Below are 207,181 nucleotides of genomic sequence, written 5' to 3' on the forward strand. Positions count from 1 at the left end.
CTATGACCGGAGGTGGACCTGGATGTAGGGGGGCCTGCTGCATACACTATTTGGGGTATCTTATTTAAGGAAAGGAATACAAAATTATGAGCCCAAAATTAAGGTACAAAAGTAAATTTTTAAAATTAAGAAATCACAACAAATTTGGATTTTTAAGCAGCTGAAAGATGCTGGAAACATCACCAAGTCCCCAGTGAACTTGCCCTTGGCTGACTCCCCAAAATGCCAGTGGCTACTCTACACCAACCTACTCAAGGTCAAGTGCTACAGTAGGGAATCAAAGTGGAAAGAGACAGTGGTTTCTGCTGCTTGCTGTTAAATGTCGAAAGCAAATGATTTTTGTTCGTTTTACAGGAACCAGTGACCATGCGAACACATTTCTAGGCCCCTGTCTAGGCCTTAGAAAGGAGTCCAACAAGCGAGGGGCCCAGGGGCTTAAGTTTCATCAGCTTCGGGGTAACCCTACTACTGGACTTGAGGGTTCTGTATTATTATTTCAAAATCAAGGGCTTTGCAGTCAGCTGGACCGCTTTCTTCAGTCTTTAAACTCACACTTGATCGTTTTTGAAATGAACATGCTCACAGCTCCTACACTTCAGTCTCTTTGAAGGATTAAAGGCAATAAGGAAGGGTGGGGCTTAGAGTTGCCAGATTTAGCAAAGAAAAATAAAAACAAGGCACCCAGTCAAATTTAACTTCAGAGAACCACTGAGTACTTTTTAAGTGCAAGTAGGTACCACCTATTGCATTGGACATACTGATACTGAAACTCGTTCCTTGTTTCCGTGAAATCCAGATTTATCCGGGCACCGTGCATGTTACTGAGCTTAACGAGTGGCAGTGGCTGGTACAGTTTGGGGACTGAAGCACCCTAGGCGCCCCACCCTGGGGTTCATAGACATCGGAAAGCAGGCGAGAGGGAGAAAAAGGCTACAACGACCCTGCTGAAACCAGTGTATTTCGGGGAGGACTGAGAGAGGTGGCCACGAGAGGGTGGGGAAGTGGGGTGCCTGAGTGTCAGGGTGTGTGCAGGGAGGGGGTGACACCGCTGACTTGGGGTACGCCAATTAAGTTTTGGGGGCCTCGGTGTCCCTGTCTGTGAAATGGCTGAAAGGGGACCCCTGAACCCTCCTCCTCCTCCAGATGCCACCAGCAATGGCCCTTTCTTCTAAAGCAGGTGTCACATCCTCAGAGAGGTCTTCCAAGATCATTGTCCCTTTGCCTCAGCACATAATCTGCCCCCCCCCCCAGTAATGACAACTTTCTGAAATGGTCTTGTTGTTTAGTTGATTGTTTGTTTATGGTCTGTATTTCCACGTGAATGTAAGTTCCCGGAGCGGAGAAAACCAGTCGGTCTTGGTCCAGCTGAACCTCCCAGGCGCTGTACCTGGCACAGTAGACGGTGTACGTTGAATGAATAGGGCGGAAGAATGAATGAATTCCGTGTACTTGTTCCTTCCCAGCAGTCTTTCCTTTCTCAGAGGCCGTGCCTGGGTTCAGAGGGAGGAGGTGTGGGGTGTCGGTGGGTGGGGAGGAGGCTGGGCCCTCGCCTCCCCCAGGACCGGCGGGAGGGAGCGTGCTCCGCTGAGCTGCAGGCGCTGGGAGCAGCGCGGCGGCAGCTGCAGAGCCAGAGCCCCGCGCCCCGCGTCCAGGCGCCGGAGGTGTGCGCCCGCCTAGCCCACCACCGAGCCTCGGCGCCCCCACGCGCCCACGCATCGGCGCGGGGACCGGGGGGGGGGCAGAGGGAGGGCCCGGCCCTAGGAGGGGAAGGGGCCGATCCTCCCCGCGCAAGCAGCGGCCGCTGCAGCCCAAGAGGCGGAGGCGGAGGCAGCGGCGGCAGCAGAGGCAGCTACTTGCCCGCCGCAGTCGCCCCACCGCTTCGGACTCTCGTCCGCAGGTCCACCGGCCGGCACCGCGCCGGGGCGCCCTCTCCACTGAGCGCGGTGAGTACATTCCGCGGTGCCCACCCCCAGGCCGCCCGCCGGGATTTGCCCGGCCGGGGTGGACGTGGACCCTCTCGCCTGGCGCCTCTCTGCGGCACTTGCCAGGCCCGGGCCTCCGCCGCTGTCGGGGCGCTTGGGGACTCACGGGCCGGATCCGGGCGCTCCGAGCTCTCTCCTCCGGCACAAGGGCAGCGGGGACAACCGGCAGATCCTCTCTCGAGAAAATCCGTCCCAGGCTCCGGGGAGGATTTTCCCGGGGCCTCAGTTTCCCGTACGCCCGTGGGGCAACGACCCTGAAGTTTGCACTCCCGCGCGGGACAAGTGCATAGCGCGCAAGCGGTATAGATGCTTCTGGAGTTTGCATTTGGTTAGTTTTATGGCTCCGGTGGTTTGAGATAAGGGGCGCTCCCGCGATCGGACCACCAAAGAGGCGCAGGGAGCCAGAACCCAACTCACGCCCTTGGGCGCTGTTTATCGGGAAACCGAGGCGCAATCGCTCGGATCCCAGGGATGGGGCTGGAACGTCTCGCTGAGCCTCGTCCTTGAGGCTGCATTTCTTTTCTAAAGCCCGTCTGCGCTCGGCCTGCGCTGGTCCAGCTCCGCGCTTCGTATCGGAGCGGGCTTCCTGGCGCTTGCTGAAGTTAGAGCTGAAACTTAAAAAAAACTTTACATCCAGAGGATGCTTAGAAGGAGGAGAGAATTTTGTCGTAATGGAGAGAGTAGAGAATGGGATTGCTTTTTGGTCATGAGGTTCAGAGGTGAAAGGGCCGTGCTGGCCCTCGCTCCTAAGTATATTTCCTGCCCCCAAATAAATAGTTTTCAGCTCAGGGAATGCTAGCAAAGCTTGACTGGTAAAAACAGCCGCATCGCAAAACCCTCAGTGCGCATTTCTCAGCTGTTGAAAATGAGGCGTCTTGGCGGTGTGAGGTCCCTGTCACCCCCCAGCGAAGTCTCGGCTACGAAGGACGAGTGCGCGCGCTGCTGCGTTCGAAATTCTTATTTCTTTTTTTAAAAAAACAAAACGGATGTCATATTTTTGTGGATACTATTTTCTTTTCTTCCCCCATTCCCCGAAATGCTACGTAATCTTTCATTATTTTTTATAACATCAAAGTACAAATCACTCCTGGTGGAGGTACCGTTTAATTGCGAGGGGCAGTAAAACAGCGAACATCAGAGTGGGAGTCGATCGCTGGAGCAGAGGGCCGGTAGGGTGATTTACAAACACCTAGTAAGAATTTGAGTGCTGAATGATGTCTGAGTTAGTGAGCTCCCCTCCAGAGGAAATGATGACCAGCGGACAGTTGTTGTATTTCAAACCAAATGCATTAATTTCATGAGCCCTTTCTCGCTTGAATGAAATTTCAGCTACCAGCCTGAGCTCTGAGCCAGCAGCTGTTACCTGCCCGTGGCCCATTTGGGGGAAGAGGGAGAGGCACCTCCTTTTAAAAATACTCTTGGTGAAAAAAATCTTTCCAGCAACTTTACCCATTTACCGCTCCCCCCCCCCACTTTTCTCTTTCCATCACTTTAAACCTCTTGAACTTTTTACTTGCTTGCATTTAGACATCCTCAGATTAAGGAAAGTTCATAAAACTTTTATGTAACACGTGAGGATGGTTTGAATCTTGCTTTTGACTCTTCATAATATGCTTATATTTGAAATCTCCTTGCGATTTGGAGGAAATTCCAAATTTTGCAATTTTGACCAGTGCCGGCTAGATTTGAAAGGGCCTGAACCTTTTAATGAGTTCATTTGTCCCATACATAGTTAATAGCTACTCTATTCTTCTCGTGCAACGTAAGCTCTACGGTATTATTATTTTATGTTAAAGGAATGAGCAATTTTCCCTCCCTCTTGAGGTAGCTCAGCTAGCATAGTGGCTGTGTATAAGAGAATATTCTATAACCGCATAAGTCTCTTTCCTAAATATCAAATAACTAAGGAGAGTGAAGTGAAATAAAGAAAATGAAGATGTTATCCCAGTACTTTGGGGTTCTTAGAAAACAGATTGCTTTAATCACTGGAGTTTTCGAACCATCTTTTCATGCCTTTTGTTGCGCATTAAACACATCAGAAAGAGATATGGTTTGTTGACTTGTTGTACGGTTACCATTTGGCAGAAAGCAGCCAAGACACACTGTTCCCAATCTGGGGCCTTGCTTCTGCTTTAAACTGCGTGTAAGAGATCGCAGACCTTGTTCCAGACGATAAATTGATAAAACGCTAGCTGCTGTGTGGAGGATGAAAAAAGTCCTCGGCAGAAACACCCTGTGGTGCAGCTGAGGACACTCGGTTTAGGTTGGAGCGAGCTGTTGAGATCCCTGCAACTTGGGGAAAAGTGCACCCCATCCGGGCACGTCCACTTTAAGCCGCTTGTGGTTCCCCCGTAACAAGATGACTCCTTTCGCACAAAGGAGAAACCATTTCCTTATTTTTTCAGTTACTTTTCCAAAGATAACTTGTATCCGGGGCAGAAGAGCCGAGCTGTGCAGAACTCCAACCATAACCAGCTCAGAACGGGGCTCCTCCTCACTCCTTCCACCAGATGTTTTTTAGGTGTCCTCAGCTGGAACGCCCAGTTTGAAACTAATTAGGCCAGCAATAAACTCCTTGTATAATAAAATTGCAGACCGTTATGGTGCGTAAGTGGGCTTCCCAGCCACTCATGACAGATGCCTCTCTCAGCAGAGGAAGAGCCTGGGGCTGTCAGGAGCAAATGAGGGCAGTGGAGATACCTTGTTTCAATATCTGCTTGACCCTAAGTACCCAGGCACACCCCGAACAGAGTATTATCTTCCAGAAGGGCATGGGTGGAGGCTACACCTGGGGTAAGGTTTTGTCTTGGCTGGGTAGGCCTCGCTAATGTAAAAGTACTCGGGGGACAAGTGAAAGGCTAAGCATTAGGCAGTGGCCCCTGGTCAGAGGTGCCCGTGACGTATGTTTGAGTGTTGAGTGTTTGGTGTGTGGGGGCTGGGTGGGGAGACATGAATTCCTTGGAAGGTTTTATATAAAGGTGGAATTCGCCTAATTGTGTAGTTCTTATCTGTGGCGTCTGTGGACGCGAAGTGGCTGGTTATTCAGTTACCTCCAAAGGCCAACTCTGCCAAGTCTGGTTTTGTTAGTGGAAGGAAACTTTTCTCCTAGCTTAGCCACTCCGTAAAAGGCGTTGGTGGACTCAACTCAAAAGGAATCTCTTTACAGGGAATTAACCCCAGAGCTGAGGAAACACAGGCTGTTGACAGAAAACACACACACACTCACCCATGCTCCCCCCCCCCCGCTCCCCACCTCCCCCTTCCCGATCCCCATCCCCCCAAATCATAACAGCTTCCTGAATAGCCCACCTCCCTCCCCGCCGACCCCCCGCCCATCATGTATGGCAGTTCAAACAGTCCCAAACACACAAAACAGAAAGAAGATTCTGGTAGGGAAACAATTAGCGGAGAATTCCAGACAATGCTTCATTTCGCTGTTTGAAGATTTTAACCTGGCCTAATGGTGTTTGACTAACACCTCTTCTGATCCCAGCCTAACTCCCCTCAATCAGGCGGCAAATACCTGGAGTGACTGGTCCAGGCCCCCTTCTCTTTTTGTAAATGAATCCAAAGGGCAGGGGCTTGTTCTTTATCACGTGTGATCGTAAATTAATTTCAGCCTAAGAAAGTACCTGTCTTTCAGGGGAAAGAGGATGAGAAAAGCCACAGGTTTTCAAATTTACTTCTGCGGCCTTTTCCTCCCCCTTTGCCATTCCTCTCCATTTGCGAATTGTATACTTGTATTAATGACAATGACAGAAGTTGCTGCCAGTGACTGAGCATTTGTACGCCAGGCCTGAAGTCAACTCTCAGACATGTATTTTTAGGATGGGTTCTCACAACAGGCCTTTGAGTTAGGTATTTATTCTTCTTACTCTTATTATTCCAACTCCGTTAATGAGAAAACTGAGTCTTTAGTCAAATGCCTTGTGAGAGGCAACCGACTAAGTGAAACCAGAATGCAGGCCCTCAGACGTCTGCCTGCCCTGCGCGCTCCGAGCTCTTGGCCCAGAGAACATTTCTGCCCTCCTTCCCCTTGCAGAGAGATGCTGACTTTGGATGCTCTTAAGTACGTGGAACACAGTTATCTTCTGACTCTGCCCTGAAGTTCCTTGTTGTTCTTTTAAACAGAAAAGAAAAGAAAACCATTTTAAGTACTTAGAAAATACAACTATAAGCCTTTGTGAGCTGGGATACTTAGCAGGTTGTGCATGGACCGTAAAGAAAAATGACTGTGTGTGTACAAGGGCTAATTTGATTTGTTCCTTCGATAGATACCGTAGCACCACGCTTCTCGGTTCCTAAAGGGAGTCAATAAATTTAACGGCAGCGGGGGGGCCCTAAAACGTTACGGGAGGCAGTCCAAGTCAAGTTTACCGGAAGGTGCTGGGTCGCTATGGGTGGGTCGTTGTTTGAGAGTTAGATTATAAACATTTGGAGAGTGAGGAATAATTTGGAACAGGTGGTCCCAAGAGTCAGGTAACTGGAATAATTTCTCTTTGCCACTCGGAAGGTTCGGGGAGGCCAGCAGGTCCCTGAATCTGGGAAGCCGCCCTCACAGTGCCCACACTGTGGGACTCGACGCCTGGCAGGATGGATGAGGGGGTCTCTGCACACAGTCCCGGGTCTGCAGCAGGGGCTTTGTCATCGCTGTCATCGCCCTTCTGATGCTACTAGTTAGGGCGCAGATGCGTCTGCTCATGCTTCTTTGAAAAGCCTGCCTCTGTTGCAGATGCATGCAGGAGTCCACAGCAGTAACTCAGACCAGCAGCCAGCCAGGGGACGGGTTTCTTCTTACCAAGTTTCAGGAGGTGCCGCTGGGGGCCCTGCCTGGGCCTGATCACACTAATTTAGACGCCCTTTTAAACGAACAAAGTATTTAAAAGAGGTTAGCAATTATGTTGCCGTTTAGTAGCAATAGTGTCGTGAGTACGACCCCCCTGTGAGATTTCGATGACAAGGGATGTCCCCCCTCTATTTTCTTTTGGAGCACGTAGTAAAGTTAGATTTTAAAGGTCTGTGCATCCCCAGATGGAACATATCGGTACATATCCACTCACAGACATGCCAAGGAGAGCTGTCAATTCTCTGAGAATTTAACTGAAGAAAAATGATGAAATCGACATCCTTCTCCCCAAAGAACGAGGCAGCGGAGGGCCTGACTACTGTGTGAACAGAGCGAGTTTTTGTCTCGCATCAGCTGAATCTGTCAGTTCTCCTTTCTTTTCTAGTCATCTCCCAAGAATCGGCTTTCCTAACTGAAATATACAGTGCGTTCGCCAAAAGACATTTTAATTTCGTAAAGAAAAATCATGCCTGAGACAGCCGAGTCTGTTTCAACCATTATTGTTTCTGAAGCATGCATACTTTGGGTTTCATGGTAAGATGTGTGTTTGCCAAGAAAGAAAATTACAGCAAGAAACTATGCTGAAAACATATACACTTCTGTTTAAGAAATGGGAAAAACACGGAAAATTCCGCACGGTAATTGCTTTAGCGTGAGTTTAAAATGTCATTGTTTGACTTATGGCAGAAAGTCCCTCTTAGCTAATTCTCACATATGCTGTTACCAGATATCTTCACCTTAATAATTTAGGCAAATGTGGGTCTTCCCTCTGATGACCTTTGAGGCTTTAAGAGATATTCTGAGCCCCCAGGGGGAAACATTCCAAATTTTTAGATTGTACAGACCATTTTTTAAGGGTACTTAGATATCGATTTTATTTTCTTGACCCAAAATAAGAAAACACGGGGAATTCTCAAAAGCTTTTTACAGGCTGCTATTATGAGGAGAGAAGCCAAACCAACATGTATTAGGTCATGAGCTTGAAGTGCATAAATAAGCTCTATGAAGGTCACCAAAACAGGGGGAAAATCACCAGTTCTCCGTACCTCGGCCAAGTCTAAATTCCTGCCTGATAGATGTGTTCAGTTGAAGGGGACGCAGAGAGGGGGTTCCGAGCCCATGGCTGCACAGGCTCTGCTTGATTTGAAGGCGTCCTTGGGTCGAAGTGAAATTGGGAGAGAGCTGGAATTTCCGTCTCTTTGAGCACCCCTCTCACTCACTGTTCAGGAGGAAAAGCAGGTTCAGGGGCCGCCTCTTACTCCGGAATGGATGTTTCCACCCCTGGTGTTTGGATACACAGAAACCTAAGGTCGGAAATGTCCGGTGTTCCTCTACTCACTTTCTTCACCTCCCGTGCTCTTCCTGTAGTAACTTTGTGGCAAAGGTATGTTTCCAAAACAATTTTTGTCCTTATTCCTGAAAACATGTATGTGTTTTCAGCATTTGGGGCACAACGTGCAAGTACAAGCCTTTAGGTCTTCATTGATTGGCAGCTCCCATAAAACCAGAGAGATGGAGAGAATGCCTACTGTGTCCCTGAGTTGGGGACCAATGCAGGTACTGATGGAAATTCCACGCAGGGAGAAAACTTTTTTTTTAAGGAGAGACAGAAAGGGCGCCCATGCAGAGACGCTTGTTTCCTTTTGTGGGTGTGTGTTGTTTGCACATATAGGGACTTTGGGTTCAGGGCGTTCTAGAAACATTTGTTTCCCTAGCAAAGGTCTGAATGTCCCTGCTTAGAAAGGGGGCATTGGGGAGGAGCACAGAGGCCAGATTCCTGCACCTCTGGCCTTTTGTGTGACTGGTACAGTAGCAGGAAGTGGTGACTCGCCACTGGGATGGTGTCATGTGGCGTTACAAGTTGGGACTTGCCGCTTGTGTTGTCAACAGAGTTTCAGTCCCATCGAGCCGTGAACAAGACTGGGGCTGAGAAGGTTATTCACCTCCGGTCTGCCACGGGCCTGAGCTGTCCCCTGGCTAAAGATCCCACACTCTCCGGAGACGTTAATGTTGGGTGTGGAGGGGAGGGGAGGGGGGAGAGGAGGAAGAATGTATTCAACTCAGCAAATGTCTGAAGCGTTCCAAATGTCTTCGGCATTGCGCTGGCACCACCAAGAAAGGCAAAGTGATAAAAGGACACAAAGGCAGGCTTTTTGGTGGGGCGTGGGGAGACAGAGAGATTGAGGGGCTTGAACTAAAGTGGAGACTTTGCTGACATCTTGGGACCCCTGGAATGTCTTGCTGGAGTGTCTTTAGGAAGATGATTTTGGAAATGCCTTTTCCTTCAGTTTTGCTGGTGTGTGTGCGCGCGTGTGTGCACACACACGCGCACGCACACACTTATTTTTAGTGAATTAGTTTGTTTTTAAGAGAACACAAGACTTGTTGGGAAATGACAAGAAGTCCACATTTACTGAACATTTATTATGTGTCAGGCATTGAGCGAAGCAAACACTTACATTTTTGTCTCCCAATAGCCTTCGATGGGATGTGCCATTGTTCTTACTCTTATTTTACGGATGTAAAAATTGAATCTCAGGAAGGTGAAGTGACTTGTCTGGAGTTGGGTGGCTTGTGTCACAGTCAGGGTTGAGTGTAGTTTGGACACCCAAGCACTGGAATATCCAGCCTGGGCCTCAGGTATTATAAGAGCTGCCTTTCTTCTCCATACCTGCCTTGGAGAGCTGATTTTGCCTTGGGGATATGAACCGAAGATCAGGTACAAAAGTAGGGCTCAGAAATGAGACGTGCACTGATTATCACAGACTCAGCAGCCTGTCCTTGTGGGAATCAAGGGAAGTCCAGCGTTGGCATCTATGGAAGTGCCGGCTGCATCACTGCGTTTAGCTGATCAAGGCAGTTGCCTCTGGCTGCTTTGATGCTAAAATAGCAGAGCTGAGTAGTTAAGGCAATAACAGAGATCCCTGGCCTGCAACACCTGAAATATTTTCTATCTGGTCCTTCACAGAATATGTTTGCTGACTCCTGAGCTATTGCAATATGACAAGACAAATTTTGTTGACAAGGAAGAACATGCTCTTGGGACATTTCATATACTGTTTCACGGATTTATTATTAACCAGATGCCTCCTATTAGCCTGATACATTGCATGTGGTAGGGTAGAATTACAAATGTAGTCATTCTCTCACTCCTTTTTTCGACAGTTTTTATTGAGCCATGTTCTAGGCGCTGGGCTAATTACTGGGCATCCAGAGGCAAGAAGGACCCAATCTGGCCCCTCCAATAGCAGGATCTCAGTGCGATTTCGCCAACATCTCACTGCCTCTTCTCTCTCTTTGAGAATTCAGAGGGCAGTGAGAATTCAGAGGGCAGTGATGACTTCTCGAGCTTCCCAACGTTCAAGCGGCAGGAGGCAGGAGAAGACCCAGCCCTGCCGACCCTTACCCGGGGAAGCCAAGCCTGGGTCAGTAGGAGCAGAACACTGGCTTCTGCACCCAGAACTGTGCCCGGCAATGCCTCGGCCCCCTCCCCGCCTCAGATGCCAACCTGCTGCTTTCCTTCACAGGTGGTGGGGAGCCCTGAGCGGTGCGGCGCACTTGGTTGAGGGTCGTCTGGCAAAGGCAGAGGTTGCTGGTTCGATTCCTGGTCAGGGCCCATGACTGGAGTGTGGGCCCAGTTCCCCACTGGGGTGTGTGGGAGAGGCAACTGACTGGTGTTCCTCTTACACATTGATGTTTTTCTCCCTCCCCTTCTCCCTCCCTTTTCCTCTCTCTAAAAATAAATAAATAAAATCTTTTTTTTTTTTAATTTTTAAAAGAGGTGGTGAGGAACAGGAAGGCATGGGGTGGGGTCAGACTTCCCAAGCTGCAGCCTTGACTGTGACTTAAAGACTAGAGGTTACGAGTGTGAAGCCAGGAGCTGGGCTGCTTGGGCTCACTTCCCTGCTCAGCATTCACCAGCTGCTGACCATTGGGCAAGTTACCAAACTTCTGTGCCTCGGTTTACTCATCTATGCCTTCTTCAAAGACCTATTGTGGAGAGCGAGTTGATAAAGTGTTTGGAATAGTATGTGGCAAACAGTACAAATTACATCACTGTCAGTTACTGGTTATTATTATTATTATTATTATTATTATTATTATTATTTACAGGCTGCGGGACTCTAGGCAAATGGCTCAGGCTCTTTGGATCTCAGCTTCCCCTTCATGAAGTTGGGATAGTATGATAATAGCAATAATAACTGTCTCCAAGGGCCTTGGGGAGAATTTAAATGAGGTGATACATGGGATCCCCTCGCCTGGCTGCATGGCTTGCCTGCACTCAGTAAGCCAGCCACTGTGCTCCGTCGGCTGTGACCACACTTGAGGTTACGGGGAATTGCATCCTGGACCAGCGACGTGCCTTTAAGCTATTGGCCAGTCAAGTCCTGTTTCAGTATCAAGAGCGTGTAGGGCTGTGGTTCATAGTACAGACTTTGACCCCAGCTCTCACCACTCACTAACTATGCCACCTCCATGCACTAGGGGCCGAGGCTTTCCTCTTTCCAGGCACCAGAGGCAATACGGCCTCTGTTGTGGGTGGTGTGAGGGTGCACATGTAAAGAACATAGCAGGGTGTTTGGCACATAGTAAGCACTCAATAAATGGTAGCTTGTATTATTATCACCCCCACTCCTTGCTGCACTCCCACCCCCAGGAAAGTACTGAACATTAGTAAATTTTAATTTGAAAATAAAGGAACACATTTTAAAACTGCCAAACGGATTTAAAAATAATATTCATTAAACAAAATTAAAATATTCTATTAAAGCCAGACTTTGGGCTCAGACCAAATTTTTATAACCCAAGCTTAAAGGCCAAGGAGTCCCCCAGCCACAATGGGGACATTGTGATTGAACTTGAGACTTCAACACTGCTATTGAGCGGCCTTTGAAATGCACGTTGCCCCGTTAAAATAAAAGGGAAGTCATGGGAAGAAAAAAATGAGGTTCTCGCTCACCCCAACGAACTTTAATGAATTGAAAAAGAAAAACAAAAGTTTTCTCATTTTTCTCCGGCTGCCTTAGCCTGCCAGGGATGCGTGGCCCCCACCTAACCCCAGCCTTGAATGGCACGCACTCGGGATGTTGCAGTCTGATACGCCCCACAAGCTGACCTTGGACTTGGACACGGGGGAGCACATCACTGCGCCCTGGGCCTTGGGAGCCCAACGGCTGGGGTTCACATCCCAGCACCGACAGGCCTAGCTGAGCCTCAGTTTCCCTCTTCACAGAACAGGGATGAAAGGGTGCATTGGACTGTGGTGAGAGTGTGAGTGTTAGCTGTCCCTACGGGTGTTTTCGCTTTGTGTTATCATCGGATGAGTGAAACTTCCCCAAACTTCTGGGACTTTGAAGAACTAAGGAATACCAGCATGCCTCTATCTGAGAGGCTTGGATCAAAATAATCTCAGCACTGGAGAGGGAAGAAGTGGATTTGAAAGTCCTTCACAGGCGTTATTAGGTGTCAGACACAAAGCTCATTTGACCCTTTCAGCAACAGCAATGACAAAGATCCCAGGACATACGGGTGTCCCTTTAACAAATGGGGAAACTGAGGCTGGGACGGGGCAAGTAGCTGCTGCCCGGGGATATTCCACCCCAGGTCTGTCTGACCTGAAGCACAGGCCCTGTGGCAGCTGATGGTAGCTGCCGTCTTGGGATTTTGCGCATTCTGGAAGACTCCGTTAACCTCTGAAGGGCAGTCTTCCTTTCAATGGGGCGCGTACCCTTTCCACGTCGACTTTTCTTTTCTCTAGAGGTTTGTCTTTATTTTATCGTGCATTTGGAAAAGGCAGAGCAGGCATGGCGAACCAATGGTTTCACACGTTTGTACTGCGTAACACAAAAATGCTTTGAAATCAAGCCCAGCAGGTCATGACCAGCCAGTGTGGCACGCAGGTGTGGCGGAATTCCTGAGCGAGGTCTGAGAAACACAAATCCGAAATGTGAACTTTTCCCCAAGATCGGTTCATGTCAATGAAATCCTTCACTTCTAACCCTGCAGTTGACTACAATGAATGAATGCCCCAAAATAACCATCCTTCTACTAACCAGAAATGCATTTCTGTACTTTGTTCTCAGGGGACTAGAATGAAATAAAGGATGTTTCTCAAGGATGTCGGTAAAGTTGCATCAGGGCACACTGTGTCTCCTATCTTTAAAAGAAGAATGACTAGCCTTTGGATGATTATTACAATGTGGATAAAAATAGCCTCTGAGTGCTTACTCAATGCTAGGATCTGGTCTGAATGAGTGCAGGCACCAACTCATTGATTCTCCATAGCAATTCTAACAAGGTTGTGTGATCAGTATCTCCATTTTAGATGAGGAAAGTCAGGCACAGAGAGGTTAAGTGACTTACTCAAGGTCACACAGCGAGTAGGCAGCAGAGCCGGGCTTTGTATGCAGGAGTATGTACAGTTCTGGAAGTTGTTTTCATAACTCCTTCACTCCCTGCCTCTTTAACCACCATGGAAAGAATTAAATTACCTTCTGCTTCACCATCATTTAACTGGACAATTAATTAGTGATAGGCACGGGAGGGAAGCGAAGGGTGCATTAGTCTTAGCGGTGAATTTTCGGTGTTTTACAAAGATGTATTCCTGCATCTTATTAGCTTCATAATGCAGGGGTTAAGGGCTGATCTGTCCAGGTTCAAATCCTGAGTCTACTACTTACCAGCCACGTGACCTTGGGTTTACGTAACTTCTCCCAGCCTCAGTTTCCTCATTTATGAAGTGAACCCACATCACAAGAGTTAGCAGTGAGCACCTGACACACAGCAAGTGATGGTTAAAGGCCGTCGCTTCCCTGTTGAGGAAGAAGGCGCCATAGAAATCCTCTCCCTGGGGGCCCCAGCGGGCTCTGGGACGGTCCGGTGTGGACGGAGAGAAGGGGAGCGCGCCTGGGACCTCAGGCGCCGGCTGGAAAACAGCTCGGATTTTTCCAGATGACTTCAGAACCAGCCAGAGACACTGGCTTTTTGCGTCCCCGTGTGAGACATTGCCAGGGCACGGCCTCAGGAGACAGCCTGGAAGTTTCAGCCATCAGGGGGTGGAGTCTGTGCACAGTCACATGGCCAGCCCGGGACAGAGAAACCTCCACCCTGACCCAGGAAGTCTTGGGTCTTCGGGTCTCGTGGGTCAGAGGTGGGGAAGCTTCATCAGAACCCTCGCACAGCTGTGCCGCCCTCGGCTCCGATGTCAGGATCCTCATTTTTCTTCTCTTTTGCTTTTTTCTATTGTGGAAAGTGTCTTTGTCTCTAGAAGGGTCTGCCTGGTTTTCAGTGCCTAGGTAGGCACTGAGTTTGCCTCCTTTCACCTCCCTCCTCTCTCTCACCCCCCTTTCCCCTGGAATATGGAAAAGCGAACTTCACTCATTCATTCAAAAATGCACGCCGGGCGCGCTACTCTGGATACGAAGAATACAGTAGTGGAGAGACTCAACCTAAACCCATCCCCTGGAGGGACTGCAGTGAAGTGGGGCAAGATCAAGTATCAACATGTAAATACACGAGGGGCACAGAACGTCTGACGGTGATAAGCTTCTGCGGGAAACTCAAGAGAAGGTAGACAGCTGGGGTAGACAGCCAGCAAGCACGGCGCTGAAGGAGCGAGGGTGCCGATATCTGGGGAAGAGCCTTCTAGAGAAAAGAAAGGGCAAATTCAGAAGCCCTGCAATGGAAGCAGCAGGAGGCTGGTGGGGGGGGGTCACGTGATCGTGATGGAGGGGGCAGAGGGAGGTGGGGGCACGGTGGAGGGGCCTGAGCCGGTAGGGCCTTCCTTGAACTCAGCAGCCATTCTGTGTATATCAGGGGTGTCCGAAGTCACAATTATTACACTTTTGGAATGATTAAAAAAAAAAGGTACGTAGGACCTAAATATGAACTCTGTAACTGCAAACTTTGATGCCCAGAGTGGCCAGCCAGGTAACAGGTCAATGAAGGGGGCAGTAGGGGGTGCGGTGTGGGGAGGGAATGTGGACTCTGTATTGCCATGTATCCTGATTTCTCAAAAGACACTGAAATCGGGATTTTTATGAGAATTGTCCTCACTTTCAGGTCACCGTGAGGGACCACCAAAAAGCTCATAGTCTGTGACCAGTCTCCCAAACGTGGCCACAGACCCTGGAAATCTAATTTCCATGAAAAGGCATCAGGGCTCCTCTCGTCCTCTCTTCCCTTTTCTTTTCATCAATTCCGGACCAGAAGGATGCCAAGAGATGCTACAAAATTGTTTCCAGGAAAAAGTAGGACTCGAGTCTCAGGGGGATAGGGGCTGAGACTTCTTCCAAGGAGCAATCAGTTTGCTTCATTTTTCTGTCTTTCTCAAGATTTTTTCCCGCTCATCCCTCATCAGGGGTAATGGCAATGTGGTCCAAATCTATCCTCCTTCGGGTTTTCATTAGTTTCATGATGATTATTATTTTGTCATCTGGGGTTGATTTAGGGCTGGTGAAATGCTTGCAGGTTTCATAAATGGTTGTCAGCCACTGTTTAGAATGGCAAAGAACTTCTTGTGTTGTTCACATCGCAAAGACCGGGGTGATAGTTTCCAACGGCTACAGACTGGGAAGTGGAAAAAAGGGGGGCCTTGGAGGATTCCACACAGGGGATTGGAAAGTTGAGTAATTAGGCAAGGGTTGGGGGGCGGAAGTGAGCTCAGCTCTCAGACCTTTAAAGAACCGAGACATCCAGGCCGACGACACTGCATTCATAGTCCGCCCTGCCCACCCCAAGGCTGGATGTCAGCAAAAACTGGACCAAGGGGCCACATAGCCCTTGAGATTGTTCTACGTGTAAGTAATGGGAAGCTGACTCCCCAGGTGGTTTACGTGAAAGGAAATTTATTGACAGGGGTAAATGAAAAGTTCTGGAGCGCTGGTTTCAGGTACGGCTGGTTCAAGAGCTCAAATGTAGGTGATAGGCCCATCTCTCAATTAATCCTTATTTGTGGGATTCTGTGCTTGCTCGTGTGCCACCTCTAGGTGTCATCCTCTAGGAACCAGGGATGGGGTAGAAAAGAGGTAGATTTCCAAACTGCAGTCAGCAACAATCACTGGGAGCAGGGGGTACGCTGATTCCTTTTGGCCCCCTAGCCTGCATTCCAAGGCACCTCTAGACAGGCCCTCTCCACACTTCTCCGGGGCCGCAGTGCCATTTGTGAAATCTGCCACTTTCCCCTGTGCTGTGCTAGACTCTGGCTGTATCATCTCCCTTGCACCTCAAACACCCCCGTAAGACCGGCTGCTGTTCTGCCTCGCACATGCTCTTTCCCACAGGCCTAAAGGAGTATCTTTATTTCAAACAAGGGTACTCAGGGAGGGTTGTCTCTTTCACGGCGACGCCTTATACAAAATCCACACTCGATCTTGGGGACACACCAGCCAAGCGTGGGAGATGCCCTGGACATCGGAGGGACAGTTGGAAACGCTTCAGTATCCCTTGCAGTGGAGACGTGAACCTGGCTGTGCCGGCCTTACATCCCCGGGCCTCCGGCGGTCAGCCCACGCTTCCTCTCTTCCTCCTCTGAGCTTTGCCCTCCATTCTCGCTTCCATCAGGCTTTTCCGGGTTCTGTCGGGTGACATGGCAGTCACATCTGATGCAACACAGAGGTTGTGTGCCAGCAGCCAAGATGCATTTTGTTTGGTCTGCAGAACATTTAAAACAGAAAATAGAGCCAACATTTGACAATCTGGACACTTCACACAAAAATGCAGATTTCTGGCTTCCATTAAAAAATCAGAAGATGTGTCAACACTGTGCCTACATTTCCACATGATTTCCATTGGCTGGGGCTGGGAAACGACCATCTCTTTTAGATGGATGAGTTCTCAGTTCGCCACAATCCCCACCTCTCCGTATTACTCCCCGACCTTGGGGCTCAGGTTCAGTTGCCATTTATTGTTGGGATGGCTGTCCTAGAGTAGATTTAAGATGAGAGGGACCTCTTTCCTAGATCCAGGTCTCCATCATAAGTGGTACAGTGCACTGCAAACCAAGTTGATCATTAGTATCAAGAAAATGAGAAAAAAATATGTCTTTGGGTAAGTCAAGATATTTCAGCCTTTGCACTATGAACATCAGACACTGGACAATTTCCTGTTGTGCAGGTCTGTCTGGTGCATTATGGGGTGATGTTTAACATGCCCACATGGCGGCCTTAGCCCTTTCGGAAGTAAATCGTTTCCTGGGCTCCAGTCACCCACAGCCAGTTTGGTAAAAAGGTTTTTCTCACCATAAGTGAGGGAAACTGATCTGCACTGTGTCCCCCTGGGCCCAGCGTTGGCAGGGAGGTTCTGAGTCGGCTGGTTTTGGCTTAATCGCAGGTGGACCTGCCAACTATTGAGGCCGCATGTGACGGCCCGCCGGAGATTTTGGAGAAGGAATTCAGCGTTGGATGAGAGATCGAGCGACCTTAAAGTGTCTTTGGAGCATTTCTCAGCTTCTCCCTCAAAGAGGCCGTGGTGGGCGCCACTTTGAAAAGTTTTGCGAGCAGTGGGCCGGCTCCGGGTGCCAACTCCAGCGCTGGTGCTGTGCAGCCACAGCACCGAGCGTGAACTTCCCCAAGTCTGGCTCCGTATGTTGCCTGCTCCATCTTTGCCGTGGAAACCCAAGGAGACACGAACGTCCAGGGAGGGAAAGCAGGCCCGTGGGCTGGTGCTGGGGACCGTGTGGTGTTTTCTTTTTGACTCTGAAACCCGTGCTCCAAATCCATCTGTGCTCAGGTGCCCTAGAATAACGATAATAGGTGCCACTGGTCCACTCGATGCATATTTAACAAACACCTACCTACTGTGAGGCCGCTACTGTTCCAGCACTTAACAGGAAGCTGAGAGCAAAACCGACCACGTCCTTGCCCTCTTGGAGCTTGTGTTATGGTGGAAGGGAGACAGATGATCAACAAGAACATAAGCAAAAACATATGCAGTGCCACAGTGTGTGTCAGGTGCTAGGACGGAAATCAGGCGGGGAAGGGCGATGAGGGAGTGCTGGGTGCAACAGGGAAGAGCGGTGTTTTCAGTTCAATTTTAGTTTAAAATAGAGCGGTCACGGCCGCCGTGGTCTGGTTTCCTTTTCTTGAAAGAAAAGGCACCGATTCGCAGCGTCTGCCACTTCCTGTTGTGTAAATACTCTCACCAGGGCTGATGTTGAGCCCGGAACGGTTTCCAGCTGGTGCAGGCCGGCTCCAGCAGGTCACGGGCAGGAAAGGCCTCTCCGAACACTCTGGCCGGAGAGCCTGCGCGCAGCCCCGAGTGGAGGAGAGCCCAGTGTGTTTGGAACGGCCAGGAGCCCACTGTAGCTGGAGCAGGGAGAGGGGTTCGGGGCAGGTGATGTGGTCAGGGACGTAGCCAGAGGCAGATGATGGAGAGCATTTTATGCCCAGGTTAGGGTTCTGGCTTCTGCTCTGAATGGGGGGAGCCACCGGAGGGCTCCAGGCAGGGGAGGGACAGGATCTGACTTACCCTTGAGCAGGAACCCTCTGGCTGCTGTGACAACAGCCTGCAAAAAGGAGCAGGGACTGTTTGGGCAAGAGGTGGCGGCCACTTGGACCTAAGGGTGGCAGCAGAAGTAGCTGGGCTCTGGCTACATTTTGAACGTGGAGCCGATGGCATTTGCTGAGGGAGTGATCTGGGAAGGGATATAGAGTCCAAGGGAACTGCAAGGTTTGGGGCCCAGCATCTGGGAGGAGCAGGCAGGTGGAGAAGCAGGCTGGAGCCCCTCCTGTGAACCTGGCCTTGAGCGAATGCCTACAGGCACCTCAGTCTCCTTCCATCCCACAAGTGGGCTCTCTCATTATCCCGTTTTAGGGAAGCTGTGACCGTGACCCCAGGGGGTCAAACAGCGTGGGCTGTGCAGTGCCGCCTCGTGTGCCCAGCTCTCCAGCTCCCTCCCCCACCCTTTGTTTTGAGGACAGGGTGGCAGAGCCACCTCGGAAAGGAACTAAAGGAGGAACCGAGACCCTGTCCCTTGCTCAGAAAGAGCTACTCAGGGGTCAGGCCAGGCGCGTTGGTTCTGCTCAGTGACTCTATCGCCAGCCTCTTTTGTTGGATTAACCCCATAAAGACTGACATTCAAGTAAAATTTACACTTTAGAAAATGGGTAGCCAGCTTTGCGCAGTGGCAGCTTGGTAGCCAATGAGGCTCATCCAAGACGTGATTATTAATTGAAATAAAAGGAATAGTCAGTAGCTTAGAAGGCTTTGGTTTGGTGCAGATATGGGTTTAAGCCCCTCACTTAAGAGCTGAACCTGCCTGAGCCTCAGTGTTTTTGTCTGTGGAATGGGCTCATTAAAGGGCTCCTCTTCAATTGCACGGGGTACCGCGCAAACGGTACCCAATGCTGTGCCTGGCCCAGAGCCCACACTCAGCAAACGGGGCCAGGAGGGGCGTGTCTCAGGACTATAATTGTTTGAGAGACGGAATTAGAAAGTTAGCTTTAATTTTAGACAAAAAAAAAAAAACTGAGTTAGAAGCTGGGGTGGGATGAGGGGTTTGAAGCCTATGGTAACTGAGAGCTTTGTGGTTTGGCCCTTCTCCTTTCTCTTTTTTGGGGGGAAGGGAGCCACGGAGAGGAGGGTGTCCTGGAGATTGGAGGCCTCTATCTGTGTTTCTGCTTTGTTCACCAGGCGGCCAGTCCTGGGCCATTTTCTGCTCCCCGGGCTCCCAGAGGAGCCGACCTCGGCCCTGCGAGGCCTCCTGCCTTGAGTTGCCATTTGGCGGAGACAGAACGGCATGTTCTCTCAACAAGCAGATCCGCAGATGTGCGTCCGTGCGGGGCTGCCACGTTTTTCCTGATGAAATTCCTGACTTGGGGTGTTGTGTTTTCTTAAAAACACGCCCATTGCCTCCAAAAACCTCAGCCTGGGAAGAGAAACATTTCTCGTCGAATTACCAGGGTTTAAAATGGTGTCAAATTATGCCCCACCTTCATGGTCTCCATACGCCAGTCTTTTTTCATCTCTTGCTTTTTGCCGACAGACCTAGATGGCAGGGCGCGTCTATTATCTGGCCCTCCCTGGCATTATACAGATGGGAAAACTGAGGCTCAGAGAGGCCAGGGAGGAGCACTGTTCGCTCGGTCTCCAAGCCTCAGCCAGACCCAGATCTCTGGATTCCAGATGAGTTTTCTTTCTCCTTTATCCGAGGTCACCAGCAGGCAGCCTGTGGCCACCTCTACCCCACAGATGTGTTTTTCTTGGCCTGAGAGAGTTTTAATTTGAATGAGTTGCCAGTGCTTAAAAATCAGGAGATTCCATATAAAAACCCAGGTTTCTGGCTTCTCTTGGACCATTGGGAGATCAGCCAAATGAGGTCTGCATTCCTGCAGGGTGACAATCGAGGACCCCAGTAACGACCACTCTCTTTGAGCAGAGCATATCTTCTCTTTGCCACAGTCCCCACCCCTCCCTCTAGCATCTCCGGACACTGGGGCTGAATGCCACTTGCCATCAGAGTTTGCCTTCCTGGTCCTCTTATGGTGGAATGAAGAGGAAAGTAAAATGTTTCTTGAAATTGTGTCTTTATCAAAAATAGAGAAACAAAACACACATTGAAAGGGCTATTTGTTTAAAAACTGATGATACAAAAATTCTTATGGATTTAGTATGCAAACAGAATACATCAGTGTTAAAGGAGCCAGTTCCCTTTGTTCACTGAGGCTCCCTGCACATCCCCTGCCGGCATGACGCCGTGGCCCCTGCAGGCCAGGGCTGTCGTTCCCATTTATTTTTTTAAGGCAGAATTAAACTTCTTTGACCTTAATCTGCCCCACTTCTCTGAAACCTGAAATGCTATTAAACCAAATTAAAAAGTTTTTAAAAGTTTAAATAATCTTTAATTGCTCAAGAAAGAGTGTGTGTGACTGTGAGTATGCATACGTGTGTGTGCGCGCATGTGTGAGTATGTGTGATGTGTTCTTGATTTATGGGATTTCCCCTGAACAGAATTGGATGAAAGTGGTTTTTCCCTGGCTCTGTGATGGGCACTTTCTGGGCTTGCCTGTAAATTCAAGCCCGGTGCAAAGCCCAGTTGGGGCTTTGCATGGGGTACCTGCGAGCTGGATTAGGGTTGGGTTAAGCTTGACTTTCTTTCTGGGGTCTATTGGGGGGCTCATGGAGAGAAGAGCTGGGGACACCAAATTTTAAAAATGACCATCACTCTTTTTCCAGGAGAGTTGACCAAGAGAAAAGAGCATAACATTTTTAGAATATCTTCTGCATGCCAGAACTTTCTGTGAAGACTCTCTTTCCACTTTCCAAAGCGAGCTTTGGAACTTCCTTTTAATGCTGACACACTCATTTCGGCGTGTGTCGGGAGAAGACAGACAGCAATAACCTACCAAGTACGTGAACGAGCAGTATCTCTTCCAGTGAGGCTCGATCACTGCAGGGAGAAAGAATCCATTTAAAGAGACACAGGGAAACAGCACAGGTGCTTTGTGGGTGTGACGGAGTCGTGCAGTGGGTCAGCCCGCCCCTGGGTTCATTCACCCTCCTAACATCTCGTACCTCCTCGGAGCACTTAAACGTATCGTTAAATACCCAACGGTGTGATCTTTCGCACAATTCTCTCTGACTTTTTAAAACTCTGCCTGTCATTTCATGGTGCTCCCAGCATCCCGCAGGGTGTGTGCAAGAAGCAGCAGCGAATGAATGGGGGGGACGCCCTGCCCGGCGGGCACCGCTGCCCGTTTTAGAAACTAGGGTGAGGTACAGAGGGGCCAAGGGACACGGCGGGATGTGGCAAAGGTGGGATTCAAACTCAAGACTCTCATCGGGCTGCGCGGAGGCTGTGAACTTTGTGCCAAACACCTATACATGGGACTCAGGTCATTTTGCTTTGGGCCGAGACATCTGGCCCACAGCAAAATGAGGAAGAGGAAGTGGACAAAGAGCATGTCATACAGTTGGGCTGGTTCAGTGGAAAGAATGGTCTCTTACTTTTCTTTCCTTTCCATTTTCAAGGTATCATGTTGTCTTTTCATGGCTATAACATTGCTCGCGTGTAGTGTTTAAACGCTCGGCGCATCAAAATGGTAGCCCCTTAAGTTGGTTCTCTCCATTTTTTCCTTGTTTTTGAGACTTCCCAGTGGGTGGAATCCTGGAGTCTGAGATCCTCAGGCAACTTCGGTTTCCTCCCGAGACATTACCGGGTCGGTGGGTAAGTCCCTGACCCCTCGCCATTCCCCCCGCTCGGGGAGGCGGGCAGGCGTGTCTCCCTCACTCCAGGGGCCCGTGACATGAAGGCAGAAAGCAGAGCAGTGACTGCAGGACTTGTCCTTGCGCCTCTCCAGACGGCCAGAGCCTGCCCTTTGCAGCTTGTCTGGCGGGGGGGGGACCCACCCTTCCTCTGGGGGGCACAGGAGCTGTTGGGACACTGGGGTTGACGGCGACACCTCGCCTGGAGCTCTGCTCACCTGTTTCGATTTTAGCACAATGCAGCCCATCATTTCCGTTTCCAGATCAGTCCAGAACTCTGTCATCTGAAAGGTAATCATAACTACCAGCTGCGCGAGGCTTCGCCTCTGACCGTCTGACCACCGGAGATCCCTATCACATCTTCCGGGCTTGGAGGCTGGCCAGGTGCCACCCCTCCGCACCTGCCCGGACATCTAGCTGTGACCGAACCTTGCCTGAGTTCTAACTGGGGAGCCTCCAGGGTGGGGAGGCTGTGACAGCAGCCGTGGAGACTTGGGGCTGGAAGTACCCTAGCCCTCCCCTCAAGAAAAGTAGAGACTAGCAGGTGAGACAGGACAAGCCCAGACGTTTGCTGGGCTCTGGGTCCTAGGCCCTGTGCTGAGGACTGGCTGGTGTGCACTCCCTTATGCCCGTACAGCACTTTACAAAGAAAGTGGATAACTTATTTTCTCTCGTTCCTGTTTTTAGTCCTCTGCAGTGGATGGAGCCCAGCTTCCATTTTACTTTTTGGTTTTCCTTCCTTTCCTTTCCTTTTTGGTTCCCACTTACAGGACATTTCCTCACTCCCCAGTTCCAGGCATGGATCGTGACCAGGGATCAACCTTACTCCCCTAGTTCCAAGTTTGACCCAGCCCAGCCAGTCACAACCTTCCACCCCCAGCCCTCAGGGGTTGGTCACAGGTATGTGACTCAAGCCGAGAGGGAGACAGTCCTGGGAACTTGGCTGGAATTCTCAGGGAAAGACACCTTCTGGCAGGCTAACCCAGGAGAATGTGGCATTTGGATGCAGGCCACCTGGAGGAAGGGTATGGAGGCAGGCTCCTCATGACGTCACTTGAGCGCCTGCATCCAGCTATTCCTAGAGCGAGAACCAGGGGTTACTCGGTTCTTTTCCATTTACGTCCAGAAAGTTTGAATGGACTCTTCTGCCACTTGCTACTAATGTAGTTGGTCCCATTTACTGAGTTGCCTTGCTTCCTTGAATCATAATAGAACTCTGTCATTTATAAAGCACTGTTAAAGCTGTTTTACAGCAACTGGACTCCTGTTTCTGCAAGACAACATTGGCCTAATTTTGTCGATGAAGAATCTGGGGCACAGAAGGGAGGGAAAGCACGTTAGCCTCTCTTCTCCTCGGCACGTCCTCACTGACTTCCAGTTTGGGGAAGATGAACAGTTTTTAACTGGGCTTCTCTACCCCAGGAAAGGGCTTCCAAAGGGGCTTGGCAAACAGCCCAGGCGAGGTCAGGGAAGACCCTACCTGTGATACCCTTTAAAAAAGTCATAGTAAGGGTAAAACTGCTAGTAATTTTAGATCCAGAGGAAAGCTCTGGAAGATGGGAGGGAAATAGTTAACTACAGTTACCTGTGGGATGTGGCATGGGGGGGGGGAGACTTTTATTTTTTCACTTTATATGCTCTGCTGTACATTCTGAGAACTTTTATAGGGATGTGGACAGTTTTACACTCAAATAAGTGAATTTTGAAATGTAACAGTAGCTGGCTTTCATCCGGGACAACTAGAGCCTCAACATGGTAACTTCTAAAGCATCGAGAAAATGTGAATCCATGAGTCTGTACCAATAGTAAGTAGACAATAGAGACAGACAGGAGAGAGGAAGGTTCATTGTTCTCAGGAGAAGACAGGGACCGGCTAGAAGCGTGGGCGGAAGGCTGGGTTAGAAATACCTCATGTTGCAACCAGTACGGTGAAGAACGGTTCAGTCGGGAGCTGTCCGTAGATACGAAATGTGGGGTGGGGGTGGAGGCGGACTAGGGTATTTGCATGCTTTTACAGGATCTCCCTGCCGGATGGCGTATTGATCTCAAGGGGGGAAATGGCCACTGTGCGGTGGCGAGGCCAGATGATGCGTGACTGGGTACGAACGTCGTCTTGAGGGGAACATGGGTGTGTGACACCCTGAGAAGGGCTCACCGTTGGCCACGCAGTGTTCTGGCCAAGAATGCATGACCTGCATCTACTCACGTGAAAGCCAGCAGATGAACCCAGGCGTGGGACGTTCTGGTCCCCCAAGGGCACCTTATTCCTCAATAATGCCCCTGTTGTAAGAGAGGAAGGCAGAGGAAATGTTAAAGAACACTCCAGAGGTATGACAACTAAGTGAAGTTCATTCTAGATGAGATCCTGTCTAGGAGGGAGAAATGCCGTAAAGGGATAGATCGGTCAGTTGACAAATTGTCATACGGAGAGTGGATCAGGTGAGATACTAAGATACTGTGTGGGTATTACATTCAGTTGTTCTTAGGAAATACACACCGAAGTATTTAGGAGTAAAGATCTATGACGTATGGAACTTATTATTAAATGGTTCAGAAAAAGGGATGTGTGTGTATAGACAGGAGAGAGAATGCAATTGACCAGTCAGATGGGATGAGATGCTCACAGCAGGTGCGTCTGGGTGAAAGGTATACAAGTGTTCTCTGTAGTAGTAAATTTGAAATTAATTCCAAATAAAAGGCATAAAACATTCCTACCAGCTGTGTGTGTGTGTGTGTGTGTGTGTGTGGCTTTTGTTGAATAGCAAGACACAGGCACATTACGTGACTTACTCCTCAGAGACCCCCGACATTGGGCATGGTTAACGTGCTCATTCCAGGGAGGGGAAGGCACACAAGACCCACGGCAAATCGGTAGAAAGCAGTGTTCGCACGTAAGTCAGCCTCTCCAGAATCCCCACCCTTGCCCACTGAATCAGTGTGTCCCAAAGCGTGGGAAACCTTCCGTCCAATGGTTTTTAGGCGATATGCCAATAGACAGCACTGGATGGTGATTTTTTAAAACCTCATTTCCATTCACTTCAATTCGTTTACATCCAGAAGAAAGTCTGAAGCTGGTGCTGGGTGGTGGTTAACACCAACACTTGCTGATTCTCATTGAATAAAAGAGGAATCACCAGGCAAGGTGCAGGCTCTGGAGAGAGATCGATAAGGAAATGATAACACTAATCTGTTAGAGAAAAAATGGAAAAATGAAAAAAATGAAAGATATGATCAGGGGATTCACAGAAAAAGAAACACAAATGACCCTTCAATATGTGAAGAGGTGTTCAGTCTCACTTAAAATAAAAGATGTGCAATTAAAACAACACTCCGGAGACTGGCAGAGGACCTCGAGCTTGCTGGCTTACTCCGCTGGCCAGGCAGTGGAGAAGCAGACGCTGGTTTATTGCAGGTGGGAGTGCGTGTCTGTGGTATATGGATGGTCCTTTCCAAAAGACCCCCCCCACACTGCCCTCCATGTTACCAATGTCATCACCCTTTAGCCTACTAATCCCAGTGCTAGGAATTTATTGCAGTTGTTTGTGTGCAGAGTAGCATACGGAAGTATTGGAGCCCTTTTGTATCAACAGACATTTGGAAACAACCCAGGTGCTTACACAGAGAGAGAATGGGCTAGGTAGGTTATGGTTTGCCCGCAGCGGACTGCTATGCGGCTGTGAAACAGCATGACCACACATTCTGGACACAAATTTGGTTAAAAAAACAAAAAACCCACGAAACTCCAGAAGGGTGTTCCAGAAAGGAAGTAGTATAGCATGCTACTTTTTTTTTTTTTAAATAGGAGAGGAGCGAATAGCAATATACCTTCAGGTTTGCTATTGCTTACATAAGGACATTTTGAAAGGACACACAGGAAACCAATGACAGTGGCTATGATGGGATAGTGGGGTGGAATGGGACCTTTCCATTGTATTCCTTTATACAGCAATCGGGCATGTGAAATCACCAGGGCTTGGGAGGGTGATGTTACGTGTGCCCGTGCAAAACTGACCTCAGCTGTTGGGGTCTCCCTTGCCTCCTCTGCCGGGTCAGGATGCGGATGGAGCGGAGGGCACAGCGTCCAGGGACTGCCGTGTGGAAGCGTTCTAGAAGGCTGTGTGGCCCGGAAGTGGCCCTGCATGGCTGTTGGGGGCCTCTGCCTCTGAACTACAAGCAAGTTCTTCCCTGCAACAAGAGCGCATTGTGTTCCAGCCCCGCTCTCCCACCTAGGCTACTTTAAATGCGGGCCCCGCTGCCAACAGCTACTTCCAGCGAGGGCAGGCCAACCTGGGGAGAGGAACGTGAGAAAACAGCAAAAGGGAAGCGTTGTTTCTGAGGGTTTGGAGCAGGCCCAGCGCACTGTGGGGTGGGACCAGCCTGGAGATGTGCTTTGCCTCACCAATACACTGTACCCATGAGAGGATGAGGATAATGGTGATAGTCACCTGAAGTTTGTCTTCAAAGCTGAACATAAGTGGGGGGGGCCTGCTAAACTAACTGTCAAAGGGTCAGGATCCCATAACCCTGTGGAACCTCCTCTGAAGGAGGTGGGGAATGTTGGGGGAGAGAAAGTCCAGTTGGGGGGCTGCAAGGGCACCGTGAGACTGGAGTGATCTTCAGTGAGGGGTGTGAGGTAGGAGAAAAAGCTTGTGGGTTGAGGGGATAATGGGGAGAAAGGGCCCTTTTTTGAGGAAGTTGGGGTTCTCAGGGATGAACTAGTATCACATGATAAAAGGTCGCAAGGACAGTTCCAACTTCACACTAGTTAGAGCTTCCGTTGCTGCAAAGAGGCTGCCTTGTGCCGTAGTGAGTGGACCGTCCCCAGAAGCATTCATGCAGAGCCTGGGCAATGATAATACAGCAATTCTGGCTTTGCGCTAGGAAGCAGGACCGGAGCAGAGCTTTGCATACACTTCTCTACGTGCCAGGGCCCAGGGGACCGAGTAGTGAAGTTTTTCACCTGAAAAAATGAAATTGATGTTTCCTTAAAGGATGGTTCTTTGAGACTATGCCCTTTCTATATTTGGATGTTGCCGTGTCCTTTGTAAAATTACCAGTCTGTGGAATGTAAGTCTGGAAGCGTCAGGATTCACTGATGCCCAAGCTTTTTTCCATTGCTAAGATTCTGGGATTCTATGAAAATGTGCTTCTGATTTGGATGAAATGGGATAAGGGGAACGTGTGTAAAATCAAGCCTAAAGCTGACACATCAAGGAATGACTGTGTCAGCATATTATTTGGAGATGTGGAGTTCATTACCAGAGGGAACAGCTAAAAAAAGTTGACAGTGGATACCCCCGGACAACTGGGCTGGAAGTGGGATTTTGCTTTTGTGTGGATTCTGTATTGTATGAATTCTAAAACTACATGTATGTCTTACAGGGACTTTGGTAAAAACTTTTAAAAATCATTAAAAATAAAAGATAGATGATAATAGCTGCCACTTATTGAATTCTGAGCTAAGAGCTTTTTAAAAAATATCATTGTCTTTAATTAATCCCCATTTTAGAGATGACAGAACAGGCTCAGAGAGTCGAAGTGACTTGCTTTGTTCTTCAGACAGGGTGATTGTCAGTTGTTTGTTTTTTAATTGGGGAACCTAAGTTGGACTCATCCCCGCAATGCTTGGGTGTCCTCCACCCAGAGTGAGACTTCTGTGTGGTTTGGGGGGGAGAGAGAGGATGGGGCGGTGGGTGACGCTGCAGAAAGGACTGGAAGGCAGCTGGGACAGAGAGGATGGCGGAAAAGGGAGTTTGTGGTTCGGTTTCCAGACGGTACAGGTGGAGAAATTCTGCAGAGAAGGCACCGAAGCCTGTTGAAAGAGAAACGGACCAACAACAGCACGGGACACTTGGGTGCTTTTCCGCTCCCACGTTGGCCTTGCGGGGGCGGGAAGCAGCCGGGGAGAAAGAAAGCAGACTGTTGCTGACCCATTGTCCTCACCATGACCCTGAGAAATATTAACTGCAGAGGCCACTTTGGAATGCCCACCGCAGGGTTTCGCAGCCTTGCAGACTGACCATTGGGGGCCAGACAGTTCTGGCGCGGGGTGGGGGGGGCGCTGGGCGCTGCAGGATGGTCAGCAGCACTAGAGGCCAGTGGCATCTCCCACCCTCTCATCTCAACTTGTGACAACAAAAAAAATATTTCCAGAGGTCGCCAGATGTCTCCAGGGGGGCAGGAGCCCCCTCAGTTGAGAACTGTGAGCCTCATGGGATTGGACATGTTATATATATTGTCTCTGATCACCTTGCTAACTAGAGGTCACGATGTCCACTTTACAGATGAGGCATCTGAGGTTGAGAGAACGGGGGAGGGGGGTGGGGGGCGGATTCACCCAACATAGCTGAGCTGAGAGTGAGACAAGTCTTTTCAGTCCTGAACTTGGAAAACCAGCTGACAAAGACCTGTACCCGGACTTGACTCCAGGTTTACCCCAGGCTGGCAGTAAAGTACAGATTGAACCTTTTTTTTTTTTTTTGATGGGTGTGAACATCTTAGAAGAGGTTGCCGGTGTTTCACTAAGTTTTTTAAAGTAGGCTGGGCAGCCCCAGATGCCAGTGAGGCTATGGAGCAACTGGAAGTCCCGTTCACTGCTGGTGGGAATACACTATGGTACAGCCACTTGGAAAACAGTTTTGCAGTTTCTTAGAAAACTACACATACCCTTACCATATAACCCAGCAGTTGCACTCCTTGGTGATTCTCCAAAGGTGTCGAAAGCTTATATCCACAAAAAACTGCACACAGGTGTTTGTAATGGGTTTATTCATAATTGCCAAAGCTTGGAAGCAATCGAGATGTCCTTGAGTAGGTGAATGGACCAATAATCTGTGGAATATTACTTAGCACTAAAAAAGAAATGAGCTAGCAAGCCCTGGCAGGACATAGAGGAATCTTAAGTGCATATCACTAAGTGGAAAAAGCCAGTCACATACTGTGTGATTCCAGCTGTACAACATTCTGTAAAAGGCAAAACTATGGAGGCGGCAGGAAGAGCTGTGGTTTCCAGGGGTTGGGGGGAAAGAGGGATGAAGAGCTGGAGCAAAGAGGACCTTTAGGGCAGTGAAACTCCTCTCTGTGATACTGTAACGATGGCGACGTGTTATTTTACATTTGTCCAAACCCACAGAATGTACAACCCCAAGAGTGAGCCCCAAATGTGAACTGCGGACTTTGGGCAATAATAATGTACCCCTGTAGGCTGTAACAGATGTCCCATCCCAGCGAGGAATGTTGATGGCGGACGCAGCTACGGCTAAGCATGCGCACGGCAGGGCGTATATGGGAAATCTCTGTAGCTTCCTCTCAATGTTGCTGTGAACCTGAAACTTCTCTAGAAAAATTGTCTTTAGGGGGGAAAATGTCAGCTGGCAGCATGGTCACTGAGCACACAAGCTCTGGAGCCAAATGCCTTTATTTAAACCAGCTTGGAACCCCTGGCATGTTACTTAACATCTCTAGGCCTTAGTGTTCTTCTCTGTAAAATGGGGCTAATGATAGTACCTCCTCCTAGGGCTGTTGTGAGGGTTAAACAAAATACTGTGGGTAAAACAGTGCCTGGCAGGTAGATACTCTGTCTCGAAAAATAGGAGCTGTTATTCCTACTTGCAAGCCTTCTAAATCCATTCCACATACTCAGACCTGGAACACGGGCCCCAGTGACGTACTTCAGGGCACCGTCTCTGAAGTGGCTGACTCTGCTGCTCTGCAGCGGAGCCCTGGGGTTGCAATTTGGGTCGATTTTTCGCTGACCACTGAGCAATCATCTCCGGCCTGCAGGAGTAGCCGCATTTGGCTTTCGAGTCCCGAGCAGAAGCCATCCAAGCCTTTGCCTTCCCCACCACCAACAGGAGTCTCCGGAGAATCATGGAAATATCTTTGCACATGGAAGAGATTATTAATTCATGTGGCCACAAATAGCTCGAACACTGTGTCCTCAGCGCGCTGAGCTCCTAGCCCCTGAAATTTACTCAGGGTGCCAGCTCGGCAGCCGGAAAAGCCACAGGGCTGCTTTAACGACTCCGTGTGCCTAGCTAGGAGACCTCTCAGGAATGGAGGGCGGTGGAATGAGATTAAGTAGTTTGATTGTTTTGCACTCCACACTCACCCTCCCTGAACCACAGCCTACTTCTGCCCTACCACACATCCGCCAGATGGAATTGTTTGGTGCTCCCCCGCCCCACAGGCCCCCACCTCCAGGCCTTTGCTTGTTTTCCCACCTGGTATATCCTCCTCATCCCCGCAACCACTTCCTCCTTTCCACTTGGCTAAATGCCTCCATCCTTCAGACCTGGTGCCACCATCTCTGCCTCCCCTGCACCGATCGCACGTGGTTTTAGAGGGGGTGAATCTGGAATGGAGTTTGAGCCCCCCAGCTCTGCTAAGTATAAGTGAAGGGATTTCTCTCTAAGAACCTCAGTTTCTGCCCCTGTAGAATGGGAAGACTGATGGGTATCTTCCTCCTGGGGTCATTTTAGGTGTAAAGGAGAGAAGGCCTGCCAAGTGTTTGGCACTATGCTGAGCACATGGTCAGGACTCAATAAATGTTAGCTCTAGGAGGGTGAGGCAGAAAGGGACCCCTTAGAGATGGGGGTGGCAGAACATGGCAAGAGGCTTGAGGAAGTGCCAAATGGTCACACAGTCTATAAGCAGCCACTCAGGGGCTGCAGCCAGTTGGCTGGCCACACCTCCATGAATTTGGCGGGTAAGGAGACAACATGCCCCTGTGGGTTTAGACAGCAAGAACCACAGGATCAGCTCGGTGCCAGCACCCCCATCCCTACTTTCTCCAGGCCTCTCTTTCCCCAAAGCTCCTCCAAGATCACAGGTTCAACTCTAACTGGTCCAAATTAGGTCATGTGTCCATCTGTGAACCAATCACAATGGCCAGGCATAGGCAATGGCTGTGACTGGCCAGGCTTGGAGCACATGCCTGTCCCTGAACCAATAGAAATGGCCAGGGATGGAGTGAGGATCTGATTGGCCAGGCTTGAGACATGACCCCCCCCCTCCATCCCTTCATAAACCACACTGTTGTCAGCATGGTCCAGACGATGTGGATGGAGTGTGAAGCCAGAGCAGTTCTCCAAAGGAAAGTCGGGACCCTAAGAGAAGACAGAAGCAGGGCAGGTACAGACAGAGGGTATCCAGTAGACCCTGAAAACACACGGTTTATTTGAGTCTGTGTGGACCAAATCAGAGTTTGTAGGCTGGGACGTGGCAACCGAAGCAGGGGAAGGGAATCATAGAGGGAACAGCATTAGAAAAGGCCCAGAGGTGTATGTACACTGGCATGTTTAGGAAACATGAAGGAGCTCAGGTAAGTGGAGCACAGGAAGCTGGACTGGGTGGGTGAGGCTGGAGAAATGAGCAGGGGCTAAGTGACCACAGTCCTTGAATGTCAAGTGATCCAGAGAAGAAAGGACTGTGGTCCAATTTGTGTTTTAGAACTTATTCATCCAGCACACATTTGCCGAGCACCTTGCCTGTGAATAAACAGAAGTCCCTGGGATGTTCTAAAGAGTTTGGAGGAGGAGGCCAGGCGGAGGCTGGCACACGGGTCCAGGCAGGAAAGGAAAGCCTGGGCTGGGGTGTGGAGCACAGTGGCCTCGCATCACAGCTCTGCTCAAAGCCAGACCTGTGCTCCACAGAGCGAGTCACAGGTTTCGGTCTCGCTTGGTGCCACTTCAGGGCGGCCTTCTGGGAGTTTTCTGGCATCTGTTTGCATAGGCTGCCACCAGCGGCAGTGCCCAGCCTAGATTTGAACCCTTGCTTTTCCCTGCACCGCTGGCTGTGTGGCCTGCCTCACCTCCCTGGGCCTCGGTCTCCTCCACTAACCGAGTGGCTTAATGACAGTTCCAACCTTGTGGAGCCATGGTAGCAAAGTGGGTCACGCAGTGTTTGTCCCATAAGAAATGCTCAATAAATGGTGATGTTATTAACTGCTATTATTATGGTGACCACGATGGTATGTATTGGGTTAGTCAAAAAGTTCAATTTTTTTTTGTAAGATGGCTCTAGTAATGCATAGGTGTCTTTAACTGCATTTGAAACAATTTTGTTAAAAAACTGTATTGTGACAGCTGTCATATCAGTGTGCATTTTCTGCAAAAATCAAAATCGGTGAATATTTGTGTAGCCATTTTAATATTGAAGATGGAAGAAGATACACAACATTTTTAGCGTATCATGCTTTATTACCTCAAGAAAGGTAAAAACACAACTGGAACACACAAAAAAGATTTTCGTAGTGTATGGGGAAGGTGCTGTGACTGATCGAACGTGTCAAAAGTGGTTTATGAAGTTTCGTGCTGGAGATTTCTCACTGGACGATGCTCCACAGTCGGGTGGACCAGTTGAGGTTTATAGCAATCAAATTGAGACGTTAATTGAGAACAGTCAACATTATACCACGTGGGAGATAGCCGACATACTCAAAATATCCAAATCAATGGAATTATTGGTCAAAATGAAAGTGTCTTATTTTATGGGGTGGGGGGGACCCTCAACGGACTTTTTGGCCAACCCAATACTTAAGTGGAGAGGTCAACCACGTAGTGACTGTGTGACCTTGGGCAAATGACATCACCTCTTCGTGCCTCAGATTTCTCATTTGAAAAAATAGGGCTAAAATTAGTGCCTGCTTACAGGGCTGCTATAAAGTAAATCACATGCAGCGCTTGAAAGAGTTTGTGGTACATGATGCAGTCTCAGTGTATGTCAAGTAAATACATGTTATTATGAAGAATAGCAGTACATTTTTAGTGAGTAGGAATGGCAGTGATAATGAAGTGAAATTATGACATGTAAGGGTTTTATTAAACAGTGGCTGTAATCAGTATTACCATTTCCCCATCAGATACTTTGAGGAAATGACAGCACCTGGTTTGGGGACAAGAGGGACAGCGTTTCCTCCCACAAAGACTCATGGGGATTCAGTATTGCTCCTGGGGTGAAAAGACATTTTCTGAGCAGAATTTCCCCGTCTCCTGAAGCAGCGCAGAACAATGAGGCATGTCCCCCGCCCTGTCCCCCTTTCTCCATGATAACCAGGGCAGTGTCCCGCACTCCCTGACAGTTCTGTCGCTCCCAGAACACAACTGTAGCTGGGGTTTCTGTCTCGTGACCTGGGGATGTCCTTTCTTTCTCGTGCCTGGCATAATTTGTGGCTCCACTTCCAAGAGTAAAGCTCTCGTGATCGACACCCCGCTTGGGTCCTGGAAGCAGCGATGCCTGAAAAGCTGTTTGAAAGGCCAGCTGAGGGCAGAGTCCGAGGCGATTTTAAGTGGCCCGGCTAAGTGCCAGGCCGAATGGAGAGCGCTTTTAATTTATGGAGTCTGGCCCTCTGAAGAAAAAGACAACACTGTTTTGGAGCAGTTTGACTGCAGAGCAATAAATCCCTTTGTATAAAAAGTGCAGCCCTAACTGGGTCATGTTGCCAAAGGAAAACGTCTCTGTTGGTTGGGGCATTAGGGCTGGAGGCATGTGTAGGAACCAATGGGAGGAACTTTGGGGGAGAATTGGATTTTAGGATTGTTATACATTTTCAATTTACAAGAATTTGATCCAAGTCTGCCCAAGATCACAACTTCCAAAGCCGTGTGACCTTGAGCAAGTTACTTTACCTCTCTGTGCCTTGTCTGTACAATGGAGAGCATAATAGTGCTAGTTTCTAGAGTTGCTGTAGGATCAAGTGAAGGATGAGATGCAAGGCAGTTAGGACAGGGCCTGGGATGGTGGACGCACTTGGTAAGGGTTAGTGACTGTTGCCTTATACAGACTTTTGTTTGGGGGATCATGGTGATTTTCTGCTTGGCACACAGTAAAGCCAGTCTAGAGAATGGCCTTGTTGTTTGCAACAGAAAACCTATAATTGTCTGTTCCTCCTTGGTTTTCTAGCTGGGAGTCCAAAGCATGCATTTCATCATGCCTTGATTTTTTTTTTCTTTTTTAATCCAGTCGTTCAGGACATGCTTCCAGTAAGGCCTTTCAGAATTCTTGAATTCCAGAGAGATTTTTCTGGCCACATCAGCTAACAGAGGAATGCTTCAAAACTGAGAGAAGCCTGCAAACTGCTGGGTAGAAAATTGACTCTTTCATTCATTCATCCTGCAAGTATTTCTTGTGGGCTTACCATGTGCCAGGTCTCTCTGGCAGGTTCACGGTACAAAGTGAGACTGATGTCGTGAATCTGCCTCTTTGCGGAACCAGTCCCTGATTTAAGAGCCGTACGTGTATCAGTTCATTTACCCATCACTACGATCTGTGAGAGGGATGCTGATTTCATCCCCACGTACCAGGAAATTGAGGAACAGAGATGTTCAGTAACCCCATGGACACAAGTCTGCGAGACGAGAGTCCAGGTAGCCTGGCTCCGATGTCCACACTCCCCTGTTTTTCTCCCCAGCTTTTTAATTTGGAAAATATCAGACCCACAGAAAAGTCACCCGTATGGTAGCATGAACATCACATACCCGTCACATGGATTCACCAACTGCTAAAAAGTTTGCCACGTTTGCTTAACTACTCTCTGTCCTAACACATTTCCACTCCACTGTTTCTTTGTGTATGTTCTTCACTGCCCCTCCAGACATTTCCATGTATGTAGTAATTCTTTATTGCTGCGTAATAAATTGCCCCCCAAATTATTAAACAACATTACAAAGCAAATATTTATTTTATCACATTGACATAGGTCAGGAATCTGGGTGTGGCTCAGCTGGAAGCCCTGCTGCTGGGTCCGTCCCCAGGCTGCCCTCCGGGGGTCAGCCGGGGGTCATGCTTTCAGATCAAGCATCGCGAAGCTCCCGCGTGGCAGTCAGGAGGCCTCAGCAGCCCTCCACGTGGGCCCCTTCAGACGGCTGCCCTTGACACATCAGCCGGCTTCCGCCTGACTAGATGATGAAGGAGGAAGAGAAAAAGAGGGAGCATAAGGTGCCAGGATGGAAGTCCCAGCTTTTATAACCTCATCTCAGAAGGGACATGTCTTCATCTCCACCATATTCTGTTGGTCACACAGACCAGCCCTGGTACCATACGGGAGGGGACTTCGCAGGGGAGTGACAGGGACCAGGAAGCAGAGGTCACTGGGACGTCTAGTCTGGGGCTCGCTGCTCCTAAGGTTTCCAGTTATGGGAGGCAACAAGTTCCCCTCTTTACTGAAGCCGGTTTGAGCTGAATTTCCTGTCAGCTGTGATGGAAAGGGTCCTGATGAGTAATGCGAGCATCTTCCAGGGAAAGAGAAGGACTTACCGTAAATCCTCACCACAAAAACTAATTTGTTTGAAGTTTGCTATGAGAAAGCAGGGCTGATATTCTTAGAAATCAGAGTTCTTCGCTTCCTGTCTGCTATTTGGAAGAGATGGTGCCATGAAAATTCCAGCCTTCCTACTTCCCAAAATGGGTTTGCCCGTCCCCATGAAGTTCATCAACTCCCAGTTGTTCACTTATTATCTTGGGCAAGTCACTTCACCTCTGTTGAGTCTCAGTTTCCTCACCTGTACAATGGATGTATTTTCAAGACCCAGAGTTTGAAGGGAGAATAAACTAGGACAGTGTGTGTTCAGCACAGGGACAGTACTGGGTGTAGCGAAAGCACTCAGTAGAACGTAGCCCTTTCTAATTACTATTAGATGAATGATCTGCGTGCCCGCCATTGGTGCAAGGCTCTGTGTGAAGATACACAAGAAGTGTGATGTGCTTGCCCCAGTATCTCAGCGGTCTTCATGGAGGCGAAGAGGGTCTGGCCTTTCCAGGGTTTACCCCAATTTAAAAACATAAAGGATGGAGGGCGCCCCAGACAGAATGGGCAGACACAACACACAAAGCAACACTAGGAACGGCTCACATTTATTGAACACTCGCTGTGGACCAGGAGTGGCTGTGAGTGCTTGCCACCTGTCACCTCTCACGCTATTCCCAGCAGCCCTTGAGGTGGGTATCATGGCAGCTGTTTCACACGGACACGGAAGCACGGAGAGGTGCAGCCATTTGCCCAAGATCACTTTGGTCCTAAGTGTGGGTACCCCCTTGGGTGTCTGAGTGTCTCAGCCACTCTGCAGATGCTACTATTACAAATACAAAATAAATGAAAATAACAGCAACGATTGAGGTCACCCAGGAGGAGGCACAGAATTCATGAGGATGATGATGAGGATACCGTGGTGAAGGCACAAAGATCGCCCATCTGGCCAGGGCTCGGGCCCAGCACCGTGGGACTCGGCGCTTTGTTCTGTGAGGGTGGCCAGGCTGAATGAAGTAAAGGACTCCGGGAGGGGAAAGCGACAGGGGGCTGAGGGAGGGGTGGACAGCTCCAGGCAGCTGGTGGCACTGGGGCTGTGGCCAGCTGTCCCCACTGACCAGGCCTCTCTTGGGTGAAGCCCCAGCAGCTGTGGGAGGGGAACTCTCGACCTGCAGCGCCAGCCGGTGACCCCGAGGTGAACGACGTCCCTGCCGGCTCCCCGGCCTCCTGACGTGCCATCTGCCTCACCACCTGGAAGTCTCATTTCTGCTTGCTCCCCTCGCGTCGCTGGGGAGACAACTAGGACATGGTGGGAGGTGTGGAAGACGTCGGTCCCTCCGAAGCCCTGAGCCTGCCGCTGCCAGCGTGTACTTGGCAGAGCAGGGTGCTCGGGGGCCGGCACGGAGGCGGCGCGCTGAGTGGTGCATTGGGGGGGCAGCGCTGTGCCTCGGCACCCCCAGACCTGGGTTCAAATTCTGGCTCTGCCGCTAAAAGCTACCTGACCTTGAGCAAGTCACCCCACCTATCACATGCGTCTTAAATAAAATGGGCACAGAGACCCCAGAGAGGTTCTAGAAGGATTTGGTGGCATGATATAGGTTTCTCACAATGTCTGTAACCAGACTCCTGGCTCCGCCCCTTCTTCGCTGTGTGGCCTGGGCAGTCTCTTTAATCTTTCTCAGGCTGAGTTTCTAAATTCCTGGAATAGGGTGATGAGACCTGTACCCGAGGGCTATGGTAAGAAAATGAATGCATCGCAGTAGATCCAGTGCTGGAACTGCAGTGAGCCTTGGCAAGGCGGGTTAGCCTGGTGGTCAAGGGTGCAGACTGCCCCCTACCAGCCGTGTGACCCAGAACAAGGGATTTTCCCTCTCCGTGCCTCAGTTTCCCCATCTGCAACATGGAGATACTCATAGCCTCTACCTCAAAGGCTTGTCGTAAGGATTAGATGAAATATTATAAAACTCCTGAAGCTTAGTAGTGAGTACAGTATCCATATCGGCCCTGAATGTTATGAAAGTGCTTGTTGACCGTGAAGTGACTGTAACTAGCATTCTTATTATTTACATTCATTCTAGAGCATTCCTCACCAAGGAGGGTGCCGTGGACATTCTGAGGATAGGCACCCTTTTATAACAGAAGTTCCCTGTGAGAGAAGAGATGGGAAGTGGGGCACAGGCCCGCTGACGCTTGGGGACATTTCCCGTGTAGTTGAGAGAACCCGGGTTGGGTTAATCCGCCTCCGACACGGAACATCCCGGAGGCCTCCAGCAACCAGCCTGGAGATGTACTTACCCACGCGGTGGGGCGTGAGAGGAATGCGGTAACCAGGCTGTGGAGTGAGGCTCTCAGGGCTCCCGTCACTTCTCTGACACTTGCTGTGTGACTTCAGGCAAGGGCAGGCCACTTGCCCGCCCCAGGCCAGGTTCCCTCACCCAAAAATGAGGACACCAGCAGACACATCTCACAGGGAGGATTCCGTGAGTCAACCCAGGTAGGGTAGCGGTCCCCGACCAACCAGGGGACATTTAACAGTGTCTGCAGACACTTCTGCTTGTCATCACAGCAGGGGCGAGGAAGCTATAGACATTTAGTGGGTAGAGGCCAGAGATACCACTCAGCACCTGCGGTGCCCAGGACTGCCCCCGACAAAGGACGGCCCAGCCCCGCAGGTGGGTAGTGACCTGCTGTACAGGCCTTCACACATCGCAGGTAAGCAGGAAATTTTATCTGTGCCCACGTTTGTTGAATGACCAAATGAGCTTGGCCTCTCCAGGTCCCAGGTCTGGGGAGGATACAGATACCCCACAGACCTGTCATGAGAGGCAAGGAGGAAAACCCACTGAAGGGCCCGGCCCACAGCACGGCCCTCCGTGGGCCCCAAAACAGTTGTCGGCTGTCGAATGAATGTTGCGGCCCCGGGGCCACAGAGAGTCCCAGATCGGGGATCTGAGCAGGAAGGCTCACCCAGGGAGAACCAAAAAAAGAAGGCAGCAGAGTGAGCGGAAGAGAGCTAGAATCACTTTGGCCCCTGCAATTCCCCTCCCAGACAACTTCCGGAGCTGTCAAAAGTTTAAGGGAAACTTAACGTGTTATTGCCTCATTTTTGTGGAATACATCAAAATACCTCTCAGTGATAGAGCCTCTTTGTGGTTTGAAGCTCTTTGCACACGTTTTATCTTTTTCTTACCTCTCGCCACCCCCCCCTTCTTTCTCATGAGAAAGATGCCTTTCTCTCAAGTCCAGCAAGTTGGCTTGTGCTGAAAACAGACAAGGAGGAGGCCGAAAGCTCCTGGGATTAACGCTGGGCCCTGAGCAGGTTTCTCTGGAGGGAAGCCTCCTCCTGTCACCTCTTATCTGGCTGCTACCCCTCAGGGGGCCTCAGGAGCAGCTGAGACAGGGAAGCAAGTGAGTATCGGGAACTGCTCACTCCAGCCCTGAGAACAGGGGTCAGGGCTGGGGACAGACAGGATGCCCGAAGGTCCCCCCAAAGGTGGACGTCTCTGATCCTGTGGCAGATTTGTGGGGGCTACACTAGCTTTGGGCCAGTGGCAGCCTGGTCTCCTCCTCTGGGCAGGGGGAGAGTGAGGGGGCTGTTCTGAGTGAGGGATGAGGGGCCCGTGAGGCAGGGTGCCTGGCACCGCATGGAGAGGCTAAGCATTTGCCAGCCGCTGACGTCACTGCACCTTCAGAGCACTTGCTGAGCCTCAGCATCTTCACCTCTGAGATGCGGGGAAATAGTGTCCGCTGTGTGGCATCGTTGGGGAGATTCCACGGGCTCTTTGCTATAAAGCTCTCAGTAGGACCAGACACACAGTGCTCAGAACAGGGGTTGTTGTGTTAATGACTGTCTCAGTCCATTCGGGCCGCTGCAACAAATTACCACGGGCTGGCTGGCTTTTATTTCTCATTTATTTCATTCTGCATTCCTTTCTCACAGTTCAGAAGGCGGAAAGTCCATGATCAAGGCACCAGCAGACTCAGTGTCTGTCGAGAGCCCCGTTCCTGGTTCATAGACGTCCATCCTCTTGCTGTGTCCTCACAAGGAAGGGGCAGGGGAACTCTCCGGAGCCTCTTTCATAAGGGCACCAATCCCACTCGCGTCCCATTCCACCCTCATGCTCTGAGCACCTCCCAGAGGCCCCACGTCCCAACACCACCACACTGGGGATTAGACGCACAGGAACCTGGGGGAGACGTAAACCTGCAGACCATAGCATTTCGCACACCTTCCCTACTTCGTGCCTAGTGTGTACCGAGAAAGAGGCACGAGGTAGAAAAGGAGAGAAGTGTAAAAGGTAAAGGCACTAAATATATTTACCGTCTCCTGGCAGTTCATTTGGTTTTTTAAAAAGAACGTGCCCCCCTGCAGGTAGCAGTAGGAAGGTACCCCTTCATCTGAGTGGCCTTAGCCACTCTGGGCTTAGCTTCCTCATCTGTAAAATGGGGATAAGTACAGAGTCTGCACCGTGGGGCTGTTGTGGACCAAATGAGATCTTCTATGGGAAGTGTCTAGAACAGTGCCTGCCACTCCCCAGGGGCTGTGTAAGAGTTGTCCACAGGGAGCCAGGGCAGCTGAGATGGACTCTCTCCATGACGGTGATGGATTTTTAGAAAACTCAAGCTTCCTGTTTTTAACCAAATCCAAGACAGCTCAGAGTGTCGAGCAACCTCTCCCACACCTCAGTGTTTCTGCTCTGTAAAAGGGGAATTATTCTGCCTGCCTCCTACCGAGTTCCCAACGATGCGCCTTGGGGAGTGTACTGAGCCCTGGGAGCCCGTGGGAGTGCCAGCCGCTGCGGGTACTATTTCCACCACCCACATTCTGCAGCTCTCAGCGGGGACTCTCGAAGCTCAGGTTTGCGTAGGGTCTATACTGCAGACTTTGCATGACTCCACTCTGGTCATCGTTAGGGCTTTGATGATTTTGGACGGCTTCTGTCCTTCACCTCTGCAGCCCGCTGGGCCCTTCTGGGCGTGTTGCAGGAAGGGAGTGCATCCTGGCGGCTCCTATCTGCCTGGTCAGCTTTTATAGCAAGCTCTCGATATGAGGATGGTGTGTTTGGATTTAGCTTTTCGGAACTTTGGCAGGCTTCGCTGCGGAGGATGGAAGGGCCGGGACAATCGGATGAAGCCATCATCCGGTGACAGTGGCCTGGCACGGTCTCGCAGTGCACAAGGCTCTGAGCTTCCCACTGCGGCCTGAAGCAGGACAAGCCAGTTCTGAGAGCTGATCTGAATCTCAGGCCAGACCCTGAGCACTAAGGATCTCAAGCATAACTGTTGACCTCAGAATCTGGGTCCCGTTTCCCAGAAGGAGTTCAAGGCTTCATGACCAAGCTTGTCTTTCTCCAGTGCCTGCTTGCATTTGAACTTCCTCCTCCTCCGGACCTCGCCCATTGGGTCCCTGTAGGACCGTCAAGTGCTCTGCCAAGAGGAGCCGTCAGTGGCCAGGGCTGCCCCCTTCCTACTTCTAAGCTCAAAACCCTGGGAGGTCCTGCCCATGGAGACGGGGTGCATGGCTTTGTGTTTTATTACTCTTTCTTGTTCTTGTTATTGTAACATTTATGGCGCACGTCTCCGCTGTGAACTCATTTCTGGAGCGTCACTGCGGTCAGAATCTCTCCAGGGTGCAGGGCCAGGGGTTACTTTGATTCATTTTTGGCTTCCGCCCTATTTACTTTATTAAAAATATCATGCTGCCTTCTTCTAAGGACTTTTCTGGATGCGGCCCTGAGTCCACCCTCAGCCACTAACACCATTGTTTGAACATGAATCTGGGCATGCGTGCGGCCATGTAGGCCAAGAACCAGCAAGCATTTCCGTCAAGAGCCAGAGAGTAAATATTCCAGGCCTTGCTCTCCGATGGTCTCTCTTGCAGCTACTCAACTGCACTGCCGTTGCATGAGAGCAGCCCTAGACATCCCATGAATAAAACTTTATGAAGACAGACGGCCACCAGAATTTGGCCCGTGGCCCATAGTTTGCGGACCCCTGACGTAGAAGATGGGGACTTGGTTCTTATAGGGACTCTTCTTTAGTTCTTGGTGGATCTGCAGTGGAAGTCCTTCTGGCAGTTTCAGCCTGTCTCTACTTCTTTATCTGATCCCCTCAAGCAGGAGTCTGCAGACTTTGACCTGTGGGTCATATCTGGCCAGCTGCCTATTTTGTCAATAAAGTTTTATTGGAACATAGCCACACCCACTCCCTGGTGCATCGCCTGAGGCTGTTTTTCCCACCGCTTCAAGGAGTTGAAGATTTGCGACAGAGGCTCCTGGGCCCCCAGATATTTACTCTCAGAGAGTAATTCATAGAAAATGTTGGCCAACCCCTGCCCTAAAGAATTCAAAAATGGCCGGAAAACCCTTTTTGTGTGTGTGTGCGTACGAGGAGCCTTCAAGCTAGCCCCTCCAGACTCGCCTCCTTAGCACTTTTCTCCCAGTTCTCTTTCTTCCCTAGTCCTCAAATATTTTGATGGTTTTTCCTGGACCCTAGTTTTTTTTTCAAAGCTCTGGACCGCTGCTTTTAAACCTGTTTTCACTAGGGCCATTAGAAAGACATTTATCTATTGCAACCTTATAATGACACACCAAAAAAAAATGCATAGTCACAGATGTGTCCCCACCACGCACTGTGCCACGCGAAATGCACATGGGAATGAGAGTTGGAGGAAGCAACACTTTCCTACTACCTGTGGTGCACTCTCGTTTTTTCTATTAATATCAGTCAGGACAGGCTTGACTCTGCCATGGTGACAGACACCCCCAAAGCTGAGTGACTTAAATTAACACACATGTATGTATTGCGCCTGTTTCATGTCCCTCCAGAGTCTTCTGGGAACTTTGAAGCCACAGAGCCTCACCCTGGCTGTCCACCCATCAGTCTAAAGGGGCCACCTGTCATCTCCTTTAACACCTCTCTGGCCCAAGCAACTCACATGACCATAACTTGAAACCGGGTGGAGAAGGACAGTCCTGCATTGCACCCAGAGTGGACCTGAAATAGACACTGGGAAGCCGTCATAACCACCGTGCTAGTCAGTTGTCCCGAGAGTCAGCAGGCTTTCCGTGTGTGCCACGGGCCAACATCTGAGGGCTTCTGGCTTCACAGGCCATGCAGCCTCTGCCACAACTACTCAACGCCACCGTCACAGACGGGACAGCGCATACACAAATGGGAATGTCCGTGTTCCAATAAAACTTTATTCAGAAAAACAGGCGGTGAGCTGGGTTTAGTCCGTGGCCTGGGAATTACTGACCATGGTCTACTCGATTTCATTTTATGAAAACCCTGGTCACAGCTTTCTGAGTTGGCTTCCTTAACCCATTTGTGGGTGTGGCACCACGGCTGGAAAGACACTGGGTAACTCTCCACCCCACGAGACTAGACGAGGCCTCATAGTGCTTGTTAGGTCTTCATCCTCAGTTTCCGACACAGGAGTGGTGCCTGGTAACATTGTTGCAAGAAGCAGTTGAAAACCCTCTGCACTTTTTCTTCTGCTAATGGTTAGCTTGTCCAAGACACACACACACACACACACACACACACACACACACACATTATTGCTTCATTCTTAACACTTTCACCCTATGTTCAAGGCCATTGTCAATTCTGAACCTACAGACAGAAGTATAGCCTCACTGCTCTAAAAGCACTGATGTTTTCATCCAGGTGTGAGATGATTGCTCCAAGAATGTGGTGTTGAAATCCATACTTCTGGAAGCCCAGTTCATTGTATATCTCTCTTATTATATACATTTGGTATGTATTATGTCAGGTGATTTGTATACATTATCTCATTTCCTTTTCTTAGAAAATACAGGCGGTAGGTTCTCACTTTATTCCCACTGTGCATGGTTACATATTCCCACATGTAACCATGCAGCTCCGCGTGATGTGCCTAAGGTCGTAGATCATGATAGACACAGACAGGATTTGAGCAGGTGTCTCTGACTCCAGAGTATTAACCACTAAGCAGCTGTCTGTGCTGCCTCCTGAGACACACCACCAATGTGGAGCAGGGTCTCCCATGCTCCAAACGCAGGGTCACATTTCTGTTGGCACTTGAGACCCTATTTTTAAGGAGCTAAGGGGTCCGCTTGGAAATGTGCTATAATCTGCTTCGTAAGGTGATACCAAAAACACAGATGACCCGGCTTCTTTTGTGGAAAAAATATGAAGTTAGTGGTGAAATTGGGGCGTTAGGGAGGGTTTAATGCTTTTGAAGCTGTCCTGCTAAGTATGAGAGTAAGTCAAGCCAAATCTACCCTCACAGTCAAGACTTTCAGTAACAAGTGACAGAAAACCCAGTTCAAACTGGTTTGGCAAGGAAAGGCATGTATGGGCTCAAGGAACTGGAAGTCCAGGGTTGGGCGCTGCATTCAGGTATAGTTGGATCAGGGCTCACACAATGCAATCAAGATTTCAGTTGCTTTCTGACCCTTGATTTTGTTCTACTCCACTTTTTTAGCTTCCTCTTCAGACCTTACGAGGCACTAGCTGGTGGGGGTAGCTCCCTCCCTACACCCTTCAGGTACACAGTTGGTGCTCGGTAAACATTTATTAAATGAATGGACTGCTTAAAATTGGCTTAAATGCTCGAGATTCTGTTTAGGTGTTAAGTCGATGCCCATTGTAAGACTTTTGTGTATTTGTCTGTGTAGAGCCTGGAGGTTAAGAGTGGAAGAAAACTGCTCTGGCTGCAGCCCCCGGCTGTGCCACCCCCTCCCTGTGGGGTTTGGGCAAGGGTCTCCGCATCCAGTTGCTTCAGTTCTGCATCTGCATCATGGGAGCTAAGAATAGCACCCACCTCACAGAGCTACCAGAAGTTCAGATGAGGTCACAGTACTATCTAAACATTTCCTGATGGCTCAGCAAGAGTCGAGCACGGTCCTAAAGCGTTTGCATGTATTAACTTATCCAGTCCTCACAACTGACCGATGAAGTAGGTACTATTGTCACGTGTATATGACACATGAGGAAAGCGTGACCCAGAGAAGCCAAGTGGCTTGTGCAAGGTGAGTGCTGGGTCGGCCTGTGTACCCAGCTGTCTGGCCCCAGAGCCCATGGTTGTCTCCACTCTGCACACAGCGTGCTTAACACAGTGCCCGCAGGGAGTGAGCGCCCAGTCACCGAAGTAGCTCTCGCTGCCTCCTTGTTGAAAGGGAATGGTGGGGTGTGAGGAGGCTGTGTACTGAGGGAACCCAAGGGCCAGGCCCCCCGCAGGCCGCCCCCACCCCGAGTCGCCCCCTGGAGCTCTTCTTCCGAAGGGCAAGGAGTCCAGTCTAGGCCCCCGGATCCCTGTAAGGTCCCTCGCTCTGAAGGAGCCTCCCGCCAGGTCAGCCCCACCGCGGGGGGAGCAGGGCATCCTGAGACTTGAATGGAACAGGTTGCAGTTCCAGTTATTTTAAGGTCCAAGACTTAAGAGGTTTCCCCAGGGGAACAAAAGTAAGTCATTCTGTGTCTAAATGCATGGGCAATGGGACTTCATCAAAATTTCCGTTTCTTTCTGTTTTGCCCACCTCATGTAGTTCAGTTTTCAAATATCATTCCCCTCGAAGAGACCCAGTGTTTGAAGTCCTGGACTTCAAATTTTTAAAAATTTAACAGCATTATTTCTAATATTAAAACCTAGAAAAAGGAAGAGATAGGTGCATATCGTAAGAGCTAGTGTTTTCCCAGTACTTAGTGGGCCGCTGTTTGACGCTTTCCAGGGATGAATTCATTTAACCTTCATGCCGGCCCTCCGAGGCAGGTCACTGTTCATCCCAGGTTACACCTGGGGAAATGGAGGTCACGGGGCTCAGTCACTGGACAGGTCAACCCAGCTGGTAGCAGGGGCCCAGCAGCTGTGTCCGTAGCGACCACAATATGTCACCCCAGTTATGACACCAGCTACGTTACCCAGTCAGTGGTAACCCAGTGAGGTTACCCCTAACCTTAAGAAATACAATACCACCCTAGGTAGTGTCTGTAAAAATCTAGGAGGGGGGTTCTCATGTTCTGTGGACAAGGCAGCATTAACAGAAAATTCAGTGAGCTAATCTACATTAAAAATAAATGTACAAAGGAACTAGTGAGGTTAGGAGTACAGGGTGGGTTTCAGAACATTGGCCGGGAGCGGAGCTTCCCAACCCCGGCAGCGCTGACATCAGTACTTTGCTGCGGGGGCTGCCCTGTTCATCACAGGGTGTTTTGGGCATCCCTGCCATCTGTCCACTAGGTACAAGTAGCATCGAGCTCCCCCGCCCCTCCCCTGGTGTAACAACCCCAAATGTCTCCAGACATTGCCGAGTATCCCTTAAGGGGTAAAATCATCCCTGTCGAGAACTACTGGTATAGCTGCTGAGATCGTGGGGTGGCAATTTTTCTTCCCTTTCCTTTCCTGTGATTTCTACGTTTTCTTTCATAGGCATGGATGTTGCAAGTAAACTAGGAGCCTCTTATTGGGAACCGTCATGCCACTCTTGTTCGGAACCCCCCAGTGAGTGCCCAGTGCTCTGAGCCTTGCCACGCCTACAGCAGCCCTTTGTGGTCCTTCTCGGATGTGTTTTTCTATCCCTTTTGCCCTCGTCATCACATTCCAATTGTTATTCTTTCCGTTCTTTAGGCACGCCTGGCTCATATCTGCCCCGGGGCCTTTGCGCATACTGCTCTGCCTAGTGGTTCTTTGTCTCCTCAAGTGTCTTCACAAATGTCACCTCCTCCAACAGGCCTTCTCTGGTCACTCTGCCTGGAATACTTATGTGTCTCCCAGCTTACTGTCTGTCTCCCCCACTGGATATGCCAACGCCAGGAGGGCTGGGAGTTTGTTTTGTTTATTGTTCCATCCCCCAAACCCAGAACAATGCTTGGCACATGGTAAAAGGTCAGTAAATATTTGTGGAGGGAGGAAAGAAGAGAGAGGGGGGAGGGAGCGGGGAAGGAGAACAATTCCGAAAAATAAAATCAGTACATGTAGGAGCTCACGGCGAAGGAGCAACCCTGACACCCACACAGCTGTGTTTGTCTCTAAATTTCACCCCCTTTTGACTTGCGGTTTATGGACCGAGGGTTTGCGCAGCAAACAGGCCCTGGGCAGCTAGCTCCCTGTTCGGGAACACGTCCATGTGATTTTTGTGCTGCTCGCCCCAGAAGTACAGTGCTGATGAGTGACCTGTGTTAAACCAGCAACAACGTAAACAGGCGCTCCTTCCTTGGAGCTGGTGAGCGACTGAAGAAACTCGTGTGCACCCTGCTGTCGTTCCCCAAACACCGGGAAACTCCCAGAGCCGCCCTGTCCTCCTCACGCTCCCATTCTCAGCCTGGGACAGTTCCTGTCCAGCCTGAACTGGACCCCAAGGGCAGGGGGCTCTGATGGTACCCAGTTCTCACCACGAGGCGTGCGTGAGGGCAAGGAGAGGCCTGTTTATGAGCCGAACGTCTTTGGCAAAGGACTCGTTCTTGGTGTTTTGCTTGTTTGCTTTGATCTGGGGGTGAGGAAGGAGCAACCACAGTGACTTGGTTTATTCTGAAGGTCAGACTAAAAGGTCAGCACACGCTGGGGCATTTCCTCAGCCTGGGTCGATGTCCTGGTACTTTGCTGGGTGAGCAAAGGGAGGGGGGCTTTCCTCTCCTTTTCTCTTTTTTTCTCGTGATTTTGCTATATTGTTCTCTTCCAACGCTTGTTCATGCAGTCGTCGTACACTTAATGAGCACCTACTATGTGCCGGCCAGGCCCCAGCCTGGCAGTTAGAGAGTCTAAAAGAGGTTTAAGAACCACACTCAGCAAAGTCTGTCACCAGCAACATTTACATTCCTTTGAGTTCAAGTTTCGTGTGACTATTTGTTCCTTTATCGCTTTTGTTTTTTTTAACGAATGTGCTCATCCCAAAGTTGTGGTGACACCGAAGTATATACAGTAAAAGTGGGCGGTCCTCGAGTTTCCTCTTCATCAGGACTCACGTGATCGTTGGAGGCAGACTCTCTCGGTCGGAGTAGGTGCACAAGCCATCCTACAAATCTGTATCATTTCCTTTTTCCAAAAATAGGATCAGACTGTGGGCCCTGTAACTTACGACTTTCCACTTCCGTGTTGTGGACATTGCACATCAGAACCTCGAGAGTGATTTTGCTTTATCACTTTGTAGGTGGAGCATCATCCTTATTTTTTTCCTGGGTTGGTCAGCCAGTACAGAGGTCAGCAAACTCCTGTGAAGGACCAGGCAGTAAATGTTTATGGCTTTGCAGGCTGTGCAGTCTCCATGGCAACCACTCACCTGCATCATCAGCATGAAAGCAGCTATAGGAATATGTAAACCAAAGAGCATGGCTGTGTTTCAATAAAACTTTATTTACACTCCAGGTGAGTGGACCAGATTCATTCTCAGGCCACAGTTTACCGACTCCCAACCTTGTTAGTCTTCCACATTTTTCCCCATACTAATTTGTTCCTAAACAGATTAATTTAGGCTTGACTTTAATTGGTTTTGGGTTTGTTTTTCTTGGGGGGTGGGGCAGAGAGGAGAAGGAATCATTGACTGTTTTTTTAAAATAATATATCGCATGTGCTTAGCATCTTCTTTTTTCCCCTCAGTGATGTCCATGCAGTTGCCTCCAAGACCTACTTACTACTTTCCATGGCTGTATTGATTATGGGAGTGCTGGTTGCTGTAACAAATACAACCTCTAGTCTCAGAGCTTCACATGATCAAAGCTGATTTCTTCGCACATAAAGACCAATAACCACAGTCCTGGCAGACCGCTGTGCTGTACATGGTCCACCAGGGACCCGGGTTCCTTGTATGTGTAGCTCTGCCCCTAATGCTCCAGAGGCAAGTCCAGCCGTCAGGTCATTGCCCCCAGTTGTGACAACCAAAAATGTCCAGACACTGCCCAGTGTCCCCTGGGGTCAAAATCACCCCTGTCACTGTTTCAGCTGATCAGAGGGAGGCACTGCCCCTCTTTGGGACTTCATGGCACCCCTTTACCCCTCAGCGCCCTCTCCGTTCTCCTGCCTCTCTGATCTTGTACCCCTGACACACACACACACACACACACACACACACACACACACACACACACCCCGCTCCCACTGTGGCATAGAAAAGTGTCAGAGAAGGGTGGCTCTCACTTGCCCTCTCCCGCCCCACCTCCCATTTGTGGAACCTGAGCCCAGCCACCATCCCGGGCACCTCCTCTGTCTCTGAAAGCCTCGGAGTGTCCGGTCCCATTGGGGTCAGCGGGGGCCCCAACGCAGAGAGACGGTGCAGGGGCGGGTCGGAAATGCCAGCCCTTTGTCTTCGTTTGCCTTCCAAAATCTCGAGAAAGGGTTGTGTGGAAAGAGGTGCAAGAAAACAGCTTCAAAAAGGGCCCCCCACCCCCAGCCACACCTCCCAGCACCAGGCCAGGTCAGGTGCCTGAACCTAGGGCAGGGGCTGCAACACACCCCAAGGTTTGTTTTGATTTGCTTGGTTTTTCTGTTGGTACTGTTCTGGGGAATAATAGTGCTGTTGACTTTGGCTGTTGAGCACTTACTGTGCACTTGGCCTATATTCACTCATTTCATCCCATAGCAACCTGGAGGGTGGATATGATTATTGTCTGGTTTTGCAGCTGCAGAGATGGAGGCGGAGAGACACTTTGCCCAAGGAACACGCCTGGTTAGAGGGGCAGCCGGGGTCCATCGAAGGTCACTGTGCTTCCGGAGAGTAATAGTGAAGGCAGCTAAGATTTACCGATGTGTTCGCTGAATGTCAGGTGCTATCTGGGGTGCTTTCCAAGGATTAATTTATTTAATCCTCCCCCATCTGCCCCGTGAACTCGGTGTCTTTATATTTCCCAGTGGGGACACACACAGCAAGGTGAAATGACTGGCCCACGGTCACGCGGTTGGGCTCTACGAGTTCTGCTCTTCAGCCCTACCCTTGGGTGCAAGGACAGGCAAACCGTGTCTCAAGGACCGAACACTGATTTTTGTAAATAAAGTTTTATTGAGACACGGTGCCGCCCATTCATTTCTATGGAGCTGCTTTAGAACTCCAGCGGGCAGAGTCGAGCCATAGCAGCAGAGACAGCGTCACCCACGAAGCCTGAAGTGTTTACAGAACTACCATGGGCCCTGCACAGGAAACGTTCGGGCTGTCCCTAGTCACCGTTCTGCCATCGGAGCCACGGGGCCCCCACAGCCAGCTGGGTTTGGGTGTGTTTTGTAGGTTTGAACGAGTGAGCGTTTTTGTAGCTACTGGAAAGAAAGCCAGCATTGTGGGAGGCGCCATCAGAAAGCTGACCTCTCTGCTCCACCTTGTGTCCCAGAGGCGTGGCTTAAGACCAATCTAGTATCTCTAGTGCGGGCACCTTCCTGAGCCCTGGGGAAAGGGACAGGGACTTGAGGAAATCGAAAACTCCTTCCTCTCGGTTTATTTAATCCCAGACAAGCAAACGTGTCAGCAAATTCATAAGCTACTGTAGATTGTCGTCAGTGCCCTGGAGGAAATGAAACGGGGTGACTTCCTGGACACGGTGGGGGGCGGGGGCTCTGTATGCTCACTGGGCATTTTTAAAAGCTGATGTTCACACCTCACCCCCTGGAATGTCTGAACCAATAGATCCGCAGTAGGGATTGGGCATCGGTTTAAAAAACAACAGCAACAACTCAAAAGCAAAAAAACCTCCCAGGGTGATGCAATGTGGTCACAGGTGACAGCGAGGCAACATTCGCTGCGTGCGCTGATGGCACTTCGGAGCAGGCAGCCTGTGGCTAGGCCGTGTGGACGGGAAGGGAGAGTGCTTCCGGGGGGAACAGCATGTGCAAAGGCCCAGTGGCAAGAGGGAATCTGATGCTCTGGTTTCAGAATGACCGCAACTTGGGCTGCCAGGAGGCAGTGAGGACAAGTGAGGCTGAAGGGCTGCCGGGGCCTGGATCTGAGCATCCTTAACCGGGTGTTGTCTGGAGTGCCGGTTGCAACGCAGCCACGGGTCCTGAAATGAATTTGGTGGGCCACAGCCAGCACTGCGGGAAAAGTCAGAGGGAACCGCGTAGAAAGTGCTCATGTGCGTCGCACGTGAGTTCACTGTGTTTTCCTGAAACTCTCATTCCGAGGGTTATAAAGGTGTGCACTGCACTGCATTACCAAATGTGTTTCTCACTGCCAGTCTCAAAGGTCTTTGAAAGCCACCGTTTTTAACCCCTGCGAAAGTTTGGAACTGAGCCCAAGAGCGATGGGGAGTCATTAAAGAGCTTTTCACAGGGGGCATGACAAGGTCAGATTGATGTTTTAAAACCTCACTCCAGGCGGGTGGAGGCTGGGAAGCGCCCCAGGGGCTGCTGGAGTCAGTCGTGGGGGAGTGAGGAGGGGCCGAGTGGCAGCCAACAGGCAGAGGGCCTGCAGGCAGCGTTGAGGGGACGGATGCAGCCACAAGGAGTGTTGGTGGAGTTCGGGGGCGCTGGAGGGCTGAGGCTGAGAGTCGGCTTCTGCCCCCCACCCATCCCTGGAAAGCCAGACTTGTCCCCTCTCCTGCGTCCCAGGTATTGCGGGCATGACAGGTATTGGGCTGTTTTTCGAGCACTTTCTGTTTGCCAGACACTCTGCTAAGTGCTTTCCGGTATTAACTCATTTAATGCTCTCGCAGCAGCCCTGCTGGTACACGCTGTTACTATTCCCACTGTACAGATGAGGATACTGTGGCCCAGAGAGGCTAAGGTCACGGCCACCATCAAGTTGCCGAGCTGGGACGCCAGCCAGGCGGTGCAGCTCCAGGGTCTGTATTCCGCAGCATCTGTTTGGTTACGCGGGAGCTATTTTCCCCGAGTTTGAATTTATGGAGTAATAGCCAAGGGCTGTCATGAGGATTCAATGAGCAGTACATTCGGTGAGTAGTAATGGGAAGGGAGAGTGCTTCCGGGGGGAACAGCATGTGCAAAGGCCCAGTGGCGAGAGGGAATCTGATGCTCTGGTTTCAGAATGACTGGAACTTGGAGTTTCAGAATCACTCATACTCAGGGTGGTGAGTGACTGGGTTTGGTAAATGTCAGATAAATGATAGTTGTTGGTACTACTACAGTTCGCCAACCAGGGTAACTGGTGAACAGAACTGGAGCTGCCTGAGTTTGAATCCCGCCGTCTCTGCCACCTGCCCTCCGGGTGCCTGACCTGCCTTGTGAGTATTAACGCTCATCACTGGGCACTGTAGGTCAAGTACTTGGCGCTGAGCCTGGCCTCAGTTGTGAACCCTTTCTAAGTGTGAGATATGAGTCTTGTTAAAGGTCAAACAGTAATACAAGCGCCAGGACTGGGGTCTGGGCTCACAGCCAACTCGCTCCTAAGCAGCTAAAGCCCCATTTAAAAGGGGCCGAGGCACCACGAGTGGTTTCTCTTTCAGCCCTGCAAGTCTGTCAGGCCTGCTGAGGCCCCAGAGCCCGGGTCGGCCCGCAGCCGCCCCACGGGGCCACTCCAGGGCCCAGGCCTGCCCGCCGGCTGCATAGCGCCTGAGTCTGACCCAGTGCGCCTGTTCCTCGTCTTGTCTCAGGGAGCTGTTTCCCTTGGCACAGGATGGAGACAGGTGACCCCACCTGGCTGGTTCAGGCCCAGGCTTGCTCGGCCTCCCAGACACTTGTTCTTGGCCTCTTGACTTCCCGGGTTGGCACAGCCTGGCCCTGCTGGCTCCCGTGGGCCCTGCCGTTCCCTGCAAGAACGAGTGGCCCTTTCGAGAACGTGTTCATCCGGTCAAGGTTGACAGATTCCCAAGCCCCCGTTTGTTGACTTTTGTGGCACACTCTGGCTGCCTCTCTTGGATGTTTTTCGCAGGCCTCAGCTTCTCTCTTGGGGTGTGCAGTCAGCTAAGGAAGCGAGGGGACCGGCTCTGGTCACGGGATTGTGTCAGAAGAGAAAGCTGCTGTCTCTGTCGGCCAGGACTAGGCAAGTGAAAGGACTGTAGCACCTGCTGAGTGTTTGCAGGACTTTAAAACTCGATGAGCAAGCAAACTGTCCTTGACGCCTGGGGTACAGCCGAGTAAACTCTTACAGACTTTTACATTTCATTCATTCGTTCGTGCGTGAATGCATACCTGCATCTGTTCAACAAATATTTATTTAGCACATGCTCTCTCTCTGCCAGGCATCGCTCTAAACTCTAGGGATGCAGTGGGAACAGTCTTACGTTCTTATTATTCAACCACTCCATTTATTTATTTTTAGGTTTGTATTGAATCTATTGGGGTGACATTTTATTGGTGACAATAAAATTATATAGATTTCAAGTGTACAATTCTATTGTACATCGTCTCTGTGTTGTATCATGTGTTCACCACCCAAAGTCAAGTCTTCTTCCTTCGCCACTTATCCCCCCTTCACCCTCTTCCCCCTCCCCCACACCCTCCTACCCCTCTCTCTGTGTCTACGAGTTTTTTTTCTTAATCCCTTCACCTTTTTCACCCAGTGCCCCAAGCCCCGCCTCCCCTCTGACAGCTGTCAGTCTGTTCTCTGCATCTGTGAGTCTGTTTCTGTTTTGTGTGTTAGTTTATTTTGTCCACTAGACTCTACACGGGAGTGAACTCGCATGGCGCTTGTCTTTCCCGGGCCGGCTTGTTTCGCTCAGCGTAATGGTGTCCAGGTGCATCCACACTGTCGTACCTTCCCCCCGGTCGTGACAACCAAAAGTGTCTCCAGATATTGCCAAGGGACCCCAGGAGGACGAAGTCACGCCCCACGGAGAACCTCTGCTCTGAGCCGTATTTCGGTGCCGGCCACCTGCCTCGCTTGGTGTCTTTGTGGAGGTTGTTTCGTCTTTGTGGTCCTCAGTCTCCCCCTTTTGTAAAAGGGGGAGACCATGTTATTTAGCTCTGGGTTATCTTGAGGGTTCAGTGAGCTAGTACATGCAAAGCACCTCAGGTAATGGCTGGGGCGCAAGGAGGCCTTTCTCAGTGTGAAGGTTTGGCCCAGGTGTCCCTCTGTCTTGTCCTCTCAGCTAACGGAACTGGTAGCCGGACTTCACCAGCAAGTGCAAACTCCGTGATCCTCAGTGCTGCTGGTCCTGGGAGCCCGCAGTGCCCTCTGCCTTGCCCACCCCCACCTGGAACCCCCAGGAATGAGATCGGTGCCTGGCACATAGTGGGTGCTCTGTAGTGTTTGTGGACTGAATACGTGACTTTAACCTTGTGACTGTCCGTAAAACTATATTTTTAGATCTCCCTTAAGGGTTCTCTCCTTTTTCTCATCTTCCTTTATATTTGTCTTTACCCTTTTCTTGTTTTTTACTTGTTTTTACTGTAGCTGTGCGTTTACGACCCAGAATGGCAGATCCCAAAGTCCTTCAGTCAGCTGAAGCACCACCAGCTGAGCCAACCAACTGGAGCTTCATGCCTGGTTAGAAATCCCCTTGGCCTGTTTCAGCCCCACAATGCACCCTTTTGGGGTTTGTTTAATTTTCCCTGCAGGTTCTGGCTGGATTTTAAACCTCTCAAAGGGCAGATCTTAGCAGAGGGGTGTGCTTAAGGCTGGTGAGTTTAGGTTTCACTTAGAATTGGAAGCCCCTCCCCCTTTTGCACACAAACACAATTATAATACAGTGCATCATTGAATGTAGGGGGGGAGGGGAATGCGGAGGGTCCCACTTGTTCCCTGAAACAAGCATAACCCTACAATAGGAAGTGTGCCAGACCATCAAGGTCAGAACGTTGTTACCACCTCTGGGCCCATTTTATCGAACATATCTTTTGTTCTTCCATCAAATAGATACCTGTCCAAGGCACTATGCTAAGAAAGAAAGGAAAAAGATCAACTCAGTGGGCTCTTTGGCTGACATGATAAATTCGCAGACCCTTAACTGCAGTTCTTCGTGAAGAGTCAAATCTCAGGTTTTCGTGGAAAGCATGATTGAAGCACAGCTAAAGAATTTACTGAAACCCAGAGCGGCTGTGAACTGATAGTTCTCTCAAGCGGCTGCCTTTTTGAAAACTCCTCTTTCCATTTCTCTGCTGGCCTCTGATGCAGAAGTTAGAGTGTTCTGCTTGCCTAGGTGAATATCTTTAGAGGAGAGCTTCCGAACTGGGGTGACTCTAACCCCAGGGGACATCTGGCCATGTCTGGAGACATGTTTGGTTGTTACAAGTGAGGGGGAATGGTGCTACCATCACCAAGCGAGAAGGCAGCCAGAGATGTCGTCAAGCAGCCTAGAATCCACAGGCGGCCCTTCACAGCACCGATCCGCCCAGCCCAAAATGTCAAGAGTGAGATGGGAGATAGAGGCTCATTGCATCATTGATTAAAATAGCAAAACTCAAACAAAAGAAAACCTGTAAATAACCCAGATGTGCACAGTTGGAGAATGGCTGAATAAACCTCGGTGCGTCATTTCAATGCCATTCTCTGCAGCTACTAAAAACAATCAGGCGTCTCTAGGTGCACTGGTGTTGAAAGTTGCCCACAGTGTGTTTTTAAATGGGAATAAAAAATATATATACAACATAGTTTTTGCTTAAATAGATTAATATCTTTTTTGGTATTATTAAGGAAATTTTGTAGGCATGATAATGGCCCTTGTGGCTGTGTTTTCGAAAGAAATCTTTAGTTTTTCGTTTGATTTATTTTTAGAGATTCACACTGAAACATTCGGAGATGAAAGCATGTGCTGGCTGGCACTTGCTTCGCGTTCCCTAAGGGGAGAAGTTGGTGGCATGGACAGGCTGGGACTGGCCGTGAGTTCACAGTGGCCGCTGGGGCCGAGGGACCAGCCTGGGGAGGCTCGTTGATGAGTCCGGGTATTTTCGTGCATGTTCAGAATTCCCTGTAACGTCCAGTTGCTGCACAAATGAACACACACACACACACACACACACACACACACACACACACGTAGTGCCCTGAAGACAGTGTGTCAGATGACAGATGAGTAGATACAGACAGACAGAGATGTGACAGAGAGCTGAACTCAGTGCCGTGGATGGCGGAGAAGAGTGTTTCTCTCAGACGCAGGAGTCTGAGCCTTCGCAGCGGCTCTGCTCTCCGAGGTCACCCGTGCCCCAGACTGCTTCCATCTTGTCACATCATCCTCAAAACACAGCTTTTTCCTCCGGGGTCCAGGACAGCTCTCCCGACATTCTGGCAAGTAGGGATGGGGAAAAGCGGGACGTTTGCCGCCCTCCCCTAAAGACGTGGTCTGCACATTGGATGCGCCACTTTTGATTCATTGCTGACCGTAATTGAGTCTCAGGGCCACAACCTAACGGCAAGGGAAGCTGGGAAATTCATTCCCACGGCTGCATGCCCTGCCGGAATCAGGAGTTTCTTCGTGGTAGAAGAAGGGGTGAGGAGGAGGCGTACCAGAGACTACCCAACAAACTCCGCCACGGTGTACCTCGGGTTGTGCTAGGGGGACTCTGTTCGACTCCTTTACCATGGGCATATATTTCTTTTTCTTTTGTAAAATAGAATTAAATATTGCCCTGGCCAGGCAGCTCAGTTAGTTGGAGCATCGTCCCATATACATTGCAGGTTTGGTCCCCGGTCAGGGCGCCATGCCTGAGTTGTGGGTTCCACCCTCGATCAGGGCGCCCATGGGAGGTGACCGATCGATGTTTCACCCTCTTTCCCTCCCTCTCTCTCTAAAAATCAGTAAACATGTCCTCGGGTGAGGGTTAAATAAATAAATAGATAGATAAATACAGGCTGGTTGGGGGAGTGCAGTGAAGAAAGATTTGTGGCAGCAATCTGCAAGAATACACATTAATGTTCTTGTAATATTCTTCTCTCTCCTTCAAATGTTTTTAAAATTTATAAACCCCTAATGAAATAACCGATTCATCCCAGGAGTGATGAAACCATTAGATCAGAGGTTTATGGGAATTTCAAAATGAGGGGAGGAGAGTGCAGTCGGTAGATGGGGGGTCACCCGGACACTGCCCCTCCTGATGCAGTGCGAGGGACTTTGTAGCATCACCGTCCCCCACCCTTCAATGAACCTGAACCTAATTTAACTTTCAAGTAAATAAATGGGAAATAAATGAACACCACCATGAGGATCCAAGTAGAAACATCGAGTATGTGAGATGCTCTTCAGGACAACTAACCTTGTTTCTTCAACATGTCAATGGTCTGCATAAAAAAGAGGGGGAGGCTGTTCTGGATTAAATAAATGTGAGTAAGCAAATGTAACATGTGGACTCTGTTTAGATCCCGAATCTTACAAACCACCCTTCCAAGGCCATGTGCAGACAACTGGGGGTGGGTGGGGGTGGGGGTCGATTAGGGACAGTGTTCCTGATGGCACGGGAACCAGTGTGAACTTGGGTAGGTGTGATACTAGAAGGTGTCCATATTTTTAACGCAGTGTGGCAGAAAGAAGAGACTTTAAATCTGAATTTGTTTTTAAAACTTCACCAGGGAGAAAAATAAACCAAACAGCTTAGAAGAGACTGACTCATAGGGTAAAATCTTAAAAATGGTTAAATCCGAGTGATAGGTGTTTGGTGATTCATTATACTATTCTGTCTGCTTTTGCACGTGCGAGAGATTTTTCATTAAAAAAAAAAAGAAAGTTCTAGCCCTCCACGAAGCATCTTACCAAAGAGAAAGAGAGAGAGAGAGAAACCTCACTCTATGAAATTGCATAAAATTGAGGCAACCTCAAAACAAGAAGAAAAACATTTAAAAACTCATGAATCACTGCCTGGGCCTTTCAACTTCAGGGTAACAATGTAATCAGGGGAGATCAGTCATCAGGGAAGATTAATTTTAAGACATCTGCTGCTGTGGGTGGCAGATGGCAGGAGAGGAGAACGTTCAGAGTCAAGTGTCCCGGCTTTACGAAGTCCACCTCTGCTACTTCGAGTTGATTTCAGGCATGTGCCAGCCTCCCAGCCCGCACTTTCCTCGTCTGTAAAATGGGGCCAGAGTTCTGCTGCTCTCACAGGGGCCATTGGGAAGGTTAAATGAGCTCAAACGTGAATAGCATTTCAAACAGTGCCTGGCTCCTAGACAGCGTCTCCTGCATGGGGGCTATTGTCATTTTCAGTTTCGTGATGGTTGTTGCTTCCTGGGGACACTCGTGAGGATTTGGGTAAAGGGAAGACCCTCTACTGTTCAGTTTGGAGTGTTCAGTTTCTCTTACCCCGTCACCAGCAGTTTTCTCCCATCCCTTCCCTTCCCCTTTACTCAGAATGCCCTGCTCTGTAATCTCGGAATGAGCCTCTCCCTGGTGTAAGACGGTTTAAAGTGGGGCCAGGTCACTGCGGTCGCTGTGGTTGGGTGAGCAAGGAGAGGAACGGCGATGGACAGCAACGCCTGTGTGGTTTCTACTGAGGGTAGGGACGGTAAGTCGAGTCAAAGCACAGAGCCTTTGCAACCAAAGGGAAGGCGGCCTCCAGCCTGCTGCTTACCTGCCTCTCTCTTGGGGGGTGTGTTCCTGGGGCTCTCTGTGGCACCCAGCACTTGACATTCTCCAGCCATTGCTGGCAGGGACAGGCCTTTCCTTAGAGCAAGAGTCGTAGTTGTGGGCTTTTTTCTTTTTCTTTTTCTTTTTTTTTCTTTTATGGCTCCGCATGAGACGTGCCCTATAAAGTCCTGCATTCCGCTCCGGGGCCCTGTGGAACCCAATCTGAACACAGTATGTGTGTGGTCCCTTCCCGCTCGGTCACCACACATCAGGGACTTTTTTGAAGGTTGCTTCTTGTGGGCCTAGTGAGCATTAGAAAAACGCATTGTAAAACGCAAACATATGAATTTAGTCGTGTTTTTTTAAAAAGCCGATCTCAAGAGGGCTCATACTGTACAATTCCATTTCTGTGATGTTCTCAAAACGCCATCACAGAGCCAAAGAGCAGAGCAATCGGGGCCAAGGGTTAGGAGTGTTGGAGGTGGGGGGATGAGGCGAGGCTGGGTGTGCCCGTGAAGGGACAGACCTCTGTGACCATGGACTGGTTCTCAGTCTTGATTGCACACGAATCTGCACATGTGATAAAATGACACCGAGCTACACTGAGCTGCACTTTGCACCAATGTTGATTTCCTGGCTTGGACGTTGTGCTTTTGTCATGTAAGATGTGATCGCTGTGGGGGAAGTGGAAGGGGACCCAGGACCTCTCTGTACTCTTTTTTACAACTTCCTATGAATCTTAAGTGAAACTAAAAGTGTTTTTTTTTTTAATCCCATGGACAGGGAAACTGGATTAGCCAAAAACAAAGGGCCCTTGTTTTTTAGGCTGTCGGGAATGAGGGACGAGTAAGGAAACTCTCCCCTCCACCAGTTTTGTTCTAGGCCAAGGTCACATGATGAGACTTTGCCAAGCCCGAGTGGGAGAGCTTGGTCTGGGGCTACGATTCTAGCCCCGGGCTGGTTCTCCATTCTGGGGGGGACTCCCCAGAACATAAGGCTAAGCAGTGGTGCTGATGAGTGGCCTGCTGTGCAGGCAGATGAGAATCATGGCTATGTCTTCCTAAGAGAGTTCTGGATAAAAGTTTTCCAATCAAGAATAGAAACAATGCGAGGGGGGAGGGTGGGACATGGCCACTGGGGGTCGAAAAGGGACCAGCCACTCTGACAATGCCCTTTACAATTTCAAATGGTGGACCCAGGAGTTTTACTTTGGGGCATCGATCCTAGAGTGCTGTGTGCATGGACCCCTAGTGGGCCTGTCCCAGGCCGTGTGGCATTAGTTATAATAAGAATAAAACTCGAGAGACCTGAGGACTGGCCGAAAGGACCTGTGGTGTAGATATGCCTGGGAATACTATACAGCAGTGAAAAAAGAGTGAGCTCCATGTCTGCGGCATGACAGGGAAAGAACATTGAGATTTTATTATTAGGGTGGAAAAAGTCTTAGAACAGGATGCACCGATCGATGACATTGGTTAAAACACATTGACAAAATCCTGTACAGAAGGGTATGAGTGGGCGTTTGTGTGTGATGGTGGCCAGAGGAACGTCTTCAGAGCTTCTTGTCCAGTTAGTGATTGTGGGTACAGCCGGTGGGGTGTTATGGCCAGAGACAACTTTAATTTTATCGGAAAAGTTTATATTTATTTACAAACGTTTTGAGATATGACCTGGGCGGCTCAATTTTTATCTTAAGAAAGGAAAGGTAATGGTTATTTTCTCAGCTGGAAGAGAAACATCTCTGCGACTCAGCTGCCTCTACCCTGGCTCCCTGGGGTCACCGGCCGATGAGCGCCACCCAAGGCTGGAGAGCAAGTCCCTCTCTAGAATGTCAGCTTCAGCAGAGCAGAGAACTTGTCTATTGATTCGACACTGTATCCCCAGAGCCTGGAACAATTCCTGGCCTTAAAAAAAAAAAAAAGTGAAATAAATTAGTCAAAAAAGCCGACTTTCCTTTTCGGTGTGCAATTTGAATAGAATCGGTGATCCTGAATGATTGGCAGCCTGGCTCAATGAATGAATCAGTGAGTGAGTTTAGCATCAGCTGTGTCTCTACTTCATCTGTCTTCTTCATAGTCATAGCCTTCGGAGAAGAGTCTGAACGGACCTTGTTCATCTGGGGAGACAGTTCCCTGCGCATCCCAGCCTTGCCCCCACAGCTCCTATTAGGTGCCACCTTCCCCGTTGTAAGGGAGGTGGGGCAGAGGGGATGGAGATGTGGACAGGAGGAAAGGCTCTGACTGTACCATTGTAGCAGGTGGGGTCCTCTCTGTGGATATTCGGGTCGGCCACAGTAACAGCAGCCCCCAAATTTCCTACTCTTAATTTTCACAGTGAAGTCCAAAGAGGCAATGCACGTGTTATCAGAATGGGGGTCACAGTCTTTTAAGACTACTTTGCCAGCAGTTCCCAATAGGTACCTTCCAAGATCGCATCCAGTGGGAGAGAATATCTCTTCTCCAGTTTATCCTGGGCCTCTCATTGGCCCCCATTGGCTCGTGACCACCACCCCTGAGCCAATCACTGTAGACCAAGGGATGGGAGATGCTAATTGCCAGGCTCAGGGTCAGCCCCACCCAAGCCACATGTACTGAGAGTCGAGGAGAGGCAGTTCCTCCAAAGAAAGAAAGGATGCTGTTGCCACAAGACCCGCCAGGCCAAATCCCAGGAACCCGCTGCTCCTGCCATGCTCCTTCTCAAGCAGTGACTTCTCCATGCCATGGCTCTAGACGCTTTCACTTTCTCCTCCTGCTTTCTTAGCTTGACCTCTGAGATCATTCTGCGATATGTGTATTGAATCATCTCATTGTGCACCTTAAATTTATATAGTATGTCAATTATACTTCAGTAAAGCTGGAAAAAGTACACCTGGGGTGGCGGGGAGCAGGACCGCTGAGGACATGACAAGCAGGCAGAGCTTAACGGCATAATAACCACAATTAACAAGCACTGTGTGTCCTCTGGGCAGGAGCTTTTGGACAACTTCTTCCTTCTGGGATGGCCCAGGGACAGTAGCATCCGTTATCCAGGTACTTCCGACCACGCCCTCATATGATGCTAATGCTGGGAAGAGTAAACCAGGGGGTCCCAAGCTCCTGCTTAGAGGGGCCAGGCAGGAATGTCAACGAGTGTCCCATCTGGTGTGGTGACAATGGCAGTGACCAGCACATAGATCGCAGGCACTTGGTAAATACTGGTTGAATGAGTACATTTATTCATATACCACATTCATCCATTATACCAGACATATTTATTAAACAGCCCTCAAGGAACCCTGCAGGAGATTTGGGGAATAGAATGGCGGACAAAACAGACAGTTCCTTTCATCAGGTGGCTTACAGTCTGGTTGGAAAGACAGATGGAAATTAAGTAACTTAGACACCTGTAAAAATGGTTATAGCCACTGCCTTGTGAAAAGGTGGGAGATGGGCTGATGGAAGCTGCTGTAGGCCTTACTCAGAGAGGGCCTGGGGAAATCATGCTAGAGCCGAGAGCCCCGAAGGGCAGGAGGGAATGGTGTTCCAGGCAGAAGGAACAGTGTGTGCAAAGCCCAGTGTGCTGGACTGAGACGCTGAGGGAAGGAAAGCCAGATCAAGGCTGTGTTAGAAGTCTTGGCTTAGTCCTAAGAACAGCAGAAAGCAATTGGAGGTTATAAGCAAGGATGAGGAGAGGGGACAGGTTCATTTATGTTGTCAGAAGTCCCTTAGGCCGTAGCAGGGAGAAAAAAAACAGAGGGAGGCCACCATGGCCCCAGGGAGATGGGTGCAGAGGTCACAGTGGTTGTCCAGGGCACAGAGGGCAGTGGCATGGCCCTGAGCGATGGCTGTGGAGGGCGAGAGCAGCTGGTGGGTTCCATGGATGTTTAGGAGGCAAGCTTGATGACACTGGGTGATGGATTGGGTCTGAAGGTTGAAGAAGAGGGAGGAGGGGGACGATCCCGGGCTTTTGGTGTGAGCACCTCTCCCCCTGAGATAGGGGGCAGCCAGTTTGCACTCAGCAGATGTATTTAGAATTGAAATCAAATGGGGGTGGTGGAGGCAGCCAGAAATGTCCAGGTTTGGGCCACAGCTGCTGTCTGCCCAGAAGCCTGTGATTGCTGTTGGCAGGTTTGGATTTCTAAGCCCTTGAAAGATGTTAGGAGTCAGTCCTCTCTCTACTCCCTTTGGCCGACTGGCCATCTGTCCTCTCCATCCAGCAGGCAGGGCCACTGTTCTCAGCCAAGGTAGCCAGAGCGCTCAGGGGGGTGTGGAAAGGTGAGCCGCCCACCCGCCTGGGAGCCTCCATCTGCTTTTGATCCCTCCTAGCCTTTGAAGTCGCCCCCCACCCCCCACCTTCCAGCTGTCATCTCTCCGGCTCCTCCAGCAGCCTCACACTCCCCCAGTGCTTCTCAGTCCCTGGGGACAGGGGTGGTGACAAGGGTAACAAATGGTGCAAGCCGCTGGCAGCAGCCGGCCAAGGAAAAGGCCAGAGGGCGGGGCTTGCATGCCTCTTTCTTTTTGCTCCTCTGGGCCGGGTTCTGAAGCAGCAGGGTTATCGGGGGTTTGCAATTATGCAGCTCAGGGGAAGAAACTTTCTTTTGTAAATGAATCCCATGCCTTTGCTCCCTTTCTCTGCCTTCTTGAAAGAGAAGCTAAGTCTTTGTCTTCCCCCCAGATTCTGTTAGACTGTCTGATTTCTCTCCTCCCTCTCCTGCAAAGAGGATAAGCCGGTCTCCTATTTCAGGTAATTGTGTGGAGGGGAGAAGGGGGAGCCGGGCAGGAAGCCTCCCCCTAAATTGCATGAGAGCTCAACTCTGTCCATCAGACCCCAGTAGGAACCAGTGGTTGTCGGATGATCTTCATGGCAGTTCCCGGTGTCTGCCTCAAGTGTACGTGCCAGGCTTTTGTCTGCACAAACACAGGTCATGTCGGCGGCGGCTACCCTTTGAGGAGTGCACACTCACTCATGCCTTCTCTGACATACCTGCCAGGAAGAGCAAGAGGTGTTTTCTCCATCCTCATGTCTGAGGCTCAGAGAAGCAAAATGACTTGCCCAAGGTCATACAGTTGGTAAGATGTAGCTAGGATGTGAGCCCCTGCAGCAGGTGACAGAGCAGGGGGGCCGGGGCAGGGTGGGGGGTGCTCTGACTGGGCGGCTTAGTGGACACACTGGATTCAAATACTAACCAGTTCTACTGACAAGCTGTGGTTAAGATCACACACCCCAAAGCCAGAGCTGGTTCCAGCTCTAACCACCAGTCACTTCCTGAACCTCAGTCCCCTCGTCGGCTTCATAAGATTAAACGACTATATATATATATAAAGAGCTCTTGGCTCCAGAGTAAGTGGTCTTTAAGTGTTAGTTATTTTTATTTCTATTATCTATAAACTAAGCAGTACCATCGGTGTCAGGTTAAGACCTTGAGAGGCCTCAAAGAGATCAGCCTCCCTCCTCCACTGCCTCATGTAATTCAATAATAAAATAATATGACCCATAGAACACGAACGTAAAACTCACCCTGTGCTGAAATTTAAAAAGCGTCTTTTTAGATCTTCGTGGCAGAACAGGATCAGTTCACGAGACAGGAATGATTCACATATCCTTGGTGCCGACAGTTTGCTCAGACCTAAACCTGTGTTCAGTCGGCCTTTTGGGACACAGAGGGCGGATAATTATATCTCCCAGGGTGGCTGAGAGAATCAAAGGAGGTAATGTACAAGTAATCAAGAACATTGGCTGGCATGTAATAGGTGCCTGGGAAATGAGAGCTGTGATCAGACTTTCCGGAAGGGTTTTTCTCACTCTGTTCACATCACTGTACTTTGGGTGAGAGGTTTGCTTCTGTAAGATAGCAGTACCTCTTAAGTTATAGCAGGAAAGAACAATTGTCAGGCTCTTAAATTAAGATCCTGCTTATTTTGTGAGCAGAACATTTTATTTTAAATATATATATTTATCTTTAGAAAGGGGGAAAGGAGGGACAAAAAGAGGGAGAGAAACATCAGTGTGCGTTTGCCTCTCTTGCACCCCCTACTGGGGACCTGGCCAGCAACCCAGGCATGTGCCCTGACTGGGAACTGAACTGGCAGCCCTTTGGTTCACGGGTTGGTGCTCAGTCCACTGAGCCACACCAGCCAGGTCTGTGAGCAGAATATTTCTATTGCTTCAGTTTTGTTAGTGATAGTTACTTATTTGCCTCTGAAGGATCATGTTGTGATAGGTATGTTTTAATTTTAGATCTTACATTGCCTGCCAAAGATCTAGACTCAGGCAACTGGCTTTATTTTCTTCGGAGTTAATTACCATGCAAATTAATTTGAAGAAGGACAAATCTTTTAGTTGTTATATTGTTATATCTTAGTGGATCGATTCTTTTATCATTACTGTATATTCCTCTCAATCTCTATAATGGTTTTTATGTACAAGTCAATTTGAAATGATTTCTGCTTCCTTTTAATTAGTATTTGCATCATATGAATTTTTACAATATTTTGCTTTGAATCTCTGTGTATCTTTATATTTACAAGAGTCTTATAATAATCACAGTCCATTGTTTAAAACCTAGTCTTGTAAACTTTGTCTTATAATTTGTTATGTTTCCATTTTTTGTAATTATTGTAATGTAATGTAAATGTATATTAAGTGCTTGCATTTAATACAATTATTGATAAATCGGTTTAAATTTATCTCTTTTTTTGCAATTCATTTCATCTCTTCTGTGTTTTTTCTCCCTCTACCTTCTTTTGGATTAATCAACTATTTTTATTACTTCATTTTCTTCTCTATTAGCTTGTTAGTAGCCATTTTTTAATTATTATCCACTACATAGGTACCCTGCACATTATAGCACCCTTGGTAAATCTGAAAGTTCACTGTAAGTGCTTTTACAACATCCAGGAAAACGCAATGTCCTGAGAACAAGTTAACTTTGTTCGTCCCCTTCCTGCTCACGTGTCCACCTTCTACGCGGTTCCCCATTCCCTGCTGAACTTTCATGCCCCCAGAGCATTCTTTTGTAGTGCAGGTCTTCCGGTGGCAAACAATCTTGATATTGGTTTGTTTCATGTTGGAGGATTTTCTTGCCGACATAAAATTGTACATTGGCAGATGAGAGTCCGTTTTTTTAATATCCATCATTTCCGTTGAGAAGCCTTATTACTCCATCTTTAAAGTTAACTTGTCTTTTCTTTCCCCTCTGGCTGCTTTTAAGGATTAATATATTCTCACACATGTGCTATTTGACCATGATACGCATGCTCAGGAGTGTTCTTCTCTGTGCTTATCCTGCTTTGGATTCTCAGAACTTTTTTATTCCCTTAGCTTGGTATCTTTCATCAGTCTTGGGAATGTTTCTGTTAGTTTCTTGTTGAATATTATTTCTGACTTGTTCTCTCTCTCCTCCCCTTCTGTGTATGGCCTCTGTTACATGTATGTCAGACCTTTTCTCCATGCCCCATGTTGCTTGTATGCTTTTTAAAAAACCTATTTTCCAACCTTCTTCCTGAGATTTGTCTACTGACGTATCCTCCAGTTCATTAATTTTTTCTTCTTCTATGTCCAGTCTGCTCTATTGAGTTCAGAATGTCAGTGATTGTGTTTTCAGTTTTAGAATTTCCATTAGATTTTCTTTGAAGAGACTTCAGTTCTCTAGTAGCATTCTACCCTTAAATCCAGGTTCATGATCATATTATCACAGCGGTTGGGGAGTCCATGTTTGATCCTCCCAGTATCTGAATCTTACATGGGTTTGGATTTTTGTCTGGGTTTTTGATCTTTTGGTGGTGTCTCCTTGCACGTCTGGTAATTTTTTATTAAATGCTAAGCACTGTGTATAAAAAATTACAGAGACTCTGGAAGATGACGTCTTCCCTAAGAGAAGAATTACTTTTCTTTTGGCAGGTGGCAAATTACTTTGATCCAACACAGGATTAAGGTGGCTGGAGGCGGGAGCTATTTGCTTTGCCCTCAGTCCAAGGGAGTAACCCTTCAGGGGTGCTGGTCAAAAGCCTGGTGTGTGTTAAATTATCGTTGAAAACAACATTTTCAAAAATTAAAAAATAGAAGCCGGGCGTGTTTCCCAAGGCCTCTCTCCTCCTTGATGAGCCATGAACTCTAAAATTTGCTTCCGTAGTCCTGGGAGATTGCCAGAAGCTCTGCTTCATTTCTTGCCTTCTTAGCTCTCTCCCTTTCTGCTTGGCTTCTCGCCTCTCACCCCACCCAGCTTAGGTATCAGCAAATGCCTCAAAGGTAGTAACTGTCAACAATATCCAGCTCTCTTCTCTATTGTTCTCCTATCTCTACAGTCTTTGCCAGCTGCCTTCGCTGAGTTAGCCCTGAACTCCAATTTTTGTGCTGTGCTCGCCCCCACCAGCCCAGCGAGGCTAGAAAACTCTGAGCCCTTAGTTTCTTCCTCTGTGTTTATAAATTGGCAAATGTCTTGCCAGGAAACGTGGTAGAGGTCAGGCTTCACTGGGTCCATTTCTCATCTCTCTGGGATCTTGGGCCCTCAAACTCTGCCTTAGTTGCCCTCCAGTGCCTTAAAACAATGTTTTCCAGCTTTTATTTTTGATTATGTAAATGAGATGGAACCAAAAATGCAAACTATGCCAGCCTATCTGGGGGGTAGACTCAATTAGACAGTGTAATACATTTTAGGAAAATTAACTTATTGTCATTTTTTCCCATAGTGGAGGAAAATGCAACTTTAAATCACACTAAGTGGAAGACTTCAGATGAATTAAAGACTTAAATATGACAAGTAAAATTCCAAGTCAATAGCTTAAAATGTAGACAAACTTTAATATCCCAGGGTTAGGGAAAGAATTTTTACATTTAGAAAAAAAGTTATAAATTATTGGGGAAATATATAAAAAATTATTGTCTAAAACACTATAAATAAAGAAAACAAAATGAAAGATTAAGAAAAACTTATAGTGTCTAAAACCAACAATGAGAAAACTGTACTTGAACAACAATAAAAACATTTTTAAAAAGACCCCAATAAAATGAAGTCATTTATATAAAAAATAAACAATAAAAAATAAAACCAACAATGTGCCAATACCTAGATTCTGCAAGGCACTCCAACAAACCAAGAAGAAAAAAAATAAAGAAAAAGGGAAGAAAATCCAGTAGGAAAATGGGCAGGGATAAAAGATATAAATAGACAGTTCTCAGAAACTCCTATGCCCCATAATTATGTGACTATATGTTTCAACTCACTAGTAATCAGAGAAATGCAAATTAAAACAACTATGAGATATCATTTTCCACCCATCAGCCTGGCAAAAATTAGAAAAGTGGACAATACTGAGCGTTAGCAAGAATTTATGTAACTAGAAAGCTTACGTACTTCTGCTAGGAATCTAGAACGGCGCAGGAACTACAAGGAACAGTCTGCGAACATGCACATAAATATGTTTTATTATTGTATGTTTTCTATATTTTTTGTTTGTTTAGGCTTTTTTTAATTTTATTTATTTATATTTAGAGGGGAAGGGAAGGAGAGAGGGAGAGAATATCAATGTATGGTTGCCTCTCATGTGCCCCCTGCTGGGAACTGGCCTGCAACCCAGGCATGTGGCCTCCCTGGGAATCAAACCATGATCCTCCGGTTTGCAGGCCCACGCTCGATCCACTGAGCCACACCAGCCAGGGCTGGTTTCTATATTTTTAAATATTCGTTCTGTTTCAATGAAGATGTTCCTTGCAGCATTGTTTACAGTGGCTGAGAGGGGGAGGCTTCCTGGACACTCATCCCCAGGGCGATGTGTAAACACAATAGAGCAGAGCCCAGTATGGAATTCTGGCCTCAGGCTGGGTCGTCAGCAACATGCACACATTTTAAAATCATAGTGCAGACTCCGGGAGGGGGGAGTCTAATAAACAATGAGATCTCATATATAACATTATCCATGTAAATTAAAATGCATCGCACATAAAACAGTGTGACATTGTGCAAGGAGACATATTTAATACATTAGCCTCATTGTTTAGGGTGGAATGGGAAAATGAGGATAAACAGGAATTTTTTTTTAATCTTGCAGAAAGCTAATCACTCTATTATAGGTTTCCTCCCTCCCTCCTTGCCAATCCCTCTCCTCCTCCAGGCCTGCCTCCCTCCCACCCTGCAACAAGGTGCCAGTCAGATGACAAAGTGAACAAGGTTCTGGGCAGGCGCTGTGCGGGGAGATACAGACTATTTCCACATTGCTCGGTCGGTGAGAAGAGTAGGCAAGGGGTGAGTGCACCGAATACCCGAGGAGTAACGCTCTGTCCCAGAGCTAAGACAAACACATTCCTGCCCTGCTGTAATGTCAACAAATGCTGTTTGGATGTGGTAAGAGCTCTTGAGGATGACAGCGACACTCAGTAAAATAAATAAGCCATGTGACTGAGGCCAGAAGTCACATTGCTATGTCTTTCCTTGTCAGGCTTTTCCAAAAGGATACAATAGAATGGATCTCAAATGCAAAGGCCTATAGAGACCAGGAGGAAATGTCAAGGGAAAAGGAGGGTCAAATGTAAGACACTAGGGAGGGGTGGGGACTGTGGCGGATTGGAGCCTGTATGCCTTGACTAAGCTGGTCTGCCACTACTTAGCTCCAGGTAGCATTGCCATGCAGAAACATGGCATTATCCTTTCATTTTTAAGAGAAGCTGAAATTCTAGGTTCTTGTGTGGAATCACTTGGTTTTAAAACACTGGCAATGGCTTTAAATATCTTTCAACCCTGAGGATGCAGAAAGGTAGTTCATTTTGCTGCCTCTAATACCCATGCTCATAGCACCTGGACATTTAGAGACCGGTGCTATTTTTAACATCACTGTTTATTTTTTAACCTTGAATTATTTGCATAGACCCAGAAGGATGAAGGGAATGAGTGTGGATAATGTGCTACTTTCTGGCACCTACAGGCAGTAGGGTCTGTGTTTGCCATTTGCTGAGCTCCATACAATACGCTCGAAGTATTAAAAGAACGGGACTCCCAGGCCTCTCTCCTGGAATGTCTGCAGCTTTGGGGGAAGGAGAAAATAGGCAGCCTGGGCCGGTGGCTCAGTGGGACAGAGGGTTGTCCCATACACCGAAAGGTTGCAGTGTTGGTCCCCGGTCGGGGCACAGACCGAGGTTGAAGGTTCCATCCCTGGTTGGGGCACGTACAGGAGGCAGCTGATCGAGGTTTCTCTCTCACATCTGTGTGCATGTCTGTCTGTCTGTCTGTCTCGCCCCCTCCCTGTCTAAAATCAATAAACATACCCACGGGTTAGAAGTAAACACATTAACAGGCACAGAGCATGCATGTATACCTGGGGAGATTTAGGGGCTAAATGCATGTCAGCTGCTATAAATAAGCAGTGGAATTCTCTTGTCAGATTAAAAAGTGTATATAAAGCACTTTCTATGTGTACGTCCTGGAATGAGTGATTTCTTTCTGTGTTAAAAATTAAGTGTGTCGGGAGCACAAAGATGTGAGGTAACCACCCAGCAGCACCGCGCTGGCAAACTAAAGCCGGGGTTGGCAGATATTTTCTACCAGATACTAAATATTTCTGGCTTTGTGGGTCTCTCTTGCGATCACTCAGAAGTGGCAGCATGGAAGTGGTCAAGGACAACTCAGTTAACTGATGAACAGCGCTGCATCCCCCAGAGACATTACTTACGGACACTGAAATCGGAATTTTACAAATTTCTCACATGTCATGAAATGTTCTTTAGATTTTTTTCAACCATTTAAAAATGTAAAAGCCATTCCTGACTCATGCCCCCCCCCCAAAAAAAAAAAAACAGATGGCAGGCTGGCTTTGGATGGACCGTTGGTCAGCGTCAACCCCTGAACTAAATAAAATGTTAAGAGCACCATTGAAATCTCCAGGGTACCACTTCCCAAACTGCATCCTCCTTCTCTTCCCAGAGTTAACCACTGTCCTGAAATCAGTGTTTATCACTCCTACCCATACTGTTCTACTTTTATTGCACGTGTCTGTGTCCCTAAACAGTGTGTAACACTGGTTTGTGTATTTTTGCACTTCACAGAAGTGGTGTCATACCTTGGGCACCCTTCTGCCTCTTTGCTCCGTACTTTGCCTGGCAGTCTGCTGTGCTTGTGTGGAGCTTCATTCAGTCTTTTTCAGGGCTGTATTATATTCCATCCTGTGAGCGTATTGCCCAGCTATTCATTCCTGTGGTAGTGAATGGGCATGTAGGTTGCTACCTACTAAGTCCTTTGTTGACATGTATCATCTCTTCCCGCCTCTTTATGTATCATCTCTCCCCATCTCTTCACCGTGACCTTGTCAGAGAGGGGCTTTGATGATCCCCACTGCCCAGAGGAGAACACTTTTGACTTGGGGCAGTCTGGTAACTTGCTCAAGATACCAAGTAGTGACCCTGGAATTTGAATCCACAACCTTTTCACAGTGAAATCGGAGTTCAGAACTGCTTTGCTCTCTGTCAGTGCACTGTGTTTATTAACACAATGATAGCAGATCTTGACCTTGGAGACTGACATGCCATCCATGAACTTAGCCTTTCTCTGAGTACAGCTTGAACTGGTGTCACACGGTGCTGGTTGTAGTTCAGTCCCTTGCAAACTGCCATACCCAATGTTGCTTGCATTAGCTGGGAGCCTCATTTCCTTACTGCAGTGGGGAGGGATGGGGGAGGAGAAAGTACTGACGTAGGGCAGGGGTGGGAAAAGTTTTCGATAAAAAAATGAAAATGACCCACGAGAACTGTCCCTACCCTTCCCTGCCCCTGGAATGTTTTATTGACATTGTAAGTGATAATGGCTCTCGTGTATTCGTCCTTGGGAGGGACCACAGTGATGGCCTGCGAGTTTTGCTGCCTCGAGGGGCTTGATGTCAGTGATGCCTTTCTCTGTCTGAACAAGTCACACCGTGTCACACCGTGTCCCTTTGTTCCTCTGAACTGCAGCCAACTCCGACTTCTCCCTGGGCCTGTGGCTTCTGGGAATCTAAATTCAAACACTCTCCCTGATCTGTTTCTCCCTTCCTCTCCTGGGATGTCTTCCTGGGCCACTCCAGCTTATTCAGAATACGTTTACAAGAGACCAAAATATATCATTTTTCTAGTGGCAAAATACAGTAGGAAGGAGGGGAAAGTTTTAATCAAGCAGCCTAGTCTCTGGGGGAGAGCGAGTTCTTCATTCCAATTCATGAAAAGTTTAGTGAATTTTGATTGTGTAGAATTTGTAAGACGGCTGGGCTGAGGTAATCAGATTTTGTATTTGTACTCTTAGGGAAAGAAGTAGGAGTCCTTAGGAAGCATGCATCATTAATGACTAAACGTTTTCCTTTGTTTTCTTGCAGGTACAAGGAAATGCTAGAACTAGTGATCTCACCCAGCCTTACTGTAAACGGCACCTGTCTGAGTAAACTGAAGTGTACTGCCGGCGCCGATGTCCGGACTCTGAGTGACGTAGAAGGTAGGCCTGGCATGGGTTATGGTGGGCCGGAAGTGGTCCCCGCTGAACCCACGGAACCCAGTAAGGGGCTAACACCCCCGGACGCCCGTCCTTTCCATACTACCACTAGTCGTTGTAACGATTTCTCCCCCAGCTGTTCAGATGGTTGCCTCTGCACCAGGACTTCAGCATCCGTTGCTGAGAATTTTGTCTAGTCACCCGAGGTGAAAGTGCGCTCGTCCGTGTCCTGAACTTCCTGTGCTGGTCTCCAGTTCCAGGCAATGCTGACACCTCCACAGAGACTGCCAGTTTCGGGTGTGCCTGGGTCTCTGCTCCGTCGCTCAGCACTCTCTCGCCACCTCGGCATCCAAGCAGGCGTCTCATTTGAAGGGGTTGATGTTGGGACAAGAACCCGTCTGCCTTTTGCTTTCAGGTTGGGTTGAAGTCAAGGAAGCAGAGGGGAGAGTTAAGCTGGTTTTTAAAATGATTGGCAAACGATGCAGCTGGACTAGTTTTCACCAGAACAATTCCAGCTATTGTTTGCTTGTTTGGGATCCGTCAGCCTTCCTGGTAGAGCTGGAGTTAACAAAAGGCTCTGAGCTGTTCTGTTTAACCACTGGGTTTAACCCTTTACGGGGCCGCTCTGGGATTTGTGGCTTGTATCTTGTGACCCCCCCAGCTCTCTCTCCTTCCCAATCTGTATTTGATGACAGCTTATGGGGCACAGATGCTATGTGACTGTCATGGAAAACCAAAGAGACGTGTGTCTAGTTGAATATAACATCACAAGGAATTTGCTGTTAAACAACTCCAGGCTTCTGGAAGTAATTATTGATGTCCCCAAGACAGTGACATTTCCTTTACATGCCAGTAATAAAGCTGGAACAGCCCTCCGCCGGGCTCCCATGTCCAAACTGCAAGGCAGAGAACACGCCCTCCTTCTTCCTGGCACTTCGGAGCGTGCGTGTAAACCGCCCCGGCCTCGTTGAGAATCTGCGAAGGTGTAGTGAGCCCTGTTCAGAGGTGGTCTTCCTTCCAGAGAGGCACAGGTCACCTCAAGACCATCTTCATTTCCCAGTCGGCAGAGCTAGAACCAGGCATAGCGCGCTTGCTGGGTAAGGGGGATCCAGTTCCGAGTCCCAGCTGCACTGCCGACCAACCCAGTGATCTTGGGCGAACTGCTGAACCTTCCTGTGCCTCAATTTTGTCACCTGCCAAATGGGGGCATGACCACGGCCCACTTCACAGGGTGCTTATCACAAGGATTAAATAAGGTAACGTTCTGCAAAGCACCTGGCAACCCTGGGGGCGTGGTGCAGAAGTCAGACTTGTAACTCCATGTCATTGTCCTCTGGGTCAAATAGTCACAGTGAGTTCAAAGCCATGGTCACAGTCTGGCAGCTCACAACCAAGTCTGACCCTCAGGGATGGCTTCGTTTGGATGACACTTTTTAAAATCGATGTGAGAGAGACATCAATTTGTTCTTCCACATGTTTACCCATTCACTGCTTGATTCTTCCATGTGCCCTGACCGGGGATCAAACCCTGCAACCTTGGCGTTTTAGGGTAATGCTCTAACCAACTGAGCTACCCAGCCAGGGCTGGATTACACTATGTTTTTAATAAAAGTTGTAAACATTGGGACAATTAAAATTCTGGATTTCAAGTGTCTTTTGAAATGCCCACAGCTTTAGAAACAGTGGGCCCATGTTCCCGCGCGGCTGCCACTAGTGGGAGCCTGGGGGCAGCCGTCCCTTCGGCGAGTCCCTGCCTTGTGTCTGTGAGTTTTGTGAGCACATACTTTGTGCCAGGCACTGTTCAAAGCAATGCAAATCTGCTTGATTCTGGTCCTTCTCCATCACCATGACAACCAGCGCTTGGCCTTGTGTAGACATTCATGTTTGTGAACTCATTCAGTCCCCATGACTACTAAGACATGGGAACAGTTATTAACCTCCTTTTCCTTACAAGGAAGCTGCGGCACAGAGAAGTTGTGCAGCTTGATCAAGATGGCACAGCTAAGTGACAGCCAGCATTGAACGTAGGCAGTCTGACTCCAAAGTCTGTTCTTCTATCGGTACATGGTGCTGTCTCTTGTATAATTACTACATTCCTGTTAGGCTATGAGCCCATTTTACAGGTGTGGAAGTTGAGCAATGGGAGAGTTAAGTAACTGGCTTAAAGTCGCACAACCTCGTGGCAGGGCCAGGCATCAAACCCAGGCACGCTGGTTCCAGAGTCCCCCCTTCTAAACTCAATCATCGATTTCCATCAAGCTCCGGAGAGTCCCCAGACCCCGATGTCCTTCCCCCACAGTAATGGCCCCACAAATGCCGTCTCTCTCCTTATTGTGATTTGAGCTGCTGGTGCCCTTCCCACCACCCTGGAGCCAGCTGTCTGCCAAGGCCGAGGCCACGGTGGTGGCAGCAATGGGGCAGAGAGAAGCGGCTCCCAAATTTTAAGCAGGGCAGAGCCCCGGGGTTAGGTTACAGACACACACACTTCTTTCTCTTGACATGGGCGTGAACTCCGGCAATCCGTAGGGGCCATTCCACCCTAGCTGTGGCCCCAGGTGCAGCCAGACCAGCTGCTCTTCCTGCCCGACCTCCTTGCCCCGCTCCTCCCGGGCCCTTAGGTCATCACAGAGCCATTATTGAGCGACTCAGCTCCAAGGGCCCAGCTCCACGGAGGACCCCAGGGAATCAGAGAGATAACCAGGGTCAGACCATGCCAGGCTTGCTGAGCTATTGGAAGGACTTTGGCTCGTACTCTGACCCCCGGAGACCAGCGAGGAAGGCGTTACAATAACCTAGTGAGAAGCGATGGTGACTTGAATGGAGTGGTGAGAACAGTCAGATTCTGGGTCAGTGCTGAAGGGACAGCCAACAGAACACCCAGCCACACTGTTCCATGTCCCGTTTCACCTTCTCCCTATTCCTGCTCCCTATCGGAAGTGACGTGTCCACTCGTCTGTCTGTCTCCCCCACAGTGTAACTTCCTGGAGGGCGGACCTTGCCCACTTTAGGTGCCTGCATACCCCACTGCTGAGAACAGGGTGTGACACACAGTAGGTGCTTAGGGAGTATTTGTCAAATGAATGAAGACAGAAGGCAGGGCACTCTGCAAGACCATAAGCCCGAATGACTGAATGTGTGCTACCCTCTGTGAGTACCGGGTGGTTTCACACCTCGCAGCCTTGGTCCCCTTGGCTGTCCCCCTGCCTGGAGTGCCCATCCTCTTCTCTTCTTTAAAAGACGGATGCATTTTTAGTTGCCAGGTGCGTGAATAATGTATGCAGTCCTTGTGACAGCTGGAGACGCTGGGCCAAGCTCCCCTTTGCGCATCTTGGTCTTTTCCTCTCTTCTCCAGAAGTAACAGTTACCATGTTTTGTGATTTGTGTATATGCAGTTATATATGTATATTTACTATAGAAATATAGTGTTGCTGGAAGAAAAATCGGGAAACATGAAGCAATCATATCACACGTATTTTCTATCATTTCTTGTGCACTCAAGACCCAATAAGTAATAATCTACCTCTTTTTTTTTCCACACCTCCTGGCACACCTAGAATAACTGAGGCCCAGTTCACTTAGCCACGCCCCTGTGGATGAACGCTGAGGTTGTTTTTTAAATTTTTGACAGCAGGGGGATGGTCCCGCAGGCTGTTTGAGTGGGTGCGCCGTTGCCCTAGGAAGACGCTGAAAGTAGGTCTGCAGCCTCTCGGTCCTCCCTGGGCCTTCGTTTCTGCCTCTGCAAGCTCCCCCTCTCCGAGCATCGCCTCTGCCTCCCGAGCCCCTCCGGAGAGAGGGCCGGTAGTTTCTCTGTCCCTCCTTCATTTCTCTAATCAGGTAGCCAGCACAGTGTCTGAGGCACCACCTGTGTACCCGGCACTGGGGACCCGGTGGGGATCTGAGCCTGCCCACTGCCGGCCTTCAGGGACTTTGCTGGGTGAGCAGCTCTCTGCTCCCAGGGTCACTACACGTCACATCCTACAGGCTGGGGGCTCAGCCAGGCCCCACGTGTGTCCCTGCCCCATTCTCAGCTCACTGTGCAAAGTTGGGCACATTTCTACCCTCTCGGAGCTTCAGTCTCCTGCCTAGATAATAAAAGTTTGTTCACTAAATTGTCCCCAAATGCTTGCCATGGACCAGGCCCTGGAACCGGTGCTGGGAGTATAACAGTGAACAAGACAGACAAGTCCCCACTCCTAGAGCTCATGTTCTCGGGGAAGGGGCAGGCACCGAATTGTTAAACAAATGAGGGATGGTGGTCATTTCTATGAGAAATGGAGCAGAGAGAGAGAGACCTGCCTGTGGGCCAGGGGTCGTTAGAAAGGCTCAAGCTTGGCGTTCAGGGCCTTGCAGAACGCTCGCCGCTTAGAAAACACTCAGCAGAGGTGAGCCGTGTGTCTCTCCCTCTTGAATGTGCTTCCAATCACCTGGGACCATGTTACATTGCAGGCTCGGACCCAGCCTTAGAGTCTGCATTTCTAACGAGCTCCCAGGTGATGCTGGTGGACCCGAAGCACCATCAGGTGCCGATGGTGCTTCGGGTCCACCGGCCACTCTGAGTAGCAAGGTGCTGGCTCAGTAGTTCTCAGATCCTCTTGTGCATCAACACCGCCCCCCACGAGGAATTTCTGTTAGCACAGACACCGAACAGCCCCACCCCCAGGATTTCTGGTTCTATACAGGTCTGGGCAGGCACCCTGAGAATCTGCATTGCTAACCGGTCCCTAGTATGCCGATGCTGCCGGCCCAGCGGCCACGCTCTGAGAACCAGGTTCCAGTGCTGGTTTTAAACCTGGCTACACATTGGAATCTCCTGGGAAGTAAAAAAAATGTTAATATAATGTCCAGACCCCACCCTCAGAGAGTCTGATTGGCCAGAAGTGTGACCCAGGTAACAGGATTTTTTAAAGCTCTGAAGACGAGTATATCGTTCTAGACGCTGACTTCCTCCAAGACAAAGACAATTCTTTGTATACGTATTTAGATTTGTGTCCCAAATGAGTGCACACCTTGGTGCCTGGCTTGTGACAGATCCCTAAACATTATTCATGAGTGAGTGGCGGATGGAAGGATGGATGGATGGATAGGTGGATGAAAGCAGTCTTGAGGAATCACAGATAATTTCAAGTTGATATTGGCTTTGAATCCTTAGTAAACTTCATGTTCCCCCCACCTCATGTCCAGATCTGTAAAGTACACACAGAAACTTCCTCACCGGGTTGTTACGGGGAATAAAAGAGAGAAGGCCCGTGCAGTCCTGCGGCGCAGCCCCTGACCTGCAGGCACCTCTTGGGAAATAGTAGCGCTCCTTCATTACCCTCCAAGAGAAAATCGGGTTTGAACTGTAGCCCATCTAATGGAAGGAGAGAGAAAGAGTTATGGAACTAAGAAAGTAAAGCTGAACAGGGAAGTTTTTTTCTATTAAACTGCAGGCACACTGTGCAAAAGCACAGGCTATCACCTCATTAGGTGTCTCCTCGGAGAGAGAGGCTAGACCCCCCACCCCGGGGACAGGTTGGGCTGTCACTTCAGCCTCCCTGCAGCTCCTGGGCCCCAGGCCTCCGTCCCGCCGCTACCAGCCTGGGGCTGGCAGATCTTGAGTCATCCCGCCCCAGCCTGGTTGAGCTGCCGGAGCGTTGCCCAGGTCCTTACCCTCGGGAACCTCAGGTGACCTCCACCTTTCCCACATCTAAGCCTTTCTCAGCTGGTTTCCTGGGGGAGCTGGCACCCAGAACGACCTCTCCCTGCACAGAACAGGAATGGTTTCATGTTCAAGAAATTGCCAATCCCCTCTTCATGAGCAAGGGCACTGAGGCTTATGCATTAGCGATGCCCTCCGAGGGGACAGGACTTCCACTTATGGCGTCTCCCAGCCTCCACACATTCCCAAGCCACATTCCCGGCCACAGATTCATACTGTCGCTTGCTACTCATTTTCCTGAAAACAACTAACTCCCTTTCAGTGAATTCATTTTAAAAGGATGACTTCAGGCCAGCTCCAGAAATGAAAAGTTATGACTCTAATAATCTTGTTATGGTTCAGATGTGCATTAAAATAAATTTGCGATGATTTAAACACGAGAGCCTGAATGTGCGTAACCCCTCCAGTCCCCACACTCTGGGCTCTGCTGGCTTCATTCCTCTGACCGCTCAGAAACACCCCCACGGAGGACAAACGACCTGCTCACTGTCACACAGCCACTCAGTGCGAGTCGGAGTTGGGTGCTCGCTTCTGGACTCCTAGCACGGAGCTCCCACCTGCTGTCCCTGTCCCCGGTCTGGGAGCAGTTTGCACCATCCACGTGAGGGAGAGGAGGTGACACAGTTTGTAGACACGCACCTTCTACGGCAGAGACCCGCATCAAAGCGTCCACCAGATACTGTCCCATCTCACGGGGATCAGTTAGAAAGCGGCCCCTGAGGTCCAATGTAGACATCATAATAGGGGTGGCTGCTTTCAGAATCATTAGCTTCTTAATCCTCCCAGTGAGAGGTTAAAAAAAAAAGTGTGAACATTCAAACTGGCTCCCGGATTGAAGTGGCTTAAGCCAGAGCCCCAGGAGAATGGGTAGCTAATGACAGTTGCTGCACCTTGAGCAGTTGCCACTCGGCAGGTGCCCGCCTGTGAATCCTTGCAGCAGCCCCGCCGGAATGAGATGTCACCCCATTCTGCAGATGTGGAAACTGAGGCTTAGAGAGAGAGAAGGTGGTGGGCACAAGGTCCCATAGTTCCACTGCAGCCACGACAGGATTTGAATTTGGGTCTGACCCCTTCTGCCCACATGCTTTCTTCGGAAGGAACATTAAGTTAACAAATTCTGAGACTTGGGTTGTAGATCTAGCCCACAGTAGGTGCATAATAAACATTAGTTGAATGCATGAATTAATGCATGAATGAATGAATGAAGTGGGCATGCCCTTGGACAAGTGACTTCACACAATCACCGTCACACATAAGTATGCACGTACACACACAGACCCCAGCTTTAGTTTCTAAGATTATTGGATCTTTGCTCATTTATGTTACCTTCTTGGCCCCAATATGCATTTGAGTTTGTAACTGAGGAATGGAGGTTCATTTTTATGAACCCAGAACTGTGGGAGCTCTTAGTAACTGCGGTTCTTTATTAGCTCACGGTCTAAATGCGTGCTGCTCAGAGCGGGGCCTCTGGGTCTGCTGAGTCAGCATCGCCGGGAGCTTCCTTGACCCACTGACCCAGAGTCTGCATTTTAACAAGCCCCCCAGGCCAGTCCTGTGCGCATGTGAGACATTATCCACGGTCTTCCTTGTACCTTGTTATAGTCATAATTAGGTACTTACTTATGTAATCTTTTTGCCATCTTTCTCTCCACTAAACAGGAGGGTCCAGGAGGGCAGGGACCCTGACTACTTTCCCTCACTACTGGAACCCCTTTCCTAGCATAGGCCTGGCATGTGGGAAGCAGTGAATGAATGAATGAGCTCATCCCAGAGGCTCTGGCTGTCTGTCAAACTCATCCTTCTCCCTTTACCCATAAGAGGCTGGGCAGGAAGAGGAGGCTGAGAGCTTACATTCGGAAGTCCGCGGAGGAGCTCTCTGCCCCTCGCTGCTAGAGAGCTGCCTACCCCGTTTCACGTGTGCCCCTGAGGCACACGGGGAAGGCTGGAGTAACCAGACCTGGCTCTGGCGACTCAGGTCACTAGGGCTGCTTTCCCACCCACAACGTGGAGGTAAGTCGCCATCAGTGACTCCTCCATTGACCTCGGCCTCGCCTGTCATGGCAAGTTCAGTGACACTGACAAGATAAAGAACAGGAAGCTGTGATCAGTGGGAAGTACATCTCCATCTGCCTGGCAGCAGATTCCACAACTGTTGAGGGGCTGCAGCTGCTGAAGGTGCTTGTCTTCAGCACCCCAAAGAGGCTTGGGGCTCAGTTGAAGAGTGGAGTCAACGGTTTACCTGTCTCTCTGGTTCGCAGCCCCCACGTTTGTGACGGGGTGACCATGAACGGTAGGGCCACTCCCCCCTAGATTGCCCCCTCTCATACCCACTGCAGTGCTCTGTAACACTTTGGCATCGTGGGAAGACTCATGACCACAGTCCACACCTTCTTCACCCCCTCTGGCAAGTTGTGGCACAGCGGCCATGCTGCTGTCTGGAGCATCACACCTGCACCCAGTGACACTGCCACAGCTACAAGCAGGACCATCCTGGAGCTATGTGGGAAATGCGCTGCCCTGGCTCCTTTGGTGGGTCCGTCTGGCTCTGACTACCATCTGGAGAACGCCATCAAATACAGTGGCACCCACAGGTGGTGAAGGAGGTGTTTGGGGCATCACTGGAAGACACCCCAGGCTACACTGAGCTCCAGGTTGTCACCTGAGACTTAAACAGGGATGCCAACCCCTCCACCTTACACATCAAGGCTGGCATTGCCCACATGCCCGCTTCCTGGTATGCAGGTGGCGTGTGGCTACAACTGCAGGTGCACCTACCAGTGTTCATGACCTCCAAGGACTGACCATCCTGGACCACAGCAAGAACACCCAAGGAAGACAGGGTCTCTCCACTCCTGGGAGCCCCTGCCCCACCACCTCTGCACCACCTTCATCCTTGACTCAGCCCAGCCCAGGCACCTGAAGAAGGGAAGGAGTTTGTGAGCCTTATGTCTTCATACACCATCGGGATTCTCAATGAGGTTGATGCCATTGTTAGCTGGGAAGAAAGGAGGGAGGAAGAAGATCATCCTGTGTATAATCCACTCATTTTCTAGATTCTCAATTCCCCCAGGGGCCTCAGGATGAAAGAGTTAAATGCAGAGGGGTGCAGTTTTCAAAATGACACCCCCCAAAAGAAACAGATAAAAGTCCGCACTTCCCAGAACTCCCCATCTGCAGGAGGAGAATCTCCCTGCACCTCCGGAATGTCTGTTTCTGGCTTGCAGGGTCTTCCTGGGGCTGCTGTGGTGGGAGTGGGGGAGGGTTTCTGGTTGGCACAGCAGGAGAGGGAGCCCTGTCCACGTGGGGGAGGCCAGCAGATCTCTGCAGTTCAGAGAGCAGAGAAGCTGGAGTGCGGGGAGCATGCGCAGCATGTTGGAGCGGTTGTGGGGTGAACACTCTGGATTCAAATGTACAGGATGCCAAGTTAATCCCAGCCCATAGAAATGTTGCCATAGATTCAGATGTGTATGAATATTTACATATTTATTAACAAAAACATATGCAAAGGGTTTAATTCAGTAGCAAACACACTCAGATCATGGTCTTTTACCAATAACGAGACCGCGGCTGCTTCAGAACAAGACAGCTCCTTCTCCAGTCCTGGGGGAGGGGACAAGGGGCCTTTCCCGGAGCATCTAACGGCCCCCAGAAGGGAAACCAGCATGGACTGAGCTCCTGCTGTGCGTGGGGGGCTGAGACTGTTCCAACTTCTCTTTGACTATGACACACAGTAAAAAATCTGTTCTACAGCCGTTCAGTACCCACACACATGCACACACACAACACACAACACATGTTCACGTCTGTGGCTGGAACAGAAGCTTCACACAGTTCCTTCTTACTCTGAGCAGACCATGCTGATACTGCCTGTTCTGTTTTTCACTTCCAACTGTAGCTCTCTAAGTGGACGTCAGGACCCCCGCACTCACCCCAGGGGTTTGGGACTCAGAGTTTAACTCATCCGGTGAATGGACCTGGCAGTCGGATGGGTCAAGTCCCAGTTCCCATGCCCGTAGGTTGGATGCCTTGAACAAGACCCTTGGGCTTCCCCAGTTTCCCATCTGTCCAATGGGGAGAACCCCATTGGCTGCCTGACCCCGTTGGGAGGACTAAATGAGACCATGCCTACGAGCAGGGAACGCAGGGCCTGGTGCGCAGTGAACTTCTGCGGGTCTTCGAGCTGCTCTCAGTGTGGTGATCGTCACTGGGGGCTGCAGTGTCTGGGTTGCAAAGATAAACTCCAGAGCCAGATCGCCTAGGTTCAGGTCACAGGTCCACCCCTCACGACCTGTGGCTCCAGGTAAGGAACTTGGATGCTGTGTGCCTTCAGGTCTTCATCTGTGACAGGAGGACATGACTAGAACCCTGTTCATGAGGGGTGATTATGAGGATTAAAGTACTGAATCAGATACTGTACTTAGAAGACAGCCTGACATGCCACACGCACCGGGTCAGTGATGGATATCATCATTATCTTCCCATTTAATCCTCACGCGTCCTTGGGAGATGAAGATTTTTCTCCCGATGTCACAGGAGGGACCTGAGGCCCAGAGCCCAGGCGGCCTGCCCAGGGTCTTGTTGCTACTCCCTGGTAGAGTTGGAATTGCAAGTTGGTCTTCTGAGCCCCCAGCTCAGGGCCCCAGGGAGGCTCAGAGCTCTGGGGACCTTGGAATATTCTCAGGAGGCACGAGGACACCCCAGCCACTGCCCGGCATACCAAGGAGTGTGAGTTGGCAGGTCGGTTCCATCAACAGACGTGTTGTCTAGAATTTTCCAGGGCTCTGCAGCAAGGATTAGGCTGTGCTGTAAGAGATGGCGTAGAAGTAAACTGTCCACTGGTAACATTACACTCTTGCAAATCACCTTTCCTCACCTGCTTTGTTGTCTCCCACCGACGGTTGAATGATGCCCAGGGATCCAGTTGAGTCAGGAGCTCAGGCCTCTTCCATCTCCTCGCTCCACACGCTGGCTGGAGCCTAGGAGATGATCCAAGACGTGCCTCCCCTCCCAGCCCCACCTGAACCCCATGGACTGAAACTGGGGTGCCGGGAGGGGAGGAACATCAAACTGATGTCATTGGGAAAAAGGGAATGGATGTCGAGAGTCAGGAATCCGAGTTCCAGTCCCAGTTGTGCTGCTACCTGGTCATGTGACCTGGGCCAAACGCCCTCTTTCTGACCCCTTGGCCTCAGTCTCTCCATCTGCACAGTGGGTGGGGGGAGGGATTCCACTCTGACGTTTTGAGATGCACCATATCCTTTCCCTGTAGTCCTTCAAGTCGTACCTGGTGACAAAGCTCACCCAGAAAGGGTTTTTGAGCAGGAGAGGGCTAAGACGGGCCTCCGATAAGCTTTCGTGGTTGAGAAAGTCCCTGGCAGCAGCCCTCCGAGTTTCTCCCCATGGAAGCCAGCATTTCAAGCCACACCCTGTGTAGGACATCACTCTGACAGCTGAAGCCCTTCAACCTTGTCTTCTCCCCTCCAGGTGTCACCACATCGGCCCTTCCACGTGTGTCCCAGCTCTTGGCGAGGTGAGTCCCCCCGCCTTGTCTCCTTGTGCCCTGTGCCACCTTCTTTCTCGGAGGGCAGATACCTGGAGGAAGACTCTCGGAGAGGAATGGCAAGGGCAGGACTTACTAGCTGAGCAACCTGGAGCAAAGCACTCCACCTCCCGGGCCCCGGTCTCACCACCTGGAGAAGGGGGGTCCTGCGGCCTGCCCCACGGAATGAGCTCACGCATAAAAAGCACTTAGAAGGAGGCCTGGAACAGTGTTTTGAGAGTGTTGGCTGTTGTGTTCATCTTTCTCTGTTCTTTTTTCAGCCTCTTCTTTCCTCTCTCCTTCCCTGCACAGACTCTTTCTCAGTCCCTCTCCCCCTCCCTTCTTCCCCCATCTCTCCCTCTTCTTTTCCTGTTTCCTTTCCTCTTTCTCCTTTTCTTTCTCCCCTTTTTCTCTCTCCCCCTTTCTCTCTTTGTCCTTCTTTCTTTTCCTCTCTCCCTCTCCTTCCCTCCTCCCTACCAGTCCTTTTCTCTTTCCTTTCCTTTCTTCTTCTCCATCCCTGTCCTTCCCTCATTTCATCCCTTTTTTTTCCTGCTCCAGTGTTCACCCAGAGCTCCTCGGTAGCAAATCCTACACACAACCCTGAAGCCTCGGGGGTCCCTGCTCTCGGAGAGCTTCCAATTGGTAGGGGAGACGGGCCAGTAAATCAGAAGCCTCAGCACTGCATACAGGCAGCACAGATACTCCACCGGAGGTGTAGGCAGAACAGTGAGAGCTCAGGGACGATCGTAGCTAACCCAGGGCCCTCAGGGACCTGCCTTGGGGAGCCCCCTGGGTTTGGCCTGGTGGGATGGCCAGCAACTCCTTATCTAGACACGCTCCCTCCTTGACAACCCTGGAGAAGCTGTTTTTAAGGAGCACACTCTCTCAGTCTTCCTTTCCCTCCAGACGTTTTGGGGGTTGTTAGTAGCAACGGAGGTCTGTTAAATCTTCCTAACTTGTTTTACGGCCTCAGGATTAGAGAGCTCCCCCATCTTTTCTCCAGGTTTTTATTTCAGCCCCAGTTTAATACGAGTCGGGTAAATTGGTCTTGATGGGAAGCAGGGGCTGATCATCTCAGATTTCCACCTTCTACTTCTAAGGACAGGTGTGAATTGGGAACATTTCAGATAAGGGTCACTGCTAAGTCCCAACCCACGGGAAGCAGTTCCAGGCACCTCACAGAGAGGGGAGATGGGCTGATCACACGCCGTCTGGTATTGGTTCTGGCGTCTCCAGCTCAGATGAGTTTCTTATGCATTTTTGGAACCAGTTCCCCCAACGCTTCATCACAGGAGGAGCCAAAACAAAAGGAAGAAAGACATGAGACCACCTTTTTACCATTCCATAAAGCCCTGCACCCGTCTCACACCTGCCGTGAGGCTTCCTACGCAGAAGGAGCTCTGGACCCGGGCAGGTTCCCGCTGAAGTGACGCAGCCAGAGTGGAATCAGATACACGTTCGGGGAATCCCATTAACCTTGACTGGCGAACCTGCTCGTTAGAGTAGGTGGATACGGGATGTCAGGGGCCCGTGGCTCTACTGGGGAAAAGCCCAAAAGGGTTTTGGGGTTTTTTTTCTTTGAGGTTTCTTTTTTTAATTTATTGGGGTGACATTGGTTAATAAAATTATGTAGATTTCAGGTATATGATTCCATAATATATCATCTGTATTTTGTACTGTGTGTTCACCACCCCCAGTCAAGCCTCCTTTGATCACCATTTATTCTCCCAGCCCCTTTCCCTCTGGTACTCACCATACTGTTGTCTGTGTCTATGAGAGTGTTTTTTTCCTAATCCCTTCACTGGTTTCACCGGGCCCCCCAACCCCCTTTCCCTGTGCCAGGTGTCAGTCTGTTCTCTGTATCCAAGTCTGTTTTTGTTCTGTTAGTTTATGTTTTTCATTAGATTCCACACATGAGCGAAATCATAAGGTACTCATCTTTCTCTGACTGGCTTTTTTCACTTAGCACGATGTCCTCCAGGTCCGTCCGTACTGTTGGTAAAAGTTAAGATTTCCTTCTTTTTCACAGCCAAGTAGTATTCCATTGTGTAAGTGTACCACCGCTTTTTTATCCACTCATCTAATGTTGGGCACTTGGGCCGCTTGCAAATCTTGGCCGTTGTAAATAACGCTGCAGTGAACATAGGAGTGCATATATTCTTTCAAATTAGTGTTTGGGGTTTCTTTGGAATTGCTAGATCATAAGACAGTTCCATTTTAGTTTTGAGGTATCTCCATACTGCTTTTCACAGTGGCTGCACCAAGCTATTGTAAATTCCCACCAATAGAACACAAGTTTCCCTTTTCTGTACATCCTCGTCAGCACTTATTGTTTGCTGATTTGCTGATGATGGCCCTCTGACTGGTGTGAGGTGATATTTCATTGTGGTTTTAATTTGCATTTCTCTGATAACTAGTATCATTGAGCATCTTTTCAAATGTCCGTTGGCCATCTCTGTGTCTTCCTTGGAGACAACTCTATGCAGGTCCTTTCCCCTTTTTTTAGTTGGATTGTTTGTTTTCTTGCATTGGGTTTTATAAGTTTTTTATAAAATTTGGGTATTAACCCCCTATCAGATGTATCATTGGTGAATATATCACTCCTTTCAGTGGGTTGTCTTTTCATTTTGTTGATGGTTTCCTTTGCTGTGCAAAAAAACTTTTTTGTTTGATGTAGTTTCATTTGTTTATTTTTTTCTCTTTTGTTTCCCTTACACAAGAAGATATGTTGGGAAAAAATATTGCTAGGAGAAATCTTTCAGATTTTACTGCCTGTGTTTTCTCCTAGGATTTTTTATGGTTTTGAGTCTAACAGTTAAGTCTTTCATCCATTTTTAGTTTATTCTTGTGTGTGGTGTGAGAAGGTGGTCTAGTTGAATTCTTTTTGCATATATCTGTCCAAATTTCCCAGCACCATTTATTGAATAAACTATCTTTACCCCATTGTATGCTCTTGCCTCCTTTGTCAAATATTATTTGATCATAAAGGCATGGGTTTATTTCTGGGCTCTCTGTTCAGTTCTATTGATCTGTGTGTCTGTTTTTATGCCAGTGCTATGCCGTTTTGACTAATATGGCCTTGTAGTATAGTTTGCTATCAGGTAGCATGATTCCTCCAGTTTTATTCTTCTTTTTCAAGATGCTGTGGCTATTCAGAGTCTTTTGTGGTTCCACATAAATTTTTGGAGTATTTATTCTAGTTCTATGAAATACACCATTGGTATCTTGATAGGAATTGCACTGAATCTATAGGTTGATTTGAATAGTATGGAAGTTTTAATGATGTTAATTCTTCCTAACTATGAACTATAAGCTTCCCCTTATTTCAATCTTCTTTACTTTCTCTCTTCAGTGTCTTAGAATTTTCCCAGTAGAGGTCTTTGACCTCCTTGGTTAAATTTATTCCTAGGGCTTTCTGTGTGTGTTGGCGGGGGGTTATGCAATTGTAAAGGGTTTTTTTTTTTAGTTTTCTCTTCTCATAGTTCATTATTGGTGCATGGAAATGCAACTGATTTCTGGATGTTTAATTTGTGTCCTGCTTCTTAGTGAATTTATTCATCAGTTCTAGTGGGTTTTTTAGTGGAATCTTTCGGGTTCTCTATATACAGTATCATGCCATCTGCAAATGTCAGTTTTACTTCTTTCTTTACAACTTGGATGGCTTTCGTTTCTTCTTCTCTGATTGTTGTGGTCAAGGAATTCCAGTACTATGTTGAATAAAAGTGGTGAAAGTGGACATCCCTGTCTTGTTCCTGATCTTAAGGGAAACACTTTTAATTTTTTCCTGTTGAGTATGATACTGGCAGTGAGTTTGTCATATGTGGCCTTTATTATGTTGAGGCATGTTTCCTTTATTCCCACTTTGTTGACAGCTTTTGTCATAAATGGATGCTGGATTTTATCAAATGCTTTTTCTGTATCTATTGAAATGAACATGTGATTTTTATCCTTCCTTTTGTTTATATGGTATATCACATTTATTGTCTTGCAGATATTGTACCAAGATTGTATCCCTGGAATAAACCCCATTTGATCATGGTGTATGATCTTTTTAATGTATTACAGATATGGTTTTCTAATATTCTGTTGAGGATTTCAACATCTGTGTTCATCAGGGACACTGGTCTATAATCTTCTTTCTTTGTAGTGTATTGTGTTTTGGAATCAGGATACTGATGGCCTTGTAGAGTGAGCTGGGGGGGTTTCTCTCCTCTCAAATGTTTTGGAATAGTTTGAGGAGAAGTGTTAGTTCTGCTCTGAATGTTTGGTGAAATTCACCTATGAAGCCATCCTGTCCAGGACTTTCATTTGGTGGGAGTGTTTTGATTGCTGCTTCAATGTCACTAGTTGTAACCTGTCTATACAAATTTTCTGATTCTTCCTGATTGACTTTTGGAAGACTGTGTATTTCTAGGAATTTATTCATTTCTCCCAGATTGTCCAATTTTTTGGCCTTTTGTTGTTCATAAAGTTTTCATACAACCAAAAAGACTTTTATTTTGAAGATCTGGAGTTGCTCACAATGTAAGTTAAAGCAGAGTAATCAGAACTTGAGAAAAACCACAAATAGGACAGCTTCTGGGACCCAAGCAACAGGGCAGAAATAAAAAAGAGGCTCTTCAGAGTGTGACTGTTGGAGTGAATTATTCGGCACAAGATTTAAACTTCTAGGACTGAGTCTGATTGGATGGTCTTCCATCAGCTGCCCCTCCCTTGGCTAAGAGCCGGGCATCTTGATTGGCAGCCCTGTCAAAGCTGCAGTCAATGGGAAAGGTGTCTAAATTAGGATAGACAGTCAGGGCGGGATGGGGTCTGCCGCAGTAATCAACCCCTGGTCTCAGTGGTTCAACACAGCAAAGGTTTATCTCTTGTTCACATAACATGCATTGTGGATTGGATGGAACACTCCGGGGAGGCTCTTCCCCACGCACTGACTCAAGGACCCAGGGCGTGTCCGTGTTAGAGCTCTGTGGCCTCAACCTGTGCCCCCCGCAGGTGCTGCTCAAAGAAGAGAGAGGGCAGGAGGGTTGCAGGGGATGGTTTTATTAGCCGACCTGAGAGTGACTTATATGCTCTACTGGGCAGAACACAGTCACCTGGTCAAACCTGACTGTAAGGAACACAGAAAAATGTAATCATTCTAGGGCCCAGGGAGAGAGTAAATAAAATGGAGTTTGATGAACAACACATAGGTTGTGTCTGCCCTGGAAAGAGTAAATACCCAAAGGAAAAGCGTGATGTTGATACCAAAATAAGGGGGAAAGGATGCCAGGCTGGGCTTGGAGACTGAATCTTCTCTCCTTCCTTGCAGACCTTGCCCACGTGTCCTGCCCAGCCAGCCTCCCACGGCCATGGCAGCCTACGGCCAGACACAGTACAGTGCGGGGATCCAGCAGGCCACCCCCTACGCAGCTTACCCTCCTCCAGCACAAGCCTATGGGATACCTTCTTACAGTGAGTAGCAGGCAAAAGCCTTGCTTTTCCTCTGGGGCCCCAACATTATGGTCTTTCTTCTTCCTTCCTGTTGCCTTAGTTAAATACAGAATGATAAATGATTCCAGGTTCATTTGTATTGGAGATAGAGAAGGACAGACACTTCAAATATCGTTCAAGTTCTACAGACTATATCAAGACCTCTTTTGATTGCAAAAATTAGAAACTTAACCCAAGTTCGCTTAGGGGAAATGTAAACTTAATGATTCACACAGTGGGAACTTCCTGACCTCAGGAATGGCTGGATCCAGGTGCTCAGATGAGGCTAGGAGGAGTACATCCTACTCCATGTTCAGGTGTTTCCTCCAAGTTGGTTTTACTCCCACACAGGTTCTTTCCATGTGGCAGCAAAGATAGTGCCTGTCCACTCTGGGTTTTCATGCTTTCTGCCCAGCACTCCCAGCAGAAGAAGAGCTCATCTTTCCCACTTGGTCCAGCAGAATCCCACATTGACCCTCATTGGCCCAATTGGGTCATGTGACACTACTTAGAGCAAGGCAAGGAGGACAGAGAGATAAGGAAGCTGAAGCATAAGACTGTATATGAGGGAGGAGTGGTTCTCTTGCAGGAAAACACAGGGATGGTATCAGAAGGAGAAATGGATGCTGGGAAGGCAAAACAACAGACCTCTAGACCCTGTGAGACCTTATCACTAAGGACTGGAGACTCAGTGAACCAGGGCCACCATCCACAGTGCACCTGTCCCTGTCTGTATTAGTTAGAGTTCTTCAGAGAAACAGAACCAGTGGGATGGAAATAGATCATTGAGATACACAGATAGAGAGATAGCAAGATAGAGATATAATAAGCATTGGCTCGCCTGATTATGGAGGCAGAGAAGTTCCAAGATCTGCAGTTGGCAAGCTGGGACCCCAGGAGAGTCAGTGGTGTTGGGATGTACATGCATGGTGTCAAGGAAGAGAAGAAGGTCATCAGAGCTAACAGAACAAGGGGGAACAGGTCAGGTCCCAGCACCATGCAGGCCTTTTGGATGAGGGGCGGATTCCACTGAGAACTGAGAACTGAGCATGGCCAAGCTCAAGAGGCAGAGCATCCAGGCAGAAGGGGACCACAGCGGGAAGAACTGGGATGGGAAGGAATGTGGCAAGTCCAAGAAGCCCAAGGACCACCATGGGGGACAAGGTGGGCAGAGCCTGAGGGCCCTGGGAGGGGGTTGGGACTTGATTACAAGTGAAATGGGAGCTCTCAGTGGCAGGTGTGTATGCAGAGGGCTGTAGGGCACAATCCGGGTGCTTTACAGATCGCTCCCACCTCCGTGGGAGGTCGGGTGGCAGGGAAGCAGAGGAGGGACGGGAAGGCCAGCGGGGAGACTGATAAAGCCCAAGGGGGTGATGGTGGAGGCCTGGGACAGCAGTGACAGGCAGAGGGGACAGATGCGAGAGCAGCTGAGGAGGCAGCAGTGACAAGTCCTGAGGGTCCTGAGGTCAGGCACTGGTCGTGACCAGCATCGTGGAGCTGCTGCCCCCTCTGGTTCTCAGCGGAAGGTCCCATCATTATCCTCTTTTGAGGGATAAATAAGCAGGGCCTCAGAAAGGGCACATAACTCTCCCCCAGTCACCCAGCGGGCTGGTGGAAGAGGTGGAATTCAACCCAGCAGCCTGGCTCGGAGGTCCAAGCCCAAGACCAAGCTCCGTTCTGGCATGTGCATTCCATAAATCCTGGGGGAACTACCTGTGACAGGCCTTGGCCAGTGGGGGTGGGCATCATTTTTAACTTTCTGTCCCTCCTGTGCTGAAAGACTTGTGATACCAGCACACATAATTTACCCTGCCTGGCCGACAGCCAAGGAAAACGAAGCCATATTATTTTTTTCATCATGGAAGAGAAACCTCATCCTGTTCCAGACAAAACATGGCATCCGGTGGAAATTAATTTGGTTCAAAGTCATCTTATGGTCCCAGCCACTTTCAAAGAGTCTGTTCTCTGGCCACATGGCATCGCTGGTCAGAGCACGCACGTCCTGGACTCACATCCCACCACTGCCCCTCATTGGTCCAGAGACCCGGGGTGACATTCATCATGTATGCAGTGGAGCCAACCTAATGCTGGCCTCTTTGTGGTTGTTGTGAGGATTCAGTGAGCTCGTCTGCCCAGGGGCCCAGCTACCTGTTCTTGCACAGGGCTGGATAGTAAATATTTTCAGCTTTGTGGAGTATTCAGTCTTGATAACAACTACTCAGCTCTGCCATTGAGGCATGAAAGCAGCTGGATAATATGTGATGAGTGCCTTTGTGTTCCCATAAAACTTTATTTACACAAGCAGGCAGTGGGCCAGATTTGGCCCATAGACCGTAATTTGCAAAACGCTGACTTAGCTCGCAGGGCCTGGCTCAAGAGAAAAGCCCAGTCAGTGCAGTAGAAGCCAGACTCCTACGCTGCTCACACCCGGAATGGCCTCGTCACTGAACAGTGGCAGGTGGGATGAAAAGCCGTTTCCCTTCACAGACGCCTGGGCCTGAGCAAGTGGTGTTTGCTCACTGACTACAGAAACCTTGTTGAATCTTGTTAGGGAACTTGTATTGCTCCTTGGCAAATAGCATTACTGCCTTTGTTTAAATAGTTGGGTTTGGGGATTTTTTTCTCAATTTATTATGCAACATTTAAGGACCTATGTAAAAGCATAAAGAACAGAGCTACAAACACCTGTGAACTGACCCTCCAACTTAAAAAATAAAATGTGAAAGGAGGTTCTCCCCCTCTCTTCTCAGAGGGTACCCACAGCACTGGATTCGATGCTTATTGTTCCCTCTGTTTATCATTTCTTTGTGTACAATAGGAGTCAGCAAACTTTTTCCATGAGAAACAACTTGTTAGTGAATCTTTTTGGCTTTGCAGGCCCCACGGTGTCATAACTACCAAACTCTACCATTGTAGCTTGAAAGCCCCACAGATAATACGCAAATGAATGGGTGTGTCTGGGTTTCGATAGAACTCCATGTCCAAAAACAGGCAGAAGGTCACCTTTCACCCGCGGGCCGTAGCTTGCAACCCCTGGTGTAGAGTATTATTCTGCATGTTTGTGGAATGGATGAATGAACGAACATATTCTTGCAGTTTGTCTGTATCTGTTTACGTGGAAAACGTACACGTTCTTTGACTCAGCAGTTCCACTCCTCATACCCAGGCTAGACAGACACTCTAACGTTGCATGAGGCGGTATGCCCATTCTGTCCTGGGGAGTGAAAGTCAGAAAATCAGCATGAGCCTAGAGTCCGTCATCAGGGGACTGGCTGAGGAAGCAGTGATAGTCTGTACTTCGGCTTTCCACTTGGCCACCAAAATGAGTGCGCAGACAGCTTGAGAAGAGTGAGTGAGGGCACCTGGAGAGAGCCAAGGTCAGAGGGTGAGCAGAGCCCGGGCAGGACCTTGGGGCCACAAAGGGGGTAGATTTGACTCCAGGTGCACTGATACACCATTAAAACTTCCTAGCGGACTGAGCCAGGAAAGTGCCTATAATTACTGCTTGTCACCGTCACCATTATTGTTCCCAAAGTCTTCCTCCAGCTACTGCTTCAAATCCTTTCACACCCATTATTGAGAGGCGTCCAGAGACAAAAAGGATAACCTTGACTTCAGAATTACTGGCCAGTTGTGAGACCCTGATTGAGTAGCCTGGCTTATTTTGGCGGGGAGGGGGTACAATTTTATTTATTTATTTATTTATTTATTTATTTATTTATTTATTTATTTATTTATTTTAGAGAGAGGGAAAGGGAAGCAGTAAGAGAAGGAAGAGAAGGGACCTGGCCCACAACCCGGGCATGTGCCCTGACCAGAAATCAAACCAGCAACCTTTCAGTTCGCAGGCCACTGAGCCACACCAGCCAGGGCGTAGCCTGGCTTTCTGAACCTCAGTTTCCACAGCTTTAAGTTGGGGGGAGCAGTCTTGCCTGTGTTGTGGTATTGCTGTGAGGATGAAGGAGATGCGTGTTGCTAGGTACCTCGTTCAGAGCCTGACACGTCTATTCTGTCCCCTTCCATTGCTCTCCCGACAAACCTGCTGGCAGGTGTCAGTGTCTTATTCCACAAAGAGAAACCGTCCAAGTCGCCGAGGAATGCCACAGACCTTCCAGGACTCAGCACAGGCCCCACGACTCAAAATCCAGCCTTTTTACCCAACTAAGCATTCTCTTCAGTTACAGAAGTGAATGGGTGGGAAGGAGGGAAAACCCAAGTACAAAACCAACCCCAGAGCTAGAAAAGTTTTTTTAAATAGTATCAGAATACTATTTTACACCTATAAGATAGACAAAGATAAGCCAAATTTATTATGCTTTCAATAAAAATACAATGTATGGGCTTTTGGTGATGGATCAGCCTTCCTCCCTCCACACAGTCCCTTCTCCAGCCAGTTGCTCATGGAATTGGAGCCTGTGCTTTGGAGAAGCTGCTAGAGTTTGGCCGAAACAGAAGGAAGATTCTTAACTGTGGCCTCTGGATAAGCAGGTCCCCCCTCGACAACAACAGCAACAGACAGAATGTGTCCCAAGGTTAAGTGGTATCAACCTTACAGGGGAAGACTGGTTCACGTAACAGCTTCACCCACTCCTGGTGAACTTTAAGTCATGCGAGGCATTGCTCTGGGGAGTGAGGGATTATAAACTCAGAACCGTCCCGAGCCAGGCAGGAAGCAGCCAGCTGACCACACGTGCGATATAATGAGGCCCTCTTGCCCTGCCTTTCTCTCCCCAACTTTCCATAGTGTCTTGGGATGTTAAATAAAAATGTACACCTTTCATGAAAAAAATAGCACCTTAAAACCAGCCTCAGCATCTCAGAGACAGTGCTGCACCCGTGGTGACCAGGGAACCACAAACAGGGAAGCCTACCGGGGCAGCTTGTCACTTGGGAACATAGGCGTGACACCATCGCCTTGCTCAAGAGGAACCAGAAGTCCAGATTTTTTTGTGTGTGAAATCTCCTGATTTTGAAACAAAAGCAAGTAATTTCAGATTTTCCTTAAAAATAGGCAGGCCTAGCAAAATGTGTGTGTGGACTAGCGTTGGCTCACCAGCCACCGGCTTGCAACTCCGTTTGGATGCTGATAAAGTTGCAGTCTTGACTCAGTAGCTCTTCTGCAGGTGACAAGGAAGCATCCTAACCTCGTGTCCCTGGTGCTTCTTCTTCCTTCCAAGGCATCAAGACAGAAGAGAGCTTGAACCATTCCCCTGGCCAGAGTGGATTCCTCGGCTATGGCTCCAGCTTCAGCACCCCACCCACTGGACAGAGCCCGTACACCTATCAGATGCACGGTCAGTTTGGCGCTGTGGTCCCTCCCTGCCCTCTCTAAAGCATTGTCTGAGTAGGGTGTCATTCATTCATTTGGTCAGCAGATGTACTGAGTACCTACTATGTGCCGTGCTCTATCTCAAGTAGTAGAGTTACAGTGGTGGGCAGAGTAGACAAATAAACCAGCTCATTCGGGAGTAGTTGAGTGCAGTGAAGCCAAATAAACGTGGTGCCTGGATAGGGAGTGATGAGCAGGTGGGGGGGTCAAAAGGAGTGGGATACCTGAGTTTAGGTAGAGTCTCCAGGAAAGGCTTTTTGAAGAGGTGATGATGGGCAGAGACCCAAAGCGGGGAACCAGCTCTGTGCAGACCTGGGGGAAGAGCCTTCCAGGAACAGAACAGTTCCTGCAAACTCTGTATGGAGGGGAATGTCTTCACGCGTTTGAGGCACAGAACCAAGGCCAGCGAGGCTGGAGCTGAGCCAGGGGTTCATAGAGGAGAAAGTGTTGGAGAGTAAGCAGAGCTGGATCACATGGGGCCTGGAGGGCTTTGATTTTAAGTGTGAGGAGACAGGAAGTTCACTGTAGACTCAGAGAAATGCTGGCTGGTCCACATACTGTCCAGGCAGGTAAAGGAGCTGTTTCAGCAGGAGGGTCAGGCTTTGCATCCCCTCAGAAGGGAAGGAGGGAGCTGCAGTGTGTAACTCCCTCCTCAGACACACCAAGAAGCTGACTCACTCGCTTCTCCTGTGCCCACCTCAATCCTTTGACACCCGTGGGCCCTTCTGTGTCCCAACGCCATGTTGGGAGCATGTCAGGGCTGATGTCTGGGGCAGAGGGCTGATGGCAAAAATTTTGGAGATCTTCATCCTGGTGCTTTTTTCCTTCATGAAAGCTGGTAACAGTGACCAGCAAGGGTGTGAAAAGTCACGTGCAAACCTGAAGGGATAGTGACAAGGTGGTGGGCTAATGGGTGATTGTCTCTTTTTTCTTAAAAAAAAAAAACTACTGGCACATATTGTCACTTTACCTTTATAAAAATGGGTGTTCAGGGCAGGCTTTCAGGAAAAAAACACTGTGAAAGGACAGCAAATGACCTTAGGGATATATAAGGGAAATTCGGTGATGAGCATTAATGCCCATTAGTGCTTGGAATAGTTTCCACATAAAAGTCTGCCTTGCGCTGCTGGTGACGCCATCAGGAACCTGGACCAAATGCTTACCATGTGCCACCTGGTACTGCTGGGTCATCTCATACAGCCATTGTGACACTCCAATGCATCGTTGCAGTATTAGTCCCATTTCACAGGGGAGGAAACTGGGACATAGAGCAATGACTGATCTACAAGTGCAATGGGAAACAGACCGAGTTGGGCCTCTTGGGGGTCTGGCAGAATCCCACCCCCCAGCCTCACCCAAAGCCCAAAGCACTACCGAGCCGTCTTACCTCCTCTTCCTCTGCTGTTACCTCTGTCATCCTTCAGTGGCCTTTCTGAGTTCCACTGAGGGGCACAAGCTCCTGGGACCCTTCCCTAAGTGGAGAGTGAATTGCAGTGCCCATCCCAATAATAAAGACTTGTGTCGGGTGGGGGTATAGCTCAGTGGTAGAGCATCTGACTGCAGATCAAAAGACTTGTGAAGCCACTGAACTCAAATGTAGACTTGGGCCAATCACAAGCGAGGATTTTTCCAGCTCTGCCAATAGCAATGGAACTCACTGCCTCAGGGCCCTTAAGGCTGCAGAGATTAAAAGGCCAACACAGTCCTCCCTCCCTCAGCCTGACACCGCTCCCCACCCTGTATAATAAGTGAGTTAAGTCATGTTGAAGTGGCTCTTCATCCACTCATTCATTCATTTATTCTGTATCATTGAGCACCAGCTGTATGCCTGGCACCTTTTTAGGCACTGGGGGGTATAGCAGTCAACAAAAACAATTCTTTCATGGGAGAGAGACAGGCTGTAATCAATTAACAAATAAATAGATAGTTACAGATATTGGTAAAGCTTGTGAAAGACAAAAACAGAGCAGTGTGATGGGCAATGAGTTGGGGAGACCTGAGTGATGAAAAGGATCCAGCCATGTGGGCAGCTGGGGGCAGGACCGCCCAGGCAGAGGGGACAGCAGGAACAAAGGCCCTGAGGCAGGAAAAGGTCCCCCTTGTCGGAGGACTCCCAGGGAGACTCATGAATCTGGCCGTGGTGAGTGGGGGAGCTGAGATTAGAGGGTGAAGCAGGAGCCCTGCCTGGACCAGAGTGTGTAGAATAAGGCCCTTTCTTCTCTGGCCCTTACAGCGCCCCCGAGGTGGGCACCATCAGCTCTGCTTTATGGTGGACAAAAACAAGGCTCGGAGAGGAGAAGTGACTTTCCCGAGATCTCACAGAGCCAATAAGGGTCCCGAGCCGGGATCCAGACTTGGGATTCTAGAATTCCAGAGCTTGTGCCCATCTTCCTAGTGCTATTGCCTGGACTCCTTCGGGGCCCCTAAGCTCTGCATACATGCGGTTCCCCTTAATCTTCCCAGGAGCCCGATGACATAGGTTCTATCACGGTCCCCATCTTACAGATGGGGACACTGAGGCACAAAGTGACAAACGTCACGCAGTCATGGCAGTGGGACTCGGAGCCAGGGGATTGCACTCCGGAGCCCAGGGACACGACCGCCACACCGTCCCACCCTCCCAACCCTTGTGGGTCCTTCTAGAAGATGATTCCCCCTGGGTCAGCGCAGGCCTAGGCCCCACCCCACCCCCACTACAACCCCCGCCAGCCCCTCACAAATGGAGAAACATCTCTCGCTCTGTCTCACCTGCCCCACCATGAGAATAACCCAGGTTATTTTCTTAATCGTCCTTATGGCCAAGATGCCAGACAGGCTACGGCAGCAGCTGGACTTTGTCCCAATTAAGTGCCTTCCGTCTGATGCTAATGGCCATAAACTGCTCCTGAGACAGCCCAGGCATTTTGCAAGCCTGACATATTCCTCCTGAAGTATTTTTTTTCAAACACAAACACACGGAACGCTCACACACCATGCCCATGTGCTTCTTATTAACTTTTTTCAAGTCGCTCCAGAGGAGAAACGCCCCGCTCTCAGACCCCTCCGTGCATTTCAGGGTGGAAGACAGTGGTCGAGCTTCGTGTTTCAGACGAAGACAGGAGAGCAGAGGAGCCCGAGACCGACTCGGTTATGGGCCTGAAAGCAATGACTTAGAATGAAGTCCATGTTGAGAAGCAGAAATGGGTCTTTTCCTTTCTAAGGACCGAAATTACCATTTTGTAGCAGCAAAAGAACCTCACCGATGAGGGAACTGAGGAGGGGCCGCAGCAGAGCCGCCCCAGAGCAAGCATTAGATAAGTCCAAGGCCTCCCTTCGGTCTTATACCAAAATCTCAGAAACTTCCAGAAACTTCCACAGAGCCATCACCCCTCAAGGCCCCGGGTTGAGATCTGTATCTGTTTGGACAAGGCGGCCACTCCACCACACGTCCAATAAACGCAGAAGAGAAGAGTTCACAGCACTCGCTCAGCCTTTGCATGATTGTTTATTTTCTCTTTTTTAAGTTCACCCAGGGGTTTTTAGAGCTGAAATGTATTTCTCATGGGTTTGATTTTGTTGTTGTTGTAGTTTCTTTCTGGCTTCTCCTTAAAACACTGCTCATCACAGATGTGACCACAAAGATAAAAAGGAGGAGGGAAAAAACGGCCTGAGCATGTGCCACGTAAGAACTCGCTGGAGGTTAAGGGCTCCGTCCTCAGCCGCGTCCCACACCCTGCGGCGCGCCTTGTGCGGGGCTCTCGACTGCTCTGTGCCTCAGTTTCCTCACCTGTGGAATTGGCATCATAGTGAGAGAGGCGGGCCAAAGGGCCTGTCGGGGGCACTACACAGAGTGATTCTTGAGCCCATCAGATGAGGCCATAAAGGCCGGCTGTTCTTTTTATTATTCTTTTTGTAACGCGGTAGTTAAAAGTGGTAACTGTGAAGTCAGACCGAGTTAACTTCCTGGTTCTACAAGGTACCAGCACGTGGCACTGAGCCAAGTTACTTCTTCCTACCTCAGTTTTTTCCCCGTAAAATGGGGGTGCTCATAGTACCTACACGTGGGCTGCTGTGTAATTAAGTGAGTTAATGGTGTGAAGTGTTAAGAACAGCACCTGGCACAAACTAAGTGCTTTGCAGCTAGCTGTTGTTTTCACTATTTTATTATTGTCATCCTCATTTCAAGTTTGATGGTCTTAGTCCTTCCCAAATTCACTCTGTCTCCTGAACTCTCAGGTCTGAGTAGCTGTGGTCAGAGAAAAGAGAAATTGGAAATGGAGACTGTTGAGCCATCGTGTCTGCATAAACTCCTCAGTTTAGGGGGATTTAAAAAGAGTGGGAGCCCTCTTTGATGGAAACTCCTTTCGTATTTACCGAAGGCGGGGGAACGTTGATGCTGAAGGTCAGAACCCAAAGTGAGCTATTCAGGAGCAACATAGAAATACTGGCTTATAAACCCTTTCACTGGATTCTTACATTTCCTGAGAATGTGCAGGAAATGTAAGAATCCAGTGAAAGGGTTTATAAGCCAGTGATCTCGGCCCTCGCCTTCCAAAGCCAGTTTGCAACAGATCCACAAAATGTAGCACCATCTCTCGCACCAAAAATCTGTGACTTTGGATATGTTACTGAACTACCGTGATCTGTTTCCTAGGTCTGGTAATGAGTCAGAGACGGTCATGGTCAGATACATCAAATGCATTCGGTATATGTGTGTGTGTGTGTGTGGCCAGTCTGCAGACTGGCGTGCCTCGGACTCTCCAAGAATGGAGTTTCAGAGTCGGTTTTCCCCGGCAGATTGGAACCCTCACGCTCTCACCAAATTTACTTTCTGTGCTCACCGGGAAGGGCTGGCTGCGAGGGTCTTCTGGGTCCTTCCTTCATTAAAATTCTTTGAATTCTCTAATATTTCACGATGAAGATGCATATATTCCTTTTCTTTTGTATTTTTGTTCACTTATTTTTTGATGAGATAGAATCTACATACCCGAAAATTCATCCTTTTAAAGTGTACATGTCTGGGGTCATACTGTACTTACAAAGGTGTGTGTACCCACCACCAGGATTTAATTCTGTGACCTTTCATTACCCCAAAAGGGACCCCCAGGCCCAGTAGCCTTCACTCCCTATTTCCCTTCTCGTATTTGTATTTGTTTTTGTAATAAGGCAAAAGATACATTTGAAGTTCCTCTTCCTTTGTATAATGTTTTGAGCTAGTTCATACATTTACCTGGTTTAAACACCTGCAGAAATCTCTCTCCCACCCTCATCCCACATCCACTCAGTTTCCAAACCCCCCACAGTTAACCACTTCGAGTAGGTTCTACGGACCCATCCGGAATTCCCTTTTGCAAACAAAAGTGAACGTGAACACATTATCTATTATATTGCATGTTTCTCTGACAATAAGTAACTCACATGTGAGTCATAAATAAGGAAATGATACCAGTATAATTCTGAAGGTGGACCGGTTCATTTGCTTTTAAGATTTTCTCCTCGTCACTGGTTTTAAGCGGTTTAGTTTTGATGTGTCCTGGTGTAGTTTTCCTCGTGACTCTAGGGCTTCGGGCTCATTGAGCTTCTTAGATCTGAGAATTTATCGTTTTCATCAAATTCAGAAGTTTTTTTGGCCATGATTTCTTCACATATTCCCCCCCCCATGTCTTCAAGTTCACTGAGTTTTCTTCTGTCATATCTGCTCTGACATTAATTACACCCTGGGCCATTTTCGTGTCTCATACATGGTTTTCATCTCCAGGAGTTTGATTTGGGTCATTTTAAAGAACATTTCCTATGTCTGTACTTGGCATGTCCAGTCATTCTTCTGGCTCCTTGAACAGACAGAAGATAGTTGTACTAACTGTTTTAATTTGCTTAGCTACAAATTCTGTCATCTGTGTCATTTCTGGGTTAGTTTTCACTGATTTTTCCTCTTGTTATTGGTCATATTTGCTTGCTTCTTTGCATGCCCGATAAGCTTTTATTGAACACTGTGAGTTTTACCCTGTTGGGTTGCTGGGCATTTTTATATCCTATGAATATTCTTGAGCTTTGTTCTGGGAGGCAGCTAAGTTGCATGGAAACAGTTCGAGTGGTCCAGGTCTTGCCTTAAGCTTCGTGGGGGAGGGCAGAGCAGCATTTGATCCGGGACTCTCAGCCTAACCAATTTTCCCCCTACCGAGGCAAGCCTTTCTGAGTAGTCCACCCAATGCTCCATGAATGATGAGGACTTTCACGCTGGCTGGCAAGAATAGGGACTGACTCTCAGTTTTAAGTAGCTATGGTCAGAGGAAAGAGGAATACAAGCTTGAGATTCTATTATGAGCTCTGAGGGTTGTTCCTTCTACTCTTTTGAGGTGGTGCCCTCCCAGCCTTGAGTAATCTCCTTACAGGTGTGTGCTGATCGGTACTCAGGTGGGCGCTCTAGGGAAATGTCAACAATCCTTGGCATTGTGCCCTCTCGGTTCAGCTCCCTTTTTCTGGCCTTCGGCTCAGCTGATTCTCACCACCTTGGCCTCCTTGGCCTGGTAGGTCCATCTTCTCAAGTCAGAAGCCCCTTGGTGCCACCTGGGACCCCTCCCTAGCAGCGCCCACGCCAGGGCAGTCCTACAGCTCATCACTCATCCCCCTCTCTCGAACATCACTGTCTCATCATTGTCCAATGCTGAGAGTCTTGGAAATCTAGTGTTTAAACCAGTTCACATGAGAGGTGAAATCTGGTTCCTCGACCAGAAGTGGAAGTAAGGCCACACAGATTCACTTGCATGCTTTCAATCCATTCAGTAACAGTGAGGGACCCAACCCAGGAAAGGGAGGCAGCCCTGTGGGACCTCAGTTCTGTTGCTGGGGCCCCACGTTCTTCCTCTGACCTCAGTGGCCACAGGCTCTGTGTTTGAAGAGCGTGTTTTCCAATTTCCCCTAATCTTCGAACCTTTTGCCCTGTTCCCATCATTCAGCCCCTCCATTGTCCTTGTACCCCCTTCCACCAAGAGACCTTCACCTCCTTTTTAAAGCAAAGCCCTCTGTTGAAAATTATACTTCACTATATATTTTTATCTACTTATTTATTTTTCACCATGCTATTATTTTTATTGGGATTGTGTTGCTTCTGTTATCACCCTGATAAGAAAGTTGAATTGCTTTTGAGTGGTCTGCCCAAGCCTGCTTTTTCTCATAAGCCCTATTATTTTAATGCACAATTTTGGACCCTGCATAACCTTTCTAGAAGACATCTCATTACGGCAGAAACACTTACATGTGTTCTTATTTTTGAAGGTGATATACCACCCACGCTCTTCTGCACTTGGCTTTCTTCATTCAGTACTTACCTTGGAGAACTTTTCACAGCTGCCTCTTGTTCCACTGAATGATGTGCTGTAAATTATTTCACCAGCCCCTTGTTGGGCGTTTCCAGTCTTTTGCAGTTACCACCAATGTGTCTGTGAATAACTCTATCTGTATATCATTTTGTTTTTCTGCAAGTATAGCTGAAGGGCAAGTTTCCAGAAGTGGGATTCAGGGTCCAGGGAAAAGTCAGTGTTTAAATTTAGTAGCAAGTTACGCTCCCTTTGGAGTCTCCGAATTTAAGCACCGCCCCCCCAGCCATGTCTGTGTGCACCTGTTTCATCAACCAGTGTCATCTAAGTACTGGAGGTTTTGCTGATCTGATGCATGAAAAACAGTACCTCCATGTGACACTGATTTGTAACACTGATCTTTTCAGATCTTTGACCAATTTGTGTTTCCTTTTCTGTGAACTAGGAGAATAGACTTGGAAAATGGTGCCAAAGAAGAGCAGTGAGGTGCTAGGCATCCTAATATCTATACAAACATATTATAAAGCTTCAATAGTCAAAACAGCATGGTTCTAGTATACAAACACACTGACTGACTAATAGATGAAAATATGATCCTGAAAGAGACTAACATATCAGGGAATTTAGAACATGGGGCACATGGCATCTTAAGTCAGTGGGAAAAAATGGAATATTCAGTGAATGAAGTTGGCGTAACTGCTTAGCCATCTGGGGGAAAAAAATCTTCTATTACCATATACCAGGAAAAATTCCAAATGGATCAACAGTTGAAATATCAGAAATAAGGCCATAGAAGTCCTAGAAAGAGAATGAGCAAAATTTTTGTAACCCTGGAGTGGAAAAGGCTTTTCCAACCTTGACTCAGAAATCCAGAAGCCACCCAGGAAAAGATTGACAAGTTTGCAGATTTTTTTTCTTTTTGGCATGAGAAAGAACACTGGAAAGTAAAGCCAGGACAACAAAAACAAACAACAAGTGGCAGACTGTGAAGAAATGTTTACATCTCAAATCAGAAACAAATTGTTACTGTTTTTAGAGTGACATGACAGTTCTGTGAGTTGAACCTGCTCTGGGACGTTATTCTTCTAAATAAAAGAGAGAATCGAGGAGGGGTGACATTCCGGGAAGGGTGGGGGCCGTGGCAAATGAGAGCACAGGCCCGTCAGAGTTGGGCAGCGGGTGTTACGCATGTTTGGACCCCAAAGAGGCCAATTCTTTTCATTTCTCAAGTTACTCCTCAAACCTGTAGTTTAACATGAAACCTTTTTTTCTCCAATCTTGGCCACTTGTTTAAACACGCTCTTCAAAATACCTTGCAAAGCAGATGAACATGAGCGAGGTTGGTCTCTATGCCTCTATCTTGCAATGCGGCTCCATATTTTCTTAACTGACCACAGGTCATGAGACCAGGAATGGAAGCAGAAAATTATTTCCCACGTGGTGATTTGGGAAACCAGGAAGATCAGCCCTTCCAAAGTGCACTATCAAATGTCCACCTAATTAATGGCCCCATGGCAGGTCACAGGCATGAGAGAAATTACAGAAAGTTTCCACAACAGCAAATTCTACAATTCTGGGCCTTCAAGGGCACAAGTCCCACGCCTGCTCTAAGGTGAAGTCTTCCTGTGCAAGATGCCACATCCTTTGCCACATCCCTGTTTTGGTCCCAGGGGTCTGGAAGGAGACCAGTCAGAGAAACCTGGAGGATTTGCAGGTCAGGCAGTTGGCTGGGGCCCACATGCAGCAGCCGCTGAGATGACCCTGGCCTGCGGTTCTGGGGGTTGCACGGTCCTTTCTGGCAGCCAGTGCTTGGAGACTGCAGTTAAGGGCTGGAGTGGTAGAGAAGGAAGGTCTGGTGAGACCTGGCAGGCTTGCTACAGAAGCTGGAAGAGGACCCTGGTTGAGACAAACACACACAGAGACAGGGACCCCAATACCAAGTAGCAGGGACAGCAAATGGCCCAACACCAAAGCTCCAGTGCAGCAACCAATACTCCTGGCAGCAACCATACTCGGGTTAGAAAAGGTACAGAGCTCGTGAGCTTCAGAGGAGGTGGAAGGAGTGCAATGTTGGAAACAACGTCATTGCCCATCTGAAGGGGAATGGCCAAATACCATGGCATATCCTTAAGAATGATAACAGCCAACCCTAATGAAGAGCCCCGATTATTCTAATTACTATTGTGAAAACCCGCATGCTCACATTACCTGGCATCCAGTCCTCCAAAAGCCCGTGGGGTCAGCTACTCCTACAGACCCCATTTCACAGGAGAGAAGATCAAGTGTCAGAGATGCTATTTGCCCGAGCCACACAGCCGGTAAGTGCTGGTGCTGGGATTCAAACCCAGGGCTGGGCTTTCTCCATGGAGTAATAGGAGCCAGAAAATAGAATAAGGAGGGTTTATTGGAACTGACTTTGAAAGATCCCCAAGGTATGTTACTTAGTGAAATATATAAAAGGCAATTTTCAAAACGAGATGCACAGCAGGGGACTATTTGTTTAGAAAAAGAACAATCTCTACACACATACACATACAGAGAAATGGCAGAAAGGTACATACTTGTATTACTTATGTAATTCAAAAGAAGTGTATGAAACCTGTAAAAGCAGTACAAAAGGCAGGGGGATTAGAGTCGGAAGGACTAAGCCTGGGATACGCAGGTGCCATCGAACGTGAAATAATGCAGGTCAGAGACACACCCAGCAAGTCCCCTCGCTCCCCTTTACCAACCATACTTTCAGGAGCAGAAAAAAATGGGATTTGCTCTAAGGCACAAATTATATATCCCACAGCCTGACTACGGCTTTTGAGTAAAGATGGACTTGCAGTGTCCATTTGTCTGTCTGTGTCTCCCTACTACTAAACAGTTCCCATCCGAAGCTGCTTCCTCCCTCCCCCACCGCCTGCCCCTTCATCACCCTTCCCAACGTCTGAGCGGAAGGAAGGTGGCCGCCCGGCCTGGGAGCAGACCGCTGTCCACTTTGTTCTGTGAAGAAGGATGACCGTGGTGGGGCTTGTCGCTCGGACAGGGTCTGTGAGATTTTGGTTTTGTTTTTGGTTCATCGTTGTTTTCTTTGTCTCTCACTACTTCCCCAAGCCCCCCCAAATTTCAGAGAAATTTCTGATGCAGCATTTTCAACAAATTTTGCAGGCATAGATCTTGGCATAAGCTCTGCTCCTATTTCACTGACCTGTTAGAAGCAGAAAGGAAAACAACACCAGAGCGTATGAATGTTAGGGACACACACACATTCAGTCCACAACACCTACTAATCTGCCCCCACCCTGCCCTGCAGTAGGCAGGCTATGAGTCGGTTCCGAATCACTCTTTGGAGTTGTGCTGCCCAATACGGTAGACACTAGCCACGTTGACATTCGAGATGTAATGAATTGAAATGGAACTGAGTTAAAAATTCAATCACTCAGTTGCACCAGCCGCATTTCAGTGCTCCATAGCCACGCACGGCTAGTGGCGACCCTGCAGGACAGCGCAGACGCAGATGATGGCAGAACCGTCATCCTCGCGGAAGGAGCTGCAGAAGGTGCTGCCTCAGCGAACCGTCCGCTAAACGCCACACTCAGTCTCTCCAGCTGTTTGCACTGGTCATCTCCAGCGGCTTTTGGAGAGGGGGGTGACCAAACCAAAAAAAAAAGGCCATGCATTTAACTTCTGCATGTCCTAAATCCAGAAGACTTCATCTCAGGCAGGAGGCAGCAAGCCTGCAGGGACACGTGAAGGTGACTAGAAGGTGACCACCAGGGTGGAGGTGCCACGCGGTGCAAGAGTGCTGGCAGGTATCGGAAAACCTCGCCCACGCCGTGGTGTGCAGAGGAGATGCTGATTCACACCGAGAAACCTGACTGAGGTCCAGGAGCCTGCAGGGTGCCAAGCCTGGCTCCTGTCTTGACCGACACAGTGGGACCAGACAGACGCAGCCTGCTTGAAACTGGCTGGGCCGGGATGGCCTGAAATGTGCGGCTGCCAAAAAGCAATAGGGAAATAACACTACTCCCTCAGGAGGCCACTGGGTTCCAAGTCAGCTCTAACCACACCCCACCACTCCAGTCCTCTGGGACATGCCTCAGCTGGAGGTGAGGACCAAAAGGGGCAGGTTCTTAAAAGGGGCAGGCGGGCTCAACCTCGGGTGTTTGCCCAGTGTGGGACAGCATGGGGGATAACACACTCTCTCTCGGGACTCAGCTTCCACATCTGTAGAACGAGAGAGTTGGAGTAGAAGCCAGCAGCTTGCAGCCTCATCTGATCACAGGGCACACCTAAGGGAGCCATTCTCCATCACATCCCTATGCACACTTCACGGGCGGATTCCCGCGTGTACAACCGGTCGCCAAGGTTCCACAAAAACCGCACTCTGCGTGTGCTGTGCGCTGGTGTTTTCTCTTCCCTTTCACTGAAGGAGAACACTAACAGAAACAAAACCCAGTCCTCTTCGGTTTCATCGGAAAGTGCTGGTTAGGACGCATAAATTGAGTACGTGTGCCACTAATGGGTTATAACCTACAGTTTGGGACTCTGGACAAGTATAAGGTCCTTTCCGATGATGGCTTGGTGACGAGAAGGCTGAATTTTTTTTAATAATAATTTCTTTCTATTCGACTTTAAAAGGACATGTTCATTGTGGAAGAGTTGGAACATACCACAAAAGCTCAGTCAAGGAATTTTCATTAGTAATCTGCATTCTCACCATCCTCTGAAGCTACTTTGCTTTATTTTCGGTTCTGCCAGTTCCCTTTTCATTTTCAATGTAGCATATGGTAGAGTCTTGAACAAATTCAGATTACGTTGAACCCCTAAGTTTAGATTTTGTGGGATGTAAATATTATGTGCATTTTCTCATCTCGTTGAACTTTCTTTGCAAACCTGCTTTGGCACAACTTTACAGTACTCCATTGAATCAGTGTGCCATGATTTATTTAACAAATTACAGGATGATGGGCACTTAAGGAGTAATCAGCATTTTCCATCTCCTGTGGGCATTGGCAAACTATGGCTCACCAACTGGCAGTCTGCATTTGTAAATAAAGTTTTATTGGAACCACCATGCCCATTCCCGTTCATTTTGACTATAGCTGCTTCCTCACTAAGATGGCAGGACTGAGTAGCTGCAACAGGCAGCTCTTGCCCTGAAAAGCCTAAAATATTTACTGTCTGGACCTTCGGAAAATGTTTGCTGACCCTGGTCTAGTAGATGATGCCACAAAGGGTATATTTGTATTCACATTATTTTTAATGTGTTTGGCTAGTTCCCCCTTCTTAAGAGCATCTATTAAATGTACTAAAAGGTAATTTGGTAAACCCCTTAAGTTTCTGGCTTTCTTTGAATGAAATGTAAATGACTAGATTAAAATGAAGGGGAAAAAGACTTTTTTATCGAGTAGTGCAATGATGGGAGTGACCACATAACTTATTCCCTAAACCTGGACATAGTTTTGATGTGAAAGGGAAAGCCGCTAAGAATTACGCCAGGACAACTGCGTGATCTGGGGTGGCTGTGGATTATGGCCATGGAGAATGCACGGAGTCTTGTAGAACTCATGCTCAAATGACTCTGGAGAGGGTTTGGGGCCTGGGCTACCACGAACTGCTATGTGACTTTGGACAGATCTGGGTGCCTCTCCGGTTTTTCATGCTTTCCACAGTTATGTGAGCTCCCCCCACCTCCGCCGGGCTTTTCTGCAAAATATCAAAACCCAAAGGGAAAGAGGCTTCTCTCTCTCAGATCCAGTTTCAAAAATCCCATAAAAGATCTCTGATTGGTTCTTAAACCAGCCCTGTGGTCAGAGGTTGTGATTGGTCCCTGCCCATGCCTGGGGCAGGACGAAATGGGCTTGCACAGTGGGTAGACCAAAGCAGTAGATGACCGACGTTTATAGTGCCTTCTGTCTACCAGTGAGCTAATGAATGGAGATGGCTTTTCCACAGAAGAGCCATTTTTCAGATCTTCTTAATTGATTCTCTATGAAACATTCTCAGTATATAGTGCTGTTGAGAAATTGAACGAAGATGGGGAATTCATGCACGAACTTTAACTGGGGACATTTTGCTGGGTTCTGAGAGTTTCATGGACATTCCAGGCATTTTCATCCCTACTGACAGCACTAACTGGGAGTCTGATGGCTTTGGTCTCTAGCAGAGCCAAGCAGGGGTCAAATGAGCGATGGCCCCTGGGGCCTGACTGCCAAGGTCTAGATCCCAGCGTTGCCCCTTGGAAGCTGTGTGACCTTGGTCAAGTAACTTAGCCTTTCTGTGCCTCAGCTTCACCAGCTAGGACAGCAGCTGTCCCTACTCACAGGATTGTTGTGACGATGAAGACAGGAAGTATCCATGAACTACATAGAATAGTCCCTGGCATATAGTATATGCTTGATAAACATAAGCCGTTGTGTTTAAGGAATTCCACAATATCCTTTTTGAGAAGTTGTCTATGATATTAGTGGAGACTCACGTCCACGGAGTATTTTTGATCACTGTAGAGCAAAGGAATGGAGGCCAAGAAAAAGCAAACGTCAAACCCTACTAGACGTAACTCAGGATTCCAGAACTGTGCTTCTAGAAGGGATGGGAGGGATCATCTCAGTCAGGGATCGGCTTTCTGAAAAGAGCCAAAGGGGAAGTATTTTGCAGACATGCAGAACATTCAGTCCTCATCACAACTACTTGACTTTTCCACTGTAGCATGAACACTGTTCTCTGTGGCACCCACACAGATGGTGTGGCCATATCCCAGTAAACGTCACTTCCACAATCATGTGGCCAGCTCACAGGCCATAGTTTGCAGACCCTGATAGGGGTTCACTGAGGTCAGCTTATCTCTAGGTCTGGGTAAGTCACTGTGGCTGCCCTTAGTGCTATTCCCTACTTTGTCCCCATGTGGCCTGGAGTGGCAGGATGGCATTTCTGCCCCTTCTTGTGTCTGGGCAGGGGTGTTAGGGACAGCAACTGATGCTGGCCACTGAGTTGAAGGTAGAAATGACCACATCACTTCCAGGCCAGGGCACTCAGCAGCCAGTAGGAGACCCTTCAAGACATCTGACCATGTTCAGATTGGGGGGTGCACTGGGGGCCCCTGAGGGACTCCAATGAACAGAGCCCTGGCTGACCCTCAGAGGACATACAACGTGAAGGAGAAATCTTCTCTGATTGTGTTTGAGGTACCAAAATATTGGAGATGTCTGTTACCCCAGTATATGACAGCCACTCCTGACTGATTTATTAGCACAGAGATTATTTTACATGGTACATGAGAGCAGAACTAAGAGTGATTGGTTCACACAGTAAAGAAGCCACATCTCTTTCTATTTTCTTTCAGGTTTTCTGACTCAATAATAAAGCAAATAGGGAAGTCTCTATTTAGTGTTAGTATGTCTTTAACACCTCTAGTCCCTGTAAATATTTATTTTTAATAAAGTCAAAGGAAAAACCCAGGTTTAGAGCCTTTGGCAGGCAGCAGAGGGTTTTTTAAATAAGTTTTTAAATTTTTATTTATTTATTTTTAGAGAGACAGGGAGGGAGGGAGGGAGGGAGGGAGAAAGAGATGGAGAGAAACATCAATGTGTTAGATAAACATCCATTGGTTGCCTCTTGCACACCCCCCGCTGGGGACCTGGACCGCAACCCAGGCCTGTGCCCTGACAGGGAGTTGTACCAGTGACCTTTCAGTTCACAGGCTGAAACTCAGTCCGTTGAGCCACACCAGCCAGGGCCAGGCAGCGGTTTTTAGCTAGAACTAGGAACATTTGTTTTCCATGTATTTTTCATTTTTATGTTTTTATTATTGATGGCAAGTGGTATTGATTTTACAGTTGTGATATAATTCTCAGACAAATTTACTTAAGTAAAAATGAGGCATGATTTTATGGATATTATGGTTTAGGAAGAAGCTTAATTGTATAAAACTGCAAGTCCCTCAATAGTAGATTTAAGGGAAACATTAAGTAAAACAACCACACAGGTTGCTTGGAGGTGTGGTGGACGCATGAGGATGCACAGGTCTAGTTCAATGTCATCCTGGCACAGATGTGGACGTGGAGGCCCCTGGAGGGGACACGCTGTCTCCGTGTGACCCAGCTTCCCGGTGGCCAGGTCAGGAGTCATTCCTGAATTCGGCAGTTCACAGGCCAGGCTGCCCTTGGGCCCATGGCCCTGTGCCTGCCAAAGTCAGGAAGAAAACTGGTAAATACCAGCAGGCTGACAAGCCCCCCTGAATCCGGGGGTGCCATAACCAGGCACCACAAACTGGGAGGCTTTGCAGAGCAGAAACTCACTGTCCCACAGTGAGTTTGGTTCCGGGGGCTGCAAGTCTGAAGTCGAAGTGTTGGTGAGGTTGGTTCCTTCTGGAAACTCTGAGGGAGGACCCGCTGCACCCCCGTCTCCCAGCTCCTGGTGGCTGCTGGCAACCCTCCGCATTCCCATCTCTGCCTTAGTCTTGACATGACGTCCTCCGTCTGTGTCTCCGCCCCAATGTCCCTGTTGTTATAAGGAAACCAGGCACCGGTCAGGTCCCACCCTGATGCAGCATGACCTTGTCTTAACTTCATTACATCTGCAGAGACCCTGTTCCTACATGAGGTCACACTCACAGGTACCAGGGGCGAAGAGTCGAACATGCATTTTCGGGGGACACAATTCAACCCACAGTGTCACCCACGCAGGGTCCCTGCACGAGCAGCGAGAGGCTTGGGACTGAGAGCTGCGTTCTGTCCCTGAGATAGCTGGGCTTGGCAAAAATTGAAACCACCCAAGCGAAACAGGTCGGTCAAGGCCCCTGCCGCTCAGCTGGCTTGCATTAGTCTCAGTCTAGGACTGTGGCGGCCAAGGCGGTCCAGACCCCGGCAAGTTCACCGAGGAGAGGCCGCTGCCAGCAAAGGTCAGGGCTCACTCTTTACAGTGTAAATATAACCCCGCTCCCGGCCACCCCCCTCCCACAGCCACACAGTATCTCTTTCAAAGATCTCAAAACACCGAGGCAGACCATACCAAATCGACTTTATTGTTTTAAAACCAGCCCCCTCTGTCCACTACCACCCACCACCCCTTCCCCAAGGGGGAAAAAAATTCATAATAGCTGCCTCGCCAACGTGTGCTGCTTCTCTTCTAATGGCGGCGGCTCAGCACCCTGAGGCGGTGACTCTAATAAATAGCGTGTCCTAACATCCAGCCTTTGTTTGACAAGTATTGAGTGACTACCAACCTCCCCGTGGCCACCACGAATCAATGGCCAGTTTCGTGGCAGGTGCTGAATAATCATGAAAATAACTAACACAGGACGAGGGCTCCTGGGGCCAGGCAGCAGGCTGAGCACTGTGCCCATCTTCACCCCCTGAGTCCTCACTTGTAGCAAGTTCATTGCCACTTGACAGTTGAGAAAACTGAGGGTCCAAGGAAGGAAGGCCAGAAGCTGGGAAGGGACATGGTATTAGGGCCGGGGCGAAGGTGAGACAAGCGAGGTGTTCTCTCACAAGGCAAGTTGAAGGGGCAACATTTAAAATAATCAAAGTCGGTGCAAAAGAATCCTGGGGAGCAAAGCATCGGGATTTTAAATAAAGACGGGCCATTGATGTTCGTTTGTTCTACAACGCCGGGTCCTGCTGTAAGGGGAATGTCCCATGATTTCTGGACACACAGTCACCGGCGTCCTGCCAGGTGGGAGGTGAGGCTGTGCAAACAAATTTGGCAACACGGGGCTTTATGTATTGGTCATACTTTTTGGTGGGAGCGTGTTTAATGACTTTTCCACCTGGTTTAGAATATGGGAGGACATTTGGGTACATGTATACAGGAACGAGCATTTGTCCTGCCTCAGGCTTGGCACCGACCCTGATTCTCCTCCAGAACAGAATCAGAGATCCTGGTCTTTGATGGTTTCCTTCCAGGAGGTTCGACACCTTGGCACGTGCAACCTCAAGTCATCCTGGCAACCAAGTGTGAGGGTTCAGAGTGAGTTCAAACCCCAGCCTGCCATTTAACAGTCGTGTGGCAGGCAAGCAAGCAGCTCGGCTTCTCTGGGCCTCTTTTTCCTCTTTGGGAAGAGCTGGGTCACAGGAGCCCCCACCTCGTCCTTTGTGCCGCTGCGAGACTCTCATGATGATTAAGCGAGTCAGTACTTGTAGGGCTCTGAGAACAGGGCGTGACACAGAGGAGGCTTCGTGAGCATTGTTGTCGTTGCTGAGTTGTTGCTGTGTTAGTTTCCTGTGGCTGCTGTAACAAATTACCACCAAATCAATGGCTCGAAACAGCACCGGTGTATCGTCCAGTTCTGGAACTCAGAAATTGAATGTGGTCTCACTGAGCTGACCCAAGGCATCAGCAGGCCTGTGCTCCTTCTGGAGCTCGAGGGGAGAGCCTGTCTCCTTTCCTCTTCTGGCTTCTAGAGGTGCCCACGTCCCTTGGCCTCTGGCCTCTTCCTCTGTCATCAGAGCTGGAGACCATGGGTCAAGTCCGGCTTGTCTCTCATCACCCTGACCTTTGAGTGTAGTCACTTCCGTCTCTGACACTCTCTCTCCTGCCTCTCTCGTCCACTTTCAAGTGGTACCATGGTGCCCACCTGGGTAACCCAAGATGCTCTTCCTGTCTGAAGGTCAGCAACCTCAAACCCACCTGCGACCTTAGTTCCCTTTTGCCGTGTAAACTACCGTGTTCACAGCTTCCAGGGTCTGTTCACTGCACTCACTCACCCACCAGTCAACAAATACTTACACACAGTAATCACCTTGCACCAGGTTTGGGGGTCACAGCAGTGACAAAACAGATAAAAACTCCACCTGTGCAGAGCCTAGATTCTAACAGGGAGAGAGAGACAGTAAATAAGATTCTTTTCTCAGAGTGTTTTGGGTGGTGACGGATTCATGCGGGAAATAGAGCAGGGAAGGAGATGAGGAAGCTGCACAGGGCGCGTCCTGTTTCAGGTGGGAGTGGGGGTCAGGGAAAGCCTCACTGACCGGGGGAATTTGAGCAAAGACCAAAGGAGAGGATGGGAACCCGACAGGGAGGTCCGGGGAGGGCATTCCAAGCAGAAGTGGCACCTGCACAGGGGCCGTGTGCTTGTGCGTCTGAAGAGCAGCGAAGGGACCGGCGTGGTTGGAGTGGAGGGAAGAGATGATGCCAAGAGCTAGTGACGGGCCCAGGCGGGTGGGCCACTGCAAGGGCTGTGGCTTCGGAGGAGGGACGCGATTGGACTGAGCTTCTAACTTTCCCTGGGCTGCTATCACAAATCACCCTGAACGGGGTGGCTTAAAACAACCAAAAGGTACTCTCTCCGGTCTGAAGGCCAGGCGTCTGGAATCAAGGCGAGCAGGGCCACGCCCCTCCTGGAACTGAAGGGAAGGATTCTTCCTGCTTCTTCTAGCTTCTGGGGGTCCGGGACGTCCCTGGCTTGTAGCGGTGTCCTTCCAGCCTGTGCCTTCATCCCCACATTGTCATCTTGCCTCTGCCCTTTTCTGTCTGTCCCTGGACTCAGGGCCTTCCTCAACCCAGGAGGAAGCTCAGGTCCATCCTCCCTTTAGTTACTGCAAAGACCTGTCTCCAAATAAGGTCGTATCCTAAGGTGCCGAGTGGACATGAATTCGTGGGTGGGGGTGCACGACTCTACACACTCTAGGTTCTAGCAGGCTCTGGGATGTGGAGAGTACTGTCGGCCAAAGAGGGCTGGGCGCAGGGTGACCAGCGAGGTGGCGACTCAGTCATCCGGGAGACAGAAGGGGCATGGGCCGAGGTGAAGGGCAGGAGGGGGTGAGCAGCCCGTTAGTGACCCTGCCCTGACCCAGGCCAGGAGAATTCTGGCTTTCCGTGGCCCTAGGCAAGAGTGTCAAAGGTCAGGGAAGGGCCCCCCTGTCCCCTGCCACGCAGCAGGGGTCTCGCACTTAGAGTGGGACAGATCAGCTCTTGCTTCTGCCCACAGAAATGCTCCTGGGACGAACGCACAGAGGTCGGGAGAAGCCCCGAGGGGTGTGTGTGTGTGTTTATTGTAAAAAACACACAGAGAGCATAAAATGTACCCTCTTAAGCACTTTAAGTGCACAGCACAGCACTGCCACCTCCATGCACATTTTTGCAGACAAGCTCCAGAACTCTTCCCCAGAAACTGTGTCCACTGAAGAGCAGCTCCCCTCGTCCCCTCCTCCCAGCCCCTGGCAGCCACCATTCTACTTCCTGTTCCCAAGGGTTTGACAGCTTCACATTTCTATAGCAGCAGAATCATGCAGCACTTGTCTCCGAGGGGCCTTTTTAAAGAAGAGAGTAGAGACTTCTAGAACAGCGGGGCTGGTGTGGACGAAAGCCCAGTACCAGTGAGTTTCAGATGCTTTTGACCTACACCAGGTGTGAGACCCATGGGCCTCACCTGCCCTCCACCGGTTTGCGCACAGCCCGGGAGCCGAGAATGGTTTTTACACGTTCAGATGGTTGGCAGGGGTTCAAAAGAAGAAGAATATTTCATGACATAAAAATGATATGAAGTTCAGATTCCGGTGTCCACAAATAAAGTTTTATTGGCACACAGCCACGTCCATTCAGGGACGTTCTGCCTGTGGCTGCCCGCACCCCACAGGGGCAGACGAGCAGTTACAACAGAGACCACGTGGGCAGGGCAGAGAAAACTAACCGTCCGACCCTTCACAGAAAAGGTTCACAAGCTCCCTAGCCTAGTCCCTCAGAAACAGCTAACGTTCACAGTTTAACACTGTGCGGCACTCACACATGGACACAGATCTACACACAACAGAAAGAAAGAATCACAATAGCACCCTCTCCCCACCATCCGAGCTAGATCTGGTATTTTGTCTGCCGTTGAGGCAGGGTATCTTGTGGTGGTATGGACACCAGCTGTGGAGCCAGCCTGCCTGGGTTCACACTTTGCTTTGCTCCTTGCTGTGTGACCATGGTAAATTGTCGAACTTCTCTGGGCTTCAGCTCTTTCATTAAATTACTTAGCAGTGTGCAGCGTTTAGCCTTGCTTGGCACGGACTGTGCACCAGACGGATGTCAGCGTGCTAAGCACCGACGTTTACCTTTCCTACGTGGGGGTTTCGTCTGCTAGACACGGTTCGTGGCCCACTCACAGGTCTGCCCAGTTTGTGAATACTGCCCCGCAGGGCAACGGAAACGGTGTGGTCTTTGCAGACTGATACGATCCGGTTGGAATCCACCTTCTGCATAGGGGGCTTTGGGCAGGCTCCTTCCACGGTCTGAGACTCGCTGTTCTGCTCTGTGGCATGGGGGTAGCAGAACCCACCGTGTGGCACTGATGTGAAGACCAGTGGGAAAGGGCAGAGTCAGGGGTCGGCACCGGGCCTGGCCTCCGAGACGCTCGGCACACGCAGCCCCCGTCCGTTCCCTTTCTGTGACGCACTCATGGTCACCCAGGAGAACCACAGCCGTACAGCAGTGGCTGTCCTCCGTGCACCACAGGGTTGACAGCAACAGTACTAGCAGGGAGGCTCTGAAGTTGCCCTCACGTGACGGAGGAGACTGAGACACAGAGACGTTAAGCCACTTACTTGAGGTAGCACAGCTTGGGTCTGAGCTCAGGCTTGCTGGTCAACACTTGGCGCCGTCTACACAGTGCTGGACTGTCCCTGGAAAATGAGTGTGTGGCAGTGGAGGGGGGAGGGAGGTCCAGGGACTTGTGCCCCCAGCTGTGTGTTCGGAGCTGCCAGAAGCCCCCCCAGGAGCACCTGCGGGTAAAACAGCTCAGGCCTGGCTGAAGCACGCCCCGCAGGGACATGAGGCGACCAGCAGTGGGCACTGTACCCGCTGACCTGCTGAAACAGGATTAGGAGCTTGGCCGCTACCCCCACCCATGGCAGTAGCACTTCTACAGCCAAACCTGCTTTCCATTCTCTGGTGTTTTCAGAGCCCTCTGATCCCCAGAAAATTCAGGAACTTTGGCAGCCCTAGCTCCCCAGGACCCTCCCTCTCCCCCACGCCCCTCCTTTCATTGTATTAAGGCTTTTGAATAGTTAGCACATGCCCCTGCCCCAAAGCCACTCCCGACACTTCCCTGGGAGCAGCCCCTGTCACCAGGTTCTTGGGTGCCCTTCCAGGGGTGATCTGTGTAAGTCACACTCAACACTTTTTAAACAGTTGGTAAAAACTTGGTCCTACATGGGCCCAGGGGAAACTGGGCCCATGGAGGGAGCCCTTGGTGAACTTCACTCCATAAACACCTGCGGCCTTGCTGGCCTCCAGAGGAAGGCGTGCGGGGATCGATGAGTGATGTCTGCTGTGGCCAAGGGAGGAACGTGCAGTGCAGGGTGGGTGCTGCCCGGATTTTTCTCCTTTGGTCCAGACAGTGTTTCCCATACCTCAGGCACTCGAACATTCATGATTTTGTCACATTTACCTACCAGCTGTACTGTTTTTTTTTTAATTTAAAGACTTCTTTGGCCCAAAATAAATTTATTTGAAAAGGCAAATTTATAGCCCTACCGTCAGTGGAAAGTTGGCATTGTTTGCCGTAAATGGAAGGAACCGGCAAAAATAAATTCACTGAAAATAAAACAGTATCATTAAATTCTAGCTGAGGCTCCAAACCCGAAGGCTGTTCTCTCTTAGCTAAAAAGTATTAGCAAGTATTAGAGATTTTATTTTTTGACCTAGGAATAATGACTATTTATTTAATGCTTACTTGTTCCAGATGCTACAGCATTAAAGGATTGCAACTAATGTATAACATAGAAATTATTATTGTGTCCATTTTACAGAGGAGGAGACTGAGGGACTGAGAGGGCCATGTCTCGGCTACTCAGCTCATGAGTGATGAAGCCAGGATTTGGACCCGAGCAGCCCGGCTCCCAAGTTCAAGCTCTTACCTCTGAGTCAAGCTGCCTCTGAGAGAGATTTAAAGAGAATTGAAAGGGGAGTCATCTAAAATCACCTTTTACTGCACCACAGTGCATTGCTGTCACACAGTAGGACCCTGGACCAGCAGAAAGACTACGAGACATAAATCTGGGTTCTAATTCTGTCTCTGTCCCTGATCCTCAGTTTGCTCATCCGTAAAGTGCAAGAATCGGGCTATATTTGAGCTTCTAGGTGGCAGAAACTAGACCTTACGCCATAGGACTCATAGCATCTGGCACACAGTATTAGAGTTCATTCAGCCACAAGCAACAGAAAACTCAGTGTCCCTGCTTCCCCCTCTCTTTCTTCCCTGCTGTCCTTAGCATCTAGCTTTCATTGTAGTTCGTGCCACCTTATAGTCATATGAGGGCTGCTTCACCTCCAGCCCTCACCTCCATATTCCAGGCAGGCTGAAGAAGAGCGAATCCAGAAGGAGCAAAGCCATGATTAGGAAAGCAGAAGTTTTCAGGTTTTGTTGGAGTGGCTGAATTTGTGTCATATGGTCACTCTTGGTCATATAACCCCTTGGTCGAGGACATGGATGTTGGGTAGCAACCATCAGACAACTATAAATGCTTCAAGAAGTAAAGGAGGGAGGGGAGAGGAGAGGGTTAATGCCTCAGACCCCCTCCAGCTCGACGGAGCTGTGATAAAAGAATGTCCGTCCTCTCTTACAGAGCTCAGTGCCCAAGAGCATGAATGTTGTATTTTCCCATAAAAGGGCTTTTCTGTGAACTTCTGCATGTTGAGGCCACTTTTGTTTTTACTGGCAAACCTATTCCAGGGGAATGAAAGTTCACCCTGGTGCAGATGTCTGTTGAAGCCCAACGGAGGCACAGGCGGGGGACCCTCGGGAAGGGAACGTCTGAAAAGGGGGAGCAATCGTTCTGCCGGGAAGGTCGCGTGAAGTCTCAGGAAGAACGTGTCAGGTGCCTTGCAGCTAGAGCCGGTCTCTCTTCTTCCCAGCTGCCCGTGTCCATGAGTGCGGACCCCATTGTTCACGCCTCCCGCCAGCACCCTTCCTGCGGCCCTGCGCCCATATAAAGCAGTGTTTCTCCCCCATTGGGGACTCGGCCTGACTTAGCATTTTTCCCCATTGCTTTCTAGCTGGGCGGCCTTTGACCAGTTTCTTAACTTCTTTGATCCTGCCATAAGCTGGGCACTTTAATTCTCCTCCACCTGGCCTTTTACTGCACCACGGTGCATTGCTGTCACACAGTAGGACCCTGGACCAGCAGAAAGACTATGAGACATAAATCTGGGTTCTGTAAAGAACTTCCCTTCAAGGGAAGTTCCTCACAGCGTGGCAGCTGGGTGCCAAGACCCAGAAGGGGGAGATTAGCAGCTCTCTGAAGGCCTGAGCACGGAAGTTCCAGAAGAGGACTTCTGCCACGTGTTGTTGGTCAAAGCAAGTCCTACGGCCAGCCCAGGCTCAAGAAGGGAGACAGGAAAGGGGCCCAGCCCCAGGTGGGAGGGCTGGCATTGAAGACGGGCTTCAGAAGGGTTCTTGGCAGCCGCACAGGGCGGGGCAACAGTAGGTTTACAGGTGTGGGTACACAACAGCGTTTATTCTTGTATGATTATTTATTAACTAGTGTATTATTTTCCATACAGACAACTGTAAGTCTACTTTTTCCTCCCTGTCCTGAATTTAAAGGTAACCTACCTTATTCTATCTTAAAAACTTCTCGTAAGTTTTCAGAGTGGCTGGAAGGCCAAGTTCGCATGGATTTGTCACAGACACAAACGTGTGTCTGGGCTGCCCCTGCCCTCTCCCCCACCATCTTTTCCTCAACATCTATGTAAGTAATGGAATCACTGTCGAAGCGAGAGACTTTTCTCAGAAATGTGGCAGGACCTTGCCTTTGAGAGTCTCGTCTGGCTTCCGTGGTGTGTGAGGGTTTGGGAATAGCGTGGGGGGTGTGCTCAGCTACTATAACAAAGCCCGCAATGCACAGGGGTTCAACAGGCTAGCAGTTTATTCTTCTCTTCTGTAACAGACTGGTGCGAGCAGCTCTAAGAGTCAGGGACCCAAGCCCCGTGGGTGGTGTCGTCCTACCATCCCTGGTTGCTGCCCTCCCCCACATGACCCAGGATGGCTCACACCAGGCCTCCACCATCCCGCGGGGAGGGGAAGGAGGGGAAAGGAAAGAGTCGTGCCTTCCTGTTAAGGTGTGACCTCCAGTCACATGACATTGGCTGCATCTTAGACACTTGGCCATGCCTGGGCACAAGGGAAGTTGGGAGACGTAGTATTCATCCAAGATAGCCATGGGCCAGCTCGAACATGCTCTGTTACCATGCAGGAGAAGGAAGGAACAAACAGTGGGGGCAGTGATCAGGCCCGGCCACCCATGGCCGATGTGGAAGTGCCCAAGGATGACAGTGACCCCGTCTGCTGTCCCCTAGAACTCCCAGCCCTCTCGGTTTCGATGTCCAGCGTGTGAGCTTCAGTGGGAGGCTCCTGCTGGGGGTGGATCGGGTCCAAGTCCTCCCAGCCAAGTGTGGAGTCACTGCTGGTCTGGTTTTTCTGGACAAGTCCTTCCATCTGCTCATAACATGTCACAGAGTGGCTGTGACCACAAACAGCCCAGCCCAGGGCCAGCCCTGGGCCAGGTCGGTCACTATAAAATGGGCCACTGCTTCAGTGCTGACCGTTTGGGTGAGTTCAAGAGTTCAGCAGCCCGGTGTGTCCCTGACAGAGAGAGGGAGCCAGCCTGGGCTCCTGCTGGAGCTGGCCTGCCCCTGACCAGCTGCACAGCCTTAAATACGTTACTTCTCTGAGCTTCACTGTTCTCCCTTTTCAGGTGGTCAGGTCGGGGTATGATACATGTTTCCTCCAGGTCACTGTGAAGACAGAACTTAAATGGCATTGGGGCAACTTGCCCATCTTCTAAAATTTTGTGTACTTTCAGAGACTGTGATGTTTCTCTGTTAGAAGCTTAAATGTTATGTTTAATGCCCTTGAACACCCACTTCGAAGGTAAGATCCTCCAGGGCGGGGACTGTGTCATTCTGAATTGCACGCTCAGTCAGTGGTTATAAAGCCTGCACACCTGAGTGCCTGAGTGAGTGAGTGTGTGAGTGAGTGAGATGAGGCTCCTGGCCTGGGGGCAGCAAACACAAGTGTCCCCAGGAGCAGGACAGGTCGCACCAGTGAGCACAGAGCGCTGAGCAGCCTAAGGAAATTGGATGGCCTCTGCTGTATTTCTCTCTCTTGTTTTCATTAGAGACGTGAGCACCGTGTCCATGTCCTGTTGCTTTAACAAAACCACACGCTTAGTGGCTTAAAGCAACACAAACTCATTATCTTACAGTTCTGAGGTCAGAATCTGAAATCGAGGTGTCGGCAGGCCCGGGCTCCTTCTTGGGGGGTAGGGGGCAGACTCCACTTCCTCTGGCCGCTGCCCTCATTGCTTGGCTTGTGGCCCCATCCTCTGTGTTCAAAGCACATCGCTGCAGCCTCTGCTTCCACGTCACATCTCCTGCCTCGGGCAGACCCTCCTACCTCCCTCTTAGAAAAACCACTGTGATTGCACTGGGCTCACCTGGATAATCCAGGGTAACCTCCCTCCTTGAGATCCTTCATTTAATCTCATCTGAAAAGTCCTTTTTGTCATGTAGGACATGAACATCTTTGAGGAGCATTATTCAGCCAACAACAGATGCACAGAAACATTTTTTTAACTGTAAGGCAGAATTTTTCCTTAGTGCTGGGGAGGCAATAGGGAGGAGAGGGGAGTATGGTAACATGACAAGCACGCATTCCATCTAAATGAGTATACACTACTCATTGCAGTGTATGATTACTCATGAGAAAATAGGCCCAATTCTCCAGAGCTTCCCTTACTTTGTTGTTCAAATATAATATAAAATCTGGACTTCTATATAAAATTATTGTGTTAGTTTTTAGAATATTGGGCAGCAGTTCCCTGGCAGATATCATGAAATGGACTGATATGCTGACAGAGGATACGGAATCGCTGTCCCTAGTTCACCTCATCCTCTCCCAGCAAAGGGGAAGTAGCAGTGTGGGAGCAACGAGCAAAATGATGCCAAGAGCGGGTGGCATTTGCGCCAACATTTCTGAGTATCAGTGCAGCTCTCCACGCACTACTTGTATTCATTCACTTGATTCTCACAGTCACCCTATCAGGTGGGCACTGTTTTCATACCCATTTTACAGATGGAAGAGGCCCACAGGGGTTTAGAACCTTGCACAGGGTCACATAGCCTGTAAGTAGCAGATTCAAACTCTGCCGGTCAGAATCTGTGTTCTTTCTTCCTTCCTTTCTTCCTTCCTTTCTTCCTTCCTTTCTTCCTTCCTTCCTTCCTTCCTTCCTTCCTTCCTTCCTTCCTTCCTTTCTTTCTTTCTTTCTTTTTCTTTTCATGTTAAAAGAAGTTGAGAGTTACAGAAAAGTTGCAGAGACCTATAGAGGGCTCCCATGCAGCCTCCACCACCCGCCCCCCCCGCCACAGGACCTCCTTGCAGAACCAGAACGCGGTCCTCCGGAACAGGAAATGAGCGGTGCCACGGTGCCTTCACCCAGACAACAGACCTCATCTGAAATGCACGGTTTTTCCACAAATGTCCATTTTCCGTGCCAAGATCCAATCCAGATCCCACGTGGCATGTAGTTGTGGTGACGCTCTGGTTTTCAGTCTGGGACAGACCCGCAGTCTTCGGTGACCTTGACACTTGGGTAGACACTGGTCAGGCATTTTGTCAAATGGCCCTCAATTTGGATTTGTCAGATGTTTTTTCTTGTGATTAGGTTGAGGTTATGCCTTTGGGGCCAGGAGACCACACAAGGGATGTCATATCCTCAGTGCATCTTATCAGGGGCAACATGACATCGGTCTTTCTTATTACCGGTGATGTTAACCTTGACCCACAGAGCCCATGCCCTATGACCGCTTGCTTTAAATGCTTTCCTTGTGCAGAGAGAGAGGGGGGAAATATAAACACAGACTATTCAGCAGGACTCATGGCCAGGCCATGTGAGCTGACCTCATGTATAGAATGTGCTTTGTACATATGAACATCCCATTGAGTTTTAAGACAGCCTTAAAATCACCCACTAGTGACTGTGGAAGTGGGGAGGAATGACGCCCAAATTCTGGAACTTTGGAAATAAGTTACGCTACCACGATCGGAAGAGCTGACCAGAGAAGGGGAAATAAATCCAGCCGAGATGAAAGCCAAGGTCCGCAGCTGCTCAGACCATCAAACCTTTAAAAGCAGCGTGAGGTTTTAGGGCAAGGAGTGAATTATGACTGTTAGGACCAAGGACAAGACGGCTTTGATCTGAAAGTGGGAGACATCTTAAGGGAAGCTGTGGTCTCTGCGTTAGTTATTCCCACATCCTCCTGGGGTGCATTAGATGGGCCTGCCTGGAATTTACAGGTCTGCGGAAGGAACCTTACTCCTTGGGGTAAACACTCCAGAGGGGTAGCTTTGAGAGCAGGCAGGCGGGGTCCACACGGGAAGGGCGCGCACCCAGCAATACTGCAGGAGCACCTGAGAACAATGCACCGTTTTACGAGGCTCTGAAGCGGGACAGATGTGGGATTTGCGACCTTACGAGGTGTTCAAGGATTGCCGTGGGAGGTCATTCTGGTGAGCACTTGACCTCCCTATTTGGAAAAGTATCAATTTGGAGGAGGTTGTCTTTATTGCCAGGAAACTTTAGACCGGAGGCTGGACTGTGGCTTTTTGGATGGCCACCCCGTCACAAGCCAGATGTTGGCCTCTTTGCCCCCTGGCGAGCCCCTGGCCTCCAGCAGGCTCTCCCCTCACTGCTGAGGTCTGGCTGCCAGGGAGTGACAAACGTGCTCTACGCCAATGCAGCGTAGCCACCGTGCATGCGGCTGGCACCGCAAAAACGTGATCGAAACAGCCCGGCAGGCGGCCATCGATTGCAAAGGAACCAGAACCCCATACAACCAGTACAGCCACTAGTAGTGGGCTGGGAGGAAGAGGGAGAATGGAATTTTTAGCTAGGTGAAATCAAACCCCCGCAGCAACTGTTAATGAACCTTCCAATGGGGTGGAAATTCCAGCAGGTTGGAAGTAGGAGAACACAGAGATGAAAAACCACAGGCCCCAGAGTCAGGCAGTCCCGGGTTTGAATTCCAGCTCTGCCACTCATAATCTCCAAGTTATAAATTATAAGTGGCTTTACCTCCCTGGGCTTCGACCTTTACTGAAATGTCGAGCCCTCCCTGGACACTCCACCTGTATTCTGCACGCCTAGCTCCCATCCCAGGTTGTCCCCAGCTCCTATCACCATCCATAACACATTATTTTACATATCTGTTCCTCTCCATCCACTTCCCACCAGCTCCCCTGAGGAGTGATTTCTTTCTTCCAGCCCTTAGGGCTGAGGACAGACTGGCACATAGTAGGTGCTCAGTAAATAGTGGTGACATGATCGAAAAGGATCACAGGAGAGCCTCTCTTGTTCAGTTCTTGTCAGGTGGCGGGTCAACTAGCATCACCAAGGTAGAGAATTAGCATAGTTCCCGGCACATAGTATGTGCTCAGTAATCAGAAACTACCGTGGTCGGTTCATTCACTTTTTACATTCATTTACTCAGTAAACAGATCTTGAATGTTCATTCTGTGCCAGGTCTGTGCTAGGAAAGGAAAAGAGAGCCAAGAACAAGACAGATGTTTCTTTCTTTTTTCGGGAATGATTTCCAGAGAGCTGCCTACTCTTCTAGAAACTGGGCACAAAGCACTGGGCCAGAGACAAAGCCCCCGCTCTCCTGCTGATGTTCTTGTGGGAGTGAGATAATCAATAAAGGGGCCCCTAAATATGACGATGACTTCAGAGGGCGATACGTGCCGCCAGATGAGAAAACAAAATAGGGTAGCCTGTAGGGTGTGGCTGGAGTTGGGGGAGAGGTGGTCCCATCTGAGCAAGACCTGGCCGAGGAGGGGCCAGGGCCTCCACCGGGTCCCCCAGTCTGGCAACATTGGCATCGCCTGGGACAATGTCAGAAATCTCAGGTCGCACCCTGAACCTGCACACTCTGGTCTAGGCAATTCCTGTGCACCCTGACATTTGAGGGGCGCTAGGCTACAGGAAGGCTGTCTGGGCGGAGAGGGGTTCCCGTGCAGACACCCTCACATGAGGGAGGTGGTGAGGGTGGGGGCTGGTTTCCCAAGGCTGCCATAACAAAGAACCACAAACTGGGTGGTTTCGCACCACAAAATGCATTCACTTACAGTTCCGGAGGCCAGAAGTCCAAAGTCAAGTGTTTCTAGTGTCGGTTCCTTCTGGAGGCTCTGGGGGAGAGTGCTTCCTTGTCTCTCTCCTGGCCTTTGGGGTCGTCAGCAATCCTTGTTGTCTCTTGGCTTATGGACTCACCTCTCCAGTCCCTGCCCCCCCTTCACCGGGCATCCTCCCCTCCGAGCGTCTGGGTTCCAATTTCTCTCTTCTTTTGAGAACACAGATCTTTGGATTGGGACCCACCATGATCCACTACGCCCTCATCTCAACCTGATTGCATCTGAAACGACCCCTTTTCCAAATAAAGTCACGTTCACCGAGGGCTAGGACTTAAATGTGTCTTTTTAGGGGATGCAGTTTAACCCACAGCAGGGTGGAAAGGTGGGGTTCAGTGAGGTCAGAAAAGAGGCAGGTCACACCAGTCCTGTGGACACAGGCAGGAGTTCAAATGCAACGGGAAGTCAGGGTGACTCTTACTGGTCTGAGAAAGGGCTGGGAGTGGCTAAAAGGAGAATGGATGGAACCAGGGTCAGGACAGAGGCAGGAAAGTCAAGGAGGAGACCATGCAGTCCCCAAGCAAAGAGATGATAGGGGCAAGGACATGGAGCTGGTGGAGGAGGGGATGGAGGAAAGTGGGTAGACTTGCAGGGCATTGAAGAGGCTCTGCTCACAAAAATTGATGATATTTAGATCTATGAGAGGGGGAGAAACATCAAGGAGAACAATTCCATCGTCCACCTGTTCTTCAACAGACACGTCTGGTATATCTGATCAGTGAAAAATGGGTTTGTTAGCACTTTTCTGAGGTGGCCAGTTGTGTAAATACCCAAGGCCCTCGTGGTGGCCAAGTGGCTGCAGCAGCTCCAGCCTCTTGGTTTACCTCTTTGGTAAACCAAGCAACATCTGCAGATTCTGTTTTATCTGGATCTGCCTAGTACAGGTGCACACCCCTGATGCCATCATGGTGGGCAGGGGAATGTGACACACTGATGCGTCCAGGTCACATGCTCCGTCCCTGCCGGATTTCCGCCAGGACAGTGTAACCTCACTGCTTTCCCAGGGCACTCTATCAGTGAACTCTCTCACCAGTATCTGTAATTTGTCTCAGAAACTCTGACCTTTATGGGTGACCATTCCCAAGAATCCCTCCAGGGGAGACCCTTGGCAGCATGAATAATGTCTTGGGACCCACTGTGCCCCCCTGATCTGTTCCCACTGCCCCGAGTCAGGAAGTCACACAGTCAGTCCTTCCTGTGTTGTTTCAGGTCGTGTCACTCCCCTGCTTACAAATCCTAACTGGGCTTCCCACTGCAGTCAGAAACAAACGCCAGTGCCCTGCCGTGACTCCCCAGTGCCACGCCCTGCATGATTCAGCCCCTAAAGACTGCGCTGACCTCACCGTGGGCACTGCCCTTCCCCACCTTCTCTGCCTTTCACTCACACTCGGTTTCTGGCTCTTCCTCGCACCTCAGGCCCTTTGCCCTTTGCTCCTTCCCCCAGCCTGGAATGCTCTTTCCCCAGACCTGCACTTGGCTGGCTCCTTCCCACCCATTCAACTTCTGCTCAACTGCCACCTCCGAGCACCTCAGCTCAGAGGCCCTCCGACTTCATCAATCCTTCGCACAACTGAAATGAACACATAGCAAGGTTTAGTCTCAGGTGCTCGGAGCAGCCTCACAGTTCTGCACTGGCCTCTTCCCACCCAGCTCTGCACGTTGGACATCCTTCTGCATCAGCACATACAGGCTCACACGAGACAGCCGTCTCCTCTGCAGCATCCTTGCCCCCCTGGGCCCCCTCCCCCCCCCACCCACCGCTGCGCCGGCATCACTCCGACTCGTGTGGCAGAGGCCCAGTGACAGGGCAGCCTCTCTGAAAGGGCATTCTCAGGAATGCGGATTGTTTTATTACCAGTTAAATATGCTTTATGCTACCTGTGAATGAGGCCATTGTGACATTTAGCAACTGATTTGATTAAACACAGATGTGGGTTGGACTCCATGTGGAGCAAAGATGCGGGACGGGCCCCGGGTGCCTGTGTGGGTCGTTGAGGTGGCAGGTGGACCAGACGCAGTGTCAGGCCGACGGATGTGGCCGCCTCTCTTCCTGGCACGTGGGCCGCTTGGCACTGCTGGTCTCGAGGCCGAGAGAGGGATCAGCCTGGATCCCCAAACCCCTTTGTTTTCACTCGGGATCAGCTGTTCACCCTATCCACGTTGCTTTATTTTGTTTTTTAATTTTCCCTGCATGTTTTTATTCCCATGCCTATAAAAAAGAAAAAAGGTGAATCAGTGACATACCTCCGTTGTTGACATCTCCAGCGGCGACCACTACCACACAGAGGATGAGACTCCCGGCTACCGTTTACCGAGTCCTCACTCTGTGCTGGGCCGGCCCCTTCTACGCTCATCTCCCAGGACGCCTCATAACAAACCGAATAAAGAAACTGCTCAGTTCCATTCTACAGGCGGGAACACTGAGGCTTGGAAATTTCAGCCACTTGTCTCAAGCCACCAGGGCAAACAGTTAATGATGTATGGATTCTCCATTGTCTCCCACCAGCTCCCAGGCTCGAAAATCCAAGAAGACAGACCCCCAGCTCTTTCCCGAGATAGAGACCTTGGCACATGCTAGGCGCTCAGCAGAGATTTACCAGTAGTGAATGAATGAGTGAATGTCTGAATGGATGAAGAGTAACGGGCGGGGCCAGGGCTTGGCCTTCCCCACTTTGTATACGGATATAGCAAAACAGGAAAAGTGACCCATGAGGATCTGTGATGTGTCCTGTCCCGGAATCTGGGCCAGGGCTGGGGTACGTGGGTGGGTAGTGTTCTAACAGGCTCACCCCTCTCTGCCTGCTGTGGCCTTTTCATTTCAGACATTAACTGCTGACTTCTTTTTATATCAGCTCCCCCCAGGTACACACCCAACCACTTTCACTTGCAGTTCCGGCATGTTTCAAACAATTGTATTCTGATTCTGGCACCAGTGAGACTTAATTAAGACAAATGAGCACCCGAGTTTGCACGCCACCATGGACCTGGTACAGTAGGTTCCTTTGCTCTGGGGAACGAAATCGTAAGATGAATTCCAAGCAGGTCACATGGCGGAGGGTACACTTGCTCATCGGGATTATCTGTGGGGCTCTCTTTGTACTGCCCGGGGTGGCATGTCAGCCCTCTGGGTGACAGTGCAATCAGGTTGACCTGAAAACACGGAGGCAGGCGGGGACCTGTGCCAGTTCCCACAGCTGCTCAGAGGGCAGGGCCGCTCGCTGGCCTGGAGCCTGGGACGCGGAGTCAGGGCGACCTGGGCCTGAACTCTGGCTCTGCTGCTTCGTAATGGGACCCACGTCCTAGGGCTGTGGTGGGAATTGAACTGGCTGGCCCTGGGGAAGGTGAAAGTGCTCAGTAAATAGGGGGCTGTTGCTCTTATTTGTCCAACTGCTAAGGCCAGTAGCAGAGGCTTCCGGGGCTTGAGTGAAGTGAGAGCTGAGCGTGGCCTGGGAAAAGAAGGGGAGGTTTTCATGGTGGCTGTCAGCGTCTGCTTGCAAGGAAGGGAAGTCCAGGAGGAAGCAGAAACGTACATGACAGGCAGCAGATGAGCTATCGCGGTTGTCCTGTTAGGGTAGCGGAAACCGGCGAGAACAATTATGCCCACTGCGGGGGCAGCGGGGGCGGCGGGGGCGGCAGGGGTGTGGGAACCATAGGCATTAGAGGCAGAACATGGGCCTGGAAGCCGTGCAGAAAGCTCTCCCAGGCCTTAGGGACACTGGGTCCCTGCAACCTCAGGGCCAGCAGCCCCTCAGGATGAGGGAACATGTCCCGAGGAAACTTACAGGCTCACAGGGCAGCCTTGTGGTGATGGGTGGAGAAGGAGGGGTCCCAGGTGATCTCTCAGAACAGAGAGCAGGAGCAGCAAGATGCAGAACGCCCACGCGGGCAGGGGGGCGGTGTGCGGGGCATGCATGGGCTGGGGCAGAGCGTCCCTGTGGCAGGGAGTATGGAGCCTGAGAACTTCATGGTGGGTGAAAAAAAACTAAGAAGCCACGTGGAATGTACACAGAATTTACCGAAATGAGGCGTCTGCCCACGGAACACTAGTGCCCTCTTTGCCAAGAACGCAGACAGACCAAAAGAGTATGCGCAGGCATTAGAATTCTCACCTGTGGAGAAGGAAGGGACAGAAATAGAGAAAGAAGGGTCTTGGGTGGACTAATGAGGAGATGTGCCCATGAACTTGGATTAACTGACCTAATGACTTGCAGAATAACAAAAGGGGATGATGGGCTCCCGTGGCAGGTGCCGGACATGGCCGGAGGCACTGTTCCAGGGGCATAAAAAATTCTTCTGTATCTTGAGTAAAACATGTAAATCTCAAAATGCAAGCTCAAGGGGGCAAAAAATAGAACTGACTTTGCTTTCAGCATTTCAATATGATTTCTATTTTGAGCCACCCTTTCCCTGGGCTGGTGGGGAAGTTCCATCTTAGTCTTTGGGGGCTTTCCCCAAACTCTTCAGAGTTTTGGCCATGGATCCGGAATCTTATTGAGGGGGTGTGGTGGTGCCAGGGGCTCATCTGGGCCTCTGTCTGTTAGTGGGATACAGGTCACTGCCAAGTCCTCCACTCTCTTGGTCCAGGAGGCCCCTTCCAGTCAGGGCTCTTCACTGCTGTGTCTGCCCCATGGTGGGCACAGGAATCCTGGGTTGTTCTGCCTGCTAGACCAGACAGAGGTCACAAACTAGAAATCCACAGGCCACATCTACTCTGTTAACATATTTTTGATTTTGGTTTGCCCAACTATTTTGCATTTGTTGCCCACATTAAAAATGGGGGAATTTTCTGTACAAAGTTTTATGTTTTACTTCTCTTGAAAAATCAGAAGCCCTGGCTACATTTGACTCACATTTCTAGGTGACAGAGGTCAGTTAGAGCTGAGGAGCACTGTATCAGTCAGGAATGCTTTTGGCTGCAAGTAACAAAAAGCCCAACTAACATTGGCTTAACCATAATGACATTTATTGTGTGTTTAGTAAAAAGTCTGGACCCTAAGGTTGGTTTGGCAGCTGTTATATCTCCAAGGATCAGGTTCTTTTCATCCTCTCACTCCTTCAACCTCAGCATGTAGGCCTTTTTATTTTATACTTGTTACCTCATGTCCCTAAACGGCTTCTGTAGCTCCAGGCATTACATCCTTACATAATCTAGGGAAGGAGCCAGCAGAGGAATAAAGGAGAAGTCTTTCCCAGAAGCCTCCTTGACCAGAACTAGAGTACATGGTCATCCTGGAGCTATGAGGGAAACTGGGAAAGCAAAGAAAGAAGCTAGCAAGACAGGAAAGAATTGGGAATGCCAAATAATGTCTGCTACAGACTGCCACCCTATTAGATAGAAACTGTGTATTCCGGTTTGCCACAATCCCCACCATCCTCTATTGTGCCCCAACATTGAAGCCCTGTATCAGTCACTATTGATATTGTGACTGTGCTCTTTCCCTCACCTTCTGGGCCTGTCAGGCTTTGAGCTCTGCCTGTCTCGGACTCAGCACACACACTGATTTGGGGGTCTCACTGCTCTCTCAGCAGCTGTGTGTGGACACACAGAATAGAATCCCTCTGCCCAGGACCACATGCTCACCCTCATTCTCTGCCTACTCCTGTCCCTTCCCTCCTGCCCTGTCCCGTTTCTATAGCCAGGAGAATTGCTCCCCTTTACACATCTCATTAAGCCAATTGCCTACATCGATCCTTTGTTGACGCGTCAACAGGGACCTGTCCACAAACTGTTACTGGCCTGTGATACGTAAACACAGAACGAAGAGTTTAGAGTGAGAAACTTGCATGGCAGTTAGTCCAAGCACATGACCAAGGACTTGTCTCAGCACAGGATATCAATCGGTTCGGGAGCTATCTGATCACACAGTGAACTCCCTGTGGCAGGTGCCATGAACCCTCATCGTCATGCCCGGAGGCAAGCATTTGAAAACTGGTCTCTCACAGAGAGTTTCGGAAACATTAGCCTGTTCCTTAAGGCCTCCCAGACTCTAGGGCCTGAACTTTGGAGCCCAGCCGCTGGGTGACTCATTCCTGCTCTTTCTTCTGCCCACCCGGGCATCCCGGCTCAGGGCGAGCAACCCGGACGTGACTGTGTGACAAGATGCCCCAGTGTTTGTCAGAACACTGTCTTGACGTGCTTGTCTTCCTCCCGATCCCGCACCTGCTCGCCTGCGATTTCATGGTCAGGAGTGACTGGTGGAGGAGGCAGAGTGAAACCAAACCGCCCGCCTGTAGCCAGCCATCATGGAGTGTGTTCTCAGCAGGGAAGGGAGGAGACCCATCCATAAAGCGCTCACCTCCCTGGCATTTCCTGCAGTGTCTCCCCACTAACCATACCCACGTGTATACCCTCTTTGTAAAGTCAGCCTTGGGATTTGGCAGGTGCCCAGGTGCCCTCCTGATCGCACGCCTGGCGCCAGGTTCGTAGGGGCCTGCCCACAGGTGGGCGGCCACTCTTTTATGCTCTTACAGCTGGTCCTCAAATAACGTTGTTATAACATTGATGAGAAAACAAATCGGTTCCCGGCTGGGGCCACTGTCTGTGGAGTCCGCATGATCTCCCCACGCACGTCCGTGTGGCTTTTCTCCAGGGACTCCAGTCCCTCCCACGCCCCACAGATGTGCACATGAGGTGAACTGATGTGTCTGCACCGTCCCAGTCTGCGTGAGTGTGAGCATGTGCCCCGGGGTGGAAGGGCGTCCTGTCCAGGGTGGGCCCTGCCTTGCACCCTGAGCTGCCAGGATCGGCTCCAGCCGTCCTCAACCCTGAACTGGAATAAGTGGGTCGGAAAAGAATTCTCCTACTTGTGTTTGCTCATCTTTTATAAATGTATGCATCGCTCATATTTACTTTAATGTTTAATATCAGAAGTGTTTGGGGTCTTTTATTTAGAAGTTTGGTGCTGTATTTGGGACCAGCAATGAGCCACAGGAACTTAACTCTTGTTTCCGTCAATCGGCCTGTGGGAAAACTGGTTTCGCTGCGTGTTGTTTCGCTTAAAATCTCCATCTCAGGCTCGATGCTGTTCAGCGGGCCGTGGAACTTTTCCGACACCCAGTTTCTGCAAACTGAGTGACAGTCCGCCTTGGAGGGTGGCCAGCAGCGAGGGGCAGGTCATGTACATCACAGCCCCCAGTGATGAGGGGGTCTCTCCTGACACCAGCGCCGCCTCCAGGTGCTGTGGGATCCAGCACTCCCCACAATCACTGTGGTGGAGCGGGTGTCTCCTCACCTTAGTGTGAAATGCAGTGCAGTGAGTCACTCGGACATGCATTCAATGAGAGAAATGTCACCCAGAGAGGGAAGAAAAGTGGTTCAGGGACGGGAGCAAAAATACCATACTCTTTTTCTATGTTAAACACAAATATATACAAATACCTGAACAAGTACACAGTACATCTGTACTATTAAAATTCCATAAGGGAGGGGTGATGAGGAGAAAAACGTCGAAAATGCTGGAGGGAAAGGATTGGTCCCATTCCGGGGGGGCGGGGATAAGACCCACCCCTGCCCATTAAGGGCACAACCAGAAAGTCCCACACATTAATCCCTCTACCCTTTTTCTTTAAGATTTTATTTATTTATTTTTAGAGAGAGGGGAGGAGAGGAAGAAGGAGAGGGAGAGAAACATCAGTGTGTGAAGGAAACATCTATCAGCTGTCTCTTGAATACCCCTAACCCAAGATCTGGCCTGAAACCCACGCGTGTGCTTTGCCCAGGAATCGAACCAGAGACCTTTTGGCTTGCAGGACAATACTCAACCCTCTGAGCCACACCAGTCAGGGCAGTTCCTCTGTCCTTATCTGGAACTCGTCACATGGCCACACCAGCCAAAGGGAAGGTGGGAGATGCAGTGTTTATTCTAACCGCCATGTACTCATGGTAAAAGCAGAGATTCTGTTAATCTGACAGAAAAGGGATAAGTGACCATTGGGGGACCCCTAGCAAGACCTGCCCCCATCACCTTAAAAGAGGACCTTTCCCTCCTCCTGTCCTCGCCTTCCCCAGCCCTCAGTGGTCATTCCCCCAGCCAGACGGAGGCCAGAAGTCGGTGTTCCACATTCCAGCTCAATGCGCATCCTTTTACAAAACCCTCCAGGGACCGCCTGCTGGCACCACCTTTCTGGGCCCGCCTGCCCTCTTCCTCCTGGGTCCCCCCTGGCAGGATTCGGCTCTCTCCCCACAGGGGCTCTGTGACCGCCCTCAGCAACCTGCAGCTTGTTCAGCTGTCCATTCTCCAGATTCTCCCAGGTCCCAAACTGAAAACAAACAAGAGGTGTTTGTGACAAAGAGTCCCAAGGGACTTTGTTTGCAAACCTGCCCTGGGGCATCATTGAAAAGGTTGACACAAAAGAAAAATCAGGTGAGAAAACACTGAGTCCAGGAGACTTTCTTAGGCCAGAAGGATTGCCATGGCAACCAGGACCCCCAAAAATAACCCTGAATGAAATAGGCTGGCCTAAGCCCTCTGCCAGATGTGTCTGGGCAGGCCTCTGAGGACAGAATGGGACCCCAGCAGGCCACACAGCTGAGACGGATTCTGTGGTTTCTGGGCCCTCAAGAGGGGCCCCCGCATCACAGGGCTCAGGAGAGAATGCCTGGGTGTGGCCGCGTTCCTGGTTCTTGCTCTCTTTATCCGACTAGTTCCTACTCATCCTTCAGAAAAGTTGAGGCGTCATTTCCTCCAGGAAGCCTTCCCTGGCCCCGGCCCCGCCCCCTCCCCATTTGGCATTGCAGACCCCTTCCCTGGGCCCCCCCAAGCTCCCTGTGAAAGCACGTACTGGCAGATTACCTCCCCCCAACTCTCCCAGTGCCCAGCACCTACGCCCCTCACCCCACACGTGGGTATCATTTACCTTGTAGATTGGCCTTTGGAACCATTCCAATATTTAATAAAATTACAAAACACTTTTGAAAAAGTCATTCCAAAACTTTGATAGCAGAGTGTCGGGAACCTAACTGTACACTGAGTTGGTGACATGACCACACAGATTTACCCATGCCCTGACGCTTGTCCTTCTTTTTCTTTCTTCCTGATGTTTCGAGATTCCTTTCATTTGTAAGGAAAGGTCCTGCTTCGAGAACCTTCTGTACCCACTCCGTCCAGGTGGACTTGTTGCAACAGACTTCTAAGCTTCTCTTTGTTTGAGAACACCTGGGTTTTCCATTCGGTCCTGGAGGACACTTTCTCTGGGTGTGGAATTCCGGGTTGACGTGCTTGAAAAATGTAGCACCACTTCCTTCTGGGCCCTAGAAATCGGTGAGCTTATTCTAAACTTGACATGTAAGTGCCAAATGTATGTACAGAAGCCAAAACAACCTTGAAAAATAAGGACAAATGTGGACAATTTACACAACTTGACCGCAAAACTCGCTGCGTCACTCCAACCACGCAGCCGGGTGGCATTGGTGGAAGACAGAGACATCCGTGGGGCAGAGGAGAGTCCAAAACCAAACTCTCACACTTGTTGGAAATTAATTTCTGGCAGAGGTGCCAAGTGATTCCATGGGGAAAAGAATAAATTTTTACAGCAGCGCTGGAAAACCTGCTTGTCCAAGTGCAGAAAGGTTAGTTTAGACCCTCCCCTCGTACCGTACACAGAAATTAGTTTACATTAAATCATGCCTGAATGTAAGAGCTAAAACTATAAAAGTTTTAGAAGGAAACCTAGGAAAGTATTTGAATGACCTTGCATTAGGTGGCAAAAGCAAGATCTATAAAAGAAAAAACTCACTTAAAAACTTTTGTTCTTCAAAGGACACACTGTTAAGAAAATGAAAACACAAGCTACAGACTGGGAGACAATACCTTCGAATCATATATGTGACAAAGAACTTTTATCCAAACACGTAAAGAACTCTTACAGCTCAGTAATGAGGATAAACCCATTTTTTTAATGGGCAACAGATTTGGATAGTTCTTTATCAAAGAAGACATACGAGTGGCCCATAAACAAAAAGATGCCCAACGTACTTAGTCATTAGAGGACAGGACTGACAAGCACAGTGAGATGCCCCTAGGTACCACCTGAAACACCATCACGGAAGACTCTGAGCAAAGAAAGTGCTGGGGAAACTGGAACCTACGTTGCTGGCAGGACTGTCACGTGAGGAAGTGGCACAGCCACTTTGGAAGATAGTGTGCCCCGACCCTAAAAGGAGAAACATCCTCTCATCACACGACCCCATGGGGCTACTCCTAGAAATCTGCCCAAGAGAAATGCAAACGTACATCCACACAAGGGCATGTCTACAAATACTCATAGCAGCATTATCCATGGCAACCCAAATTAGATGTGGTGCATCCATACCATGGACCACTATTCAGGGATGAACTACTGATACATCTTAAGACATGGATGAGCTGCTAAAGCATTATGCTAAGAGAAAGAGACCAGATAGAAATACATGTGTACAATCCCACTTCTGTGAAATTTCTGGAAAAGGCAAAACTGTAGAATCAGCAACAGATTAGTGGCTGCCTGAGGCCGGAGACGGGAGTGGGGAGAACCTGGGACAGGCATAGGGAACTCTGGAGGTGATGGAAATGTCTTAAAACTGCATCATGGTGACAGCAGTTTTTTACTTTAAAAGTCATTCAACTGACACTCGGGGTGGGGGGATTTTACAGCGTATAAAACACACCCCCCCAAAAAAGCAACATTCTTTGCAGTAGCCAAAGGGTGGAATCAACCCAGGTGCCCATCAATGGTTGAAGGGATAAACAAAATACAGTGTATATATACACAAGGAGTATTATTTAGCCAGAGGAAGAAGGAAATTCAGACGAGTGCCATAGCAGGGATAAAACTTGAAGGCACTGTGCTAAATGAAATAAGCCATCACAGAAGGATAAATACTGTGTGAGCCCACTTCTGTGAGGTACCTAAAGCAGTCACATTCACAGAGACAGAGCAGAAGTGTGGGTGCCAGGGGCTAAGGGTAGGAGACTGGGGAGTTTTGTTTTATAGGTAAACATTCTAGTTCTGCAAGATGAAAAATGTTCTGGAGGTGGGTAGTGGTGTTGGCTGCACGGGGATGTGAAGGTACCGAGTACCACTGAGCTGCACACTTCAATAAAACAGAACGGAAACTACTCTCTGTACAGTTTCCACAATTGGAAACAATTGGAAAATATGCTCTTTAAAAGCATAATTGTCTACGACTGGAAACTGTGCTTTAGGCATGATCTCATTTGCTTCTCACCATGATTCTTTGAGGAGGTATTATTTATTTTATTCATGAATTGAGAGAAATGAGGTGCAGAGAGGTCTGGGAACTTGCCAGGGTCACAGGTTCCGTCCCAACCTGTCGGACCTCAGAGGCCCCCCACTTTCTGCGACATCCTGCTCCTCCACCACCCCCTCTGACTGTAAGGCACCTCACCTGTCCCCCCGTCCCTTTTTCCTGCAGGCACGGCGGGGATCTATCAAGGAGCAAACGGACTGACCGGCGCGGCTGGATTCGGCAGTGTGCACCAGGTAGACCCACCAGTTGCCCCCTCGGTTCTCTCCCTGCAGAGCCCTCTTAAACCAGGGCACCCGGAATGCCCCCTCCTGCCCATGACCCCCACCAGACATCCAGTCTGCTACTCCCTGCGTTGGGCTACCACAGGGAAGATTGTGTCAGTGGCCCTTGGAAAGACACAATGCAGAGGCAGAGAAAGTGGAATTCCTAGAAGGTTTCCAAGACGCCAGAGGCGATGTTGACCTGAGACCAAGACCCCCATTGACTGTTGAATGTGGAATATATGAATGCAAGTTCATGTGCCCTTTGGCAGACCGGGAGCTTCTCAAGGGTAAAAGTCTTATCTTCTTCACCTCTGTATCCTAGTGTGGAGTGCCCAGCACACAGTGGGGGCTTTATTAATGCTGGTTAAATCGAACTATGTCAACACCGTAAAGGTGAGTGCTGGCTCCTAGTTTGGTTCTCTTGGTTTCACTTAGTGAACTAAGAATTAACCTGCAGAAGGTGTCCAGGAACTCCCCTATCTGGGCACCTTTGCTCTCGGTCTAAAATTAATTCTAAATAAAAGGCGAACATGCTTTCACGCTAGTGTTAAAACTACCCGAGGGAACCCTGGCTGGGTGGCTCGCTTGGTTGGAGCATCATCCCGTGCACCAAAAGGTTACAGGTTCAGTTTGTAGACGAGGCAGATACCTGGGTTGCAGGTTCAATCCCTGGTCGAGATGCACACAGCCAATCAGTGTTTCTCTCTCTCTCTTCCCCCCACTCTCTCTCTCTCTCTAAAATCAATAAACATGACCTCCTTGAGGATTAAAAAGTAAAAATAAGAAAGCACCCAAGGTAGATGGGCTGTAGGAAGACTGAACACATTTAAATGTGAGGAATGCACTATTTCTTCAGTGAGTGGAAGAACCTTAAATAACTCTAACCCTGTAACACGTGAAAATTGTTTTATACACTTTGGTATTATTGTCAGTATACTCTGTACAGATACAATACTTGTAAACACAAGAGCACTTTTTAAGGCATGGTTCTTTCCCCTGGGGGTTGGTCGGCTTCACCACGGGAACTTGCAGGCACGCAGACTGCCCGAGTGCCACCCAGAAATTCTGAGGCAGTAGGTCTGCGACGGGCCCAGGAAGCAGAACTGTCCACGCGTCCCTCGCAGGGCCGAGGAGCTGTGGTTTATGGTGACGATGGAGCTGGGTGTTTAAAACAATCACTGCTGTGGGAGAGTTGGACCATCTCCATGGTTTAGGCAAAGCTTGATGAAAGAGAACTGGCATTCTCTGATCTCCAAAACTCCCTCATGGAGGATTCTAGATCCCTAATGCCATGTAGGTACTGCTGTGTTTGCAACCCTTTGAACCTAAAGCATCACTTACTCTCCTTGGCATGTGAGTATGCAGTCTTTATTAGCCATTAATTTATTAATTAGTATCTGAGTATTTACTGAGTGCCTGCATGTGCCCTTCACTGTCCCAGGCCAGGGGTTCCAGCAGTGAGCAGGGGGATGCTGTCGGGTCCTCACCTGTGTCATTCAGGGTGCACCTACTGACCTCCAGCTGCCAATCTCTGCACCCCTGGGCCCACAGGTGTTTTCTGGAATACACAGGGGAGGCAGGCAGAGCCGGGGAATTGAAACCCTCGGGAGCTGCTCTCAAAGACTGGCCGGAGTTGGCACACAAAGAGCCCAGCTCCCTTGCTCCCTGGAGAGATCCTTTTGACATAATAGTATGCCATTCCAGCATTACTCAGGGAGAATTCCATCCAGTCCGCACCTAAGGAAGGGCCCCTGGATTACCTGCTTTCCCCTGTCCTTTTCACTACTTCGTTCTCCACTCTTCAAACGGTATCTCCTCCATCCCCCACCCTTCTCTTCGGGACTGCTGCTGGGGCAAGTCCCTGTCCTCAAAGAGCGTTTGTTCTAATGGGCGACAGAGAGAGTAGGCCCGTCCCACCAGGCGCCTCGCCTTCATCAGCCGGAGACCGAAGACCTAGAGCAGGAGCACTGCCCTCACTCACCGCCCGTGTGTCTCCCTCCGCAGGACTACCCTTCCTACCCCGGCTTCCCTCAGAGCCAGTACGCCCAGTATTACAGCCCCTCGTACAGCCCGGCCTACGTCCCGGCCAGCAGCATCTGCCCTTCCCCCATCTCCACGTCCACCTACGTCCTCCAGGACACGTCGCACAACGTCCCCAGCCAGAGTTCCGAGTCGCTTGCGGGTACGTACAGTCGCCGTCACAGGGTCATTCGTGGCTGTGGCCCGAGCGCTTCCAGGAAGGAGGGACTGGATGTCGGTCCCAGTCGTAATGAACTGGTCACCCGAGGGCTAAATCCAGCCTCCGGATGTATTTTGTTGGCTTTTCTCTCAGTGTGTGGTGTGTTTCTAATTATGCCATATTTAAAAGTCAGAGGTTTTTACCTAAAAATTCTAGTTTCGACCTACAGAGCCCACCTAGGTTATGAGCAACACTCGGCAGGGTCCATGTCCTGACTGCAGACCCCTGTGCAGCGAACTCATCAGCCAGCGGGCTTGTCGTCCACTCCACAGGTCCCCCGCGCCCGTGTCTCCTCCTCTGTGGGATGGTTCGGGCTTATCCGCACTGAGTGACACGGCAGCGACACATCAGGACATCCAAACGGAGAGAAACATCGCTGACGTGTTTCTTGTCTGAAACCCGCTGATGTCATGGAGCTCTGCCGGAGCTAGGCCAGCTGGTGGGGTGCAGACATTCACTCAGTGCATATTGACTGGTCAATGGTTAGAAAGAGAATGATGGTGAAGACCCTCCTCTCCGGTTCCTGGGGGCTTTGGGCCCTCGTTGCTTTCAGGCCTTGTGTCCCCCCCCCCCCATGGGTGAATTCGTTGCCCTCGGGTTGGGCATGTACCGGAGGCAACGTGGCCAAGCGCTTTTACTTGGTCAACTCTTGAGGAAATTTAGGGCTTGAGCATGGATTTTGGTCATTGTGATCTCATCACGGAGTATTTAATGAGTGTATTGTATCTATTTAATCATTCCCAAATTGCTTTCTTTGAAGGGCATGAAATTTAACAAAGTTTTTTTTTGCATCATCCTGAAGCATCTTGGGCCATCCTGCTTTTCAGAGTGTGGCCTCCCCACTCTGGGTTCAGAAAGGACATATAATCAGGAAACCATGCAGATGCCGCTGTCTCTCTGTGACTTGATGATGCACTGGATGCCAGAGACTGACTTCCCAGGAATCTGGGTTACTCGGGAAGCTCACTTTTGTTCCCCATCAGGAGCAAACAGAAAGGCTCCTTGTGTCTCTTTGAATTTTTTCTTTGTTGTTCCCCCCTGTTCTTCATTTCTTCCTTGGCCTAAGGTTCAATGATAAGTGGTCAAGATGGTTGTTACTGTGTGTCTAACAAGCTCACGTAAAATCTAATGACATAAATAATCGTCAGCTATGACTGAGACCTCGTCTCTTGTCCCCGGTGTTTGCTGTAAAGGAAGAGAGCATGCGTGCGGGCACACACACTCAACGCACGCTCTTAAACTTTCCCATAAAAACTCCACTTTTGACATTATCCAGGATCTCCTTGAGTGGTTGGTTCAAAACCCCAGTGGCTCCAGAAATTTATGTCTTACAGACAGATCACACTCACTCTGCGTTGCCTGCTGCACCTCCCTGGCCTCAGCCCCAGCCTCACGGCAGAGCAGTGCACAGGGATGTATATTAACAGTCACGTGAAGGCCGGACGATTCATAAGACTGTGGGACACTCTGCTGGTGTGGAGGGCAAAACCTGAGCATCGGGGGTTCCTCGGGAGAAAAGACAAATCAGGACTGGGGGCCAAAGAAATTTTTCTTCTTAAATGTTTAAGTATGATACAAATGATCTAAAAAGAAGTTGGAGGAGGTATTTTTTTTTTAATTTCTTAGGTCATTTCCTTTAGTCAAGAGAAAGAGAAACTCTTTTTCAATCTCTGAAGAAGAAACTTGGAAGACTCTCTGTGCAGTTTGGCAACCTCCAACTAAATTTAAATTGCTCGTGCTCTTGAACCCAATTTTTCTACTTATAGGAATCTATTCTAAAAATAAATTCCCCCATAGGCCCAACGACTTAAGTAAAAAGAATATTTATTGTGGCAGCATCGTAGCGAAAGACTAGAAACAACTTGAAGATCCATTAACAGGAGTCAGGTTAAATGAGTCTCAGCCCATCTGCCAGCGACATACTATACGTCTGTTAAAAAGAGTGAATTATCTGTGTCTGCAGTAATATGGGTCTCTCGTTGAGTGATATGAGAGGTGGAGAAAAGCAAGGTGTAGAACTGGGGGTAGAACGTGACCCCAGGGTTTTTTTTTAACGCGTTTTAAGTATAGTTGAAAACCCATGTTTGCACAGGAAATTTCTGAAAGGATTAAAAAGCGATGGTTAACATTTTCTCCAGGGAGGGAACGAGAGTGGAAAGAAAAGATTAGCTGTGGTACACAGTCTGTAGTCCACTTCATTCAACAACAACAGAAGACTTTTTTTTTTTTTTTCAAGTACACCGGAGGCATTTCACCAACACAGACATATTCTGGGCCTTAAATCAAGTTTCATTACATTTAAAAGGATTCAAGTCCTAAAAATAATGTCCTCTGAAAACAGTAGAATGAAATTAGAAATAAATAACAGAAATGTCCTTGGAATATTCCCAAATACTTGGGAGCTCAATAACACCCTTTTAAGAACCCGTGCCTGATGGGTAATTTTGTGGGTCCACTGGACTGGGCTCAGAGATGCCAGAGGGCTGGTAAAACACTGTTTCTGGATGTGCCAGGGAGGGAGTCTCCAGAAGAGGTTAATGTTTGAATCAGTAGACTGGGTGGAAAAGGTCACTGTCACCACTCTGGAAGGGCATCATCTAATCCAGCAAGGGCCCACAGAGAACAGAAAGATGGAGGAAGGGTGGTCTCACTTGCCTCTTAAGCTAGAACGGCCATCTTTTCCTGACCTCAGATGTTAGGGCTCTTGTTTTCTGGCCTTTGGACTCCAGAACTAACATCAGGACCACCCAGTTCTCAGTGCTTCAGCCTCTGACCTGGAGTTACATTGTTAGTTCCACTGGTTCTCGGACCTTTGAACTCATCCTGAATTATACCACCACCTCTCCTGGTTCCCCCACTTACAGATGGAAGATGATGAGCCTCTCAGCCTCTACAACCGACTGAGCCCATTCATATAATCTTTCTTTCTCTCCAATATAATTCATATTATACTGGTTCTCTTTCTTTGGAAAACCCTAATACACCATGAGTCAAAGAAGACCTCAGAGGGAAACTTAAAACTATTTTGAACTCACTGAAAATAAAAACACAACTTGTAAAATTTTATGGAATGTTAGCACTAAATGAATATATTAGAAAAGAAGAAAGATTTAAAACCAAGGTTTTGGTTTTAAACCAAAAACTTCATCTTCCTGTTAAGAAAGTAGAAAAAGAAAAGCAAATTAAAACCCCCAAAAAGTAGAATAAGGGAAATAATAAAGATCAGAATGGAAATCGGTGAAATCCAAAAACAGAAAAACAATTTTTTTAAAAGTCAGTGAAACCAAAAGCTGGTTCTTTGGGAAGATCAATAAAAATGATAAAACTCTAGATAGGCTGATACAGGAAACAAAAAGAGAGACATAAATTACCAATAAGATTAGAGAGTTGGCATCACTACAGACCTTAAAGATATTAAAAAGAAAATAATGTAATTTTATAACAACACTATGCCAATAAATTCAACAACTTAGATAAAATGGAAAAATTTCTTGTAGAACAAAAACTTCCAGAGCTCACTCAAGAAGAACTAGCCTAAATAGGCTTATGCCTGTGAAATAAACTGAATTTTTTGTTAAAAATCGTCCCACAGAGAAATTGCCAGGCTCTGATAGCTTCACTGATTAATTCTACCAAAGATTTAAGTCAGAATTACCAGTTCTACACGAACTCTTCAAGAAAATCGAAGATGAAGGATACTTCCCAATTCATTCTGTGAGGTCAGCATAACCAGACACTGTCATTATAAGAAAAGAAAACTAAAGACCAATATTCCTCATACACATAGATTAAAAATGTCTAAACAAAATGTTAGCAAATCAAGTTCCACAATATATTTCAGAAGGGTAATACACCATGACCAAGTGGGTTATTTATCCCAGTGACTCCAAGCTGGTTTAGAATTTGCAAATCAATATAATTTTCCATATTAATGAACTAGAAAGAAAAGCAAAGAGAACATCACAATATATGCAGAAAAAGCATCTGACAAAATTTATCATTTAGTCCTGACAAAAATTCCAAAGTGGAAATGGAAGGGAACTTCCTTGATCAGAAAAAGACATGTTATAGAATGAATGTTTCTATCTCCACCCCAAATTCATAGGTTGAAGCCCTAGTCCCCAACGTGATGGTATTCGGGTAGAGCCCTCATGAATGGTATTAGTGCCTTTGTACGAAGAAACACGAGAGACATGATATCTCTCTCCCTGCGATACAGTAAGAAGGCATCTATGTGCAAACCAGGAAGAGGACTCTCACCAAGAACAAAATTGGCCAGTACCATGATCTTGGACTTCTCAGCCTCCAGAACTGTGAGAAATAAATATCTTGTTTAACTCCCTCAGTCTATGGTATTTTCATTACACCAGCCCAAACTAATTAGAACATGACTTGTACAAAAAAGCTCCCCCTCAAAAATTATAAACAAGATAAGGATGTCCACTCTTATCAGTTCTACTCAACATTATACTAGAGGTTATAGCCAGTGTAATAAGGTAAGAAAAATAAATTAAAAGCATCCATATTGGAAAAGAAGCAGCAAAACTTAAGTAAAAAGAAGTAAATTGATATGATTACTTATGTAGAAAATCAGATATAATCTACAAAAAAATACTAGAACTAAAGTGTGAGTTTAGCAATGTTACAGAGTACCATGTGAATATGTAAAAATCAATTGCATTTCTATATACTAACAACAAACACTAGAAAATAGAATATTTTTAAATGTCACAGTTGCATCAGAAAATATGAAATACTTGGGGATAATATGACAAAAGATGTGCAAAACTCATACACTTAAAATTACAAAATACTACTGAGGGAAGTCAAAGACGACTTCAATAAATGAAGACATATACCTTGTTCATAGGTCAAAAGACTTAATAATATTAAGATGCCAATTCTCCACAAATCAATCTGTAGATTTAACACAATCTCTGTCAACATTCCAGGCTTTTTTGTAGAAATTGACACACTGATTCTGAACTTCACATGGAAATACAAAGGATCCAAGATTCAACAACTTGGATACAGAAGAGCAAAGTTGGAAGGCATGCACTCTGACTTTAAGACTTACTACAAAGCCACAACAATCAGGACAGTATGGTATTAGCATAAACAGACAAGTAGATCAATAGACCAAGACAGAGAGTTCTGAAATAAATCCACATGTATATGGACAAAGTGTTTTTTGACAAAAGTTTAAAGGCAATTCAATGATGAAAGGATAATCTTCTCAACAAAGGATTATAGATATCTACAGTCAGAAAAACTGTACTTCAATCCATACCTCACGTGGCATAGAAAAAAATAACACAAAGTAGATCCTAGACATAAACATAAAACTTCTAAGAGAAAACATTTATGAACTTGTGGTATATCCATAGAATAGAATAGTACTCAGCAACACAAAGGAATGAACTATCAACACACATGACATGGATTGAATCTCAAAACAAGTATGCTGGCTGAAAGAAGCCAGACAAATATATGTGCTGTATGATTCCAGTTGTTTAAAATTCTAGAAAATGCAAACTAATTTATACTGAAAGAAAACAAATCCATGGTTGCCTGAGAGGGGGGATAAAGAGGTTACAAATGGATTATGAGGAAATTCTAGGGGGTTCTGGGTCTGTTCATTATCTTGACTCCGAAGATGGTGGCACAGATTTACACATAGGCCAAAAGTCACCAGGTTGTGTGCTCCAAATATATAAGGTTTATTATTTTTCAGTTATACCTCAGTAAAGCTGTTGAATAAGTAAACCTATAAAAAAAAGGAGAAATAATTAGGGTAAATTGATTCCAAGAAAGGTTTACATACATTAGTCTGTGTACCCAATGGTGACCTCTAACTTGGACCCTTCATTCTCAAGAATGATCATGTTGGGGGAAAGGCTGGCTTTTTTTTCTTGGCATTTCTGATAAATTGGTTTCACATACACCTTATTTAGACATGTCTAAGCAGCTGACACTTCCCCCATTTTAAAAATAATATTCACGTGGATTTTAATGGTTTCTACAAATGCTTTTTCTACGCTCCCATCCTCAGAACTACCAAGTAAATGAGAATAAACCTCATTTACATGACTCTTAAGCATCTGTGAATATATTTACTGCCTGTTCCTCATCCTCCAGGAGAAAGTCCCTGCTAGATTGATGTTTGGGAATCTCAAAGGCTGTGTCCTGAAAATGTTGGCAAGTTGGAGAGGGCCCAGCCGTCCTGACAACTCAAAATCACGTCTTTTCTTAATACTATGTCCTTAGTCTGCTAAGAAGCTTTATAAATAACATTAAATAAATGAAGTTCGGTCCTTTGGGGTTTGGATGGAATAGTCCTTCCAGGGTAGGAAAAATATTCAGTCCATTGCCAAGTATTTTTAGACAAAAGCATTTCCCCACGAGGAGCCAAGCACTGGCAGTTAGGGAAGGAGAGGTGGAGCCCACGGGATACGTTTGGGAGCTAAACAGGCAGCTGTACCATGAGAAAACGGGATGGGATGTCCTCTAAGGCTCCACACTGCCCTGCAGTGCTGCCCTCCAGTGACCAGGGCAGGCCCAAGCTTTCATTTTGGGTCTAGCCCTCATTTGTAGGGTAACCGCAGACTTTCACCTTCTCACTAAGCCTCAGCTCCCTCATTCCTTAAATAAAGATAATAAAGTCTCATTTTTAAAACCATGTATTGAAAACACATGTGCTTAAAAAATGCAACTTGGGTGCTGGCTTTGGGACCGGTCTTCCAGGAAGATATAGCTCCCTTGTTGGGGGTCCTTAGACAACTGCCCGAGGGCAGGAGCTCAGCAGCCTGTCTGCGCCCCGTGTCCAGAAACACCATCCCGATGGAAAGCAGCCGGGGCCACACTCTGCCCTGCACCTGCTCACTCACCCTTGAGGGTGTGTGGGTCTTGTGGAGTCAGACTCAATTCAGTTCATTTATTGGCATCTAATTGCCAGCCCTATGCTGGGTGCTTTCCAGTATATAATCTCATTTAATTCTCGAATGAACAAATTTCATAACAAGATGGAACAAACGGTGTAGGGATGGGAACATAGAGAATTCTCCAACACCCCCTAAACCCCAAGGGAGGGGGGTCTCTCAGTGGGACAAGAATCTGAGGCCCAGCTACATATAAATATTTATTTTCTTCCTCTGTTAGTCTGTTAGCTCCCCCAGTGGCCCTGCTGTCACTTCACTCAGATCCCTGCTCAGATGTCCCCTTGGCCATGACGTCTTTCCTGACTGGCCCCATGTAAATCAGTCACCTCCCTGCACTCTTTGTCCCCCCATTCAATCGACCAAGTCTCTAACCTATGTCCCCACCTGGCACATTACGTATTTACCTGCTTGTCTAATGTCACTCCTTTCTCTAGCATTTAGGTGCCCTGAGAATTCAGGTGCCTGGAACTATGCCTACTCAGTACATTTTTGTTGGACGAATGAATTAGAATGATGGGCAATTTAAGGGACGGTCAAGAGTGATTTTGATTCTCCGTGATCTTTGCCTTGGGTGCTGCCTTTGGGACCTACCACTTTGGCGTTAGATGATTCGGACGTGAAGGTTCCAGGGAGGAGACACTCAGGGAAGCTTCCCTTTTCTTCACCAGGCGAATATAACACACACAACGGACCTTCCACGCCAGCCAAAGAGGGAGAGACGGACAGGCCGCCCCGGGCCTCCGACGGGAAGCTCCGAGGCAGGTCTAAGCGGAGCAGTGACCCCTCCCCAGCAGGGGACAACGAGATCGAGGTAACTCCAGCTGCCTTCTGATGTGTCGAATGTCATCTTCACCTGTGGCCAGAATAGGAGGGCAGGGGACGGAGTTCTGTCCAAGTACACGGGGGCAAATGGCCCTTTGTGTTCACAAAGCACAGGTACAGAGAAAAGAGCACTTGGAGGAAAAGTAGGGAAGAGTAGGTTGTCCGGATGGAAACACTGTTGACTGACGGGCTAGGAAAAGTGACCCTGGAGCTAGTGAGGACCAGCGTGGTTCTGAAGCCTAAGCAGCAGCAGAATTAGGTGGAGGCTTCCGAAAACCCAGCCCAGAGTTTCCGATTCAGCAGAGCTGGGGCGGGGCCTGAGAATTTGCTGCTGATGCTGCCGGGTTGGGGACCACGCTCTGAGAGCCCCTGACAACGATGACAATGGGCAGTGGACCCTCCCAGCTGGGTCAGAGTGGTTCTTAACCTTCACTACACATTACAGTAGGCTGGGATGCTTTTTTAAAATACAGATGCCCACGCCCCACCCCGGAGTAATTACACAGACATTTCAGGGAGTTCTTAAAGGCCCCCTAGTGATTCCAATATGGCTTAGATGTTTGTCTACCTGGAGACAGGAGGCTGGCTCAAATGAGTTTCTGACTCTGCATGAGACTCTGAGTTTCTCAGACAGTAGTTCTCAACCTGGGCTGCACCTTAGAATCTCTGGGGGAGCTCTGAGAAATTTTTGTTCTCAAGCTGTACCCCAGGTCCATTAAATTGGATGCCCTGAGGGTGGGGCCCGGGCATCAGCATTTTCAGCCCTCCGGGGGTTCCAGCGTACACGCCAGGCTGAGAACGCTAGTCTAAGGGACGTGTCCATCTTTACTGTCATAAAGCAAGTGTAGGATTATTCATCAGGCACTGACATTAAAAAAAAGGATGGGGGGTACAGTACAGAGGCCAGACAGATGCCCCCCAAAAAACAGACAGAAGCAACTCTTAGCTATCGAGGGAGGAAAACAGCCATGTACCCAAGTTTGTACTTCTTTGCAAAAGGTGACAGTCATTCGTTGCCTTGAGTGTGCCGTGGGTATGTGTACAGTGTTTCAAAGCCAGTGCTGGTGCCAGGAAATCCAAATGCATCATCATCACATCCCAATTCATCATCCTGTCCAGTGAGGCAAAGCTCAGCCCACAAGTTTAGAAATGCTAAGAAATACCATTTTCATCATTTCCTTAAAATCAAGATAACTTTGACTCTGAGACCCCCACCCCCTCTGCGTGGTAGAAAACACTGTCTTATTATTGGGGCCTCTTTCCTTCCAGAATTGTTGAAAATCCCAGAGTTCAAGTGGCCTCAGAAAACAGAGTAAGAGTCTCTCATGTCCAGTGTGGCTTGGTCACTGCCACGCTCCTCATGGTCGGTGCCTGAGGCCACCGACCGGCCACTCCCCGGGGAGGCCAGCCACCCCCGGGGGTCCCCATGCCATGCATGGGGCACAGGAATCCCTGCTGAGGCCGGGAACCGTGGAGTGTTCGCTATAATCTTTTGGTTGTCAGCATCAGAAAACCAGTTCCAGTTACTTAAACTAAAAGGAATTTACTGGGAGGAAGTCATGAAACCAGGGTTTGAAAAAACAGTCACAAAGGCTGTGCTGAGGAAGCCAGGGGACCTGCAGGGTGGCAGCAGCAGAGCAAACCGTTGGATTCTAGGGCCTCCTCACGCCCCGTTCGGTTCCAAGGAGACACCCGCCCACTGGCCTGGCTCGGCCCCTGCACTTGCTCCCAGTGGACATTCCCGCCAAGACAGCCCACGTGGGAAAAGAGCCCCAGGAGCTCTGACCAGGAGGGGTGTGCTCTGGGCGCCCCAGCGGCAAATGCTCATTGCCTCAATGTTTGGTATTTAACCAGTGTTCTCGGGTAGGGCTGTACTAGTTAGGCAATATTCACTAGTAGGGCTCTGCTGGTTAGCTGGTGTTCACTAGTAAGGCTGTGCTACTTAGCCAGTGTTCACTAGTTAGCCAGTATTCACTAGTAGGAATATATTACCTAACCAGTGTTCACTGTGAGGGCTGTACTGGTTGTTTACAACTGGCATCTGTTCCGGTCACCCTAGGTATTAAATATTTGGAACGTCATGCTTGTCCCCTACATTTTGGTCAGCTTCCAGCAGCCATCCCCTCTGAGAGTTGACCACCCGGGGGGAGCAAGTGTTCCCATTGCTCCTGGGACTATTCTCAATCCAGGGAGGGGACTTTGTTCTTGCTTTTCCTCTCATTCTCAAAGGCCGTTGCCTTCCAAAATTGAGGAGACTTCACACACTCCTTTCAGCAAAGGCAAGAGGAAAATATAAAAATATATTGACTTCAGATCGTCCTTGCTTCCTGCCTCCCAGATTCCTGAAGATTTTCTGCCAACTCGAAGTTAAACAGCTATAGCAACCACAGAGAGCGACACATACTTTAATACCTAAAAAAATCCTTTGATCACCCAACGTGGTTTCTGCCCTTTGGTCAGGAGCAGTGGGGGCAGGGAAACATTTTTCCATTAGACCCAGAAGGAGGTGGAGGTGACATGGAGCTGGGGATTATGGGGTGATGTTATTCTGGAAACATCTGCTTCTTGATTCGAGAGTCAGAACCACTGGGCAAGAACCGTTGAAAAGGTGTGAGCCGTGTTTCACTTCTGTGCTTAATGTCAGCAGGCGGGGTTTGCACGGGTCGCACCTCCTAAGTCTTCAGCAGCTTGGCTAATGACGGAAGCCCGTGAGAGAGAAATTATGTACAGAAGTGGAAAGGAGGAAAATTCTGAGTGTGTATTCGTTTAAATCCTCAGCTGCAGGTGCCAGAAACCAACCTGAGCTAGCTTAAAGGAAAAAGCACAATTGATTTGAAGAATACAGGGATGCTCGTGGAACCCAGGGGCAGGGTACAGTGGAGTATCAGTGAGATCCTGGATCCACAGGTAGATGGCACAAGGATGCAGATTCACGCCTGTCTCCCCACAGAACACAGCGAAGGCACTAGAATCTCCGAGCAGTTGTGTCTTTTCAGTGCCCCCACACACGGGTTGCTGGGTACAGCTCATTCTGTGTTATCTTTCCGTCATTCACCCCTTCGTTCCTGCCACTCCGTGGACTGGCCTTCCCTGTCCTTCATGTTGAGCCACCAACAACCTCCCAAAGATGATTACTTCCTTCTGGGCCCCACATTCCCAAGGAAAGGCCTCTGACCCAGCTGGGCTTAGGCCCCACCCTCGCCCAAACCCCAGTGGGCTAGGGAAGAGAGCCACCTGCAGAATGACCACCGGGAACTTACCCTTGAGGACCTAGGGCAGGGGATCGAGCAGTGGGAAGAGGGGCAGCTCAATGGAGCCTGTGTTATATTTGAAAATAATTGCTGATTTCGAAGAATTCTCTCACCAAATTCTCTTAAGTGTGTCTGATCCAACCTAGTTAGTTCAGATAAATTAGGACTTAACATGTTTCAATCCCAGAAGCTCTCCTCAAAAACGGTGATTTCTAAACACTTTTTTTTACTGTGATCCAAAGTAAGAACTATACTTCACACCATGGCCCCAACGTAATATGCATAGACATAAATATATAACTAGACCAAAATATTTGCAAAATAACACTCAAGTCTGCTACTTGTTTGAAACCCCTGCACTAACTAACCCTTTTCCTGAGAGATGACAGCCTTCTCTTTAGCTTTAAAGGCGTGACCAGTGCTAATGGGGGAATTCCGACACTGAGCTCTGGAGAGGTTTGAAAGGTGTCTGGTTGACAATGGCCCATGGAGTAGATGCATTTGTCCCCAAGCGCCACCCCACCCACCCAAAACCACCAATATAAGGCCTTTTGTTCTTACAAGTAATGATCAGAAAAATGGGGCAAACCATCAGTATGAGAAATAAAGGCCAAGATAAATAAATAAATGTCAAGAAAGATCATTTAAGAAACAGCAAAGAACTTTGAAAAATTCTGATTAGTTGTCCTATAAAGATTCAAGATCTTGCATTCTTAAATGAAGAAGTAGAGTCTATAGACAAAGAATAAGTAAGTATAAAAATGTAAATGACAGCAAGAATCAAAAGTTTAATAGAAGACTTGGAAGAGAAAGTTTGGGAAATCAATCAGAACATAGAAAAAAGATAAAATGATAGAAAACACATTTTTTAAAGATAGGCAAATCAATCCAGGATATTTGATTTGAATAATGGAAACTTCAGAAAGAAAGAAGAACAGTGGAAACAATGGGAGGAAATGATTTAAAGAAATAAGATTGAAAATGTGAACAGTGTGAATGAAAAAAAAATCACACCCAGATACAGCCTTTTGGAATTTTGAGGATACCAGATATAAAGAAAAGATCCTTAAAAAAAACCTCTTAAAAAAAAAGAAGAAGTAAAACCTATAAAGGACTGCAGACCAGTAAAGCATCACACTACTCAGGAACCTCACTACCAGATAAGGGAGGAATTCCTTCAAAGAACCAGGGGACATTTTTTTTCCTATTGGAATCCTATAGGAAACTCCACAGGAACTGTAGAGAAAAATAAAGGTATCAGCAGATGCACAAGAATTCTGGAAGATTACTTTCTATGCACCCTTTCAGAAGGAGAAACTTAAGGATGTACTCAAGCGAAACAAGGAAGAAAACCAAGAGAGAGAGAGATTCGGGATCCAGGAAACAGCAGGTCTGACTCAGAAATAACAGTAAAGAGACATCTCCGAATGATAGCTATGCAGCAAGCCTGAAGGTGATCCAGACCATGTTGGGCCTCTGTCCCAGGGGATGGAGGCCTTTGATACACAGGGTGTGGCTGAATTTGAGAGTCTAAGGAAGGCACGTGTCTAGAAACAAGAAAAGAATTAAAGCAAGTCGGAAACTCCAGCAAAAACGAAAAGTGATATACCTAACAGACACGATTCCTCTGTGAACAAACTGAGATATGGCATGATTTTAATCAGCTGGGGTGCAAGAAAGGGGAATGCGTATGACCTTGGGCGTAGAAACAGTGTCCTTGAAGTGGCTCTGGGGTTAACACGTTGGACCCAGAGAGAAGAAGGTGAAATTCTAGCACATTATTTGGCTCTGCAGTGAACAGTCATCTTTATTGATTACCAACTTTTAAAAGCAACATAAAGACAGAACACAGAAGCCTGAAGAATAGTTATAAAACCCAAGGCACAAACCAGTTTATCCATATCGACCCTGCAAAAGTAAGGGTACAGCTGATAAATGTTAGAGGGGGGAAAGCATGGGGGCTCCAGTATCCATATATTCCACCATGTTGGGCTTACTGTTTTAGCCAAGGAAGACTGTCCAAAGCTGATGGAGTTCGGAAGAGAGAGATTCCTCTATGTGAAAAATAAAACATTCTGGAGAAGTGGTGGAGATGGCTATGAGCTAAACCCAACTCTTTCAGATTGCCAAGTCAAAAGGTATTGTCGAAAGTTGGCACTTCCATAAACAAACGTGTAAGCATGTTATTCAGAGTCAACCGCCAGTATCATGAAAAACAGACATGGTCAGAAGTAGTTGGACTTAATGGTGAGCTTTGGATGTAAAATGACAATATTTCATCTTGTCAATTGAGTTATATGGTTTTCATTGCTGTTTTTGGACCGAACTCCTCCTTTTTGGGCTTTTATGTGGAAGGTAAGAACTAGCTTCTTGGTTCTGGCATCGGTTGGGTTGAGAAGAGCCCCAGACTGGCCATCAGCATTCTCTTTGCACAGCTGAGGTTGGATGGGGACTCAAGGACTCATCAGTGAGTCGCATGTTTTATGACTTAAAGATAGTGTTTTTCAAGACTTGCTTTCCCTCTGGGGAGTTCAATTCTGCAGACATTAAGTCAGATGCAAGCGAGTCCATTCATCTCCTTTCTCTTCCTCTCTTTTCATCACAGCGTGTGTTCGTGTGGGACTTGGATGAGACAATAATTATTTTTCACTCCTTACTCACGGGGACGTTTGCATCCAGATACGGGAAGGTAAGAGTCCATTTATCTCTCTCTCTTTTTTTTCCAACAAGATTGTCTGCCCAGCTGATTTGTCCTGGGAATTGTGGGGGCAGTTTATGAGGTAGCCTCTCTAACAAAAGCTGCCCCTCTGGGGCGGTTGGAGAAAGCATATGGAATTTTCCCTTGACATGTGAAAATTTAATTAGCTTCCTTCTCTATTGTCTGCCGTGCCTTTTCTTCCAACACATGAAGCATTCAACAACCACTTGGTAGGATATAAGCTCATAGTCGTTGGCTGTCTCCCTTCTAAGAGGGCCAGGATACACTACAACCCAAACCACTAATCCTAGCTTTAAAAAAAAAAAAAAAGGAGGTGAAGTCTTTTTCTTCTTCCCTGTTGTTTATCTTAGTATCTCCAGCAGATGAATTTAATTCTCCTTCCATTTTCTGAGACCAGGGGGGAGGCATTTTGTCAGCCCCAGAGTGGAACTTAGCAACAGCTTTGCAAATGTGTCATCAACAAATTATGTCGGGGAACCATCAGTTCACCTTCTGGGCAAATATTATTGGCTGATGGGTGGTGAAGGGAAGAAATGTTGAAACCACCCGAATAATGCAAAAATGGCCCCAGCTGCTAAAACCTGAATCCTGTCCATTCTTTGCATTCACCCCGTGGGCGTCCCAACAAACCACATGTGGATGCTCCAGACGGCTGCCATCTCTTCAGGGAGACAGGTGGGGGTGGAGGGGCGGAGCTTCAGAGGACTGGCAAGTTTGCAGTCTTGTGTGCAGCGAGCGGGTGACCTGTTGGCAGCTGCTTCCACGCCTGGGTAGGAACCTTGAGACTCACCAGCGCCTGGAAAATATTTCTGTTTCTGTTTAGAGACCAGGAATATGATTTGACATCACCTCATGGCTTTTCCAGCTGCTCGTGTTTTTTTTTTTTATGGGAGTTATAACAAGCTGGATGTGCAATTAGCAAGATAGATTTATCGTCTGCCATTATGTTGTAAAGAATATAAAAATGGTGTTGGTGGTGCAGAAATCTCTTACGGGGTAGGAATGCTGTTAATATGTCTAGCAGTGCCTGCAGGGAACCCGGCGTATGTGTTTGGACTCTGCACAGGTGAGGTCAGGGATGGCAGAGTTAAGACTTGCAGAAAGCACCCAAGACCGAAGTTGGCCACCACTGGGGGAAGTTGGGCTGTGCCAAGGGGGCTACTGGCGTGAGTTGCTCTCTAGGTCTGGGCGTTCCATGGTTTTTCTGCCCACTCTGACCAGTCACCTCCACTAAAAAGCATTCCTTCACTCTTCCTGCCCTTAGAGATAGCCACTGTGAAGTTCTCTACAATCAGTCCTCATAATTGTGTAGGGCTGTGTCGCCTTCACGATACTAGTGATCCTCATGTGTGTCTCACAACCAGCCCTTAAACCAAATTGTGGGCTCTCTCAAGACAGCGAAAAAGCCCAGAGCTGCTTTCTGAATCCCTTGCCACCTGGTCCACGTGATTCCTCATTGCCAGCCACGTCTCTCCAGCCCTAACACCTCAGCACGCCACCTCCACCTGTCTGGTTTCCCAGCTTCCACTCCTGCCCTTTGCAGCCCTGCTCAGAGGGCTCATCCTGAAGCAGAAGCCTGGTCCTGTCACTCCCCTTCTGAAACCATCTGTGGCCCCCCACCAGTGACAAACCCTGACCCCAGCCTCCGGGGCCCGTCATGAGCTGGCTCTTGCCCCACTCTCCAGCCCCATTCCCTCCTACTCATTCTGAGTTGCTTTCTGTCCTTGAACCTGCCGTGTTCTCTCCCATGTCTGCCGGGGCTTCTTCCAGAAGCAGAGCCTCACATGGGTGAGTGCAGGTAGTTCATTTGGGGGTAGATTCCACGAAGCCCCTGATGCAGAGTGCGAAATGAGACAGGAACGGGGAGGCAGCCAGTGCGGGTTCTGCTGTGGGTAACTGGGGCTCAGTCCCACCCAGGACCCCAGGAGACTGTGAACAACACCTCAGAATTGACCCACCCAAGGAGTGAAGGTGCTGGGATATTTGTCTTTTTTTGTTTTAAGTTTTTTTTTTTAATATTTTATGGAATCATCCTTAGAGAGAGGGAAAGGAAGGAGATGGAGAGGGAGAGAAACCTCAGTGTGTGGGTGCCTCTCACACACCCCCTACTGGGAACCCGGCCCACAACCCAGGCATGTGCCCTGACTGGGAATCAAACCAGCATCCTTCTGATTCACAGGCTGGCACTCAATGCACTCAGTCCACTGAGCCACACCAGCCAGGGCGGGATATTTGTCTTCAGATTCCCTCATGGGTTGAGGGCTTCTCCCAGAGGGTTCCCTCCCTGCACTTCCGGTCTTTTCCAGGAAAGCTCTAGAGAAGGGAATCATGGTGCTGCCAGCAGAAAGCCTCTGCATGTACAGGAATGTCGGCGGTTGAGGGGACATGGGGGAGACGCACATTGGAAGCCTCTGCGTATCTGGAATGTTCTAGAAAGTTCTTTTACAAGGTTAAATCTTATGTATCTTTTCGGTTCCTCCAAAAGGACTTTCCTAACCACTCCCCTCCCTCTAAATTGCATCTCTCCCCATAACTGTATTGTGCATTTGTAATTATTGTCTTTCTCCCTCCTAGGACATGGGTACTGTGAGGGCAGGGACGACATTTTTCTCAGCTCTCCAAGTACAATGCACGGGCCGGAATCGCTCAATAAATATTGTTGCACGAATGGTGCAGAATGGTTCCCTAGAATGAAGGCTGCATGACGACAGGCACTCTCTTTGCTGTTTGTTTATTGATTTATTCCCAGTGCATAGAGCAGTGCCCCCCACATAGCAGCCGTCAAATAAATATTTGTTAAATAAAGGAAGGAAGGAAGGAAAACAGTGTCAAAACAACAAATTTCTAACCAATGGCCACTGGCCAAATTCAGCCCGCAGACATTTTTTTGTTTGCCTCTAGAGTGCTTAAAAAAATGTGAAATTGTCGCCAGCATTTAAACACCAGGAGATCGCACAGACAAAAACAATCTAGCTCTCTAACTCTTCTTGAAAAATTAGGAAGTCCGACAAGCCTGCGTTCCCAAGAGGCAGCAGTCAGCGGAGCCAAGGAGCAGCTGCCCTGTGAGCCGGCCGCACGCTCTGCTTTTCGGCCTGTTCGCAGCCCCCACCTGGCCTGTTTAACTTTGTTTATGGGGCCCTCCTGGCCCCACTGGGATCTGAATTTCAACATTCCTCCTAGAATTACAGAACCGCAGAGTGTCAGAGCTAGGAGAACCTAGGAGACTATCCTGCCCAACGAGGCTCCACAGTCCTTAAAGGGAAACTGAGGCTCAGAGATAGTAAGACCACCCAGGACAGAATGAGCCAGACCTCAGGCTCGCTTGGTTTTCTGTGTGCTCCCAGGATGGACAGGGAAAGCTGAGGTGAGAAGCTCTCAGAGACCCCAGGTGTCCTAAGCCAACAGCATTACTCTTCTAGAATTTTCCACTCCCTCCTCCATCTCTCTTAGGTGAGGAATGAGTATTTTTAATTTACTAAATCCAACAACCCTTGGAGAGATTCAAAATAACTGTGGCTTAAACAAGATAGAACACAGTCGTACCTTAGTATTTATCGGCTTCAGAACTCGCCACACTCTGTACTCATCCCATTTTGATGAGAAAAAAGTGTTTCAGTACTTGGCGATTGCCTGGGACTTGTCACACTTGCTAGGACTTACATGAGTCACAGTGCTGCCCCAGAAGAGGAAATGCTTCATTGTCCGGTATTGTCAGTTTCAGTCTGGGACTCGTCACAAGTTCCAGAATGAATTAATGACAAGTACTGAGGTACCACTGATTTTGCCTCGCCTAGCAGTCCAGGTGTAGCAGTTCAAGCTGATAAGAGTGCTACTCGGCACCAGGGAATTTTGCCTCGATCTCTGCCATCCCTGAAACGTTGGCCTCATCGCTACGATAAACCATAGCCAACTCCTATGTCTGCTTTCCAGCCAGTTAGAAGAGGAAGCTGGAAACAGGAAGTTCACACCTCTCCCTTTCATTCTATTTTTATTTTCTGTCCCTCTCTTTAGGTGCCTGACCCAGAAGTTAACACATATCATTTCCACTCACATCCCGTTAGCTGGAACTTGATCACATGGCCACATCTAGCTGCAAAGGAGTCAGGAAAATGTGGTCTAGTCATATGACCCAATATAATTCAGAGACTATTATTCTCTCAGAGAGAAAAAGGAAGACTGGCTATTGGAGGACAGCTAGCAGTTTCTAGCAAGAACTACCATGTAGTAAGAGGGAGAACAATGAAAGGAAGACTGTGGAAAAATCTAATTAGTTCATTTAAAAGTTCTGATCAATTGGATTTGTGGGTCTGAAGCTCCAAAGAGAAGTCTGAGCTACAGCTATGAACTTGAAAGTCAGAGAAATGTAGAAGATGTAGAGGAGCACGAGAGTGGGAGCCCCATTTTGCAGACAGAGTAACTGAGCCACAGGGAGGTTGTGTAGTCAGATTATTCATAACAGAGCTAAAAAAAAATATGACCTTGACTTTTGGCCGGTAGCTCTTTCTCTTTGTGCTTTTTCCAGTAGCTGCAGCCATTATTATTAATGCCTAGTATCAAGCAGGACTCTGAGTTTGAAGCATGGAGTCTTTGGACCCAATGGAAACTTATTGGATCAAGAGAAATTAGAAACCCAGGGGTATGTGGAATTCAGGTTGGGCTGGATCCCAGAGCTCAAGCAGTATTCTCAGAGCTTGGTGTCTCTGCACCCCTCAGCCAACTTTCTTCATAGAGGGACTCCCTCCTGGCAATCCCAACTAAGAAAAGGAGACCTTCCACTTTCCAAATGCCAGCAGGATCCCCGGCTCGAATCTCACTGGCCCAAACTGAGTCAAATACCCCTCCGAACGCCAACCCCTGTGGCTCTGATCGGCAAGCCTCGATCGCAGGCCCACTCCTGGCGTGGCTGGAGTAGAAAATCAGGCCAGCTCCATCCCAACCAAGTAAACCCAGTAGGGAGGGAATGGTCCCCACAGAAAACTGAAGTGTGCTTTCCAAAGAGGGTGAGGACTGTGGAGGTTCTGGCTCTGAAGGCCAAGACCCTCCACACCTCCACCCCAGGAACAGCAGCAGTTCGCTTGTGGCCGTTGCACTGAGCACTGTACTGGGAGCAGAAACCATCCCACGGGTGGTCCCAGCCCAAGGGGCAACTCGCTGTTTACTTAGGGAAATAAGACCAACAGACCCATAATGATTCAGGGATGATTCAAAGCAGAGCGTTTGCGTTTTAAAACAGAAACCAGGCTCCCTTCCTGTTCCCAGGCAGAGCCTGTGCTTCTCGAGGCCGTCACCGCTCCACTTCCTTCCCATTTCTCCCAGCCCCCTGCCCCGACTCAGAGTCAGGGCTTCCCTTCACTGTCGTACCTTCCAGTGGGTTTTGGATCCATTAGAAACTCCCTGGAGAGCTGGAGCAGCCAGCGATTGCCATCTCCTTCCCAACCTCTCCCCCTGTCCTTGAACTCTGTTTCCCAACTGAGATCAGGGAAATGCAAAAGGTGGTCAGGGGTCTCTGCCTGTGGCCAGGAAGGGATTCTAGAAGGGATTAATCCACAGTCCTCCCAGGGTTCACAGCTGGTCAGCCCAGGCTCCTTCCTTGAGACTCACCTTCCAGGCAGCTCAGGACCCATCGGAAGCTCAACTCTAGGTCCAGTTGTGTGTGCGTGTGTATGTGTGTGTGTGTTTAATAACAGCTCTAGTGAGATATAATCACACACTATAAATTTACCGTGTTAATGAGTACAATTCGGTGGTTTGGAGGATACTCACAGCGTTGTGCAACTGTCACCACTAATTGTAGAACATTTGCATCACTCAGAAAGACACCCCACGCCAATGAACAAGCGCTCCCTTTTCCCCTCCCTACAGCCCCGGACAACTGCTAATCCACCTTCAATCTCTGTACATTTACCTCTTCTGAATGCTTGTTATAATTGAGCCACACAATCCTCAGTCTTTGTGTCTGGCTTCTTTGACTTCGCCTAACGTTTTCAATGGTCACCCGTGTCATCGCATGTCTCGGTACTTTTCCCTTTCTGATGGCCACCTGCTCTTCCGTCACACTGCATTTCGTCTCTCCGTTCACCAGCTGACGGACAGTTGGGCTGCCACCTCTTTGGCTCTTAGGGATGCTGCTGCTGTGAACACCTGTGGTCAGGTTTTCGAGTGGACACGCATTTTCGGTGCTCTTGGGTCTGCACTCGTACCTGGGAGTGGCATCGCTGGGTCATACGGTAATACAAGGTTTAACATTTTGAGGAACTTCCTGGCTTTTCCAGAGCAGCTGCACCGTTCCACACTCCTGGTGTGCGAGGGCTGCGGTGTCTCCGCATCCCCACCATCCCTCGTTACCATCCACGTCTGCGGTCGCAGGCCTCTTCACGGATGGAAAGTGGTATCTCGTTGTGATTTTGATGTGTATTTCCCCAATTAGTGGCTGATTATGTTGACTGACTAATGATGTTTTCGCCTGCTTATTGGCCATTCATAGTATCTTCTTTGGAGAAAATAGCTGCAGTATTCAATCCTTTGCCCATTTTTTAATTATTTGTCTTTTTATTGTTGAGTCATAAGAGTTCTTTATATATCCTGGATACAAGTTGATGATAAAATAAGTGACTTGCAAATATTTTCTCTCACGCTGCAGCTTGTCTTTCCACTTTATTTATGGTGTCCTTTGAAACATACGAAGTTTTGCAGGGGGTGGGGTTGAAATTAAATTTAAGGGAAGGCGACCAGGCAAGGAGGCCTCAGGAAGATGGCGAATTTTCAATAAGGACTTGAGGGAAGCAGAGGAACAGATATGTGGTGGAAGAGCAGAGGAACAGCAAGTGCAAAGGCCCTGAGGCAGAAGTTTGCTGGGTGGATTTAAAGGACAAAAGGAAGCTAATGGGGCTGGAACAGAGCAAACAAAGGGGAGAGTAGTATCTCACCTGGCCTTTGCTCCGAAGTGGGAGGCTTGGAGGTTTGGAGCAGAGGAAGAACAGGGTCTGAGTTATATTTTTAAAGAATCCTTCCAGCTGTTCCCCTGGGGAGAGCAGACTAGAGCAGGGCAAGGCCGGAGGCAGAGAGGCGAGCAAGGAGACGGCTGCACCGGTCCAGCTGAAAGATGATGGATATTCGGAACGAGTGGTGGAAGAGTGTAGCAGTCTGCCTACATTCGGAAGGCAGAACCAACCACAGATGGAACATGATTCCTTGTTCTCACCCCCTGGGCCACAGAGATGTCCTGTTTTCTGTCCGTGGTCTGCCTCTGAATGGACCTGTCGCTTCTCTATTGCCAACTAGCAAACTCCTGTTGTTGGATTAATACTCCCATTTTTGCATGTTTGCCTGCATGTTCGTCCACACAAGGCCCCTTTCTCATTTCACGTAGATACAGACATGAGTGTCCTGTGAACCCACTGTATTCTTCCCCTCCCCTCCCCGTGGTTTCAAATGTAGCTTTTTGTCCGTTTTCCTATAAAACGTGTGTTTTCTTTGGTGCGCCTTCATGTGTTTTGTGTTGATGGCCTTGTTGGAATACTCCACATTTCTTGCTTTTCTCCCTCTGCGCCGTGGTTCCAGGTAGATCCTTCCACACTGCGCATGTCCGACTCCTCGGCCCTAACTCAGTGGTGCTCAAAGGGAGGCGACTTTGCCCCGTAGGGACATTTGCTGGTGTCCTAAACACTTTTGGTTGTCCCCTCCTAGGGAATGCTAGTACCACCTAGCTCATGGAGGCCAGATGTGCTGCTAAATGTCCCACAACACAGAGATGGTCCCCACGACAGAGAGTGGTCCGGCCCCAAGTGTCTGTAGTGCTGCTCTGGGGAAACCCTGCATCCAACCGCTGCCCTGCTCCCAGAGCTCCATGTCTCCCTTATTCCCGGTCCCCACGGGGAGGACACCAGGCTCCCCCAACTCCCCCCCAGCACAAACAGCTGTGTGACGAGCATCCTTCATGGGCCGCTCCTTCTCGCTCAGTGAATCCCCACCACAAACCTGTAAGGCACGGCTGCTGCTATCCTACCCATTTCTGGAGAAACCGAGGCTCAGAGAGGTGGAGTGATTGAGCCAGGGTCACCCAGCTGACAGGGAATGAAAGCTGGATGTGGCCCACGGCCCTTAACTCTGTCCCTAAGCGGCGCCCCCAGGATTCCCACGAACGTCCTCAGGACAGAAATTAAGCGCCACTGGAACGGCTCTCCTGCTTGGCTGTGGGCTCCCAGAGCACGGGGACTGCGTCTGATGTGTTCCTAGCTTCGCACCCTGGCAGCTGGCAGGACCTGGCACATCCACTTGACAGATATTTGTTGAACAAACAGGTAAATAAATAGCGCGTGGATAGGGACTTGTCAGCACTGCAGAAACAAGATCTGAGGGAACAAATACCCACATTTTCTACGAGACAGGGCCTGCCCACCTCTCTCCAGGGCCAGATGCTGGGGGCCAGCCCACCTCGGGGGCTCAGCAGAGGCTGTGGAGTGGTGGGCAGGTGGTTCCTCGAGGCTTGGGGCCAGCGACACCTTAGCGGGTGGGGACCTGGGATGGAGCCAGGTGACCCTCGTCACCTCCCTGAGCGGAACCCTCTCCAGGGCTCCGTTCCATATCAGTCACGCCTTTAAAGGGCAGGTACTCTGCTCAGTCTGGAAGAGAAGAGGTCTCAGCCCAGCGGTCCGGGGCCAGCGGTGGCTGGATGACAGGTGTAGCTGGGTCCCTGGCATTTCCTTAAGTTCCTACGTTGATGGCTAATATTTTTAAATCTGAATATTTTACATTAGAATCTGGATGTCTCGACTTCTCTTGGGAAGTAAAAAGGTCTAACAACACCAGGCCTGAATTTTCAGAGTGAGGACCCTTCGACAGGACATGTCCCCCCACTCACCTCAGCCCCCTCACACCCTGGGTGGAGTTTTCCGCATGCCCCCTGGGCAGGGCGGGGGGTGGGATGGAGCCATTTCACGTGTGTGTGTGTGTGTGTGTGTGCATGTGTGTGGTACAGCCCCCGCCCCCAGAGGCATTTACATCTGTGACCCGTCCCCCAAGGCCAACTTGTGCCCAGAGTATGTGGGTTACACGGGGCAGAGGTCACTGGTACCCCCACCCCGGGTCCTCTGTGTGGGCTCCGGGGCAGGAGGGTTCCTTGTCCCCTCCAATGGGACTCCAGGCTCTGTCGGGTGTTTCCAAACTGTGCCCTCGGGGTCCTTCCCAGAGGCAGGCTCATTGCTTCCTACAGACCGTCGTCTGTCTTGGGAATCTGTATTCATGGCCAGGGATCCTGCTCGCTCAGTGTGGTCTAAATCCCTGCCACCACCGCCTCCGCTTCTGACAAATAGACAGGAGGCAGCAACACTCATCCCTTGTCACCTCCTCAGAGAAGTCCCTCCAACCTTCCTGCCAGGTCCGCACGCCCTATGGAGGTTCACAGCTCCACGGGGCTGGGCTCGCACGCTGCAGGTGTTCACTCAGTGTGATCGTTTGATTGTGGACTAGCACCATCCTCGTGATTAAAAGGCTGGGGTTGAATCTTCAGTTAGTGTCATTAAGGCCGCACCTTTATCCCTGAAGCCTCCCCATTTCCACAGGCATGATGGCTGAGAACCTGTGACACTCTGGGATGTTTTCACAGTCTCCCATGTGTCACCCAAGGGGGACAGAGCCCCAGTTGCCCACAGCAGTGACCCGCTTATGGGCCCATCCTTGTTAACTCTTTGCCTGTCCCCCGTTACATCCATGCTCTGCTGCTAATGCTTCCCAGGGTCACCTCTCAGGTAAACTGCCTGTCCCTGAATCCTAAGCTGGGGGTCTGCTTCGGGGAGACCCAGAGTAAGGCATCAAGGGGGTCTGAATGCTCAGAGTTCATGGTCAGAACGGAAACTCCTCACTGCCAGACCCCTGTTGTAACATAATCCCTCCTGGCTACCTGCGGTGTGGTCCACGGGTCTCAGGCCCCGTCACGGAGCCACTGAACCAGAAGGGACACTTACACTGGACCTCCGGGTGATTCCTTCACACATTAATTAGTCTGTGAAGCAAGATGGAAGCCATGAATTCACCTGGCGACAGCTTTTCTCGTGGCTCCAGCCAGCCTCTCCGTGAACCTAGAAGGGGCTGGGTAGGGAGACCCAGCCAGATCTTGGCCCCCGCGGCCAGCCGCGGGCTTCCCCCGAACCGCTCCTCGGTGGCGTTATTACGCGATTCCGGCTCGGATTCCGGAATCCAATCCCCAGCGCGGGGCCATCAGGATTCAATCAGATCCAGTGGGCGATACCCAGCTTGGCCGGTCCATTCCTGCTTTACAAACCGAGAAGATATTTTAAAAAAAAAACAAGGTGGTTTTATGACCCCGCAGTTAAAAACTATTTGTAGAAGTTGCTACGGTTCGAATCAAAAGTGCCCTCTCTGGAGGACTATTAGTTAATTTAGAGAACCACTGAACTGATTCTTTCCTTTTCTTTCTTTTCTACCCCCATCCGCCTGCCCTTCCTTCGCCCCCCCACCTCCCCCCACACCGACCCCCTGGCCATCTACCTTGAGATGCAGCTCTCTGCCTTTCAGACAGCTAGAGCTTTCCATCCTTTGACAAAACACAAGCCAAAGTGCTTAAGGACATCTGTTTATTTTATTTCTTTAATGAGAAAACCTCCCCGTTCCTCCGGGCTCAGCTGTGTTTATTTACATTGTGTTAGCCCTGTGAGGCTGGCCCGTGGAAGGCTGGAAGTCGAAAGCCCGGCCCTATCCCTCCCTCGCTGCGGCCTCCAGATCTGAAACGGAGTCCTTGGAACTCTATAAAGTAGATTTTCAAAATAAATACTGCCTAATTCACTCAGTAGATGTGGATTAAGTCAAGATGAATACAATTTGGAAAGGATTTTCTGAGGAAGTCGGAGATTTCTTTCCCCCACTGGGGGTTAAACCTTGTATTTAAATCCTCACCGACACCCCCCCTTCCAGCCCCCCACCCCCCCACCCCGAAGCTCTCTCTTCAGCTCAGGAAAAGGTATTTAGTCTCTGTGGCTAACAGAGAAATGGTGGCTTCGATCGCCTTCTCCAGCACTGATTATTTGCTTTGTGGGACCAGGGTCGGAGACTTAACTCCGACACTCCATTCCAGAAGTGGGCGCAAGAGGCAGACATCTGCAGTTGTCATTCTTGCGGGGGTGGCTGAGCTGGAGGCTGGAAGCTTGGAAAAATGTCCTAAAGGTGAATGACAGTTCCCAGGGCCGCTGGCTGGGGGGACTGCGGGACCCTTTGTAGATTTAATCCCCTGTAATAGCCCTTCCCTGAGCCAGGGGGCCTCCTTGCCAAGAGCCTCTGCTTATATATTTTAGAGCATTAAAGGATTATTTCCAACATAAAATATATTTTAGAGATGGCTTGGGGTTGTCAGAAAAGTGCTCATTAGCAGACTTCCTTTGAAGCACCCCGAGCTCTCCGCTGCTTAGAGAGACCTTGCAGGATCACTCAACTTCAGCAGAGAGTTTCAGGCCGGTTTAGACTCCTTGTTTTCCACCCACAAATCTAACAAATGCTGACTGCTTCCCTGGACATCTTTTGCCAACGTTTTTCCCCCCTTCGCTAGCCCCACCTTTCAGTGAATGCCGAAGAGCATCTGAAAAAATAATAATAAGAGGGATTTAAATCTCCAATGCAAAATCCTACAACAAATTGTCTGTTGGGGTAGAGTGAGCTCTTGTCTTCTGTAAATATAAGGATTGCTGCTCACAATGATAAGTGGTGAAAAAAAATCCCAGACACCCCACGGACTGAAATAATAGGGACTATTTTCCTTTACACTTAACTAGCAGGTTGAGAAGCTGCCTCCCCCGGGGCCCCACCTGAACTTTTTTACGGTGCTTATCTCCCAACAATGGGGCTCCTGAGATGGCTGGAAATCCCAAGAGAGCCTTTAGTGATGAGGGTGTCACTCAGTGAATGGCAGCGAGGTGTCAAGGCGGGTGTGTTGGGTGTTGCCTTTCACAGGGAAATAGGAGGTCCTTCCCCCACCCATGCCTGCTTCCCACACTTCTGTGAATGAGTGAACTTGTGGACCTTTCTGAGGGCAGAGGGGGGTAAGCTCCCATTGGAGTTCTGCTGATGGGGCTGAACTCAAAGGAGAAATATTCAGTAGAATATTTCTACTCAAAGTAGAGAGTCTTTTTGGAAAAGTCCATCCATGGATGAATGGATAAATACATCCTAGGAGATTCGTGCAATGGAATATTTTTCAGCCACAAAAAGGCATGAAGTTCTGGTTCATGCTACAACATGCTAAAAACATTATGCCAAGAGAAAGAAACCGGACACAAAAGGCCATACATAGTGTGATTCCGTGTATACGTAATGTCCAGAGTAGGTTAGTCCGTAGAGATAGATTGGGGACCAACAGCCTTACGGCTGTGGAGTTTATTTGTGAGCTCGTGACAGTTTTGGGCACTAAATGGAGGTTTGCTCATCTGTAAAATGGGAAGGACCCGCTCCTGCCCCGCTGACCTCAAAGCACCGGCCTGGTTCCCCAAAGGGCCCTGTGGGCGCTGCGGAAGGAACACAGACTTCCCGGAGCTGATGAAAAAGGAACATCTTTCACTTGAAAATTTTGGGTGTTTGCTTGTTCTTCTTCTTTTTTTTTAATCCTCTCTTCACCTGGTTTTGGTGGCGGGGAAATACTGGCCTTATAAAATGAGTTGTGAAGTGCTTCCTCCTCTTTGATTTCCAGGCAGAGGCCGTGGAGAATTGGCGCTAACTCACCTTGAAATGCTGGGTAGAATTCTCCAGCGAAACCGTCTGAGCCTGGAGATTATGTTTTGGGAGGCTTTTAACTATGAATTCCATTTCTTTAAGACTTGCAGCTATTTCATCCTGGGTGAGTTTGAGTAGTAGTGTGTGGTTTTTTAGAGGAATAGGTCCATTTCATTCATTGCCAAGTTTATGCATCTAGGGCTTAAAAGAAAAAGGTATTTACTTTCACAGTGACTTTCAGTCAGCAGCTTAGACCGCATCGCGCCGTGTGAAATGCACTCCTGTGTACACTGCGCACCCACGTTTCTGGCCCACGCTTTGGGGAACAAAGTCTTTCATTTTAATTTTTTCATTCCATTTTTTATTTTGTTATATTTAGAAACAAAGCTGGTTATCATATTCCAGGGCATTATTTTGCATACGGGTATCATTACTGCTTTTCTACAGTTACAAAGAATGAAGAGCATTTATATAGACACAGAATTAGTACTGGCCGTGTGTAATGTGCATCCTTATTTTTCCTTCAAAAATTTGAGCAAAAAGTGCTCATTAGACATGACAATATACAGTAACCCACACCCAGAAACCTTTGATTGTACGGATAAAAACTGTACATCTCTCCCCACACGTACGGCACTGGGTCATGGGTCATCTCCTAGGCCCTCGAGACGAAACCGCGAGGCAGACATGGTGACCATCGCTCTACCCACAAGGACGCTAAGGCCCAAGACGACCCAGCTCATGAGTGGCAGAGAAGGCGATTCTAAGTCCTTCAGCCCCGCGGGCTGACCACGGCCAATCACCGGGCCCCCAGGTTTCCCCGGCCAACCTTCCAACTCTCCGTCAGACCCCAGTTTCTCCCCCTGCCAGACATCACACTTTAGGGTGCTTCTCAAACACACCACATGTGTTCCTGCCTCAGGGCCTTTGCACTGGCCGTTCCCTCTGCTTTGTCGTCCCATGGCTGGCTCCTTTGTTTCATTTGGGTCTTTAATAATGTCACCTCCGCAGAGAGGACGTCTAGGACCACCCTCTCCAAGAACCCTCTACAAAACACATAGATACAGACACATTCCATCGGCCCTGCTCGCTCGCTCTCACCCTTCCAGCACATCCCCACGTTTCATTTTCTTCAGAACACTTGTCACCGTCTGAAATGAACTGTGTCTTAGTGCTTCGTGGCCCACCCCCTCCATCAGGAAGCTCCACGCAGGAAGGGACTTGCAGTGACTGAGAGTAAGGAGCCAGTGGGTTTACTAGTCTACACCAGGTGTTGGCCAGATCTGGCCCCCAAACTGTTTTTTCTAAATAAAGTTTTATTAACATGCAGCCATGCCCATTCATTTACATATTGTCTCTGGCTGCTTTTACACTAGAACAGCAGAACTGGGTAGTTGTGACAGAGATAATATGGGCCACAGAGCCTGAAACATTTGCTATCTGGCCCTTTATGGAGAAGTTCACCCCCTCTGGTCTAGAGTAGGAGCTCTGGAGCCAGACTGCTCAAGTTCAAAGCCAGCTCCACTCCCTACCCATGTGGCCTCGGGCAAGTCATTTTACCTCCCTGTGCCTCAGTGTCTACCTCTGTAGCATGCGTGTAACAGGAGGATCACTTAACGGCGATCACTTACCTCGCAGGGTCGACAGGGGAGGGCTAACTCAGCTAACACGTGAGAACTGCTTAGAACTCCGCCTGATGCATGGTACACAGCTTTTGCAGATGAAACTAATAAAATATAATAACAAATAATAATAAATTAAAACACAGGTGTCTTTTAAAGAACTGCATCTTTAGAAGCATGTTGCTGATGGTGTAAGAATGTCCTCTCTGTGGAAGGTATGCTGAAATATCACTACTGATAATAATAATACTAATAAGTGGAATACTCAAAGCACTGACGAGTGTGTTGGTGCTGCTCAGCCACAGCGGACACTTGCCGAGAGTCAGGCTCTGTTCTAGGAACCCAGTATGAACGCCCCACGCTGAGACGCCCATTGGTCCCGGACCTGGTGGGGTGCTCGGCCCATCGGGGTCTGGTGGGACTTTCACTTTTTAAACACTCAGAGTCCCACGGACCCTCAGGTGGGGTCATCAGGACTCCACGTTCACAGCTCCACGTAACTATTTGTTTATTGGGGTTTTTTGTCTTTAAACTTATATCCTAGGAAAATGCTTTATAAGCCGCTAGATGCCTCCAGCTGAAAGAACACTTTCCAAAGGATAAAAAAAATCTGAGAGACTGAGTTGTTGCGTAAAGCTCCCGGAGAGGAACCCACTTAGACATCTCCCTTTGTTCTCCTCAACCGGAGTGTGATTTTATCATTTGTCGTCTGCTTGACTCTTTTGTGAGTCGGCGATGACGGGATTTGTCTCGCAGCTCTTTCGGTGAAATTCTTGTCGGTACAAATAGGCCCATTTGCTGAGTTAAGAAGGTCTTTTCTGGTTCCCGTGTTCTCCTATGAAACCGCCAAAGAAACCAGGTTGTTGGGTTTTTTTTTAACTTTACTGTTCAAACATGTGAATCAGCCTATTTTTTTCTTTACAGCCATCATTTTCTTGTCTTCCTCCTTTAAACAAGCTGATCTGTTTTCCAGGAGTTTCCAAGTAATTAAACCCAATTAAAATCATTAAGTTCTCTCTTTTAATGACAACTTTATTATTCGAAGCTAACCACAAGGAGGAGATTTCACTGGCAAAGCCCTGCTTTGTGTCTTAATCCCTCCCTACCCTCTGGCTGACACTTCCAAGAGATAAACCCGGCAGAATAGCGAGGCTGGTTTAATGAATAGCTTTAATTAATACTTTTCTTCCTTGTAGTAGAGTAATTATTTGTTCAGCTTGTAAACAGCTACTTGGCACTGACTTTTTTTTAAAGACCCAGTTGGCTCGCTTGGTGTGATGGCTTTGATTGGTTTTGTGTGTTTGTGTGTTGTTTCTTTAAAAGAGAGGGGACAGGGAGAGGTCTCCGTTCTAGACCGGGTGCAGAAGCCCATTGTCCTAACGTTTGGGACGTCAGTGTGATCATAGAAGACGAGCAAGGCTAATGCAGGTGGCAGGCTGCCTGCATTTGCAAGTCGTCTCCAGAGTGAGCACGCCTGCCCTTGGCCGCAAACATCTGCAAGCCCAGACAGGGTCCCCTCCAAGACACAAGCCAGGCTCACGGCAGTCTGGGCGTTGAGCTGAGAAGGAAGGGCTGGGTGGGAAAATGCCAGACCGAGCTCCAACCCCACAGTAACCGCCCCCCTACCAACCTTGCCTTCTGCTGGTACCTGAGAAAGACAGCCAAGTGCAAGTGCTGGATGTGGCCAGTGGGCCCCCGAAGTCATTCTGTGGATCGGGGCTCACCTTGCAGGAGTGCATTCTCCGAACCCACCACTCATCTCGAGAGCTTTCCATGACGTATCAGCTCGTCTCTTCTCCCCATCAAGTCAGGAGGTGAACGCTGCCGCTACCCACACCACACAGACAAGTTACCGGGCACAGCGACTTGCCCCAAGCCACAAGGCTCCTATAGCAGGAAGGGCAGAGCCCGGTTTGCAGGCGGGTTTCCGGCTGCCACAGTGGCGCCGCACTACTTACTGGGTCCCACTCACTGCCCTTTGAGACAAGAGATGAGGCAGGAGAACAGGGTTTTCCACTAAGCTGGTTGTAAAAATTTTTTTTTTAATTTAGCTCATCACTTTGTTAAAAAAGCCAATTTCATGAATAAGGTTGCCCACTCTGCAAGTACCAAGTTGACTGACTGACACTAAGAACCAAGGCTTTTCGTTATTTTAAAATCATTTCGAGCAGTGGTTTCTCTGGGGGGGGAGAGGGGGTAACTTGCCTCCCAGACACACAGGGCAATGTCCAGGGACATTTTCAGTTGTCACGACTAGGTGACAGGTGCTGCTGGCATCTAGTGGGCGGAGGCCAGGGCTGCAGCTAAACATCACACACTGCACAGGACAGTCCCCACGACAAGGACAGACCTGTCTCTCAACGTCATCTGTGCCAAGGCTGAAAAACCCTGATGCATGGAGTGTTCACGTTTTTCACTCCAGAGATGTTTTGCAAACACGCGAAAGCAATGCTAACGCACCCCCTGATCAGACCCAGTAAAGAACTGGGCCGAACCACTTCTTTCAACATCATTAATTACCTTAGTGATGTTGACTGTTCACCAGGCCCCTGGACATGTGGCAGGAATACATCCCAGGAGCTGACTGCCCTCACCCAGACATCAGCTCTGGATGAACCTGCCAGTGCGTGACAGCCTGACAGCCTGACAGCCTCTTCCCGTCCCCAGACCGCCACCTGCTTGTTCCACAAGCCTCCTCCAGAAAACCCTGGGAGGAGCACCAAGCAGGGTTAACTGAGTTCATCCTCCAAGAAGCTCTGTGCTGAGGGAACTGTTCAGGAATCTCCAGATGTCTCTGTGGAGCCACCACGACGTCCGCCCCCTGGGAGCACGCGGAGATGTGTTTGGAGCCGGAAGGAGGAGCAAACAGCCCGGTCTGGGAGAGTTCATGCCAGGGACAGGGTCTGCTCAGAGGCCTGGGACCGGAAGGGAGCCTAACCCGCAGGATGTCAGAGGCGAAGCATCTCGGGGTAAAGACCGGACTTCCCCGTCCTCACCTCTGAGCCCTGACCTGATGATGGTGGCATTGCACCTGAGACAGCCCTGATATGGGTGAAGCAGACCTGGAGGTGGCTCACTGTAGGCTGTGAGAACACGACAGCAGTTACTGAGTGTTTTTGCTTTTTGGTTGTTTTCTTGGTTGATTGGTTGGTTGGTTGATTTGTTGGTTGGTTGGTTGGTTGGTTGGTTAGATGTTGTCTGAACATTGGCTTCGGAAACATTGCCTTTGATACCATTCATGGACCTAGAGAGGCCGTGAAGTTGGCTACTAAAATGGGTCTCCCCACATCACACCTCCTTCTGACTCCTGTGCAACAATACCCTAAAAAGTCTCAGGTTCCTGTAAGTGGGGGGAAAGGCCAGGGAGCGAAGAAGGGAGCTGGTGCCCTCCAGGGCCGGCTACGGGGATCCAGTTTCCAGTCTCAGCCAAGGCGTCTGGTTCCCGTGGAGCCATTTCTGGCGTTGGGGGAGGCGTGGCGGGGGATGGGGGGGAGAGCAGCAAGACGTGGGGATTTAACAAGGCAACTTTGCTTTTCCATCTGAAGTCCAGGAAATGAAAGGCACAAAAGCTCAGGGGCAACAGGGGCCTCCTTTTATCCTCCCCGAAGCCCAGCAGTGATTAGGAAGGCGAGCCAGGCTGAGACTGAGAAGAGAATGGGGGCTGATTTTCACACGGCAGCTGCTCGTCATTTCTTTCCACGTTGGAAGTGTCATTTCACTAACAGTAGACATTGACAGTTCTAGATCGGGCGTGTATTTTTTTTTAATCTGACAATAATCTGCCTTAAGCATCTTTTCCCTAATAAAGTACTTGATTTGATGTTATTAGTTCCTATAAACACACTCGGCCAGAACAGTGATGAAGATGTGGGGGTCCTTTGGCAGGTAACCCTGGGTTTGAACCCCAGCTCTGCCACTTATTAGCAGCATGACCTTGGACAAGTCCCCTCATTGCTTTGAGTCTTGATTGATCTGTGAAATAGGGGAAAGATCTTTGGAAGAAGACTTGCAGTAATGTACATAAGGTTCACACATTTATATATTCATTTTTAAAGAATATTTAACTGAGTACTGGGCTGTGCCCCAGGTGCATAGCGGTAGCTCCCATAGAGCTTGCCTTCTGGCAGTAAAAGCACAAAAATTCTCAGTAGACAGGTTACTTTAGATCATGAGGAATGCTGCTAAAAACTTCAACAGGGCAACGGGATGTGGAGTGAGTAGAGTTGGCATCAGGGCTGCTCTAGAATAGAATGGTCGGCCCGAGAGTGGAAGGAGCTCTGTGCCGGAAGACCCCCCCAATGCCATACCCACCCCACAATTATTATGAGAACCAAGTAGGCCCTCCAGATTCCCAAACCGCCCTCTGGGAGGGCAGAACACCTCTCCTGAGAACCAGTGCCTTAAAGCAACCCCAGAATCGGTGTAGTCCGATGGTGTAGTACTTTGTGTGCATACGTGCGCGTTGTCAGGAAGGCTCTGCCTGCGTTCGGGGCAGGGAGGGCTGCCAGCGACCTCGAGTTTAGGTTCCACCGCTCTGCCCACTGTTACAGCTGACGTCCTAGAGCCCGTTTTCATTGGCTCCTATTGGCCACGTGACCATCCCTGAACCAGTCACCATGATTCTGGCCAAGCCTACATTGTAAGATCATCCTGGATACGATCTCTACCAACCATGATGCTAATTAGCTGCTAATTTACAGACATGAAAATTCATTCCCAGAGAGGTTATGGAATTCCACAGTATCACGCCACCTCTTTTTCAAGGTGTCTGATAAAGACACTGTCATGGGGGGTTTCCAAGGCCACCCTCAGGGGTGTTCAACCTTTTGGTGTCTCTGGGCCACACTGAAGAAGAAGAGCTGTCTTGGACCGCACATTAAATACACAAACACGAATGAAAAACTGATGAGGAAAAAAAGTTTTAAGTAAATTTATGATTTTGTGTTGGGCCGCATTCACAGCCATCCTGGGCCACGGGTTGGACATCCCTGGGACCTACAAGACTCGGAAAACCTGCTGTGCTCACGGCTCACGTGTGTGCCTTTGGGACTGACCTGAGCTATCCAGGTGCCCGCCCCCCAGAACAAAACAGGTGCTCCCCACAAATCACACGGTTGGCACGAACTATCTGAGCAACTGGTAGGATTGCGTGGCCTCGGGGCTCAGAGCTCCTCCGCCAGGAGCCAGCCAAGGGCCAGTCTGGAAGACAGACCCGTCTTAGGGATGAGCGGGGGTTTGAGCAACCCAGGCCTGCTGAGTTAACCCTTTCCTGCACAGACAGGGACCCCCCCCCAGTGAAATCAACTAAATGGCTCAGCTCAAGTGGGGACCACCAGCTACCGTGGAGGTCAAGCGCATAGGAATATTCCAGAGGGGACCCCTTCGCTGTAGTCACACAGCTGAGCCATGGAAGGCACACACACCCTCCAAGTGGAGAAGCCAGAACAGGTGTCCCGGCTTAACCAGAGGATTATGGGATCCGGAATCAGGTCAGACCTGGGTTGCAGTCCCAACACCACCTCTTACAAGTGAACGTGCACAAGTCACTTAGCAGTAACAATAACTGTCGTAGCAATGTAAATAGCAATATAACACACACACACACACACTCTCCTACTAGAATAGTTCCTCATTGCCGTGTACGATGTATTCCAACATTTTGCCATCTACTCTAGGGATTGGCACACTTTTTAATGAAGGGATGATAAATATTTTAGGCTTTACACTGGGCTCTGTAGTGACTCTTAATTCTGCCATTGTGACTCAGAAGCAGTTATAAACATACATGAACAAATAGACATGGCTGTGTTCCAATAAAACTTTATTTACAAATACAGGCTGTGGGCCATAGTTTACTGACCCCCGGATTCTCTTATATTTCCTCCATTCTTTTTTTCTTTTTAATGCTGGTCATCAAAGTAAACTTTCACTAAAAGGATTATTACTTGCACTTTGAAAAACTCACTTAATCTTTGTAATAACCCTACGAAGTAAGTAACCTTATTTCACAGCTGAGAAACTGAGGCACGCAGAGGTTAACCAACTTGTACAAATTCATTTAGCTGGTAAGAGGTGGAAGTGGCCTTATAGTCAGGCTGGCTCAGAGCCCACCTTTTCAACCTACACGCCAAAGCACTCAGTAGAGATTGGATATCATTATTGTTATTCATTCAGCTGCAAAAGAACCCAAAAGACCACAGTCATAGAAGCTGATTTCAAGATGAATTTGGGGTGTGCCTGTCTTTTGTTCAAAGGGTTGTGATGCTGAATAGTATGTGGATCTCACTTCGTGGAATTGAACACCCTTTAGAGCCATCTACTATAAAAACTTGGAAAACTCAGAAAAGGGCATTCTTGAATGGACAAATAGAGCTGTGGGTCATGAAAACAACTTTTTTGGTTAAAAAAAACCAACTTGGACATTTTTTGCAATGAAAATAGTTGCCTCCTAACCTGTCAGGATTGGGAAGTAGACCTCTGGGGATACAGCTTATGTTGGGGAGCTTGTAAACTGGGGAGTGATGGAGACCCTTGAGATGGGTCTCCAGATCTTAATTAACTGCTCTCATCTTAATTAACCCTGACCGACTTCTGCATCCGGGTTTTTAAACCTCCAAGAATCCACATGCCATTTTCTTCATTCTTGTGTGACATCAGATTAATTTTGTTTTTAGAAAGATGTTCTCGTTTTCACTCCTACTCTCTCTGCCTCCATCCAGAAAATACAGCCACAGGTCACAAGATAACTTACTGATCCACAAGGCAGATTTGAGAGTGGTCCATTTGGTGAAAGTCCCCACCATCTCCTCTAATTAAGAGAACTTCACCAAGAATGCGTAATAATTAGGTTACCGAGCTGCAATCAGGTCCCCAGCATCTGCCTGGGGTTGGGGGAGGGGTGTCCAATGCTCTGAGTCTCGTGAATGAATTCGTACTTAGCCCACCTCACTGTCATCAAAACCAAATGAACCCTGAGAAATCTGTAGAACATTAGGGCACGCTGAAAAAAAACCCTGCAGTGCCCTAGTCTGATTGGTCCCTTCGCTGGGAGAGAACCACCCACGAACTCTCCAAGCTGACATTCCATCCACCCCAGCCCCACCAGCCCCGAGCACAGCCCTTCACCCGGACAAGTTACAACCTGAAGCCTGTTTTGGAAAAACTCCCTTTTCTCAGTTCTCCATTCTGGTTTAAATTGATCGTTTCTTAAAAGCAAATCTGTTTCTGCTGTTGCTTGTTTAGGAAATTAACCACCGATTTTTTTTCCTTTACTCCAAAGAGCATGTAATGATGAAGAAAATGGTTTTTATGTGAGATGGAACCCCCTGATTGCGTGGGTGTTCCAGCTGGGTTTACAGAGACAGGTTCTCCGCTTAAGGGTGTAAGAAAGTGGACTGGGGGGATTTTGCCAATGGCCAGCGCTGGCCGAGCCTGCTGGGTGTTCACACACTCTCTCTCACATCATCCTCACGGCATCGTAACATGATAGAGGGATCAGAGTGGACTTGAGTGGGCCAGTGGTCTTTCATGAGCTAAGGAACATGGCGTGAAGGCTCCCACATTTTGGGCTTTATTTCACTGGGTGGCAATGAAAAGGGTCCTTGACCTCCAAGCCTCACAGGGCGCTGAAGCCTGCCAACCAGGGCGGTGTGTTTGTGGGAGTTATATTAGGGATGTAGTCAGCAGGCAGCTCACAATGAAACCAATGGCCTTGTCTCGCCCTTACTCCAGATGTATTTCACATTAATTAATGCTGAGTCTCCATCGGTTTTTTTTTTCTCACTTTCGCAGTCTTTGCAAGCCTGGAAAAATATTTTCGACTTGGATAATGTGGCCTGGCCCAGCGTAACACTCTGCGTTACTCAACTCCCACGACACTTGTGCTTTTCTTGGGCTGTTCCGGATTTTTCTGCCTCTGTACAGTTAGTTTTTATCAAGTGCCTTCAAGGGAGGTCCCACCTTCACGGTTCAAAACAATCTGCTGAGCAACGTGCAAGCAGATTTTAGGAAAACCAGAAATAACGAGAATGCTCAAGGAACACATAGGTATTCTAAGGGTTCCCCTCAGAAACATTTGGGAGCCTTTGAATCTTTGTTTTAATTCTCCAACATACAATAAATATTTGAATCCCTTCTCTTTTATAACATGTTAGTGTGTTCTAGAACATGCTGATTTCCTTGATCATCATCACCGCTCATTGCTGTCCCCACTTCTGCCGTCCAGAAGTAATTATTGTTCCGACACCAGGTACATCCTTTCAGGTATTTACAAATATATAAGTGCCCATGGAAAATCGGTAGGAACATTTTATGTGTCTCCAATATATGATACAACCTCTCAAGGTCTAAGACATCGTAATAACATGCAGCATATAACTTTCAGAAGATTGCTGCTTTCACTCATAATGTTCTTTGGTGTATCCATGTTAATACATGAAAGTCGGCTTCATTTACTTTTCTATTGTTGAATATACTACTCTATTTTATCTCTCTAATCACCTTTGGTTGGATAACGAAATCATTTTCCAGTCTTTTCCTATTTACAAACTGTTCTGAAATGAATGTCTTTTTACTTGTCCCTTGCTTACATGTGTGGGTTTTTTCCTAGGACAGATAATGAGAAGTGGAATGACTGAGAATGTTTTCTTTTTAATTTAGTTTTTTTTTAATCCGAGACGATTATGCTTATAGTTAAAACTCAGCTAGTCCTCCAAAGGGAAGTATAATGAAAAGCAGCCTTCCCCAGTGACTGCCCCAACCCTTCTGCCCAGAGGTGACATCTTTGAACTCGTGCTGATCCTTTTGGCATTTACCTCCAAATTTCTAAGTAATCTACCTATGTTACTATTTCTCGAGCTTTTGTTGTTGTTGTTGTAGTTATTCTATTTAGGCGTGTTCTCTGGCTTCCCAGACCAGAAACCAAGAATTCAGCTCTTTTCAATCCTTAGCCCATCGCACACTCCCAAGCTCTCTCGTCACACCCTCCCCACATCAATAAATGGTCACTTCTGCCCTATCAGCATCAACTATTTGCCTTCTTAAAACCCTATAAAATACGTTTCACAGGGAAGCCATTTTGGGTACAACAATGGCTTTCCCTGTTTTGTGCACCGGCCTGGCAGTGGACGTTTCTCTAAGCACATCCTTTCCACGGACGAGGCCGAACAGCAGCGTCTTCCTGCTTCGTGTCCAGCACTCTGGTCCTTGGTGGCTGGTGCGCAGGCCGCCTGGCCCAGAAGGAAGGTGCGGTTATGCAGAGGTGAAACGGTTGGGGCATGAGTAATGTGTGAAAACATCCCCAAAACCTTTCCTGAGGTCACACAATGATTCCCCCCTTGGCCCCAAAAAGTTTGTTTTCCTCGTTTTGTCTTCACTGTGCACCGAGTGTTCTACCCTGCCGTCCAGCCCGGACTCGGAGGGCTGAGCGTGGGCGGCGGGGCCCTAATGAGGTGTTTCGCCTGCTGGCTGCGTTCCTGGGCTTCACTCTCCACTGTGTGTGTGTGTGTGCGTAGCTGAGATCACCGCCTACATTTTTTTAGGGGTCAAGAAGGGTTTATGTCGTTGATTATTTATTTTTATAATTGAAGTAATGTAGGCTTTCGGTAAAAAAACAGGAAGCGAGGTATACAGAGCCCCAGTACAAGGGCCCCTGTGCCCCTCCTGTAGCCCCCGGCTCCTTCCAGACCTCCTAGAAAGCAGTGCCGCGCTAAAATCAGATCTCCTGGGTTCAAATCCCAGCACTTCCTGGCCAGGTGACCTTGAGCAGGGTGCCTAACCTTTGTGAGCCTCCGTTTTCTCATCTATAAAATGAGAAAATCGTAGCACTCACGTCCAGGAGCTTTGGCTGAATTAAATGTTAATACTTACAAAGTGGCACAGAGAAAACATGCAATAGATATTGACCAGGAATATTACTAAGTGTTGTACATCCTTTTAGACCTGGAGTTCTTAACCTTGGCTGTGCATTGAAAGCACATGGCAGAGCTTTAAACATTCCTGATCCTCAGCAATTCTGATTTTACAGGTATGGGGTGCGGCCTCTGCCTCAGGATTTTTTTATTTATTAACTTGAGAGAGAGAAAAAACATTGATTTGTTGTTCCATTTATTTATGCATCGGTTGCTGCTTGTATATTCCCTAACCAAAGATCAAACCTGCAACCTTAGTGTATCAGGACAACACACTAACCCACTGACCTGCCCGGCCGGGGCTGAGTCTCGGGATTTTAAAATGCTCCTTGCACCATTTTATTGAACAGCCAGGGCTGAGAACCCTTATGTTACATATTTTCCATGGGTGTCAGTTGGGATTGACAAGGTTATGCTGCAATAACAAACATTCCCCCGAATCTTATTGATGGTCCATGTTCATTGTGGTCTGTTGCAGCCCTGACTCATATCGTCTTTACTCTGGAACCCAGGCCGTCAGGGTAGCTGTCATCTGGGGCACTTAGTCTTGTGACGTGGGAAGAGAGAGACCGTAGCAAACCATGCACTGACTCTTAAAGCTTCCCACTAGAAGTGAAGCAGTACTTCTGTTCACCGATCATTGGCGGGAGCAAGTCACATGGTCACACCTGAGTTTAACAGGGAGGGTCTATATCAGGGGCCAGCAGACTGGGAATGGCCAGAGAGTAAACATCTTGGGCTCTGCAGGACATAGGGTCTCTGTTGCAATTATTTTCCTCTGCCTTCAACACACAAAAGCAGCCACAGATGATGCACTGTCCAAAACAAATACAAAAAATTATTCTTAGCTCACGAGCTATAGAAAAACAGACAGCAGGTGAGATTTAGTTAGACAGCCCCTGGTAGACATCACCCTCCTACAGGGAGAAGCTCTTCAGGAAGGGACCCCAAATATGGGTGAAGAGTAATGCAACCCACCAAGCCATGTGTATAGAAAAGAAAGGGAGAGCGAGAATGGACCGTTTTACTGCTGGGTGTGTGTCCCATGTGATACTGTGATACAGCTTGCTTTTGTTACTTATACTGTATTTCTTCATGACAATTTCATGTCAATCGCACTGGCATCCCTTCATTTTTTTTAATGGCTGCCTCGTTTTCCCTGGTTTAGGATGCAGCCTAGTGGGTTTTGCTTGTGTGTTTGTCTTTATAATTAATCTCAGTTGTTAGTGGCATTTGAAACACCAGGAGGAGCGCGGCAGAGTGCACAGGGAGACTGCTGTAAAGAGATAGCCCGCACCCCAGCTCTCTGGTAGTTTATACTGCTTCCCCTGAAATCTCTCAGGCCTCCCTGAAGACAGACACCCATTTCCAAGAGGCCGTTCTGCTCCTTGCAACACTGAACACAGTTGCAATTCCTGGGGCTTTTAGGGGGAGATGGAAATACTAAAAAGAGGGTGAATATAAGTGGTGAAAAACTAGAGGGGAAGTCTCAGAAGCTGCACATTAGCACCCGGACCCCACACGGAAACGTGTTTTAAGCCCTGAGCAAGCTGTGCGTGAGCCATGCAGATGACGAAAGGCCTTCCAGGGGTGGGATGTGACGGAGAGGGAGACTGAGATGACAAGGCTCGCTCACAGGTGACCTGCCCGTCTTCCTTCCCACAGGACACCACGACGTCCGTGCGTATCGGCCTGATGATGGAAGAAATGATCTTCAACCTTGCAGACACCCATCTGTTCTTCAATGACCTGGAGGTTTGGAATGGCTTCTTTTATTTCATTTCTTACTCGCTGTATTTAACCACCTGCATCTGGTTTGGGGGAAGAGTCACTGACTGTCCCCCCCCGCTTTTTCCTTTGGAGGCTAGAAACTCGTGCTAGCAACCCTTGAGAAGGCATAAAACTAGGACCAGCCACAGTTGATTAAAAACACACTAGACGGGATTATCTCCCCGGCTTCCCTGGGCAGTTAATGGGCCTTTCTCTCCACCATAGAGGTGATGTCCACTGGCAGTTTGACTAATCCAGTAAAGGCTGCGTCATTTCTCCCTCCTGAAATTTGCTGTTTAGTAAGTTGATTAAGGCAAATTAGTATAGATCCCCCTGGGTCAGTAGTAATTAGCAGTGGGCCAGGATGGAAGCCCTAAAAAAAATGTGTTTTACAAAGAGAGCAAGCACAGGGACTGCGCTTAAAGTATCTGCTCCTACCCTGGCTGGCGTGGCTCCGTGGATTGAGCACCGGCCTGAAAGCAAAAAGGTCACCAGTTCAATCCCTGGTCAGGGCACATGCCTGGGTTGCGGGGCAGGTCCCTGACTGGGGACACAACCTCATCAATGTTTCTCTGCCTCTCTTCCCCTCTCTCTAAAAATAAATAAATACAATCTTTTTCAGAAGTAAATAAATAATATATCTGCTCCTGTGCCTCTAAGCAAACACCAAGGAAGACAGGAAATGGGGAGAGGAGCTTCAGAAATAAATTTAATTCATTCATTTATGCCCAGCCTATGTCAAAAAGATTTGGAAATGAGCCCTGGCTGGTGTAGCTCAGTGAATTGAGTGCTGGCCTGCAAACCAGACGGTTGCCGGTTTGATTCCCAGTCAGGGCACATGCCTGGGTTGCAGGGGGCACATGAGAGGCAGCCACACACTGATGTTTCTCTCCCTCTTCTTTCTCCTTCCCTTCCCCTCTCTCTCAAAATAAATAAATACTTTTAAAAATATTTGGACATGATTTCAAATGGAAAATATATTTTAAATGAAACTACTAAAGCAAAGGAATAGAAAGCTAGAGTAAGGCATTGTCCCAAAAAAGTCTGGCTTAAGCTAACTCCTGGAATTAAATTCAGTGTTGATTCCTGAGCTTCCCAGTAGCCAAAGCAAAGAGGGAAATCTGTGCATTGCTTACCTCTAATGAAAGAGCAAGCAGCTTTCTCCAAGGTGAAGAGGGATGTTCTGGATGATGAGAGAAGTAATGTGAGAGTCTTGTGGCTTTGTAAATTATGTTCTCATTATTGGTCTACCAGCTTAAAAAGTAAAGGCAACCTAAAATAAAACTGTTCGTGAAAGAGCAATTCTATTTATCCTACTAGGAATTTTCCCCCCAGAACCTGTGACATCCCTGGGGACCACACCGTGAGGTAGAAATATGAAGGCCACGAATTCCAAATCTGCCCCAGCCAGCCCAGCGCATTTACTAACAGTCCTCATCAGGAAAAGAGGCAGACTTTCCTTTCCAGCCTGCAGTCCGTGAGTGCAGGGGGCACACCCCTGCCGAAAGCATCAGTCTTGCGTTCTGTTCAGTCTAGGGAAGCCACCTGGGCCTCAGTCCTCCTACCTACGAAAAGGATTGTTCTCTGCCCAACATCTGTTTCAAAAAGAGGATCGAGGTAGAAACTTGTTGATGTGGGAAGAGAGCTTTGGAGGGATGGGGAAGCCCAGTAGCAACAGGGCCCAAGACTGTCTCTTTAGCCAACGGCAGTGTCTCCTTTTACAATGACTTGATGTGTGTTAGAGGAAAGAAGGGGCGGTGGAGATAAGGAGAGGGAGAGAGGAAGAGACAAATTAAAACCAGCAAAACAAAATAAACATGGCAGTTGGATTCTGCAAGTATTTATGGGGCCTAACATGGTAAAGGCTCAGCTGGTTGCAAAAAGCAAAGCCCAACTTGCTTTATCAAACAACATGGAAGTTATTGGCCCTGGTAGTGGAAACATTTGGGGTAGATTTAGCTTTTCCCAGTCTCCTCCTCCGAATGTCAGGTTCATGAGAGCAGGGGCCGTGTCCAACTAAGTCGCCCTGAATTCCCGGGGGCCAGGCAGTGGCCACCCAAACCAATCCACAAACAAGGAAGTTTGTGAACAGTGCAAAGGATGTGAAAAAACAAAACGATGAGATGTGGCCGTGAGCAATGGGTGAGAGGGGGTAGCATGGGGGGCCAGCATTCCAGAGGTCAGGGAATGGCTCTGGAGGAGCCGACACTTAAGCCAAGCCTGGAGAATGACAGGAGCCAGCTGGGCAGAGATCAGGGAGGCGGGAACAAGTGTGAAGTGATCCAGGAGCAGAGACCAGGCCCCAGGTCAGTGATGAATGAAGGCACCCTGGGCCGGCCAGGCCAGGTAAGCCTGGAGACAGAGGCCTGGGCCTGCCATGGTCACGGACATCAGAGTTTATTTACAAGTACTGGGGACACCCATGGGGCTGGGGAGCGCCCATGGCCTGGTTGAGGTTTTAAAAAGCCCACTCTGGCTGCTACGTGGAGCCTGAGGGATCAGAGGGGAAGGCGGAGGCAGGGAGACCAGCAGGACGTTATTGCAGTCGTCCGCAGAAAAGGAGAAAAGTGGTTTGAATGGAGGTGGGAAGAACACATGGGCGCTGGGGCTGAGGTAAAGCCCGGAGGACTTGCTGATGGGCTGGGTGTGGGGATGAGGAGAGAGCAGAGTGGGGCGGGTGGGGATTCCTGGGCAAGGGTCCAGCAGGGCGCTGTCCTCTGACGTGGACAGAACAGGGAAGTCGTGGGAGTGCAGTGGGGGGAGGACGGCCCCTCTGCACGTGGGTGTGAGGTGTCTGGGGCACCCCGTGAAGATGCCAGATCACAGGCAGATACACGAGTCTGAAGCTCGTCTGCAGTGAAAATGCCAGACATGTAGTAGGCGCTTTGGGAGTCTTGGTTGACCCTGAGGCTCAGAGCCAGGTATTTTTGCAGGGCTGGTATGTTTCAAGGGGCGTTTCCAGCACCTGGCCCCCTCTGCTGTTCCCCGCTGGCCCCGAAGCCAAAGCTGCACCTCTCGGAGGGATCTTACTTACCAGCTGGAGCTACTCAGGCAAAGCGGCTTGTTTTTATTCTCTAAATTTTCTCACGATTGTCCCTCCAGTGCCAGAAGCCCCCAGAGCCCCTCAGTAGAATTGAAGCCATGTTACGTAATGGGGAAGTTAAGACTTACACATGTGAAAACACACTGTTCGAGCCCTGGCTGGTATGGCTCAGTGGTTTGAGTGCCAGCCTATGAACCAAAGGGTCTTTGGTTCGATTCCCCATCAGGACACATTCCTGGGTTGTGGGCTGGGTCCCCAATAGGGGGCGTGCTAGAGGCAACCACACATTGATGTTTCTCTTCCTCTCTTTCTCCTTTCCTTCCCCTCTGTCTAAAAATAAATAAATAAAATCTTTAAAAAGCCCCTGTTGGAATCCAAAGGCCGCCTCCATGTGGTGGGATTGGGGAGAGGCCCATGGCCTTTGCGAGTCCAGTGGAGACCCAGCTCCTGTAGGATAGTTGGGTTTTGGGGAACAGAGTCAGATTCTCTGTAAATCCGAGGTCAGCAGCAGCCATTTACGGAGAACTCACCCTCTGCCTGTCCCTACACAGCTCTCAGTGCTGTGGATTCAGTGGCAAACAAAACACAGCAAGTCCCCGCCCTAGAGGCAGTGACCTTCTGGCTGGGGAAGCAGACCATAAACAACAGAATGTAGGATGTCGGACGAACGAAGTGCTCCGGAGGGGGACTGGCAGCGTCAGGGAGGAAACAGTTAGGGAAGGCGTCTTTGACGCTTGAGCAGAGTCGTGAAGGAGGTGAGGACCCGGGTGAAGAGTGGGTCGGGCAGAGAGCAGCGGTGCAAAGGCCCTGGGGTGGCTCTCTCTACCACAGCAGCTGGCGAAGAAGGAGCAGAACAGATCCTGGAGGACAGCGAGGTTCGAGGGCAGATCCCACGGGGCCTCTGTGCCATCGCCAGGCTTTGGGCAATATTCTAAGGGTAACAGGAAGCCCTTGGAGGGTTTTGAGTAGGGCGGCAATATGGTCTGATTTACGGTTTAGAGGCTCCCTCTGGCTGCCGGGTGGAGAACAGACCGGAGCGGGTGAGGAGGGAAGCAGGTTTTAGCGTTAGAGCAATCATTCCCAGACTCCTAGAGGAGTCTGTGAGGAGTAGGGACTGGTCAGCGGCAAGGTAGGGGCCACGTTCAGCTGACTCTCAGGCCATTCAGGATGTGCGTTCTGAGTTTAACGCAAGTCCCTTCTAATCAATCTGCCTTTGAGTCCTGGCTCCACCGTCTCCAGGCCATGTGACCTGAGCAAGTCGCTCCCTCTGTCTGAGCCTTAGTTGTCTCTGTCAAATGGTTAGAGGAAAAGCCCCCACCTTCCGGGGCTGTGATGATGACGGGAGATGGAGGACAGCAGGCTGCCCAGAGCCTGGCATACCTTACACCCCCAATAAATGGGCCTCTCCACCAGGGGGCGACAGGTGCCACAGAATTAGGTGGGAGCAGGGGTGGGGGAGGGGGATTACCTTGTAGAGGGGCAAATTGTTTCAAGTTCTTAGATATTTATTTTACTACAAGTTAAAAAACATATAACAAGCCTGCCCAGCCCCTGATTTTACCATAATTTAATATTAATCTGGCACTACAGCAAACCGTGACCCACTTAAAGGGTCAAGACCAGCATAATATCTTCAATAATTAAAGAGCAAGGAATAAAATAGAATGCAGTAGGGTAGACCACAAGTCGTAGTGGTGAATATTGTTTTATGAACTATTTCAGTAATATAATGGAATCTCAGTTCCAGTAATGTAAATGTCTGTGTGACCAGAGAGACGTTTCTTACTGAAGGTCACAGTCAACACCGTTCAACAGCCACCGCGTAGAGCGTGCTGTTCCACAGAGTCTCCAGCGACGATGCAAATTAGGGCGACCACAAACATTCAGTCCGTAACACCCATTCTACACGTGAGGAAACTGAGGCACAGAGGGGCTAAGTGAGCAGCTGCAGTCACACAGTCGGTGGTGGCGACACGCAGACCCCGACAGCAGAGCCCGGCTCCACAGGCCTTGCGCTCGTCCGCTTGCTCTGCGGCCTCTCCCAGGGAAGACGGTCGCCATCGGCCTGAATCCCCAACAGAAACACAGACCCCACAGTTGCGCAGACCAGGGTACAAAGGAAGAGAGAGAGCAGGGGGTGCTGGAGTAGCCGGGGAGCCCAGAGGAGGTGGCTGAGCAAGTTCTGGCGGCCAGGGGCGTGGCAATTCCCGGGTGAAATTGGAAGGCAGACCGAAGGTGGAAAACTCCTCTGTGTTTTGCGTTCAAGCTGTCATCTTGCGTTGCATATGCATCAAAAGTCACACAAAGAACGACCAGAACCACAGGGAACCACGACAGCACCCTCACTCCCCACCCTGAAGGCGGGCAAAGCCACACACAAAGGCTTGGAGGGCATTTGTGGAAAGGAGGACGTGGACTGAGGTTGGAGCCGAGGGGAGATCCTGGAGAGGAGCGCGTGGTAAACACAGCCCCAGCCGCGGCTGACAGATGCTGCGCGCTGAGTGCGTATGCACGGGCCTGCCTGCACGCAGCCGTTTAACCCTCACAGCAGCCACAGAATGTGAAGACTGCGTCCCCATTCCAGAGAAGGGGCAGAGGCACCCAGACCTTAGCCTGCCCGGCACTGGCGCACGTGGGGCTCTGGGTCCGTGCCAGGCACCACACTCACATTTTCCCACTGAGACCTCCCAGCAACCCGGCAAGGGGGGACTTTTTAAATCTCCATTTTACAGATGAGGAAACTGAGGCCCAAAGAGGTCCCCTGCCCAGGGTCACTTAGCTAGTGTGGAGATTTGAGCCCAGGCCAAGCTGACTTCCAAGCTGAGACATCTATTCTTCATATCTTTAGACGCCCTGTGGGGCAGAGAAGGAACACCACGGGTTGGCAGAGTGGGTGGAAGAAGAGTCCTGCATGAGAAACAAGACTAACCTACAGGTCTCCAGCAGAAGGTCCCTCTGGTCCACTTCAGCAGTGGCCAGGCAGGCGGGTAATCTGGAGGGGGAGCGCTTCAGCATGCTGCCAGAGCTCCGGGAAGGAGCTTTCTGGAGGGACTCAAAAGTGGCTGGAATCTGGGCAGGCCTGATTTACGGATCTGCGGGAGCTACGAGGGAGAGTAATATTTCACTGTGTCAGCGCCAAGCTGCGCTCCAAGGCGCCCTGCCCAACCGGCCATTAATGCGATGCGGCCCACAGCCTCTTTAATGCTCTTTAGATAAGTTAAACATTTAGACAACACAAGAAAGATAGCCCAGGTTTCCCTCCCGGGAGCAGGCCCCCCTCTGGCTGGTCTAGAAGCAGCATTAAGCGATCTCACTTAAAAATGTACTTGCCTCCAAGGAGGAGTGGCCAGGGAGTCCATCTGGGCTCTGACAAGAGTCATTTTTCTCAAGCAAATTTGTCAACAATTTCCTTTCTGCAATCATGTCTTTAAGCAGCCAAGGACAAAAAAGTAATGGGATCGGACCACAGGAGGGCAAGTTAGGGAAACCCCGGCTGTCACCAGCTTCATTAGAATGGGTTCTCATAGATATTGGTTACTGAACTCATTGTTCAGAAGTGAGCAGCCATGGGCACAGCGAGTATCCAAACCATGGGATGCAGGTAAGGGGTGATCCAGACAGAATGTCCAGCCTTCAGTTACATGTATTAGAAACACAGGAAAACTAGTAAGAACTGGCCATCGAAAGGACTGTGGAGGTCGTTAAGCCTTTGGCAAGCATGAACGTGACAAGAGAGAAAAGAAAAAGGAGATCGATAAACAACGCCCAGAGTGAAAGGGTGGACATTGCTATAGATTCAGGGGAGATTCTTTTTATTTTCGAATTATGACAATACCACATACAGTATTATACCAATGAATTTGAAAACGTACATGAAGTGGATACCTTTCATGAAGATTGAAATGACCAAAATTAACCCAAGGGGAAATTTAAAAATAGAACGAACCAGTGACCACAGAAATGGAAATGGTCGTTGGGATCTAATCCCCCCAAGAGGCACCAGGTCCAGTTTGTTCCAAACATGAGCCCCACCAAACACAGAAGGAAAGAACAAGTCCCGTCCGACACAAATTACAGAGCAAAGGGGAAATGGGATGTTCTCCCACATATCCTATGAGACCAGTGTCACCTGAGGCTAAATCTGGACTCTGAGCACATGACAAATAGATAAATCGCTGTCGTCACTGATCAAAGGTGGGGCGATCCCGCAGTGCCTCGGGTAGCTTCCCTGGGGCGCTGTGACTCTCTCCCTCAGTTCCACGAGGACACTGTCCGAGCCTCAGGCGCAGACCTCTGGTGACAGACCGGCCAGGACCATCGCTGGCACCACCGGGCAGGCCTTTCACGTGCACCGCAGCCCACCTGCAAGCAGATGTGTTCACGATGTTTCATAGCTTTTCTCTCAGTCCTCACCCGAGGTTACATTCACTGATTCTTAGAGAGAGAGGGAGACATCGCTTGGTTGCCTCTCATACTCTCCTGGACCAGGGAGGGAACCCGCAACCTCGGTATGTGCCCTGACCAGGAGTCGAACCCACAACCTTTCAGTGCATGGGACAATGTTCCAATCAACTGAGACACACCAGCCAGGGCTCATAACTTTTTTTAAAAAAGCAAAACCGGAGACCTTGCTCTGTGGCCAAAAGGACTCAGAAGCAATGACAGTATTAAAGCAGCAAGCACACCCTTCACCCAGATCTCAGTTTCTAATACCATTTTCCAGTACAAGGAACCAGGGCTCCTTGAAGAAATGGCGGTTCTAGGGCTGGGGCAGGGAGAACACACAATACACATGGTGTGGCAGATAGACATACCATCTGTACAGAAAGAGTCCAGCCCTGGCTGGTGTGGCTCAGTGGACTGAGTGCCAGCCTGTGAACCACGGGGTCACCGGTTTGATTCCCAGTCAGGGCACATGCCTGGGGTGTGGGCCAGGTCCCCAGCAGGGGGCATTCACGAGGCAACCACATGGATGTTTCTCTCCCTCTCTTTCTTCTTCCCCTCCTCTAAAAATTTAAAAAAAATAAAATAATGTTTAAAAAAAAGAAAAATTCCAAATAATTTATGCAGATGCTCCACCCTTAATTGTGAACTTTGCATAGAGACTTCCTTCCAAAGAGGATAACGTGGGAAGGTGGGGGAGAGGAACTGGATGGTGGAGACACCTAACGGACACTGCCTGAGCCAGGTGGTCCAGGTCGCCATCTGCAGCGATGAGTCGTGTTGGTAACATGTGCCCTTGATATGCTGTGATGAGAATGGCCGTGACCTTCCCCCCCCAAACCCATTGCCCCAGTCCAGCCGTGAGAAAACACCAGGCAAATCCCAGTGGAGAGACGTTCTACAAAACGCCTTGCCGATCCTCCTTGAAATTGTCATCAAAGCCAAGAAGAGTCTGAGAAACCGCCTTGGCTCAGAGGAACCGACAGAGACAAGATGACACATGGAACCGGGTGCCCTGGATGGGTCATCAAGGAGGAAAACAGGACCTTCGTGGGAAACTAAGGAAACCCGAATGAATGAAGAACTGACTTTGGTTAATAGTGACGTGGTGGCATGTATGTATTAGCTGTGACGAATTCTCCACACGGATGTGAGACGATAACAGTGAGGGTAAGAGACTCAGATGCATGGGAACTCATAATCCTTTGCAACCTTTCTGTCAGTCTAAAACTAGTCTAAAACTAAGTTTATTTTAAAAAATACAACCAAAGATCCAAAGGTATTAAACAGGTCACCCAAGATCACTCACTGAGAAAACAGCAAGGCAGGGCCTGGAGCCCAGCGTGGGGCATTTGAACGCCAAGTGCAAGGTCTAGGGCGTGTGGACACAGACGTGTGTACCCCAGTCCGAGTCGGCCTGGCTCCCCGAGATGCGTGGGTGCGGAGCGTCCAGACGCAGGTGAGGAGTTGCCTGCTTGGCTTCCCAGTGGCCTCAGCAGCACGCTGAGCGCCTGCGAGCCCCTCTCAGTGGTGACCCCTTGTCAGTTTGACCGTGACTGTACCAGGCACAGAGGTTGGGCCTATAGAATGCAGAATAGCAATAGTGGCCGTGATTTTCCCACACGTGTGTGTGACATGTTCTGTGAGGGAGGCCCCTTCCAAAGGGCTTTCCCTGTGTGGTTTATTGAACCCTTCCGACCCCCTCTGCGGTAGGTCTCTCTCCAGAACTCGGTCACATTCCCCTGCCTGCTTTTCCACACTGCAGGGTGTCTTGGAACTAATTCCATGTGCTAACACGAAAATCCACCTTATTCTTCTGAGCTGCCGGGTAGGGTTGCACCGAGTGGTTATCCCCTTACTTCATTAGCTGTGATCTGCTCAAGGGACCTTCAGGGGTTTCCCAGTTCTTGGTGGGCGTCTCTGAGTCAGAAAGCATCGATTCCTGGAGGCCAGGATTGCGCTGCGCCCCACCCATGACCCCATGTCCAGCCTGCGGGGGGCCCTTCCTCTGTCTTTGCCAGCTGGTCCCACCCAGACCCCCCACCCCGGGTCATCACACTTTGACCCAGGGAGGCCCTCGACACCCCGGGCTGTGCAAAGCCGGTGTCCCGTGCCTTAGACGTCCTCCCATCCATGCCGCGGGGCTGAGAGGCATGGGATCCACCTCCCCAAGAACCCAGCACTGTCCCTGCGTCCCGGCATCATCCCCCTCCCCTTGGGGCCGCCAGGCAGGTAACTCGATCCAGGTCAGCTGGTGGGGTATGAGGTAGCGTCTCGCTGTGCGCCACGGTGTTTTACTGAGTCCGAAATGTGATCGCTACTGTTGTCACACTTTAGCGCCCCCAACAATCCCCTTGTAAATGAGAAAACCAGAGCCGGCCACATACCTTTCCCGTGACATCAGGGAAAGGACAAGGAACCCTGCCAGGGGGGTCCTGAGCCTACGTGACCCCCAGAGCAGCTTCAGAGCTCCAGTGAAGGGCTGGAGGGCAGAGGAGGGTGTTTTTCTGATTTCAGGCAAAGCAGGGGCCGGGGGGGTCTGCAGTCCCTGTTGTTTTCTTCGTGCTGGGTCTGTGAGGTCCGCATGGGCTTTTAAATATAGTTTTCATTAACACACCGACAGTGCTGTTTGTAAGACCCTCCCACCTCTGGAAGGGGGCTGTGGAGCAGAGGTCTCAAACTCGGGTGCCCACAGGGGCCAAGTGACCAGGCGATTGTAAGATGACAACAACCCAGTAGACACTGCGGGCAACCAACCGGAAATGGAAGTCCCGCCCATCGCTTGTCAGGATCCAGGAATGCAAGCCCCGCATTGCCAGGGCGCATAGTCTCAAAGTAGCTGACAATCTGGGGAGAGAGAGACTCCCTGGGTTTACACACTGGGTGTTGTTTCAAAAAAATGTTAGACACAGTGAGGCTAATACGCCAGGTCTCCAGGCCAGCTTGCAAGGTCTTCCGTGATGGACCTCGCTTAGCATAGAAGAGAAGTTGTCAGCCTAGTTCCTCTGTCGCTCGATATCCCAGCAGAAGTTTCTGTGATGCTGGAAACACTTACCCCATGCAGTAGAGGAGCCACTGGCTACAATACAGGTGGCTAGTGAGCAGCACTTAAAATCAGATCAAGGAACTGAATTTTGAAGTTTATTTCATTTTAATTAATTGAACTCCAACTGTAGACAACCACATGTAGGGCTAATCGCTACAATATTAACGTGACTGTAAGAATTTTTTTTTTAAGTCTGGGGCACACCGTAGAGCTCAGCTACTTTGGGGAGGGGGCAATAAATTACACCTGAGACCACCATGCATCTGTTCGAATGGCTGGAAATACAGAAGGAAAGAAAATGTGAAACAATGAGCAGAAGAGCAGCTACCTGCTGGCTCAGGGGTGGTCGCTCAGTGCCTCCCCCCAGCTCTTCCCAGCACTCTCCACAGAGTTTCTCAACTGGGATCGCCATGCAGCATCCCCCGTGTTCCCTGCAATAATAAAATCACATTTATGTAGCACCTGCCGTGTGCCGGGCACTGTGCTAGATGCTTGCAATGCAGCCTCTCCCTTGGCTCACCTCCACCCTGTGAAAAAGGTTCCCTCGGCAGGTTCCATCCACCTCCAAGTGATGATGCCATTTGCCTGGGGTCATACAGCCGGACCCAGGCCCAGGCGGTCAGGTCCTGGGTCCGAGCTCCCACTGGGGCCAGCAGGGCACGCTCACGGCATATCTGCACATCCAAATGTCCTGCCTGGGGGAGGCAGAGGTGACAGGACGGTGTGCACTACGTGTAGCTTCTGTGGGGTGTGCAGCACCACCCTTAGCTGCTGGTTGCAAAGTGATGGAAATCCAACCCCTCCGGCTGAAACCAGTCTGGGTGTCAGTTTCCTGTAGCCGCTCCCACAGATCACCGCACACTTAGCAGCGTAAACCAACACGAGTGTATTCTCTTACCTTCTGGAAGCCGGAAGTCCGAAATCAGTTCCCCTGCCTCCAGGTGTCGGGGGGCTGGTTCCTTCCAGAGGCTCTGAGGGGCTCTGATCGGTCCTTTGCCTGATCTGCTTCTTGTGTTTCCTGGCTTGTGGCCTCTTCCTCTGCCTTCAAAGCACATCGCTCTGATGTCCTTACCCTCTCTGTCATCAAGTAGCCCTCTGCCTGTTACAGGACGCTTGTCGTTACCTTTGGGGCCACCTGGAGCACCCAGGCAAACATCCCCGTCTCGAGACCTGCAACTGAAGCACATCTGCCAAGTCCCTTTGCCATATAAGTTTCCAGGGACCAGGATGTGAACATCTGTATTCAGCCGACCAGGGTCAGGGTGGCCTGGTTTCAGTTACAGCCGAACCAGGGGACCAAAACTGTGCCCCCCTCCCCAGGTCCCAGAGAGCGCCCCTTTCCCAGGCAGAGTCCCAGGCCTGCTTCTCCCCGGGTCCAGCTTGGACCGCATGCTCTCCCCAAAGCAATCGCTTGACCAGAGGGATGCCGGGTCCCTCTGATTGGTTGAGTCTGGATCATGTGCCCACCTTGGTCGTCCACCTCCCTGTGGTCCTAACTCCCATTTGAAAAGGTGTTTCCCCAAAGGGAACTGAGAGGCTTGTGGGTGGTCATCGGAGCGTCCGGAAGGGCAAGCCCTTGGGGGAGTACCTGGCACACACAGCAAGTGCTCCAAAACTGGTGGTCACAGGCTGGGGGACACAGAGGGTCTCGGGAAGGGGGTACGTCCAGAGCCAACGCCCAAAGACTGTGAGGGGCACTAAGCAGGTGGCCCCTCCTGAGGTGGAAGAGCGTTCCTGGCGGAGGGAGCACCCGGGACGACATCAAGTTTTCCACTGCGTGTCCTGGTGTAACTGGCAGTGGAAGGGGCAGTCCCGTGGCGTGCCAAAAAGAGGGGCTAGTGCTTCACCCAAGGTCACTGACCTTTACTGGCGAAGCTCAGACTTGACTCCCAGTCCCATGCTCATTCCACCATCGTCCATGAAACCACCTCTTAAAGGCGCATCAGACTGACCAGCCACACCTGTCCCTCATTTTCTCTTCTTGTCAAATTCTCCATAGGATTGTGACCAGATCCATGTCGACGATGTCTCCTCTGATGACAATGGCCAAGATTTAAGGTAGGAGGGGTGTTGTGGGGGTCAAGTATGCCCCTTTGGGTTGGTTATCGCGCTGGCCTTTCGCCAGGAAGTGGAGGGGAGGGCGAGCTGGTTATCAGGATGAGACCCACCTGCCTGCAGCCGGAACTGGGACCCGTGGTTCTCCGAGCTCAGAAGCCACACCCGCCACCCTGCAGCCTCTTCCTCATCCCAAGTCACTGCTGCTGAGATTCCTATAAATTCGCCATGACCCTGCTTATGTTTGTCTCTTTATGTGTTTTTCCCTCCTTATTCAAGTAATACGTGCACATTATAAAAACTTCAACTGCTCCTGACCTTGCCTCTCAGAATACCACCAATAAGAGTTTGGTATACATTCTTCAAAGGTTCAATTGCATTCATTCACATATGTATATTATTTAATATAAAAGTTAATATGGTTGATATTCAAAAAATATTTCTTGAATGATTAAGTGGTAGGTCTGTCTGGTTTCTGGGGAAAAACACTCCTAGGACATGAATTCTAGAAATCAGTTTCCGAAACACTCAAAATGAGACAGCTTTCAGAAGAACGTAGCTAGAATGTTCCAAACCTACCCCTTTCCACCTCTTGGAAACTTTATAAAAACAGAACCATAACTTGTACTGATCCCAAATTATCACAACTCAATGCCTCTAGGCCCATCAGTAATATTATTAAACTAAATAATGTTTTGCCTCTGAGCCCAGTTGTAACTTGGCACTTGGTCTTTGCTTCCGAGGTGTGTCTTCCAGCCCCTCCAGGAAAACACACCACGCTCTCTGTTCCCGAGCCCGGCACGTCTGTTCAAAGCCGGAACTTCCATGATTAGAGGTCATAGGTGAGAAGACGGCTGCTTCATTTCAATTAGCCCTTCAGAAAATCCCTCTGCCACCAAGACTGGCAAGGAGCAAGGCTCCAGTGCCAGTGGGCACGTCTCAATTTATGGAGCAAGTAAACCCCGAGGTCAAGGTTAGCTGTCCTTTCCATGAAGTAATCACTGGGAACCCCTCTTCCTTTCAAGGCATGAGCAGCCACAGTTCCAGTTTGGGGGTTTTTTCTTTCTTTTTCCCATGCATGCATCAGCGATCTTGGTGGTTAGGGATGTCTGTTTTTTAAACTTCCCCCTGTAGCTGGATGGCTTGGAATACAGGGCTTTGCTCCTTTGAACCCTGTCTCATGTTGAGCTGTTTGCCTGCTTGATTCAAGAATTCATGATGCAAGGGTGTTTTCTCCCTGGAATTGTGAATTCCCCACTTGTTCATTCAAGAAGTATTTCTCTAGTACCTACCATGCACTAGGCACCAAGCATCCAATGCCCCTGGTTTTTTTCCTTCAATTCACAATAAAAACCAACCTTGGTATGGCCCTCACTTTACGCTACGCCCTGCTCCAGATGCTTTATGTGGATTAGTTCACGGCATCTTCTATTATCCACCCCATTTTTCAGTTGGGGAGTGGGTGGCACAGAGAGACTAGGTAGCCCGCCCAACCTCACACAGCGGGTAAGTAGGGGCAGCAGGATTCATGGACGCCCTTCTCTGCCCTCCATCTCTTGGCAAAACATCCAGGCAGCTCCCCAAGAGGTCCTCAGAGTTCACAGTGTTCGTTTTCACAAGTAAATTATCTGGCCCTTTTGTACCACTGGGAGAGGACCACATGGTGGCGTTCTGGGTTCCTGCCGGAAACTTCTGCAGTGTCCAGAGCCTTGGATGTGCTGCAGATGACAGAGGAGGCCCTGCAATTCCTTGCAGCAGGAACCCAGTTCGGTGGCACCAACCTTGACTTCCAAATGGAACGGTTCATCTACCAAAAGAAGGATGGCGTTCATGTTGTAAATCTGAAGGGAACCTGGGAGAAGCTTCGGCGGGCAGCTCGAGTCCTGGCTGCCCCGGAAAACCTGGGTCAGCGTCACAGCCTCCAAGGACACTGGCGAGTGGGCTGTGCTGAAGTTTCCTGCTGCCACTAGGACCACTCCCGTTGCTGGCAGCTGCTGGCAGCTTCACTCCAGGACCTTGGCTAACCAGCCCCAGATACCCTTCCAGGAGCAGGGACGTCCCGTGGGCACTGATCCCAGGCCCTGCCTGCCATCGCTCCGGTAGCATCTCTCCTCGGTGTTGCATGGACATCGGTGCCACTGCACATCAACGAGGGAGCTCACCGGTGGGACTGATGCGCTGGATGCCGGCCCATGAGGTTCTGCGCATGCGCAGCGCCGACTGCGTGAGCACCCTGGGGAGGGCCTGCCGAATCTCGACTCTGCAGAGATGCTGAAGAGACCAAAAGAGAGCAGAGACGACGTGTTTCCTTCCAGGCTTTTCCTCTCTGAAGAGACTTTACTGTTTACCTTAGAAGCGTCTGCTCGCACTGTACCCGCAGCCCTTGTTACACTCCAGTGTTTCTTGCTATTTTAAAGCATAAGTGATACTCGCGTGATTTTGCAAACCCAGCAAGGCCTCCGGTAGGTGGAGAGAGAAGGGTGTTCTCGGCAGAGCTGGGGTTTCTGTGCACACACTCTGGCCGCTGTAGGTGGGGACTCACCCCCACTGCCCCTCTGGCTCCCAGCTGCCGCTCTCCTTGTCCGTCCTGTGCGATGCCCTGCCTCGGTGCATCCCCAGTCTCCACGCACACTCGTGGGACTTCTCGTGGGACTGAGGGCTGCACCGGCAAAGCACCAGCAATTGACTCTGTCTAATGCAGGGAATGCCTATTCTCTGTCTAGTGCCTATTATTCAACAAATAAAAAAGTTAAAACAGGGAATTTCTATAGCAAGATATGGAGGTGCTCTGCCCTGGCTGGTGTAGCTCAGCGTATTGAGTGTGGACTATGAACCAAAAGGTCGCCAGTTCGATTCCCAGTCAGGGCACGTGCCTGGGTTGCAGGCCAGCTCCCCAGTGGGGGCCACGTGAGAGGCAACACACAAACATTGATGTTTCTGTCTCTCTCTTTCTCCCTCCCCCTCTCTCTAAAAATAAAATCTTTTTTTCTTTTTAAAATTTATTTATATTTTTTAATTGATTATGCCATTACATTTGTTCTATTCCCCCCTCCGTTCCCCTCTACCCTGCACACCCCTCCCCCACCATTCCCCCCCTTTATTTTATGTCCATGTGTCTCAAGTTCTTTAGCTTCTACATTTCCCCTACTATTCTTGCCCTCCCCCCTATCTATTTTCTACCTACCTTCTATGCTACTTATTTTCTGTACCTTCTCCCCCCTTCTCCTCCTCCCACTCCCCTGTTGCTAATCCTCCACGTGATCTTCATTTCTATGGTTCACTCCTGATCTAGCTGTCCTCTTAGTTTGCTTTTGGTTTAGGTGTGGTTGTAAAATCTTTAAAAAAAAAAAAAAGATACAGAGGTGTGCACACAATGGAAAGAAAGGGTCAGCAGGCGGGGCTGAGAGGGGCCACAAAGCGGGTGGATTTGGGGACCAAAGTAGTGACAACGGAGGTTTCCTTCCGGGCTCCGCTGTCGAGATGAACCAGAGCCAGGCCTCGTTTGGAATCTACTCCATCCACAAACTCCGAAGGAAGAGAGAAAGGCTTTCCCTCGTGTGGCCACTGCACACGGCGGACACGGGCAGACCCCCCAGAAAAGAAAACGGACTCTGTTTCACACCAAGAGAAGGGACAGTGGGCACCGACTAGGCAAGAGCCAAAGACGCCACCACGCTTCAGGAGGCTGACAAAAGCCATGGTCCCGCCCCTCCCGGAACACACACGCCCACAGCTGTCTTGCACATCCTGGGGGTCGGTCCCATGGGGCCTGAGTCTCCCGGTGGAGAGCCCCCACCCCCCACAGTAACACTGTCTCTCCCCCTCCCCAGCACGTACAACTTCTCCACCGATGGCTTCCACGGTTCAGCCCCAGGAGCCAACCTGTGCCTGGGCCCCGGCGTCCACGGCGGCGTGGACTGGATGAGGAAGCTGGCCTTCCGCTACCGGCGCGTCAAGGAGACGTACAACACCTACAAGAACAATGTTGGCGGTGAGTGGGCCGGGGCTCGGCTGCACCCGGGCCAAGGGAGACCATGGAGGAGGGCCACTGGCACTCACGTCGCACCTCCTCTGTGCCAGGCCCCAGTCTGACAGGGTTACAGACATCGCTCACTCAGAGCGACCTTCGTGGTGTCCCCCTGGAAGAAGGCGTGGGTGTTTCAGCACCGTCGCTTCGAGGGGAGGAAGCTGAGGAATAAGGGAGCATCTTGCCCACAATGCCAACCCCCGCCATGTCTTAGTCACACTCCATGGCCTCTCGCACCCAAGTCTATGGACTACGGGAGTGAGGCAGAGAGCTTCGGGGCGGCCTGCTTGCTCACCCACCCTACACAGAGAAAGGGGGAGCAGGTGTGCGGGGCGGAGGAGGCAGGGCTGGAGGGAGTCAGCCAGCCGGGGCCATCTGCTCCCCATCCAGGTTAAGCCCCAGGAAATGCCCAGGGCTCCGGTCAGGCTGCTCTGCTTTCTCATAAACCGAGGGGAAATTACCTGATGTGTCAACAGTCAGGGAGCTCGGGGCTGGCGGGATGCCAGTGGGCGGTCCCCTGTCCCTCTTGCGGTCTCTGCTGCTTCCCCCCACCCACCCCCACCTCAGCTGTTCCTGGCCCCCAGAACTAGCCTGGTGAGGGCCGAGATGGAGCCTGAGAAGTGTAGCCTTTTAGCCCGGGGGCCATGTACTTAGCTAAAAATCACGGTTCTTGTTACTAATGAGGTTTTTTATAGTTCTATGCTATTAATTATTAAAGAGAAACATGGGCAATGGAAGGCAACAGCAGTGTCCACCACCAGGGACACATGAAAAGCCCTGAGAACAGGGGAGCGGGGGGCTTTTCAGGAAGATAAAGGCCGGTGCGGCTGGAGTGAGGGGCCTGTCGGACAGCACGGGCCGAGAGAGGCAGCAGCATCTGGTGGCACAGGGCCTGCGGGCCGTGGGGAGGGGTTTGCACAGCTGGGGTCTTCTGTGCAGAGACCACGGCATCGGTGTCGGAGCAGCACAGGCACAAGGCAGCACCCTGCCCCCACGCCCCCATTCTTTCTTCCACAAACACTGACTCGTCGGCAGCCCTGTGCCAGGCCCTGCTCCAGGGGCTGCCCCCGCGGCAGTGCACAAGGCCAACCTGGTCCCTGCAGTGTAACAGCCAAGGCAGACACCGGAGACGTAGTCACACAGGGACACGTTAAATGGCAGTGGTGAGACATGCTAGGAAGAGGTGCAGTGTGTCGGCAGACTATAAAACGGAAGGCACTGGCCGGGACAGGCCTTCCAGAATAAACGACATTTATGATGAGCTTGAAGGACATAGCAAGGCCAGAAGGGGGAGGTAAGACACCAAGAGTGGTTCAGGTTAGGGAAGGAGACGTGCAAAGGTCCTGAGGCAGGAACACATTTGGTGTTTCAAGAGACAAAGAGGAGGCCACTAGGGCTGGAATGGACACCAGGGCAGTGCCAGGAGATGAGATTGCCAATGAGCAAGGGCAAGGTCATGGGCCATCGAGTCTGAACTTTACCTTAAGGGCACGAATGGCTGAGAGGTGACAGTCAGGCTGAAAGACACCTGAAGTGGGCTCTGGAGGTCAGCGGCCTGGGTGCCGGATCTGTCACCATCGTTTCCTGTCTGCTGTGAGCAAGTCACAAAGCCCATTTCTTCACCTGACTGACCTGATGTGACCTGTTGTTTATGTCTCACCGTTGAAAAGGGGATAAAAAGAGTGTCCACTCCAGGGTGTCCGGTGAATACAATGACATGTCATGTTAAAAGCAGGGTCCTGCACATAGCAAGCACTCAGTGAATGCTAGTCATTGTTATTTTGTATTTTATTAATTTTTGTCTCCACGGTAACAGAGTAAGCTCTGTGATCAGGATGTTTATGTCTGTATGTTCAGTGCCTGCCACAACTCTGACCATGCGGAAGGCCCTTCTGAGTGTTGTGTGGGACGGATGGGTGGATGGGGGATGGATGGGGGATGGATGGAGGGGGTGGATAGATGCACCAATCAATGAGTGGCTTTGACTGATTGACTGACCATTCAGTCAATCCCAAAATAAGAGTCAGATTACTGAATCGAAGTTGACCTTGGATGTCATCTGATTTGAAACCTCAGGGTAACTAGGCTCCCCTCCCCGAACCCTAGCCCCTCCCAGACCTTCCTAACATGACAGCTACCGCATCTCCATTTCCCCTGTCTGCAGGCTTGATAGGAGCTCCCAAAAGAGAGACCTGGCTGCAGCTCAGAGCTGAGCTGGAAGCCCTGACCGACCTCTGGCTGACCCACTCCCTGAAGGCACTAAACCTCATCAACTCCCGGTAAGTGGGAGCCCTCGTTGCCTTTGCGCCGCCAAACTTTCTCCCATTCGGGGGTGCTGGCCCCTCCATTTCCACGCTCAGGGGAATGGGACTCCCCAGATTCTCACTCAGCACACTTTCCAGACATCGGACCAGCCGAGGTGTGCGAGGCACCAGACACCTTGGGCCACAGCTGAGCAAATATGAAGCTGCAGTGACTTATCAGGGCCCCAGAGAGCTAAAAACCTTCATACACCAGTCCATCTTATCCCGTCCACCCAGCAGTCACAGCGCCGCCACCCGAAAACCACTTTATAGGACCTCACCAACCCTCTCTAGTGGATCCCTAGTGAGGCGAGGTGAGGAGGGCCCAGCTTCACTCCAGGCCTCCCAGTAAGTTGCCTCTTGCTCTTAAATAAGGTTACCTGGGCCAGGCAACAAATCACCGCGCTGCACTAGCGTCAGAAGTCCGGTGATCCGGCCCAGGAGTAGGGGCGGAGTGGCAGTCCCCGAGCTGCTGTGTGATTAGGGAAGCTAATCCCTCGTCCCAGTCCTCTCAAAATGTCAGAGCTGCCTTGTGCCTCCAGGGCACCCCATGCCCGCCTCCCTGTTGTCCTGCTTGGTCCCTGTCACTCAGCTCCATTATTCAGAGGCCCCAGCAGTTGTTCCAGTGTGTGGCCCTTGCAATAAATGTTTGCTCTTTAAATAAGAAAGTGTTACACCCATCTCAGCTTTCAGGCTTAAAAGGACAGCTGAGCACCCTTGGGCTGTCCTTCCTTGAGGAGGCCTTAGCCAGAGCCTCCCAGCCCCGCCCGAATGCTCACCAAACCCCAGCTCAGGCCACAGGGTGAGGAAGCCTATCCTTGGGTCCCCTGGGACCCCACTCTGCAGCCTCCTCTGTCCTCAGGCCCAACTGTGTCAACGTGCTGGTCACCACCACTCAACTCATTCCTGCGCTGGCCAAAGTCCTGCTGTACGGACTGGGCTCCGTGTTTCCCATCGAGAACATCTACAGCGCAACCAAGACAGGTAAGGGGCGCCCAGAGCTCCGGCGGTGCAGCGAAGGGCTGGGGGGAGCATTCCATCCTGGGCGTGGCAGGCAAGGCAGAGAAAGACCGCACTAGGAGTGTTCAAGAAGTCATCCCAGGGCGTGACTCTGATCCCCAGATCATCCCCAACTGCCCACTTCCTTCCGGTTCTGCTTCCAGGGAAACTGGGTAGGAGCAGTTTTCCAACAGTTACAGTAACTGCAGACCCGCTCTAACAAACAGCCCAAAAGCAAGGGCTTACATCGGATTCAAAGCTTATTTCTCTCTCCCACGCCAACGGACCAGAGGGGTGTTCCTGAGCTCACCCAGGAACCCAGGTTCCTCCCATTTTATTTTCCACCGTCTCCTACGGGCTTACCCTCATGTACGGTCAAATTGGGGTCCTGCCACGTCGGCTTTCCAGCTTATGGAAAGGTGGAAAGGAGGAAGGTGTAATGCCCATCCAATGTTTTAAAGCCAAGACTCAGAAGGGGTGCAAGTTACTTCTGCTCACCTTAGTCCTGTGGCCACAGCTAGTTGCAAGGGAGGCTGGGAAATGTAGTCCATAGCTAAGCAACTGCGAGCACAGGTAAAACTCATGGAATTCTATCACTAAAGAAGAGGAAAACAGTTTCCACCACAGCCTGGTACATAAAGGGGTTTTAACTTTAACCTTGAACCACATAGAGAGAACAGTATTGTTTTTTTAATTCTCTTCCCAGGACAGAGTCTCTATTCAGTGCTATCCGGCTTTCCTTTCCGGCCTCCCTGACTCTGTCACCTCCCTTATTAGCAAAGAGGATGAGCTTTAGGCTCAGAGCTTTGATGAGATAAGAGAATTTAGTAACTGGTGAGATAAGGAAATTAGTAACATACTGGTTTGTTTGGGGGTTTTTTTTTATGTGGAGGCAACTGGGTTTTTAATTCTTATAGCACAAAAAAAAAAGTAAATACAATATAAATAACACAAAAATCTGGCTAAGATGTTTGTAATTAGAATTTTTTTACCCTTGTTTTTTTCTGGAGCAAAAACCAACTTAGGGTACTGCAGAAGCATTTTCGAGCAGTTTTTGCCTTTACTAAAATTCCACATCTGAGCCTTACATAGATGCTAAAACCCTGGAGAGTCAGGGCCCAGATACCATTAGAGATTCTGGAGCAGGACCCCTGTGTTGCAGAGCCAAGTGCCACCGGGGAAGTGGTGGTGTGGCTCTTTTTTCCCCACTTGGGGCGCCTGAAGATCCCCAAACGAGAAGCCGTGGGCGTGGAGATAGGATGGAATGTGGTCACCAGCTCCCTGGTTAAACTGAAAAACCATAATGTTTTCAAGTCAGGTTCTGCTATGATAGCGCTGCGTAACAAGCATCCCCACCATTTTTATGTCTCATGACATGGGCCCAGAGGGTCCATGAGTCAGCTGTGGCTCTGCTGGGCTCGACCCCAGGGTCCTGTCTGCTCCGCTTGCCTCCTCGCTGTGGGACCAGCGGCCATTCAGGGCCACATTTTTCTCATGCCAGGTGACGGGTATGAAGGAGGCCAAGCCAAACCACCTGTACCCATTTCTCATGGCAGGTCCTAACCATGCCATTGGTCAAAGCAAGTCACATGGCCAACCCAGCACCAGTGGGGTGGGAAACAGGCTCCGCCTCCTCCAGTAGGCCGCACTGTACTGGTGTGTCAGAGGCCAAGGGCGTGTGATTCTGATAACTCAGAAGACAGTTGCAATCAGCTGCCTTGCCCCAGCCTCTGCTCCCGCAGAGGAGGAAAGAGGCCCAGAGGGAGGAGTGGCCTGCCCCAGAGCTGATTCCCACGAGAGCGGTGTAACAGAGGAGATCAGAGCTCCAGCGCTTGAGGCAGGCAGTCTGGGTTCGAATCCTGTCCCTGGGGTCTCTCTGCCTCAGCCTCCCGGTCTGTAAAATGGATGCTCACGCACCGCCAAGCACATACGTTTAATAGTGCGTATAAAACACAGAGGAGTTCTCAGCAGAGCGCTAGCCCTCAGCAGTGGGAGCTGTTTTGTGATTATTATCGTTCCTCCTCCTGCTCTCCTCACCTTCAAGTCACTTCACCAACCCTGAGCCTCAGTCTGCTTATCTCTGAAATGGGATTGTGTTGGTTCCGATTTCCTAAGGATTGCAATGGTAGTTCAGTGAATTAATGGGAGTCGGTGGTCCCAGCAGGTGGCAGGGCAGGGGCGGTTTGCCTCCTAGAGGACACCTGGGAACATCTGGGGACATTTTTCATCTTCACAAGTGGAAGAGCTGCTACTGGCATCCAGGGGGGAAAGACCAGGGATGCCGCCCCCCCCAGGCAAAGAAGTGTCCAGGCCCACAGGCCACAACCAAGGCTGAGAAGCCCTGCTGCCGGGGAGGCACTTAGCAGAGCCTGGGATGTAGCGGAGAAGTCCATGGTGGTGACCGATACTATTATTAGTGCTGTTGTTACGGTTACCAAACTTGTTGAGCCGATCAGGATGAACTAAGGTCTGAATTCCATGCACCTGGATCTGCACTGCTGCCCAGACACTGGGGAGAAGGTGACAAGGAGAGGCGGTCACAAATGGGTGTCTGCTCCTCTGCATCCTTACTCTGGGATCCTGGGCAGATTGTGTCGCCACTCAGAGCCTCGTGATCCCCTCTGGAAAATGGGTCCATCCCTCTGACCCAGACAGCGGTGCAGACTCCGGAGCCCGCCTCTTCCACTGTGACCCCCTAGGCAGGCCGGCAGGCCACTTCACTGCCCTGCGCCTCTGCGGTGTCACCCGTCACAGGGGGTGGGGGGATGACAGCAGTGCCCACCTCAAGAGTTTGCTGGAGGCAGAAATGATTAACCCCCAGCCCTTAAGAGGATGGCCACCCACAGCAAACGCTCAACTGGCAAACGTTCACCACGCTCTGTCCTCACCGAGCCTCTCTCCTTCCTCTCCATCCTCCTGGTCCTCCCCTTCCTCCCCCTCCTCTCCCTCCTCCCCCTCCTCTCCCTCCTCCCCATCCTCCACTTCCGGGTGTGCAGGGAAGGAGAGCTGCTTCGAGAGGATCATGCAGCGGTTCGGCAGGAAGGCCGTCTACATCGTGATTGGCGATGGGGTGGAAGAGGAGCAGGGAGCAAAAAAGGTACTTCTCCCACCTCTCAGCTGCTCTTCCTGCTCCCCTTAGCCCTGCTGTAGTTTCGAGGGCTCTGTGCACAGACTCCCCCGCCCCCCAGGGCCAGCTGGGTCCCCTCCCCAGGCTCTTTGCTGGCCGGCCCAGGCCCATGTGCACACCGCAAAAGCATCCCGAGTAATTTCCTTCTGCAAATCCCGCTCTGTGCCTTTGGCTGCCACCCCTGGGAGCCCTGGATTGTTTCTGGGACAACTGCTTGGGAGCCCAGAGATCCCGGAGGGCAGGCCGGTCGGGGGGTAGGTGCACGTGTGCGTGTTTTATTTAATACCTACTGATCATATGTTCCAGGAACCCGTCCCAGTTAATAAAGACAGCATTAAGCTAATGAGAAAGAAAGTCCTGCGTTTGTGATCTCAGGCCCATGAGGAGAAGGACAGGGGTTCTGGTGGCCACGGCTCTGTTCTCAGAAGAGGAACAGCTGCCCAAACCCGGGGTCTGGGCCTGTCAACAGCATCCCAGGAAGCCTGCCCCCCACCACCACCCCACCCAGAGGCCTGGGAAGTGGATCCTTAATGTCACAGCTTAATTTGGGGGACCTGATTTCCTCCTTCCCTCCCTGGTAACACATTGCAAGGAAATGCAAACATGTTTATGGTCTCGGAGGATGAAACCTATAAGAAGAGAGAAAGCCCCTAGGGTGCTGGGAGAGGGGAGTTTAGGAGGCTTTGCATGTGCTGTTCCACCCACCTGGAAGGCTCCTCCCTCCACCCACCGCCCGCCGGCTGGACTCATCCCTCCGGGCTCCGCTCTGCCCTTCCAGCCACATTTGGCCTGCCTGCAACTCCTTCCCTGAGCTGTCTTCATTCTTTCCATTGTCCCCTCTTGTCATGAAAGGAATACCTGCATAATTGGTAGCTTAATCACAAGTCCTCCCGCTAGGGTGTAGGCTCCATTAGCTGAGCACCTACTGTGTGCCAGCCGACAGGGCTCTCACCCTTCACTCAGCTCACAGGCTGGGACAGGCAGTCAACAGCCAAGTGTAACATGCGTGTCAGGTGGTGAGCCGAGCTTTGGGGGAAAGTAAAGCAGAAAACACGAACAGAGGGACTCTGGGCGGTGGGGGGAGGTAAGTTGCAAGTACAGGTAATGATCCAGGCAGGCCTCCCTGCCAGGTGGCTTCTGAGGAAAGACGGGAGGAGGAAGGGAAGTGAGCCAGGTAGAGATCAGCGTGAGGGCATTAAAACAGAGGGACTGGGAAGTTCAGAGGTCTGAAGGCTAGCGCTTCCTGCAGGGAGCCATCACGGCCACGGAGGTGGGCCAGGCCGCTGGGCAGCGGCGGGAGGTGAGGTTATGCCCGGGGCCCTTGGGGAGCACCTCCTCTTAAAGCCAATTGCTTTCACTTTTACCAATGAATTGTTTTCGAGGGAAAAGTATTAAATAAATACACAAGACATGGCCGGAATAGTGGCATGAACCACATGAATTATCCTGTGAACAGCCGAAGCTCCAGAAACACCATGGCAGGTCCAGAGCACAGTTCTGTGTGGGAAGCCTGCTTGAAGCCCACTTCCAGGGCTCCAGGGCACGTCTACAGCCCCTCCCCACTCTTTCAAGTTCAAATACAGAAGAGAGCCCTGCCGTCAGCAGATGGCAGCCATTACACTGAGCTGTGCTTCGAGTGAAGCTGGATCAGTCAGCAGCTCAGACCTGTGGCCCCGAGCAGCCGGCACCTGCCTCCAGTTCCTACCGGGAGAAGGGCAGGGACGCCCCTGGCACCGTCACTGCCGCGTGCCCACCTTCTCCCCAGTTGGAGAGGCCGCAGAGGCTTTAAAATGACCCCTTTGTGATCCTGGAAGGACACATGAAGGCAAGGTGTGATATATAACTGTCCAGAAGCTCAGTGTTACCGACTGCATTAGAGAAATCGAGGGCAAACCACTCCCACTCGTGCCTGTAACCGCTGCTCTATGACCACCGTCATTGTCTTGGCCAGTCCTCCGAATCCCCCTGCAAAGTGGGTGTCATTTTACAGACGACAGACTGGGGGGCTCAGATAGGTTCATTGATTGACTTAAGGCCACACAGCTGGTACATGCAAATGGACTGCTTCACTCCAAACACCTGGCGGGAAGGAGACGGACTCAGGAGTTTCAGACACTGTCAGTCTGCACCCCTGAGCTGGTCGGGTGACAGCGGAGTCTGCCACAGGAGGCTAGGGCACACACCCCCCATAATCCGACTCCCCTCCAGTCCTCTCCTGCGTCTGAAGCAGCGGCCCAGCCCATTAGGGAGACATGCTGAGTGCTGGCAGCCCTCCTGGCCTGATGGATGGGAGTCGTTAACCCAGGCCCCAGACACCTGCGCAGCGTGAAATATGGCGAGAGGACAAGGGGCTCCGACGGCCGTGGCTGACAGTGTTGTTAATATCACCATTTTAACGTGTCATTTGTCTCCGCCTCTCCACACGTGATAAATCCACCTGCAGCCCGGAGCCCTCAGGCCCAGGACCGGGCAGCCCAGGCCTTCCGTCCCTGCTTTGCTCATTTCCTCCTGGAAAAGGGAATTACACTCTTTCAAGGGGCACAGGATTGGTCGGGGGGCAACCAGAACCCACCCCTTGCAGAGAAAGGAAGGCTTGGCCCAGCTGAGGAGAGGGCGGGGGCCGCAGGGTCCCTGGAAGCCATTAAAGAAATGGCTTGCCCACGATGGACAGTCATCTGCTCTCCCCGAGCAAAAGGAAACATTCTCTATGTCAAAGGCTGGTTCTGCCGGAACCTGGCAGGCCCAATCTATAGTAAAAATAAAGAAAGAGAAAGACATGTTTGTTGAGGACTTCCCTTGACAAACTCACCTTCCCTCTCATCCTCCCTCCTTCCTCTTTCCCTTCCTATCATGAATATTTCTGGAGCACCTACTATGTGCCAGGAGTCATGCAATGCAGCAGGGACCACGACAGTCCAAGTTCGACCCCTCCCCAGGGCTTTGCACTTGGCGATCTTCTGCCTCGCCCTCCTCGTACATGTTTGCATGGTTCCTCCTCCTCTGGGGCCTGCTTAAATGTCCCCACAACTCCCCAGAGAGGCCCTCCCTGACCAAGGTAGCAAAGAACAGACACCCTCCCAGCAGCGCCTCTCTCCGTCCTTCCATTTCCTTCGCAGCACTTACCATGAGGTGAAATTAACCCGTTTGCGTCTCGGCTACAGCTTATCTGTGGCTCCAATGACGGCACACAGCGTGACGTGCCTCCGGGTTTGGAAACAGCCGGCACGCTCTGCTGACGCGCGTCGGCGTCTCGTGCGGCTCTAACTACGCAGGAGGGCGGCACCCGGGGGCGCGGGGCGGGGGTGTGACTGTGAGCCTGGCGCTCTGTGTTGCAGCACAACATGCCCTTCTGGCGGATATCCTGCCACGCGGACCTGGAGGCGCTGAGGCACGCCCTGGAGCTGGAGTATTTATAGCAGAACCCACGGAGCCACCGCCCGCCCTCCAAGGTGCGTCCCCCACCCAGGCCCCTCGCCTCCCACCAGATGCTGGACACTGGCCGGGGTCCCTGCAGCCAGGAGGACGAGTCCGGTGACCATCTCCATAGATGTCCTTTCAGTCTAGACGCGGGTCCCAGGAAGCAGAGTGCCCAGCGGTGGCTGCGGAATATTTAACTTTGGGGACAATGGTTGACACGGAGTCCAGACTTTTCTACGAGTCTCTCGGAACAAAAGGAAGGAGGGGCTGACCTGGGGGGGGCTGGTGGTGTGGCGGGGCCAGGCTCGGTTTTTTTCTCGTCTTAATTTATGGACTAATCCCATTACTCCGGTATTATATGCTCTCACACCTGTGTTGCTGGTTTTCTCAGTCCCTGGTCTGGTTTTGTTTCCAAATGGCATGTGGAGCGGTGCGCAGTTCTGGCCGCAGCTCTCCGCTCCAGGCTGTGTTTTCGGGGGACGATCATCTCTGAGCAATCGCCGAGGGAGGCGACTCAGGGCAGTGGGAAGACCCCTGCTTATTCCTGTGTTTAAGAACCTGACCTGACGTCATGTGGACAAGTGCACGTGCCTTATGCTGCCATCTTGTTTTGTAGAATGAGGGGATTGTGGGGAGGAGGTGGTACTTTGCGACGGAGAAAAGGCATTAAATAAAACCACGTTTACATTTGGAAGTGGGTCAGGTGTCGCTACTTCATTACTGAACTTTCAACTTCTGAATCTGTTGGTCTTTCCAGAACCTTTTCAGTTGCAAAGGAATAAAATCCAACTCAAACTTGCTTAAGCCAATATATATATATATATAAAGAAACTCAAGATATCCGTCTTCAGGCATAGCTGGATCCAGGTGATCGAGTGATTTTTCTCCTGTGGGGCCCTACTTCCCCTGCAGGTTCTTCCCTGTGTGCAAAGGCTGCTCTGAGAACCTCTTAGCAAAATCCCACCGGCCAAAAGAGAGCACTTCCTGCCCAGGGGATCTGACAAAACCCCAGGAATGTGTCTCCCTGGCCACACCCGAGTCACGGGCTCCATGGAGCCGGATTTGGGGTTTGATCCCTCCTGAACATAAAGCTGGGGAGAGCTTGTCCCCCAAAGGAATAATCAATAGTAAAAGCACTGGGGGAAATGAGGGTTGGGCTGAAAAATGCAAACCATTTCCATCCCAATGAAAAGACTTTTTATTTTCCAGTGGATGAGCCAAGGACCCAAACAATGGGGGGGGGGTGACATTGGGAGAACTTCTGAGGACATCCTGAGTGTTTCTGCTGCTCATAGAGTTCCAAGCAGAGCTTGGATCCATCTGATTAGATGCTACATACAAGCATAGACTCCCTACTCTCTCCACATTGGTGAAATTCAGGGATAACCGTTGGCTGGAGCAGCCACATCAGTGGAGATGGGAGATAAGTCTGCAACTGGAGTCTCAGGGCTGGGATCTCTAAGAGCTACAGAACCACTGCCAAGGTCAAGAGAGTTGCTGGACTCTGAGCTCTGTGGGGGCAGGTTCTGTCGGGTTCACCTCTGTACCCCCAGAATCAAGCACAGAGCCACGTGTTGAGAATCAGTCCACAGAGCGGATGCCAAGACAAGTTGGAATCCTGTTACTTATGAGAGGAAGGGTAGACGTATAATCGGAATCGTAGTCAGATGGACACTGGGACAGATGGATGAATGTGTGGTTAAATGGGTGGGTGGGTGGTTAGGTGACTGGATGGTGGAGAACTGGAAGGTAAATGGCCAGCTTGGTCATGGGGGGTGGATGGGTAAATGGTGGATAACTATGTCGGGATGACCGGGTAGATGGTTTTATACAGGGGATTATGGGTGGACGGATGACTGGACAGATGACTGAGTCAATGACCCAGTGTCTGTGTGATGAGATGGGTGGGTGGGTGGGTGGCTGATTGTGCAGTTTTGGAGAGATGGCTGAGTGAGTGGGTGAGCGAGTGGACAGATGTTGGATGGTAGGTGGAGCTTGTTCCAGCCACAGTTCCCCCCAGTTGACAGCACTAGCCCTTTCCCCATGGGCCTCGCGGTGCTGGTGCAGAGGAAGCCAGTTCTGCGAAGCAGGCGACCTCCTTCTTGCCCCCTCCCAGGAAACCTGGCCCTGCCGAGCCACTGTTGGCCAAGCAGGGCCTGGTGGTGACAGCAGTGTGGGCCAGGGACAGCAGGCAAAGTCCTGACAGGTTCGCAGTGGTGGTGCCACAGCCACTGATCCACCCCACCAGGTCAGGCAGGGCCAGCCCCTGACCTGGCGCTCTCCTCGATGTGTGGGAGCAGGCAGACTGAGGCCATCGTCCCACCCCGTGGAGCAGAGGTTCCTGCGCAGGGAAACTGCCGGAAAGAGGCAGATCAACTGTGAGACCCAGACTCCCTCACCCACCAGCCTGGTCCCAGGAGAAGAAAGGCGGAGAGGGTGGCCGGCCAGAGCGGAAAACCAGCACACACAGCCTTGTCCCCCAAAACGCTGGGCACAGGCTGGCTCTCCTGTCCGGGTCCCCCCAGGTCCCCTCCTGGGAACTGCCCTGAGGTCAGGAGGAGAGACAGCTGTGTGACCCTCAGCGGGGAGGCGAAGGGAGATCTTGGAGGCTGAAGTCAGCCAACATCAAAAAGACCAGTTGAAAGGGGTCCTGAAAGGGTCCCTTTGGAAGAAACCACAGCATCCACCCACTGAGACATTCTGGCCCATCAAGTCACCGTGCTTGTCCCAGGGGTGGTGGTGGCGGGGCTTGCTGGCCAACACTGACTTTCAGAACATGCGGCCGCTGTTCTGTCACTGGCTGCAGTGGGATGGAGACCCACAGGTGGGGGAAGGGTGCACTGCCAGGTGACTGGGACAGCGCCAGGGCCTCTGAGGAGGTGACAGCCAAGGTCAGACCCGGATGATGAGAAAAGCCAGAGAAAGGCGCGGGAGGTACCAAGTTTCCTGGTGAGCAAGAGGGAAAGAAAGGGGGCCGGGCCAGGTCTGGCTGGACCCTCTCAGTCACGGAGTTTGGACTTTATTGGAGTGGGGATTTTATTCTGAATCCAACAAAGAGACACCAGAGAGTTTTAAGCAGGAGATCAGCCTGACGTGATTGACATTTTAAAAACCCACCTGGCCACTGTGGGGGGAATGACTCAGAGTGGGAAGGGTCAAGGCAGGAGCTCCAGTCACGAGATTCCCCATGAACTTGAGATTTTTCTAGCTTTATTTTGTAAACTACACACAGTTTATTGCAAAAAGCACAAATATGCATCTTGATGTATTTTTAGCTGTGGTTACACCAAGGAAGACAGAAGACATTTTTGGGCCACTCCCCCACACACACAAAGCTCCCTCTTGGCCCTTCCCAGCCTCTGCCCACAGCCGCCCCAATCCGGATTTCTGTCACCAGTCTGGCCTGATCTATTTCATATACACAGGCCCAGACAGAATGCTCCCCGCCATGCCTGGAGCCGTTCACTCGCAATGCTTTTGAGTCACCTCCAGGTGGCTGCGTGGACCTGCGGCAGTTTGTTCTGAGTAAAGAAGAGTCTGAGTTGAGAAGCCAGCTCAGCGCAGGCAGAGAGCTGTGCTCGCCATGGACCACCAGAGGGCAGTGTGACCCCGCAGCCACCTGAGCTACCCTGAAGGGATTCCCACAGCTTCTTCAGGCCCTACCCAGGTTTCAGTGGTAAATCGGCTTGTTGAGGCCACTCAGAAATCCCAGTAATGAGCAGTGCCTGTTCGGGGAGACACACTCTTCCCAAGACTCCCTTACAGCCAAGGTGGGGAGCAATTAAGGGCCCGCCCATCAGCTGCATGCCCAGAGGCTATATTAGGTACTGAGCTAAGAGGGGAGAAAGGTGGCTGGCTGTGCACAGGGCAACCAGCCTGCAGGTGTGACCAGAGCCGAGCTGGTGCAGGGCAGCGCCAGAAGCTGATGCATCTGCCTATGGAGTCAGCATTGATGCTTCAGGATCCTGCGAGAGCGGCCCCACCCCCAGCCCCAGCCCCAGCCCACACTGTTGACAGCCCTGCCACGTGGCTTCCTTGGTCTTCCTTGTGATTCTGTAAACACTCCTAACAAGTCAATCAGATCCAATGAGGGAAGCAGCCAGATCTGCCCAGGAGTTTGGGGTAAATAATTTATGATGGGACCTGGACCTTATACAGTGGTGGAAGGAGCTGGGGAGGTCAGGGTCGGGAAATGGGCATTGGGAGTCAACAACCAGGCAGCCTGAGAAGCGGTGAGGCCTGTCCAGCCACCCGAGTGAGTCTGCAAAGGGGCACTGTGAGAAATCGATTTGGAACCATTGCCTCTGCAGCCAAGCACCCACAGGTGAGCTAAACGCTGATGTCCAGGGGTCAAGGCTACCTGGATACAGCACAAAGGACAGCGAGGACCGGGTGGAGCCTGCAGGCCCGTCTGTCACCACGTCTGGCCACAGTGGCCTTGCTAGAGAAGAGGCTGTTTCCTTTCCACCTTCAAAAATCTTACACAAGTTGCTCTTTTGGTCAATTTTAACTCAGAACCACTCAAGGAAAGGGATTCTGGGCAACGTAGTTCCAGCCTCACCAAATTGACCCAGTACAGAGTACACGCTTCTGCTCTAACTGGCTGGGTGAACGCTGCTCTCTACATCTGACCTGACTGACAGAAACTCTGGACAGTTCTGCAGTGGGTGCGGTCAAGGTCTCTGTCAACTCTTTTGTTTGG

At 49.6% G+C, this 207,181-nt stretch overlaps 1 protein-coding gene across 2 annotated transcripts; it reads left to right on the top strand.

The window, feature by feature from the left end:
* The first annotated feature begins 1,628 nt into the window (after positions 1–1,628).
* EYA2 (EYA transcriptional coactivator and phosphatase 2) lies at positions 1,629–203,176 on the top strand. 2 transcript variants are annotated; one of them, XM_037164709.2, is made up of 16 exons: positions 1,629–1,943; positions 70,927–71,042; positions 82,222–82,267; positions 87,588–87,730; positions 92,926–93,042; positions 133,939–134,006; positions 136,041–136,218; positions 143,882–144,024; positions 149,892–149,975; positions 175,915–176,004; positions 188,551–188,609; positions 192,437–192,597; positions 194,798–194,912; positions 195,799–195,920; positions 198,932–199,032; positions 202,398–203,176. In XM_037164709.2, exons 2-16 carry the CDS (start codon positions 70,937–70,939, stop codon positions 202,476–202,478), a joined length of 1,614 nt encoding a protein of 537 aa, XP_037020604.1. In that variant the 5' UTR covers positions 1,629–1,943; positions 70,927–70,936; the 3' UTR covers positions 202,479–203,176. The 2 variants fall into 2 exon arrangements, with proteins under 2 accessions (XP_037020604.1, XP_037020605.1); XM_037164710.2 differs by lacking the exon at positions 1,629–1,943 and adding an exon at positions 53,581–53,613.
* Positions 203,177–207,181: the final 4,005 nt, after the last annotated feature.

The sequence above is a fragment of the Artibeus jamaicensis genome, unplaced genomic scaffold, assembly GCF_021234435.1.
Source record: "Artibeus jamaicensis isolate MK-2021 breed Jamaican fruit bat unplaced genomic scaffold, CSHL_Jam_final contig_685, whole genome shotgun sequence".
Lineage (NCBI taxonomy): Eukaryota > Metazoa > Chordata > Mammalia > Chiroptera > Phyllostomidae > Artibeus > Artibeus jamaicensis.

Coding starts and splice junctions, on each gene's coding strand:
- EYA2 (XM_037164709.2), top strand. CDS start 70,937: ATGCTAGAACTAGTGATCTCACCCAGCCTTACTGTAAACGGCACCTGT. Junction 87,731..92,925: donor CTATGGGATACCTTCTTACA/GTGAGTAGCAGG, acceptor CTTCCTTCCAAG/GCATCAAGACAGAAGAGAGC. Junction 149,976..175,914: donor TTGCATCCAGATACGGGAAG/GTAAGAGTCCAT, acceptor TCCTTCCCACAG/GACACCACGACGTCCGTGCG.